This window comes from Leguminivora glycinivorella, chromosome 6, assembly GCF_023078275.1.
Source record: "Leguminivora glycinivorella isolate SPB_JAAS2020 chromosome 6, LegGlyc_1.1, whole genome shotgun sequence".
NCBI lineage: Eukaryota > Metazoa > Arthropoda > Insecta > Lepidoptera > Tortricidae > Leguminivora > Leguminivora glycinivorella.
In genome coordinates, this window is record NC_062976.1 from 15,344,592 (window position 1) to 15,588,384 (window position 243,793).

At 36.4% G+C, this 243,793-nt stretch overlaps 12 protein-coding genes across 20 annotated transcripts; 7 read left to right on the top strand and 5 right to left on the bottom strand.

Moving 5' to 3' along the window:
• Positions 1-26,820: 26,820 nt before the first annotated feature.
• On the bottom strand, positions 26,821-34,465 carry LOC125227449 (5'-AMP-activated protein kinase subunit gamma-3-like). 2 transcript variants are annotated; one of them, XM_048131767.1, is made up of 2 exons: positions 33,974-34,465; positions 26,821-29,176 (listed from the first exon to the last, which is right to left on the bottom strand). In XM_048131767.1, the coding sequence occupies exon 2, from the start codon at positions 29,107-29,109 to the stop codon at positions 27,127-27,129; it is 1,983 nt and encodes a 660-aa protein (XP_047987724.1). In that variant the 5' UTR covers positions 29,110-29,176; positions 33,974-34,465; the 3' UTR covers positions 26,821-27,126. The 2 variants fall into 2 exon arrangements, with proteins under 2 accessions (XP_047987724.1, XP_047987725.1); XM_048131768.1 differs by lacking the exon at positions 33,974-34,465 and adding an exon at positions 29,971-30,098.
• A 16,762-nt stretch (positions 34,466-51,227) lies between these two features.
• Positions 51,228-76,737, top strand: LOC125227352 (probable nuclear hormone receptor HR38). Of its 4 annotated transcripts, none has more exons than XM_048131644.1 (4): positions 51,228-51,633; positions 70,948-71,024; positions 71,380-72,802; positions 74,324-76,737. In XM_048131644.1, the coding sequence occupies exons 1-4, from the start codon at positions 51,570-51,572 to the stop codon at positions 74,587-74,589; spliced, it is 1,830 nt and encodes a 609-aa protein (XP_047987601.1). In that variant the 5' UTR covers positions 51,228-51,569; the 3' UTR covers positions 74,590-76,737. The 4 variants fall into 4 exon arrangements, with proteins under 4 accessions (XP_047987601.1, XP_047987600.1, XP_047987602.1 ...); XM_048131643.1 differs by having other exon boundaries at positions 51,228-51,450; XM_048131645.1 differs by lacking the exon at positions 51,228-51,633 and adding an exon at positions 70,663-70,720.
• A 4,626-nt stretch (positions 76,738-81,363) lies between these two features.
• Positions 81,364-88,750, top strand: LOC125227105 (vacuolar protein sorting-associated protein 52 homolog). Its single transcript, XM_048131314.1, has 7 exons — positions 81,364-81,794; positions 82,806-82,951; positions 83,209-83,776; positions 84,266-84,421; positions 85,059-85,177; positions 87,644-87,767; positions 87,925-88,750. Exons 1-7 carry the CDS (start codon positions 81,543-81,545, stop codon positions 88,552-88,554), a joined length of 1,995 nt encoding a protein of 664 aa, XP_047987271.1. The 5' UTR covers positions 81,364-81,542; the 3' UTR covers positions 88,555-88,750.
• Positions 88,751-89,446: 696 nt separating this feature from the next.
• LOC125227274 lies at positions 89,447-105,951 on the bottom strand. Of its 2 annotated transcripts, XM_048131534.1 has the most exons (13): positions 105,792-105,951; positions 104,679-104,731; positions 104,375-104,513; positions 96,596-96,697; positions 96,314-96,479; positions 95,345-95,481; positions 94,884-94,953; positions 92,184-94,778; positions 92,025-92,135; positions 91,280-91,813; positions 90,978-91,157; positions 90,375-90,626; positions 89,447-89,904 (listed from the first exon to the last, which is right to left on the bottom strand). In XM_048131534.1, the coding sequence occupies exons 1-13, from the start codon at positions 105,864-105,866 to the stop codon at positions 89,702-89,704; spliced, it is 4,617 nt and encodes a 1,538-aa protein (XP_047987491.1). In that variant the 5' UTR covers positions 105,867-105,951; the 3' UTR covers positions 89,447-89,701. The 2 variants fall into 2 exon arrangements, with proteins under 2 accessions (XP_047987491.1, XP_047987490.1); XM_048131533.1 differs by having other exon boundaries at positions 92,025-94,778.
• Positions 105,952-106,341: 390 nt separating this feature from the next.
• Positions 106,342-129,408, top strand: LOC125226873 (BTB/POZ domain-containing protein 6-B). 3 transcript variants are annotated; one of them, XR_007177130.1, is made up of 4 exons: positions 106,369-106,660; positions 126,689-126,790; positions 127,493-127,593; positions 128,425-129,408. XR_007177130.1 is itself a non-coding variant. In XM_048131031.1 (2 exons), the coding sequence occupies exon 2, from the start codon at positions 107,142-107,144 to the stop codon at positions 108,477-108,479; it is 1,338 nt and encodes a 445-aa protein (XP_047986988.1). In that variant the 5' UTR covers positions 106,342-106,432; the 3' UTR covers positions 108,480-108,584. The 3 variants fall into 3 exon arrangements, 2 of the variants coding, with proteins under 2 accessions (XP_047986988.1, XP_047986987.1); XM_048131031.1 differs by lacking the exons at positions 126,689-126,790; positions 127,493-127,593; positions 128,425-129,408 and adding an exon at positions 107,142-108,584 and having other exon boundaries at positions 106,342-106,432; XM_048131030.1 differs by lacking the exons at positions 126,689-126,790; positions 127,493-127,593; positions 128,425-129,408 and adding an exon at positions 107,142-108,584.
• On the bottom strand, positions 115,753-117,725 carry LOC125226871 (peroxisomal N(1)-acetyl-spermine/spermidine oxidase-like). The gene is made up of 2 exons (XM_048131027.1): positions 117,330-117,725; positions 115,753-117,250 (listed from the first exon to the last, which is right to left on the bottom strand). The coding sequence occupies exons 1-2, from the start codon at positions 117,632-117,634 to the stop codon at positions 115,948-115,950; spliced, it is 1,608 nt and encodes a 535-aa protein (XP_047986984.1). The 5' UTR covers positions 117,635-117,725; the 3' UTR covers positions 115,753-115,947.
• Positions 124,578-144,865, bottom strand: LOC125226872 (aromatic-L-amino-acid decarboxylase). Its single transcript, XM_048131028.1, has 6 exons — positions 144,697-144,865; positions 132,352-132,436; positions 130,508-130,742; positions 127,715-127,964; positions 125,940-126,088; positions 124,578-125,772 (listed from the first exon to the last, which is right to left on the bottom strand). The coding sequence occupies exons 2-6, from the start codon at positions 132,429-132,431 to the stop codon at positions 125,047-125,049; spliced, it is 1,440 nt and encodes a 479-aa protein (XP_047986985.1). The 5' UTR covers positions 132,432-132,436; positions 144,697-144,865; the 3' UTR covers positions 124,578-125,046.
• A 14,885-nt stretch (positions 144,866-159,750) lies between these two features.
• LOC125227314 (trifunctional enzyme subunit alpha, mitochondrial) lies at positions 159,751-173,060 on the top strand. Its single transcript, XM_048131598.1, has 14 exons — positions 159,751-159,943; positions 160,058-160,164; positions 160,343-160,529; positions 161,149-161,341; positions 161,574-161,695; positions 162,114-162,343; positions 162,888-163,067; positions 163,849-164,015; positions 164,873-165,102; positions 165,562-165,754; positions 166,150-166,285; positions 166,655-166,875; positions 169,216-169,332; positions 172,653-173,060. Exons 1-14 carry the CDS (start codon positions 159,874-159,876, stop codon positions 172,786-172,788), a joined length of 2,289 nt encoding a protein of 762 aa, XP_047987555.1. The 5' UTR covers positions 159,751-159,873; the 3' UTR covers positions 172,789-173,060.
• Positions 173,061-175,221: 2,161 nt separating this feature from the next.
• Positions 175,222-177,117, top strand: LOC125227108 (probable palmitoyltransferase ZDHHC24). The gene is made up of 2 exons (XM_048131321.1): positions 175,222-175,973; positions 176,099-177,117. The coding sequence occupies exon 2, from the start codon at positions 176,268-176,270 to the stop codon at positions 177,099-177,101; it is 834 nt and encodes a 277-aa protein (XP_047987278.1). The 5' UTR covers positions 175,222-175,973; positions 176,099-176,267; the 3' UTR covers positions 177,102-177,117.
• A 39-nt stretch (positions 177,118-177,156) lies between these two features.
• LOC125227109 (major facilitator superfamily domain-containing protein 1-like) lies at positions 177,157-190,696 on the bottom strand. Its single transcript, XM_048131322.1, has 11 exons — positions 190,528-190,696; positions 190,317-190,441; positions 189,984-190,134; positions 189,410-189,535; positions 187,317-187,522; positions 186,389-186,602; positions 185,729-185,942; positions 185,077-185,174; positions 184,545-184,717; positions 177,725-178,067; positions 177,157-177,287 (listed from the first exon to the last, which is right to left on the bottom strand). Exons 2-10 carry the CDS (start codon positions 190,435-190,437, stop codon positions 177,820-177,822), a joined length of 1,551 nt encoding a protein of 516 aa, XP_047987279.1. The 5' UTR covers positions 190,438-190,441; positions 190,528-190,696; the 3' UTR covers positions 177,157-177,287; positions 177,725-177,819.
• A 6,074-nt stretch (positions 190,697-196,770) lies between these two features.
• On the top strand, positions 196,771-238,166 carry LOC125226895 (uncharacterized protein DKFZp434B061-like). Of its 2 annotated transcripts, XM_048131062.1 has the most exons (5): positions 196,771-197,027; positions 218,497-218,708; positions 234,608-234,882; positions 237,152-237,325; positions 237,939-238,069. In XM_048131062.1, exons 1-4 carry the CDS (start codon positions 196,919-196,921, stop codon positions 237,276-237,278), a joined length of 723 nt encoding a protein of 240 aa, XP_047987019.1. In that variant the 5' UTR covers positions 196,771-196,918; the 3' UTR covers positions 237,279-237,325; positions 237,939-238,069. The 2 variants fall into 2 exon arrangements, with proteins under 2 accessions (XP_047987019.1, XP_047987020.1); XM_048131063.1 differs by lacking the exon at positions 237,152-237,325 and having other exon boundaries at positions 237,939-238,166.
• On the top strand, positions 238,164-240,850 carry LOC125227025 (junctophilin-3-like). The gene is made up of 3 exons (XM_048131217.1): positions 238,164-238,273; positions 238,625-240,032; positions 240,842-240,850. The coding sequence occupies exons 1-3, from the start codon at positions 238,164-238,166 to the stop codon at positions 240,848-240,850; spliced, it is 1,527 nt and encodes a 508-aa protein (XP_047987174.1).
• Positions 240,851-243,793: the final 2,943 nt, after the last annotated feature.

The window sequence follows — 243,793 nt, forward strand, 5'->3', positions numbered from 1 at the left end:
GTGGTTGTAGCTTTTCACGATAAACTTGGGAGAGTGATGGTTACTTTCGATACATCCGGCAGGTCGAGCGAGGTCACGACCGTGCTTTTTTGTCCAGCACCTATAGCTAGGTATGCGGCGCTCAGAGATGAAAAGAAGTAAGAACTTATGAGCTCATAGATAATGTCTGACTTTTTTCTTCAGTGTAGTGGCGAGTGCATGCGACGCGTGATTATGTTCGACGCGCTTAATTATGCTGTCACATCGTCACTTGATGGGCAATAGTGAAAGCGAACGATACCTATTATACCTGCCATAATGACAGGGAAGTTTGTTGGTAATATCGCAAGATTTATAATGTTGTCCATTTTTATGACAATGCCATCTCATTTTGGATTATGATTAACTGTCGGATGAGACGGAGAAACTATTGTTTTAATTATATTAATCAACTTTATACTATAACTAGTCTTTGCCCGCGGATTCACTCGCGTTAAATTCGAAAATTGCGTAATGCTCCATACAAATTTCCACCCCTCATTTGAGGGAAGTGGGGGGTTAGAAAGAGACAAAAAGTAGCCTATGTCACTCTTCAACTATCTCTACTTAAAAAAAACAACATCAATTTGTCGCTCCGTTTAGCCGTGAAAAACGGACAAACAAACAGACACACACACTTTCCCATTATATTAGTATGGATTAAATTAATTAAACTATGAAATTTTGTCATGTCATATTCAGTCACTATTAGGAACGCTTAAGTCTGAAACTAAATAAGTACCTACTCATACTTATTTACTTTCAGACAGCCGAAGGCAGATATATCTGCGCACAAACTACTAGCTACGACATTTTTGGTAGATGACATCAGATATATCGGAGCACCTGCAATCTTGGAAACGACTACCTATTTACGAGGAAATCATCAATTAAAATTGTTTCGTTTTTCGTATGAAATTAAAGGAGGTAACCTTTTCTCTCTGGGCGAATATAGTATAGGTACTGTAGGTATGATTAACAAAAAATAATTAATAATAAAAATAAGTGGAAGATCATTCCATGGGCAAAAAACCAATGCAATGGCGATTACTCAACCGACAAGAGAAATCTTGCAAGGCCCTTATTAATGATGATAACAGTGTTTCAGATAATCAACTAAGGGGCTTCCTTATAAACATATATCGTGGGTTTCAATTCAAATTTCAAGGTAAGTTATAAAACATATCTCTTTATATATATGGCTATCTAAAAACGTCGCGTCGGAGCATATATTTAAAACATGCAGTGCAATAAAGATCATTAATTATTAAGAGCAGTTCTGGGGCCTTATTCGACTCACAAAATCGTATCATTTTAAAATAAAATCAACAGTGGATATTCTTCCATGGAGATTTTGAATCGACCAACTGTACTGTACTACGACCAAAACGTATTAATTGAAAAAAAAAATCAACTTTACAAACCACTAAACGGTTTATAATAGTTTGTTTTGACTGTCACACTTTTCACCAAACTGTGGATTTTGTCTTTTGACAGGTGATATACGACAACTTGCGATTTCATCCACATCAGCGGATGATCAATTTTGGCAAGTCGAATAAAGCTCCCGGTTGATACCTACGAAGCAATTTAGCAGTGCGTACGGTTCCGGGACCGGAATGGGCCGGTCATCCTTGAGCGTTGAATCCGACGCGCCCAGACCGCAATCTTTATAACATATACATACACATATACTATGCTGAACTATATCAGCGAACGGTAGGTTAGTGCCGTATCGAATTCGCGGCGAAATCTGAAATTGCGCGGTGAATTTTTATATTACTTTCCGTGATCGTAACTGTAGATTGTGTTTTTATGTAAAGTTAGCTTGTAATTTAATAGGTTGATTGAGTATTCGTGAGATCAGTTATACCAGCAGCGGCTGGTCCATATAAGCCGATTCCCACCGGCTTGCCTAAAATTGATTACTATTAAAATACCTAATATTAAGGTAGGTTTCTTTTTGCTCAGTGTTGCCTAGCAGAAATTTCCACCAGCCGCCACTGGTACCTACATATTACTTATTTCAAAATATTATGTTGACTAAGTACATATATGTTATTTGAATATTTTTTTTTATATTTAAACAATGGCTCCACAAAAAATAGCAAAAAATCATGGCCCGATATGCTCATTATTAAATTAAACATAATTAAAGAATTTGCAAAGTGGGAAACCCTCGAAGTACCTATTGCTTGGAAGATTTAAATATCTTCCATAAGTATGTATGTATTGTGCTGCTGTACCGACAGTTATATAATATATCGTATTTATAGTATTGTACCTATATAAATATAGTGATTTTATTTTTAAAGCAGTCTCTCTTCCAAAATTCTCAGTAAAAATGTTTTTTTTAACCGACTTCAAAAAAGGAGGAGGTTCTCAATTCGACTGAATGTTTTTTTTATTTTTTTTTATTTTTTTGTATGTATGTTCCTCGATATCTCCGAGAATTGTGGACCGATTTTCAAAATTTTTTTTTTGATCGAACGGGTATAACCCCGAGATGGTCCCATTGGCACCAAGTCAGGGTCTGATGATGGGATCCTGGAGAAATCGAGGGAACTCTTCAAATGTTATAGGCACATGTAATGTTTTCAGTGTATTTTTCAAAGGTAAACCAGTATTTACGCCTGATAGTAATAATTTTATGTGGCTGAGCTGATGATGGAAGGTCAACTCCTCAATGGTTAGGAGTTAAAGGATAATTCTTTCACTAGTGTACATGTATTCGGACTGATACATATAATATCAATAGGAACCACTAAAAATCAACAAATAAATAAACTTTTTAACAAAAAATAAAACCGCCTTCAAAAATAAGCGCGTTACAAAACACGGAGAAACTAAAAAGCAAAAAATAATAAACCTTTGAATTCAGATTTCTTATCGTATTGCAATAATCTAAACATCCAAATTATAAACAAATCAATTATTTTTGGAGTCGGTGCCAGCCTGCGTATGGTTGGGTGGGGCAAACAGGCAATATCAAGGCGACGAACAGGTCTGGTACCGACTGCAAAAATAATTGATTTGTTTATAATTTGGATGTTTAGATTATTGCAATACGATAAGAAATCTGAATTCAAAGGTTTATTATTTTTTGCTTTTTAGTTTCTCCGTGTTTTGTAACGCGCTTATTTTTGAAGGCGGTTTTATTTTTTGTTAAAAAAGTTTATTTTTATTATACCTAAACCTAGCAACATATTAAGGATTATTTGTATTTTATGTTGCTTTGTGTATTTTTCTAATAATTTTCGTTTGTGTGTAATAATTTGTACATATGTGTAGTTGATTACTCACTTGTAATTTGAAGTAATTTAAATGAAATTTGTGATGATATACCTAGACAACATTATTTAAATGAACCGAGTTTCTTGTATTTTAGCGTTGGAATGGCAATGGCAGGTGTAACACGAGTACTACTTAGTCATAGTAGCGCCAAGAAAAGCAAACACAACGACCAAGCTGCAATTCAATCTCTCGGAATATAATATGAATACATGAATACCAACTAGGCACTTTTAAATGTAGGATATATTGTTGCCAATACGATGATTAGAAAAAATATCAATTGTAGTTGATTAGGTATCTAAAAATACAAGGCAGCGTATTCCTGATCCCATTATAAGACTAAAATGCTTTATAAACTTTTTTGGGTTTCGCCTAGTTTCAGAGTTATTACACAATGAAAAAAAAATAATTTTCTTATTGCTACTCGGTACAAAAGGCTTTTATAACGGCGTTGATGCCATTATGGAGAATAGTCTCACTATCATTATTGATAGATGTTAAATGAGATTTTTAGAAAAAGAGTTTAAACTCATTTTAAGTGCCAGTTTTGTGAATAACATTTACTTTTTAACTATGTAAAAATACATTCAAAAATTAGTAAAAAAAATATTTTCTGGCAAAATTTACTTATCTTATCTGTTTCTTATCTGCATTTTTTATTTACTTATCTGCATTTTTACTTTTGACCTCGGAAATGCGTGGTTAAAATTATTCCATTTCCTCGTAGACTAAGACAAAGCAAGAGCTGAGTAAACGTTATAATTTCATATACAAGAATAGAATACTCATGTAGAAGAGTAAACTATAGGATAATACGTTTTCAAATAAAAGGAAAAATATGCAGTATTGCCCGCAGACGTTTCTGCTTGATACAAAATGTGTTTAAAATAACACCTTCCCAGTTTGTACAATTAATATGGCTTCCAACTTAACTTGGTTTCACTACACTTTTTAATAACTCTGAAACTAGGCGAATTCCAGAAAATGTTATATTTTTAAATGTGACCAAGATAATACATTATTATAGAAAAATCGTCATTTCCTTGCGCAAAGTGTCTGATACACGTAATTGTATAAATTTGTGTAACCTTAGATTCTAAGCGTCTTAAGTTTATTTAATTTTACATACGATTAAGCTACTAAGTAATTGCTAGGTATTCATAAGTTATAATTGTGTATTGTGTAGCTATTAGTGCATACACGAGTCACCCTTGAGCGAGTCATAAATCTCTAAGGATCCGTTTGCAAAAGATAAGGCGCGTCAAACACGCTTACACGTGACAGGCGACAGATATAGCGACTAGAGGTGCCACTGATGTGGGCGTGGGTTTGGCCGAATATAGTGTATTCAGCCACTCTTTCACTAGAAGCGCCGAATATTCGGTAGGTAAGTGGATATTATGAATAATATAAGTACATTTTGGGTCACAGTTATTATAAATAAATAATCTTGCAGAAAAGCATAAAGTTAGGTGAAATTTATTTCTGTTGCTACGAATTTGTGCATATATATATAGTTAGGGACAATATAATCGAGCCCATGGTGAAAATTCTACTACTTGTAATCAACAAATAACTACTTTAAGAAGCGTCCCAAGAAAAGTTAAGAAATATGTACCTACTTACAGTAGTTAGACGAGTTAGTGGTATTTTAAATTATTTGTTTCATTTTGTAGGTAAGTCTAATAGAAATCCAGTTTTCTCCTGAATAGTGAAGGAATACTGGCCAAAAAAAATTTGGCTAAATGGCCGACTACACTAAAAAGCCAAATAGTTGCCAAATAAACGTGACATCTCTAATAGCGACGCATGCAAATGAACGGCCTAAAACTTATATAATAAAAGCATACATAAATCAAATGATCAATTTACACTTACTCGTCGCGTGGGCACACCGGCTACTCGATTTTCACATATATTATACAACGGGTATTGTTTGTGTTTCAAAATAAAATGAAAGGCTATTAAATGTAAAAACAATTTGTCACTGTAACACGGACCGTATTATTCAAGCAATCATGCCCATAATTTGTTGTTTACCTATATTCAGGTAGGCAGGGAGTGTAGGTACATACCTACATATGTAATTTTCCACGAGCAAAGTTCCTAAAAATTACATAACGGCAGGCAAATTGTAACTTACATTTGATATACATAGTTAAGTCACCTAAAGGATGTCGTTTGGTTGTGCGTTTCGCTTTTGCTAGCCCTTGGTTTTGTTAGAACGATCGAGACATAGTTGGATGAAATGTTTTAGATGTTAAAGATATACCCCCTTATTCATAAACGTTCACTAAAGTTATCAAGCCGATAAAGTTCGTTTGTCCCTTTCTATCACACCGATACGTCGGAAAGGGACAAGCAAACTTTATCGGCTTGATAACTCTAGTGAACGTTTATGAATAAGGGGAATAGTGTAATTGGATTGGCCATAATGGCCATCTGACTAAAAGAAAAATGGACAACCGGCCCCGAAATTACCTTTCCATAAAAATAGTTCTAATTTACTACATATCACTATCATTGAGAAGTGGCCAAGTAAATCGTGTGAGTGCATACCATGACCTATGTCTAGCTAATGTCTACTGAGATAAAGACCCTGACCATCAATACGTAATACCGCAGTGCAAAATGTAGTCAGTAACAGGAAAACTGTACGGTAAATATTACATAAGTAATAATCACACTTACCTACCCACTTGTACAATAGCTAACACTTGAAGTAAAGGTGAGTATCCATCAGAGCGATGCGTAAAAAAAGTTATTTTTGTTTTCGGTCAGCGAAAAGAAAACTATCGTATTAGGCTACTAGGTTAACTTTGTATCATATTGTAAAAGCTCCAAGAGTAATCAACAGTACTGAAGGGCATTTTCGCGACAAAAAGGTTCAAACAAGTTTTTTTCTAAGCTAAAGTTTAATGACTGTTTTTCCTGCTAAGAATAACTTATGCTCTTTCGATCTAGAAGAAAAATATGTCCCAAGATTTTTAGACATTTTAGCTACTCACCATACTCTGAAATCGCTATACTACGAAATGTTTAAAAAACTGGTAGCGGATTGAAAAAATTAGATTTGGGACGCTTTTTTTCTCCAAGTAGGATCGAAAAAAGCTCGTGATCCTTAGGAAAAACATTAAATTTACCTATTTTAGAATAATAATATTGATTTCTTCTCGCGAAAATGCCTTGTAAGCAAATCTAACATGAATCTCATGATAACGCCAGCGCCGGTATATTCTGGTGCATGCTCAGACTTAACCGTAGGCGCTATATTTATGCAAATTGTATGTGTATGCGCTTCGGCCATATCTCTGTATAGAGCATAATGACGACATCTTTTGACATGGTGATTGCTGTTGATACAGAAGGACGAAGTTTCTGCATATATAATAAAACTAACTCAAAAACTATAATAACCTAAGTAAATTTAATAAAAAATCGGCTTTAAATCTGCATATTGCATTTCAAATAAAATAAAATAAAATATGTATGAAGACTTAGGAATATAATATATAGGTAAGTATAATACCTAAGTTGTACCTAAAGCTTACCAATAGATACCCAAAAATATTTATTATATTTAATTTCTGAAACTACTTATAACAACGACGCCAGAACAAAAGACGATAAACGAAGTATGACATTTTAATTATCCATACTAATATTATAAATGGGAAAGTGTGTGTGTCTGTTTGTTTGTCCGTCTTTCACGGCAAAACGGAGCGACAAATTGACGTGATATTTTAAGTGGAGATAATTGAAGTGATCGAGAGTGACATAGGCTACTTTTTGTCTCTTTCTAAGGGCAAGAGCTAGTTTCAAATATTTCAATACGGTAACCATTTGCTAGTTTTCTTAGCTTTTCTTATGTTCTCAAGTCATATAGTATAATGACTGTTGTTGACTAGTGCCGTCATACTGGATACAAAGTAAGTACATAATCATAATCATTAGCAAATACTTGCCAGATAACGTAAGGTGTCTCGTTAAAAAGAATGCCTAATTAATTTTATACCTTTTAGATACAGTTTGCTCATTCCTATGTCATGATACCTAAAAATTGCAGTGTTACTGGATATAAAACTATCTCATACATAATACATTATTATTGATAACGTATTTCCGTTACATAGTCAGGTTAAATGGTCAATTATGCGTCAGCTGATAAACATGTGGTATTGTGACGTGCTGAATAGAAACTATTGGTCTGACTTTTGTACTATATATTTTATAGCTATGACAAACTTTTTAGTTGAGCTATGTTTCGTTATACGAGTTATATCGTAAATTATAATTTTCAACACTTTCATAGCCCACTGCTAAACACAGCCGGCCTAGCCGAAATGGCAATTGTTGACGCTAGCCAATCTACCTGGCTCTGTCGCACCAATACGGAAGAGCGATAGAGATAGCTAGCTACGATATTATCGTTCCCGAAGACATAAATTACAAGTAGTGAACTTTTTATGATAGCTGACTTATGACTCTTAGGAGGAAACAAAAACACTTTCATCTTGATCGTCACTATGACAAATTAAGAAATGGGGTATAGTTATTTGTTTTACAAGGGGGCAAAGTAGTTGTTTAACCACACGTGCCAATATTGATACCTGAGCAAGCGAAAAATTCCAATATTGAACCGCGAGCGTAGCGAGAGGTTCAAAAAGTGGAATCTTGAGCGTTGCGAGGGTATCAAGGCACGAAGGTTAAACAAACTTTGCCACCGAGTGAAACACGAAATTTTTCACCACACCAACACGAATAAAATACTGACTATAAAACATCAAAATAAATCAAATCCATCAATTTATTCAATATTTATGATTGAAAATCATCATTTATAGGTAAAATCTAGCAGCCAGATTAAGACATCGAGTTAAAATTTGTATGAAATTACTTTGCCCCCTTGTGGATAAAATGCAATTTTGCTATCTATATTCGAATAGCAAAGTAAGCCTTTAACAGTTGGTGTGGTGAAAAATTCTTTGACTGTATGTACGGTCGAGCTCACAAACATCTTTACAAGCCAACGTGCCAAAATAGTTATTTGTTATACAAGGGAGCAAAGTTGTATTTTAACCGAGTGTGGATTTGCAACACGAACTAGCTCTTGGATTCTAGGGTTCAACTACGAGCTAGCGAATGGATTCTATGGTTGAACCACGAGCGAAGCGAGTGGTTCGAAAATAGAATCCTGAGCGAAGCGAGTAGTTCAAAAATAGATCCTCACTAAAGCGAGGAAACACGCAATATAACCACAAAATTAAAATTTTGAAAAAACCCCCGACCGCGATATAGTGGACCGATTTTAATGAAACATGGCTAAGAACACTCCCGACTAACTCAGCTTTCAGACAAAAAAAACTAAATCAAAATCGGTTCATCCGTTCGAGAGCTACAATGCCACAGACAGACACACACACGTCACACACACACACGCACACACACAGACAGACACGTCAAAATTATAACACCCCTTCGTTTTTGCGTCGGGGGTTAAAAAACAACTGGAACATAATTGCACAGAAATAAGTCAATTTGCGTTTATTACAATTTCCACTATGCACCCACCGACACTACAAAAGTTTCAAATTAAGAATCAAGAAGAAAAATCTATTTGGGTGCGTTCCGTTTCACGCGTTTTGAGATTGCAATGTTACTTAAGGTGCGTTCTGAATAAGTACAGTGAAAAAGTCAAAAATACAATTTTTTGTACGATTTCAAGTGTTTTATGGTAAAATCATGTTATAAAATTGTTTGAATTTAGTGTTTTTCGCCGGATACAATTCGATATGAAATTATTTTTACGTTCACATCACATGATTTGTTAAGACAATTTAAGCACAGGGAGAAAATTGTCCCGTCTGGGACATGCCTTTACAAGAATTTATATTTAAAAAAGTAACTAATGACACGGATTTCAAATATTCTTTGCACTCTTGTGGATAAAATGCGATTTTGCTATCTGTTTTTAAAGAATAAAAAAGTCCTTTCCGAGCTAGTGAGGTGAAAATATATATACACATCTCCCTAAGATAATGATAATAAGGTCGCGTATACATATCTTATTATTCATTTGTTTTTTTTTTTTTATTCATAATATAATGAAAATTACAAAAACCTTAAGAACTAAGATGCTCCACAGAAACTTGTAAGAAGTTTATGCGAGGTGTAAATGCATCACTCCGATGTTGGTTTGTAAAGATGTTTAAACTCGACTGTACCTATACACCTCACATTCATTTACGTATTGAAAATTGTCTTAAGTAGGTAGGGACTTTTACGGGATATTTACTAATATCAAAGAGGATCGAGTATTATAGAGAGTTAGTGTCAAAGTAAAATGTGTAATCACAGTGCATAGACTGCCATCTCTTGACACAGGCTTAAAACTTTTGAACCTCAGTTTTGATAATTTGGCCCATATTCTTAGCTTGACATGTGTTAAAATGTCAAATATTAATATTAGCGCCATCTAGCTGAGCGTACTCCAAAAGCAATGCCTTCTAGGCCACCGTACCTTTTTCTGTATGGTACTGAGGTACGTTTTTTTCTTAGACTTTATTTGTCTAGTATAGACAGATAAAGTCTAAGAAAAAAACGTAGCTCGGTACCAACAGTACCATACAGAAAAAGGTACGGTGGCCTAATAGGTGCGTTACACCTTTGGGGGATGCTCAGCTAGATGGCGCTAATATTAATATTTGACATTTTAACACATATCTAGCTAAGAATATGGGCCAAATTGTCAAAACTGAGGTTCAAAAGTTTTAAGCCTGTGTCGAGAGATGGCAGTCTATGCAGTGTGATTACACATTTTACTTGGACAGTAACTCTCTATAATACTCGATCTTTGCTAATATGGATGCAACTAATCACGAATGTTTTCTCGGTGTGCGTATCGGTCACTGTCCGCTGCCAGCACCTATATGCAGTTTATTGCTGTGTCGGGTTATTCTCAGTGGTTACTTACCACCAACGTGTTACCAGTGGTACCTAATAACTACTGGGATAGACTTATATTGACCGGGATATAGACCGTCATTCAAAACTCTTATTAACTACTGGGATATTTTTTACATTATTTTATTTCTTTTTCATCTTTTAGCAGTGGTAACTACTAAGAAAAACCTAGTTCAATACCCGACTCGGGATGGATTGTATTTTTTTCTGGTACCTAGGTAAAACCTAGGAGAGTACTGGCCCCGCCAAGACGAGCCTCCAATATTTACCATCGGTAACAACTTCTTAAAGGGTCTACAGTATTAGATTGTACACTACTTCAGAATTTTCAGGAGTCCACGGGCTACTGCGACAGCTTACCACAAGACAGTACATATACTTTTTTGCCACCGTGTGGTATAATATAAAAGCATCTTGGTAGTAACAAGTGGGAATAGCCCGCTATGTCATGGGGTCACCGACTGCCTCCCAATCGGCATGACATAAGCCTTATACTTAGGATTACAAAATGCTTATACTTACGTAACACAATAGCAGAGTTAGCTTTTGCGGTAATTACAATAAATTCTGCAACAGCTTAATCTGCAAGCGTTTTATGGCTAACTGAAGTACATATTATTAAGTAGCATTAACCTGAAATAGTAAACTGGATATTGGACTTGAGCCGAGATGAAAGTGTACTAACCAAAACGACTTAATTCGAACTTTTTCAATATTAGAATTTATCACGCTGGTATTCATATAGGTTGTTAATTTAGTATCTGCGACGATACTACCGACGACCTACCAAAAAAAAACCTTTAGTAGTTTCATGTGCTCTGTCTACCCCTTTATGGGATATAGGCGTGATTTTAGTTTGTCTATGTCATCAATAAGACCGATTATTTTTTGGGATTTCGGAATCTAATTATATAAATTACTCAGTAAGTATGACCTATATTATTTATTTATTATATTCAACCCGAAAATTGTAGGTGAGGTAGAGTAAAAAAAAAACCGTCCTTAATGCATAAATATCTAAGAAGAACTAGATATTACTAGAAATATGTAATTATTATATGTTAATTGATATGATCATCTAACGAGAAAAGTGAAGAATGACTCCGTGGTGTAACTAAACCGCCGCTCACCTTACTTATTTACTTACTTGACTAACCAACAGTATAGCTAACCCCCCTTTAAATATACCCCGTAAATTTGGCCTTGTGATCGTCTAGTGTGAATAAGTAGAACCCTTCGATGTGAACCGCGATAACTTAGATCCTTTAATGAGTATCAGCTGTATTTTTGACTAATTTTTAAAATTTTATTTATTTATATTTTGGAGAAGAATAAAGGTTATTGTAGCATAATAATATAGTGTTATAGAAGAGTATTTTATCAGGTTTAGGCCTAGAAAGTTATGAGTGAGAAAATTAATGACGTGATGAAGGAATTTTAGAATAAAAGTTAGTGAGTGAAACATACATGAAATAAATATTAAAAAATATTTTAGAAAACATCGGCTACGCTCTATTTTCGATTCCGGTTTGGGGTGAGAACTTGCGATACCGTCTGGAATCCTTAGGCCCAATCAAACCACATTATCGGGCATCCTAAGCAAGTAAACCTGAAGGGCTATCTATCTACAAACTAACCCCCTTTTTATTTTGTTTCTTTTCACTAGCTAAACCCCCCTTTTCCCCAATACTGCTAATAGACCATAACTTCTCGATCTTTCTAATGTTTTATCGAAACACCGAGCAGTTGCTAACTTTTATAAGAAATAAGTAAGTCAAACTTTTCTAAGCTTTAGACTTTCCATCAGTGGACGGCGCTCGCATGCCACTGGGCCCTATAACAAACAAATCCTTTTATTCCAAAGACAGTTTGTTTCCCTAGCCAATTTGATAGAATTTACCTTGAAAAACTAGTTAGCAACACTAAGTGTCCCGCAGCCACACCGAAAGATCAGAAATTGCTACCACAATTATTAATTTCACTCAAATAAATTAAGTAATAAGAGTTTTTATAAATTACCAGTTTTACCACATATTTTAAGATAGTAAACACCACATTTAAAGTCCATTAAAACCATATAAATACACGCCTATCAATTATACTTCAAAACCAATCGTAAAACAGCCCTAATTTCATAGAAATAGTGTGTGACGCTACCCTAATCCTATTGTTTTCCCTACTCTAACATATCTGAAACACAGACCCTCACTTACCATAGATCTTGTGTTCAGAATATGTATAAGTGTATCCCTACTAGAACTGTACAGTTCAGCCAGCGAAGCTGAGATAGGCAACCTATAGGCTTGTGTCGGTCAGATCCCCCCCTCTGCTCTTGCCCGCGGGCTAGGGTAGCAGAGAGTAGATCGCCCTATCCGTGTATATATCCAGTATTCCAGGACACACCAGTACCAGCCACATGAGAGATCCAGCTGCGATCAACTTTACTTAGATGTGGATCGATCACAACCGAAATCCCCAGCGACCAACGCCAGCATGGACCAGAGCACCGAGTAAATAAATATAAATATATATAGGACCCCAGCCTCAAATACTGCCGACTTCAGTGAGCAAGGATTACTCCTAATGTCTTTCGTCAATCGTGAAAGTCCTCACTTCCATCTAACAGTTGGACTCTTTGAGACCGGTGAGAAAGTACGCCTTTTGTAAGTATAAATAAGGCGCCCAAGCCCTCCACTTGGAACAAAAGACCCCTAAACGCCTTATGTTTAACAGCCGCAAGGTATAAAGCGCTTAGCCGGACAACAGTCTGTCACAAACAATGATCTGGCTTATAACTTTCACAAAATAACCCCATAGAAAATTACTAAATTCAATTTTACTGACCAACTAAACAAACGAGTGAAGTTTCCTTTACGTGCTATAATCTAAGCTTAGTTTTGCAAGAATTACTCCCTACAAAACCAAACACAGACTTATCTCCAAGCACCAGCCATACATCGACCCAGTCTTTGTATTGCTTGACGGCACTCATGAAACAAAGCACAGAAAACTTCACTACACTTTAATTAAAACGTAAAACTACACTATAAATAGAACACTAAAATAACCTCACAACTGACGGTAAAGCAATTCCACCACAGGTCTAAGTCCAACTGTACGACGATATTATCCCCGCACAATCAAACAGAGACACAATTTCAAAGTTTACAATCACTTAGAATAATTTCCAAGTAAAAACAAACAAAGAAACAATAGCAGAACAACTTCACTCACCAGTATAACACACGAAAGCCAGAGACACTGTTAGTCTTGTAGATATTTTAAGAATGACGCGCGTCGGCTCGCTCCGACCCTTTTATAGATTCTAATTGAGACATAATTGGGACACAACTGGGACATAACTGGGACATAACTGGGACATACTTGGGACATAACTGGGACATACTTGGGACATAATTGGGACTTGGGACATAACTGGGACATACTTGGGACATAATTGGGACATAATTGGGACACAACTGGGACATACCTGGGACATAACAGGGACATACTTGGGACATAATTGGGACTTGGGACATAACTGGGACATACTTGGGACATAATTGGGACTTGGGACATAACTGGGACATACTTGGGACATAATTGGGACACAACTGGAACATAATTGGGACTTGGGACATAATTGGGACATACCTGGGACATAATTGGGACTTGGGACATAATTGGGACACAACTGGGACATACCTGGGACATAATTGGGACTTGGGACATAATTGGGACTCATATAAGAAAAAGATCATAAGTGCTTTGTTTACTAAGTCATATGCCCTACGCAATAAAGTTCACAATCATCGCACAGTTGTTTGCTTGTCAACAGGTGCAGATTGCACGTGTTTTAGAGAGAGACGGAGCTATTGATATTGATACCTACCTAGTTCAATAGTGGAGCGTTCCGTAAATCGATAAATATTATTTTGTGAAAGATTGTTTAAATCAATTTAGTAAGTAACTTCGCAATGAAAGATCACATTTGTTCCTAATTGTTACATTGAATGATATATTCAGGAAGTATAATAATCAATATCAGTGATTATTAATAATTGGAACCAAGACGCAATATCGGAACGCCATTCGTTTGACAGATCAGATTGTTAGTGTCAACACTCCATTCATGAGAATATAGTTTGTAAATAAACTTTTTCATTGGAAATTTAATCAGATTGTTAGTGTCAACACTCCATTCATGAGAATATAGTTTGTAAATAAACTTTTTCATTAAATTACTTATTGAAGTTGTGCATCGAATAATAGTGAATTTTATGAGTGATGACGTAACTAAACATGTGATTAACCATCAAAGATATTATTTGTTAAAATATTCAATGAAATCCCGAAGGAAATATGCACCAAAAAGTTGGTCAAGGAAAAGTTGATTCGCCGTAAGTTTTATATGTAATAACGAGTCCATTTCCTCGTCATAGACGCTTGTTCTGTTACAACTCGCCCCCGATTGGATTTCTTTTATAAAATACAAAGTGGTTTGTAAAAAAATCCAATCTCACTTAGCAAAAGAAGCAATAAAATTGAATAAAAGAATAAAAGAAAAATATCTCTAGATCAGTCGGAAATATCCCCCCATTTCTAATCGTGTGGTGTGTATTCCAATACTATGCAACTGCTAGCGACTCAGTTTTGAAATCAGCTCATCAGAATCTCGACAATGAACCATGATAACCCCTTTCCCAGAGTCCACGCACCGCCAGGGATATCAGGTTGTGAATCTGATAGGTCCTACTAACCCGTTCTTGCTAGCTCGTTCCCCGGTCGCGGCGAATATTCATTCCATCCACACTGTTGGACCGGAATAATTACCGTAGTAATTTCAACGAGTTCACAGTAACTTCCCACGCAATTACGAAGAAACCTTTAGAGCTCTCATTATAAGTCCAGAGCCTTCAATCTCCATTGTCGGAACTCAAACCAATTTCTCTACCTAATCACTCCAGCCACATGTTTTGGCGCATGTCTCATACTTGAATAAAATATACAGACTTAAAGTTTATTTGAGTGTGTTTTTTTTTATAAAACAAACCTTAAATGACATAAGCATGTACCTCAACTTGGTACCACATCCTTGATCAAATGAAGAAATGATTTGATGATACTAAACTTCACATATTTGAACACATAACAAGGAAACAAATATTGATAAGAGCCTCGTTCTCACTAGACGATTTTGGCCCTTAACTATGTCGATTGTCAAATACATCCCATTCAAGATGAGGTGTGTGGTTTTCGTATGGGTCTTATTACCTTGTGTAGTAGTAGTCACAAAAAACTACCCTTGAAATGGGTCGAATCCATTGGATTTTAACCTAACCAATAAGAATTTTATGACTAATGTGTTCCCAAAATTCCCCCCTTGTTTGTTCCCGTCAAATTCCGACTAAACTAGTTTTGACTACTTTCCAGCGCTGTCTGTTTGTATCAATCCACTCATTCCATAAAAGAAACATTCGAGACACACTTTCATATCTTACATCCGTCATATCCAGCCATTCAATCTATCTAACATTCATACAATACGTCTATAAGCATTCGTCACCTCTAACTTATACACATACACCCGTTCATTCCTCCTCAATTACGCTTTCACTCGATTGTTTACAGAAAGCCAACGCTTTTAAAAGTAATCAAAATAAAGATAGAAATAGAAACCAGATCATCATTTTAAAAGTTTACCTATCCCATTTTACCCTACTCTACCCTGGCTCGAAGACAAAGAAAATTTTATTTTATTTATAAGAGGTCCTACATTCATCATTTATAAAGTAATTATTATTTAAAGTATTTGATTTTATAAAGTATTTACTAACCGCAAACCATTGGACAACATGTGACACCTTGATCATAATCTCATCTGCTACAAAATTGTATGACGAACAAGCATACCAACTTAAGAACAATGACAGTTTGAGTATTGTCGCCAATAGAACACCTTTTGGCGGAGATATATGTTATCTGTGGTTAAATTATTTTCTCTAATCTATCTCATTTTTACCGCTAAACCGCTTTGTCCGCAAAAAAATGACAGATCTATTTATGTATGGACTATTTTAGCGCTATACTGCCTACAACATGAATCTGTAATAACTTAAAACAAATGTTTTCCATTTAAAATTTCAAATGTGGTCCGAAGAATAAACTTTCAGATCAATGTAAAATATGTTTGTGTCAATAAGGTTTACATAGTTCTTCTAATCTTTTAGCTTCAACTTTTCGATTGGAATTCTTACAATGTCCAATTTTCCTACGCTTCTGCCACAAAATGTACAAAGATTATTAATTATTGTGGAATCTGCAATGAACACACCTTCATTTAAAGAGTAAGCATCAAAAATATATCTTCGACTAATTTACTTGACCTAGGCTACCTAATTGTTCTTGGAACTTGTAAAGTTGTTGCCGTTCTAAACAATGAAATTACTCAATTATTTTTCTAAGGCGCTAGCTTATGGATTATGGAAAGCAATAGTTATAGGGACTTAATAAATAAATGTAGTGTCATCTAAAAATGGGTAGGATGCTTTGAGTCTTGTCCTAACTTTAATTTTGTATTTTTCAAAGATAAGGCTTGACGTTGAACACTTAGCTGTCGGTAAATTGCAAGCTGAACGGGAAATTTTTCCAGAGTGTCCTCTATGGACTGCTCCCTGTCTTAGCACTATCTCCAAGTAAGTACAAAAATCATTACCACTAAGAAGCTACTTTTAGACTTAACTAATCCTACTTAGTGAGTAAAACGACTCGGCAGGAAATTTTACGTTACTTAGAAAAATGGATATGGTCGTTCTTTTTTTTTTCTCTTTAACTGTGAATGCCCTAGATAGAAAATATGCAATCTTAATGACACTTATAATTAAGGTTTCTAAAATTAATCCCCTATTTTAACTAACCCCTTCATAACTTCAATTTCAGTTTTACTCGGGAGTCACCGCTCCAGCCCGGTTCTTCTTCCATATATCAACTGTCTTCATATAAATGAAAGGTACTATGTTATATTATAATAACACGTTCTAATTATTAAATTTTAAAAGTGAACAGCTCATGGCCTTAATATTATATCTAGAAAATTCAAGCGAAGTATGCAAGACGGCGAGGCATGAGCTACCGGGTAAAAATCAAACTTAACTGACTCATCCTCATTTTATTGGCTAAGCAAACTTCTTACTAACTTATTAATGTACTAACTCATGTAGATATGAACTGCAAGGCAGAGGTTCTCAAACTTTTCAATATTTTTTTTTTTTTTTTAATTTTGCTGTATACTTTGTATTTTCTGACACAATATTTCTCACGGGCGTGTCTTAGTTCCAAAATTAAGCGACGCGCCCCCGTGACTAGTTAAATGGAATAATATCGAACCCTATTTGGCAGAACTGTCTGATTATTTCCTTTCAGTGTACTAAAGGCTCACTGATCTACACTACCAGCTCATGTTCGCCATTTCCGGACAGAAAAAGGAAATCCGACAATCAGGCTGGTCCACTTCATGTTAGGTAAGTTTACATACCACATACTACATACTATTTCTGAACCTCAGTAAAATATGATTTTATAAAAATAATAGTGCTTATTATCTATGCCTACTTAACTGGAATATTACATATTTCAATCAATTTTCATGAAATTATTTAAGCAATTGTGACAATGATCAAGCAGTGGTGGAGTTAGGGTATGGCGAAGTACGACCTTCCAGATGCTGGTAATGCTAATATTTCGTAGGATATGTTTGACATGGTTGTAATGAAGTACAGTATGTTGGCATACTCCTGACTTGTGAAATATTGCGACAGTTTAGGGTTCCGTATAAAAGCTGTGTTCACAATCTACTGAACATAATGATTGTATGGTTTTACTATTTTAGACTAGCCTACAGCTTATCATGTGAGGTAATGAACTCATGTCATATGGAGCTATTGAAAATCTTATTTATACATACATACTTATTTGTATTACTACAGTAAAAATGTATACCTATAGAAAGTTGAAATTCGTACAGTGCATTTAATTTATTGAAATAATTGGCAGACATAGGCTACGGTGACCGCTTTACCGTCAAGCGGGACATATGCTTGTTAACCACTGATATAGTATGAAAATGTGTGACGACTTATAAGCTAATGAACTTAAATTAGTCCTAATATGATTAATACCTATATCTTAACAGACAGAAACCAGTTATTCTCACGGCTGCACTACAGTGACAATATTTGGTACAAACCGTACAAACAATATGCCAAATTATTGTATGATGTATGAAATCCTGTGAGCCAATTTGTAGATTATAGAGTTACAACTGAAATGCAAACAAACCATCCATCGAAGGATGTACTTGTCATAGTACCACATGCGTGTAGCTATTCAGCATTCATAGAAAAATGGCGGAATGCCACCTACAATTTTGTACTTCAGCGCGACAATAAATAATCGCGCCCCCATAACGATTAGACTAAAGCCTATCTTCTTGTATTACTAGGTCTTAAATCTAGGGCTTAGGTATCTTTGATTATTTTAGGAAAATAACCTTACATCTAGACTATGTTAGCGACCTACTTAATGTTCTAACTAGTAGTTACACTGCCTATGGATGAAGTACTGTATAACAGGCGCCTACTAAGAATATACATATTAGTGTTCATGGACTATATAAGACAGCATCGAAGCTCTCAGATCTCCGGTGTGAAGTGCAAACGTGATGTGAGCTTTCAAAATAGCCCTGAAGATGGCAGAGCCTGCTATGAAAATGTACTAGACATATAGAGAACTATTTGTTTTAACATGAAATTCTATTGCTATTGTACATAGTTCACACACTTATGTTTCCAGTTCCGGTCACTAGGTGGCAAACTCTTCTAAAGAGCTACAGTTCCGCGCTTCCTATTATTTTAGATACATGGGTATTTTTCTATATAAGTACCTAGTATTTCCAGTACTTGCCCCGCCTATACAACAGCCAGAAAAACATACATTAAGGCACAGAATAAATAATAGTACTGCGCAGAGCCGCAAAGGAACGTCAAGATGCGCCAATGCCAACAATTACTACGTAGCAATGCAACCCGAATCGCCTAATGGGGACGATGTTTAACCACTACGACTATGAACTAATTTCCTAGAAATATTTTTTTGTCTTAGTTTACTACGCTACTTTAATTTTATTATTTTATTTTTACAGATACCAGAGGAAGACGAAAATATAATTGATTCTGTACTGATGCATAACTTCGCTCGGAACGCGGCAAGAATTAACAATGGAAGAAAATACTACAGACTTGTTTATTAACGATAAAGTTATTTTAGTTTTTATGAAATAGCGATTGAATAAAAATATTAGGTATATGAGTTTTATTTAGAGATGAAATAAGTCAAGAAATACAGCACACCCACTCGTTTTCACAACAACAAATGTAGCCTGGTAAGGCTAATTCCTATTATTTATTTATAAACCTTGGTATCCAAGATGTGTTCTACAGAGCACATCTTAGATCCCTTGGGCACGGAACCAAATGTAACTAAACCGCCGCTCACCTTACTTATTTACTTACTTGACTAACCAACAGTATAGCTAACCCCCCTTTAAATATACCCCGTAAATTTGGCCTTGTGATCGTCTAGTGTGAATAAGTAGAACCCTTCGATGTGAACCGCGATAACTTAGATCCTTTAATGAGTATCAGCTGTATTTTTGACTAATTTTTAAAATTTTATTTATTTATATTTTGGAGAAGAATAAAGGTTATTGTAGCATAATAATATAGTGTTATAGAAGAGTATTTTATCAGGTTTAGGCCTAGAAAGTTATGAGTGAGAAAATTAATGACGTGATGAAGGAATTTTAGAATAAAAGTTAGTGAGTGAAACATACATGAAATAAATATTAAAAAATATTTTAGAAAACATCGGCTACGCTCTATTTTCGATTCCGGTTTGGGGTGAGAACTTGCGATACCGTCTGGAATCCTTAGGCCCAATCAAACCACATTATCGGGCATCCTAAGCAAGTAAACCTGAAGGGCTATCTATCTACAAACTAACCCCCTTTTTATTTTGTTTCTTTTCACTAGCTAAACCCCCCTTTTCCCCAATACTGCTAATAGACCATAACTTCTCGATCTTTCTAATGTTTTATCGAAACACCGAGCAGTTGCTAACTTTTATAAGAAATAAGTAAGTCAAACTTTTCTAAGCTTTAGACTTTCCATCAGTGGACGGCGCTCGCATGCCACTGGGCCCTATAACAAACAAATCCTTTTATTCCAAAGACAGTTTGTTTCCCTAGCCAATTTGATAGAATTTACCTTGAAAAACTAGTTAGCAACACTAAGTGTCCCGCAGCCACACCGAAAGATCAGAAATTGCTACCACAATTATTAATTTCACTCAAATAAATTAAGTAATAAGAGTTTTTATAAATTACCAGTTTTACCACATATTTTAAGATAGTAAACACCACATTTAAAGTCCATTAAAACCATATAAATACACGCCTATCAATTATACTTCAAAACCAATCGTAAAACAGCCCTAATTTCATAGAAATAGTGTGTGACGCTACCCTAATCCTATTGTTTTCCTACTCTAACATATCTGAAACACAGACCCTCACTTACCATAGATCTTGTGTTCAGAATATGTATAAGTGTATCCCTACTAGAACTGTACAGTTCAGCCAGCGAAGCTGAGATAGGCAACCTATAGGCTTGTGTCGGTCAGATCCCCCCCTCTGCTCTTGCCCGCGGGCTAGGGTAGCAGAGAGTAGATCGCCCTATCCGTGTATATATCCAGTATTCCAGGACACACCAGTACCAGCCACATGAGAGATCCAGCTGCGATCAACTTTACTTAGATGTGGATCGATCACAACCGAAATCCCCAGCGACCAACGCCAGCATGGACCAGAGCACCGAGTAAATAAATATAAATATATATAGGACCCCAGCCTCAAATACTGCCGACTTCAGTGAGCAAGGATTACTCCTAATGTCTTTCGTCAATCGTGAAAGTCCTCACTTCCATCTAACAGTTGGACTCTTTGAGACCGGTGAGAAAGTACGCCTTTTGTAAGTATAAATAAGGCGCCCAAGCCCTCCACTTGGAACAAAAGACCCCTAAACGCCTTATGTTTAACAGCCGCAAGGTATAAAGCGCTTAGCCGGACAACAGTCTGTCACAAACAATGATCTGGCTTATAACTTTCACAAAATAACCCCATAGAAAATTACTAAATTCAATTTTACTGACCAACTAAACAAACGAGTGAAGTTTCCTTTACGTGCTATAATCTAAGCTTAGTTTTGCAAGAATTACTCCCTACAAAACCAAACACAGACTTATCTCCAAGCACCAGCCATACATCGACCCAGTCTTTGTATTGCTTGACGGCACTCATGAAACAAAGCACAGAAAACTTCACTACACTTTAATTAAAACGTAAAACTACACTATAAATAGAACACTAAAATAACCTCACAACTGACGGTAAAGCAATTCCACCACAGGTCTAAGTCCAACTGTACGACGATATTATCCCCGCACAATCAAACAGAGACACAATTTCAAAGTTTACAATCACTTAGAATAATTTCCAAGTAAAAACAAACAAAGAAACAATAGCAGAACAACTTCACTCACCAGTATAACACACGAAAGCCAGAGACACTGTTAGTCTTGTAGATATTTTAAGAATGACGCGCGTCGGCTCGCTCCGACCCTTTTATAGATTCTAATTGAGACATAATTGGGACACAACTGGGACATAACTGGGACATAACTGGGACATACTTGGGACATAACTGGGACATACTTGGGACATAATTGGGACTTGGGACATAACTGGGACATACTTGGGACATAATTGGGACATAATTGGGACACAACTGGGACATACCTGGGACATAACAGGGACATACTTGGGACATAATTGGGACTTGGGACATAACTGGGACATACTTGGGACATAATTGGGACTTGGGACATAACTGGGACATACTTGGGACATAATTGGGACACAACTGGAACATAATTGGGACTTGGGACATAATTGGGACATACCTGGGACATAATTGGGACTTGGGACATAATTGGGACACAACTGGGACATACCTGGGACATAATTGGGACTTGGGACATAATTGGGACTCATATAAGAAAAAGATCATAAGTGCTTTGTTTACTAAGTCATATGCCCTACGCAATAAAGTTCACAATCATCGCACAGTTGTTTGCTTGTCAACAGGTGCAGATTGCACGTGTTTTAGAGAGAGACGGAGCTATTGATATTGATACCTACCTAGTTCAATAGTGGAGCGTTCCGTAAATCGATAAATATTATTTTGTGAAAGATTGTTTAAATCAATTTAGTAAGTAACTTCGCAATGAAAGATCACATTTGTTCCTAATTGTTACATTGAATGATATATTCAGGAAGTATAATAATCAATATCAGTGATTATTAATAATTGGAACCAAGACGCAATATCGGAACGCCATTCGTTTGACAGATCAGATTGTTAGTGTCAACACTCCATTCATGAGAATATAGTTTGTAAATAAACTTTTTCATTGGAAATTTAATCAGATTGTTAGTGTCAACACTCCATTCATGAGAATATAGTTTGTAAATAAACTTTTTCATTAAATTACTTATTGAAGTTGTGCATCGAATAATAGTGAATTTTATGAGTGATGACGTAACTAAACATGTGATTAACCATCAAAGATATTATTTGTTAAAATATTCAATGAAATCCCGAAGGAAATATGCACCAAAAAGTTGGTCAAGGAAAAGTTGATTCGCCGTAAGTTTTATATGTAATAACGAGTCCATTTCCTCGTCATAGACGCTTGTTCTGTTACAGTGGGTCATCTCATAAAGCTCGATGATACATGCACGTACTTTTACTTTTGTTGAGGAAATCATTTAGTTTGATATTTAAAAATAACGAGTACCATTTATAAAACTGGAGACGTCTACTCAAACCTAGCCTTAGGCGAGTTTGTTACAGCTAAGATAATCACGGAATTTAAAAAGTAATCAATCCATTTTCTCTTTGGCAACATTACAAATTGTGACTTCAATGACTCGTAAAATTTTGTGGCTCTCACTCAACAAAATATGGTGTAATGTAATGTTCTTAACTTTGCGTAAGCGGCAGACTACACGCCTTAGTCAATAATCTTGATCTTCTCGTAAGACCTGTATCTAATCACCTAATCCAAAAATGTGTTCATATTTTTATGGCCGTTGCTTAGAATATATACAAGAACGGCTCGATAAGACTGGTTGTCCAAATAAACATGTCACGTTTAGCTGTATATTGCAGAATATATACATATTCAGATATTTTAGGTATACATAATAATATATTAAGGGTCAAGCAAACCTTTTCATTAGAAAAGGTGGCAATCATAAAAATATAGGGGCAGTTTATCGTCCCATAAAAAGTTTTAATTTCGTGCTTGACCGTCTATACCGTATAGGTATATTTTTGTGTACTAACATTATTTTTTAAAAACAATAATGTTATGTGAATAGTAGAATTCCCCCTCTAATCGTATAAGTATTGGTTTGTAGTTCAGTAACAAAATATAAAATTGCAGTATCTATCGCAGATTTGTTGCAAGAACATCGAAGTCACGAAACTGGGCGGCTGTTCGGCCAAACATTGCGTTTAAAAATTATATAACACGAGGTCAAGTACCTTTATCTTAGAACGGGTCATTAGTTAGCTTTATTTTGGCAAAAACCATGATCCTATAAGATTTGACAGATTTTTTGGCATACCCGGAGAATGTTAATTTGAATTCTGACTTGTGTCGCTTAACTTCAAAACTGGGTAAATCCATTCTGCTATAAGGTTGATTATCTTTCAGATCATATTGTATTTTTTATATATTCAACCTTAAAGCAGAATGGATTTACCCAGGTTTGAAGTTAAGCGACACACTTGTTCCAGTAAATATAGTATGATAAAACTTGAAGCCTATTGCATAATGCAATATAAGCTATTGTGATTATACAAATACATATGAAATCGCGTGTCTAAAATTAACGTCTATGTGAGTATTTTTCTCTAAATCCATACTAATATTATAAATGGGAAAGTGTGTGTGTCTGTTTGTTTGTCCATCTTTCACGGCAAAACGGAGCGACGAATTGACGTTATTTTTTAAGTGGAGATAGTTGAAGGGATGGAAAGTGACATAGGCTACTTTTTGTCTCTTTCTAATGCGAGCGAAGTCGCGGGCAAAAGCTAGTAGGTGTTATAAATAATATATTATAAATACAACAATAATGTCACTCTAGGGTCCATATTTTTTTTCATTCTGTATACAAATACCTTAGGTAGGTACATACTCATAAACATAAATTACTTAACACTGTATATTTTATATACTGACTTCCACTTATTAGGCAGTTGGTAGTAGATGTAGAGTAGCTAAGTCATGGGCTTACAACTATGTTAGATGTTTATTAATATTAGTTAGGTAGGTACTTAAGGAAAATCAAGCAGTTCAATATATCTGAGAGCTGACCATAATGACTTCTAACTTCTAACCAACCGCAACAGTATACCAATACAACTACTATTTACAGTATTTACCTACCTACATACATAAAGTTATGGCAAAATGTGTCAAATTTTAAATGTTCTTGTAATAAAAGGTAACGAAACGTATCTGGTCATCTCAGGGTGTACCTGAAGGCGCATATTACTGCTCTAATTTGTAGTAATTTAAATTCATATTTTCTGTAATTATGTTAGTAATAAATCTTCACATGCAATATTTATATGAATTGAATACTCGTATTCAACCAGCAACAGCAGAACAGATATTTTTTTAATAACCACTAAATTATTGCGTTAGCCTTGAACATTTTGCAATATAAATAAGTGGCACCGCCTAATCCGGAATCGTAAACGCAGATGTCCACCACGCGACCTCTGTTTGATCGATTCGTCCATTCTCTTCGGCGACACAAATGATAATTAGGTGATACCATGATATTATTCATGCATACTAGTTTTATAGATCTTCTTTAACAAGTTCTAAAATTATTAGTGTTACAAAGAAGATATATTTAAATATATTATTTGCATAAAGAGTTCTTATACATTTTCCGCATTCAATTAATTAATATGAAAAAACATGCCACTACACGTGACAGAGCAACTTAACTGGCACCGCAATCCCTTAAATCCGCCTTGTACTAACTAAGTACAGAGATATTTACGTCGTGGATAAAAGCACCTTGCATCAATAAACAATTTAACCAAGGCCCTAGTTCCATAATGATACGGAGGAGTGTGTCGATAGCGTGTAGGCAGATTCGTCTCGCCCGCTGCGGACAAGCTTCCATATTCACCAGGTGACTTACCGGTCGACGACGCGTGGGCCGAGGACCGCGCCTCGTTTGATTCTTCATTATTAATTTGACGACTAGTTTAAAACGAAAGGAAAAACACCAACATTCCATCCACCTTGAAGGTCGTATCCAACTCTCGCAGTCATCTAATTAATTGGCGAAAACGCCGGTCTCTAGCAATAAAATTACTAAAGTATTTAAGAGATAAATTCCACATAAGAAGTGCAATATACAGATGAATTCAGTTCGGTTGAATAGGAGATAAAACAGAACAACCTTGAGGCAAAGTGGTTCGTTCCGGGTTCGTTCCTCCACCTCCGCGCGACCGGTCCCGCGATCACGTTAAACCTCCACTCATCTGTTGCATTGTATTAACATACGAGTATAAACCCGTATCTGGTATCCACAACGCCCTGGGTTTATTTCACTAAAAGCAATACAAAATTCCACCAGCTTCGATTTTGAGCTAAATAAAATAGTAGCCTAAGTATTATGGTACCTAGGTTTATGGTGATAGTCGTATCATGTCGAGATCAGCTGATTCAGACGTGGATAACGAAGATTCTACTCAGCTTTTTATAACGCCTGGTCGCTAGGCTATATTAGCTTACTGGTCCAAACTATATTTTTAGGTTTGAATCTATTTTTACTCCTCACTTAACAACAGCTTCTTCAGCTACATTGAATGTAAATTATAACAAACAAAAAGGTACTCCTGTACCTATATTCGCTCAAGACAACACCGTGTCCTTGCTTATTTAACAGGTTTTTGTTCCAAATGAAGACTGCGCCCGGCTATCTCGGGCCATTTTGTTTATAGTGGAATGGACGTGGACCTAACCTACCTAAAGGTAATTTATTCAGTTATGCACGGTTATGCGCCGAGTTCAATCCTTTAGCAGAAAATCTTGGCAGCCATGTTAATATCCTTGTCGCAATATTACTAGACAAGTTATGTTTACTGATTAATTTAGATGATTTAAATAAACTTCGAGCTGTTTACTGCTCAATAGTTTTATTAGTAAAATATAGGTAAGTACCTAGCCTTGATAGGCATAGTAAATAACTAAATAGGGAATTTTGTTTTTATGTGCAATTCATTGAGTTAATATCATTGGTACGATATACAATAGTGAAAATAATTAAAAATCAAATTTGCTAAAATATTTTATTGAGTTCAGCAATGTTAATCATAAATTAAATAATGAATAAGGCAATCACGTGGTATTTTGATGCAACTATTAACGATTACGAAGTTAAATTACATTATTATAATTTAATACAAGCATAAAGCGATCTATGAGATTAATACACTGATTCGGCGGTTTCACCTATCACATTTTTCTTTGGAATAATATTTGTTCTTATAGTTCCATTTCAAAAGAGCATATTTATCAACATTAAATAAGATTAGTATTTAGACGAGGCTGTGCATATTTATTTAATTTTTTTTCTTTGTACTACGTCTCTCCAACTTCTATGTCACTTTTGGTCGTTGTTTCTACGTCATTGACTTCCTTTTCTTCTGGGGCGTTAGCGATATCATCTACTTCGGGAGCACTTTCGTCACCCTCAGCCAATGATTGTTGGCCAAAGTTAGGTACCGGAATAGAAATCACTTCATTCTCGGTCTCTTTTGCTGATTCGTCAACTTTATTTTCCTCCAGGGGTCTAAATATCTCTTGTAATGACGAAACTTTCTTCTCAGTTGGAATAATTCTATTTAAATATACTAAAATATCTGACAACGAAACAATTCCTATTAGTCTATTATCCTTATTTACTAGCAATAATCGATGACTCTCTGTCCTAACTATGACTTCTAAGGCCTCGTATAACGAAATACTCGATCGACATTTCTGTAATTTCTCTTCCCAGTCTTTCTTTTTATTTCTTACTTCACCTATTGTCAATGACAAGTCAGAATAAAGTTTTTCGCTAACTAAATTCAATACTTCACATTTAGCATAGACGTCGATTAACTTGCCTTCGTCATCTAGAACCGGCAAGGCTGATATATCTTTGTCTAATAAGAGCTGAAATGCTGTTTTAATACTAGTATTATCTGTCACGGATACAATTTCATCAAATGTACCAATTTTCAATTCAGTCAATGTTTTATGGAAAAATGTTAATTCCGGAAATTCATTAAGATACACAAATAGGAATCTTAAAATCCTTTTGTGAGATAATATATACAACACATCTCCGTTAAATGGGTCAATTAACAAGAGTCTGTGCACGCGATTCTTATTCAGCATATTTATAGCCTCATGTAAAGATTGATCAGGGCCAACACTACACAAAGGTTTCCGTGTTGGTCGTAAAATCTTCTTCCAGTCATGGAGCGTATGCCTTTCAAGTTCATCAACGGGTAATTTTTCTTTTTCAAGATACAGCAAAATCCTTATGAAGTCAGTAACTGTTATCATGCCAACAAGTTGCTTTTTATTAGCATCCCACAGTGGAGCAGAGCGTATACCATGTGAGATAAGAGTAGGAAATGTTTTTCTTACCAAGAATTGTGTATCAAATATGATTACTTTTGCAGATTTTGGCAGAATTTCATAACATTTATGATATTTGAAAAAATTCAACAACAGCCTCGTCTTATCTCTACCACCCAAAGATATTTGAACTATAGATAAGTAAGGATCGTATTTAGGAAGACCTCGAACTTCCCTAAACAATTGTTTTGCTTGTAGAGGATCCAAAGAAGCATATGAATTTTTATGATAAGTGGGCGAAGTTGTTCCAATGGAGGAACGGCGTGGTTGCTTGACAGATTTCTTTTTAGCGGGATCAACGGCCACCTGGTTTGCCTCCGCGTGAGGTTTTCTCCATAAAATATCCATTACCCTTGTAATGGGACTAGATTTCCTTGAGGAAGCTCCTGTTACAGTATGATAATATTTCTTGTGGGAATCTTTTGATTCTTCAGCATTAGGCTCTTTCGAAGCTTCCGGCGCTTCTGTAGCTTTAGGGGCATTTCCTAATGCAGCTTTTACATTGTGCATCAACGACTGATGCTTTTTAGAATCACTCTTCCTTCGAAGTCGAAAAATATCGAAAATTGAACTCCGTGGACTTGATGATGTTCCATGAAATGTTTCGTAACCCTTAACATCAACTGCGGGTTCTCTTTCGGCGCTTGATGCTCTCGATGTATCTACAGATTTTTCCTTAAAAATTGATCTAACGTGGGGTCTTTGTGACTCTACCCCCCGCGTGCCAAAATGGACAGTATGCACATTTTGTGCTGCTGAAGTAGACGGTATATCTTTGTCGTCAGTCGTTGATAATTTAGTAACTACGAATTTCTTTTTCTCTCCCACGACGGTCTGGTTAGCTTCTACATGGTTCTTTTTTTTCTTATGTTTTGACTTTCCGAATTTTGGTGAAGCATCGGCCGTAGCCGATTCATTTTCTAATATTGGATCCATTTCTGCAATATTGTAATTATTTATTTATACCTTCATAATGGATCATAATCCAACGGGATAGCTGTACCTGAAATAAAAAAAAAAATAAACACTTAGTGAAAAAGGAAGTAACTTTCTCTTTTATTTCTCCTAAAATGTCTGATACCTTGTAAATTTGTAACTGAAATGTTCTCTTTAAACTATTGTAACATTTTCAATATTTCTCGAATTAGAATAACAAACAAACGTATGATAAAAGGTATTATAAATAACAGGAAACTAAGTATTATCTGATTTTTTACACATAAACTACGTAGAGGTTTATTATGTGACAGATCTGACACATACGAGACATACAAAACAAATAAAGTGAAATTATGTGTCAGTATAAGAATATTAAAACAATTTGCTTTTACCTTATCGAAAATGTTTAAAACATTTCGTGAATATTATTGTTTTTTTTTTCTATAGCACTCTCAATGATTATCTTATATTGAATCTGCTACACGACTTTGTGTCTACATTGTTACTCTATCTTATGCAATAAATTGAATATAACCTTGTGAACTGCAACACTAAAACATGATTATAGATTGTCGTCGCTAAGCAACGCAGTGACGCCGGCAGCAACTGAATGCGCCAAAATGGATAGAATGTATAGGTGGTAAAATTAGCTGCAGTTGCAAGTTACGTAATAGAGGAAAATGGAGAAAATAAGGTTCTATATTTCTAGTTTCGTTGTTGCCACACTACACATCTGCGGGCAAGGTGAAAGCGTCATAGACATGCTAACTACACATGTAATCAATACTTTTGAGGGTCGTGGTAAGTGATAATTTAATAATAAATCAAATTCCAACACGCTAATATAACTATGCGTACCTTACGGTGGTGTTTCATCTTTGATCTAAGTAGCAGCAGTTTTAGGCCTCAAAAACTTATTTATCAACCACTTCATTTTTATTGTAAAATAATACGCTGCAGGCAGACCATCGGCCCGTGCCGGCGCCTTACTCGCGCATCGCCATATTGCCTAAAGTCTGAGGGGGTGAATAGCGCCATCTGTTGACGGGTGAGAGTGACGCTTTATAGGGAACACCCATCCCAAACCCAAATGTAAGTTGCGCCACTTGGTGTTTAGCAACCCGATCGAAAGATGTCATGGCGCAGTATAGTGACTTTTTTTCTAATTATGAACTAATGTGTTGGGTAACGCATAATTATTTATAAAATAATATTTACCTGTAGGTGTTTCTTAATTAAATGCAAGACGAACAAATGAAAATCTAGATGCACCTACACTACACTTTTACTTACTAACTCCCGCTTACATCATCTTATTTTACTACTGTAGTTAAGTGATTGTAAACAAACTAAATCATCAATTTCTCACATAACTTAGTCATGCTATAAAAGGCGTAAAAGAAATTGAACAAAAGCAATGCTCATACCTAAATGAAAATATAAAATACGAATCGCTTGAATGATGTGGTAAATAGTTCTATACTAGCCTACTTCGTTTTTCTAAGCATATTAAAGAATGTAAGCGATCTTGACTTGTCATTTAACTCATTTGGTAGAAAAATACTTTGAAAAAATTCGTCGCTATAATTGCCTATGTATAATTATAAATCATAAATGATAATTTTAGTATATCACTACATATTACTAAAACAAAGTCGCTTCCTGCTCTCTGTCCCTATATATGCTTAGAACTTTTAAAACTACCTAGGTACTTGCCTTTCTTGGTATAAAAAAAACTAAAGCCTGTAAGTACCAAGATTTTTTCTATGTAAAAAATGATACCTACATATAATAGTTACACTAGCTTCAACCTCCTCTGTCATGTAAATTATGCCCCCAAGAAAGAACGAATTTATTGATTACCATGCCTTATTAAATTACCTAACTAAATACGAGGGGACATCGTATATGCAGACATTACATTATGATGATTTAGAGAAAGGCAATTATTCCAAATTTAAACGACCTTCATCTTTTGCAGGAATACATGATACCTATAATACCACATTTACCTGTTCATTCTTCAGCTCAAGTGTTTACTTCCCCTGATCATAAGGTACGGGTACGTCATAAGGATCGTTTACCTGTATATTGATATGCTATTTTGGGAGTACAAATTACGTTAGTAGTCTTTATTTAGAACTCTCCGGAGCCGGCTGGAGCATACGCATGCGCTAAGTTTGATGTCGTCATCAATGCGTGACGTCACCGTTGCTAGCACGAGGAAATCCGTGACGTCACCGTCAGGAGGGCGCGGGGAGTGACAAAGTGATCGATACCGAGTCTCGGCATACCTAATAATACTTCTCGAGTTCAGCGGAGCTCGAGTAATACCAGCATGTGCATAGGCAGCCTTTCAACAAGACACGGGTCGGCGGTTCGCATCTCTGCATGCGTACCGACATACGGGTCAATTAACTTAAATAGTTCACGTCACATGCCATTTCGTCTTTTCAAATGGTAGCTTCATTAAACCATTAAGTCGGCCTTGACCTTGAAAAATTGGGAAGTGATTTTGAAGGTGTTGTTCCACTTGTTCCTATTTCAGCATGCTGGCTGCTGTGAGATCTACCGCAGCAAAGCGGACCCGCGGGGGTTGAGGAATTTCGGGTTCATTTACATACAAGCCTGCTGTCATCGGAAAACACATCTTGGGAGATGCTAGAAGTTTTTTTTACAAAGTATCATTACGAGTAACTAAGTATGCTAATATACCTCAATCGAACGACACATAATTATGTAAGAAGCATAACCTGCATTTGCGAACGCTAATACAAAACGTCATGCAACTACACTTTTATCCCAATTTAGAGATCATTAAGACCTCATAGGTTACTTACTCTTAGTGTAAGTGCGTTTTCACATTATCCAATCCGATATCGGATGTCGGAAGGATTTCAAAGGGAAAAATCAAAGATGGCGTCCCTAATGTATAGGATATTGGTCCTACATCCGATATCGGATCGGATAATGAGAAAACGCACTAAGGGTGTTTGAGATAGCAATGCGTGTTAGAATTGTAAATATCGTGTTTTTATAATTATTAATTAAGACCCTTATTCATTGAGTTTGCATCAATTACATAATTTACATACCTAAACGTTGTAAACGTTTCAAAATCAAAGAACTCGCTTCCGTTTCCGGTATGAAACTATACTACATGCATGTTTATATATCACATTCTTATTCATGAAATTTCGCTGGGTGAGCAGCTACAAAGTGAGTATTTTTGCTGAGAAGCGATATTTAAGATTCTATGTACATACTTAGATCTTGATATCAATTTTATCTCGATATTATTTGAAGTGTCCTCAAGTTAAATCTCAACTAATCCTGTCCTCTTCCTTATTCGTTTTAACATTACCTACTTAAAAGTCAAGTACCTTCAAAATATACGCATATCTTATAACATTATGAGTACATTATCATGATAATATAATATAACATTATAATCAACTATGATAATACTTGATATAAGTCACTGATAACAATTTCATTCATACCTATTGTAGATTTATTTTTAATAATTTATCTTCCTTTATGCCTGGATACCAAACTATTATACCTATGTGTATTGGAAAATACCTATGATAAACCTATGTGATTACTGATTGCAGTACAAAAAAATATTAATCAAAAATCGACGTTGTCTCATTACTATTACGGACTTTACGGTTATTTGTGGTGCTACACTGTAAAGGAACCTTATGTCGGTTGGCGCTTACGCTATTATTAATGACGCTCCAATACTAATGCACTGCCCTCTGCGACGTAAGCGCCGACGGTCATAAGCTACGTTTTACTGTGGAACGACACATTTTCACTCACAATTTATGGTATTAAAAAGTGAGTTTTTATAGTTTTCGTTAAATATCATTCAAAGAAAACGAACAAATACTTATTGCTACTTTTATTAGTTTATTTGTACCAAACATATTATGGTAGTTAAGTACCTATAACAAGTTTTCGAAGTTATGAGTAGAGTACTAGAGTTTGTACATTTGTTGTCCTACATTTGTAAATGTATAACCTATGATTACATAAATGTAAATAAGTATCTACTTGGTGATAAATAAATACTAGTAAACAACAATAATAATATTAACTAGAAGCTTTATAAAAACAAATTATTTCCTCTAGGAAAATTTAGGTATAAATAAAAATAGGCACATGACGCTTCTTATAAGTTGTGAATTGTGATTAATGTTTAATAACTTAAAAAAAAACATGCCCTTGTTGTTGCAGCTGCATTCCCCTCCCCTCACTAGTTTGTTTACTGTGTAGGTATGATCCTTTCTAACATTCATCTGATACTTCTCTGATTATGTTAGCAATATTTGCACCTAGCTAGTTTAGAGGTAGAATCGGAATAACAATATTCACCTACGCAAATACAGAGGCTGAAGTTCAAATAAAAACATATTATTTATTTTAAGTAAATATTTTTCCGGCGCTGCATATAGGTACTTATCGAGATTATGTTTAGTCAATATGATATGACTAACTAACGAATTTAACCTCATGAGTAGGTAAGTATTTACTTAACATGTCTATTTATTTTATGCTAATCAGTACTATTTTAACAGGTACTAATTTAGACGTACAAAAGAAACGAGTAATGGAATATTTTTATTACTTTAACAATAATCCTAGGTAATCTATTTGAGTAACACAGACCTGTTAAGTACCTATCGTACTAAACAATTCTTGGTTATTTGCCAAACAATCAAGTCCTATGACTATCTCACCGAAAGGAATACGTATTGAAATAAACCCAGATATGTATTTTCGTCTTTGGACTCGACTCATTTTTAACATAACCTCAAAATCACACGAACGTAATAGTAATCGTTATACTTACAATAACAATCATTTCGTTGGATCTCTTTTTCACTATTTAAATCCACTTCACGCACACACTGACAATTAATAGGTACATAATGACCACGACACGAAGATGTATAGTTAAAATCTCTTGAAGCGTTGAACTGTGTCGCTTTCGATGGTAACTGATAACACGGAGCGGATCGGTCCGCGGCAGCGTTGTGTAACATGGGCGTTAGGGCAGTAATAGATGAAGCTACTGTTTTGCCAGCAAGCCCGTGCCTAATTAGTACAATTTACAAACGCACACAGAATGTTCTGACGAGCTGACGGCATTGAAACAAACGAGTTGCGTTCACGTTATCGAATTCTCTCCGTGCGTTGGTTGAGCCGCTGTTGCGCTGCGTTCGCGCCGCTACATACATACTCGTCCGGCACACACACACTCGCGCGCGCCCCTACACCCGTGCCCATAATATAACGATGATAGCTGTGATACCGGCTGACTGCGCTGTACTGCGCTGCGCACGACCATGTGTGGACTAACCAAAACGTCCCTGATCTTCTGTTTTACTAATCCCCAAACAATTTTAAGCTGCTGACGAAACTAATGACCTGCATCTAATCCAGTTAAGAGGCTGACGGCTCCCGATTACCGTGTATTAATGTTGCTTAAGATTTTTTTTATAGAAAATACATTTGTATAAAATACAAGCAAAAATCTGTTATAGGCATTTTACATTATATCAACGTTTTGGATTTAGGTACGATTTAATGAAATCGGCTCGATAGAAAACAATAGCAATGGTCTAAAATCAAATTGAAATGGCCCGAAAATTATAATTATTAAAAATAAATTATGAACGTTCGATATGAAGTAAATAATTTATCCTTAGTTTTTATCCCCATATTTTTTATTGGTATAATCACGGTATCTCTCTCTTCACAGCATTACTCGTAAAAGTAGCAAGTAACAATTTTTAGAAGATTTTTAGATTAACTATAGAATTATGTAATTGATTTTGCTCACAGGTACAGTATTTTATAAACAATCAGTAGCAGAATTCATGAAATTTTATGAACGTTTTCACCTTTCATTTAAATGTTTTTTTTTAAAATACTTAGGTAAGTAAGTATACTAGCATATTCTTAAACGAATTGACTAAGCCCCACTAGTAAGCTCAAGAAGGCTTGTGTTGCGGGTACTCAGACAATGATACATATAATATACAAATACTTAAATATACATATTGACGACCGGTCTGGCCTAGCAGGTAGTGACCCTGCCTGCTAAGCCGCGGTCTAGGGTTCGAATCCCGGTACGGGCATTTATTTGTGTGATGAGCACAGATATTTGTTCCTGAGTCATGGATGTTTTCTATGTATATAAGTATTTGTATATTATATATATCGTTGTCTGAGTACCCGCAACACAAGCCTTCTTGAGCTTACCGTGGGACTCAGTCAATCTGTGTAAGAATGTCCTATAATATTTATTTATTTAATTATTAAAAAAAAAAATATTTATTTATTTATTTACATATAGAAAATATTCGTGACTCAGAAACAAGTATCTGTATGATATTTATTGTATGGAATTTTTATTTAAGTGTTTTTAATAAATAAACTAAAATGAAAAAGTATCTGTGCTCATCACACAAATAAATGTCCTGAATGGGATTCGACACCATCGGCTTAGCAGGCAGGGCCACTGTCCACTCGGCCCAGATCGATCGTCTGTATGCTTAAACATTAATTAAATGTAATAAAAATAATCAAGAACAATATAATAAGTGACTCACAAAGCCCATTCAAAAAAGCGTTCCCCTGAAATGTATGGGCTTTTTAGGCTTAAAACTAGATGGCGCTGTTTCGCAGCCTGGAAGTGGCAAAAATCATATTTTCTCTAAATATTTTTGCGTGTTGTTATTTTTTATTTAGAAGAACAAATGACATTTTTCTTTATTTTAATATCATGATATCACTTCAATATACATTTTGAAAAAATTAATTTGTAGGTATCATCAGTGTAGTTATGATAATATGTAATACGTGGCGCTAAAAAATGGAGGTATGATTCTTGGTATGAAGAGTGTAAATCCTATATAAATAATCCTTGAAAATAATATATTACATCTCACAAGGAAACAGAATTCATCATACAGATATCATCATCAATCATCATATCATGGTCAGCCCTTTATCGTTCACTGCTGGGCAAAGGCTTCTCTTCCAGTAGGTACACCACTTGTCCCGGTCAAGCTAATCTTCGAATGTCGTCTACCCAACGTGCAAACGGATATCAGGCGATTCAGGCGCTTCTTTTACACCGTGGGCCTGAATAGCTCGAAAGATTTTATGTAGCATTAAGTTCGCCTTTTGTAACTGTATATTTTTACAGTGCAATAAAGTTTAAATAAATAAATAAATAAATAAAGATTTTAACCACGCATTTTGGATGTAAAAACAATCAAAAAATATTATGTGAATATTGTAACTTTTGAAGAAAAAAAAATTTTTTTGTGCTTTTGGGCTCTTGATAAGTCATAACAAAAAAAATAAGTTATGGGGGTTATTTATTCATATTTTTTTGAGTCTAGGTAACAGGTTTTTGCAAAGTTTTGTCGATTAGTATGACAAGATCTTGTCACTTTTTAAATCACTATGTAACACATACACATTATATAAACAACATTATATAAAGTATTATTAGAACATTATATAAAGTTCAGTCAAAAATGCGTTTTTGTCCGAATTATGACGAAAAACTGTTTTAGGGAAAGACGTATTTATTATCTCTGAATCTAAGCCCAATCCAGAAATTTCATAATGACAATATAGTCTCTAAATGTAGTCAGGAATAGACTGTTAAAATCTTTCGGGTTATTCAGGCCCACGGTGTATGTATACGAAAGTGGCTCATGCTCATTTAGTTATCATATTTAGTCCACCTGCCATCGTTCTGCCTAGTAACAAGTTCTACCCAACTCCATAATTCCATATAAGACACACCGCGAAAATAGAAAAATCGTAATTTGTTCATCTGCCTCTATAACCCAATGAATGTGATCAGTTGTTTTATTAATTAAATAAAATAAGTACACATGAGTACATAACGAGGAACATATTTGTTTATAATACCGCTACAAACAGAAGACAGTCAAACATCACCAACTCCCTTCCTTCCTTCATACATAAAATACAAACATACAGGGTGTAAACCTATACGGGCGAACCTCTTAACAGTGGTGAGTATAGGACGTATAAAATGTAATTAGATAACTTTTACTTAAAATTGAAATATTTTTTTTTATCCATACAAAATAATTCGGCCCGCAACGTAATGCAAACACACTCCCGTTAAACGCTCGTTGACAGTTGTCATTAATTGTCATCGCAACCACGTTTACAGTACATTGCTGCTGAGATTTTTTTCAAAAATTCATTATGGGGTGAAAATTAAGAGTAAATCAAAAACACCTCTTAATTAATGATAACAATATTGAATTATACGCCTGGTTTCATTTATCGCTCTTATTACGTTTACGCGCTGTATATTATTCCATATCATATGCTATACTTTTTTAATAAATACACTTGAATATAAAATAATTTCAACTTCGGTATCTGGGACAAGTTATAAAAATGCTACTTATTAGTATTACTAGGGATTTAGAGACTAACCCTTATCTTGGCAGATAATTCAGAATTTCGCACTTTAATTCAATAGGTACTTGATTATTTTTAACAATTAGTATTTATAAAATAACAAGAACACACACAATTTTATTGTAACTGTCTCACTAGGAAACATTTTCATTTATCGTATCGAATATTCGAATAGTTTTATCTGTGATTTTCGCCTAAATGTTAATTTTAATCATATATAAAGATAAACACCATTATTCATAAAGGTTCACTAAAGTTATCAAGCCGATAAAGTTCGTTTGTCCCTTTCTATCACACCAATACGTCGAAAAGGGACAAACGAACTTTATCGGCTTGATAACTTTAGTGAACGTTTATAATACGGGGGAAAGTATGTACGTTTTCGTAGTATTCCATTATGATAATAACAATGTATTTTATAGGGAACATTGTTATAATTATGTACTTAAGATTAAAATATGTATTGTGGTGAGACTGCTTATTCTGAATGAAGTCCAGGGAAACTGTATGGTAGAGGTACGAGAACGAATTAATATGTTCTTATACCTAAATATCAAAACCAATGCACAATTTATTTATTTTTTTTATTTTCTAAGCTTTATTTCTTTTTCTCGGCCTACATTTTAAAGTGACGGATGATATGATACTAGCTCTAATTCTTACATTTTCATTATCACTATCACTACATAGTATAAAACAAAGTCACTTTTTCTGTCCCTATGTCCCTATGTCCCTTTGTATGCTTAAATCTTTGAAACTACGCAACGGATTTTGATGCGGTTTTTTTTAATAGATAGAGTGATTCAAGAGGAAGGTTTATATGTATAATAACATCTATTAAATAGTGGAGAAGTACTGTTATTTTTGAGGTTTCTAATGTGATGTCGTAAATAATTACATGCGGGTAGATTATATTTATTTGTCTACCCCGAACATTTATATAAATTAATATCGGGTAGTTTTGTGTTGTTTACATCTCCGGTGACATTTTGCTGGGACGTCAGTCTTCCGCGACCACGGCCAGTGCAACCTGGCCGAAACGTTGGGAAAAAAGGTAAAAATAATGTTAATTAATCGCATTCGACCTGTATGTGACTTTAAATATGTGTACAAAGCGCGAGAACTTAGTGTTATCTTGATAAGGGATAGGGATAGCGATAGGGATAGCGATAGGGATAGCGATAGGGATAGCGATATCACTACATAGTATAAAACAAAGTCGCTTTCTCTGTCCCTATGTCCCTTTGTATGCTTAAATCTTTGAAACTACGCAACGGATTTTGATGCGGTTTTTTTTTAATAGATAGAGTGATTCAAGAGGAAGGTTTATATGTATAATAACATCCATTAAATAGTGGAGAAGTACTGTTATTTTTGAGGTTTCTAATGTGATGTCGTAAATAATTACATGCGGGTAGATTATATTTATTTGTCTACCCCGAACATTTATATATTAAATTAATATCGGGTAGTTTTGTGTTGTTTACATCTCCGGTGACATTTTGCTGGGACGTCAGTCTTCCGCGACCACGGCCAGTGCAACCTGGCCGAAACGTTGGGAAAAAGGTAAAAATAATGTTAATTAATCGCATTCGACCTGTATGTGACTTTAAATATGTGTACAAAGCGCGAGAACTTAGTGTTATCTTGATAAGGGATAGGGATAGCGATAGGGATAGCGATAGGGATAGCGATAGGGATAGCGATATCACTACATAGTATAAAACAAAGTCGCTTTCTCTGTCCCTATGTCCCTTTGTATGCTTAAATCTTTGAAACTACGCAACGGATTTTGATGCGGTTTTTTTTAATAGATAGAGTGATTCAAGAGGAAGGTTTATATGTATAATAACATCCATTAAATAGTGGAGAAGTACTGTTATTTTTGAGGTTTCTAATGTGATGTCGTAAATAATTACATGCGGGTAGATTATATTTATTTGTCTACCCCGAACATTTATATATTAAATTAATATCGGGTAGTTTTGTGTTGTTTACATCTCCGGTGACATTTTGCTGGGACGTCAGTCTTCCGCGACCACGGCCAGTGCAACCTGGCCGAAACGTTGGGAAAAAAGGTAAAAATAATGTTAAATAATCGCATTCGACCTGTATGTGACTTTAAATATGTGTACAAAGCGCGAGAACTTAGTGTTATCTTGATAAAGGATAGGGATAGCGATAGGGATAGCGATATCACTACATAGTATAAAACAAAGTCGCTTTCTCTGTCCCTATGTCCCTTTGTATGCTTAAATCTTTGAAACTACGCAACGGATTTTGATGCGGTTTTTTTTTATAGATAGAGTGATTCAAGAGGAAGGTTTATATGTATAATAACATCCATTAAATAGTGGAGAAGTACTGTTATTTTTGAGGTTTCTAATGTGATGTCGTAAATAATTACATGCGGGTAGATTATATTTATTTGTCTACCCCGAACATTTATATAAATTAATATCGGGTAGTTTTGTGTTGTTTACATCTCCGGTGACATTTTGCTGGGACGTCAGTCTTCCGCGACCACGGCCAGTGCAACCTGGCCGAAACGTTGGGAAAAAAGGTAAAAATAATGTTAATTAATCGCATTCGACCTGTATGTGACTTTAAATATGTGTACAAAGCGCGAGAACTTAGTGTTATCTTGATAAGGGATAGGGATAGCGATAGAGATAGCGATAGGGATAGCGATAGCCATAGCGTTAGCGATAGCGATAACGATAGGGATAGAGATAGGGATACGGATACGGAAACGGATACGGATACGGATAATATGGGTATCGTTAGAGGGATACGGATAATCGGTCGGCGGTCTCTTACAATCAAAGTGCTCTAAGACGATCGTTGTTTGCTTGCTTGAAGATTACGTTTGCGATAAGTATAAGCAAAATGTAAAAAATTGTAAGGGATAATAGAAAAAAGTACTTTTTACCCACCGATCATATAGTGTCGAAATACGGGCTATGTGGGATGTTTATAAAGGTTTCCCCAGCGTATATAGAATTACCTACGCTGTGGTCGATGTGTAATATTTCTACAATCATTGCAAGCAAAAGTATTATGTGCAATCGAAATAATCGCAGATAAATATACCAGAGAAACCTAAGGATCCAAATGAAAATCTTAATGAATACTTTTATTACGCGGGCGAAGCCGCGGGTAAAAGCTAGTTTTTAATATAGATCAGTTTTCAGTAGGTACCTACTTTTAAAAGATTCATACATTAATATTTGATAAATAACTGGATGCAGTGTATTTGATCAGGAAATCCCAAAAAACTTGCACGTGTAAAATTACTTTTGGGTGTTTTAGAAGATATTTTTGGAACAACTGCATATCGAGATATCATATATCTACAGTGATATTTCAAATATTATAGTGCATTACGATACAAGTGCGTAAAAAAGGAAGTTCGCAACGAGTGGCGATAAATTAAAACACGACCGAAGGGAGTCGACGACTCGTGTCGATTTAAAACACTCCCTTCGGTCGTGTTTTAATTTATCGCCACTCGTTTCGAACTTCCTTTTTTACGCACTTGTATCGTAATGTACTATTATTTGAACCATTAAGTATCTAAAAAAGATAATATTTTTTCCCCTCACTAGCTCGGAAACAAGTGTTTTGTCCTTTAATACCAGTGGGTAAAAACGCATTTTATCCACTAGTGGGTAAAGTAATTTGATCTTGAATAAAGTCAAATAATCTGCTCTAAAATTGATAAAAGTAGGTGAATCTAGTAATAAAGATGATTTACCACCTTACTGGAAGCAGTGATAAATGCATTTTTTGCGTTGTAGTTTCCTCGCTATAGTGAGGGGAAAAGTTTTGTGTTACACTCGTATATTTTACTTCAAAAAACTCGCAAGTTCAAGATTCTATTCGTACTCGCTTCGCTCGTGGTTCAACTATAGAATCCTTTCACTTGCTCGTTTTTCAATTCCACACTCGGCGTTAAAATACAACTTTGCCCCCTTGTATAACAAATAACTATTTGTACACCGTATCGTACGTATCGTTAGAAGCGCTACTATACCGCATCAGCCGTCACATCTGGTAAAGTTTTTACTCCTATTGCCTATTACTACAAGAAAACTTGACTTCTGTTTACGATAGAAATAATATGTACTTAATACAAACAAAAAAATGTTTCACTTATTGTTAGAGAACTCACAAATCAATACGAAACAATATTAGGTATATCATGAAAAATAATCATCATTGTAGGCAAGTGATTTTTAGTTTTTTTTTCTGTGTTTATGTTTACGTGAAGACATAATTGTTTTCCGTTTTTATTTAACCTTTTACATACGTAGCCGAAATATTATTATTTATTTGTTACATAATGTATTAAAAAGGTACCGTCCAGTATCAACCTCTAGTTGTCCACCTCCACAAATATCCAAGATTTGCGATAAATAATTATGATAACCTGCATTTTAGCGTTCTAGGTACCCCAATGCCAGTAAGCCAGTATTCAACTTTGACATGTCTTTTGTCGGTGAGCAAGCGCAGCGATGGCATCGATTATAAGTAAAATTAGAATAACTGGACGCTTGCCCGCTGCGGGAGCAGCAAATAGTACTGGGGCATGCGACCAATCGTAACAGCCGCAAATATACGCGCCTGCGCGCCGCAGACACTGTGCGGTGACAACTACCCCCGCTGCCCCTGCTTACATGAAATACATTTTTTTTTGCTATATTAGCCTATATCATTATTATTCATATTATAGTCGTATACTGCCGTCGTGAGGAAACCGGGCTAATTCCAATACGGCCTAGTTATCTTTCAGGTTGGAAGGTCAGATGGCAGTCGCTTTCGTAAAACTAGTGCCTACGCCAAATCTTGGAATTAGCTGTCAAAGCGGACCACAGGATGCCCTGAGCCGTGGCAAATGCCAGGATAACGCAAGGAGGATGATGAGTCGCATACTGCCATTGAGGGAGTAAGTACATATATGTGTTTTATTTAACTTCTATCTCATATTTATCATATTTACTCAACTACCTACCATTATTTTATAATGGAATCCAAATAACCAATATTTTGGTAATGACCTATGAAGTATCCTACAACTCACAAGCATTTCACTTGAAGAAGAAACCTTATTCACCATCAGGAGGAACACAACATATAAAATACTTCCACATGTAGGTATTTAAGTAAGATTCGAAATACATTGGCGTAAGCAGTTTACGGATAGTCAGGACCAACCATTGAATTATTTTCAGTATAATTAATTAATTAATTAAGGATATTTATCGCGTTTTAAAATTCCTGTGCACTAAAGAACATACCTACTAACTTTGAAATCACTACAATCAAAGCACGATGTGCCTATAATTATGAAATGTTATTTTATGAAAAGTAAAATATTGATTCTAAAACTCAATGGATAATTGTAGGTATTCTCTCTTGGCTTATACATAGAAGGCTGTGATGTGATGTGATAAAGGCTTCAAGTTCACTGCACAATCAATATCCATGTCAATGTACTCATATTTTTATTTATATTGTTCCCTATTTACATGTTTAGATATTTTAAATATTACCTACTCGTAAGTTCTTATTTAGATATAAAACCAGCCAAGATCATGTCGGACCATGTTCAGTGTAAGTTTCGTGGTTACCTGCCCATTACAAAAGGCAATCTTGAGAGAAAATTGTTGAGTAATTAATTTTTGATTTATGAAAGTTTTTTTATTCCCTGCAATGTTTAGCAAGGTGAGTAAAGTTTTCCTCCATTATATTTGTGTTTTTGTTATCACTTAAATATAATTTTTCTTGAGCCATCCGTTGATCTTGAATACTGTATTCGAAATACGAAACATTGAGACGTAGGTATACGTATTTGAAATTAATAATAATAAGCGAAATAATCCGTCTAATTTCTTTTATTTCATGAATAACTATCACGCTATTCATGCTCATTGAAGACATTATACCTAGGCGTCCTGAGTACCGATTATATTCTTAGCGATCTTAAAAGACCCAGGCACAACGCCGTTAAATTACGTATGCCACACGCTTGGTTAGCCTCAATGTTACATTATTAAGCACTTTCTGTCACTTTCTGATTGGCTAAGATATAAAGTGACAATACAAGACTTATGGTGCCCATAAATCCTATGAATGTTGTGCTACCGGGCATCGGTGATTCATTCCTTTCCTATTGACTGATTGACTGCGATTTTATGTTACTACTGTCGTAATATTACTTATTTTTCGATTCTCACTCTTTTATGACAGTTTTATGTTAAAAAAATGTTTTAGAATATATTAAATGTTCCGGAATTAAGTCTTCGAACCCCTAATCGGCACCTCTAAGGTGCTCACTTAACTCGGGGTTAGTGGGCTGTCATCTGTCAAATTCCATATAAAATGGTGGGTTAACCCTCGGGTTAACCCTGCAATTTCGTTCAAATGCTTTAACTGTTGCCTTCAAATAGTTAAAATATTAGTTATAAAACAACCCGCTTACAGGCTAAATGTTATTATAAATTTACCTATTTATCTATTGTTGTTTGTCAGTCAGTCAAACTCACCCTACTACCCATACTATATAAGGCGTAAAGGGTACGTATCACAATGTCTAAAGTTAAAAAACCTAACGTCAAATGACCTACGTTCAAAATACCTAAAATCAAAATACATAATGGTGTTTCGACCGAAATTCAAAATACCTAAAGTTTAAAAAGGTACATATTATAATGTCTAAAATAAAAAAACTAACGTTAAATGACCTACGTTCAAAATTCCTAAAATTAAAAAAACGAACGTTAAATGACCTACGTTCAAAATACCTAAAATCGAAATACCTAATGATTAAATCCGAAAATGAAAAATGTCTAATAAATGGGGCTTAAATAACCAGTTTATCCTTGAATCGTCGACAGACAATTAATCGAATATTATTTCAAAGACAACGTTTAAAATAATTTCATTTCATCGACAGTTCATATCGTAGAATGATCGATACAAGTCAAATTAAACCGTGGACTTTTACTTCGTAGATAACTTATTCCGAGTATACTTTATATCGTGGTATTTTGTTTTGTATTTTTTCATTTCATTTTGTTTTACATTAAATAGAATTTACTACGCGTAATATTATTTCAATTATGTAATTGTGTATACCTAAGTATTTCAATTGTTAATTTTCTAAAATTTTACAATTTGTAAATTTTTTGTTTTTATGTTTGGTCATAACTAACGTAACCTTCTTCTAACCTATTTTAAAGGTCATTTAACGTTAGGTTTTTTAATTTTAGACATTGTGATACGTACCCGGCGCAAAATATACAATCATATGTATAGTAGTTAAGTATACCTATATAATTATATTATACATAGGTAATTAAGATTAATAGCAAATAGCATAAAGAGAAGCTATGTGACTGAAACTAATACAACGCATCGTGGTTTCGCTTATCGTTATTTTATGATCAATCGCTAATGGCTATCTGTATTGATATAAATGTAAACTAGAAAACCTATTGCTTTTATATTTTATTATTTGTTATTCCTCTTTATTCATTTTAATTCTTAGGCTAGGTTTTATAATATGATTATAAAAGTAAAATACAAAACCACATACAAAACAATACAAAATATATAAACACATTATAAAAAACCTAACCTAGGGCACATCTCGGACACTGGCGATCAAATATATGAAAGAGGCGCGTTCTTAGCACACATTCTAAGCTCGTGTAGGTGAACGCGTACCATGCTTGTATGAGTGAGATATGACAGGTTGACTGTTCGCGTTTTTGACAGGCGGTAACTGTGAGGTAACTGAGAGGGGGTGGGCGGCGCTTTCAGAGGGGAGCGGAAGTGGCCATACTGTACGATCGTACTCTTTATTATACTGTGCCTAGGGTGCCGCCAGCAGCGGGGCAGGGCCCAAGCTGCCGGTGGTTAGGGCTGCAGAGAGAGGAACCGTCGGACTATCCGCGCCGTGTCCAAGATCACCGCCTTCTGCATCTGGCCCTTGATCCAGCCACCTAGCGAGAGTCTCTTAAGATGTTGGTCGAGACTCTTCGCTATGAAACCGTTCGCTGAAACGACTATAGGGACAATGATCGTTGAATCAACATCCCACATGGCGGTTATCTCGTGAGCCAAGTCTAGGTACTTACTGGACTTGTCCTTCTCGGCTTTCACGAGATTCTCATCATGGGGGATGGTGATGTCAACGAGCACGGCCCGACGTTGCGGTCGATCTATTATCACAATGTCAGGCTTATTGGCTACAATAGTCCTGTCAGTGATAATAGATCGATCCTAATAGAGCGTAGCACGACCATTTACAAGAACTGGCGCAGGTAAGTACTTGTAGTACGGTACTTCGCGGTCCACAAGGCCGTATTGAAGAGCAAGCTGCTGGTGAATGATCCGGGCAACGAGATTATGTCTGTGCAAGTACTCACCGTTAGCAAGATGAGAACAACCGGAAATGATATGCCTGAGTGATTCTCCGGGACGGCGGCATGCCCGACAAATGTCGACCGTACCGTCCTTCAGGATATATTTCCGGTAATTGTTCGTCATCATAACTTCGTCCGCAATTGCACAGGCAAAACCCTCGGTTTCTCCGAAGAGGTCCCCGAATCGTAACCAGTTCACAGCAGATCTACATCGGGTCCCGTGAGGGTAGGGCTGCCATCTCGAATTTCGCCAAATCCGACCAAGATTTAAAAAACCGGACATTTGGCGTAAATCGGACGAATCCGAAAAAATGATTTAAGTATTAACATGCCGGGTTTTCCCCGCACTCTCCAAACTAGGACAAATCCGGGGAAACCCGGACGGATGGCAGCCCTACGTGAGGGCCTTGTAGAACCGCCCGTGTAGCTGCTTGCTCTCCCATACCGCCTTTATTATTTGTTATTTTCTTTTTAAGATTTCTCTTTCTCAGCCTAAGCTTGTAATTAATATCACCTACGGGCCGAGGCCAAGTAGATGATACGGGGTAATCAGGTTTAATTAAATCTTTCTTCTTCTCCTTGCAGAAACTTACGTACGATTCTGCAAGTATTGAGTATAGATGCTTTCTGTAATTGTATGTAAGTATTTGGTTTCAGGTCAACCAGTTTCAGACTGTGATGGAGATATTTAGGGATAACACCAGTAGTTGAGAGGACTATAGGGACAATGTATACTTTTTCCTGATTCCAGATCCTGGTAACTTCATCTTTAAGATCTGTATATTTTTGGACTTTTTCAGTAATAGTTTTATGTAGGTTGTGAGTGTTGGGGACGGCAATATCTATAAGGTAAGTGATTTTATGTATTTTGTCAGTCAAGGTTATGTCCGGTCGGTTAAAGTGAGTCGTTCTGTCGGTAAGTATGGCTCGGTCGAAATACATTTTGTGGGTTTCATTTTCTAGGATAGAACTAGGACTATATTTATAGTAGGGCGTGTTACTTTGTGGTATGAGATTATGTTTATGCGCTAGTTTTTTTTTTAGTTTTATTATTATTATTTTATTTGAAAGAATTAAATATATAATACTTTTATTACTATTTAAATAAATTAATTAACGCTTCACTAAACGGGTGTACATGCAACTGGCTCTGTCACATCAATACGGAAAAGCGATAGATAAAGAGAAATAACTACGATACGATACCCACTTAGCATCAACGATTGTAAGTACTCTTAACTGGAGGCTGTGGCCTGACTTAGCATATTATTCAACAAATAATTAAATAATACAACCGTTGCAAGACTGACGTCGGTCGATGATGAGATGACACTGACAATTTTTACAATTTTCTAAACCGAACGTACGTACTTACCTACCAAGAAGTAACTAAACTTGTCCACAATAGCTATTTGAATTGGGTCTCACCACCTCCATCCTAGTCAAGTAGCTCCTGTAGGCAAATCTCTGTTTCAGAGAGCCAAGAGCCAAGAGGATATTTTTATTGTGATGACTGAGGACTGACTATGACTAAATATAAATATAATTTAAATCTTACTTACCACAAGCCACAGCAGCACTGACCATCACCAACACATTTCCATGTGCCAAATCGCAAATCACACTAGTTTTCGTAGCGGGTGTGAGCCGCCCTATGTGTGTCCGATTCGTCGGCCGTCAATGCGGAAGCCGGTCTGCCCGAATGGGGCCGGGATGCATCGCTGTCCGCGTCGCGTCGCCTGCATGCGTCATCGATGCATTCGCGGCGGCTTCGCGAAACTGTATCAAATGTATAATATCGACAGAAACGCAAGAAAGAAAAGGCAAGGAAAATAAAATACATAGGTTGTATATAAATAAGTACTTAAGATATCCTTGTTTTGAAGTCGGTTAAAAATAATACATGATACCTCGTGTGATCTTGGCTGGTTCATTCATAATCCCAAGCATTGCCATCCCGTAGGGGACGGAGCTAGGAGACTTTTTAGGTGAATTTTTGATTAGATTTATTAAGTAGCCTAAATTCAATTGTAACCATTTTAATATGCATACTCGTACTTCTGAAAAAAATGTTTTAAAATCTTCTTAGTTATTAGAAAGCTAAAATATCTACGATTAAATTATTTATGTACCTAAGAACAAATGTCCCATGAGAAAATAATAAAAGTCTGAATGAACTACGGTATAAGTAATTGTAATTAATTTATTTATACGAATTTGTAGGCTAACTATTGTCATAAAACTATAGTAAATGCCAAAATTATACCTTCCATTATTTAATTTAAGCTATACCCATAATTAGAGATAGTGTAGTCTTAGGAATATATTTTTTCCTAGAAAATATAAAATTTACTTTAACTATTATTAAAAATGTACGGAAAAAAGGACTAAGTGCTAACACTAAAAGCAAAAAAAAATAAAAAAAAGTTAACGTAAATTTCTTAGTTTCTAAGGGAAAAATGTAGTCCTAAGGCTGCACTATCTCCCATCCAAGTTCATAATGTTCCACCCGGTATAAATATACTAAAATACTTATTTTATTTAATAGCATCGTACTTAAACGCCGTGTGTTTGTAATTAATTTTCAAAAACAAAACTAAATTTAACCCACTTGCTCGTTCATGAGCAACAAAACCATAAACAGTTGGAAATAGAGGGGTATTAATAGGCCGCACTCGCAAGACGGGACGGGAGACCTACTGCAATCCTAGTGCACTTGCATAATAAATCGCCGATAGGCCCACGGCGGACTGTAACCCGACTGCAACTTGTGTGGAAACTGCACGATGAGGTTGCAGTTGACGCGCAGTTTCCAAACATGTTACATTTGTGATGCAGTCCGTCTGTATCGACCCTAGGACGGAAAATGGAAAAATAGTCGCTAATGGGTTAGAACTGTATGTTGGAAAGTTAATATGTGATTGCAAAAATAAGCGAAAAGTTATTCATACAGTGCTGGACAAAATGCTTCATACACCGACATATAAAATAAACTTTCTATCATAATTTCTTTACCCTTGAACTTAACATCAGAGTTGTATTGGAAAACTTTTAGCTAATTTCATGGCGTATAATAATATACAGACAATAACATATCAATGATCGGACAATTATTTTTTTACATGGGTATAATTAATATAAATATCAGTACTTCTGGCTCTGGACAAATTTGATCACAACAGTAATTAAAATACGAATTAAATGCAATGTAGTAGTGTGTATGGCTTTCATCTGCTTTAGATATTGAGGACGATCTTCAGTTACAAACTGAAGGTATTTATCTAACCCAAGCTTTTTCCTGTGTGTCTACTAAAGTAGGCAATGTGAGTATAATTCAGAATGACATTTGATATTTTATTTACTTTTCCAAAAACTTCCTTAAATTTTGGCTTGGATTGATTACATGAGACTATGTTAGCCGTTGAAGCTATTAAATCCTATTAATCACAACAAACGCATGAAATAGACATACTAGTATTTTCTTTCAGTCATCTTTATTAAACACATCATATATATTCAGACGGGCGATGGCTGAAAGACAATACCAGTATGTATATTATACGCCATGAAATTAGCTAAAAGTTTCCCAATACAACTGTGATGTTAAGTTTAAGGGTAAAGAAATTATGATAGAAAGTTTATTATATTATATATTGTCGATCTATGATGCATTTTGTCCAGCACTGTAAGTGTAAGCCTTAAGTTACTCATTAGGTAACTAATTAAATTACCCATACAGGTACATTGTATTGTATTTATTATTAGTAAGTACATTACGTAATCAATTAATAACATGTAACTTTTAAATAAATAAATTGCATTTCTTTCAGACAAAATAATGAAATTAATTAAACCTTAGTTTATTTTACTCGTAGATCTAAGATTGGCTAAGGCAGGTGCCAGGCTAAGGTGGGTTTTGTATTAACACTATTGAATGCCACGATGTGTACTAATGATTTTTCTGGAACTTATTTACGAGTCTCAGAATGTATAGGGTACATTGCACGATTTTTGTGGTCCCAAACAGACTCTATACTCGTTGTTAGCCAGTCGCTTTTTAGTAAAGGATAACATCGTGAGGGAGCCGGACTAATCCCGATATGATCCAGTTAACCTGAGTTTAGTTTATTTTATTATAAAAAAAGAAACTTACAGTAAAGTTTTAAACTTATCTGCCAAACTGCACAACAGTTTGTTGGCAGAAAACTTATTTTACCCCCTACCATTTATGTTGAAAAACTTCTTTTGTATTTCATACAATGATAAAATAATATGCAATTTAACCATGCAGGCATATGGCAGTCGCTCCCGTGAAAAGTGCCTACACCAATTCATGGGATTAGTTTCCAAACGGGCCCTGGGCTCCCAGGAGCCATAGAAGGAAGCCGGAATAATGCAAGGCAAGTTTTTATTTCATACGGGCCTTTTCTATGTCAGGACAAACTAAACTAATTGACTTAAAACAATCAACAAACCCCTATTCCTTTAAATTTACATATACATATTATGTTGCCATTAAATTAAAACACTATTACTACCTAGCTAATACCTAACTATTAGATGTCAGACTGAGATTTAAGAAAACTAGTAAATTAAGCATTGGCATTTTAATATTAATTTTAATATATTATTCGATTTTGCAGACCATAATCTGCGTGTCGTTTCATCTAATTGCAAATGTATGTATGCAAATCTAAGTATGAAAATACTTACTCGTACGAAAATTGAGGTTTGTCATTGTATTCAATAAAACAAACATAAAACGAGTAGGTTTATGTTGACATTGAAAGTTGCATGCAGAATAGTGTTCTTCAATGTTAATTGATAAAGGAAAATAACATATCAATTTCAGGGAACGCCTGTCTCTTACATTATTTTGATACGTACTTAACCTACACCAAACGGATGTTAATGTAGGTTGCAAAATAAATAGCAATAATCAAATCCCCGTGAAAACAACAGGGGGGCGTGCGACGTGCGTCGGTGCGGGCGGCGGGCCTCTGCTGAAAGCTCCACGCGCGGTGCCGTTAGCGCAGGCTCGGGCGGGCGGCGCGGCGGCGCGGCGGCGGCGGGCGGCCCGTGGGAGGTACCGTTAGTGACGTCGCGGCCGTGACGTCCCCGCCGTGACGTCAGGCGGCGCGATATAGCCGCCAGCCTCGGCGGCGGCGGCCTCAGTAACGCACCGCCCGTTCGCCAGCGCGTACCTCCGCGCGCCCTCTTGCGATTCGCATACTTCCGATCCGACAGACTGACCGAGTGAGTGAGTGCGCGTGCAGTGAGTGGGATGTGCCCGGCCGCATGAGGATCCTGCTGAGCGAGCTGGGACTGTCTGGCGCGTGCTTCGGCCTGACCCTGGAGCCGCGCGCCGCTCTGGACCCCGACCGCGACCGCCACGGCGACAAGCCAGCGCCAGGTCAGCGCCCACCACCACCGCGTCCCTCCACTTCTGTGTTTATTTTCGCTTTCGTTGTGTAGACCTCTGGGTGTTGTAGACTCTGTGTGGGACTGTCGTGATGATGGCTATCGGCTAGAATGCGAAGTGCGCTGCTGACGCCTTCCAGCAAACACTGCGCCCTTAGACAATTCCAAAACACACGTACGTACCCCTTTTTTGTTTTTTATGTTAATTTAATTTATAATTTAAGTATTTTTAAACTTTGTTACTTTATATCCATTATTAATTCATTTAAGATTAAGTTTTATTTATTTAATTTATTTATATGCTTATTTATTTCCTACAGTCCTCCATCAAAAAGTCCAATATTTTAGTTAAGTTAGTCCTTTAGGAAATTAATGAATCTTCCATCAACACAAGTTTACATACTCGTAAGTTTCATGAGAATTAATAACAATAATTTTGTTACTAAATGTTACTAACTTTGTTACTAAACGTATATTACTCGTAGGTGATCAGCTACAGGATCATAATAAAGTTCAATTTAGGCATGTACTTACTTACCTACAACAAACTCATAGGATATTTAACTTTCAGTAAGTTTCTTACTAGATTTCGATTAGAATTGTTAAACTTTCGTTTAGAAAAAGTGATTAGTAATTACGTATCAAAACCTACGATGGGGATACTTTATTGATAGTAGCTATTTGAATAGTGAAAAGCCGCAAACTAGTTTTTAAGACCGAATAATCTGGCTTAACTTTACGATCTTGACTTTATTCAGTTTTTGGTTGCCAAGGAAGACCTTTAAAAACAATATACTTACTTAGTTTAGTATAAATACTTATAAATAAATATAACATGATAGTTTTGCTTATATTTAAATACATTTAAAGTAAAATATCGTATTGTACGTAGGCCTATTTTTGATATTTTCAATTAATAAAAAACATAATATATTATGTAAAACAAAACCCGTACATAAAGAAATAAAAGAGAAATAAAGCAATTAAAAAATATATACATATGAAAAATTTTATGTTTATAATATTACTTTTAGAGAATGAAAGGATGTTCCTAATAGTTGTCTAACATTTGAAACAATTCCAACTTCTAGGTACTAACTCAAAAATATAATGATTCGATTAAAACTGTTTTATCATGTATACAGATATGTACAAGCGCATTCAAAAATACAAATATACCAATAAATTGGTATATAATTACATATTGTATGTAATCAATTTAAAACATATTTGCACAGACTTATAGCCAATGTTAAACACAATAAATTAAAAAAAAATACTTTCAATTTCTAACTAACACAAATAAAACTACATATTTAAATTGTTTATGTTTAGTTCTGGATGCAGATAGTTACATTGAATAATATAAATACGAATAAAATGTCCATATTCCAGTATTTAAACAATAACTTAATATATAAGTTTAGTACCCACGCGTGACCGAAAGCTCGCATTAAGTATAATCTGTGTTAATAGTGTGATCCACAGATGTCATATATACCATAGATCAAGCAAACGTATCTACTTAGCGTGTCAAATGAACTCAGTGAAATCCACTGAGTTGTCCGTCTTTACTCGCAGCTTGCAGCTTTCGGGCGTCAATTTTTGTAAGTTGAAGTCAACCAAAACATAAAAAATGCCTCGTTACGTGATATTCAATTGCAACAACACAAAAATTATGAACAATCAAGAGCCTGTGACATATTTAAAATTACAGGCAAGAATCAACTTCAGTACAAAATTTGACACGCTCGGCCCCTATACAAATATATGAATTTGTTTCTTCTATCTAAATTAAGTTCTGTGGTGTGATCGCTAAATTTACAATTAATTTGCATTTTCGCATGGATAACATTATAACCAGTTCAATGATTTAAAAAATATGATAATAGCTTTAAATAACCACAACGCTGTTTTTCTTTGGGTAATCTAGACTATCTCTAACTAGTAGTATTTTTACATATTCTTAATACGATTGTATCTCTAGACAATTGTAAGCGAACATGGCAATATTCGCGAGACAGTTATAAATAATTACTATTAATACGAGGTAATTATCTCTTTATTACTCATTTATAATTATAAATTTTACTACTATTTAGGTAGAGAATATGAAAATATAAAGTATTTTTTATTTTCATATGTGCAATAAAATTAAATAAAATTATGTACCTAGTTACCTAGCTGCGCTTCTCAGAATAACAGAACAATATAACTTGTCCAGTTATGATAAAATATAGGGAACTTGCAAAAAACAAATATGTATGTATGTTTACATTGTTTACATGCCTCGTTTAAATAGTACAATTTCTTACCTGAGGTGACAATAGAATTTGACTTTTTTACCATATACCTACTCGCATGGCATTTGGGATAATTATTTCAAAAACGATGTTACACTTTTTTAGTAATATTTGCCTATAACAACAATATTGTAAGCAAACGAGCCGTGATGAAATCTAAGAACATTTCGACAGCACCCAGCGGGACCGGTCGGAGATCCACCGCCTCTGGCATACATTATGGTATAGTGCCCGCTGACCGCGTGTCGCAACAATCATAACATCACACACTCAATATGCATTCAACTTAGTTACGAAGCTTATTGTTTAACACGTACTGTTCAGGTAATTACCTGGCTTCGGCGTGTGTGGTTACCATCTAGGTTTATAGCGTTTCTCTAGACAGGACCGCATTCTTATGGTCAGACGTCTTCAATTATGTAATTCATTGAAAATAAAAGTTGGCGAAACTATCACCGTAATCCCCAACTTCGTTCGAGAACAAATATGAATATATGTTGGCGTAGGTTAGTATTATTACGTCTCATAATAATTTTATCAACAAAAATATATTCCTTGATTAACAAAAACATTTAATTTTATTGTAAAAATAATGATACTTGTTCCTAACTTATTTCGCATATTGCAATGGTCATAACATGATCGAAGTTATAAAAGCAATTATGGTTTAACGCTAGTTAAGGTAAAGTTACTAAAAGCGTGTTTAGATGGGGTATTGTTCCGCACCCTGCAATGAACTGCAACATTGCTAACGGGGCTGATCAGGCTGACAGTTGACGCGCGGCGGAAGATCGCCGGCAGTATAATAATGCCTGTACATTATAGAGGGACCCGTCGGCCTCTCAGCCTTGCCCAATCGTTGTCGCAACCGGCTGCACCTGCCGAGATGCGAGTGTAAATTGCCGTCAATATTATGCGTGATCTCAATCTTCTGCTAAAACACACGAGTAGTCACTACTTTATTTTTTGTTCGTTGCGGCTTAGCCGAACCGGTATAGCAATATTCAATTGATCAATTATGCAGTTATGTTACTCGATTAAGTTATTTTGCAGCAGATCAATGTATTCGTTAATTGTACGTTTATAGCTAGAAGCCTTGAAATTTATTTGGTAAAGTCTAGTTTGGTGCTGGTCAAAAATGCATTGCAAATGAGGCATATAAAATTCTACATAATGCCGTCTAAATTATAGTTGTTGGACTTACAAATTATGTGTCGGTCATCACAGAAATCAAAGTTTTCGGCAAAAGCGGCAGACAAAATGATAAGGCACGCTATCACCAGCTGGGCTGACGTCACGCGCTGCCACCCCGGGCGCGTCACGCCCGCGCCGCAGCCTGTCCGCGTCACGCGGCGAGTTCCCATCTCGCAACCACCTCACGGGGACGCGTCATACGCTCAGGATGGCCACATCCCGGTCATCATACTTTTGACGTCACCGATTTCGCGACGTTCCAAGTTATAAATAATTTGTAACCTCAGAAATCAGCCGGGGTTGTAAAATTCGACGTGCATTTGCGTGCGTGCTACACATTGTGGCCGTAGTATTTTGCCTTACAATTTTTCAGGTTTGTAAATATTTATATAGGTACATACAATGTCGACTGAATTACGAGAGATAGAGAATATTTGCGAGAGATATAATGAAACTCTACCCACGTACAAAATAAAACTCTACCTATTTATATACCATAGTTATTAAGTTGTGCAACTATTGGTGACTGATAAAGCGCAGGCAGACCGGATAAAGTATTATTTTATTAGTAAATAACGTTTTTTACTAAAATAAAATAAAAAGCTTAAATTAAAAGACATTCTTACAACAATGGGAACATATTTAAAGTACCACACAGGGCGATCGCGATTAATTAACATTATTTTACCTTTTTTCCAACGTTTTGGCCAGGTTGCACTGGCCGTGGTCGCGGAAGACTGACGTCCCGTCCCGTGATCAAAGTGTCACCGGAGGAGATGTAAACAACACAAAACTACCCGATATTATATTATATATATATATATATATATATATATATATATATATATATATATTATCTAAAAACACTTATATACTATTTTTTACATTTGAACAGCGAGCGAAAACCGCTAACGGTTTATCTGCCGCCGTTGTCGCTCGTTTACATTGTAGGTATTTTTATTTACTAAAGGTATTAATCTAAATTTATATCTAAGTAGGTATTTAAACAGTTCTTATCTAATTAATAAGGAAAGAAGCATTTATTTTAGCCGGTTGTTTGTAAACAACCCGGGTGCGCACCTGTACTTGGCAACAATAGGTTTTTTATAATTGTTTTTGTCTTATGTATATTATTAATTATGTTACGATTTACATCATTAGGCCATGAGTTTAGAGTACCTATTAGGTAACATGAATTGCCATATTCTTTTCCCATAGGTATTCTGGTAAGTAGGTAATACATACATTGGTATATTGATATTCCTTAATGTTTGTGACCTAGTTAGTCAGGTTAGATATTTCATCACATACTAGCATCATCTTAAACTTATCGTATACGTTAATTATTTTACAGTACTCAAATAGCTTACGTTCGTCTTTTTTATACGAGTACATTTTTTTTATCGAGTTAGGTACAATTGTTTTTACTAGTCTTAACTGTATTTTATATATATTATCTAGGTAAGTTTTGTAGGTTCTACCGTAACTACTATAAATGTTCGGGGTAATGTGTGTGACTTTAAATATGTGTACAAAGCGCGAGAACTTAAAGTGTTATATGTATTATATTATAACAATGGGAACACCTAGCCTTAGAATTACTAGTAGTCTAGAAAATAAATAATAACCTTTCATTTTTTTTATTTCACGACCGGTCTGGCTCAGTCGGTAGTGACCCTGCCTGCTAAGCCGCGGTCCTGGGTTCGAATCCCGGTAAGGGCATTTATTTGTGTGATGAGCACAGGTATTTGTTCCTGAGTCATGGATGTTTTCTATGTATATAAGTATGTTTTTATCTATTTAAGTATGTATATCGTCGCTTAGCACCCATAGTACAAGCTTTGCTTAGTTTGGGGCTAAGTTGATCTGTGTAAGGTGTCCCCAATATTTATTTATTTATTTATTTATTCATTTTAATACTGTCTCTTTAATTAGGTGCATTCCACGAGAATGTCTCTTGCGAAATGCTTTTTACTTGTATGGCAGCTACTTCAATCATATCTGCGAACCTCGAGAAAATACCGCCAATTTATTAGCCAACTCTTGAAAGATTGTCAAGACACAAAATCGCTTTCTTAGCGTTTTCAGAAGTATTAGAAGAATTGTATTTCGTAAGGGACTGTCTCGTGAAATGCCCCATTATCGATAAAAGGACAGAATACCGTGAAAGTTTTTATGCATAATAATAATAAATCTCCAGATCTTGTATAATTATTATAAGTTATATTTATTATATTTAGCGCAATATGTTTTATAAGTTATATTTACTTATAAAACATATTGCGCTATTTTATTTCCATAGTTTTATTTCATGAGTAACTATCGCGGTAACCGAAGACAATATTATATTTACTTACTTTTTTTATATATTATTGTGCCTAGAATATCATCTAAATAAGGATTAAGCACTGTGGTAATAAATCGAGGGAACATCTCAAATCTTACACATCATAATAGGGTATAAGGCACCTACCTAAGGCTAATTAATTCATTGATTGTATAGCTAAATTAAAAAAAGATTGATAATAATCAATATGTTATGTAATTTTCCAATAAAATGCCGGTTGGTTGAGTAGGTAACTACACAGTTCTCGGGTAGCAAACATTAAATGAATAATAAACATGGTCACTACCGAATCCTTTACCTACAAACATTGAAGTAAATTTATATTATTAGGTACCTACTTGTTGTCAATTGAAATCGGCCTTTCTTTGTAAATAGGTAATAAACAAGGAAAGATAATATTACGTTGTTTTTAATAATCTTCCAATATCTTTCTTTATTTAGGCCTTCTTTTTCCGGCCGTCTGCCGTAATAGGAGCGGTTCGGTTACGTCACAGTCTAAAAATAGTAGGTGGCGTGAAACGGCGCGGGGTGGCAAGGAAGGCAAACACCCCGCAAAGAATGAAAACAAGAAAACAACCGATAACGCGCATTTTCTGTTTATAAGGAAAATTTTAGTGAAAAGCGCGTACTAGCTTTTTAAAATTTTCAGTCTTCTGATAATTTTGCTCTTACCCAAATACAAATATTTACGTAATTATTTTTTTAATTATTATTAGGGTTTCGGTCTGATAAAGAAAATACCGAACGAAAATATCTCTCATAAAAATTAACCACATGACGATCGTTTTAGCTTCGCGTAATACGTAAGTCAGAATGAGGTGGTTCCTGAATCGATTGTTCATGTTTGTTTTTACAAAATATACCTAACAAGTAAACCTACTAATGTTAAAGCTTAATCCAAGCCTTCTTAAGTTTCAATCCAAGTTTATTTGGTACTCAGTCGATCTAAGTATGTAAGATGTACTAAGGGTGCTTACATTCATTTGAACCTAGACAATCATATCCAGTTATCGCCAAACACTTCTCCAAACCAAAACATAGACAAGGATATAATTATGTCACAGGCCAAGAAGTATCCATTCAGTATTGTTCCGTGTGATCGAAGGGTGGAGGGGCCCGGGGCGCACCCGGCACGGCGGCCTCAACCTCTGCATAGCCTGTGACGTCACGCGCTGTTACGTCACACATCGATCCGCCCGCCGCGTTCCATTTCAAGGACGCCCTTGCTTTGCGACCCGCTGCCTACATAGCTAGATTCGTGAAACAGCCAAGACATCGCGTAAATAACTGTATTATTTATGCTTAGCTTAGTATTTAAAATCTTAACATATTTATAAATAAGAAAGTCGTGGTTCAGTCCACGAAAATCTGATGCCTATAAGTTTTTCTTCTTATTTAATTTACCTACATCCTGCCAGACATTTCTGTTTCATCGTAAGTAATATAGCAACTCAACAAAATTATGAGTCGGAGTCGAAAATCAGCAAATTCGTTGAAATTTTATTGTTTCTTAATGTGCTCTATTGTGCAAAACATATTTTTGTAATGATATCTGTCAACGTAATTTTGGATCCAAGAGGATGGTTGTCCATTGATCTTGTGGTTTTTCTCCTTTATCAGAATTAACAATTATGACTTAACAATTAAACAAGTAAAGTAAAAAGTAAAAATATTTATTTACCAAAATGAATAAATTATATAACAGTAACAGTTGGCAGTGACTCCCACACTAGGCTGAGCCTGTATCGTGGAAGTCGTTAACATTTGTATTATTTCCAAAGACATAGCGGCTTAAAAAATAGAAATTACAAAAAGCATGCTAACTTAGGACTAATTTACACTTAAAGCTACAAAAACAATAAAGACTGAGTAATGCTAAAAAGAATGGAATAACTAGGTGTTTAATAGATTGTACCTATTTAAAGAAAATAGATTGTAAAGCGTGTAAAGTGTAAGGAAAATAATGGGTGTGTCTTTGTGTAAGTGTGTATGTGTGTAGGGTTATGGGTGAGAGAACAATGTAGAGGACCTTGGAGATAACGAAACACCAAAAACATTACCCATTAGGGTAGCATATTCTGGGACTCATTATAGGTTAGGGGCAATAAAAATTGTCTAATTATAATTTTAGCTTCAGCAAGGTGACATGTTTTGATATCACAGCATTTAAGTACAGCATTATAGATGGAAGGAAATATAAAGGAACTAAAGCGTCTGGCAAACTTTGTGCGCACTCGAGGAACAGAGGCCCTAAAAACTCGCTGCGTTAACATATGCCGGTAAGATGAGGAGTTAATTACATGTTTATGCATGTAGACTGCAACCCTCATAAGAAATAACCTGCGGACGCTAAAAACGCTAGCCTAGAGAGGCTAGGGAGGTTAGAGAAATAGAATATCTGTGGAGAACAGTCTCGGCTTACGCAGGGAAACTTTTAGCGCTGCCCGTTGTGCTCTTTCCAATGAAATTAAGGTGGTCTTACAACAACCTCCCCAGGCCATGATGCAATAGTTTAGTATAGGCTGACACAGTGACAAGTAAACCAATTTCAATAACTGCTTGTCTGCAATGTCTCTCAAAAATTTCAAAGTATAAATCAGTTTACGTACTCTTGCCGCCGCCACTGCTATGTGTCTTTTGAAGTTTAAATTTTCGTCTAGGGTGACACCGAGATATTTAAGAAAATTAGCCTTTTTTATGCTGACGCAAGTGCAGCCCAAATCGATCCGATTTCGAGATTCGCTACATGACGGGTGAACGACACAGTTCGAAGCGTGAATTTTTAGACTAACCATAGACGCAGGCGGACGTGACCGGATACTTTTATGAAAACACAGAAACTGCGTCTTGGCTGCGTTCAACGTCAAAAGATTCCTTTTCAGCCAGGCGGCCACCCTTTTCATGCCAATTTCCGCTGAGGCTACTACGTCCCGCCACGATCCACCGTTAAATACCAAGGCTGTGTCGTCAGCATAACATAGGATTTCGCAGTTTCTGAGTTCAAGAGACAAGATATCGTTTATGTAAACGGTAAATAGTGTAGGACCCAGGATACTGCCCTGCGGTACACCAAAAGAGACAGTTTCTAGGTTACTAAGTAGATCATTCACCTTTACACGTTGGTTTCTGTTCTGGAGATAACTAGAGAACCATTCAAGTGCCACTCCACGAACGCCAATTTGCTCCAGTTTATTAAGAAGGATTGGAATAGACACGGTGTCAAATGCCTTTGCCAAATCCAGAAAGACACCAACACAGTGACGATTACAGTCAAGATTGGATACAATGGTATCCGTCAAAAACATGACCGCCTCCTCAGTAGACTTACCCTGACGGAAACCATATTGACGGTCTGATAAAAGTTTTTTGATTCCAGAAAACTAATCAACCGCTTATTTATCACACGTTCCAGCAGTTTAGGAAACACTCCTAATAAAGATATGGGACGAAAGTTATCCGGAATATCTGAGGAACCACCTTTATGAATAGGAATGACCGTAGCAGTCTTCCAAGCCTGTGGGAAAGAGCCAGACGAAATGCTCAAGTTAAAAATGGCGGAAAGCGGTTCAGCTATAAATTCACCGATCTCTTTTACAAGGCCATTGCCCATTACTTACTCCATCAAAACTGGGGGCTCTGTCAACATCAAGACATTTAATCAGGGAAAGAACTTCTTTAGCATCTGTAGGTTTAATAAAAAACGAATAGAGGGAGGGCTTGTTACCGACCTGACGGGCCAAGGACTGTTCGCTTTCATTGAGCCTCTGAAGAATTGAATCAGCTAATTGGGAACCTACCGACGTGAAATATTCATTGCAAGCATTAAGTGAGTCAGCAGGAGTGGAATTATGATTCAAAAGATTCTCGGATGCTGATGGTTTAGCATTTTTGTGGGTGATACGGTGTATTGCCTTCCATAGTTTTTTAGGTTTATTCCTATGTTTCGATAAGTCTTTTCTGTCATGCTCAAGTTTCAATTTCCTTAGCAATGAAATATTAAAGTTGCGGTATCGGGTATAAACTAGTTTTTTCATAGCATTTCCAGGGTCTTTACGGACAGCCAGATGTATTAGTTTGTCCCTATGTTTCGAACATCTAAGCAATCCAGGGGTCATCCAGGGTTGCAAAACGACTTTAGAGCGACTAACATTCGTAACCCTAGAACACTTTGACAAGGCTTTACCTAGTAAGGTGGAGAACAGTACAAACACAAGACTCGAGATTTGACTCTCTCACGATGGGAGACCAAGTTAATAAAGGGACCAATATTGTATTCTCTTGCTGTTTTCTTCTTCCCCAAACAGTTACTATAAGTACGCTCACAAATGAAAATGTGCCTTGGGCAAAATAATTAGAGATTTTCCACGTTTCCTTTATTTCTAAATCTGCTGGTATGTTCACAGAACTTATTATTTTATGGTTGTTGCTTTCTTAGTAATCCACTTATTAGTGTCGTCCTTACTCGTACATGTGATCCGAAAACGATAGCTCCGGTTTTTCGTTAGTCTTTAGATGCATGTCTATTTCAGAGGAAAAAATTGTATGCTGGTGTCATTGGCAGAGACGGTTCGTTTAGAAATTTAGAATTAGAATAAATTCGTGTGCTTCATGTGTATATTTTTTTATTGATGTCATCACTACATAGTATAAAACAAAGTCGCTTTCTCTGTCCCTATGTCCCTATGTATGCTTAAATCTTTAAAACTACGCAACGGATTTTGATGCGGTTTTTTTTAATAGATAGTGATTCTAGAGGAAGGTTTACATGTAGGTATAGTACCCGTGCGAAGCCGGGACGGGTCGCTAGTATAGATATAAATACACTAGCAGCGATATGGAGATCCTGAAACGACCGCTATAGCAGACCGCGGCGATCGTTACGCGTCTCTGACGTCACAGCACCACTCCCCTATTCAAGCTCTAGAGTTCAACACTCGAAGGCACGTTGGCGGGTCCTAACTTTAGTTGTTATTCTATTGAAAGTGACACTCTCGTAGACATAAATAGGGAACAGGTAGTTTCGGGCCTAGTACCTATTTGATAACATTATCGCATTATTCTTTAATTTTATTTATGCGCCTTCAAATTCACATAGAGATAAACGATATGTGTATGTAAACAAACAAATACGTATACAAATAAAAGTAAATTTGTTCATTTACATATTTTTGCATGAACCGAGTATTTCTTGCTATTGTGTACAAGATTAGCTTATAATTTATTAAATATGTATTTATTTAAACAAATATAGAACTTGATCGAGCTAGCACTGAAATATTTAACAATAACAACATTAAAAACTCACGAATTCATATCCATCATTAAAAAAAGTATGAATGATTCAAAATAATGATTTTCTGGAAAGAAGCTCAAATACTAATAATGTTCTAATATGGATCACCCTCTACTAATTAATCCAAACCGTGAATAAATAATTAAAATATGATTCATAAATCAACAGCACTATAACAATTGATGATTAGACTTAGTAAAAAAAGTGATGCTTAGCAAAAAATATTCTCCGTGGCTACCCAAGACTTTGACGGAATTACATAAATGGTTCTCAATCACTATGACATGTTAGCACCTATTATGCCCAGAAAGAGGCACTAGTGTTTGGGAAAGTCTGCCAATAATAGCCAAGACAACTTTCTAAAGGACGTAAAATTCTGACGGCAGACATACCGCAGCCTATCGACGCTGTTGTTCTATACTACAGTTTTCTTACCGCACGTGAAAACTAGGGAAAGTCTACGTAAATACGGCAGTGATGGGGGTGTGACGTTCGACGACGTGACGTCACGCCGCGCGCCCCCACGTGCCGCCCCACAGCTGATAATACCCTTTCAATTATTTTACAATAAATAAAATAGTCGTACATCTTATAGCCATTCATATAAACACCGACATGATAAGGGTAAATAGAGCCGCCTTCAATGACTCAACGGCGTACCGCTACTCGAGCCTATTATGTATTTAAGCTAATCCTTTTTATCGAAGGCCGCCGTATTGCTTAATCGGTTTTCGCTGACCTCTTATAACCTTATGAATATTGTGTATTCTGCATTTTTTTATTTTGGTGTTATAACAAGGGACCGTACTTAGGTATCTAAATATCTATATTAGAAGGAGTAAGCTGAGTCGGTTACACCTGTCTTTCAACATTAAAACATTCACAAAATTTTACTGTAAGAGAATTTTCATAAGTCGCAAGGTTCTGAAGATATATAAATAAGCCTGCTAGTTGTGCTTAGTTAGCTTAGTGCATCTTAAACAAACGATAGGATCCCATTTGACTGCTGACAGAACATAATTAAGAAATTAAATAATATGTAGAAAGAAACGGGCTTCTAATCTTGTAAATATTGTTTCACCGGACGTATACGAATTTTATTATAATAAGTATCTTTGTTAGCTTTCTATTCTCCGAGGTGGTCGTGATCGTGACCATCTAATACAGAAAACACATTCACGTAAGGCTATTGTTAATTTATTTATCCAACGCAAAAATATCATATTAGGTATAACTGAATATTTAAACATTACGATTATAACATTTATAACACAAACATTATAATAAAAATATATGCCGGCTTTAAATACAGTAATGTCACTTAAAGCGGTAATTAAAGATTCGCTTTTAAAAGAATGTACCTAATATTCGCGACTAGCTTGAAAGCTTTCCTGTTCTAAATACGAGCAATCGTTATTGCTCTGAAATGCGGATTTTACTATACCGAGATAGCCAATAGATGACGCATGTGATCGTCACAACTTGCAGACGTCATCGGCGTCATGCGGCACCGTTTCCGCAAACTACATGTACAAAAGCAAGTTAAGACACTATAAACACACTAGTATAGATTAACTATGACGTATGTGCAAGTATTATAATCAATACAGCTTAAACGTAATCACAACGCCATCTATGTTCCCCCGTGGACATGACGAGGTAAGCTACCCTCGTCACTGAATGAAGGCAAGCTGCCTTTCGATTCTAGCGTTGGCCTCTTTGCTATCAAATGCTTGCGATTCTTAAAAGATGTCGTAGCACTTGTAACAGTGATTTTATAATAAAAGCAAAAAAAAAAATAAGCAAGGAAGCGTAGAGTAAGCATTATGATTTAAGCTTTGCGAAAACATAATCATGATAGTAATGATAAAATTTGAACTTGGTATCAAGATTCAAACCATTTTCATAAGTTTTCCCACACAAATGGACATTTGCGTATAGGGTTGCCAACCGTACTATATAATATAGTACTGTACTATATTTTGGCCCAGCGTACTATATTCTATATGAAAAATATATAGTACGCAAAAGTACTATATTTTTGGGCTCCTTGCCAGAGGCAATTTACACTAGGGTCAAAAGTGTCAACACGCAAGGGGCGAAGTTATGAAAAAAAAAATTTCATTTGCCAACCAACATTTCGCTGAAGTTTCATTTTGACAACTAACATTTAGCAACTTTTTGTATGGTAACTTTTCAATTGGTAGAATTATTGTAAAGCAGATTATTAAAATCCATCTAAATTTTTGGCAGACTTATCATTTGTCAAATGTTTCACTTGGTCAAACAACTCTTGGACGAATTACGTTTGGCAACGAAACATTATACAGTTTCGTTGCAAAAGCAAAGTTACAAATATTTTTTAACATCGTCCATTCGGATAGGGTAGGTACTTTTCTTCCCTGTTATGAGGGAGCAAAGTAGCAGTTTTCTATTCAAGGACTATGTTGCCAGTATAATTATATATAACAGAGTCTAGTTTGATGCGACGACGAGCGAAGCGAGAAGGAGCGTGTTAGGTTGACCGTGAGCAAACCGGAAAAAAACTGTTTAATGTGTTAAAAAAGAATTAAAGAGTATTTAATATTCTTGTAAAAAAAAAGTATGTAGGTAACTATTAAAAAAAATATATACCTACATAAGTAAAAACTGCATCCCTGTCAATAAATTTAGAAGTTTACATATTGTTGGTGTTCAATAAAACATTTGGTACATACAATAATCAACTAGTTGTATATTACGCCAATAAAACATTCGACAACATGAAAGTTTTCTTTAAAAAAAGGCCGAGGCCGAAGGCCGATGTTAAGTTGGTAAATGTGAGGTTGGCAAGTAAAACAAAACAATATGATAAGTTGGGAAATGAATATTCGGCGGAATAAAATTCCGCGAAACGTGAGTTGGGAAGTGATATCATACAATTTTCGGCGATAAATAAGAGCTTATACAACACAAAACTTGTCAAAAATCGATTAAAACCGAGTGGAGCCCCTTAAAGTGAACAGACAAAACGATCTCTACTACTTGGTTATCGATTATCTATACCGTACTATATTTTATTTCCGTGTACTATATTTTTTAGATAGAATTTTCTAAAATACTATATTTCCCTAAAAAAATTTTGGCAACCCTATTTGCGTATGAAAACCACTGAGCAATCTACGCTAGAACTAGCTAACTAAGATGTAGTATCGATAACAAATACAATAAATTTATTTATTGAATTAAACTTAATTGCACTTCATATAATAAGCACAATTGGCGAACTTAATACCAGAAGGCATTCTCTGCCAGCCAACAATGGGCTAAACCGAAAGGTCAATTTGGTGCTGGGTCTTAATAAGAAACTTGAAAAATAAAGTATTTTTGGTACAGTCGGCTACAAAGAGATGTATCCACTTTTTCACCTTATTACAATGCAATAAGGTGGAAAAGTGGATACATCTCTTTGTAGTCGACTGTACTAGATTTAATCGCAAACTGTACTTTTCTTGTGCAAAATTTCAGTTCTATAGAAAACCGGGAATAGGATAATTAGTGTAATTATTAACTATATTTAGCTTCCGAAATTTGTTGCACACTAGCAAGTTGCCAACTAAGTTAACAAGGGCAAGTGAAATAAAAAGTTTTTCAAGAGATTTCCATTATTTTATAATTTTGTTTATTTAGTAGGTTTATTGCGCATATTTCAGTTATTAGTACACAATATATTTTTAAAGAGACACTGTATTTTCATGTAAAGGCATAATTATTAACCTTTAGGCTTATCGATATAAAATTCGTACAATAGGAGTGTTTCATAGGTTCTGTCGCTGCATCAAAATTATTGACCAGATTTGAGAACCCGCGTAACATTGTTTTAACTGAATTAGAAGCTTTTCTCGTTACTAGACACTAGACATACACCTAATCTGTTATTTTCGTCTCTTATATTAATCACCCATAAATATTCATATAATTAGATAAGCAAATACGGTATGAAATTCAAGGCATAAATGTGTTAGTTATGATAATTGTGGTCATAAATATTAAGTTTGTTCCTCCCTTATATCACCTGTAGGTAAATTATAGGTAATGAAATAACCTTATGCAATACAAACAAACCTATAAAATATTAAGTTAGTTTACTAGTGGCAAAAGATAGCTCACCATACCATAATATCAATCAATCTTCTATTTATTTTCTTTAGTATTATTGTTGTATGAATATTATTTTTTAAACCAAATCTTGACGTGTAAAATGGCTTTAGAAATAAATGAGTATGAGTATAAGTATACCAGTGGCGGCTAGTGAATTTTTTTGCTAGGCAACACTGAGCAAAAAGAAACCTACTTTTACATTAGGTTCTTTACTAGTAATCAATTTTAGGCAAGCCGGTGGGAATCGACTTGTATGGATCAGCCGCTGCTGATATACACCTAAGTAAACGTTTATTCATTTATCACCCAAACGTTCTCAGATTTGAATGATTATATAATTTTTTGCATTAAAATTATATTTGATTGTAAGTAAATAGAGTAGGTAGTTGGACTTTTCATAATTCATAATTCTTTATTTTCGATAGATATAGTGTTTACAGATCTTAGTCAAAAATATAGTTTTATATATCTAGACTTAAATAAGTCATGCAAATTTTACATTTTTTAGCTTACTTGCTAATACTAACTACTTAACTAAAGCTACTTAGGTACTTACATTATTAAAATATTCGGTGGTACTATAAAAACATTTCTGGACTTAGTAGCCAACTAAATAATTGTCCCCTAAATTTTTTGAGTGGCAGATCCCTTAATGGCTCTGGTAAATGATTGAATATCTTAATACACATCGCATAACAATTTTTACCCTTCATTGCAGTGTGCATTTTTGGAAGGACGAGTTGGTCTGGATAACGTGTGTTAATTTTTGTAACCTCTCTTTTCTTTTGGAATAATTCATTATGCTGTTTAACAAAAATACACACTTCATAAATGTACATTGAGTGTACTGTTAGTAATTTTAAGCTAACAAAGTATTCTTTGCAGGTTGTTGGTATGTTGATGTTGGCTATTGCTCATACACATTGCTTTTGCGCTAGGAAAGCACGATGAATATGCACAGAATTTCCCCATACCAATATCCCGTATCGCAAGTTCGACGCTACCAAACCGTGATATGCTTTTAAGGCGGTTTTTGTATCCGGTATTCTCGTTAGCCGCCATAGGACATATGCAAACCGATTAATTTTAGAACAAATCTTGTCAACGTGCTGTTTCCAACTACAATGATCATCCAACACGAAACCAAGAAAAGTAGTACTCTCACATTCTTTTAAATTATGACCATTATATGAGACATTAAGATTAATCTTTTTCTCCTTTGGTTGATAAATTGCATATATTTAGTTTTGTCTAGGTTCACTTGCAAATTATTGGCTTTAAGCCATAGTATTATATCACTGATGGTGTTACTATACTTATCTGCGATGAATAGCGTTGTTCTCTTTTGTTAACCCTAAACCACTCATTACCTGTGCGAAATAAATACCATAAACAACAAAAGATGTTTACGTTTCGTTATTTCTCAGTTTCGTCACGAAATCCAAAAGGTACACATTTTCTGCAATTGACCCCAAAGTAAAAACACCTCCAATTCAAACAACAATCAATTTACTACAGTATTTTTACAGCTTATGATTAAAATGATTTCAGCCTGTGTATGTCGTATTCTTCTTTCTCATTGAAAATAAAATTTAAAAAATCCCGTAAGATGCCGAAGTATAGGTGCAAATTTCATATTTTGTGCAAAATGTGTAAGTGTGTAACAATGTTTTGAAACAGAATAGGCCTCTAGGCTAATTGTTTTTCGGTAGCCGTATTAAGATCTAAATTTATATAAATGCACTTTTCAAAAACTGCGATTTTTAAAACTACTGCACCGTTACTGCTAGTAGCTACCTACATACATATATCTACTTAGTTACTGGACTAACCACAGGACACAAATAGACAAATTATATACGGAACGCTAAAATTACGATACAAGTTCGGAAAAGAGGAAGTTCGGAACGAATAGATACGAATTACAAATTGCCTCTTCGCACGTGTATCGTACGACTTTTTTCAGTACCTACAGTACCTGGCGTCCGATCGAGCTTCGCTCGAAGTTTTAAAACTCGAAAGCTCGCGTTTTCCGGAACCTAGGACTAAGCTATGTATATCGATTTTTCACCCCCGAAAACCCCCACAACAAATTTCAGCAAAATCGTTAGAGCTGTTTCTGAGATCGCTGGTATATGTAAATTCCTTTTTTCCGTACTTGTATCGAAGTCGTGTTTTAATTTATCGCCACTCGTTTCGCACTTCCTAAACGCCTCCACCACTCCGATTCTAGACTAAATTTAATATTATTAATTATGTCAAATGGCCTGTAAAACAAATTATGGAGCAAGTGATTTTGAGCGACAAAAAATCTTTTTCTCAAACATGCAATGAAATATTGTCTTTACGTTCCTTAAAATGGGCTGGGAAGTATCGCTTTTTGGGCGCAACAACTCGAGAGGAGTGTAAAGGGATTTCATATTATTTTTAGGCCTAGGCCTGCAAAGTAACTTTTTTTTATAAAATATTGTCCTTTAGAGCATTTTTTTTTTATTTCATTGTATGTTTGAGAAAAACACTATACATGCCTCGGCGTGAAAACGGATTCCCGGCCTCGTATCCCTATCCTATATACCCACTTGGCCGGAAATCCTCATTTTCCCGGCCTCTGATGTAATGTACTATTTTCAATTAACTACTTGAAAAAAAAATTCTTCCCTGCTAGGAGGAAGTAGAGTGACTCCTTTGCTGTCTTCAAATATAAGTGATACTTCTGTGCTAAGACACAATTTTAGGTACTTTTCGTATACATTTTTTTCATTTAAATACGATGATTCGTTTAAATAAAACGCTGGTTTTGACGATCGGTGTTGCCTAGTCGGTAGTGTCCCTGATTGCAAAACTGCAGTCCTGGATTCGATCCGCCGTAGGGACATATATTTGTGTGATGGACATAGATATTTGTACCCGAGTCATGGATATTTGTTATACATATTATAATATATGTACTTATATCGTTCACACAAGCCTTCTTGTGCTTACCGTGCGATTCGGTCAATCTGTGTAAGAATGTTAATTTATTTATTTGTTTACAATAAGTATAATAAATCATAGCGTAAAATTTTCCTCATAAATGATTAAATATTACGTTTCACATGGTAGCAAAATTATTAATACTTTGGGCATTTACACTTCCCTCAGCTTCCATGTATTATAGTATATGTACCTATATCTACCTAATAGGTACCTCGCTATGCTCATGGTTCTATTACAGAAATTTAATTTCGCTTCCGATACCAAATATGCCCTTAAACGGATGTCTGTAACGGATGAATGTATTTCTCTAAGTATTTTTACTTTAAAAAAAAAAGGAAAAAACTTATGTAAAATGATAAATTTATAGACTAGCGGCATACTCTATCTCAAATAGCTAAACAAATAATTCGAAAATGTACTCTCTTAAATGCTTTATTTTTATTTTCATACCACTTTTTGTAAAGTATTTGTACCTATTTGGAACATTATTATACCTGAATACCTAAGCAACGGTAAAATGATGAATTTCGGCAACAAAAGCTTGGGCGTTTTGTTTATAACTTAATAAGACTGGAATTAATGGTTCCTAACATAATAGAAACTGCAAATGCCACTGATTTCATAACCTCCCAAGGGATCCATCGCCTTTTCGCCCCAAAAATTATGAATTCTGCCTGTTTTTAAACTGAAGACCCTATAGACTTGCGTTAAAAGCTAGAGTCCTTTGCATGAGATAGTCGTTAGGGTCGTTTCTATTATAATCGCAGCTAGGTGTATACATAGGATTCAATTTTCGGGGCGTGGCGAATCAAGCACCGTGACACGATGTATTCAAAACGCAAATATTCGGCGGCTAGAACTGCACTATAAATTAGGAGACCTTTCTTTTTCGCCTTCATTTTTGATCGTAGAAGGGTAGCGAGCGATACCGGAGCCCGCGAGAGTAGATATCGATTAGGCAATTACGAGTGCTTGTGTTGAAGGAAGAATCAAAGTATGTTCGCCGAGGGTAAATATAAATGATGCATGGAGTGTATAGCGTGATAGTTCAAAGCTCGCCGCCCGCGCCCAGCCGACTCCCGCTCAAAGCTCGCGCGCTCTTTCTGTCTGACACACGTTCTTCAATATCTTGTATCGGTTACATAAATACTACTAACAAATAATATTCCAATAATAATTATTAGTAAAGCTCTAAAAGGTAATAATCGACTAAAGCGAAATGTTTGATTGTTACAGGGCCGAGCGCCATAGAGCCGCGCTCGCCAAACGCTTTCACGTCCAACTCTACCAGCATGCTACTGCTGCAGACACACGTAAGTATTTTTAATTATTAATTTAATAAGGTTACATACCATGAAGTTTATTGAATCCACCAATTTTGATTTTGAAAATACTTTAATTACTTATCACAGTAAATTTGTCATGTGAACGAAAGAGACATACTTGCCCGAAGGATTCATTATATCAATAACACGTATATAATTTCACTGTTATTCTCATAAATAAGTGACTCAATAGCCAATTTAATGTATCATTTCTAAATATAAAAAGGCAGTACCACTAGGCTTACATAATGATACAGAAACGACGCCCACCATTGGCTGAGCGGTGCCCTACCGCCTACTGCTTTAGCAACGCCTCCATTATCGATCACATTTTTTATTACAGAGCAACTACGGTTCGTCCTTCACTGATTTACTGTCACCTCAATATCAAGACGATTCTTCGGAGATCTTAGAAGAAAACTTAGATCCATTTCCGGACGTCGAGTTTCACGCTCCGATCCCACCTGAAATCAAATCGCATCGCACCACTCCAGTGAGCGAGACCCCCTCGCCGACGCTCGGCCCGGCCCTGCCTAGTTTTGAAGAGACTTATTCAGTTCGCTACCCGAAACCAGAGATGGCCGAATTCGGTTTAAAAATGGAGGAAGACTGCTACAACGTCAGTGCGTATTCCCATCAGGGACACGCTTCTACGCACGTCTTATACCAATACCAACCTTCAATTCCTTATGTTCCTTCGCCATATTACGCACCGCCACAACAGTGCAGTCCTACGTTCGACACTGGCGGCGTGGCCCATAATCAAGACTCATATTCACTGCCCCCATTTTCGAGCTCCGTCGATTTACATGTGACCACGGACCAGAATCGACAGAGAAGAGCCTCGCTGCCAGTACAGCGATCAGAATCTAATAGTTCCAATGACAGCCCGAAGCTTCACGGACCAAAAGTGCACTGTATGCAGGCGTCGGCGCCGAGCTCGGCGTCCAGCTCGCCCGGCGGCGTGCCGCCCGACGGCGGCCTGCGCGCCGCGCCGCCGTCGCCCAGCCAGCTCTGTGCCGTGTGCGGCGACACCGCCGCCTGCCAACATTACGGCGTTAGAACTTGCGAAGGTTGCAAAGGCTTCTTCAAACGGACTGTCCAAAAAGGATCCAAATACGTTTGTCTAGCGGAAAAATCTTGCCCCGTAGATAAAAGAAGACGGAATAGATGTCAATTTTGTCGATTCCAAAAATGTCTTAACGTCGGAATGGTCAAGGAAGTCGTACGAACAGATTCATTAAAAGGAAGACGAGGAAGGTTACCTTCGAAGCCAAAATGCCCACAAGAATCGCCCCCGAGTCCGCCCATTTCTCTGATTACCGCCCTCGTAAGAGCGCACGTAGACACTTCGCCAGACTTTTCTAATCTTGATTATTCTCAGTACAGAGAACCTAACATCATGGAACCGCTGATGTCCGACTCGGAAGTAATTCAGCAATTCTATTCAATCCTTACGACATCGATCGATATGATAAAGGTTTTCGCCGAAAAGGTTCCTGGGTATGCAGAACTGTGCGTGGAAGATCGTGATCAACTTTTCGCTTCAGCGCGGCTTGAACTGTTCGTATTGAGACTTGCATACCGCACGAGGCCCGAGGATACGAAGCTAACTTTTTGCAACGGTCTAGTCCTCGACAAGCGACAGTGCCAGCGATCGTTCGGAGACTGGCTGCACGCGGTGCTGGACTTCAGCAACACACTGCACTCAATGGACATCGACATTTCGACCTTCGCGTGCTTGTGCGCCCTCACTCTTATAACAGGTAATTATAATTTTATTTATTTTAAGTTAATTTTTTTTATTTACGCCATAAAAAGAGCATAAACTCCTACTTTTTTAACTAGTTAGCTCCATTTGTAATATGATATACAGTGCTATAAAATAAAACTCCAAATATTGGGTTGGTAAGAAAGTAATGAGCGAATCATAACCAATATTGTAATTTTTATTTAATTTATTATTTTAATCATTTATCAAAAATAATAACGGCCTTCGTTATCTACTACTTGTCTCCATCGTTCTGGTAAAGAATGAATAGCATCGGCGAAGAAGTTCTTAGGTTTAGATTCAAAAAACTCAGCTATGTACTGTCGTAGATGGGCTTGATTATCAAACTTTTTTTCATTCAAGGCATTGCTTAGCGATCTGAACAATGCGTAATCCGTAGGTGCCAAGTCTGGAGAGTACGGTGGATGAGGTATCACTTTCCAACCTAGCTCCAATAGCTTTAGCCGAGTCACTTTTGCAATGTGTGGGCGAGCATTGTCGTGTAAGAAAAAAACTTTAGCATGCTGTGGACGATTCTGACAGATTTTTTGGTTTAAATTTTCAATCTGATTACAGTATACTGATGCGGTAACAGTCATTCCACTTGGTAGGAGTTCCCAGTGAATAATACCATGAATATGCCACCAAACGGACAGCATAACTTTTTTCGGGTGAGGCTCTGTTTTTGGTGCCTCTATTCCTTTTTCGTTTGGAGCTAGCCACTGACGTTTGCGTGTGTGATTTATATATAAGACCCATTTTTCATCTCCAGTGATAAGATGGTCCAACCAGTTGAATGTGCGGCGAAAAGACAGAAGTTGTATGCAGATATCGGCACGGCGGTTTAGTTGATCTCTATCAAGTTCGTGCGGTATCCAAACACTGTATTTGTAGTTTTTTCCCAACTCGTGTAAATGTGTTTCTATGGTGACATGAGAGCAGCCTAACTCGGTAGCAAGAGTACGACTCGTTAGCCTCGGATCTCCTTCAATTAAGGTTTTTAATTTGGCTACATCAATCTTCACCGGTCGACCAGACTTAGGTTGATCTGATGATGAAAAGTCGCCACTACGAAACCGCTGGAACTATCGTTTCGCCGTGGCCTCAGACACAACTTCAGGAGCAACACGCTGACATATATTACGCACTGCTACGGCGGCTGAAGGGCCAGACTGAAATTCATATAGTAAGCAATGCCTTACATGCACTTTTAATTCGTCCATTTTCTTCCTTATATTAGCTCGGCGACAGCTAGTGAATGACTGACGAGAAACTGTGCGACTCGCCCTTTATATACTTTCGACCATAGAAGATTCTAGAACTATCTCAAAAATTTTATGTGGAATTCAATCGATCGCTCATTACTTTCTTACCAACCCAATACATAAGAATAATGAATTGCATGAAAGACTTCAATAGGAATGATAGGAAAACTTTAATAACGAAAATGGTATATGTATATATCTACATGATCTCATGATCATTACTAATGAAACTTTCTTCTGACTTGTTACAGAGAGGCACGGGTTAAAAGAGACGCGGCGGGTGGAAGAGCTGCAGATGCGGATCATCGGGTGCCTGCGCGCGCACATGCCGCACGGCGGCGGCGGCGGCGCGGGCGGCGGCGGCGCGCCGCACTTCTCGCGCGTGCTGGGCGCGCTGCCCGAGCTGCGCTCGCTGTCCGTGCAGGGCCTGCAGCGCATCTTCTACCTGAAGCTCGAGGACCTGGTGCCCGCGCCGCCCCTCATAGAGAACATGTTCCGCGCCAGCCTGCCTTTCTAAACGGGCCTCTCCCGCCGCCCGCACAAATTCCCCGAGGACCACTCCAGCCTTCAAATGCGTCATCTTCTACTACTAAATACCATCATCTCTATTATTTTTATAAGTGTTTAGATTAGAATATAATATATTTTTCTAGGTATAGTTGAACATTATAGAACTCGATCTCCCGGTATCGATTTCAATCCTTCAAAAACCTTTTATATGATAATTAATTTGATCAAACAAGACAATCGTACCGATTAAGTAGATAAGCTTAATTTATTGTAAATGTAGAAGATAGTCGTATTTTGGTGTGATTTTGTTTAAACTTTGTCGTTATGTGTATTTACCTATAAATAGTAGTCTGCATTTGAGTTACCGCTCGTGATCGATGGCATCTTGTCGTACAAAATATTCCTATGTTATTTACTTGCGTATTATATAGATACGAATAATCTAGTCAAAAGACTTAGAAATGTTACAATATTTGGCTCGTGATCTTCGAGCTTTTATAGTAAATTTAATAAAAGTTACTTTACGAATAATACTTAATGGCATTTGAAATGTGTATTGTTTGTGTCCTGTTGTTATACGTGTTGTTGGAGAGCTGCAGCCGACGGCGGCGCCGCGCCGCGCCGCCGCGCGGCGGCCGGCGACGTCGCCGTAGCAGATTGTTGGAAGTTACCTTTTAGGTTTAAATTATTTAATAATACTTAGACGCTAGGCAGCTAAGGTAATTTTGTTACAATAAATAAGGCCAGAGAGAAAGTTCAGCATCAAATATGACTCCTTACTCCAACGTGTCTTAAAAGTACCTTTTAGGTAAAGTACTTTTGTTTTCATGTGTACACTCGTACCTTGAGTAAGCTTTAAAATTATACATACATATTATATATGTATGTTATAAATATTATTATCTATACCCTAAAACATATCACTTATTCTCGAACTGTGCATTACTTTGGCGGTTTTGCAAATCCTTGCATAGATGCTGCTAATGACTTGTGATTCATGCTAGGTTATCTCAAAAATTGTTCCCATTACATTAAATTAAAGTTTTTATACGTAGTAGTTAATGATTTGAGAGATACGATGTACCCAGTCGTACTCCTAAGTAGATATAAATCAAAAATGACATTGGTACCAAATGTTACTTATTCAACCAAATGAGATTTGGAAGAACTAATGTAAAACATCACTGGACCAATACAAATCAATTCATGGAATGGCGTTGCATATTTTATACAAGAAGAGTAAGTATGGATTTAATTATTTTTTTACTGACCACAAGTACTTAATGAAATTACCGTACTTGTGTTGAGAATGAAAGTTGCCTTGATAGTTTTCGTAAACTTTAAATCTAGGACACCTATGATGACGTATGTGATGGTTCATCCGTAAACTTTCTACCTATAGGTAGTTAGATATTGTCTGTATTAATGTGCTTGGACATTAGTTAATAGGAAGTAAAAGTCTAAGATTCACGTAAATTGATAATTTTGTACAATGTTGGTATATATAAATGTAGAATATTCTAATGCTGGACTTTTTACTCCACAGGCAGGACTCTTTTATTCATATCTATTAGTTAACTGGATAGATATTTAAGTATCTACAAGTGGTCGCATATTTGTCCCATTGTCTACCGCTGCCGCCTTTATGTAACTAATGATAATTTCTTGGTTGTGCTTCACGAGTATCGTTATTAACTGTACCACTGTAAATCCTTCGTAAAATTGTATAAACTACCGCTTACCGAATAGTCCCCTACGCGCCTGTCGTTGCTACATGGATGATTCAAATTAATGTAAAATTGCACTTAATTGTCTAAATATTTTTCTAGAGCACATAGTCTAAACACAATAAAAATACTCCGTCATGTTAATGTATGTAATACCTAGTTTACTTATAGGTGATAAGCGTAAGCCTATGTGGCTACGCAGGCGTATTAAAAGACTATCTAGGTAGGCATGTTTTTTATTTAACTTCGACTAGTAAAATTTCGAATAACTCTGACAAGCGCCATGTCGTAATTGCATTTCTTTTTTATCTCGAAATAGTTAGATATGCTTTTGTTATTATGTATGTTTGTACGTTACACATTTTTATTTCCTTGTAAATATTTCGGAATATCTAATTATACTGATGCGGTTGCGTCTATTGAATCTGGTCTTATCATTTCCTTCATCCGTACGTCCCTATTTTCAACAATTACATACATAATAAAATATGTTAAGAAGATAATCGTAGTGGTGGGTGGTGTGGGCACAAAAATATATTTTAAAAATACATTCAATCGCTTCCCAGTCCCACTATATTTGATTATAAAACCATGACTGATCAAATTGTGTGAACATAGGAGTAGGTAAGTGCGTTTCCACATTATCCGATCCGATATCGGAAGTAGGACCGATAACCTACATATTAAAGGCGCTATCTTCGAAATTAGCCTTCGACATTTTTCGTATTCGATATCGGATCGGATAATGTGAAAACGCTCTAAGGACACTGATCAGAGCGTAGAGAAGACTCTCGATTTGAACTTAAAATAAGATGAAAAAAATAAGGTCCTACTCACCACACAGTTTTTGATATACTGGCAGCCATTGGGTTTTCATCTGAAAATTAATAAAATTAAATGTTAATTAGTTTAATAGTAAAAAATGAAGGCAATGCATTTGTTTAATAAAGAGGCAAAGTTTGTACCGCTCGTGATATTGAAAGCACATACCTACCCGAGCAAGTGAATATTTTCATATTCAAAATCTTGTAGAAATTCTGAACTGGAACAGTCAGAAATGAATAAATAATTAGTACTGCCCAACAAGTTTGTATTTCAGCCTAATATTAATCTCGCTATAAAGAGCTTATACCTATATGGCTATAATGTACGTACCTACATCGTGCGTAAGTAATTTATGTATAATGTGAGGTTATTTTTTATTTATTTAAGTGTTTTTTATTCAATAATATCTCCACTACCTACTAGTAAATTTACTATAATAGTTGAATACAAACGATTGAAATAGAATCTATATTTCAAACTTTTGTGTTAAGTGTTAAGAGTTAAGAGCACCGTTTTTAGGGTTCCGTAGTCAACTAGGAACCCTTATAGTTTCGCCATGTCTGTCTGTCCGTCCGTCCGTCCGTCCGTCCGTCCGTCCGTCCGTCCGTCCGCGGATAATCTCAGTAACCGTTAGCACTAGAAAGCTGAAATTTGGTACCAATATGTATATCAATCACGCCAACAAAGTGAAAAAATAAAAAATGGAAAAATATCTTTTATTAGGGTACCCCCCCTACATGTAAAGTGGGGGCTGATATTTTTTTTTCATTCCAACCCCAACGTGTGATATATTGTTGGATAGGTATTTAAAAATGAATTAGGGTTTGCTAAGATCGTTTTTTGATAATATTAATATTTTCGGAAATAATCGCTCCTAAAGGAAAAAAAAGTGCGTCCCCCCCCTCTAACTTTTGAACCATATGTTTAAAAAATATGAAAAAAATCACAAAAGTAGAACTTTATAAAGACTTTCTAGGAAAATTGTTTTGAACTTGATAGGTTCAGTAGTTTTTGAGAAAAATACGGAAAACTACGGAACCCTACACTGAGCGTGGCCCGACACGCTCTTGGCCGGTTTTATTCTTGCCCGACTGTCTGCTATGAACGCACTATCCTACCGGCTGCGCCATGTAAAGTTATGCGCCCACGGGATCTTTGTCGCCGCAACTATTTTGCCTCTGTCACTTTCCATACTTTCAACTATTTCCACTTAAAAAATCACGTTAATTTGTCGCTCCGTTTGGCCGTAAAAGACGAACAAACAAACAGACACACACACTATCCCATTTATAATATTAGTACCTATAGATACAGCGAATGAAGTAAATAATACCTATTCATTCCAATCCAGGACAACCCATGAAGTATAGAAATATTCTGTATATTTTCCATGATACACCCACACAATAAAATGTCAGTACCACTTATGCACACTTATGTAAGCGACCATTTTCAGAACATCTTAATTAGGTTAGAAGCATACCATACTTTTATTTAGCATTATTGCGGTAAAATGAGGATGAAATCATTTATTATAAATGTAACATAATATTTTCTATTTCTTTACATCGGTTACATTCGATGACATGACGTCTGGGCTGTAGGTACTATGTACTCAGCCACAAAGACAGAAGTTTCCAAATAGTGGGCACCTTTCACTGTTACTCAAGTGTATGCCTTCTTTGGAGGAAAAGAGAAAGATCCCCAAATTTTGCGAATTTCACTTTTAGGTAGTAGGCACATAATATATGTAGGCATAAACAGAAAAAATATGAGATTTCTACCATCTATGATGGGGGACAAGAATCTTATATACATACTGGATATTGCACGCCGAACATTACGTTGAAGCCAGAAAATTTGACCTTGAATTACGTCACGCCGGTCTTGCATCTCTTTCTTTAGGGTGTCCATGATTAAGCATACATTAGGGATATCCCGCGGAATTTGACGTATTACGTTTATACGACTGATTAATTTTGTAACTTATTAAATTCAAATCCGATCAATCGTTTTATCACGAAAGTGAACATCCATCCTCACAAACTCAAAAAGTAAGGTACATTAGGGCAATTCCGAAAGTCGTCTAATTAGGAAAGTCGCATAGAAATCACCATTATTTCCGTCATATCAAGATTCCCCTTTCGGAATTATCTGAACATTTCTGTCATTCGGAATTACTCTAATGCACCTTACTAATTTGTCAACCGCCAATAAGGTCCATTTCTATACCACTCTGCAGTTACTTTGCCTTACGCCACAAAATACGGTACAGTTTTTACCAGTGGTAAACTACTGGGATTTTTTTTTCAGAACCGTTCCAGAATAAGAGCGTGGTGAGTGTTGCAACACGAGGCTTAAAATATAACTTTTCTTTTACTAACTGACACCTGTATTTATTAAAAAATGTTTCAGTCACTTTAAACCATCACAACAATATTTTGGTAGAACTACTGGGAAAACTAATTAACTAGTCAACTACCAAACCAGGTGGTTTGGTAGTTAACAATGTGGGAAAAATCCCCGTAGTTAGGGCTGGTAAAACTTGGTGGTAACTAGTGGGAATAGTCCCAGAAATATAAGGGAAGTATTTCGTCACTACTTTTAAAAAATCTCGTATCTCATGCTTCTCCTCAAAGTTAAAACACAGTAAGTCTATATGCATTCCATACATACTACTACATTTTCTTTTAATTGACAGAAGAAGATACAAGTTTTTTTCAAAGTAGTGACGATTTGTCAATAGGAAAAAAATTAAATACTAGGACATTTTACAACAGTATCTATTCTTTATTTCTTTTAAGTCTTCAGGCTAGGTTATTTATAATACGAATATAAAAGTAAAATACAAAACCACTTACAAAACAATAAAAAAAAAAAACATATTATAAAAAACCTAACCTAGGGTGCCGCTAGCAGCGAGGCAGGGTCCAAGCTGCTGGTGGTTAAGGATGCAGAGAGAGGAACCGTCGGACTATCCGCGCCGTATCCAAGATCACCGCCTTCTGCATCTGACCCTTGATCCAACCACCTAGCGAGAGTCTCTCGAGATGTTGGTCGCCAATGCTGTCTCCTTGTTTCATCTTTTGGAACACTGAAATGTTTAATATTATTCATGTTAATTGTAAAGACACAAACAATAAATTTGGTATTATATACTGTGATATGAATTATGAACATAGAAACCGTACCAAGTTGATAGATTTAGCTCCATTCAATAAGAGTAAATACGAAAAAAGATTGGTCACCCTAGTCGTAAAACCACACATAGCTATTTTTTTCTTTAAAGGTCATATTTATCGTTCTAAACCTATTCGCGGGAATTTTGATATCATTTGAGACAATGAAAACAATATAATGATTAGAACTAACCAAGATTACAAGCAAAATAGAAGAAAATTGATTGTCAGTGAGGTTTATGAACATTTTGGTAAAATAAGTACTTACTTGTGAAATCTTATGTCGGATTTCGGTTTCCATTTACTTCCACAATGCTGCACTATGCAATACATTGCGCATAACTTAAGGAAACCGACGAAAAATGTTTATATCACAAAAGAAAACTCTGAATTGGTGAATTACTTTTGACAATTCTGACATATCGGGCATATTTCTTTATTATTAGTGTTCCCATAGTACGCAGGAGGTAAATACCGGAGAAATAAGGTTTTTGCTCGAGTGCTTTTTTGTATAATACAAAGAAAACTAAGTCAATTTGATTGAAGAATGTTTTATACGTTTTTTTTAGTAACTAATCTGGCAATACATCACAGTGTCGGAAAGAGATAGAACATAGGAGTAAAGGTGAATGAACCTGGCTTCAACTCATTGGTCGGCACGCACTATCCAGAGATATATATAAAATTCTTGATGGGGGATCTCCGTTGTTCAAGAGTAAAAGTTGCCAGTAAGTTGCGAGTTGGTTGTGACGTTTCATTTCAAGGCACGCAGGTTAAACAAATTTTGCCACCGAATGAAACCTAATTCTGTCTATGTTTCGCCACCAAACTGTTGGCGTCCCGGTCTTCAATATATCTTTCTCGTCTACAATATGCACATTTGCTGCTATTTGTATTGACGAAAGGGTGGTGCTAGACTATATATACATTATAACTATAATTAAAAAAAAAACAATAGTTAATAAAGTACACTTCGGACCGTACTTATCAAAATGTCAATTCAAGTGACACTAATGACAGTGACAGTAATGACGTTTTACAGCTAAGCAAGTAAGCATAACGTAGAAATTGTTGTACGATTATACGGTTTGTTTATTACTAAATAATGTTGTAAGAAAGTGCAATCACAATTAGTCACATCTAAATTAATACACCTACAACTTTGCATTACTATGTCCTTTGATTCAGCGTTTGTATTTAAAGAATAACACGCCCTACATAAGTGCACGATGTCCGAAACAAACCATATGAAGGATGTACTGGATAAGAACTTAGAAGATTTTGAGATCCAAGAAGTTCTGAACAATGGCACAGACCTTAGAGAGTACGCGTTGCAAGTTGACAAAGGAATAAAAGAGGCAGAGAAAAATTCAGTAGCCGATTACTTGAAAGAAAGTGGGAACATCAGTTCACTGCACAACCAGATCGAGGAGTGTGATGGTATACTGGCTCGCATGGAGAGTATGCTCATGGTGTTTCAAGTACGTAATTATTGGTTTAAACTTGAATAACACAAACACAGGATAAGTTATTACGTCTCTTTCCTCAATGAACCCATATAACTAGTAGAAATACTTGTAAGTTGGTTTAGTCAATAAAAAATTAAATATTGGGGGACACCTTACACATATCAACCTAGCCCCAAACTAAGCAAAGCTAGTACTATGGGTGCTAGGCGACAATATACTTACTTATATAGATAAATACATACTTATACATATACATAGAAAACATCCATGACTCAGGAACAAATATCTGTGTTCATCACACAAATAAATGCCCTTACCGGGATTTGTAGGCAGGGTCACTACGCGCTAGGCCAGACCGGTCGTCAAATTCAAGTTGAAGTGCACTAACTCATTACATATCCCATATTTATTTATTTAAAAACATTAACACAAAGTTTACAGTGTTACACCAAAGCACTTATGTGATATACCTATTGAAAAACAACAGCATTGTTACATAAAATACACAGACAATTATAACAATAACTTATACATTTATAACAGCGATATAATATGTTACACCTATTATACCAGACATACATTCATAAACTTGTTAAATGAAATATGCAATTAGTTAGCCTAAGACAATTTTTTGAGTACAGAAATCTAGCTAGGTACCAAACTATTATTTAAAAGTAAATAGCATGCTCCAAATATACTTAGCTAATTTCTATTTTTACCTATTTTTAACCCCCAACGTAAAAACGATGGGGTGTTATAAGTTTGACGTGTCTGTCTGTCTGTCTGTCTGTCTGTGGCATCGTAACTCTCGAACGGATGAACCGATTTAGATTTAGTTTTTTTTTGTCTGAAAGCTGAGTTAGGCGGGAGTGTTCTTAGCCATGTTTCATGAAAATCGGTCTACTATGTCGCAGTAGGGGGTTTTTTCAAAATTTTAATTTTGTGGTTAGGTTATTGGATACAGTAAAACCTTTGTTGCAAAGTTTAACTATTATTCTTAATTTAATTTATTATTTATTACAGAATGACTTGGGAAGTATTAGTAATGAAATTATCAGTTTACAAAAGCGCTCTGTCAGCATGTCTGTACAACTATCAAACAGACAGGTCTTAAAAGGGCCACTGTCATCATTCATCGAAGATATGGCCGTTTCTGAAACACTTATTTTGTAAGTATGAAACTTAGATGCAGTTGTATAAATACCATCAGATACAGTAGTAGTGGTGTTTACAAATATTTGAACATGTATATTTTCAAGGTGTGAGTGTTCAGATATTTACGAGCACATTTGCTGCTTCAATATATCCATGAAGACATTGAAGACCAACTTAATGATTAGTCAATAAAATGGATAATTATAAAGTCCCACTTAACACAAGTAGAATATTACCTTACCAATGTTATGTTGTTATTACCCTGTTTCAGTGGCATAAACAATGTACCAGTTCTGGATAAAGAATTCATGATCCAGTTAGCCATTTTAAGTCAAAAACTCAATTTCGTCAAAGAAGAGGATTTCAAGGAAACAAAAGCGTGCCATGACGTAAAAGATGTACTGGAAAAACTTAAAATTAAGGCTGTGGCTAAAATAAGAACCTACATACTAGAGCAAATTTATAAATTTCGAAAACCAATGGCTAATTATCAGATACCGCAGAATGCTATGTTAAAGTATAAGTTTTTCTTTGAGTTCATATTAGCCAATGAAAGGAATGTAGCTCAAGAAATATGCAATGAGTACATAGATACCTTGAGTAAAGTATACTACTCATATTTTAAATCATATGCATCTAGACTGGACAAGCTTAAGTATGAGGAAGCGCCAACTAAAGATGATCTGATGGGAATAGAAGACGGTGTGAAAGGAAGCTTCTTTCAGAAGTCAAACCTGAGAAACAAAAGCACTATATTCACTATTGGCAACCGTGGGGATGTACTGGCTCAGCAACTAGAAGCCCCAATTATAGTGCCACATGTGCAACAAAAGACAAAGGTATAAAAATACATCCTAAAGTTACACTAGTCAATATTACCAATATTAAGACTGAGAAAATTGTTTTAATACAAATCATTTTAATGGTTCGTAGTCACTCCTGAATGTTGCCACAAGGAAAAATTAAAATTAAAGTAACTTTTTAACCCCCGACGCAAAAACGACTGGGTGTTATAAGTTTGACGTGTCTGTCTGTCTGTGTGTGTGTCTGTCTGTGGCATCGTAGCTCCCGAACGGATGAACCGATTTAGATATAGTTTTTTTTTGTCTGAAAGCTGAGTTAGTCTGGAGTGTTCTTAGCCATGTTTCATGAAAATCGGTCTACTATGTCGCGGTCGGGGGTTTTTTCAAAATTTTAATTTTGTGGTTAGGTTATAACTAAAAATAATGCCACTCGATTTTATGGTTGAGGTTCGTACCAGTACTAAACCTGAGAATCCTGAGATAACTTCTTATCTTCTGATTTTTATTTTAACTTCTCTGTTTCAGTATTCATATGAAGCATTGTTCCGGAGTCTCCAATATGCCCTGGTGGACAACAGCTGCAGAGAGTACCTGTTCACGACCGAGTTCTTCCATGTCAAGGGAAGCCACGCCCAAGAACTTTTTGACAGGATACTAGGAAAAACTTTGTCTTTACTAGTGGTAAGAAAAGTTAAAGTTTATTTTACTAAAAAATATCAATTTTCCACTGTATGTATAATATATATGTATGTATATTGCACCAACAACTTCTCAAGGCTATTGTCGGTATTGACAAAGAGGATCGATTAGTATAGAGTTACTGTCAAAGTAAAATGTGTAATCACAGTGCATAGACTGCCATCTCTCAACACAAGCTTAAAACTTTTGAACCTCAGTTTTGACAATTTGGCCCATATTCTTAGCTTGATATGTGTTAAAATGTCAAATATTAATATTAGCGCCATCTAGCCGAGCGTTCCCCAAAGGTGTATCGCCATCTAGGTCACCGTACCTTTTTCTGTATGGTTTTGAGGTACGTTTTTTTCTTAGACTTTATCTGTCTATACGGAGTTAGTATGTCTTTGGTATTGATTACGGTAGGGACTCCGACATTGATTGTTATAATTTTTTATATATCATTGTCGTCTTGTTTGACAATATAATTTATAAAACTCTATGTTGTCTTATGTCATTATGTTATAAAAAAATTACAACAGCCAAAGATTTGCTCTCTGAATCCCTATTCTTTATTTATTTATTTGGCTTCTGTATATACCTATTACCACATATGAGTTGAAGTGTCCACCTTTTTTTACAGAAAAACGTCGAAAACTACGTCCTCGAATGTTACGACTGCCTGGCGCTGTTTTTGTGCATCCAGCTCATCAATAGATACCGATGGATGTGCCACAAGAGAGCAGTGGCCGCCCTGGACAGGTAATACAGGCAAACTCTTACCATAAAGGGGCGATCAGTTACCAGTTCACCGGACTCAGGGCCAGTTGCATCAACTACATTTGACAGACACATCATCGTCAGCCAGCAGACGTCTATGGAACTTCCCATACAATAAAATTTAGTGTGTGTGTGGATTGAGTGAGCACCTTCCGAAAATAAAAAAAAATATGCTGATCATTTAGTAAAAGTTCTAAAACAATTGTAAAACGAATCTCTGAATTTGTAAAAAGATAAATCAAAAGATACAGCCATTAACATGTGCTCACTCAGTTCTCACAAACTACCAACGAAAACAGTGAATATATTCATTTAACATATAATATTTATATACTAACATTTAGTAAAAAATAGGCCAACCTACCTCTATAAATATTAGATCACCTAGTGACGTATTAAATTTTTTACAAATAGTTTCTTATGCTCACTCAATCCACACACTTTTGAAAAGCCGAATTTTGATGAAAAACATAAGATTTAGACCGCTATTATATGTGTATAGTTTAGTAAAAGTGAAATGGGAATTTGTAAAATACAAAACGAACCACTAACGTGTCAGGTTTTTTTATAATAAATTTTTGTAAGTGCTCACTCAGTCCACACGTTTTGAGAAAGTTAAAAATGTAAATATCTTACGATTTGTAGCACCTAAGACACTCGAAAGTACTTCAACATTTAGTAAAAATTTTTACTAAATATCCACCATCTAATATTTTATATTCGTTGTCTGGTTTTAAAGATAATCATACATAACTTTTCTCATACAAATGTATCAAGTACGGTGACCACACTATGTCGGCTCCTGATTTTCCCCACCTTCCCATTGTCATATTGAGATTGGGGAGTTTCGTTCAATTTTGATAATAGTTTACCGGATTTGTAAGTGGGAGCGAGAAAAGAATAACTATTTCTCGCTCCCACTTACAAATCCGGTACGCTCATCTGTTAGCGCGATTAGATTACCAGGTTCTGGTTTCTTACTAGTGAAGTATTATATTCTTTGTTTCTTACCAATTATTATTCATGTCCTTTTTAATGCATGCATGTCGATATGGTTATTATCCTGACGTCGATAAAAATTACACAATACACATCATCACTAGGCCAAGAACATAACCTAAAAACAGTTTGCAGATGGAGAATTAATATGGTATTAGTTTAATATTATCAAAATTGAACGAACGAAACTCCCCAATCTCAATATGACAATGGGAAGGTGGGGAAAATCAGGAGCCGACATAGTGTGGTCACCCTACTTGATACATTTGTATGAGAAAAGTTATGTCTGAATATCTTTAAAACCAGACAACGAATATAAAATATTAGATGGTGGATATTTAGTAAAAATTTTTACTAAATGTTGAAGTACTTTCGAGTGTCTTAGGTGCTACAAATCGTAAGATATTTACATTTTTAACTTTCTCAAAACGTGTGGACTGAGTGAGCACTTACAAAAATTTATTATAAAAAAACCTGACACGTTAGTGGTTCGTTTTGTATTTTACAAATTCCCATTTCACTTTTACTAAACTATACACATATAATAGCGGTCTAAATCTTATGTTTTTCATCAAAATTCGGCTTTTCAAAAGTGTGTGGATTGAGTGAGCATAAGAAACTATTTGTAAAAAAATTAATACGTCACTAGGTGATCTAATATTTATAGAGGTAGGTTGGCCTATTTTTTACTAAATGTTAGTATATAAATATTATATGTTAAATGAATATATTCACTGTTTTCGTTGGTAGTTTGTGAGAACTGAGTGAGCACATGTTAATGGCTGTATCTTTTGATTTATCTTTTTACAAATTCAGAGATTCGTTTTACAATTGTTTTAGAACTTTTACTAAATGATCAGCATATTTTTTTTTATTTTCGGAAGGTGCTCACTCAATCCACACACACTAAAATTTAACGAACGCTTTAACAGTGACAAAAGGTTTGGTGCAACCGGTCCTAAATCGGCGTTTCATTTATTCGGCCGGCACTTTTACCTTTTACGGTTGACTGACAGGCCAGTATTGTCCGGTGAACTAATCTGACCCCCATTTATAATTTTCTACATACATACTAATCACGTCTTTCACGACAATAGCGGAGCGACGAATTGAAGTGATCTTTAAGTAGAGATAATTGAAGGCGATGGAGAGGGACATATTTTTTGTCTCTTTCCAATCCCCCAGTCCCCAAAATGGGGGTGGAACTTTGTATGGATCATTCCGCAATTTTAGAATTTAACGCGAGCGAAGCCGCGGGCAAACGCTAGTGTACCTATACTTTATTAGATGGTATTCTTTATACGTGCAATAGGCCTATCTCCTTACCCATCGCCGTCAGGACTAGTATAACTAATAACAATCATATAAGACTGCTTGTACCTATACAACGTACAGATTTACACAAGTCTACTGAAAATAAGTGCCTCTAAATATAATAATCTTTTTCAGTTATTGGGATTCTCTACACGGCATATTGTGGCCGAGATTGGACTTTGTGTTGAAACTGAACATCCAGAGCGTGAGAGAGTGTGATCCAGCAAAGCTGTCCAACAAAGAGTTGGGACCTCATTATGTAAGATTTTATATATTTAATGGTGTACATTATTGTACAATTAATATCCCATAGAAGAAAAATCAAATTTGCAATGTTCCGTTTTTTAACCACACGCCTTACCGCTACGTGTTCTTATATCGTACGTATAACCACCAAACGTTATCATCGGTTTCAGATCACACGAAGATATGCAGAGTTCTCAGCGGCAATGCTTAGTTTAAGCGAACAGTTCCCCTCCGAAGATCTCAGTAACCTACTTCTGAATCTACAAGATGAAGTCAACTGTTTCTTACTTAAAATGGCAGCTGAATTCTCTCAACGAATTCAGCAATTAATTTTCCTGATAAACAACTATGACATGATATTGAGTATCTTAATGGAAAGAACACGAGATAATACCAAAGAAGCGGAGAACTTCAGAGACCAATTGCAGGCCAGAAGCGCGGAGTACGTGGAAGAGATACTGAGCCCACATTTTGGAGGAATGATGCAGTTTGTGAAAGAAGGGGAGGTTCTCCTTGAAAACGATAAGAAGTCTGAACTACTTGCTATGGAGAAAAAGAGTCTATCGCTAGTAGCATCGTTCAGCGCCAGCTGGAAGCAAAGTCTAGAAGAAATACATAGAGAAGTGCTTGTATCATTCCCCAACTTAGTCACGGGATCGGGTTTGCTACAAATGGCTTTGACAAATTTTGTACAGTACTATAACAAATTTGTCAAACTGCTGACACCTAACGCTAGAACGCAACTGGTCAATATTCACGTGATTATGGTAGAAATCAAAAAGTATAAAACTAACTTTTAATTGTAACATTTAGTGCATAATTCCAGATTTTGTATTTAAGGATCTTATATTGCGATTACTATTATTCAAGTATAAAACTGGCACATATTTATTTCAATTATAATAACAACGCCTCTTGTGATGGTGAAATATAGTCATGTTTTTTTTGCAATCTGTATGTATATAAGCAAGTAAAATGTAAATCATTTCACAAAGATCAATGCATTTTATTATTTTTCTCTCTTATTCATAAAACGTTAACTCTCTTTCCAGCCCCTCTAGCACAACTTGCCTTGTCAAGTTGTGCTAAAGGGTCTGAGGCTAGTCCAAGAATATAGTAGTTTTTATGTTCCTGATTTCACTTTTTTGATATTACGAGGTGTGACGAGAATCATAGAGGCTTCGAGAAAGTAGTCCCTTTAGCTCCCAAAGTATTGATCAAAGAGTAAACAGAGAGTAGGTAAATATGAATATTGAATATCACAGTTTCAAAAAAGTTTTTCCCTGGTGAGTTATGAAATTTCTAGTCCCGTTAATTATGTTGTTTTCTATATGTGTTAAATTGCAAGTGTGATAAAAAAACGCTGTGTGTAACTCGGGGCGTAAGAATATCACAAACTCCGGCAAACCGTCGCTATACTATACTACTCTCGCTTGCAATATTTAACTTACGTCCTATATGTTGCAAATGTAATCATTTCGGTATGATATATTGTGAAAAAGAATAAAAGATGTTTATGTAATATTTTTAAATACATTTATTAAATTTTAGGTACTTCGAAAATGAAGTACGACATAGACGAAATTAACACTTTCGAAACCGGGCTCTACGCGGCGCTACTTTTCGCTATCGGCTACGCTTCTACGAGCGGTGTACCCGACAGTCGGGTTCTTGGTAGCGAAAGTGTTAAATCTTACTCGATCACAGATGTAGTGTAATTAAATTTACTATTTACATGACTCAAGCTCCTAAAGCTTTAGTTTCTTAAACAATATACTTTTAGGTACTTAATCAGGTTGCAGCACTTAGGTAGTTAGGTACTTTGAACAACCTTTCATAATTTATATTTTCTTAGCTTAACTTACACAAAAAGCGTCAATGTAATAAGAAATTAAAATATTGTCCATCACTTAAAATAACTTTAAAGTTCTTACACAAGTTCCAGATTCAGTTGTGTATAAAGATTTTCGATACCAATTGCTTCCAAGACTTCACTGGTCTCTCTCTAACAAAATTCCTTAGTAGTTCCTCAAATTCCGGTGATATCCTCTCTGGACTCCAGCAAAGCAATGCTCTGACCACCCGTCTTACGTTGTGTCGACTCATGAAGATCAAGCTCGTGAAGACCGCTTCCTCCATTTGTGGTGAAGCTGGGGATGAAAAGATAGATATTTTACATTGTTGAGCCATATTTACAACGTTCAGTGACTTGGATGTATGAGGAAGACAACAGCAGGGAGGGAATCTAATGTAAGTAACTGAGTTTATTTTTCTGTTTAGGGAAAGCAAGTACAAGAATCATTCCATTCTTAGAGGCTGACACCTTTGCCTTTCAGTAAAATATCTGTGTCAAAAACCATACACAATGAGCAATCAATCGTGGACATTTCATGTGTGATATTGATATGATATGTTTACGTGCATCAATATACGAACAAGGGCATAAAATATACGTCTCTTTATGTTTCAATAGAGATATTTCTTGCAAGTGGAAAATAGTTTACATTACTTTTTCGCAAAATGTCATGTAATCGTAAAGCTGCATTTGATTATTTGTTGGTGGTACCAAAACATATTTTGGCGGTTTTATCGTTAAAAGTTGACATACAATGGTACTTACGATTACGATCCAAAATATCAAACAGCTGGTTCATTACAATCTCACAATTAACTTTCATTTCCATAGGGAACGGCTTCAGCAATGGTCCCAGCAAAGCTATGCAGAACTGCTTGATCCTATCAGGTACAGTAGCTTGTTCAATAATCGGCAGCAGCATGTTTTTAATTATGTGCTTTTGACACCATTGGGCGCCATTCCTCTTTGCAATGATAACGAGAGACATCCTTATCATTTTCTTCTCGCCCGAAATGTCTGAAAAAGAAAATTCATTGCTTTTTGCATACAAACTTTTGTACGGTGCCCCTTTTAACTTTTTGATTAAATCCTAAAGATAATAATTATGTGTTTTAAAACCTAAATTTACGTTAACTGTCAGCGTACAGTCAACCAATTGGAACCCTAGGCCACTCTACAACCATGCCAAAATGACAAGCAATGAGAGATTTCTTACAATCTGATTTATAACGTGACTATGACATAGTTCTACGGTGGCCTAGGGTTCCAATTGGTTGACTGTACCTCGCGATAATAATTATTAGATTAATAAAAGGGATCGTACGTATTTGTTTATTGGCGAGTGCCTACACTATAATATAATATTACCTCTCAGTTCTAGAATACAGGTTCGGATCATCTCGAGAATGCCAGGTTCATTCCATTCTGAAACTTCGTAGGAATACTTCCTATGGAGTATATTTCTTATTTCTTGTACTCTGTTGAATTTATCATCGCATTTGTAGAAGTGCAGTAGATAGACCAGACATTGTACCAAGGGATTTTTAGCTGCAAAAATAGAAGGTATTATTAAACCGTAACTTAGTAATTTCTTAAACTAACAAAAAAAATATCCAAAATAAATTAATAAAGCATGATTATGTGACATAATTAAGTAAAAATATACATACCTAGTCCCAAATGCGCCAACGGCAATATGTGCATCCACACATCGATACATTGTTTTATAAGCGGCACAGCTTTGTACTGCAGACAATACATGGCGTCTATTATAAATAGCCTCAGGCGGTTTCTGTCCTTATTATATCTACATAAAACTGCATAGAAGTGTGACAAAGTTTCAATAACGTCAAAGTCTGGTGTCCGGTTCAACAAAAATAATGTGTATTCGATATAGCTTAGTATGCTTTCAACAACATTGAGATTGGTCCAATTTAGCTTAAGTTGTGCCACTACATATATAAGTATTTGCTCAACTTTGGTCATAGGTGGTGCGGGTGGGACATTAATTTTGTTATATGACTCAATTTTTCTTGCAGGCTCCTTCAAGAAGTTTATAAGAGCAAATATAACATGGTCCGATGGTTTGGTCTTCAACTCCTTCACCAATTGGTCCATTGCCGGCTTTGTATCTTGAGGAGGGAGCTTCTGTATGTGTGCAATGCTGTCTTCTAATTGTGCACAAATTGCACTGACAACATTATCTAAAAACAAAACAAGGAAAGTTAGCAAGGCACAAAGTAAATATACCAATATAATAAAGGATTAGCATATTCAGTAATCTTTAATTGGGTTGATACACCCCAATATGAGCCAAGATGAAAAAGCAACCAAATAAGACCGATCAACCCTAGCTACAACCAAATGGCGATCAATGGTCGTATTTCAGCAAAACCCATAGCATTATTAACATACCTGGAATTTTGGGAGCATGTTTCATGTTTCTCCTGCCATATTTATCTATGAATGTGCATAAAATGCCAGGTTTTTTATTATTTGACTGTTTTGCTGAAGCACCACTGGCATTTGGCATTGGCTTATCAGGTTTAGCCGGTTTATCTACTTCACTGGCATTTGGCATTGGTTTATCAGGTTTAGCCGGTTTATCTACTTCACTGGCATTTGGCATTGGTTTATCAGGTTTAGCCGGTTTATCTACTTCACTGGCATTTGGCATTGGTTTATCAGGTTTATCTACGTCACTGTTGTTAAATAGGTCTAGATCATCGTAACTAATAATCTCTTTAGAAACTTCTCTTTGTATTTTAGTTTGTATGTCCTGGTCAGGTAAACTTTCAGGATGCATAGCTTCTTTCTCGTTCTCGTATTGTATTGATGAACTACGTAATATTCTTTTGGGAATAATATCTGGTTTGTCACCTGCCGGGCGCTTTAGTCGTTTTCTGCTATCGGGTGTGATTGCCTCTGTATTTACGTTTTTATCCTCCGATATAATGAGATTGTCTTGTTGCACAAAGCTTTGCATTTGCGTATTATTATTAGTTTCACTTTTATTTAAAACTACATTTCTGTTGTATCTCTTAAGAGCTGGAGATTTCAAATGATTTGTGTCAAATTGGGTCGGTTCCAGAACGCAGACTTGTTCACTCTCACTTTTACTTTGATTGCGAGTTAGAAGTCGTGGTACGGATGTATTCTTTTCTGCAGCTACGCATTTTGATGTTTCAATAGGTTTTGATGGAGTTATAGAACTATGTCTATTTTCATTACGTTGTTTAGTATAATCTAGGTTCGTACGAGTTTGGACAGGACGATCTTTTTCAGGTAATTTATTTGGAGATACCGGTGACAACTTTTCTACCACCAGTATACTATCATGACCAGTACTTTGAGTATGCTTTTGATTGTATACGCCAGTTTCTATTACTGGGGATGATGTTTCATTCCGTATAGATTTCAGCGCATTCATTATCGGAGCGGAGCCAGAACTAGGCTTCTTCGTAAGTACTTTTTCTTTAGACTTCAATTCGGCCATAACCTTACAAGCTTTTTCATACGCGGCCTTATTACTTTCAGGGGAAACAGAATCGCCCAGGATCCTCTGTCTGTTCGCCGTCAAGCGCTTCGGCTGAATACGTAACTTTTGCCTAGTTCTTCTTTCCGGCGACCGCTCCTTGGCTATCTTCCTCCTGGGCGCCATGTTCTTTCGGAGTTTTTCCAATTTCGTTAACTTCTTCTTTGGCGTTTTCGTCACCGATTTTTCCCCGGAATCGACAGGTCGCTCCTCGGGAGCGGCCAGCTGCTGCTCCATGAGAATCGCATGCAGGCTAGTTCTATCGCTCTCGTTAGAATCCGGGGCCAGCTCGACGACGATTTCATGCTCGTACATCTCCCGGTCCGACGGCGTCTCACCCGATATCGACCCCTCGTTCGACAGCGGATCTTCAAATTGTAGGTTCTCCTTGGATCTGAAGCTAATATTTTGCTGGTTACTGATGTTTGAGGTGTCGTTGTCGTCCGCCGGCGTCGGGGATAAGGAAAGACAGCGCGGGGGCGAAGCCGAGTGACGCCGCGGCGACGACGGCGGCGACCGCAGCGAGCGCGCGGGCGACGGGGCACGAGACACCACCGTGGCGGCCGGGGCCACGAGGTGCTCAAATGAAGTATTCGGACTCGGGGGTGAAGAGTCGTCAAACAGTTCTTTCATTTTAGATATTCTCTCCTTGAACCCGGTTTTCGTTTTGATCACGTCGGATTTATCCACCGATTCGTCTTTGTCTCCGACGAGGGGCGCTTTAGGTTCTAGATTTTGGAAAATACTCGTTCCGTTCTCTTCCAGCGAACACTTCTCTCGTAACATTTTTTGCGCTTCGGTGTTTGCCGTGTTGGCGTTGAGGATCGACAGGAAGCATTTCATGAAGGTGTCGTTCATGGTGGTGACTTGCTGCGCCAGTTTGTCCACCGTGTCCTTGAGGGCGGCGTTGTCCTGCTGCAGCCGGACGGCGTCGGGACAGGCGCCGGCGGCGTGCGTGGCGAGTGTCTGCGTGGCGATGTTGGCGGCGGCCTCTGCGCGAGATTTCGCGGGTGTGGTGGGGAGGGGAGTTATCAAGTTCTGGTTGAACCGCATTTTATGGAATATCATCTGAATTTCTCCGTCGCTGCTCTCGTCGTCGAAATCGTTGATGTTGTTCGTAATTGAGTTTTCTTTCTCTCGAGTGTTGGGATCGCTGGTGGAATTACGGTCTGTTATTCTTCGACTTCGCCTCAGTGGACTTATGCCGCTCACGCAGTTTGTATTTTTTTCTCCGCTCGCTAACGTATCGACCTTCTCGGCTACGAATATGGGGCTGACTACTCTGTCTATCAAAACGGGTGGACTACTATTGGATTGTATTTTGCTGTGCAAACTTTCTTTATTTGATAGTTCAGAATGTTCAGTTTCTATTTCTTTAGAGAGCATATCTTTAAAAATTATCGGACTCGTAGCGATGCTGCTGACCTCTCGTGTTAAAATGGGGCTTGTGGCAATACTGATAACCATTTTATTTTTACTAGCTACGATTTCACCACTTGAAGGGCTGTGGTTTATGAAATACTCTGGGCTCAGAATTGAGCCGGCTAAGCTACAGGCTAAAGATGAGCCGCGGCCAGTGTCTGAACTGACAACTCCAGTACTACTTTCAGAATCATCTTCAATGTTTGTATTTTCTAAAAAAAAGGAAAAATAGAGAATTTAGTTGACCAAAAACATTCTATGTCCAATCTCACTCTATAAGCAATGTCATTTGAAAAACAATGTAAATAGAAATTTACCTTCTTTGAATTTGTTGCTTTGATTTTTGAGTACAGTTTCAACTTTTTTTCCGGCAAGTGATCCCAGATCCTGAAAATTATAAAAAAATTATATACCTTTATTAAAACATTACCTCTGAGTAAACAGTATCTAGAGTTTCTGTCTGAAAATTAATTTTGAATAATTGTTGGTTATTCAAACAATTTTTGCAGTAACTCCTAAGCTACAGATGTAGTGCAAAATTTTTACCATCACTACTCTGAAATATCATGACACGTTCGTGCAATTCCGTGAAAATACGAAGGAAACTGTGCACTAGTGCGTCTAGGCTCAAGTCACACTTTTTCAAATATACTTTAAAATTGAAGTTCTTTTTGTTTTGTTACCAAGTTACCCAATTCTATATATTTCCAAAATATTAATAAAATAGCTACTAGGATTCTGCTGAAAAGTGGTTGTAATGAAATAAATAACTACTTACACCATCAATCTCGGTAGCCAAAGGCGAAAGGCAATCTTCAAAAGTATCCTCATCAGAACTAATTTCCCCATCATTATCATTTCCGTCTGAACTTCCATATTTATTCAAAAATAATTTAATTTCCTTTGTTACTTTTTCTGTAAAAAAAAAAATATATTGCATCAACCACATTTGACAGACACATCAACGTCACGCAGCAGCCGTCTATGGAACTTCCCATACTATAAAATTTAACGAACGCTTTAATGGTGACAGACGGTTTGATGCAACCAGCCCTTACATGTTATTAAATGATGTACTATATCAGAGAATTCCATTGCGCATGTAGCAATTGGCAATATTCTAGGAATATACGACTTTGACGACGGGTCTAGCCTAGTAGGTAGTGAATCTGCCTGCTAATTGACATGGTTCGGGTTTCAAATCCTAGTGCATTTATTAAATTTGTGTGATAAAGATACATAAGTATGTATATAAAATAATTGCCTAGCACCCATAGTACAAGCATAGTTTAGTTTGGGGCCAGGTTGATACGTTGTAAGGCAGCGTCCCCACTTAGGCGTCGCGTGTCTCGTTTTTTGAATTACATTCAGGCGGCGTGGCGGAGACGACCGTTTCGCGCCGCGAGACACCTGACGCCTAAGTGGGGACGCTGCCTAAGGTGTCCCACAATATTTATTTATTCATTTTTATATGTATATGTAAATATATTTTAGGTATGTTTACAATTTGTTCGATTGTTAAAAGTGCCAGATTAGTGGATTTGTACGAGATACAAAAGTACGACTAATACAAATTCCAACACGTGGCCGTCAAGGTCACACAAACAATGGGGAAACGCTCTATAACCATTTGGCTGCCTAATCTGTCTGATTTGGGCCATCTTACCCGCTAACAAGTGTTGTGTGTACAGAATGGTAAAAAATACAAAGATTATTACATAATTAGTAATATTATTTAATAACTTACTCTTTCCGAGGACGACGTGTTTGACACGGCAGATGTTTTGTTTCATATAATCTAATTCTTTTTCAAGAACTGCACATTTTTTCTCTGATTCTTTTACAGTTAACTTCTCTAGTTCGTTTTCACCCTTTAAGGCTTCAATTTTAGATTCATTTTCCTTAACAAGTAGCTGAAAAATAAAAATAAACATTAATAAAAAAGTCCTAGGCACTTAAATTTGAGTACACAAGGGATTATAATTATAAGCTATATCAAGAAAAAAAATGCTGTATATTCTAAACTTACTTCCAATTGTCTTGAATGTGATTGTATTCCCTCATATTGGTTAAGCACATTGTTGTATTTTTCTTCTAATAATTTAGTACCTTCATTCGCTTTTTTTATTTCCTGTAATAAAAATGTAATTTTAAATTAAGTAAGCCACCAATCATTTCTTAATTTTTTAATGTTGAATTGTTTTTGCTCATCCTAAGGAACTCGGAAGAGCATAAGGACTATGCCTAAAGCTCCACATTATTAAAATTTAATTCTTATTTCATACCGAGTTGAGAACAGTTCCTAAATGAATATTGCTTCTTGCAATTTTGTGTACATGGATGTGAAGCCAGCTTTATATTCTAAACTAGCTTTTGCCCACGGCTTCGCTCTCGTTAAAAAGAGACAAAAAGTAGCCTATGTCACTTTCCACCCTTTCAACTATCTCCACTTAAAAAATCACGTCAATTTGTCGCTCCGTTTTGCCGTGAAAGACGGACAAACAAACAGACACACACTCTTTCCCATTTATAATAGTATGGATTAGCAGTTGCAACAGACTAATGGACAAAATATGATCCCAAGATTCAGAGTTTTATCAGAGACCAGGACTATAGAGAGGGGCATTGTGGGGCAATGCCCAACATTAAAACCCTACCGCCTACCTTAAGAATCCCCATCTCCTTTATTAATGTAGCTACTATCGATAGCATTGCCATTGCATTGCTGTACTAAAAATAGTGTACTAAATTGCAATTCAGTACACTATTAAAATAGTGTTCAAAATTATTGTACGAGGGTGGATCAAAAAGTACCCGTGTTTGAAATGAAGACGCATATTTTTTTAAACTTTTTTATTTTATTTTTCAACGTAATCCCCTTCGAGATTGTTACACTTTTCCCAGCGTTTCGGCCACTTCTTTAACCCCTCCAAAAAGTAGGATTTGTCAAACTCTTCAAAATACGCCTCTGTTTCAGCGATAACTTCCTCATTTGACCTGAATTTCTTTCCCCCAAGCCATGTTTTCATATTGGGGAACAGAAAAAAGTCACAGGGAGCCAGATCCGGTGAATAAGGTGGGTGTGGCAGCAATTCGTATCGTAATTGGGTCAGTTTGGCAGCGACAATTCTGGACGAATGTGCTGGTGCGTTGTCATGGTGGAACAACACTTTCTTCTTTGCCAAATGGGGCCGAGTTTCCTTTATTTTTTTATCGAACCGGTCCAATAACTCACTGTAGTACTGTCCAGTGATAGTTTTCCCTTTTTGTAAGAGATCCATGAGGATTATTCCCTTAGAATCCCAAAAAATTGTAGCCATAACTTTGCCGGCTGATGGGACCGTTTTCGCTTTCTTTGGGGCTGACTCGTTTGAAAATATCCATTGTTTAGACTGCCGCTTGGTCTCTGGTGTATAATAATGGATCCAGGTTTCATCAACGGTGACGATACGACGAAAAAACTCCTGTGGATTTCGCTCAAACAAGCCTAAACACTCCTTCGATATGGACAGCCGTAACCGCTTATTTTCATCCGTGAGCAATCGCGGCACCCATCGGGCGGACACTTTTTTCATATGTAATTTGTCGTGGATTATATTAATTGCTGTTCCGTACGACACCCCTACAGTCTCTGCTATTTCGCGCACTTTGGTACGGCGATCAGTGAGCATCATGTTCTTTACCTTTTCTACAACTTCTTCGGTAACCACGTCTGCCGGGCGTCCTGGGCGGTCCTCGTCGAAGACAGATGTACGACCTCGCTTGAATTCGTTGAACCAATATCTCACAGTTGTCATAGACGGCGAAAGACCTCCGTAGACAGCATCTAACTTAACTTTTATTTGATCGCATGTTTTTCCATCTAAAAACATGAAGCGAATTACGGAACGATACTGCTCTTTCTCCATTTTGAACGAACAACAAGACAAGTCTTACAAAATTTGCCGCCAAAAACAAATTCACCAACGACAATTGTCAGTTTTCTTTTTTTTTATTTGATAAAGGCAATACTACACGATGGTATCACCAACATTCCTAAGCAACGCCATCTGCCATCAAAAGCGAGTACTTTTTGATCAACCCTCGTACAGTATTACACTCTACCTATAATTGCAGCTGACACCTTACCTTAGGCTGCTTTCAAAAAAATAACGTCAAAAGAATGTAAAATTGATAGTTTTAGTCGGTGAAATACTACACTTTCCGTTATCCAATAGATTTATTTAATTCAAGTTCCAGTTAGAGCATCTTATTATCTTGATTTTTATAAGACTGGATTTTTGAAAACTAACTCACTAAATTAATTATGAATTTTTCTTCAATGCACGTTTAGAAAAACGCACGTATAGAGCTGAATCAGTCGATGTTATTTGTAAAATTTGGACAATTTTGAATATTAAAACGGGTAAATTTATAATTCGTATATCCTGTACCACAATCATTTAAGACTAGATTTTTATTTTAAGTTTTTGAAAAAGAGCAAACTAGCCTAAGGCGAATTCAATTTTTTTCAGAAATGACCTAAAATTAAGTTGAAGTGTGGGGTGCTTCGGGTGTAATGATAACTCAAAAGTCAAGTCAATACTCTATATTTATTCAATAAAAATCGTGCTTATATACTATCCTGGTCACGGTCAATAGTCATTCCCATCTGTTTTAACATTATATTTTATTGTATATTTTATGACCAATAATCATTACTTTAATTATACCATAAACTTTATGATTATTTATAATTACATCGTAAAACTCTATGATCCATAACACACAGCTGCATGAGCATAGGGTTGTCACTCTGTATGAGAGTTATATATCATTAGGGTTGTCACACTACACTACAGCTTTCCCCTTTTTTTTGAGTCAAAAATAGTTGGATTATACATGACAACTGTTTTTGGCTTTTGACTTTTTTTTTTTTTTTTTACTTATTTCTACTGGGATACATTTTTAATTGATTATAGATTCTTAATTAAGATCTGAATATAATAAAAAATCTTATTGCTAGTTGGTTATGCAAAAAAAAAAAAAAAAACATTATAAGTTTAAGATAGCTATATGTGTATAGTGTATAGGTGTGTATATGTGTGCCAATGAGTGTTTTTTTTTAGCAATTCCTTACTTGGATGGTGTCATCTGATCATAATATGTTTTAATTTTACTAATGACATTATTCATAAACACTTTACAATCTTCCATTAGATCTGTTGTCTTTGCCTGTCATATTGACTTCTGTATTTATTTGAAAGGGATAAAAACAATTTTAACCTTATTTTTGTGTGCAGACGAAATGCATCACAAACGGTAAGGGTACACAACGCATTTTCATTTATGGCTATTACTCAGCTCAATAGTTCAATACATATTTATTTGCTCAGGATACAAGAAAAAAAAATTATCGCTCACCCTGGCAATTACAACATATTATATAATATTTCATATATTGTGGCATCACTTTTAAAGCATCACACAATTTCACTAATAATTTCGTGTTTGTTTCGCGTTATGCTTTAGGTATTTTTTTGAAGTATTTTCTATTCATTTTTTTTGTCTAACTGCGTTGTGTTTGTGATTTTAGTTTTACTACTACACGCTATAAAAGAAAGGATGTAGTTGCGTAAAATTACGCTTTTGGTTTTGGGTATTTATATTATTATTTATTTTTTTTTAATTTTTGATACCGATTAATTTGAAATTTATTGTTGGCTGCTTTTTACTTGTATTAAGTTGGTTGTTTTTTTTGTTAACGTGTTTGTACGTGAGTTGTACTCGAGTTATGTATATTTTTGTCATTTTATTTTAGTAAGGTCCGATTATTTGTGGTATTTTTATAGATGATTTAAACTATTTTGTATAGCGTAATCACGCTATAGTATTTTTTTTTAACAAGAAAATGCCAAGAGATGTTAATTTATTTGGTAGTTCAGTTTTTTTTTTTTTTTGCTCGAGATAAAATATAATAAATTAGTTAGTTTATTTGAACTTTCTAATTTTGAGGTTATAATATATATTATATGATATTTGTATTCTAGTTACTTTTGTGAGTTGTGTATGCAGTAATTCTGACTTGTGATTTGAGTTAAAAAAAAAATTGTTGTACGTATAGCGATTGATGTAGTGAGTATTGTGGTTATTTTTATTTTTCATATTCTTATCCCCTCTTTTTTTTTTTAAGGTGTTTTTTTTTTAGATTTGTATTCCTAGTTTAATAAATTTTTATACCTATGTCGTTTTGTGATATCAATTTTGTTTGGGGTAAAAGTATTTGTTTTTAGTACCTACACCTCTTTTCCGCAGATAAAACCTGCTTACTAAACTTGTTAGAGTTTTTTTTTTTTTTTTTACTACTGGCGATTACAATTATACTTTTAGTATTGTTCATGCATTCAGGCATTGCTTTTAAGCATCACACTATTTTGTGTGTCCAAGAGTCTCCACGATTGATTCTCGATCGAATCATGGTCAGCCGTCAAGGATTTCATACCTGCTTGTATTACATAGAAATCAATTCCCATGAGCCATAGTACCTTAATGTCTGCATTGGGAAATAATGTAAGCTTCTTCGTGATACATGAAGTTCACTTTTCTTTTAAAGAGTACACTGCGCATTTTAGCGCATCCGGTCGGCCGACCCTACATTACAATACATAAATATTAAGGATACAAAAAATATATTTATTATAGCGCGCTGATACATACTCAATAAATGTAGTATGTTTTTCCAGACATATGCTTTCACACATTAGAACGCAATAGCTTTGCGTGTGCCCAAGGACCTTCACAATTGAGAGCTCGCTCGAATTGGTTTTGGTTTCAAGGGGGCTGTGTCTGGTTTGTATCCTGGTGTACTCTGCTTACATTATAATTTACTAGCTATACCCAGTATTGTTAATAATGTCGGTTTGAAAACATAAAAGCATTTAAGAGTCACAATAACTTTTAGGTGATCAGGCTAATCGTTGGTTGCGACACTTAACTGATTTTGCTTTCCCGACAAGACGTTTTTCTTATGTTTTTTTTTTCCTGTTACTTGTAAACATACTTATGTAATTATTTAATTTTTTATTTTTTTATATAAGTTTATACAATTTATATTATCCTCTTTTTACTGTCATTAAATAATATTAATTTTACATATCAGCAGTTTAAAATTCTTTTTTTTTTTTATATATATACTTGTCCTTAGTACCTTACAGCCTGAGATCTGTCCGGTCTCGCTACTACTGAGAGAGAAAATAAATTATATCTATACATCACTTTTTTATTTTACGAATATTAAGTGGTTACTGGATTTAGGCTATGTCAGTTTTTTTTTGAACTGCCTGCCTGATTATTAAATAATAATAAATACGTTTGATAAGGTGTTTTTTTTTTTTTTTCTATTAATATTTACGACCGGAAACGTACAATAAATTGGAAAGAATAAGATTAATTATATTTGATAAAAATCAGTCAATTTCAATAGCACGACTTTTATTTTGTATTCGATTACTTTAATTTTTATTATAGTACATATAGTACAACAACAAAACAGAATTATAGAAAAAAAAAGAAGTTTTTTTTTTTTCATACCAATGGCATGGGACCATTTCTCGATTTTCGAATTTCTTTTGGGTCCCATATATAAGCTTTTGATCTTGTACAGTAATGGGATATTTGAATGCAACAAGTTTTATGTTGAATAGATACTTTATATCTATATATATATATATATATTTTTTATCATGGAACATGAGTTCTGATTAATTTATTATAAGATGTCCTGACAGAGTTGTTTCACCTTTTATAGGTAGTTATTAATTATGTAAAACTTGATAGTTTCGTATGAATTTTCCGCGATCTACTATTTAACTTTTAGAAATTTTTATTATGATTTGTTTATTGAGTCTGTTTGTCTTTTCTTTTGTTATTTTGAAGTATTGTAATTTATGAACTAATCGATTTCTGGAGTCTGATAGACTCAAATAGTGTTAAAAAAAATCTGGTGCTTTTTATAACTCTCTATAAACATTTTTTTTTTAAATACCTACAAGAACTTTAATATACTTATTTTTATATATATACATACATACATACATACATACATACAATCACGCCTGTATCCCATAAAGGGGTAGGCAGAACACATGAAACTACTAAAGCTTCAGTGCCACTCTTGGCAAATAAGGGGTTGAAAGAAAACGAAACTGTGACATTGCAGTGACAGGTTGCCAGCCTCTCGCCTACGCCACAATTTAACCCATATCCCATAGTCGCCTTCTACGACACCCACGGAAAGAAAGGGGGTGGTGAAATTCTTAACCCGTCACCACACAGGTATATATATAAAAAAATTAAAACTTATTATAGAAACATAATAGCGATTAGTGTGAATATGTAATGGATTTTATATTTTACCCTGTTCCGCTGTTTGTGCGCTGGGCTGGGGCGGGTGTGGCACGCGGTGCCACCAAGTGCGTCGTGGTGCTGCGGTGCGAACCTGTGGCGTTGCGGAGGGACCGCGGTGCTGCGAAGGGGCCGTGGCGCTGCGGTGCGGAGTAGCTGGTGGACGATGTTGCGCTGGGCTGGCTCCGACGGCGCTCGGCTTACGCATGGCCACTTCAATATATTGCCGCTCGATCTTCTTATTGTCCATCTTTGTGGTGGTAGTGGTTGTGATGGTTATTTTTAGATTTTTGAACGCGTCTTCGCATTGTTCAGTCCAATTGAATGGCGTCGATGACGGTTGCGGCTGGTAATTACATGCGCGGTTGTGGCGAGGACGTGCTTGGCTGTGGCGATGGTTTCTGTGGTGGTGGTGGTCCATATTTGGCTATAGCGATGGTGGTCGTGGTGTCGGCGGCGTTGGTGTTCGCGGTGGGTCACACATAGGCTGCTTCGAGCTGCCCAACTGGTAAGGTGACGACTGAGTTGATATGAGAGACAAAAGCGGCGCGGATTAGTTACGGCGGCGGGGGGTCGCACTCGGGCTGGCTCGAGTAGCACGACTGGCTAGGGTCGCCATGAAGTGTGGGGTGCTTCGGGTGTAATGATAACTCAAAAGTCAAGTCAATACTCTATATTTATTCAATAAAAATCGTGCTTATATACTATCCTGGTCACGGTCAATAGTCATTCCCATCTGTTTTAACATTATATTTTATTGTATATTTTATGACCAATAATCATTACTTTAATTATACCATAAACTTTATGATTATTTATAATTACATCGTAAAACTCTATGATCCATAACACACAGCTGCATGAGCATAGGGTTGTCACTCTGTATGAGAGTTATATATCATTAGGGTTGTCACACTACACTACAAAGTGACAATTTCTTTGAAAATCTACATCACATCGAAGTAAGTTTTGTACTAAATTAATCTGCAACGTTTACTTAAATTGCTGTTATGCCTTAGTGATTATAAATTGCTATTATTGATTTTTGCCAATTTTTTGAAACGAGCCTTCACCGGTACAATTATTACCACTTTTGGACATTTTCTCATATTTTGTTAGACCAAGTAGAAAAAGTCCTATAATGTGATACATATTTATAAACTACTCGCAAAGCCCTTTAATTTGATACCACACGGTATGATCGAGCGCTCGGTTGCGATTTCACTATTTTTAACACGAAAGCCCTCTTAAATTGAATTCTGGCTATGGCTCTGTTAGAGACCTATTTCTCATTCATTCTCATGAAAAGTTTCATGGCCAGATTATATCTATAATTTATTTCCTAGATACAGTTTTATGGAAATTTAGTAAATAATTTTACAAAATGTGAAAATCGCCATAAAGGAGTTAAGCACTATTTTATTACCTCTTCTAATCCAGCAGTCTGCTCTCTAAACGTCAGGTTTTCCATACATGCATGCTGGTAGTCTTCCTTTGTCGCAAGTGCAAGGTCCTCTAGCTGCTTGCATTCTGCTACTTTTGCATAATACTTTTTCAGGACATCACTGAAAAGGACAAGTAGTTTAAGGTTAAATACTTCCAAAACTTTGTTTACTTTTTTTAAATTTGAATAGATGCTGAGCTGAATATTATAACTGAAAAAGAATATTTAAGATAAGAATTGAAATATTAAAAGTGGTTCACCAATAATGATTAAAAATAATGCTAACCTTGTCCTTGTAATTTTCGTTTTCAGAACACGTATGGTATGTAGCGCCTTTTCCTGAAATTATAATTTAAAATATTTCATACCAACAGAAACACTCTTAGCTAACCATTGGTAGACTTCATGCCTTTGTAATAAGGATTACAAAATGTACAGCTAACAGTGTTGTCGTTGGTACTGTAATTATTGCAATATAGGTGTTACCAAATTAGTCATGGATATGTTAAGGGGCATTAATTAACATCAAAACAATTAACTTTCACTAGAAATTAAATCAAAATTTTCATATGATTGTTTTGTTGTCATTTCCTTAACAAAAAAAAAAGGTATTTTAATTTATTTTTTAAATAATTATCCATGGTTTTTGCCTGTCAGGATGTTTAACACGTTAACAGTGTCTAAGAGAGATCTAGTTTTCTCCAAAAAATTATAACAAAACCAAATAAATGATGTTTCATACATAAAAAGTAGCCGTAAAAATATCCATGACTAATTTGGAAACACCTTATATATGTAAGGCTGGCAGTGGCCGTTGGACAAAAATCAACTAAACTTATTTAACTGAGTACTTTATTTAATTAAGTACTTATGTACAAAAGTCAACAAAATGAGGGCAGCACCTGTAATGCACCTAGCGAATAACTAAACTTATGGGAGTTGTTTGTCAGTTAAATAGTAATTTACATGTACAAGGTATCAATTTATTTAGGTCGGGCACACTTGATTTAGCTTTCATCAGTTCCAAGGATAATAAAAAACAAATACCTATGATGTGATGTTTTCGTAAAATTTCCGATAAGTATGTTAAAGAGCGATCCTATAAGTACAGATTTATATCGTGGATTGTTATGCAAGTTAATATAAATAAACGAAATGAATATTTAACATTTGTAATGTTAGTTGTAGAGGACACGACTGAACAGATTATTACAATGTTTGCCGCCAACTAGAAATCGAGCATCAAACTAGGTAAGCCAAACGTAAAGGTCATAGTTGAATACACTGTAATTATTCTGCCAATTCCTAAACATATCAAGAATAAGCTGCAGGCATTCATATAATGCTATAATATTAAATCGATTGCGTTGGACAATATTTTGATTATAACCTAACTTACCAGTTCATATTTACTTGAATTATGGAGAAGTTCAATGTCAAAATCTAGCACACACTCATCCATTGAAGAAGCCATGATATAAATAATTGTCTCTTATCACAATTCGACTATTTACAAGCCATCATTTTCAATTTTTCACATTGTTAGCACACGACAACCGGCAAACATCGCGGACAGCGGACATTGATCATAGACAAGATGGTATTATTTTTTTATAATTAAATGTTATTGATTGAACCATAAACAACAAGGCTGGCAGACTGTCGTACCGGACAGCATCGCGAGACCAATCTTTTCAGTAAGCTTGTCACTTTCGCACGAATAAAACTCCTTCGTAAACTTACAGCACAGACCAAAGACCAAAGATACTACGTATCAAAGAATATAAGACTCCCAAAATGCTGTTGGACTAAGACACCCGTCTGTTAACACTATAAAAATATGGGAAATCGTATGCGATTTGTTGCAATGTTTATAATATTTTCTTTTTTCTTGTATGGCCTCACTCCAATGCTGTCAATGTCAATGTCATCGCTTCGTATTTGATTTGATTTGAAGCCGCCTGCTACTGCTTGAGGGAGGAGGACGACGAAGGAAGGCGCGGTAGTTGATACAAACAAAACAAGCGAGTGGAACTCATTGTGAGATACGTTTTTTTTTATTAACTCTACAGTCTTGTCGTGATATTGATTTTACCGATAGTTGATATTCCAAGGTTTCTTTGATTTGTTCTGTGAACATTGTCTTCATTAACAGTAACGAGTGAATTCAGGTTACTCAGTGGTATATCATCTTAGAAATATTAAAATCTGTCATTGTGTATCAAGTTCAAGGTTACCTAGTCCGAGTTCATCTACAGCGCATAAAGGGTCCGTATAACCTGTTTCGTTATTCTTATTGATCACACGTGGATAATTTTATTTTTGTTTGTTTGCACTACTTTATGTTTGCTAGTCATTTTATTAAAATTTGTAACCACCATCTTCTAAACTTAAACATATCTTTAGAAAAATCCTACTAATTTAAGAAAGTAATTAAAAGTTCCTACTGAACACTTTTAAGGAAGTCTTTTCCTATTTCTGAGTGTAGACCTCTGTATGTAGAAGAATGCTCTCATCTCATCTCTCTAGACAACTGGGTGCATCTGGTCTTCCAACCTCACTGATTTCATTAAGTACCATTTTTTCATAACTTCATTTTTAGCAATGCTTTTCTGACTTCACATTTAGTTATTTGTGCTTAATGTTTTCTGCTAAACTATATCATAACAACTTTGAATTGCTGCATTATGCTGTTATGGATAATACTCTAGACAGTTACTTGCTCACATTAAGATTTGACTTGTTTCAGATGGTGTATCAAAATAATGCATTTAGACATAGTAGCTTGTATGACCGAGTGGAGAAGCTACTCCTTTCATATGAATGGAGTGACTGCAAATTCACCGTGGCCGGAAGGCACTTCAAAGCACATAAATTGATTTTAGGCATCAGCAGTCCTGTCTTTGAAGCAATGTTCTATGGCCCCCTATCCACTAATGAAGAAATTGCTATTACCGATATTGAACCAGACATATTCCAACTTCTGCTGAATTATGTTTATACGGACAAAGTTGAAATGCCTTCTATTGAACAAGCTTTTGAACTGCTGTATGCCTCTAGGAAATATTTATTAGAACACTTGTCAGATCTGTGCATCGCCTACATACTAGCTAACATCAGTACTGATAATGTTATCAGAGTCTTGAATTATCCTGATTATATGCAAGATCAACAGTTGGTGTCATTTGCTCTAAAGCTATTTTGTGAGCATGCACATTACCTGTTTCAAGAACATAAAAATATGATCTCACATTCATGTATGAAAAGTATTTTAGAGAGTGATCGAATGAATATATCAGAAAAGGCACTGATTATACATGTTTTTCAATGGACTCTACATTACTGCAAACAAAACAATTTGCCTGAGGATCTGGAAACTAGACATAAGATTTTGATTGAAAATGACTTCCTAAAGTTACTCAGATTTTCAGCTCTTACAATTAGTGAATTTGAGGAAATACTTGAAAGTAAAGACAATATTCTACTACCAGAAGAATCCAAAGATATAGGTTCCATTATAAAGAAGAAAAAAAGTGAAGATGAACATTTGCTGAATATTAACAGCCTTCATTTAATACCCAGGAGCCCAATAAAGTTGCAATGGGACCTCTGCCATCGCCGGCCACTGCGGTCAGCTGCTCCCATTATCATAGACGCTAACAACAGTGTTATTAATAGCAGGGTTAAAGTTAACAAGTCTGTCTTCATCAACTCACTGTGTATACCTACAAGAATGGCCCCAGTACTGAACTTCCGCAATAACATCGGCAATTCATATTCTGAACAGTTCTTTGTGACTGTGGAATGTGAATCAGATAAAAGCATCACTAAACTAACAAATTTTATGAACACAGTTGACTATGACTCTTCTGTTGAAATCGAGTTGTCTGAGCCATACTTTATTAAAAAAGACAAGTGGTATAAGATAATTTTCCAGTGGCCGCAAACATTCGACGCAATAACATATGTTGTTGAATACCGTGATCGAGTTTTTAGTGACCATAAAGTGAGTTTCGAGTTCGAAGACATGTCGTCCGGCGCCCGAGTCAGTGGGAGTTTTCTTGGAGGGTTAAAGTATTGTTTGTAATTGTATTTATTAACAGAAGCTCCAATTATTATTGTAAATCTCAGTATTAATTTTTGAATAATAAATTGAAATTTGTTGTGTAAATAAATTATTGATAGCTAAGTATCTACAGTAATCTCAATTTACAACTTGGATCTGAATCATACTCCTACATTAATTTATTTACATACGAATCATATTAAGGCACTGGTCGTACTTAGAGCGAGTAAGCGATGAGCTATCGACGAGAAACGAACCAAAGATGGTTGCTCCTATGTAATAAAAACCGGCCAAGAGCGTGTCGGACCACGTTCAGTGTAGGGTTCCGTAGTTTTCCGTATTTTTCTCAAAAACTATTGAACCTATCAAGTTCAAAACAATTTTCCTAGAAAGTCTTTGTAAAGTTCTACTTTATGATTTTTTTCATATTTTTTAAACATATGGTTCAAAAGTTAGAGGGGGGGTGCGCACTTTTTTCCTTTAGGAGCGATTATTTCCGAAAATATTAATATTATCAAAAAACGATCTTAGTAAACCCTTATTCATTTTTAAATACCTTTCCAACAATATATCACACGTTGGGGTTGGAATGAAAAAAAAATATCAGCCCCCACTTATACATGTAGGGGGGGGGTACCCTAATAAAACATTTTTTTCAATTTTTTTATTTTTGCACTTTGTTGGCATGATTGACATCCATATTGGTGCCAAATTTCAGCTTTCTAGTACTAACGGTTACTGAGATTATCCGCGGACGGACAGACAGACATGGCGAAACTATAGTTGACTACGGAACCCTAAAAAAGAGACGCGATGATATTTATAGTTTGTCGATGAATTATGAATCGCATGCTCTCTTTTTAGGGTTCCTTAGTCAACTAGGAACCCTTATAGTTTCGCCATGTCTGTCTGTCCGTCTGTCCGTCCGTCCGTCCGTCCGTCCGCGGATAATCTCAGTAACCGTAAGCACTAGAAAGCTGAAATTTGGTACCAATATGTATAACAATCACGCCAACAAAGTGCAAAAAAAAATGGAAAAAAATGTTTTATTAGGGTACCCCCCCTACATGTAAAGTGGGGGCGGATATTTTTTTTTTCCAACCCCAACGTGTGATATATTGTTGGATAGGTATTTAAAAATGAAGAAGGGTTTACTAAGATCGTTTTTTGATAATATTAATATTTTCGGAAATAATCGCTTCTAAAGGAAAAAAAGTGCGGTCCCCCCCCCCCTCTAACTTTTGAACCCTATGTTCAAAAAATATGAAAAAAATCACAATAGTAGATCTTTATAAAAACTTTCTAGGAAAATTGTTTTGAACTTGATAGGTTTAGTAGTTTTTGAGAAAAATACGGAAAACTACGGAACCCTACACTGAGCGTGGCCCGACACGCTCTTGGCCGTTTTTTTTTTATTTACACGGACTATCTTTCGTTCGTTTTTATCACCGTTAGCTCAGCGCTTGCTTTTCGTGGGACCAGTGCCTAATCGTAGGTAATAATCGAATGTGTTATCTGGCTGCCTGTATGCATGTTCGTGATAAACGTAAATTAATAGGACAATTCACTTATACATGTGTGCTACCTATTATTCTTGGGAATGGTTTTATAACGTAGAATGTGTCTTGTAGGTAGACTACGGGTACAGTGAACAGATTAATATCTCCTCGTCTTTTATTTAAAAATCGATCAATGTTTTATGTTCAGTTCATTAACTCGGTATGTGTAATTATATATTTGACGGCCTCCTAGATTAGTTAGCAGTAGAACTGCGATTACAACTAAGTAGGACGTTATTGTTCGAAAATTTATTTATTTATAACTTATGTATACCTTACCTTAATAGTACATTACGTTACGTTACAAGTACGTAAAAAAGGAAGTTCGAAACGAGTGGCGATAAATTAAAACACGACCGAAGTGAGTGTTTTAAATCGACACGAGTTACGAATTTCCTTAACGCACGTGTATCGTACGACGTACGTTTTTCAGTACAGATCCGAAGTTTCGACCTGGCATATAATGAACCACGTCTCGCACTAGTGCGTAAAAAAAACACCATCTGTACTGAAATAGTACATTTCGATACAAGTGCGAAAAAGAGGAAGTTCGAAACGAGTGGCGATAAATTAAAACACGATCGAAGGGAGTGTTTTAAATCGACACGAGTTACGAATTCCCTTTTCGCACGTGTATCGAACGACGTTTTTCAGTACAGATGGACCTCCGAAGTTTCGACCTGCCATATAATGAACCACTTCTCGCACTAGTGCGTAAAAAAAACACCATCTGTACTGAAAAATATATTATATGATGTGCACAGTGTTAGAGTCGAAAACGACCATTTAACACCTCTAGAGTGGCTGGCGTCCATAGGCAACAGAGAGTTCTTACAATTAGGCTGACCGTGTGCTTATTTTCCACAGTATTAAAAAACTGTTAAATATCTACTGTTACCACAACACAAGTCTTATGTTATGACTTATGAGTTTACCATTGAACTAGGCTCGACTATGTAAAAACAGTCCCATAATATGTATTTTATTAATTACAAGCTTTTGCCAGCGCTGCGGCTTCACTCGCGTTCAGTTCGTCAATTGCTTAATGATCCATACAAATTTCCACTCCCCATTTTAGGGGAAAAACGGGGACAGAAACAGATAAAAAGTATCCTATGTCACTCTCCATCCCTTCTACTATCTCCACTTAAAAAAATAGAAATGTGACAGACAGACGGACAGAGCGTCGCCATAAGGGTTCCTTTTGTACCTTTTTGGTACGGAACCCTAAAAACCCGTCCACTTAAAAAAACCCGTGAATTCGTCGCTCCGTTTTGTCGTGAAAGACGGACAAACAAACAGAGACACACTTTCCCATTTATAATATTAATATGGATTGTGGGCATTGTGGCTAAAGCAGTACATACTTGGCTAACATCTACCCCATCCAATAAAGTCTGCAACTATTATACCAACACATTCTGTACCTGCAAGTATAACATGCACAAATTGCACCTTAGGTATAATTAAGTTGTATTAGATTTACATTAATATCAACACCCTCGTGGACACTAAACGCCTATAGACATAGGTAATCCATTGTTATTTCTATTGCGTCTTGCGTAGTGTCGGAGTGTTACGATAAAATAACTCATTAATTGCACCTCTGAGTAATTGGCACAAATAACTTTATTTTTAAGGATCTAAAGCTGAGTTTAGACATGCAAGTTATTGCTGCAAGTTTTGAGACAGAAGTATATGCTAGAAAGAGATGCAGATATTTGCCACTCACTCTTACCTATAGTTGCGTCTCAAAACTTGCAGCAATAACTTGCTGGTCTAAACTCAGCTTAAGAGTGGGTACAAACTACCGATTATGGTGTAATTGCAATTTGTCTAGTGTAGATATAATAAGTGACTAACGGCCATATTTTTGTTACAAATTAATATGTATAATTTTACCCTTATCTACAAGTTATCGTAAATGTAATTGGTATTGGCTTAATGTTCATGTTGTACAGTCAATCAATGGTTATGGATGTGACTAACGCGTCAAAAGTATCTATTAGGAATCCGAAACCGGTATTTACTCAAGTCAATACATAAAAACTAGTATAAAAAATAAAAATATTATAGGACATTCTTACACAGATTGACTGAGGCCCACGGTAAGCTCAAGAAGGCTTGTGCTGTGGGTACTCAGACAACGATATATATAATATATAAATACTTATATACATGTAAAACATCCATGACTCAGAAACAAATATCTGTGCTCATCACACTAATAAATGCCCTTACCGGGATTCGAACCCGGGACCGACTGCGCCAGACTGGTCGTATGTTTCTGTTCTTTGGTTCATTATTTTATTTTGAATAGGATAGTCTCGTAACTAAGTTGTTTCCTAGATATATGGTTGTCGTACATAAAGAGCATAAACAGTTCTAAATACATACTAAGCTACTTTGAGGTTTTTAAAAATACCGGTAAAGTAGGTACCTATTTACGTCATTTCCGTCTCCATTTATTATGTTTACCTATACGTACTTAAATATTGTAGATACAGTGCTGAAAATTAGGTGCAACAGACGGACTGACTGCCAGATGTTACACGAATCATCCTGAATACTGACTATTATAATTATTCATAATTCCTATATTTTGAAGTCTACAGATACTTTTGGCACGTTGTACTATCCGTTGCTATCGAAGCGGATTATTCTATGGTTATATGACTTGTAAATTAGGTACTTACTACTTACTCTAAATTGAAGTGAAACTATTTTAACGGCTACCACAGAATATATAATAGTACAAGTACAGAAGGCCCACTGCTTTGATGTTCACGAAATGCCGCCTTTTTAAATACCTACAAAATTCTTACAAAGAAACGAGTCGCACGTGCGCGGCGTCCGGTGATAGGGTTACCAATGGATCCAAACGAATTAATACTCACATAAAATGTTATACTATTATATTCAAGTCTTGGGTATTTTCTAGTTATATAATTATACTGTATTTATATATTTTTGTTCAAGTTCCAACATCACAAGCCTTATTGAACTTTTCCGTGGGAAGTAGATCTGTGTAAGAATGTCTTATGGTTTGGTATGGTCTATCTTATTTAATATATGTCTATTTAAGTAAGTATTATTAGCCATTCCACACGCGGACATCGCTTAAAAAACCTGACGACGTAAAGTAACAATAGAAAGTGCGAACGTGCATTCCGTGAGAACGCGCGCCATCCCTGAGTAGGCCGCGAACTCGCGGCCGCCAGGATGTACTTGTAGCGCGGCGATAGAATCACGGAGTGAGCCGCCCCTGCGGCTACCTAATCTGTTTGTAGTATGTTCTATCTGTATGTAGTTGTTGACGGCCTATCGTAATATCTGCCAGTTCTTAATCGCCTAGTCATAACGCCGAATCATTGTCACGTGTCCCAGATCAATGGCCCCATCCGATAGAGCCCCACTACGTTGGCGTCGTATTTCTGGTATGGGCAGTTTGCTCCGCCGGCATCATTTTACTGTTTTTTTTTTTTTTTAATTATAAATGCGCTTACTCGGACTTAGAGTAGCTCAGGCGATTGACCTACGATGCGCGATGGAGCGAGCTTGCCCGGAACGCCTGACACCTTTGCGTCTAGAGCCTCCTAAACGAACTTATCTATTGGTTTAATGTTACTATTGCTACCATCAATAGATAGATTACGCAAGAACTTTACGATCGGCCTCCAACAACAAGTAGGTATAGACATTAAGGAAAAGAGATGTGACAAGAATATTTGTGCTAAAATTACAACACTAATTTCCACCTTCACGAACCAGTACACGCCAGTGTAATCTTTAAAATCTATAATTATATGACCCTGAAACATGTTATACAACAAACGCTCTGAATCAGGAAAATATTTTGTAGCGAATATTATTCTGACGTCATTTTTGTGTATGTTTACATGATACGTGTTGTGTAGGTTTAGAATTAGAGGCTACGCGTACCCAATCCGCGCAGTTAAATGAGTTGCCTACTTATCGCACCTTTAGAACGAAACTGACCCAACTCAATAGCGATTTGATTCAGCGTTAGCCAGCGTTCCCACTTAAGCGTCGCGTGTCTCGGGGCGCGCAACGGACGTCCGCGCCACGCCATCTGAGTGTAATTCAAAAAACGTCTCCTCAGTACATTTTGTATAGGAAGGACGTAAGACGCGCCCCAGGTGGCGTGGCGGCGGCGTGGCGGGCCGGTCCCTTAGGTCGGTTTCGTTCTAATAGTTATTTGTTATACAAGGGGGCAAAGATGTATTTTAACGCCGAGTGTGGAATTGAAAAACGAGCAAGTGAAAGGATTCTTTAGTTGAACCACGAGCGAAGCGAGTGGTTCGAGAATAGAATCTAACACACGAGAAGTAAAATACATTTGCACCCGAGTGTAACACAAAACTTTACAACGCAAAAAATGCGTTTATCACTGCTTCCAGTAGTTCCACAGGTGGTAAATCATCTTTATTACTAGATTCACCTACTTTTATCAATTTTAAAGCAGTTAATTTGACTTTATTCAAGGTCAAATTACTTTACCCACTAGTGGATAAAATGCGTTTTTACTCGCTGGTATTAAAGGACAAAACACGTGTTTCCGAGCTAGTGAGGGGAAAAGGTATTTTGCCTTTAACGGCTCAATTAACAAACTTATCTCCTTGGTAGGTTTGTTTATTGATCGCTAAACTAAAATAGCTAATACCAATACCAATCCGGATTTAATAATGATTACTATTTTAACCGACGATTTGTTAGAAAAATAGTCTCCATAGAAAAATATAAAATGATTCCTGTAATTTTACTTTAAGTGTGCGATTTTTTCAAATCCATTTAGGTAGGTATAAGTATTTATGAAGGACAAATTAAAGGTACCTACATTTAATCTATATTTTGGTAATGTACAGTAAGCATCACTAGTAGCGGATGAAGATAAATCTGTACAGTTCGTGGCCAGAAATGTCAAAGTATAATACATTTTTTTATCTGTCACTTGTCACATCTTTTTTTTAGCGTCTACAGAATGGTATTTACTTCTGAAGTGTTATTATTTGATCCGTTACTTTGATCCGACTGTACCTAATTCTGCCTGTTGCCACCATATTAGTGCAATTTTATAGATGACATAATAAAAATATTAAAAATGAATGTAAAAAACAGCGTTTTGTTTTTAACCCCCAGACCCCTTATTTTAAAGTTACTGCGTATATTATTGTATTTGTGACTCAAAATTTACATTCCTAAATATGACCCATTTACGGCTTGATATCTGATACAGGGGACATTTGAAATAGATATTATATTAGTCACAGACCACCTCAACTACTAGACGGAGCATTCGCGCCAATGCAAAGACACCAGACATGATTTCGCGTATTTAATTTAATTTTGTAGGGGAACGCGACCGCTTGATCCAGTTGTGTCAACGTTTACAATCTGCACTAGTGTAACTTTGGAATATTTATAAAAAAATAATCAGGGTTGAACCTGGGCTGTTATACTAATTATATAACGGTTTAAGATGCTAATAATTTGATGCGCACCTCAAATCGTGGTATTTTACCAGTAAAACTTGTCTGGTGACATGCGCTCTTGAATGCTTCATAATTCATTCATCTAAATAACTACCGCAGCTAATATACCTACTTACCTAATTGAAGCTCAGTAAGAAGGTTATCAAAAGTGGTATACGATACTTCTACAAGTTGCGAACGTTGAACCTGTAACTATTTGTAATTGAAAGAAGGAAATTTATTTGTGTTTTATATTATTATTAACACAAATGTTTTTGCTTACAAGACAAAATAGTATCAAAATGCACTAAGTGATGTGGCGTTAGTATAGCACAATCTTAACCGACGTATACATAAGTATTACTTTTTTATGCCGGTTCAACTACACACATTTGACACCACGCCACTTACAGACGGACACCAAGTCACCCGTACATATCATCGAGGCGGTCCTTCGAACTTTTTAGTAAGAAGTACGACACGTTCTGCTTCACGAATGCCACTTAATCTTGCTCCGTGTACAGAAGCGAAAAATCCTGGGACTGTCGCTTCACCGGCAAATAGCAGCTTCGGCGCTACGGGATCACACGGACCAGGCACAGGCGTGCCCAGCTCGCATTGGTGGCTCACAGTAGAGCAACAGCTCATGTACGAGTAAGCCCCGCAGAAGTGAGGATCAGAAGCCCATTTTGATCTTAGCATCATTTGGGGGTAAGGTAAACATGGATTGCCGGTAAAGCGGCGCAGTAATAAAGTTATTCCTTCTGCTACATCGTTGTCTACCATAGATTCCATCGCGGCGGCCTCTTGCCCCGAGACCCAAGCGCACAAAACGTGCTTACTTCCCGGTAATTCGTCTACAGCACACACACCGCGAGTCCAATCACACCGGCATTGCAACTCCTCAGCAGACCAAGCTAATTTTAAATTACCCTCGTGGCATACCCAGAATGGCTCAGCATATTCGAGAAACACTTTGTCTGAAAGCCCATAACCTAAATTGCAAATTGCATCCAATTTACAACTAGGAAGAGGCGGTGCAAACAATTTATCAGCCTGGCATTTAAGACAACCCAGAGATACTGTAACGATTACGTAATCTGCTGATATTTCTTCGCCATCACAGCACTTGACCAATGTTCTGCCAGGACCAGTAGCGCCTTCGCCCCATCTGATTACATTTACAGCTTTATTATAGCGTATGCTATTGTCTGGTAAGCCTCGAAGTAGTGGCGCCATCACACCTACGTATCCCAATGGCACACGGACACTCCCTCCAGGTAGTTCAATGTAACTGCCGTATTGATCAGCACTGACAAGGGACAAATCGTCACCACACCTATTACGCAAGATATTACTCAAACCAAACATCACTCGGGAAGCATCATATCTCTGGTCTTCTGGAAAGTTATGCAGTTCTTGTTGAATACGCAAACCGACAAAATTAAGTAAAGTTCCATGACAACAATCGCCACCTAATCTAAAAAGATTTGCTGCTTGCTGTTCTATTTGCCTAAAAGTATGGTAAGCAGTTATTGTCACGGGCAAATCTACTGCACGTCCCTCGCTTGTGCAGAACAGGCCACGTGACGGGTCTAAGCGAGGTAACGGCATTTGTAAAAGCCTGTCTTGTGATGCAAGAGTGTATACTGAATTAGGAAGACATGCGCCATAGATCCACTCCGCGCCCATTTCTATAACAGAGTCTCCAAGCCAGCAGGAATGAATTCTTCCTCCGGGTCTGTAACAATAACATTAATTATATCACAGCAATAGAAATAAGAGCTCATAAGTGATAGTCGACTAACTTAAATATATACCTTTCTTTAGCCTCAAGGACTACAAAATTGCGAATTCCGCATTGGTTGAGCCGGTATGCCGCGGAGAGGCCCGCCATGCCGGCGCCCACGATGACCACACGCGGCTCCTGGCAGCAGGGTCCGATGCTGCATGCGTCCATCATACATTTTTCCTGTCCTACTACTGCGACTGCATCGCTCGCCAGCCTTCGCTGCATAAATGTTGACAACTCTTTCGCGTCATCTTTGTCATCCCCTGTGATAAACTTTTTCAATGTACCGCGGGCTCTTGTAAACAACGGTTTCAAACGAGATGACTTCATCATCAAGTTGTACTTTACACGAAAATTTTGGAATTATATTTACATTATCGATAAACTATTTCACGCCTTCTAATTTTGTTCAAACTTCATTACAATTTTGACTTCTGCTCAAGACAGTTCCATTTCCATAGGCAAATGTCTAGCTAGCGAGAAAACTTGTAGAAAAATATTATGGTACGTGCACTAAGAACTTAAAGGTCAGCAATTAAATCTGGCCAGTCAAACTTGACAGCTACCTACCTACTTTATAAAACCTTCATACAAGCATATACTTCTGACAACTCATCATTATCTTGTTCTTACCACGGTCCTTGCACACCATGTGAAACATAAAAATCTAGTTTAATCAGAGTAATACTTTTTCACGAAGTTGCAATCATTTCCAACACACCTCTTTATCGGTCGAGTAGTAGAGTAACAAACCAATTACCTATCGAAAACGGTGTTGTTCCTAGTATTCATTACCTTTGTGTTTGCTTCGTGACGTGAAGTTAAGAGTTACCAAAACATTGTCTCAGTTGCCTTTGATTGCAGGCACAGTTGCAGTCAGAGTAAGTATCTACTCTATTACTTAAAAACTGATAGTAAACAGACGATGATGGTAGCATCCATTAAAAAACGATTCTGATTAGGTTTAGGTAGTACTATACCAGTCATAAATTAGGTACAAGGTACAATCATTATAGTATTTTTTCTACTCCCGAACTGTTATTCGTCATTTACAGGGTCGTGCACACATCTTTAAAACCCTACATAAAGGTAGCCCCAAAGCCAGCGTCCGCCGGCTTTCCGCGCAGTATCGAAAAAACTGAAAACGCATTGTTTGGCTCTGTAACCATGGCAACGCCTTATAACGACACTGCGGGCGTACGCGGGAAGGCTTTGGGCAGCCGAGCTGACAGTGCAAACGTTTGAGTCAAAATAGAGGAAACAGTGTGAATTTCACGAAAGTTATTCAAGAAAACTATTAAAAACTAGTGCATTAGTCGTAGAAAAAGTATTGTATGCAACGGTGTTTAACTGAGTCAAAAAATACTCGTGGCCCAACGCCACTCGTCTTTTTTGACCTCCTTTAAACGCCTGTTGCATAAAATACTTAAAGGTACCTCAGACACCTATTCTACAAACATGTATGTATATGTTGAAACTCGTATTGGCTACATCCTAAATTAATAAATATTGGACATTCTCGATAATTTACTAATCGTTATTCCTGTCTAGTACAGTGAATGCTCTTAAAACTCATTCCAGTCCAATAGTCCAGTTTAATCCACTCAAACTTTATTTCAAATAAAGTATGCCGGTCTTGCCCGCACTGACCTTACAGACATGATTTTTTGAAACATAGGCCGATTCCGTTTTAGCAATTAGATAACATTATTATGTATTTTTAACCGCTGCCGCCTCAAATCTCTCAAGGAAGGTGGTTTTCACAGAACTAAATTTTTCAATTCGCCTGTATGTTTTTTTTAATTTTTTTTAAATGTTTTCCACGATCTCCGTCGTTACTGGACCGATTTTAACAAAAAAATTTTTTGATTGAATGTATATGCATACAGATTGGTCCCATTTTTCTCAGAACCCAGTTCTGATGATGGGATCCTGGAGAAATCGAGGGAACTCCTCAAATCTGAAAGGCACACATATGGTGATTTTTGTGTTTTTTAAGGAACAGCATGCATTTAATTACGTACGGAACAGTGATATTTGGTGCAGTGGAACTGCTGATGATGGTCAGAACGGAACTCCTCAAATCTGAACGGCACACTTATAGTGACTTTGGTATTTTTATAAGAACAGCATGCACTTACGTCCAGAACAGTGACATTAGGTGCAGCGGAACTGCTGATGATGGTCAGAACCGAACTCCTCAAATCTGAACGGCACAGTTATAGTGACTTTGGTACTTTTATAAGAACAGCATGCACTTACGTCCAGAACAGTGAATTTTGGTGCAGTGGAACTGCTGATGAAGAGCTTAGAACGAAACTCTTCAAATCTGAACGGCACGCTTATAATGACTTTGGTATATTTATAAGAACAGCATGCACTTACGTCCAGAACAGTGATATTTGGTGCAGTGGAACTGCTGATGATGGTCAGAACCGAACTCCTCAAATCTGAACGGCACACTTATAGTGACTTTGGTATTTTTATAAGAACAGCATGCACTTACGTCCATAACAGTGACATGTGGTGCAGTGGACTGCTGATGAAGATCAGATCGGAACTCCTTAAATCTGAACGGCACACTTATAGTGACTTTGGTATTTTTATAAGAATAGCATGCATTTATAAAGTTCAGAACAGTGACATTTATTTAGTTATGTTTGTTAAGAATATTGAGTTTTCAAGTCAAATTTTGTCAAGCTTCGGTTTCTTATAATCGGATTCATGAGGAATTGTTGAGGAAACTCCTCAAACCTTAACGGTATACGTATATTCATTTGTGTTGCCATCAAATAATTAAAGTATTAAAAGCAGTTTAAAAAAATACCTACACATTTCTACATAATCCAACATTCGCAAGTAGCTTTCACCAGAACCCCAAAGGCGGCGGTTTTTTTTATTAAAAATTATATTGTGATAAGATCATGTGCACCGTCAAACTTTGAGGACTGTATTAAATACCACAATTCTACCCTAAGATCGAAAGTAGTTCTACCTCCCACTCTGGCGTAGTATTATAACTAACTTTTGATATACATACGTCCATTAGGTACATCGTTTCCTCTATATTTACTGTAGCCTTTCAGGAGTCTTCGATATTTCCTTCGCATTACCGTAGCACCTTCTTGTTATCAGTTTTCTTCAGCGTAGAAAATATGAGTATAGACTAAAACAATCGACATATGTGGTAACTAGCTGAAAAGGAAGCGAAATATCCGTTCTATGTCAAGGAACCTACCTCAACAAATAACCTATGAATATCAACTGCATTATTCCCCTGAACAATTAAAATTCTAGCAGTGTTTTTTAAACCTTTCAATCGTTTAGAATTTTTCAAGCTATCTACCTTTCAGTAAAAAAATAAAAGAAATGCTAATATACAGGAACTTTCGAGAAAAAAAATCAAAATCGAAAATGACTAATTTGGTTCTAATACCGATATGAATGATGTTAGGACTGTGCTGATTATTCCATACGATAGTATATTGCTAGTTCTATAAGTTCTCTTAAAAGTGTTTTTTGATAATTGATACCGATCTCAGGATATTTTGAGTTTTAGTCAATTTTTGGGTACATTTGCCCTAAATTTCAAAAAATAATTTCTCGTAAACTAGTCATATTTGACATTCGGAAGTTTTAGTCGTAGCATTGTTTTGGTCTAGGCTACCGGTTTTTACTATAAACAGACCATGGTCAAAAATGAGGTCTGATCCCACACTGTGCTATGGTCTAGCAAAGAGTTTGCGCCTACTGTCTGGGTGTCGGCTAAAACCTTAAAACTATAATTGCTATAATCTTATTTATTTTCATATTTAATTATCACATAGGTATCTTATCTAGTGCACGTGAAACTCAACAGAACTTTAGAAATGTGTCATTGCGGAAAAAGTGTTAAAATATTTTTGAACTTTTTTTATTACATTCGCACAGTTACCTACTTCAGCAAATAAATCACAACCAGCCTTTGTTGTTTGTAACCCATTAGGTACCATTTTGTTACCATTTTACTCTTAACTGTAGGTACTAAGTAAGGACCCTGCACCAACTTGATATTTCGGTTTAACCCATGGTTGACTGGTAGAGAATGCCACCTGGCATTGCATCCGCCATTTGTAGGTACTTTTTTATGTATTGTGCAGTTTGAATAAATTATTATTAAATATAAATATACAGGCGCTAAGGATCGAACTCCTTGAAAAATTCACGTATTTTATTACAATATTGACCTGCTATTCGTAGTGTAAATTTTAGTTATTATTTTCCGAGGAGGTTTCGCAACATCTATAGGTTCGAGTAAGTAGACATAAGTAAGGTCAGTGCGGACAAGACCGGCGTACTTTATTTGAAATAAAGTTTGAGTGGATAAAACTAGACTATTAAAGTAGTCTGGAGTGATCCGCATGGTCCTATGGGCTAGCAAATTTTATATTCTACACAGCTTTTATAATACTTTGGTGAATTAAACTAAACTTAAGTACATATATTATGATAAAAATCCATTAAAAATCACTTTTTTTAAGGCTCGGCGGGTTGACCATCCCCACGCGCTGAGTACGGAAAGACCGTCTAGTGCTCGTTGTCGCGTTATTTCATATGGAAATAAGTATCAAAATCATGTTCATTGTTATATTATGTAATAACAGGGAATAATGTGATAGATATAAAAACAAATAACGTTGATATTTTCAACATATCAGCATTTTTCTATTTATTAGGCAAGACCGTCGTATGTCCCGTAAATGAGGTTGATAACCTTCTTTTTTCAGAGCAAAGCCGAAACTTATAATTAAAATTAACCTACAACACCCGTTTAAACTCGACTTATATGCCGGTCTTTCCGACTAGGCACAATTTCGAAGTTACATATTTCAGAACATAAAACAATAAATTGAACGCGTTTTAAGAGCATTAATTGTATTAGACAGGAAGAACATTTATTAAATTACTACGTTACATACATAATGCACAAATATTCCAACTGCTTCTATTTTATTTAAAATTTTTGCGTAACCTTGTTGAACTCGATGGTAGAGTTCGAAACACGAATCAAGTTTCTTGTTAACTAGTGTTCGTCCTAGGGATATCTATTGAAGACCAATGGATTAAGGATGAAGAACTGGTATAGCTTCGGAGGTGTAAGAAGTGATAGATATATAAATACAAAAGTTATATTCAGTAGACGGTCTTTCTGGGTAGACGGTCTTCCCGACACTGACCTTACCTTACCTAAATTGCAGACACATGTCACATTTGTCGAGCGGTAGAACGAAGCGGGGAAAATTGATTATATTATAGGTATGAAATTATGGATTCTGGTAGGTAAAGATGAGAAATACATGTGATATAATTTTCGTATATTTGATAATTTTATTAATATTTTATTAAATAAATAAGTAGTTTACTTAACAACTATTTGACAGCTAACATGATCCTTTTTTTTTCTATCTTCGATGGAAAAAAATCTTCGATAACTTTCACAAATGTACCGATTCACTTGGCTATTTATGTATGTACTACATAATTGTAGGAGAAGACATACTACCATTTTAATGCAATAATGACCAGTTATAGTGCTTACTTAAGTACGTTAAAATATTTTACATATATAAACTGGAAAGAAAAATACAATAGGTAGTCATATTGAATTCATCTCTAACAAAATCGCGTTAAAAAAATCACAGCATTATGGGTTCTACAATAAATATACATAGGTATATTATATTCGTCTAAGGCAAGTTTCAAAAAATAATCATTTCTGAATATTTTTTAATCGTTATTTTCATTATTGTCTTAATATTTTTTATCTTCGTATAAATAATCTGAACAGTTAAAATTCTATTAGGTTTAACATATACAGAGTGGGGCCTGTAACAAAGGCGAAAAATTGAACTCTAGGCTATTCTCCTTATACTGATCAACATTTGTTCGGCGACTTTTAAAAATAACTTGTATTTTGATTTTTATCACCCTTGAAAGTTTTTTCTAAGAGGTAATGTATTGCGAATTCTGTTAAGTCTAAAGTGTGACAAACAACGTCAATGACAACAATAATGGCGTACATTGAAGCTAATATTTATTTTGTATGAAAAATTAAGAATTTAAAGACTTCATAATTTTTAAAAGTCACTGAACAAATGTTGATCAGTATAAGGAGAATAGCCTACAGTTCAATTCTTCGCCTTTGTTACAGGCCCCACTCTGTATACGGGATAGCCACAACACATGGTACCTAATAATACGCTACTTACACTCATTCAATCGGATCATTCACACTACAGACACTTATACAGTTGTTATATTATAATATTTTAATATAATAATAGTATCTCTGATACTAAAATAACATTATATGTAGATGTGATACGTAGTTACTCATAGTAAACGATTACACAAAGTTATGATGCAGCAAAGCTGTTGTAATGTACCTACCTACATGAACTGGCAAGAGTCAGAAAGGGCTTCACTATTTAAAATAATAATATAATCAGTAAGGTTTGATAAAATCGTACCTACGCAAAAATAAGTAGACCCATGTAGCGACTTTAGTAAAAGTCCGAGGTATAACTAAAATTAATTGTTCTTATTTTATTATTATTTGCGTTACTTTGTGAATTTACCTTAAAGTTAATAAATATACTCATCCCTTGTTAATGGTCCCACTGGATATAAAATAATATGGTTCATTTTAAGGACATGTATTCCATGCAACCTAATATACACGGTGTTTCCGTTATCACTCAAAACCTCACCCCAACTGATTTTTTTTTTTAAACTTATTTAGAGTATTCATTTTTTAATCTGATGTTTATTTATTTTTTAAATTGAATATTTAAATTTCTGTGCAGCTCTACTCGACTTTTAACTCTACACTCAAAAAAATTGCTAGCTACCATCAAAAACCTTAAATTTACTTATTTGTGTACGTTACTGCAACGACATAAGGTTTACCATATGTCACTCTAAAACACTTTAAACTTTAAAGCTTTGTCACAGCAAACTTCAAATTGGACAGGTAATCTCAGTAAGCAAATTTAAACCCAACATTTAAAATAACAAGGTTGTAATTAGGTACGAGTTCAATTTGTTATGACTTATGACTTATTAGAGGTAAACATTAAAATTAAACTGACAAACAACGTCAAACTCGTAGCGGAAAAAAATAGTCTTCTAAGTAACCAGCCAGTATGAATACCCCTAAATACTGAAAAAGGTATAGAACCTCTAGCAATGCGATATGCACAATGTTGTATTACGAATTTGTAGAATGGGCAAAAATAACTAATAATACAAATTAAAAAAAAATTACCCCCATCAAGATGTAGGTTAATCGATTCTGAACGAACGGTTTTCAGGTTTTTAGTGTTAAGTGAAACACGGTGTATAAAATAACATTAGCACCTTGTAACATAATTTGAACTATTGCTACGATTAAATAAATAACATAATTATGAATAACGTACATAAATATCTACAGTACTGCCTTAAAATATTCACAATTCCGACGCAGGTTTGGTTTTGCTGATTTATGTAAGTGTAGGGATTTGAAGTGAACCACTCTAATCTTATGATTGAATAAAAATTGAGATAAACCAATAATTAGTTATGGTAAAATTATGTTTCGTTAGAGTTCCTGCATATTTTACAAGAACTGGCTTTTGATATAACATTAAACTTGGCATTGGGGCTAGCTAGAGTCGGAGGCAGAACTGCTCATAGTCTAGCTACACGTTTGTGTTGTTGATTGTCTACTTATTAAGTTTCTTCAGGACTTCATCGGCTGAAGCCTTCACTTCCTCCCACGACTCCTGAATGTCCTTCTCTTCGGTGAAGCGCGAGCAAACAGCAAGCCTCAGGAAGTACACGTCATCGATTTTCGACGGCACGAGGTGGATTCTGCCACGTCCGTTAATCGTTCTCAGTAGCTCCTCGTTAACCTCATTGCTTTCCTTTAGTTTGAAACAGACCAGGCCCATCGTCACCTCTTCGAATATTTCAAATCTATCGTCTTCCAAGCACAGCTTTTCGAAAAGATGAGCTAATGCAATATGCTTCCTAATGTGCTTTTGAAGGTTCTCAACTCCGTACAGTCTCAAAACGAACCAGAGCTTGAGGGCTCTGAATCGACGACCTAAGGGGATTTGCCAGTGACGGTAGTCGGGGGCGGAGCCCTGCTGGTCATGTTTCAGGTAAAGAGGGTCCACGTTGAACGCATCGACAATCCAACGCGGCTGCTTGAGCCACATGGCTGAGCAGTCGAAGTTAACCAGCATCCACTTGTGAGGGTTGAAGTTGAAGGAGTCCGCCTTTTCGATGCCCTTCATTAGGTAACGGTATTCGGGGCAGATGAACGCAGAGCCGGCGTAAGCGGCGTCGACGTGGAGCCACAGGTTGTCGTCCTCCGCACAAACGTCGCCGATCTCGTCCAACGCATCGAAGGTGCAAGATGACGTCGTGCCGAGGGTTGCCACAACCTGAAAAATAATATAGCACATAATCAAGAGCAAGTCGATAAACGCAGAAGATGGGTAGATGGATCTAGGTTAATAGCGAACATTTGAAAATGGATTGTGAAGTGAAGGAGCACAATAGTAACTGAAAAGGTTGCTGTTTTTCCTTGGACATGATTTGGACTACTTACGTAGAAGGGAATGAGTCCTTTGGCCTTATCCTCCTCGATTGCCTCGCGGAGTGTGTCAGCGCGGAGCCGCCGCTTGCCGTCCGGCTGCAGGGAGCGCAACTTCACTCCACCAAGGAGCCCGGCGCGCTCCACTGATGAGTGAGCTTGCTCTGAAAACATTGGTTAAAGTGTTAATAGAGATTTTGATAATAGAATCACCCGTAAATAGTTATTTGTTATATCGTCACTACTTTTAAAAAAACTTGTATCTTCGTCTCTCAATGAAAAGAAAATTGTAGTAAGTATGTATGGAATGCACATAGACTTACTGCGTTTTAACTTTGAGGAAAAGCATGAGATACGAGATTTTTCAAAGTAGTGACGATATGTAAAAGGGGCAAAGTTGTTATTTAAACGGACGTGCCAATATTGATACCCGAGTAAGCGAAAGATTTCAATATTCAAAAAGTGAAATCTTGAGCGTTGCGAGGGTTTCAAGGCACGTAGGTTAAACAAACTTTACCACCGAGTGAAACACAAACTTTTTCACAGCACCAACACGAACAATCTATTCAATATTTAAGATTCAAAATAATAATTTGTAGGTAAATTCTACCAGCCAGCTCAAGCATCAAGTTAAAATGTGTATGAAATTAATTTGCACTATTGTGGATAAAATGCAATTTTGCTATCCGTTTTCGAATAGCAAAATTGATCTTTAACAGTTGGTGTGGAGAAAAATAATAATTTCAACTCGTTTTTTTTTTCAGTGTGTTTACGACCACAAGTACCACAACTAACTAACAAAATGGTTCACTGGAAAACGAAAAAGAAAAGATCAATAGGACTTTAATGAACGTTAATATTGAAAGGTAAGCGTGCTTCTATCTTATACCTTTAAACGAGCAATTCTTGTATATTTATTTATTTATATATACCGACGATCTCGGAAACCGCTCTAACGATTTCGCTGAAATTTTTTAACGTACCGTAACCCTTACCGTAACCGAAAACCTCCTTTCGGGGGTGAAAAATCGATCTAGCTTAGCCTTAGATCCCGAAAAACGCGAATTTTTGAGTTTTCATGCGTTTTTCTTTCGCGTTAGTAAACGAAAAATATGGTAGTTAATTTCGCCGACCGTGCATCGGCTGGGCGTAACTCTGTCGTAAGAGGTCGCTCTAATGTTCGCAAACACATCGCAGGTGTCAGGGTTTCGAATCCCGGCCAGAAATAAAGTTTTTGTTTCTTTTTTTGTATTTATAAGAGTTTTTTTTTATCTAAAGACGTGATATAATAAAATAGAACCGAGCGAAGCTCGGTCGCCCAGATATTTTATACTTATTTGATTACTATTGACTCTTAGTGAGTCTAGTGCAAAAGCATAGTTCGGTTTCTATTACAATTTACATTATTTACTAATTGTAAAATGAACTTGCACTTTAATTTCAAACTAAAAATTAATGATTCACTCTGCTCTGTTGTACTTGCTCTTTCCTAGCATAACTAGAACGGATACTAATGGAAAATTGTATTGATAACCAACCAACAATAAAGCGGTTTGTGGTTTTTTCAGGAACAATGGTTTCCATTATGAGGGTTTACATGAGCCGATCATTTAAAATCTTACTCTAAACAACCAGTAACTTGTTTATGAAGAATCTCGGAGAAGTTCTGGTAAGATACTATTTTTTGTGCCTTATAATCTTAATACGTTAATAACGGGTTTATTGAGCGCCAGTTTTACGAAACATACCGATTATAATTTCCCTAGAAAGTCTGGGTATAAGGTACTTACTATTGCAATATCCCACAAGTTTGGGAAGAATATCCGAGTCGGACCACTCTGGATGATGCTCGCGAAGTCTGGTCATGACTCGGGATTTGGCCCCGAGGAGGGCAACCAGGGTAGCCTCGCTAGCAGTTCCCTGGATCACGCCGCCGCCCTCGCCGCCTGACCGCGCCAGGAACTCCTCCGGGAGACCCAGCATCTGGCCCAGCCAGTCTAACATGACCACTTCCAGCTCGGTGCATGCGGGACTTGCGATCTGGAAGGTGAGTAATAACATCATAAGTAGTACCTAATGTGTTGGCGAATTTGTTAGTAGACCGGACAGTAGGTATTTCATCATGATGGATTTGAAATAAATGAAGGTAAGCTTTTTTAATGGACAACGCTAATGGCATTTATAGTATAGGCAGGTTCATATCAGGAAGCCATTATTATACGTATTAAAAACCGCTTGTTGACTCTGGCCGTCATAGCACACACCACACACCCTATATATTAGATAATTGAAGTCAATAGGCAACGTATTCGGCAATTGCCTTCATGATCGTGTCAGTTTTAATATGAGATATTTTTAGTGGCTCGCAACTTTTGGGAATGACTACAGGAATTCAATAGTTTTGCCCATATATAATTAAAGTATTAGAATGGCCTGAGAGAGGAATTAAAATGAACTGTAAAACAAAATAAAGTTCAAAAAGTGTTGTTTTATTCAACAGAAAGACGAAAATCGAGGGAGAGATGGACTCTGCGTTAGATTGGATGTACCACTGGGCGGCGTCTTGGTCAGAACCAGAACTGTCAGAATAGACGTTCTTACCTTAAGGGTAAGTAACTACCTACCTAATTTGAGTGAAGAAAGATACCATAAGTAACGTATTACTATTTGATATCCCGTGGCTATTTGCCGTAGAATAATACGCTAACCAAAGTAATCGATTTTGTATGTCAAACCGCATAGTTATTGAGGCTTGTGTTAAAGCAACTGTCACGTTATGTTTATCGGTTATCGACTCTTCGCATACTTAGGGAACATGTCAGCTATCGAATAAATTGGCTATTGTGAGCATCAACACCAAACATACAATACAGCGTCGCACTAGTATCAGTCCTACCATTATGGTTTGTTTGAACCGATGGAATTGGTCGAATCTTCGCCTAAGGCATTTTTTCGACAATGGGCAAAAATAATAAATTCTGATGAAACGTACAATTTTTGAAAGTTTTTAGAGACCCTTAGAAATGTATCCTGAACTTCGAAAAATATTAGAATGGTTTTGTAGTGTTTTTTCTAATTTTTCATTAAACCCCCGCTTAATGAAAAGTACAATTTTTGAAAGTTTTTAGAGACCCTTAGAAATGTATCCTAAACTTCGAAAAATATTACAAGGGTTTTGTAGAGTTTTTTCTAATTTTTCAATAAGGGGACCATCTCTTTAGCTTCGAGGTACCTACAAATTATAATAACATTGAAATAAATATCCTTGTCAGTTGTCAACACCCGGGCACGCAAAAAATTGGAACGTGCAGATCGAACAGTCTAGGTCAAGTGAAATCAAAGCGTGGTGATATTTTTTGAGGGTACCGTACCTCAAATAGAAAAGTTACCCCTTAGGATCACTTTGTTGTCCACTGGTCAGTCCGTCTGTCAAGCAAGACAGTTTAACTCGGGCACGTGTGGAGGTAGTTTCAAACGATTGAGTAGTTAAAAATTAAAAAAAAAATTTTAAAATTTAAACTGTTTATTTCAGTCATTTTTTATAGAATTTGTACAAACAAAACTCTTAATCTATTATTATTTAGATTCTAATTGAGTTAGGTCTAATTGAGATCATGCATTACATTACAGTTTCAAGTTAATTCTCGATCCTTCGAAAATGTGAAAAAAAAAATCTAATTAGAAAAAAATGAGATATTTACGGAGGTATATATTGCTACTCTCGATAAAAAAACGTACAGGACTAAAAACTTTTAATTACTTATTAAAAAAAAAACAGTACGGAACCCTCGGTAGGCGAGTCCTACTCGTAATTAACCATTTTTTTGCAAATGCCTGAGGCTGCCTAATATAAATGTGCACAGGTGACCTGGCCTATATGTCTTAAGATATAACACTCGTATTACATAAATTGTTATGAAAGAATGGTACTTACTGGTTTTCCTTGTTCGAGTTTCGTGTCGTGAACTTGACACTGGCATTGAATCGATTAATAAAGCCAAGTAGGTAAATAAAACGCCGTATTGATTTAAAAACTAGCTAAGAGCATTTTGAACGTAGGGTCCCGTAGTTACCCCTCACAATAGTCAGAATAAGTTGACTACGGAACCCTAAATAGGCAACTGCGTGTAGCGTTTTGATTATTGTTGTTCTAGTTGTTCTTGCCCGTTGTAGGTCGTATTTTTTGCATATTTTACAATCTTTCCCGCAAATCCGAGAAACTTCTTAAATGCCATCACGCGATTGTGGATTGTAGCTACGTTCAATGTCAGGAGACCAATACATTTGTGTACCCTTACAAATTCCGACGTTATTAATTCCAATTCTAAGTTTGTACAACGTCTTAACCGTATCATACCTGATACACAAATTAAATAACGGTTTTACCTTTTATTTCATCTCATCCTAACTTTTGAAATAACTGAGTGATGGGAAGAATTTGGCTGTGAAATATCTTTGTCATGACATCCCACTTTAGACCATTGTTAGCCACTCAATTGCTCCAAAATTTTCAATGGACTCTAATATTATCAAGTAAAATAAAGGTGACAACTGGTAACTAGAGCTACCAAAAGCAATCTTACCCAAGTAAATCCAATGCAGGCGATGGCGCCACTCAGCATGTCAGCCACAATCGCAGGGTATGAGTTGGCAGTGGGGAAGTAGGCGTGGAAGCGCGGAGAGTGCCAGTGGGTGACGCCGGTCATGACCACGCGTTCGATGTCGGCCATGACGGCGGTCCACGGCTCGGCCTGCTCGGGAGCTTGCTCGGGCACCAGCGGCCGCAGGTAGCCGGGCTTCACTGACGGCACCACTTGCCTAGAACATCGTAATTTTATGCTGAAGAGTCACGAACCAGGTGACGTCTAAAGACTCAAAAGTAAGTCTACTATCAATTTGAATAACGATTACAACAATTAAGTAACCCATTGTTTCTTTATGATTTATTGGGCAATAATGGTGCTGGTGAGTTGGTGACATCTTTGTGGCAAAAAAAGCTTGTACCGGGAAAAACTGACAAAACGTGTATTGGTTATCGCGGTTAGGGTAAATATGCGGCTACATTGCAACGAGTACAAACATTGCATTTTGTAGATAAAGTAAACAAAGGAAAAAAGAAACTGCATGAGTGTCGTTCCTTCAACTATACACGGTGTAACATGGGGAAACCGAATAATTTTAGCAGCGTATTCCTCATCATATTAGGAGAGTAAAATGTCATATAAACTTTTCTGGATTTCGCCTATTTTCAGAGTTATAAGCATTTAAAAAAATAATAATTACTTATTATTTCTCAGAACAAATCGCTATTTTGATGGCGATGATGCAGTCATCGAACTTAATCTAACTATCCTCGTTGATAGATGTCAAAAAATACCAGTAACTATTGCAAAAAAATATTTTTTAGAAAAAAAAATGTATGTTTTTATTTAAGTGCCAGTTACGAATAACATTTATTTTTTATGTGAAAAGTAACTACATCCAAAAAACGAAAAAAAAAATTTTGGCGAAATTTGTTTGACGTCACATAACATTCCCTTAAAGGGATAAGTTCGCCTTTGTACTGAAACTTTTTATTTTAAATATTATGTGCTGTATTCATTTCCTGTACAATAAAGTGTTTACTTACTTACATTTTATCTTTATTTTGCCCTCAGAAATGCGTAGTTAAAACCTTTCGGTTCCCTCATGTTACACCGTGTATTTTGGATTCAAACAAATGAAACCGCCAAAAAACATTTATTTTAAGTATCTGGTGATGGGCTGGCTGATACAGGCAAATATTGGAAAGGGGTCCATAAAAAGCTGTCTCTAAATATGCTATGCATTTTTTCTCTAACTCAGCTATTCTCAAAGTATGCTCCGCGGACCCCTAGGGCTCCGCAAAGCCTCTCTGGGAGCTCCGTGTGAATTTTGGGTACCTGATATGCAACTTCAACTCTCTTCCATAAAATCAAATATTCACCAATTGTTAAAAAATAAAAAACAGTTTCATGTAATACCTCACATTAGAATCTAGTGATTAGATTTGATTGCTTATTAAAATAAAGATTCCAATAAAAAATAAATTATCGGTTTCGTCAGATGTTTTACTTTCTAAAAGGGTTCCATGTTAAAATAAGTTTGAGAACCGCTGCTCTAACTCATCAGGTTTTTTTGTACCGCCCTTATTGCTTAACAACTGATGTCTGAAGTGCAAGAGCAATAACTCACTTTCGAACAGTTTTGGAGAATATCCCACCGATATATTCAGAAAGAAAGAAAGAAAAGACGTTTATTAGCACAACATATAACTAGCTTAATCTAATTGTACATAATAGTGGATTGCGCTAAAAGGTCATTACTCAGCTGGGTGTCTCGGCGTGAGCCACATGGCCCGCTCCGCGACGCTGATTCCAAGAAAATAAGCCAGTTCAATGTGACTTACCTGTCCCTTATGTTCTCCAAGTACTCGGCGATGTAGTCAGTCATCGCTTTCGCGAAATCTTTGAAATCTCCCGCCTCCATGGTTTCTGTAAAGCACAATTATTTACGTTGAGTGGATGGAGAGTTAAATGCTAATATTAAGTAGTTACACCAGGTACCTACAGAAGTTACATTGCCTGTTCAAGGGCGGATCGAGCTTTATACTCAAATCAGAGGGGGAGGGGCATGTGGTCAAATTCTAAAACCAGCCCAGCAGTAACCAGGTGGGTCACATAGTCAAATTCTTAGCCCTAGATCTACCCTTGGCCAGTTTTAAAGTTAAATAATTTACAAATTTAAAACAGCTAAAGGTAACTATTATCAAGAGTGCCTACGTATAAATAATAATTAGCTATTTGCTTAATGCTAAATAATTAGCTAGCTACATAACGCAAATTTTAAAATACATAAAATAAGCGAATGTAACAAAATCTGCAAAGTAAGTTATGTAACACTATTGAATTTCTGAAGCTTAATATTTTCGTAATTCCTAAAAACAAAACACATGACATCGTGCGAATCGTAATTCAGCAGTTCCCGGCAACTTTGTACATAGCCACGTCAGCAAATTTTCATTGATCCTTTTTTGTTACCAACATTTAATAATAATAAGTCGACTTTCGTAAGATATATACAGGTTAATTGTTATAATTAAGAAAATATAGATTCTAGAGAACCTTAATGACGTTGACGAAATAAAACTTAATAAAATCTCAATTCATCAACAAAATTTTGGTAACAAAATAGGAATTAATTGTTTGTTAACAATTTAAGTTTTTCCTTAATTTTTGTACAAACTTTTCGAGAACTGCTGAATTACATATAAGATAAGATGATCTTAACACATATCTACCAATTACTAAACTTTTGGTTAAAATAAATAATTATTTATTTTGGAATGGAAGTTATTTCCTACTTACACTATAGTACTACTACAATAGCAACTAGCAACATAATTTTATCACGCAATTGAAAAGATTATAACAAAATTCTACTTTTAATGCTGTACTTTGAAAACGAAAATTATGTTGAATTTTTCATAAAAAGCAGGACGAACCGAACTTGAGCGATGTGTCCTGGTGGGTCATGTTTACACCTAGAAATTGAACACGTTTTAATAATTCACTTTTTACGTCTTTCGCTGGTAGAGAACGGTCTTTAAGTATACTTCATCAGTCCTTTTAAGGCTGCTTTCAAAAAAAACGTCAAAAGAATGTAAAATTGATAGTTTTAGTCGGTGAAATACTACACTTTCCGTTATCCAATAGATTTATTTAATTCAAGTTCCATGGGCTTATAGCACTCTAATATTTGTTTTATAAAATGTTACGCTCTTATATTAGCCTTAGACAAGCTAGTACGCACTCTAGAACTCTCTGTCTCATTACTTAGTCTCATATGTGTATATAAGCGCATTTTATAATACTATTATAAGCCTCTTACTCCTACAATAACATTTACGTAGATTAATTGCTCTTGAGAGTAAATGTTCTTATAGTCCCCTTCTCTAAGTTTATTTGATTTTATAATGGTCCTAATAAATGCTCTTGTAAGAATGTCAGGCTAATATCTGCATAACATAAAAACACTATAAGTACATGCTTTTTTCATCTTATTCAAAACTATTATAAGATCAATAGCAGTAGTTTAGTAAGATATTAGAGCGATATTGGATCATTTGATGTTATAATAGCCTTAATAAATGCTTTTGTAAGAATTTCAGACTAATATCAGCATAACATAAAAATACAATAGTGCATCTTTATGTGACCTTATTTAAAGCTATTATGAGATCAATAGCAGTAATTTAGTTCGATATTAGCGTAATATAGAATAAACATACTTAAATAAACAATAGATGGGATCAATATAAGGTGATTAGACCTTATATAGATTTTGGGAACACAATTCTAAGTATACAACCATTTCACATCACCAACATTGCCATTTGAATAAAAAGTAAAAACAATAAGTATATTTGTTTTTATAGGGTCAAGTGATATGAAATCAGGTCAAGATAAAGAAAATGAGGTTTTATATAGGTAAAGCAAGGAACCCTAAATTAATTAAACATGGCCGTGTCATTGGTATTCAAGAATGCTAATATTAAGTAAATGATCTTATAATAGTCTAATAGCGCACTGAGAAAATGCAACTATAACAATGGCGTCTTTTTACTGCAAATATAGAAATAAAATAATTAACGAGGATACAAAATACTATTATTTGAGTGGGCGCATGAAATTTGAAGTGTAAATAAGGGTCCATTTTACAGTAAATAATATTTTCAAATACTTATTGCGCAATATGAAGAAGCACCAAGGATAATAAACACGCTATTATAAGTTTATAAGTATTACTAAATGGTAATTCGTATCTTCCGTGTTTATTTTGTCAAATATTATTTTTATATTATCACGCTACAGACCAAGCGGATAGCCTTAGAATGTTTCAAATACCGTGTTGTCGTACAAAAATCAAAATAAGCTTGTTTAGGCTCATAAGAGTCTAACGTTGGACCAAAATAAGCCTATGCAGGCTTATAAAATACTTACCTGAAAGCGATATTAGCCTAAGGAGGCTTAAATTAGTTTTGGCATGATTACTGTAAAAGCAAACAGTATGCAAGAAAAGTGATATTAGAACGATATTAAAATAAATACGCTTATAATTGTGCCCAAATCCAGGATTATACGATGATATAGAATCAATATAAAACCAAAAAAATGTAGTCTTGAGATCGTTGTAAGCGCGACTTTTGCAAGTTGGGCAGTTAGAGCATCTTATTATCTTGATTTTTATAAGACTGGATTTTTGAAAACTAACTCACGAAATTAATTATGAATTTTTCTCTAATGCACGTTTAGAAAAACGCACGTATAGAGCTGAATCAGTCGATCTTATTTGTAAAATTTGGACAATTTTGAATATTAAAACGGGTAAATTTATAATTCGTATATCCTGTACCACAATCATTTCAGACTAGATTTTTATTTTAAGTTTTTGAAAAAGAGTAAACTAGCCTAAGGCGAATTCAATTTTTTTCAGAAATTACCTAAAATTAAGTGACTTAAGTGACTTTCGTTGAAAATCTACATCACATCGAAGTAAGTTTTGCACTAAATTAATCTGCAACGTTTACTTAAATTGCTGTTATACCTTAGTGATTATAAGTTGCTATTATTGATTTTTGCCAATTTTTTGAAAACGAGCCTTCACCGGTACAATTATTACCACTTTTGGACATTTTCTCATATTTTGTTAGACCAAGTAGAAAAACTCCTATAATGTGATATATATTTATAAACTACTCGCAAAGCTCTTTAATTTGATACCACACACAGTATGATCGAGCGCTCGGTTGCGATTTCACTATTTTTAACACGAAAGCCCTCTTAAAGCAAGTATAATAGATGTGTGTCTAAACTTTATCGCATTAGGCACTAATATACTGATTAACTACGTTGCTTTAGTTTATTGGCGTATCAAAAATTATCGTTATAATTAATGAGGTTAAACAAAAATACTTCATACTCTTCTTATAAAGTCTTCTAGTAAGATGCCAGACATACTAATTGTTGCCGCTCCGTGGCAAACGGTATGCAAGTTGTCACGTCAATACAGAAGAACGATAGAAAGATATATTTAATAACTACGAAGCTAATATGCTATACTGAGCGTTGAGTCAACAGTTGCACTCTTGGCTAGGCATTCAATGCTGATTTTATAGTACCTACTTAGTTTTTTTTATTAAAAAAAAACTAGATTCTCATGCTAATTTGTACCGCACAGCGAGTATCTAGCAGCGTTAAGTGCACAATTACCTAGGTCGCAAAGTTCAGTTAAATTGGTGGTCCTTGTTCCTTGTTCAATGTCGAGAGAACGGAGCTTGCGCAACGCCGGGCGGCGGCGGCGGGCAAGTGGTGCGAGGTTATAGGCAGACCTCGTCGGCTGCGGATAGCACGGTTTCCAACAATTCCACGGTACTAGGGACTTTACAATGTAACACTACTAGACATGACACTACTAATTGCATAAATCACAGTGTTACAGTTTACCCGATGAAAACACGTACTGCACTTAGAAAAACATTCATTCGGATCACGTCGAAGTCTGGTCTTTCTTTAGCTTAGATGTCATTGACATTCGAGTATTTTTAAACCTATCCGTAACACTTTCGAACAGTGTTATTTAGTAAAATTATTTGATTTTTCGATATTTAACGTTATTCTTCTATCATTTTATCAACTAATTATTAATATACATACATATTATCATATACATTCATTTATGCCTTATCGTGAACAGTGCCTGCTGACAGTATAGGGTACTTGACCCTTTTTTAAAGTTTTATTCTTAAAGTCTTATATTATTACTTACTGTCCAATTAACCGAAAAAAAAATCAGTATATTTAATTATGACTTATAAACCTAAAACCGCAAAAAATACCTGTAACGACAATAATATTTACATTAGTATAATAGGCATAGTGAGTAGAAATCCAGAATAAAAAAACATTTAAAAAACTGATAAACCAAAGAACATGTTGCCTACGTATACCGTATACCATATTATTACATACAACATAACATAACATACAATCACGCCTGTATCTCATAAAGGGGTAGGCAGAACACATGAAACTACTAAAGCTTCAGTGCCACTCTTGGCAAATAAGGGGTTGAAAGAAAACGAAACTGTGACATTGCAGTGACAGGTTGCCAGCCTTTCGCCTACGCCATAATTTAACCCATATCCCATAGTCGCCTTCTACGACACCCACGGGAAGAAAGGGGGTGGTGAAATTCTTAACCCGTCACCAGACAGTCTATAGAATAAATATAGAATAAATATGTTATTACAGACTATAGAATAAAGATCCTGCTCGTAAATTTTCACGACATTTACCTGATTGAGTTATTGCCTATTGAGCTAAAGTCGCAGAACACGTATAATGCCAATCAATACAAAACAAAAATAACATTGATCTAAAAACAGGTTAAGCTAGTTTATCATCCATTCCATTTTTACATATTTTGCCTACGTGAAGAGACTGCGTTTCTTTTATTATTAGGATAGGAAATTTTTGAGGGCGAGTTTGGAAAATCGGAGTCAACGGAGGGAAGTTTGATTGAGGAAACCCAAAACAGTAACAGCAGTTGTTTGGGTATTTTAATTTTTTGGCTTATAGGTATTTAATACGACGAAATTTTTTAAATTATTCTTTTATAAATTAATGTTTTGATACGTACGAAACGAATATAGGTTATTATCTGGTAGAGAACTTGAGTCAGTTTTATCTGAGTTGAATTTACGAAATAAATGCAAAACACACTGAAATAATTGGTGACAAGAAGGCGGCGTTAACTAAGTTTCCTCCGTGCGCCAGCCGCTCGTATCCGGTCCTTTGTGCAACATTATATCCGCTTTGATACCATTTTGGCTTAAGTGGTCCGACCTTCACTGATTTATTAACAGACTACGAAGTACGTACATTTTCTAGCTCGGTCGGTGCAGCATTGTCGCATGTATAAGTATGTCCAAATCTAGCTGGACTAATTAAGTTACAGGATTAATAGGGCTAATTTGATCATTTTAACTCATAACCATAAAAATATTTGTGTAAACTCCTTTATTTCTGTAAAACACAATATTCATGAATGCATATTGATTTCTAAAACATCAGTTTTAATCGTATCGTTATAAAATTTAAAATGCCAAACCAAAGAATATAACACTCACTTGCCAAAGACGCCTTTGGTAAATTGGGTTACATACATCACAAGTGAGCAAATGACAAATTCACGAATGTTTATTGAATCCTAAAAGAACGAAATAACAACATTCCTCATCTGTAACTTAAAAAAAATCTCAATAAGCAACATTATGGTAATATTTTGCCGTCTGGTTGCAGAACTATCACCAGGGTTCGGAAATTCGGGAGCTAAGCTAAGCAAGTATGGAGTCAGCTTCTTAAAAATAATATTATTTATGATTTAAATCCCGGGATCCCGGGATTGTATGCAACATCAGAACATTGTTAATGTGTATCAATTGTCGTTGGGTTATGCCTTTTTTAGCGAATTTCGTCAACATATGTACAAGCCGTTTTAACGATATGTCGGCAGCATGTACAAAAAGGACACGTGTTAGTCCATTTAAGGCCTTAATTTAGGTATTGTGTTTAGATGATAATTATTCAAATTACGGGAAGTCTCGGGAAATTTATTAGTAAAACCAAATTGAGTCCGCCTTCATACTAGTCAACATCACGCAAAACAAAAGACTGAGGTCGAAGTTTAGGTATAGAAGCTCCCGAATTTCCGATCACTAACTATCACACATACTAAACCATAGAGAAACTTATGCATACTATGTATGCTTTAGCAGTTTTTTTAGAAGTTTTGCCTGTGACATGGATGCATCAACACAGTTTGTTTACAAATATTGTTCGACGTGTTGGGATGTCACACTTACGTGCTAATTAACAAGTTATGCGCCAAAGAGGCAAGACTCCGAACATAGGTCGCGGTAGACCCTCCACAATGTGCTACCAGCGCCCTCTACTCACAGTTTTACATAATACATACATACATACATAGCTGGGCATTAACTTGTTAATCCGTTAATCGTTAATTAACGAAGTTAACATTTCGATTAACGGTTTAACTTTTAAGTTAACTTTAAAAAATGTTAACGGATTCGTTAACTTCCGTTAAATTTCATCGAGTCCGTTAATCGTTAATCCAGCACCCCAAGCGGCTCGCTGCGCCGCGAAAACCACGTTCTTACTGCTACTGTAAAAGCCCGTAGTACGGCAAAGCCTAGGATTTATCGGTAAAAGCAGATCCGTCGGTTATAAACAGTCTAAGACCAATTGGTAACTTTGGATCACTTATTCGAGATCTTCTAAATTTTATCAGGCGTGCTAGATCGATCACTAACCTGGGAATAGAGTGCAATCATCAGGCATGACAGACAAATCGCGCAACCGACGCATCGAGTTAGAGTCCGGCGCGGGCCTTAGATTACTCTACCAAACCAAGTTATCGTGACCCACAGCATCGAGTTGTCATCTCAAATCTCAATTTGAAGAACCGACGCATCACGATCGCGACCGCATGAATGACCCAATAATTACCAATCCGATATAAAACCTAGGATTTAGCCAACCAACGGCGGGAAAAGCCCGAAGAGACCGTAATTATTACATTTCGGTTTTTTACCGATTGGCGTCACAGGTTTTAATGGTTTTTGGTGGATACTTAGTAAATACAAATATGTACATTACCTACAATGAAGTCCTATTTTTATGACGTGTTAACGGATTATCGATTAACTTTAACTTCCGTTAAATCTACCGAAAAGTATCGCTTTAACGATTAACGAAGTTAACTTTTTAAGTAACGGATTAACGATTATCGAAGTTAACTATTTGATTAACGGTGCCCAGCTATGCATACATACAATCACATACATACAATCACGCCTGTATCCCATAAAGGGGTAGGCAGAACACATGAAACTACTAAAGCTTCAGTGCCACTCTTGGCAAATAAGGGGTTGAAAGAAAACGAAACTGTGACATTGCAGTGACAGGTTGCCAGCCTCTCGCCTACGCCACAATTTAACCCACATCCCATAGTCGCCTTCTACGACACCCACGGGAAGAAAGGGGGTGGTGAAATTCTTAACCCGTCACCACACAGGCAACATAATATCCCCTATTAAATAACTTAAAATTGTATTGAGTTTATTGTGTCAATAGCATTCATTCATTATTAACCAGACCTCATTAACCGTAACAGTAAAGTATTCTTAGAAACGATTACAATGTTATCCTTACCGTAGGATAAGCGAGATCCAAGGCAGTCGGATAGATTGTAAGATTTAGGAACACGCAAACTGTCGTGTATTTAGTATTTTATCATGTAATTTACCTATAGTATTTTAAAAAAAATAGTCGTTAAAACATTTGATTTTTTTTTTATATAAGTACATAATTATTATACGAGTTAAGAATTCGTTAACCTCATTTGTTTTATGAAATAATATTCTTGAGTGATTTCTTAGTAGCTATATAGTTACAATATTAATACGCTAACTGTATTAATATAACTAATATATATGTATATATATATATATATATATATTATATATATATAACTAAAACTGCTACCTAAATACATTAGAGCAGTACACGGCTGTAATGTTTCATATTTTTTACAAAGAACTACATGAGAAATCTTAACTCAGTGGAAAAATGGGACGAAAATGACGAAATTTCCTCGTAAGTTAAGAAAAATGCAGATTTTGCTTTGCTTGTTTTCGTTGTATTCTTAAGTAGTCGTCCACCATTTTTGCATGCTACCCTCTCCCATTTAGATTTAAGCAAAATTATTTATATATTGTTTTCTCAGTAAGTGATTTATGTAAATCTTTTGAGAAATAAATATCTTAAACCATAAAATTATAAAAATTTCCAAAACAAAAACAAAATAAACATCGACTCAAAATCGAATAAGTAAATGTGGTAACCAGTGGAAACACCGTTTCCCCAATCGGGGGGATCCCTGCGTAAATACTGCATAACCAATTAACCAGTCCAAGCGACCTGCCGTAAGGCACACTTGGGAGACCTCCGTGCGTCATCGGTGTTCGGATTTATCCACTAATGGTTTCTGTTTAAGTTGCGCGTAAGTGAAATGCTGGTTGGGAAACCCCTCTTGATGTCAACCCGCATTAATGTATTTTGTTATCGTTATCTTATCTAGTACGATTTTCGTTTTCCTTATTTTTTTACGCTCACGTGATAAAAGTGTAACTTCCTTAAACAAACGGACAATATGATCTACTGTAAAGTTACGTAGCTAACAGGTTTACTTTACAACATAACACAGTATTGACCTATGCAACGATAGAAAGGAATTATTTTGTGAAACTAACAATTCTGTGGGCCTAGTGACAAAGGGTATAACTCAAATTGACTCGGTGAAAAAGGGCACAAGTCCCATCTCGGACTTGTGACCTTTTTCACCGAGTCAATAATACGAGTAATAATAATTAAATAGTTCTTAAATTCAAATCAAGAATGGATAAAAAGACACTGTCTATTTGTTCAATGTATGATAAAGGCTACAACAGGATTGATTACGACAGTACCAGGGAGATTTGGTAAAATTTTCATTAAAAACATTTTTTGGCGAATCGGCTACTAAACATAATCTAATTAGTGACTAATTAGACGAGGCAAATTTATTGACAAGGGCATATTATAGCCGTGACAAAGACAACTTTAATGACATTTGAAAGTTGACTTAAAACGACCTTTGGTTATTCTAATATTAGTTAAATATTTTTCACCACACCAACTGGTAGTCTTAAAAACGGATGAGAAATTTGCGTTTTACCCACAAGAGTGCAAAGTAATTTCATGCAAATTTTAACTTGTCGTCCTAAGCTGGCTGGCAGAATTGGCCTTTACATGATGACTTTGAATCATAAAATATTGAATATATTTTATGGTATTTAATTTAGTTTGATGTTTTGCTGTTAGTATTTTCCTCGGTCAAAAATGTTGGTTTCACTCGGTGGCAAAATTTGTTAAACCTTCGTGCCTTGAAACCCTTTATATTATCTAGTAAATCACTTAAATAGGGATCTTCCTGTGTATTTAGAACTATGAAATTTGGGAAATCGTCTTTTTGCAGTTAAATTTATATATGTTATTTATTATTATATAAGTATATTTTTCTACTCTAGCACTTACCTAAATCTGTCAATTAGATTTGTTTGCCGTATTTGCCGAGTGGCCTAAGGGTCACTTGCACCACCCACTTAACTCAAGGTTAGTGGGCTATCAATTGTCAACCCCGGGTTAACCCTCCATTTTTGGTGGTGCACGAGACTTTCTCGTGCACCACAAAAATACTGTTACCATTATATAAGATACTAAATGTTACCATTATATACACCGCCTTCATAATGTTACCATTAAATAAGATACTAAATATTAATGTTTTCCTTGCGATAAACAACAGTAGACTATGCTAACTGTTTACAACATAATTGAAATTGAAGTGGGTAACACGACAAGTGAGTGTATCTTTAAAGAGCGATCTTTATCTAAATGGACAATAATATATACAAAAAGATTATCAATAATTAATTGCTGTAATTAAAATGTAATCTACTTATTCTAATCAGATTTTGAAAAGTAATATATCTATCATTAATTTTCTTACTTTGATTAATTCCAGTTTGTTGTTAAAATAATGAATTTGTTACCGTTGTGAACACTGAAGGCAAAATCTGGACACCACTTGGCCGGTTTATAATTTTAAAAAATCGGCCAAGTGCGAGTCGGACTCGCCCACCGAGGGTTCCGTATCCGTACAAAATTTCAATAGTTAAAAGTAATTTTATATTTTTCAGTATAACTTTAAAGACTTGACTAGAAGCATAGATACCGGTGCCATCTCTCGGTGAATTCACTCACTAATTTGCGCAACCTGTATAGTATGTTGGTATTTCAGGGATAATTTATAATGTTAACCAATTTCGACAGTTTTTACTTTATTTAAAAGATAATATTTTACAAGGGTGATTCAATTGAAAGTTAAATTCTGAAAAGTTTTTTTTTATAAAAAAAAGTTTCCAAGATACAGACACGATTTTTTTTTGACCAATAGTAACTTGAGATAAGAGGGAAGGGGCATTTTTTTTGCATTTTCAGTTTGATACCCCAGTTTGAACTTTTTCTAACATTTTGCCAAATTCTATAATTAATATTTAAAAAATAAAAATAAAATACTTTAAATTTATAGAGTTTAACAATGTTCATAACTATTCCAAATTTCAAGTCGATGTAGCATAAAGTAGTTCTCGAGATATTTAGAAATGTGACAGACAGACAGAAAGACGGACAGAGCGGCGCCATAAGGGTTCCTTTTGTACCTTTTTGGTACGTAACCCTAAAAAGCTGTAGGTACTAATCTCGAAAAATGCTTTCAGCTTTTGGTATAAAAGTAAATAGGGATAACGAGATACTTTAATTGTGCACAACCAACTTCTCCCATTGCAAGTCGTAGCGAAACGTGCTTTTTCCTGTTTAAGGCAATCTATTCGCAATTTTCCTGAGCAAAAAGTTTTACTTACCGTAATTTTATAGTGTCAGTAAGTGTGTTCGTTACAGCACTTAGTAGGTATACATTTTTTATAATACTTTTAATACTTATGAATCTTAAGATATGAAATACTTAATAGCATAGAAAACCAACACTCGTTTGGAAACCAACTTTATAGTTTAAGTTAAAAACATTATCTGCAAAGAGTTTTTGCTAATACTAACACTATCTAGTACATTTTATTTAATAATCTTTTCTCGATTTTTTTTTACTTATGATAGTAATTTTATGTACGCTATTATGTAATTACTAACTCAAGTAAGAATATGAAATAATTCAACTTATTTTTAAGTAGTTATATTTACTTTTAATTTAGTTTTGTTTAGTTATTTCTAAGTATTTTTTTTTTAAGTTTCATATTGTTTTTTTTCGACCCAGGATAACGGCCTACGCATTTTTAGAAGGGCCGACCCCAAGTAAATGGGAAGGAGCCAGGCAGAAGAAGAAGAAGTTTCATATTGTTATTTTTTTCACAATATACTGTATTACTTGATACGTGGTAGGTATTGTTTTGATATACCTACTTATATGTTATGCCATGAATAAAAATATTTCTATTCTATTCTATATGTAGTAGGTATGCATGTTATTATTTTACATTTTGAATTTCAGAGCACATTATTAGAGATATCTTAATTGAGATTTATCAATTTTATCATTAACATATTTACTACGACGTAACGTTACTTACAAATGGAGAAATATCACAAGCCAAATCATATAAATAATGTGCTAGGTTTTTTTTTTTTTTTTAATTAATTGATTAAGAATTTTTCAAATTTTAGTCAGTCAGGAACCGATACAAAAAAACAGCGCCAGAGATAGAAAACAAAGAATCACACATTTTACATAAGTATGTAAGTACTTCGATTATTTTATACGTAAAAATTTTGTACCTGCCTGTGTCTAGTTCTTTGAAGTTTCTTTGATTTCGAAATAATATATTATGTTGAATCACATTAGAATAATACACTAAATTAGTATCGCATTTTAGGAACAAGTTTAAGTTAATATTAATGATATAATCAGTTGCATTAATTATTTTTATAAGAATATAAATTCAACTTTGATTTAAACTACTGGTATAATTTATGGCAGTCACTGTCATTATTGCACTTACCTAGTATTAATTCCTCACAAAAACAAGGTTTCAAACAAAAACACAGCCTTCACCTCGGTGATTAATTTGCAACAAAAATTAAAGTAGGCAATTATTTGATTGCTTTCGTGCGATCGTTTGTTCGCGCAACGGACCGTGGGTTAGGAGCGCTGCCGCGTTCACACTACGGTGGCCGCGAGCCTCGCAGGCCTTATATACATTCGTAGGAGCCAGTATAGCACCAGCACCTATATAGTTCGACTCCATCAGGAGATTAGCCCCGCGCATGAGCTGAGAACCCGAATACTAATATTATAGCCGACCACACTAAATCTGATAAGAGGGTTGCGGCCCAAATGCGTCCCTATTTCAATATCACGCGCCACAAGTAGGTATTTGTTAAACATTTAAACCTCTGTCGTCGAATGATAGTCCCTATAATATTGGTTGTCTAGTGTATTTTGGTAGGGCTTAGTTTAAAAAAAATCAGATAAAGTAATATATTTCATATACATTCAATCAAAAAAAATATTTCAAAATCGGTCCAGTAACGACGGAGATATCGTGGAACAAACATAAAAAAAAACATACAGACGAATTCGAGAACCACCTTGCTTGAGATTTGGGGCGGCGGTTAACAAGATCAAAGCCACGAAAGATTGTTAATTTAGAATCGGCCATAAATACTGAGACTGATAATAGTTATTTGATCTACAAGGGGGTAAAGTTGTTGTGTAACCCGCCTGCTGCTAAATGTCTTAAAAGGCCTCTGTGTTTCATATTTTGGGACCATAAGGTCCGTCCGGGACCTTATGGTCCCAAAATATGAAAAAGACAGACAAATAATAATAAAATGTTTTAACAGCACACTATACGAAAAAACATAATTGAAAAGAGATACAGGTAACAACAGGCGGTCTTATCACAAAAACAGCGGTCTCTTCCAGACAACCTTCAGATAGTCGAGGGGCGATCGGATATGAAACAGTATCTACAAGATAATTCTAACTTTATACAGTATCGTATCATCTATCTTTATTTTATTTAGCTCACAGAAGCTGGCTATGGGTAGTTTTACAGTTATGGCTAACTCTCTCGGACATCCATTAAACATGAAATCATCATTATACTTACGATAGTTTTCAGGATCATTACTCTGGCTGGAAACACATTAGGTGGTGGGTAGGGGTAGGGGTAGGGGTTTCCTATATCCTTATATGTATAAATTATAATATTTTTCACCACACCAACTGGTAAAGTATCTTGATTCTTCGAAAACGGATGAGAAAGTTGCATTTTATCCACTAGAGTGCAAATTAATCTCATACTTTTAACTTGGTGTCTTAAGCTGGCTGGTAGAAACTAACCTTTAAATATATTTTTCTCAAACATGCAATGAAATATTGTCTTTACGTTCCTTAAAATGGGCTGGGAAGTATCGCTTTTTGGGCGCAACAACTCGAGAGGACTGTAAAGGGATTTCATATTATTTTTTAGGCCTAGGCCTGCAAAGTAACTTTTTTTTATAAAATATTGTCCTTTAGAGCATTTTTTTTTATTTCATTGTATGTTTGAGAAAAGCACTATACATGCCTCGGCGTGAAAACGGATTCCGAAATCCTCATTTTCCCGGCCTCTGATGTACCTAATGTACTATTTTAAATCCCTCAAAAACAAAATGTATGTATTTAATGTATGTATTTAGTATTTTCCTGTTTGTTTTTTATTTTATTTATTATAGGTACGAGTATGTATGTGCCACCGAGTAAAGTCAGTCTAAAAGAAAAGCGAAAAGGGATAAATGTATGTAATTGATGCACATCCATAATTTTCTCCGTTTCGTAAGTAGTTATCGCTTCGGTGGTAAATGGTACCTATTCCAGCTGTAATGATTTCAATGTCAGTTGTAAATATATCCCTACCTACCTATTATAAACCTAACCTGAACTTGCTTCGTCTGTGCATTGTACCGACTTAACCCTTTACCAGACCCCTAAGAACCAGCGTGTCTTCATCTTCATACGTATTGTATATATTCATATATTGTTACAATACAACCCTATTTAACGCCTTGTAAAAATATATTTACGAAAGTCGGAGATGTTCCTTTAAACAAGAAAAAAAATGTGGGTTACGGTTATCCTATCGCCTGTCTAAGTAAATAATTTACCGTCATATTCGATTATGTCTTATTATATTCTTGATCAGGCGAAGGGATATATCCCTCCCACATCTTATATCCGGTATCATAGTTAAGAAATTATTCAGGGAAAGTCTTTAAAATGAGATTTTATAGATCGCTCTAGGTTGAATACGAAAACAGCTTTATTACTTACGTGAGTTTTTATGATATGACAAGACAATTTACCGGGCCATGGGAAGAAATAGCACCTGCACAGTTAAACTCTAATAAGGCCATGGGATAATGTCAACCCACATCCTAATTTTGCTCATATACACAATAGTGCATGAATATTTAGCAATGTTTACGATTACATTACCTTTCAACACTCAACATCTACAAAATATTTGCCATTTAGGAGCGTGTTGTGAGTTGTGAATGAAGATCATAAAATACTATTTTCAAACTTGACCACGGTAACCGATAGAAGATGTGGGAGCAATATATCCCTTCCCACGGTAAAGGGTTCATGTAAAATAAATCACCCTAATTTTATGAAGCCAATCGAAAAAAATACCAAAAAATAATAGTTCTTGTTGAGTAACGTAGTATTATTGTATAACCTAACCACAAAATTAAAATTTTGAAAAACCCCCGACCGCGACATAGTAGACCAATTTTCATAAAACATGGCTAAGAACACTCCCGACTTACCCAGCTTTCAGACAAAAAAAACTAAATCCAAATCGGTTCATCCGTTCGGGAGCTACGATGCCACAGACAGACACACACACAGACAGACAGACAAACAGACAGACAGACAGACACGTCAAACTTATAACACCCCGTCGTTTTTGCGTCGGGGGTTAAAAATGTATATAATTTTTTTTTTAGTTGGCAGAGCGCTGGAGTATCGATCCAGATGCCTTTCGTTCAAGTCTCACCCAAGGCAGACATTTTCCACTTTTTAATTTCTGGCATCGATTGCAGACGTTTCTGCTAATCAAAATATTAAAAATTAATAATTTCAATAAAATGAAAAACATACCTACATATTATACCTAACTTATTTACATGAAACTGCCAAAGCAATTTTATTATAGTAGATTGTACATGTACAAGTGCATAAAGTGACCCATTATTACGCCAGGCAATTTTAGTAGACGAGGGTAAAAATTGACATTTATGCCCTTGTTTTACACTCTGCTTTTCACTTCGATTGCGAGGAATAGTACATTACGTCAGACGCCGGGAAAGAAGAGACGCGGGGGCGGGGACATATAGTAACTTACTGCCCCCGAAATCCAAAGTAAGATACATGACGGCGTATGAACATTTCTTAAAATGGAAGGTTTTCAAGGTCAGTTTTTTACCCTATTTCATTGCAAGTTTGAGAAAAGCACTATACATTCCTCGCCGTGAAAAGGGCTTAATATGCTTCGTATCACTATCCGATATACCTACTCACCCTGTAAGCCATTCTTTCCCGGCGTCTAAAGTAATAGTGCGGGGCGGAAAAAGTGAATTACTATAAATGTATAGTCCCTGGGCAGAAAGCATGAAACTTGGCATGTATATAGCTTAAGGTAACGGACCCAATCATGGACAGTTTAAGAAAAAAATTCGCCTGTTTTTGATATTTCACTGATAAATGTAAAAACTCTACCCCTAAGCGTATTAAATCTTGAATGTCCTATCCTTCCTTTACATTTCAAGCGTATTGCAGAATAGATACTCCTATTGGTTTCTTCATAGTTAACAAATTAAAACTAGGTGTTTTTTCTCCAATTATGGACGGCAGTTCTTCAGTAATGGATCCCCCATTATGGACAGTGAAATAAGTTTAAAATTTTACTTTTAAAGCCAGTTGATACTCAATGAGTCAAAATTATATACCATAAATAAAATTAGTTTCGGTTATTTTAACATAGGATTGTTTCTTGTAAATTTTGGTTTTGTAAATTGTTCCTTGTGCAACATAGGAGGTACGCAGTTTTCCGGTTCCAGTAATGGACACTCGCAAAATAACGCTACTTCTTTATATCTTTGGAGCAACAAACTAGTATGTTTTATACCTTATCTCATGCTTAATGCAGTAAGTAAAACAGTCATTCAAGTTTACACCGAGTATTATTTTTTTATTATTTTATACATGAACTCAACTCTCTTAACAACATTACTAAGAATTCGTCTTAATATTTTTTTCAGTAAACTGATGACTTTTATCTTGCCGCCAAATCCTTCAGAAATAACCGAATTAAATGAAACTTTAAAATTAAACAGCTCTACAACTCTAGTTCATGGTACATTGCCGTAACGTCAGTTTTTAGAAACTAATTTTAGATTTACGGATTTTATTTTTAAGGATTTGTGTTTTTTTGTCCATAATGGCATCACCGTCCATTATAGGGTATTTTACATTATAGGTTTATAAGAAATAAGTTTTTTTGCAAAAATTTCATTTTTGGCACAAGCTTTTATCGCCGACTGTAAGGTACCTTTCTTTCAACAGTCATCTACTGCTCTCCGAGACGTTTCTAAAAAACCCTTACTCGATGGGGATACGACGTTTCATAACAGAGTTCCTATGACCACCTTTTTGCTCCATCATCAGATCAGCTACATGATACCATAATATTGCATTGTCACGTGATTTACATATGTGTGCAAAATTTCAACTCAATCGGACACCGGGAAGTGGGTCAAATTGAGCTTACACGTTTTGAACAATAAGTATGTGTTTTATTTTTCACGGCAATTTACACCATGAAATCATCGTAAAACGAAAGAACACACCCAATTCCCGCCAACTTACTTTTTTTTTTATCATGTGATCAGGGTTTCAGATGCTTGGTTTCCTGCCAAGTCAAACATTTCGGAGCATTTTTGAATTTACTAAATTTAATGAAAGAAAATACGGAATCCTAATAAATTGTAGCAAAAATAAATTATTTGACAAGTTTTGTCATCTACACAATTTTATTGCTCAGTAAAATTGTGCAATATGTTTTAACTGTTTGGCTGACCGATTACCTTAGTTTTAGAAGAAAGTTTTACTTTCATGCTCTAGAGCCTAAAATGCGAGTTTATGTCGTCTACGCACGACATAAAGGTGCACTTTTTGAGCATACGAAGTGAAATAGTGATTTTTATGTTTTTATAAGAACAACATGCATTTACGATCGGAACAGTGACATTTTGGTACAGTGGAACTGCTGATAATGATCAGAACGGAACTCCTCAAATCTGAACGGAAAATTTATAGTGACTTTGGTATTTTAATATGAACAGCATGCATTTATGTTTAGAACAGTGACATTTGGTGCAGTGGAACTGCTGATTATGATCAGAACGGAACTTCAAATCTGAACAGCACACTTATAATGACTTTGGTTTTTTATAAGAACAGCGCGCATTTGGTCCAGTGGAACTGCTGATGATGATCAGACTGTAACTCTTCAAATCTGAACAGCACAATTATAGATACTTTGGTATTTTAATAAGAACAGCATGCATTTACGTTCAGAACAGTGGCATTTATTGGTGCAATGGAACTGCTGATGATGATCAGAACGGATTTCCTCAAATCTGAACGGCACACTTATAATAACTTTGGTATTTTTATCAGAACAGCATGCATTTTTGCTCAGAACAGTGACATTTGGTGCAGTGGAACTGCTGATGATGGTCAGATCGGAACTCCTCAAATCTGAACGGCACACGGTGATTTTGGTATTTTTATAAGAACTGCATGCATTTACGTTCAGAACAGTGGCATTTGGTTTGGTGCAGTGAAACTGCTAATGATGATCAGAACGGAACTCCTCAAATATGAACTTCACACATAATGACTTTGGTATTTGTATCAGAAAACCAAGTACCTACTTACATGAACAATAGTGACAATGGAAGAGGTGGAACTTCTAATGGTGATCGGAACGGAACTCCTCAGCTCATGCTCCATAGCTCATGTTAGAAGATTCTGTTTGTTAATATGTTTGTTAAGCATATTGAGTTTTCAAGTCAAGTTTAGTCAAGCTCGATTTCTTATAATCGTATATCGGATTCATGAATCTTGAGGAATTGAGGGAACTCCTCAATCCTTATTTACGAAATATATCATTTGTATTTCCATCAAATAATCAAATATTTACATTAAAAGCAGTTTTAAAAAATACACATTACATAATCCAACATTCGCAAGTACCTTTCACAAGAACCCCAAAAGCGGCGGTTTTTTTTTCTTAAAAATTATTTGTTTTAAATTTGCCATCTGTCTAGCTTACAAAGCCCGTATTGAAATAAGTTTTATCATTTTATCTGTACGTGCACTTATAATAAGGAAACCTGTGCTAAAAAATATTTAAGTAATTAGACGGGTATGTTTTGCGTATAATCAATGCTATCTATGGAGTGATAATATCGCTAGTTTTCGGACGTCGTCGACGGACGGCAATTGATTTTCTTGAAATTAGACTCAAACTTTCACGTTGTTCCTTTCTCTAAAAATTGTATGTTACCTACTTCAGAAGAGTTATTATTTTTTGACTATTCTTTTGATTAACATCAAATTAAAAGTAGCGATGTTTTTTTTTTCACTTTTAAGTCGGTTTGATTCACAGACGAAGCAAAGCCCCTCATAATTGTATAGCCGAAAGATTAGACTATCATGCGTCTAGGTAGCATAATTTTAAACGGATGTTAAAGTTTCAAGACTGAAAGAGTTACAGACTTATTGAGCTAATATTAAAACGTTAAAATCAACGCGATCACAAATCTACCATTCAAGTTCTTGACCGAGTGCCGTATCTTTTGATCTTTTTTATTTTCTAGCTCTAAGACCCCTCTTAAGAGTCAGTACAGTCCATTACCTATTCCTATAAAATAGAACGTGTCTTTAAAGAGGTTGAAATAAGGGGGCTCCAGCCACCCTGCCCTGTCCTATTACTCTCGGCTCGGCCTCGGCCTGAGGGGAATTGAATCAATTCCCTTTAAGTCCCGACAACTCGAGAAAATCCGTCTGGAAAAGTGCTCAATAAAAGGCATTAATGTTACCATAGCATTCATTTATCCGATTGATTACATACTTAAGTATATTATAGAGATTAGATACATATCTGTAGTCTCTTCGCTACATTATCGATGCATTCATCACACTAATATCATTTCAATAGTAGATGTGGTCACAAGGGCGCAAAATTTGCATTTTACGGCGCGGGGGCGAAAGTTGAATCATGAGCGAAGCGAGATATTCAAGTGTTAAGCCCTTTACCGGATATGTAGGTGATAGTTTTAAGTACAGATGTAGTGTGAAAAGAATTTCCGACGTATTTTTACGGAAACGTACGAACGAACGTGTGCTATTTCAGTCAGTCTCAGTACAAGATGTACTGACACTGTCGGAACTAGCATGACAAATACGAATGTTTCCGTAAAAATACGAAGGAATTATTCTGTACTTATACATATTTGTTCGAGTTTATTTTATTAGTCATCATTATCACGCCACGCAAACGAAGTCACGGTCAGAGTAATAGGTATAAAAATAATACATAGGTACTTATTTTACTAACGACTTTTTAACCTAATATTAGAAGGTAACATTTGAAATCGAGTTGAACCTTAAATGATTCATGGTTCTGGAATATATTTTAATCTGTTGTAAATGCCAGTTTTACTTAATGAAGAAAAATCCTAAAGTCCTCACACACGACCCTAAGTTAGATGTGTAATTACCGCTTCGTGACGTGTCACAAGACCACTCTCCGCTTTTGACTTCATAAGAGAGGCCGTCGAGAAATCACGGCGTTTATTCGCGACACTTTGCGAGAGCATCGCCTTAGGCTAACCAGTATCAATCTGACCTCCGATTGTCTGACTTCAAACTCAGGCAGAAATGGCCAAGCAAATTTTTTGACCTCTATACCGACTACCTGTAGGTATTAGAAAGCTCAATTACTTAGTCAAGCTATTTTAAAACAAATTAAAATTTAAAACAAATAAGGTCCGAAGGGTTACCATCGTATTAAAAATGCCGATGGTAACGCTAATAGTACTTAGTAGGCGGATGCTGTCAATGTGTGCCAATTGTGCCAAAGGTCCCATACCAAGGATTAACAGGCATCTCTAACTTTTTTACACAGCCAACAAACTGTTTTACAGTTTGGCGAAGTTTAATGATATGCATGTGTAAGTACATTGTCTTTTTTGTTAAATAAATAAAAAAATCTGGGCGAGCTCATTCCATCGTAGGCCACGTCTTTCCCCATGGCTAGTCTGTGGCCAAGAGTAAGCCCATTTATAATTATAATATATAAAACAAAATAAGCCATAGCCGCTATAAAGAGTTCCACAATAGTACGCCAATAGAAGTCAAGGTTCAAGTTATACTAAAGGCGAACTGCATTGTCGGCGGAAAATGTTTTGTGAGTTGGCCAGTCTGGAGAGTGGGTAAGGGGGCTTAAATGGACTGACGGTTGCCATGGTAACGGGGGAGGGCCCACCACTTCGGGGCTTGCAACAAGTGGGAAATCATGATAAATGTCAATTGCAGTGATTTAATACACCCTCTGAAGAATCTGATTTTTGCTTTTGTTGTTATAGCATAGCAGTCCAAAAGTACCTATACAGTCATGTATGTTTGAGGTTGTATTTATTGATATTTAATAGTATAGCAGTAGGTAGATTGTGTTGTTACGAGGGAGCAAATTTACATGTTTACAGCGAGGGCATAAATTGAATCCCGAACGAAGCGAATGAAGGGATTCAAAAATGGAATCTTGCGCGTAGTGAGAGATTCAAGTGTTAACGCCCAAGGTGGAAATAATTTTGATACCATGACTGTGATACATACTGCTTTTCACATCAGCTATAACGAAATACCAAAATCTCAGCTTCAGGTTATGGGCCCAGTATGTGGTATATTGAATATATTACAATTTGATTCGACAGCGAAAGAATTGTATTTTATTAAGAATTTCCTGTGTGAAATAGGTATTTGGTAAACATTATAATCCAGTTATCTTGAATGATAATATTGATAATCAAAGCGCTCAAAAAGCGCTTGACAAAAGGAATACTCACACAGACGGACTAAGCCTATTGATATCTATCATGGTATCGACTAGGGATGTCACGGACTTTCGCCTCCGCATCCGTTAAACAGCAGGCCCGGATCTAGGGGGGAGCGAGCTGGGGCCCTTGTCCCGGGCGCCAAGTTCGAACTTCGTGAAGTCCAAACGGCGCCACATTTAACATTTTTCAGTTTTTGCGAAAAAAGTCTAGATCCGGTATGCGCAAATATTTGAGCCGTTTGATGTCGAGAAGCTTGAGCCGAGAGGTCGGGGCGCGCATGATATTTTTTTTAAAGGTATGATTTATATAAGTATATAATTATTTAGTATAGTTACAGTGTATTACCTCTTAAAGACGGAAAGTGAAGGATTACGAACGAGAGGTTGTAATCTTTCTGCCGCCCGTGATAAACACAATGTTTTTCATCACACTCGCGAAGTAATAACCAAATTATAAACTAAATGTATTGAAATACCTACGCTGAAATTCCGAATATTCATCCGCCATCTTATAATTTTTGACAGGTCGTGGAAGGCCTCAGAAGGCCCCACCCAGGTATTCACTTTACCGCCCCAGGGCGGTAAAATATGCTCATTCCGTGTCAGTATGCAGGCATGTAATAACACCGTTTACGAGCGAGTGTGATGAAATCGTTATTTGTTATACAAGGGGGCAAAGTTGTATTTTAACGCCGAGTGTGGAATTGAAAACGAGCAAGTGAAAGTGAAAGGATTCTATAGTTGAACCACGAGCGAAGCGAGTGGTTCGAGAATAGAATCCTGAACTTAGCGAGTTTTACAATACACGAGAAGTGAAATACATTTGCACCCTTGTGCAACACAAAACTTTTCCCCTCACTCTAGCGAGGAAACTACAACGCAAAAATGCGTTTATCACTGCTTCCAGTAGTTCCACAGGTGGTAAATCATCTTCATACTAGATTCACCTACTTTTATCAATTTTAAAGCAGTTAATTTGACTATATTCAAGGTCAAATTACTTTACCCACTAGTGGATAAAATGCGTTTTTACCCCCTGGCATTAAAGGATAAAACACGTGTTTCCGAGCTAGTGAGGGGAAATAGTTATTTGTTATATAAGGGGGCAAAGTTGTATTTTAACGCCGAGTGTGGAATTGAAAAACGAGCAAGTGAAAGGATTCTATAGTTGAACCACGAGCGAAGCGAGTGGTTCGAGAATAGAATCCTGAACTTAGCGAGTTTCAGCGTAGGTATTTCAATACATTTAGTTTATAATTTGGTTATTACTTCGCGAGTGTGATGAAAAACATTGTGTTTATCACGGGCGGCAGAAAGATTACAACCTCTCGTTCGTAATCCTTCACTTTCCGTCTTTAAGAGGTAATACACTGTAACTATACTAAATAATTATATACTTATATAAATCATACCTTTAAAAAAAATATCATGCGCGCCCCAATCTCTCGGCTCAAGCCTCTCGACATCAAACGGCTCAAATATTTGCGCATATCGGATCTAGACTTTTTTCGCAAAAACTGAAAAATGTTAAATGTGGCGCCGTTTGGACTTCACGAAGTTCGAACTTGGCGCCCGGGACAAGGGCCCCAGCTCGCTCCCCCCTAGATCCGGGCCTGCTGTTTAACGGATGCGGAGGCGAAAGTCCGTGACATCCCTAGTCGATACCATGATAGATATCAATAGGCTTAGTCCGTCTGTGTGAGTATTCCTTTTGTCAAGCGCTTTTTGAGCGCTTTGATTATCAATATTATCATTCAAGATAACTGCATTATAATGTTTACCAAATACCTATTTCACACAGGAAATTCTTAATAACATACAATTCTTTCGCTGTCGAATCAAATTGTAATATATTCAATATACCACATACTGGGCCCATAACCTGAAGCTGAGATTTTGGTATTTCGTTATAGCTGATGTGAAAAGCAGTATGTATCACAGTCATGGTATCAAAATTATTTCCACCTTGGGCGTTAACACTTGAATCTCTCACTACGCGCAAGATTCCATTTTTGAATCCCTTCCTTCGCTTCGTTCGGTATTCAATTTATGCCCTCGCTGTAAACATGTAAATTTGCTCCCTCGTAACAACACAATCTACCTACTGCTATGCTATTAAATATCAATAAATACAACCTCAAACATACATGACTGTATAGGTACTTTTGGACTGCTATGCTATAACAACAAAACCGGCCAAGTGCGAGTCGGACTCGCCCACCGAGGGTTCCGTACAAACTTTCTTTCAAACTACCTAGTAAAAATAATCTCATATTTTCATATAACTCTAATGACTTGACTAGAAGACAAAAGTATAGGCACTAATGAGTATTATAGTGTATAGCGCCATCTCCCGGTCAATTTGCTAACTAATTTGCACGACCTGGTTTTTCAGGGATAATTCTTTATAATATTAACCGATTTAAACAGTTTTTACTTTATTGGACAGAAGATGGTTTACGTAACATCTCGTATTAATTTTAAGTACGATATACATCCGCAAGGGTGGGTAAATTGAAAGTAAAAATCTGAAAAGTTTTTTGTGAATTAAAAAAAAAGTATTCAAAATACAAACACGATTATATTTTTCCTGTAATATATAGCATAAAACCAATGTTTACTAAAATTTTCATAATTTTTCGTTGGTAAACTTCGGAGATAAGGGGGGGGAACGGTATTTTTTTTTACATTTTCCTTCAAAATTCTTTTTTTTTCCACAACAAAAAAATTATAAAAAATAGTTTATTTACGTTCAATTTGAGCTCTTTTCAACGATACCCCACTTGACCTAGTAACTTGAAATTTACAGTTTGCCCCCTTTCATTTTGGCCATTTTCTACAATTAAAATTAATATATTTAAAAAAATTATACTTTCTATTTGTAGAGGTTTACAATGTTCACAACTATTCCAAATTTCAAGTTGATAGCATTAGTAGTTCTCGAGATATTTAGGAATGTGACAGACGGACAGACAGACGGACAGAGTCGCACCATAAGGGTTCCTGTTGTACCTTTTTGGTACGGAACCCTAAAAAGCAAAAATCAGATTCTTCAGAGGGTGTATTAAATCACTGCAATTGACATTTATCATGATTTCCCACTTGTTGCAAGCCCCGAAGTGGTGGGCCCTCCCCCGTTACCATGGCAACCGTCAGTCCATTTAAGCCCCCTTACCCACTCTCCAGACTGGCCAACTCACAAAACATTTTCCGCCGACAATGCAGTTCGCCTTTAGTATAACTTGAACCTTGACTTCTATTGGCGTACTATTGTGGAACTCTTTATAGCGGCTATGGCTTATTTTGTTTTATATATTATAATTATAAATGGGCTTACTCTTGGCCACAGACTAGCCATGGGGAAAGACGTGGCCTACGATGGAATGAGCTCGCCCAGATTTTTTTTATTTATTTAACAAAAAAGACAATGTACTTACACATGCATATCATTAAACTTCGCCAAACTGTAAAACAGTTTGTTGGCTGTGTAAAAAAGTTAGAGATGCCTGTTAATCCTTGGTATGGGACCTTTGGCACAATTGGCACACATTGACAGCATCCGCCTACTAAGTACTATTAGCGTTACCATCGGCATTTTTAATACGATGGTAACCCTTCGGACCTTATTTGTTTTAAATTTTAATTTGTTTTAAAATAGCTTGACTAATTGAGCTTTCTAATACCTACAGGTAGTCGGTATAGAGGTCAAAAAATTTGCTTGGCCATTTCTGCCTGAGTTTGAAGTCAGACAATCGGATACATTTGCACCCTTGTGCAACACAAAACTTTTCCCCTCACTCTAGCGAGGAAACTACAACGCAAAAATGCGTTTATCACTGCTTCCAGTAGTTCCACAGGTGGTAAATCATCTTCATACTAGATTCACCTACTTTTATCAATTTTAAAGCAGTTAATTTGACTATATTCAAGGTCAAATTACTTTACCCACTAGTGGATAAAATGCGTTTTTACCCCCTGGCATTAAAGGATAAAACACGTGTTTCCGAGCTAGTGAGGGGAAATAGTTATTTGTTATATAAGGGGGCAAAGTTGTATTTTAACGCCGAGTGTGGAATTGAAAAACGAGCAAGTGAAAGGATTCTATAGTTGAACCACGAGCGAAGCGAGTGGTTCGAGAATAGAATCCTGAACTTAGCGAGTTTTACAATACACGAGAAGTGAAATACATTTGCACCCTTGTGTAACACAAAACTTTTCCCCTCACTCTAGCGAGGAAACTACAACGCAAAAATGCGTTTATCACTGCTTCCAGTAGTTCCACAGGTGGTAAATCATCTTCATACTAGATTCACCTACTTTTATCAATTTTAAAGCAGTTAATTTGACTATATTCAAGGTCAAATTACTTTACCCACTAGTGGATAAAATGCGTTTTTACCGCATCCGGTTCCGACTCCGGTAAACCCTCATCTGTAACAAAACAACCCTAGTATGGACCTTGATATAAAATAAGGTACAGTGGGGCAAATCTCGACTGGGGGACTATTATAACTAATCTATTTTTTTCATTATTACACTATGATGTTGAGTTCTACATGTATCCATGCACTGAACACGCGTACCATATATAACCGGTGGACACTCTATTTAATAATGCAAACATTGTAAAACTTGGAAAAAATGGACCAGTTACATTTGCCCCCCCAGTCGAGATCTGTCCCGCTGTACCTTATAAGATAAGTAAATTGATTGTCTGAATTTGACCATGGGTTCACTAATACCTTTGTTTGTATTTATATATCAATTATATGACGAGAATTGTGGATTTACTTATCATAATATAAATATATTAAGTATACTTTACTTACTCGTACCGGAAAACATGTCACCTTCAGTCGTGGTTGTGTAGAGCTTTCATTTAAATGCCATTATTCTTATCACAATAGCATACTGAACAAAACGGATTATGTATCCATACTAATATTATAATTTATAAATGGGAAAATGTGTATCTGTTTGTTTGTCCGTCTTTCACGGCAAAACAGAGCAACGAATAGACGTGATTTTTTAAGTGGTGATAGTTGTAAGGATGGAGAGTGACGTAGGCCACTTTTTGTCTCTTTCTAACTTACCACTTCCGTAAACTGGGGGGTGGAAGTTTGTATGGAGCATTCCGCAATTTTCGAATTAAACGCTAGCAAAGCCGCGAGCAAAAGCTAGTACATAATAATATTTCTTATTTTAAGCAAACTGCTAGATCAGACTCAAGGACTACCAGCAACACTACCCCAACTCTTCACATCATTCCGCCACAATCTCAATTTGAGACGATCGAATTACCTACCTACTTAAATATATATATCAAACCCTTTAGCACAACTTGCCTTGTCGCGCGCGAGTCCATACTTGAAGTTGCGCTTGATGTATGAACTCGCGCGCGACAAGGCAAGTTGTACTAAAGGGGCTGTTAAAAGTGCAATGGTTACCAAAACTCATTCTATAGAAAGGAACAGCGTATTATTCTCCCTCCAGTTCTTATTATTAGTACTTATCTTTTCTGTTTTTCTATTTATCATTCATGTTAGAAAAAGTACAAACTGTAATTCGCGCCACAAATCTGTGTCGCCATCATGTCGTCATATTGTTTATTCAGGTCAGCAATATGTCATATAAAAATTATACTGTGATATTCCTTGTGGCTATTTCTAGCAATTTCTAGTGGATTTTAATTACTTTTTGTAGATGCAAAAGAAACTACATAACTCTGAAACTTGGAAAATATATGTATACGTCAAATGAAAAGATAAAATAAAACTGAAATAAGTAACTCAAATGGTTTTAGTTCTGACATTTTAGATCATTCATCGTTCTTCCATTCACTCGACTCGGTCAATGTCAGTCAGTCACCTCCGCTGCCCCCCCGCGTTGTCACCCCTCCGACATCCAATTCCACGACGAAAGTTTAGGTTCAAAGTCTGGCCTAAAATTATTTAATAGTCATTTAGTTTTGTTAATTTATTGTTTAAGTTAGGTAGTTGCAACATGGCCAATCACAAATTACTTAGTGTCGTAAGGATCCTGAAAAATAGAAAAGATGTTAAGTTTCTGGCAGGTAAGATTAGACTTCAGACTTTAAAACTTTGCAAGAGCAAGTATAATTTGAAGACTTGGTACATGGTATTTATGTAAAATTGTGATGTTAACTGGTAATAATTGTTTAATATAGGCTTCCAAAGTCGAAATTATGCAGCGGCCGCAGCTAATCAAGTACATACCAAGTGCAAAATAGTCAACGGCGTGTATGTGGTGACATTGGACTCCCCTAATGTTAAGGTCGGTAGAACAGAAACTTATAAAAAAACAATATGTATTCTCTATCACTTAGTTTGCAATATTGGTTTTTATAATTATTATAACTATTCGTTTCAATGATTGTCATATGATTAAGGTAACTTCAGAAATATTTCTTTTGTTTTTATGTTGAAATACTCAAGTTTATGCATGTTTGTAGGTAAACTCCCTTAACACGGAGGTGATGAATGAGGTCACAAACGTTTTAAATGAAGTTGAATCAAATCCTTCCATTGAAGCTGCTGTGCTGATATCTGGCAAACCAGGATGTTTCATTGCTGGTGCAGACATTTCTATGATTGAAGCTTGCAAAACAAAAGAAGAAGTAGTTAATTTATCAAAGAGAGGTAACTATATTTTGCTCATACTGGTTACTACTGGTTAAAACCATGTTAAAACAGTAGTTCTATGGTCATATCATCTTATGAAGAATTCATGGTTCATATTTTCATTTATGTAACCATGATGATCCAACAAATGCAGGAAGTCAATGATCCAAATGCATTGAATTCCATGTTAGTATGGCTTGTAGCCAAAACTTATGCAATGTTAACGGGACTGAATTATGACTTATATTTCAAGATTAAAACCACATTCAATTTGTTTTTGTTATAATTATGTTGGTAGTACAGTACCCGATAAAGAATGCACATTGGTTTATCGTTTTCATAGAGTGTTGTCTCTTTCTTGCTGATGTGACGTTAATTGTCTCTTTCCAAACACTGATATGAATTCTTTAGCGCCAATTACTGTATTTGCAAATGAAACATGAAGATTTCTAACATTAATTAAATAATCAACTTTACTAAGAAAGTTTTCTTATCTCCTAATAACAAATGTAATATCCTTATAAAAACTATTTTCTTTTTCAATTTCTCTCATAATAGAGTAAGTGAAAAGTGTATTAAGCTAGTATGAGTTGAACAACTATTATTAATGTTATTTAAAATGTATAAACATTTTCAGGCCATGAAATCTTTAGGAGAATGGAAGCATCCCGCAAGCCCTTCATTGCTGCTATTCAAGGCAGCTGTCTGGGAGGCGGGCTAGAGACCGCGCTAGCATGCAAGTACCGCATTGCTGTTAAGGATCAGAAGACTGGATTTGGGCTTCCGGAAGTAATGCTTGGGCTTCTGCCTGGCGGTGGTGGCACTCAGAGGTAATTTGAAATGGCTATTTGAAGCCCAATACAGATGAACTTTTATGTAAACTGCAGATAGACTGCTCAACACATTTCATACAAATTGTAGTTGGATCTTAACTCTTCACATAGCACTTCACTGGAATCTTTACTTTGTAACAACCATATAAAATTTCAGCAGCAGGACATCACTAGATCAAGGGTTAAGCCAAATTTCAAGACTAGTCATGAAATTCATTTTATTTCTCAGGTTGCCAGCTCTCACTTCTATTCCCACGACTTTGGACCTAGCACTTACAGGAAAGACAGTAAAGGCAGACAAAGCGAAAAAACTTGGAATTGTTGATTTATTAGTATCTCCCCTTGGACCTGGTGAGTTTTTCTTGAATAAGCTTTTGTTTAACTTGTAGTATGTGTTTTTAATATACCTAGTTTCCGATGAAGCTGAATATTTGCATACATAATGCAACGTCATGGTGTATTTAGGTGTACATCCCCTAGCTTATGTGATGATGGAGACAAAAGGTTGTAGAATTTTTGATAAAAGTATTAAATTTAAAGAAAAGTACAATCTCTTCTTGTATCAAACATGATCTACAATACTACTATGCAATAAACCTACTTAGGAAAAAAAAAACATGTCTGGATTTTGTTGAATCTAGAATCTATTTTTCGATTTCTGTTTAGGTATTTTTCTCTTTCGTTAAGTATGTACTCTACCCAAATGTTTCATAAACAATATTTATAATAATATGTACTTGTACCATTCTCAAAATCTTGTTCATTTTAGGTCTGGGCCTGCCTGCGGACAACACAATGAAATATTTAGAAAATGTAGCTGTTCAAATTGCAAAAGACATTGCAGCAGGCAAAATCAAGGTTGACAGAACCAAGACTGGCCTTATCAATAAAATTACTGCTACTGTCATGGAATGGGACATGGTCAAAAACATGATCTTCAATAAAGCTAAAGAGCAAGTTATGAAGGCGTCTAGAGGACTTTACCCTGCCCCACTTAAGGTGAATTAATTTGAAAAATATTGATGAGAGAAACTGCATCACGTAAATTAAAAAAAATCTATTGAAGACCTGATAGGGACTAATAATAAAGTAGCTTTTCGGGTGAATCCACGTAAAAGTAACGTGAGTCACGAGTCATTGCGTGTTTATTTGAACTACAGCTGCAAATTAAATAAGAGATGGATTATCACTTGAACTTGCATCGAGAATAAATGGAACATGCTATAAAATCGTGACTCATGTTACTCTTACCGCAGATTGACCCTTCCAATTCTTTGATTGGGTTTGATCTAAGCGTTTTTAGATTCCTATTTATATTTACGTCCGTGGCAGATCGTAAAGCTCCTATGTAACGTTATAACAACAACTAATAGTTTTGTTTAGTAAACTATCTCAAGTAAGAGCTCCTCATAGCAGACTGCAGAACTCTGTCAAGATGACTCAGGAAAAGCACATATGCCGAGGAACATAATGATTTGCCTGATCTTAATCTTACAATCGGACTCCAACATTTAAAAAGTGTAATAATGTTAACTTTTCATAGATCTTAGAAGTAGTCCGAACGGGAGTGGACAAAGGCCGCGCGGCGGGATACGAGGCCGAAGCGCAAGGGTTTGGCGAGCTGGCCATGACGCCACAGAGCAAGGGCCTCATCGGCCTCTTCAGGGGACAGACTGAGTGCAAGAAGAACAGATTTGGCAAGTCCCAAGTTGATGTCAAGACTGTAAGTATCCCATCTAAAAAGGCTGTTTGTAATCATACATGTATCCAAGACTGGCACCCCGACACAAGTAGAATGAGGTTCGACACATTCGACATTGTTTATCGTAAAATTGATTGGACATGAACATGAAACGTTATTCATATTCATTTTATTGGTAATAAATAAATTACATGTCAAATTAAAAATATAATCTCAAATAAGTAGGTATATAAATTAATAGTTTAAGACTAGGAACTATCTGTAAAAAGAAAAAACTCTTTATAATCGTAGAATGACTGCTCTATAAGCCAATTTTTAAGTTTGGTTTTAGATATTGCTATATTAGGTGTAGCGATTATTGCATTCGGGAGGTTATTATAGATCTTGCGACCCATGACGTGTGTGAGTTTCCCTGACTTAGCGAGTTAGCTAGTTATTTTTATTGCCAAGTGGTGTGCAGTGACTTCATTTGAGTCTACAAAGATCATTCTCCTTGCCTTAGTGCAATCTCCAGACAATATTTAAAATGACGTGAATTTAAAGTAAAGTTTTATTTTGTTAACGAGAAAGTTAAGTTTGCAATATTCTTACGCCCCGAGTTACACTCAATGTTTTTAATCAGTTTCATAACACTTTTGGAACAAAAAAAAAACAATGTAAAAAGTTAATTATGGTATTTGAAGTTTTATAACTCCCGCTCCGCCTGCGTGCAATTCCACACTTACCGTACGAGTGTGGAATTGAGTTGGAATTGATGTAAAATGTACTTTTCCGGTAACACACGAACTATTATTTGTTGTAGATTGGTGTGCTGGGCGCGGGTTTGATGGGCGCTGGTATCGTCCACGTGTCCATCGACAAAGGCTACAAGGTTGTGATGAAGGACGCCACCAACGCTGGACTGTACCGCGGTGTTGGCCAGATTCAGACTGGTCTGGCCAACGCTGTCAAGAGGAAGAGGATGACCGCGTAAGTTGCTTTAATGCACTTATTAATTCGGGTCTTTGTAAAACAACTGAATCAATCAAAATCTAGAAGATTACATGGATTTCCGCGAAGCAACGCCTGATTCCATAGATTAACTGAATCATTCTCTTGGGCTTTGTACTTTGAGCTCTTTATCATTGATATGACATAATATCGATTATGATAAATGACAATAGGCGAGACGACAAAAAAAAACTATTTAGTCCGTCAGTTATATTCTCAAAAAAATTTGGTCACATATTTTTTCTTTGTTTCTCGTAAACGAAAAATGACGACCGTACAGTGCGTTGAAGTTTCGCGTGACGTCACGCCTAGGTACAATTTTTACTTAAAAGTGACGTCACAAGCCCCCACTCCGGAACTTTGGTGTGTGTCTTTGTATTTTTTCATTAATTAGAAAAAGCGAAAAATATGTGTTCAGTATTTTTGGACGATCTAACTAACGGACTAAATAGAATACCATATTTTTTATGTAGTCGTCTTCCCTATTACATGCCAACCAATATTAATAATTTGTGGTGTTTCACGGGTAAAAAGATTCCTTAAGACAGTTTGCGCTAACGTTGTCTACAAAATTTTATAACAACGTTAATTAGACATGCCTATTAGTATTAACTAATAGGGTCAAACGCCACGAAAATACCAACCGCCAAAAGGTACCTTTACCCGTGAAACGTCACATGCCTATAGCATGATTACTGAAGTTTTTACTTTAAGTACCTTGCTAGTGCTATAATTTTTTTTTTCGTTTGATATCCTTTCTAGTGACATCATTGAATACAAAATATCGATAGAAGTCATATTTTCCAGTTTAATTACCAATGAACTTTCACTTCCAGCATCCAGAAAGACAGAATCCTAGGCAACCTCACCCCGACACTCGACTACGCTAAGTTCAAAAACGTGGACTGCGTCATCGAAGCAGTGTTCGAAGACATCAACATCAAGCACAAGGTCATCAAGGACCTAGAAGCGGTGGTGCCGCAACACTGCATCATTGCCACCAACACCAGCGCCATTCCTATTACAAAGATCGCAGCTGGAAGCAGCAGGCCTGAGAAAGTTATTGGTATGTTCATATTGCTCACCTCTCCTGGTTCAATATCCGGGTCCACACACTCCACACTGACCGAACGGCCTCGCGAGGCAATTGCCTCGCGCGCAAAACGTCCGTGCTCATGCGCGCACGTTTGCCTAGCTCGAGCAAATTTGTTCGGAAAGTCGGCGGCATTTCCTCACGAGGGTGCTCGGTCAGTGTGGACCTGGCTAGTCATCGACATCAAGCTTTCATCAATGCAAATCAGTTTTAGTTTTAAGATGATTATTTAGTCTCTTTTAGAAACTGTTTACTTCAGGTTTGCTAGCACAAAATGTTTGATTAGTTTTGTAAAACCTGGAATAATGTAGTCAAAAATCGCGACTGATTAGTTTGATCATTACAGTCTATATTGTCTGGGACGTATACGGGGCAAGGTATTTGAGTAAACCCTCATACGATTTGAAATATAATAATTTATTTGACATGCAGGCATGCACTACTTCTCCCCCGTGGACAAGATGCAGCTGCTGGAGATCATCACGCACCCCGGCACCAGCGCCGACACGTCGGCCGCCGCCGTGGCCGTGGGGCTCAAGCAGGGCAAGGTCGTCATCACCGTCGGCGACGGGCCCGGCTTCTACACCACGCGCATCCTCTCCACCATGCTCAGCGAGGCCATTCGGTGAGCAAAAAATATACCATAGCATATCAAGTTCCCTACATAGGCCTAAATCACTCGGCAAGAGCAGCAGAAAGGCCTATGGTTACGTCGGCATCACCACAGTCGCGCTGACTTCTACACTACCAGAATCCTCTACTATGCTGAGTGAGGATATTCGGTGTGGTAAATCACCGTCAGTCGGGTGGCTTCTACACATGTGCTCAGTGAAGCTCAGTACAAACCATACCACCACAGCGCCACTCTACCGATTCGTCAAACCCTTTCCTACCCTGTCTGTATGAAATCTTAAATTTTGGATTGCGTATATTTGAGCCCGTTTGGTAAATACATTTCATTCTGAGGACATTTTTTTCGAAAAACTTATTAATATTAATACTATTTTTATTCAATTTTAGGCTACTCCAAGAAGGAGTGGACCCCAAGGCCCTGGACAACATGACGAAACAGTTCGGCTTCCCCGTGGGCGCCGCCACACTGGCCGACGAAGTCGGTATCGACGTCGGCTCTCACATCGCGGCAGATCTGGCCAAGGTATGTCCGGTATTCCTAAGGGACCTTTTATACACAGTGCGAGAACTCACACAGAATTAGGGTCCACTTAGACTCTAATTCAGCCATTGACAACCTCTTTTTCCGATGGATTTAAGAATTTTCTTAACGATCTCATTCTGATGGCAAGGTATTTGGTTTTGTCAGGCCACTTGAAAATAGCTTAGATCATCGCAAGTATCACTGCTTTAATTAATTACCAAGGGCCTTGGTTTTAAACGACAAGTACTAAAAAAGAATTCCATCTGTGAAAGTGCAACATAAAAATATGCTTTAGAAGTTTAGATTCCTTTAACTTTGCAATATCTGCAGAAACAAGTCAAACATACTATAATATGTGTACAATTTTAGGCTTTCGGCGACCGCATCAGCGGTGGCAACATCAACATCATGCAAGACCTGGTGAAGGCCGGGTTCATGGGCCGCAAGTCCAGCAAGGGTTTCTACGTGTACGAGAAGGGCTCCAAGAACAAGGAGATCAACCAGGACGCCATCGCGCTGGTGAAGAATTACTCGTTGGCGCCTCTGGGTGCCAACACTGTTGAGGACCAACAGTTGAGAATGGTCTCGAGGTAAGCTTACATTTTTTTTGGAATATTCAAGTTAGCTTGAAGCAACCCTATTTTTGTTCGTCTTCTAAAGCAAGTCACTTAGCACCGAGCTACTGGCGACATGATGGTTTCAAAATATCGTTTTGGAATTTATTTAGTATTAACAATAGGTTAGGTAATCGATTTATTAGATCAAAATTAAATTACGCAATTTTAGAAGCCACATGCAATAGATCAAGAGCCCAGGCCCGCCAGTACTTCCTCAAATTCTCAAGGATGAAACTCTGGGACAATGTAGAGTTCACATCGGCGTTTAATGTGTGCATATTTTCTAGTTCGGCCCATCGGCCAATTTTTTGCTATCAAGTGATGAAGTTGAAAAAAAAAAGTGCTTACTTTCTTTAAATTCTCAAGGCTGATTTTTATATATGTGTTAGAGCACGTTGTTAGAAATTGGTTATCATCAATGCCAGACCGTTTCCGCCGGCCATAACTTTTACCAGACGCGACAAAGTTGGCAAAAAACGACTCTAACTTACCTCATTTTCTCAAGCCTGATTTTGATATATGATACGCAGGGACCTATAACTAGACCGTTTGTAAGCAGCCAGACCAATCGGATGGACCCAACCATCCGCCAGACCGACTTAAAGTTTCGATATGAGCATTAGTAGAATTGAAATATTCCGGGTCTATAAAAGCTAAAAACTTGAATTTTCTACATTAAGCTACGTGTATATTGTATACTTGACGTAATAAGCGACTTTCAAAAATTTTACTTCTAAGGAAATAAAAAAATGAAAGTTTATATGTGGTGCAAGATTAATTTTAAGCTAAGAATTTTATTTACACTGCGTAAGTACATGTGTATTTTATTATAAATATAACTTTTACCAGACGCGACAAAGTTGGCAAAAAACGACTCTAACTTACCTCATTTTCTCAAGCCTGATTTTGGTATATGATACGCAGGGACCTGTAACCAGACCGTTTGTAAGCAGCCAGACCAATCGGATGGACCCAACCATCCGCCAGACCGACTTAAAGTTTCGATATGAGCATTAGTAGAATTGAAATATTCTGGGTCTATAAAAGCTAAAAACTTGAATTTTCTACATTAAGCTACGTGTATGTATATTGTATACTTGACGTAATAAGCGACTTCAAAAATTTTACTTCTAAGGAAATAAAAAAATGAAAGTTTATATGTGGTGCAAGATTAATTTTAAGCTATGAATTTTATTTACACTGCGTAAGTACATGTGTATTTTATTATAAATATAACTTTTACCAGACGCGACAAAGTTGGCAAAAAACGACTCTAACTTAACTCATTTTCTCAAGCCTGATTTTGATATATGATACGCAGGGACCTGTAACTAGACCGTTTGTAAGCAGCCAGACCAATCGGATGGACCCAACCATGCGCCAGACCGACTTAAAGTAAAAACGCTAAAAACGCGTAGCTTAAAACGCTAAAAGCTAAAAACGCGTAGCTTAATGTAGAAAATTCAAGTTTTTAGCTAAAAGCTAAAAACTTGAATTTTCTACATTAAGCTACGTGTATATTGTATACTTGACGTAATAAGTTTTTAGCTTTTATAGACCCGGAATATTTCAATTCTACTAATGCTCATATCGAAACTTTAAGTCGGTCTGGCGGATGGTTGGGTCCATCCGATTGGTCTGGCTGCTTACAAATGGTCTAGTTACAGGTCCCTGCGTATCATATATCAAAATCAGGCTTGAGAAAATGAGGTAAGTTAGAGTCGTTTTTTGCCAACTTTGTCGCGTCTGGTAAAAGTTATGGCCGGCGGAAACGGTCTGGCATTGATGATAACCAATTTCTAACAACGTGCTCTAACACATATATAAAAATCAGCCTTGAGAATTTAAGGAAAGTAAGCACTTTTTTTTTTCATCTTCATCACTTGATAGCAAAAAATTGGCCAATGGGCCGAACTAGAAAATATGCACACATTAACCGCCGATATGAACTCTACATTGTCCCAAAATTTCATCCTTGAGAATTTGAGGAAGGTCTGGCGGGCCTGGGCTCTGTACATACTAGCAATACATTTTGTTCGTCATTTTAAAAAGGGAATCAGGTTTCGAATTGATAAGTTATTAGATAATGGCTGCGGCTCTAAGATTGCTGTTTATAATTTCGGACTGGAACAAGACCAAAGCGGTTGCTCACGGCGGGGAATGATCTTATGCACCTCTTGTGTGCCCTAGGATATATTTTTTAATTCATAGGAGACTTTATCTATGGCAGCACTCCTGTATTATCCAGGCACCACAGACCCATCTTATTTTGTTAGAGTCATGAGTGATCTCAAATTGTATAAATGTCAACAGATTTGTGAATGAGGCGGTCCTGTCCCTGGAGGAAAAGATCCTGCACAGCCCTCTGGAAGGAGACGTCGGCGCCGTGTTCGGACTCGGGTTCCCGCCATTCACTGGAGGACCTTTCAGGTACCAACAACCAAAAATACCTTACTTCGGCACCTTTAAGTAGTTTGCATCAAACTGTTGGGTCACCATTAAAAAAAAATTGTAAATCACATTGATTGTATGGCTAACTTAATTTATAGTTCTGTTTAGGTAAACTAAAGAGGATCAAGTATTACTGTCAATGTAAAATTGTATTCTGATTGTATTGTTGTTTGTATTGTCAAAGTAAAATATGTAATCACAGTGCATAGACTGCCATCTCTCGACACAAGCTTAAAACTTTTAAACCTCAGGTTTGACAATTTGGCCCAAATTCTTAGCTTGATATGTGTTAAAATGTCAAATATTAATATTAGCGCCATCTAGCCGTGCGTCCTCAAAGGTGTATCGCCATTAGGGTTGCCAACCGTACTATATAATATAGTCAGAGATGGGCATCAATCGATTGATTTTTTAGTTAACTAATCAATCGACTAAAAATATCAATCGTCATTATTCAATCGCGATTGATTTAGTTGCGATTAAATTAGTTGTGGGAATGTTCGACTAACAACTAAATTAGTTTTAGTTTCAATCGACTAAATTCCACGAATAAATCATTAAAACTACACAGTCGGCCGTTTTTGCATTTATATCTTATTTGTAACTACAAGTAGGTATGTATATAACATTGGAGGTACTCGTATGTTGTAACTATGTTGGTTTGGGTGGAATTTTGTGGATTATTTTGAAGTAGATATATTGGACCGATTGAGCTAAAATTACGTATACACGTTTAATTTGTAATGCTTGAATGACAATGCAATATTATAACGATATATCGGTAACGAAAAATAGCGAAAAACTGCAGTGTTCACAAGTAGCAAACAAAACAATTAAGTATGTTATTGCAATACTTTAAATTATACGATACTGAGTAAATCTTAGACATAGAAATTACCAGTATTTTGCTGTCTCTGTCGATAGTAAAACTCTTTTTAGTGGCACGTGGTGACAAAACATTGGGCTAAATGACTAATCCTACTTACCTGGAAATAATTTCATTTTGGTGCAAGGGCCGACGCATCTTCTAAAAATAAGACGTTCTATTGAATCAAACATCTGCATATTGTTTATCTATTATCTACGCGCACTATTTTGTTGTCATTAAAATATTTAAACCTCTTTGTAATGTAAAGAACTCTCAGCGTTAATTATTGTTCATCTTCCTTGCGGCATTCTACATTCAAATTTATATAATGGCAACAACGAATTTCACGATATTTGGTATATACTATACACCATGTTTTTATTGAATTCCGTTAATTTTAAGGGAAGGTTCCGTAGGTCAAATACAATGAATTGCTCTAAAAAACTAGCGACTTAACTCTTACGGTTGTAGAATTATTCAAAAAATAAATCAAACATTATTTTTTTTTGGAAATGTATTTAAACCAGTCAACCGGGTACTTTTATTGTGTTTTTTAATGTTATTTTACTAATGCACAAACAAAGTACCCATTTTTTATTTACCCTTAGATAAGAGAAATATAATCCAATTTCAAAGTGACTATAGTAGCAAAATAATAGTTAGAACACCGATCTAACTCCTTAGAAATGGTTAAAATATCTTAAGTAGGTAATACATGATGATATGTTTAAACATTCGTTAAGATGTCCTAATCAGTCTGTCAACATTAGTTGCGAGAAATAAGTCTAACTAATTAGTCGATTACAAAATTTAGTTGTCCGAAATCAATCGGCAACTAATTTAGTTGCAACTAAATTAGTCGCGCTCTATACAACTAAGATTGATCATTCGTGGTTTTCAATCGTCAGTCGCAATTAAATCTTGTAATTTTAATCGTTAATCGTTAGTCGATTACATTTTGCCCATCTCTGAATATAGTACTGTACTATATTTTGGCCTAGCGTACTATATTCTATATGAAGCATATATAGTACGCAAAAGTACTATATTTTTGGGGTCCATGCCAGTGGCGAATTTACACTAGGGTCAAACCTTCAGGAGCGGCGTTATGATAATGAAAAAAATTTCGCGCTCGCTCCGCTCGCGCTTTTATTCATATTTAACCTTCACTGTACATTTCATTACTTCGTTCTGTCCTGCAAATATTGCAGTTACGTATAAAGCCACCGTTGTTTGCAAACATTTGTATTTTTTCCATGATATATTAAATAACGACATTTCTTAAAGGGATTCTCTACTCCGATGAGCTTCGATTTAAATCCATTGCTATTATGAATATTACGATAGTTTCTGAAGCATATCATATTAACAGAATCGTCTTTAAACAAACTAGCATCCCATAATTAGGTACCTACTTCACAGCTCATTGATTCTGTGATATTTAGCATCAAAGTTGAACTATTTTAGGACCGAAACTGGTTCTTTGGTCAAAATTTTTGCCTTAATTAGTTTAAAATTAAAATCGCTTTTGCATTTTTATAAAAGTCTAGATTTCATTGAAGTAAAAATGTTTTTAAAACAATGTCAAATTTCATAAAAAATATAAGTACTTATAATATGGGTATTTTTTTAATATGGGTCTTGTAAAAAAAGTAAGTAGGTACATATTGAAATTAAAAGAATATTAATAGGTACGTAAGTAAAAATTGCACACCTGTCAATAGTGTCAATACATTTAGAAAGTGATAGAAGACTCAATATTGCATATTTTTCGAAATACGCCATATATATTGTTGGTGTTCAATAAAACATTTGGTACATTACATACAATAAATAAACTAGTTATATATTACGCTAAGTAAAACATTCAACAACATGAAAGTTTGCTTTTTTAAAAAAGGTCAAATGTTAAGTTGGTAAATGTGAGCTTGGCAAATAAAACAATTAAGTTGGGAAATGAACATTCGGCGGAATAAAATTGCGCGAAACGTGAGTTGGGAAGTGATATTCGGCCATACAACTTTCGACGATACTTAAATAAGAGAACCCATGCAACACAAAACTTGTCAAAAACCGATGAAAACCGGATGGAGCCCCTTAGAGTGGACAGAAAGAACGATCTCTACGACTTGGTTATCGATTATAATGTGTACCGTACTATATTTTATTTCGGTGTACTATATTTTTTAGATGGAATTTTCTAAAATACTATATTTCACTAAAAAAAAGTTGGCAACCCTAATCGCCATCTACGCCACCGTACCTTTTCCCCTATGGTTCTGAGGTACGTTTTCGTCTTAGACTGTAGCTGTTTATACGGAGTTACATATGTCTTTGAGGTAAACATATTGGTCAGTCTATCAAAACTCTTAACTCCGCCGTAAATATTGTTTGATTTTTTTTCCATACCATAAATTGAATATTCCCTCAGGTGGGTCGATCAATTCGGAGCTGACAAACTGGTAAAGAAGATGGAGGAGTTCCAAGGACACTACGGAGCACCCTTCAAGCCCGCCCAGACCCTCGTAGACATGGCCAAAGACCCCAGCAAGAAATTCCATAAGTAAACTGCCAATTTCAATTTTACATTTAAATGAGTAGATTATGCAGAGATTTTGTGTTCATGACAGACACCAGTGACGAATGGCCGAGGATATTGCTAGTTAAGATAGGTTTGTATAAGTGAAACACATTTTAAATATTGTATTTTGATTGGATTGTCCCTATTTATTGTTCTACATTCGAACTTTGTTTTAAAGATCATGTCTCCAGTATTTCATTAAAAATCCGTGAATCTATATTGCATGACTGTTGTAACCTAATAAATTATTTTATTTTATACACGCATTGTTACTATTTGTTTCCTGCGTTCACGTAGCAAACAAGAGTCCCACACCAGTAAAGTCGACTGCAATAATATGTTACTCTTTAAGGGCCGCAAAAATATGTGACACGCTCTTGTGGCTCTACAAATAAGACTGTATCAGTATCAGATATTATTGGGACCTTTGTCGAGGAACATGTTATTGGTGAGTGTATCAACGGTTATTTTATAAATAAACTTGCACATCGCTCGGGTAGCATAGCACAAAAATGGGTATGGTAATGAGGAGGCACACTCAAAGGTTATGACAGATGGCGCCACCCTATTAGTCCATTGCACAGATAAAGAATGTCATACGTGAGAGCGAGAAGATGATATGTTTTTTTTAGAGATGTACCGACTATTGATTGATTTGGCCGACTAGGCCGACTACCGACTAGTCGGCGCTTGGGTGGCTGATTAGTCGGCCGACTAGTCGGCTAGTCGGCCAAAACATAATTGTCGACTAAAGACTGTATCGTTAAATATGGAGACAACTTTGAGTAGCCGTATTTATTTGCTATTATATTTTTTTCTTATAACAAGACATGGGCTTAATAAGGCACATAATAAGGTACGCATTTTGTCCTAGAAACTCGACGTAAAGCATGTGGTTTAGACAGCATTGACTTAATCCTCCCGAGTACCAATTACGATTTCGGACAAATGCTACTAGAAAATTCACAAAGTGCGTACAAGACGACACAATTGCGAAAAAAAATTGTACAGTGCGAACCTCAACGACACATGATCCACAAAGCAGAATATCTAAACATAGTCTAGCCACTGTTATTTAAAAAAAATAAAGTTCATGATCTGTGTATGGCGGCCATTTAGAGAATGTGGCATGGTGCTTACGCTAACTCCGACTTTGATGTCGAATTTAACTATCATACACTGTTTATATCGATCTGGTTTAGGCACTGTTCAAACACCATGAATGTCTATTAGACATTGGCCTATGCCTAATTTTTTTATCTATTTCTCTCATCCTGCTTGTATCAAAAATTTACGGCAAACCGGAACGTTGCTCAAAAATGCGTTTTTTTAAATTATATAAATTCACCGCATTTATTCTGCAAGTACCCAATTGAACAACCATGAAGAGGACTCTTAAAAAATATATTTTGGCAGCATATTAACCTTTGTTTGTCGAAATCGTACAAAAAGTCTTTGAGATATTCTCAAATTAAGCCAGATTAGGGGTTGTCCGAAATGTATTTGCTAGACCTTAATGAAAGTAACATAAAGTCCCTAAAATAAAAAAAATATCAGACCTTCTTATATCAAATAGTGCTTACCAATTACCTTCAGATCATACTCTCGAGCCATAATAATACAAAATTATGCACATTTCAACATTTAGACGAGGTTTGTTGTGTCCCTATAATTAACGATACAGTCCTTAAAGTCACATTTTGAATGTTATTGTTGGTCCTTCGTTCGCGCTTTTCATGATTTTTTACAAGTTCAAAGGTTCATGGCAATATTTATATACATTTTTGACAACCGGCTTGGCTTAGTGGGTAGTGATCTTGCTTATGAAATCGATAATCCTAGGTAGATTTTTTTTTCTGTGATGATAACAAATATTTGTTTTAACAAAGAAAGGAATTACGAATAGGTACATAATACAACCATAATTTTAAGCTGTAGCTTTCAGTTTTTCTATCACTAATGAAGTGCCGACTAGTCGGCAAATGCCGACTAATCGGCCTTTTTTGCCGACTAGTCGCCGACTAAACGCCGACTACAAATGTGGCCGGATAGTCGGCTTTCCCGACTAGTCGGTACATCCCTAGTTTTTTTCTCGCACATACTTAAACAAAGGATACTATAGACTAGACAGCCAAATAATAATACCACTACCGAACGAGATGGTCACATACAAATTATAATAAGAGTGACAGAGAGCAAAATGTTATTTTTTGTCTTTGTCATAGTTTCACTTTTCCGCCGCTGCCACAAACGAGTTTGTGGCAAACAATAAGGACGTGACTTGTCAAGCTTATTATCCGCCCAAATTACGTAGGTTGTGTATGGTAAACTGTCAGCCATTTTTAAAGTGATTCTTAAATTCGCTCCATTATTCTATATCTGTCCCTTACGGGTGTACCCTTGCGTCAAGTCTATAGTATCCTTCGTCTGAGCCACGTCTGAGCTCACATATGAATATGAATGACAGTGACATGCACAGGCGCCGCCTGGCGGGATAAAATGTCAGTGTGCCTCCTCATTGGTACGTTCTAAAAGCCCTGTAGCCACGTAGTCCGACTGCTATCGCATTGCGTTTATTTGTGTTATTATTTATACCTGTATTATACCTCAAATGGCTAGGACAGCGTAAGTATTCGTTTAAACTCTTGACCAGCCATGAATATAGAATAATTAGAAAATTTACGCTATGTATGTACGTTGAGCTGCAAATGTACATGTACCTACACAAAACGTTAATAAATGTATATTTATGCAAAAGCTAAAAATAATATTTGAAGCCATACGAAAATCCATTCAGTCGTTTTTGTGATTATTGCAAACACTTTTTGTGAACAGAACTGAAATAGTGTGCGAGCACCGTAAATGCCGTCAACACTGAGCAATTTTTGACAACGCCAACACCGGCCCGGTATTGTCACTGTCACTTGAAATGTCAAAAGGTATTGGAAATGGAAATTCGTCAACACTGAACTGAAGCACTCAGAAGCACTGATTTCAGGATTACTGGTGGAATTTTAGATTATTTTCTTCTAAAATACAGCGCACTAACGTTAATTTAGAATAATGAGTACAAAAATAAAGAATTAAGCCCTTTTGAACTTCACTAACTTACATCTGGTGGACTGATTTTGAAATCAAATAACTTAGCGCTAACTCCTTGTTTAAATCCAGGTAAGGTTCTTCCTGTATTAAACTTCAACAATACTACATATATGCACAAAACCAACAAATATGTACTATCTACTCATTTATTTAACTTAAAAACTACAATTTACTAATAAACTTCTCACTTTCAGGACGAAGTCAGTCTGAGCCTAAACTACTGCTATTACAAGCGTGGAGTGGGGCTAAAACTTAGCTAAGTATTATAAGTATCTGTTTGTAAGCAGTACTTTTCGTTGGTAATCCCTGCATTATTATTTTTTGCATGGACTCTTGTGTTACAGCACTATATACATAGGCAAAATGTTAATACAATTGGCATCCATTACAAATAAGCCCTTAAAACGAGTTTTAGAGCACATTGTTTACCTTTTATTAATATTTGTTCTGATCCCTGTATTTGTCTATTTTGAATTGTGCATTGTATTACCAGCAGTTGAAAAAGATAATTCAAAGCATGTAATTAATTTGTGTATAGCATTTTTCCTGTTACTTAATATTGTAGGTAATATGCTATATGGAATGTTAACTGATAGTAGTATTCAAGGAAAAATGTTAGATAGTCAACAAACTTCAGACTGGACTTTGTGTGCTGTGTGTGAGTGCCTGCGGCCTCCTCGCGCATGGCACTGTAACATTTGCAACATCTGCATATTGAAAAGAGACCATCATTGCACTTTTCTTACTTCTTGTGTTGGATATTACAACTACAGATATTTTATACTTTTAACTCTTCATATATTTATTGCTATGGTGTATGCATTTTACTATAATCTTAAGTTTTTGGCTACTTTTATATCATGGAACCATGGACTGGCAATCATTCGATTTATTTTTCCACTAGCAAATTTTGTAGTAGACGCTAGTTATGAAAGTTTATATATTTTTATAGTAGTGATCAATTTCATAGTAGCCTTGTTTACAGGGTTTTTATCTTACTATCATTTTAGTAATGTCTTTAAAGGTCAAACTACACCAGAGAGAAAACATAATGAGAGTAAATATAATAAAGGATGGAGAAGGAATTTAATTGAAGTATTTGGTGTGAGATGGCACTTGACATGGATTTTGCCATTTATTCAGAGTCCTTTGCCTGGTAATGGCATACAATGGCATGATGAAGATAAGTACAAATAAATGTTGTGTTCATGGTCACGACTGTTGTATTATAACCCTTAGTTCATATTTTAACAGTGCCTATAAATAATTGTGATAAATGTTGACACAAATTGTAATAGTTAAAAAAGAAATCAATTTTAGCTTCATATTTGAGTTTTTTATTGTAATAATACCTATACTGTAGTCTTACTAAAATATACAATAATAATTAGCAGAGGGCGGAATTGCTCATGGCAAAAATCAAACGTCAATAGAGTAAAGTTGGGATGTTAAATTTTATCGACATATTCAGCTATCGATAAATTCAGTCACCTTTTATATTTCTGACTTTAACATTAACCTCTTTGATTAGCTAGTCGACCATTTGATTTTGACCTCTTTGATTAGATTAAAAGTAAATTGAATGACATTTAATTACCATTTCTGTCACTAGTCCTTTTGCAACTAATTTACGTTTGAAAAAAATGGTTAATCCAAGACGAAAAACAGCCACCAAATGGATAAAGAAGTATCCTTGTCTTACTTACGTCGAAAACAACTCAACAATATACTGATAATTTCAGTTTAATCGATAGTCGATAAAATTTTACGTTCCAACTCTATTGACGTTTGATTTTTGCCATGAGTAATTCCGCCCTCTGATAATTAGTTATGATTGACACCTGTGTTTGTGAGATTACATCATTTTTTCTACAGTAAAAATAAATCTATTTACAAAACTAAAATGTTTGTCATGTTATTGTCTATCGGGAATGTTAGAGGTGGGTAATATTTGTGCAAGGTATCTGCTCCGAATCCTGTCTGATTGAACTTGGGCTATGTCTTGAGGAGCAGGTGCCTCGTCATTCAATTCTGGGGGCCTCGAGTCTGTCTCTTCTTGGTCTGTGTATTCTTCACTGTCCAGTAAATTTGCTGTTTCGTCAATTGGTCTTGTCCTAAAACAAATAAGGGAAATTATTAGGTTGTTAATTTTCAATGATTCCCCTAAGGTTTGCTGGCCAGTCTGATTCACCAAAACTTTCATTTCATGCATGTCACGTAGCGACATCTAGTGGCGCTAAAAAAAAAAAAAAAAAAAAAGCAAACTATTACTGCAACTCCCGCGCAGCCCCTCTCCGCGCCATCCTGTGGCGTCCATTCGCATCTCTATACGGCACGATTAACACCTTACTCGTTGCATTTAATATTTAAATTTATATCGAGTCATTTTACGTAATAAACGTATATTTAAAATTATAAAATAAACGTCTTCATTGAATGGACCCTGGAGACCACCGAATCCTGCACATAAATTGATCCTGCGAGCCCGGATACTGCGAGAGAAGTCTGCTCGTCGGGAAGACGAAATACCCTGGCGAGACGACACCAGCACCTCATCAGCGTCTGCAGCAGTGAACGGTCAGGTCTACCAATCCCGTCTATTCCTTTCCTAATCGAACTGTGTTAAAACCGAGTTTTTTGTGCATTCCAGTGCCGCTCGTTACGCAAGTCACGCAGCTGCGATTTGTGATCTACCGCGCCCGTTTGGAATTTGTTCACGTGAGTACTTCCAGTTTCTCTTAATCTTTCGAAATGGGTGAGGGGGATGAAGCTAGTGCTAAATTGACTATTCCTTCTGGGTCAGGGTCTCCTAGAAAAAGTCAGGCCACAATTTCAGACCTCCGCAGACAAAGGGGTAATTTGAAAGGTCGACTTACGCAATTTAAAAAGTTCGTTGATTCTATTTTATCGTTGACTCCTTCTAAAGTACAAATCGCAGAATTAAAATTACGTATGCAAGCAGCTACAGAGACTTTTAAACATTTTAATGACGTTGAAAGCCAAATTGAACTTTGCTCCCCAGAATCAGAAGTGCCTGCCAATTCTGAATACGTAGAAACTCTCGAGGAGTTATATTTTAGCACTATGGCTAGCGCTAATTGTTTAATCGATAGTGTGGAGCCAAGTAACGTTGCTATTTCAAGTTGTGACCATGCCGTGAACAAGCAATTTTCAAAATTTAAACTACCCGAAATCAAATTGCCCTCATTCGACGGTTCGTATGATCGTTGGCTCGAATTTAAACATTCCTATGAAACAATGATACATAAACACTCTGATCTCGACGCGATTCAAAAGTTTCATTACCTTCGATCGTCGTTAAGTGGTAGTGCGTTACAAGTAATTAGTGCGTTAGAATTCACGGCGGCCAACTACATTCAAGCATGGGAATTGCTTGAGATTCGCTTTCATAACCCTAGGCTTTTAGTACATAATCATATTAAATCGTTGTTTAACATTTCAGCCTTAAAACAAGAATCTTCGACTCAGATACGTAAACTTATAGACACCGTGTTACGTAATTTACGCGCTTTAAAAACGTTAGATGAACCTACCGATTCGTGGGATACGTTAATTATTCATTTAATAGTGTCAAAACTCGATACGACCACGGAGCGTAAGTGGGAATCTCACATAGGGTCTATCTCGGATAAGTCGATCAATAATGAGTCTAAGAAACTTAAGCTGGAAGATCTCTTATCGTTCCTCAGAAACCGGGCGGATACGTTAGAAATGATAAACTCGAATCATTCCAAGGCACCGACCGCGGTTAGTACTAAGCCTAATTACACGTCCAATAAACCTACACAAATAGTTAGTTGTGTCTCTGCTACTGTTAATACTAATAAATCAAAGCCGTTCAATAATAAACGTTTCCGAAACTGCGCGATGTGTAACGAAAATCATGCACTTTATACGTGTGCTAAGTTTTTAAATTTATCTGTCCAAGATAGGTTAAATTTAATTCAAAATAAAACCTTATGTAAAAATTGTTTACGCGATGGACATTCCTTAAATGAATGTATATTCGGTCCGTGCAAACAATGTCAACAAAAACATAATAGTTTATTGCATATCGATAGCACTGGCAATGACGATGTGTGCGTGAGGCCGTCGAGTGCGCCTGCACACAGCGCGCCGTTATCAGTGCCGAGTACATCTTCTCATAGCTATTGTGTATCAGCTGACCGCGCGCCTACAGCTGAGTGCGTAGACAGCGCGGAAAGTAGTCGGTTCGTTCCCCAGCGCCTACTTACTACTGCGTTAATAGAAGTAGCCGATGCGAACAATCAGTTCCATACGTGTCGTGCGTTTTTAGACAATGGGAGCGAACATTGTTTTATAACTGAAGCGTTACGTAATAAATTAAACGTTAAACCTATACAGTCCACTGTTCAACTCACCGGTGTTGGTGAAATAGTTACACAGACAAATCAGTTATGTGACGTAACTATTAGGTCTAAAAATTCGGATTATTCCATGTCTTTATCGTGTTTTGTCTTGAAGCGCGTAACAGCCAGTTTGCCCTCGACTTATATCGATTTAGATATTATACGTGTTCCTGACAATGTTCAGTTAGCCGATCCCGATTTTAACGTGCCTTCAGAGATCGATATACTTATCGGTTCTGAAATATTTTGGGATCTTTTAGACGGTGAAAGGATTCGATTACCGACAGGGCCGTACTTAATAAATTCGAAATTCGGTTGGTTGGTATCTGGTCCGATTAATACACGGAACTTGCGCATTAATAATCAAGTCCATTGTTATTTTATTCAATCGATTGACTCTCAACTTAAACGGTTTTGGGAGATTGAGGATATTCCTCAGGTAGATAATGTTCTTACATCTGACGAGCAGAAATGTGAGGAACTTTTTATCAATACGACTAAACGTGAAGAGGACGGTCGGTTCTCCGTCCGAATGCCGCTAAGAGAATCAGCTGATACGTTGGGCGATTCTTATACGTTAGCGAAAAATCGGTTTTTATCCTTAGAACGTAAATTAGAGCGTTTGCCGGAATATAAACGTTTATACTGTGACTTCATGCGAGAATACGAAAGTATGGGTCACATGACTCGTGTCGCCGATTATGGTACTCCAAATTACTTCCATCCCCACCATGGTGTCTTTAGGGAGGGGAGTGCCACTACAAAATTGCGCGTCGTGTATAGTGGGGCGGCCCCCACTACCACAAATAAATCGTTAAATAGCATACAGCTGCCGGGTCCAGCACTTCAAAACGATATATTTGCTATTTTGTTGCGTTTCCGTCAATACAAGTACGTTGCTTGTGCTGACGTGGAGAAAATGTTTCGGCAGGTTTTGATCCAACCAGATCAGAGATCCTTGCAAATGATCCTCTGGCGTGAAAAACCTACCGATCCATTACACGTTTATGAACTCAATACGGTTACATATGGGCAAACTAGTGCGCCATATTTAAGTCAACGCTGTATACGACAGTTAGCGTTGGAATGTGGTGATGACGTCATCGCGCGCGTCATTAACCAAGATATATTCGTAGACGATTTAATTACGGGAGATGATGATTTCCAGAATTTACTTGACATATGTCAGAAAACGTATAACGTTCTGCAATCAGGATGCTTTCCTTTACGTAAATGGACCTTTAATTGTGACGTTTCGCAGGAAAAGTCCCGGGAGCATTTTGTAGGTGAGCACACCCAGAACAAAACCCTAGGGGTAGGTTGGGATAATACACGCGATGAATTGTATTATACCACAAAAATCGATCCCTTACCTAACACGTCATTTTTAAATAAACGAATAATGTTATCGATTATTTCACAGATTTACGACCCGTTAGGCCTTCTATCGCCAGCGGTGATCATTTCCAAAATTTTACTACAAAAATTGTGGTTAAGTCGTATTGATTGGGACACTCCGGTCCCTGATGACATTACATCGATGTGGAATAATTTCATAAATACATTAAGCCGTTTAAACGATTTACGAATTCCGCGTCATGTAAGGGGCGTGCACACTGCACACACGGAATTGCATATTTTCTCAGATGCATCGTTGCATGCATACGGCGCGTGCGCTTATATTCGGACGTATGATGAAGGGTCAGATGTCACTGTCAGATTATTGTGTGCGAAAAGCAAAGTCTCACCCCTGAAATCGTTGACGATTCCAAAACTTGAACTGTCAGGCGCGCTCGTTGCTGCTAAGCTTTATAAGAAAATAACAGATTCCTTAAGGTTAGTGTTCACTAAAGTTTACTTCTGGAGTGACTCAACTATAGTGATTTCGTGGTTAGGTATGTCTCCGCATCTACTGAAGCCTTTCGTTCAAAACCGTGTTACACAAATAAACGATTTAACCGGTAATGCGACATGGTTCCATGTGAGAAGCGAAGAAAATCCTAGTGATTTATTGTCTAGAGGCGTTTCTTTAGATAACTTAATTGATTGCAATTTATGGTGGAACGGTCCCACATTTTTGCATGACTCAAATTCGAATTTTATTAATGACAATATAAGTCAAAATACGACTATCGCAGATTTGCCCGAGTTACGATCGACCGCGGTGAGTTTAGTTTGCACTCAGCAAAATGAATTATTTAATTTCGACAAATGTTCATCTTACTTAAAATTAATTCGGATCGGTGCATATGTACTCCGCTTTATATTAAACTCACGCACTAACTCTGAGCGTAAACAACTCCGCCAAACCGGTTCGCTATCAGTGGACGAGTTGGAGGCATCACGGCGTATGCTAGTTAGATTCGCACAGATGCAATCATTTCCGGACGTGTATGATTGTTTACTTAAAAATAAACCGCTTAAGACGAGTAGTAAACAATATAATCGTATCTCCGGTCTTAACGTGTTTTTAGACGATCGTTATAAGTTACAAGTGATTAGAGTCGGTGGTAGATTGTGTAATTCAACAAGTTTCGATTACAACAAAAAACATCCCGTGTTATTGTGCAGTAAACATAGGTTGACGGTGTTGTTATTCAAATATGAACACAAGCGGCTGCTGCATGGCGGACCGCAGCTACTCTTATCTACTTTGCGTGAATGTTGGTGGCCGTTAGGTGCGCGAAATTTGGCAAGGAAAATCGTTCGAGAATGCGTTACCTGTATTCGAATGAAAGGTAAAGTACTTAGTCCTATCATGGGTAATCTTATTCTAGATCGTTTAGAGCCTGGTTTTCCATTTATTCGCACAGCTGTTGATTATGGCGGGCCAATTTTCATACTTAATCGAAAGGGGAGAGGAGCTCAGCTGATTAAATCGTATATTTGTTTGTTCATATGTATGGTCACACGAGCCGTTCATTTGGAACTTGTTACGAGTCTTTCCACTGAAGATTATTTATTAGCGCTTAAACGTTTTATTAGTAGACGAGGAAAGCCTCATATAATTTATTCCGATAATGGAAAATGTTTTGTCGGGGCTGAAAAAGAATTTTCCACATTTTTAAAAATAATACGAAGGATATAGTCGATTTTGCTGCTAATGATGGCATTAAATTCAGTTTCATCCCCCCTATTCCCCCCATTTCGGTGGATTATGGGAAGCGGGAATCAAAGGGTGTAAATTCCATTTAAAACGGGTAGTAGGTAATGCTAGGCTAACTTACCAGGAATTCAACTCGTTTTTAATACAGACCGAAGCCATTATGAATTCCCGGCCCATTTCACCCTTGTCCACAGATCCTACTGACCTAAACCCACTCACGCTTGCTCATTTCCTAATTGGTCGGCCGCTGACCTGCCCTGCCAGCGAGGACCTGACGGACGAGGAGCCATCCCGCCTATCTCGGTACGCCAGGATCGAAGCCCTCCGTCAACACTTCTGGCGTCGGTGGGCCAAGGAGTACGTTGCGGAGCTCCAGCGACGAACCAAGTGGAAGACGAAGAAGGACGACATAGCCTTAAACAGTCTCGTCCTAATCAAAGACGATAACCTGCCTCCTCTCAAATGGCGGTTAGGCCGAGTCACGCGTCTATATCCCGGAAGCGACGGCGTGAACCGTGTCGCCGACATACTCACGGCGACAGGGACGATACGACGCAGCTTTTCAAAGATCTGCCCGCTGCTATCCGAGCCGGCAGACCACAACGAATGAAGACCATTTTGGGAGCTGGTGCTCCCAAGGCCGGGGGCATGTTCACGCATCACGTAGCGACATCTAGCGGCGCTATGACTGCAACTCCCGCGCAGCCCCTCTCCGCGCTCATCCTGTGGCGTCCATTCGCATCTCTATACGGCACGATTAACACCTTACTCGTTGCATTTAATATTTAAATTTATATCGAGTCATTTTACGTAATAAACGTATATTTAAAATTATAAAATAAACGTCTTCATTGAATGGACCCTGGAGACCACCGAATCCTGCACAGTAATACATGTACCATTACATTTCAAGACTATGTAATTTATTTTTTTAAAAGGAAAGGTTAAGGTCAGTGCATTGATGCACACACAATGCGCATGTTGAACATATCTGTTGCAACAAGAGAGTGCTGCATACGCATCTGGCCTGGGGCCTGTTTCTCGAAAGGCACAAGCCTTGTATTACAAGTGCGCCAACTGTCAACTCGTATGGGTTGTCATGGAAACACACTTGTAATACAAGGCATGTACCTTTAGAGAAACGAGCCTCTGGTGTAACATGGCCCCTAGTAGCACTCTCACATAAAACATTAACTATCTTACCAAAGAGACAAGCCAAGAAGAACATCTCCAGCATCAAGTATCCATATTTGTCAACAATAACTCCAGCCAATAGAATTACAGTAGCCAATCCCAAGTTCTGGACAGCTTGACAACTGCAAAAAAGATAAAGTATTATCTTATGGCCAGAGGGTGTGGCCTAGGAAGAAACTTGTAGGGCAATGAATGCACATGTATGTTGCTGGCACTGATTGAGTCAATATGTCATGTCATGAACTCATTGGTATATTTATTCCGGTAGATTGCCTTGCTGTTAAAATATTGTCAATTCAATATGTTCAGCTAACAGGAAAAGGCAAGGTCTATTCCGGGTCAACGGCACGAGAAATACCTAGATGGCGATCACATTTTTTGAAATTTTCCTTTTCGTCCATACAAAGTAACTCAATTTTTGCCATTGCAATTTACCTAATATTACAAATTTATTCATACTCCATAAAACCATAATACTTACATTCCATATGCTGTTCCCAACTGGTTCTCAGGTACAATAAGTGCAACCAAAGGCCACAGTCCAGCTGCCAATAGTGAATAGGAAACTCCTAACAATACCTGGAAATTAATCATTCAAATTAGTTCTGCAGTATTCTCTTTACTTCACGTCCGTTGATCAATCAAAACTCTAACAGTTAAAAGAAAATTATTCTTATTTTGGTACTGTCACAGTTCATTATTGCTCTTTATTTTGTGATGTAACCAGGCCTCGTAGCCGAATGGCATTTCTGTGACGCGAAACGCTGCAGTAATGTAGTCTGGCTCTGTAGCGCCCATACGCAAGAGAGATAGATAGCTACGAAAGAGATATTATCGTGAGCGTCTGTGCATTCAGCTACGCACATTGAAGGCCTACCTAATACCGCGAATAGCAAAGTTCACAAATTGTGGGTACTCTCTGTCACTCTTATTTTTCTTTCTCCAGTAGGCCTAGCACATGATGGCCGCGAGATAGATAACACGTCTTCTTCTAACTGTATTAATGACATAAGGACGGCAGCCTATCTCGCGGCGACATACTCTCGCGGCAATCATGTGCTAACCCTGCTGGTCAGGGTTTTTACAATATTGCGGTAGCCTCTGTGATCATAAATAAAATAATGAATACGTACCACTCCGATGTATGGGTTGAAGAACGTGAACGCCAGCAAGCAGTGCGCTCCGATCGTAGAGACGTTACTGATGATGACCCACATCACGTTGCGGCCGGTTTTGTCGATGAGCACGCCGAAGAACGGACTCAGAGCTGCTGAGAGTAAGTACACCATGGAATTGACTGTGTTTGCGTCTTGAGGAATAAAGTCAAACTTTCTCTCGAAAAATAGCCTGAAAAAAATAAAAGAATCATTAATTTGGTTTCTTCTTCACGAAATAATGGCGTTCCAAAGAGAATAGAAGTTTTTCCGCGAAAATTCTTTAGGTAACTTTCCTCTCATCTCTCAGTTTTATTTTTATACCACAACACACATACGGCGGTAAACAAGCATACGGCCCGCCTGATGGTAAGTAGTAGCCACGGTGCGACAATGCGATATATGCAGATAACGTTCGGCTTACAGAAGTCGCGATTTCTTTATCTTTCCCAGAGTTTTTGTCATGAATATTTGAGGCAATAAAGTTAAATAGATGTCTTTGGATGCCCTATGAGATAATATAATAAAATAAAAACAGCCAGGTTTAGAACCCGCGACCTCGGGATTGAAAGTCGAGCGTCATATCCACTCGGCGATCACCGTTTTTCATAATATTAAATGTTAAAATTGAATACTTACTTTCCTAGAGCTATAAACGGGAAGATGGCCAAATAATACGCCACGCATATCACAGAAACGAGCCAGAATACTGATTTGAAGTGGATTATGTCGCTTAGGTGGAATGGCTCGCTGTTCTCCGACTCTTCCAGCCTGCCTAAGATTTTCTCGGCTCTGTGGTCCATCCATCCGAGAATCAGGCCACAAATGAGAGAGATGAAACAGGTGAGGGCCGCTGGAATAAAAAAATAAAATTATGTTTTACAAGTATATTCATCTAATCAACATTTGTACATATGTATAGTCGTGGGTGGAACTTATCATCGTACGCACTAATAATTCGTAGGTAATCCTTATTTCAAGGTCTACCATAATACATATTTTTTAACTTAACATAGCTTTTATTCTACTTTTCAAAATAATAGTGGTTTGGATTTTTTTATCCCTTACACTAATTCTCAAAGACAACTATTGCGCCTCTCGTGCACCCGCGTACATTGGCGTCGTTACACCATCTTGTAGTGCCAAGTACTGACTATAGTCTGGCACACACAACTTGCCAATCATAAAGAGCCAGGAATATTATAATAATCCCTTTTTTTGCATCGTAAACCTAGCCCCACCCCAGGTCCAAGCGTAACATATTGTTGGTGGCGCTTACGTCTCGTGGCGTCGTATTTGTATACGAACACCGCTCATAAAAGTAAGCGCCATCGACAATAAGATCCCTTAACCCAGATAACGTCACATATGTTTGAAACGAGACAGTTGAACGCCCAACTGCCGTTTGTATTGTTGAATTTTAAAATTATCAAACAATATTCAATATTTTATTCTACTTTGCTTTTTAGGGTTCCGTAGGGTAAACCAGAATCCATATAGGATCACTCGTGTCATCCATCCGTCTGTTACAGCCTTTTGACCATTGTGAAAACAAATTCAGACTTACCAATAAACAATGCCACTCCAAGTCGTTCATACCCCACAAAGTACATGGACACCCACTTGTAGATAGGCCCCATGATCCAGAAGTTGACAGTGCTGCCGAACCGGGAGAAGGAGAGTTGCAGCCCGAACACCATGTTCAGCTCCTTGCCTTTAAACCAGAGGACCACATAGTTGTTCACCACCACTTGCAGGGACTCTCCACCAATTCTGAAAAAAAAAATACATACATAAATATACTTAAAGCGAAAAAAATAACAATACTGTAGCTAGATCACAGAAAAAGAATTATAAAATTGGCAATCCAATGTTCTTGAAAGCCTTTTTAGTATTTCCCGATTTGATTGTTTTCAAAAACTAGTGCACACACCAATTATTGGGATTGGGTACTCCATTTGGTTCTGTTGTTTTAAAGTGCCATACAATATCATGATGCACTGAATTTGTATAGTACATATTTGTAATCTTTTATTGCAATTGTAGATAAAATTAACCACAAAAGAAAATCTAAGTCTTATAATGCTTCAAATGTAATAAGTTCCCTTCTGGCAGAAATTCGAACAGAAATTGTGATATAAGGTGCATTAGGGTAATTCCGAAAGTAGTCTAATCACGAAAGGCGCATAAAAATCACCATTATTTCCATCATATCAAGATTCTCCTAGAATTACCAGAGTATTTCTGTCATTCGGAATTACCCTAATGCACCTTCAAGGAACTTATTGCCACAAACATAATCAATTGGCATTAGCTAGCTAATGCAGTAGAGTCAATAAATAAACAGTAGTATGTTTCCAGATTAAAATCCTAATAGTTTGTTATCAACAACACAACAGCACTTACACTGATAAGAAACATTAATTTATGCAATGTTTATACATCATGTAAGATAAACATATAATATAATAACATAAAAGGTTTACATGTCATAATTCGAGAATTTTGCAGCTTTTAGAATCAAATAAAATGTACATGCACATTATAGCCTTGAAGATATGCTTATGTATGTAGTTGTTAGTTATAGGTAATATTATAGGTATCAAATAAATAGATAAGACATGAAACTTCATACATATATATATATACAGGGTGTCCCAAGACTATGGGACATGAACGGAAAGTACCTTAAATATCGTAGATAGGGTATTTTGCTACAAGAAGACTTTATTTTATTTTTAAAACTAAGTAAAACTCCATTCATAGATTTTTAAATAATTACATGGTTAAACCGGGAATCAAACCCGCTACACGAGAAAAAAAAAACATCCTGTAATTTTGTCATACCGATCGATAGGCTTCATCATAAAGATTATCTTTCTCTAAATAACATAGTGTCGGAGATAAAAGGAAGACCATGAATTTTAACATTTTACATGGCAGACTCCTTAGCCTTAAAATTTGTCCATACATTAAAAAAAAAAAAAAAATTTTTTTTTGAATGCAGTTTTACCAAGTTTTAAAAATAAAATAAAGTCTTCTTTCAGCAATATATCCTATCTGTGATATTTTAGGTACTTTCCCTTCATGTCCCATGGTCTTGGGACACCCTGTATAACTCCATACAGACAGATAGTCTAAGAAAAAAACGTACCTCAGTACCATACAGAAAAAGGTATGGTGGCCTAGATGGCATTACACCTTTGGAGTACGCTCACTCGCTCAGCTAGATGGCGCTTATATTAATATTTTACATTTGGACACATATCAAGCTAAGAATATGGGCCAAATTGTCAAAACTGAGGTTCAAAAGATTTAAGTCTGTGTCAAGAGATGGCAGTCTATGCAACTCTCTTACTCTATCTTCTTTGATATAAACAAAGTAAAAATAAAGATAAACTCATTGTACAGTCAACCAATTTGAATCCTAGGCCACTCTAGAACCCTCTCTCATTTAAGTCGTGTTCTATTTGCCATAAGAAGTCACATTGACGTTTAAAGTGCAAAGGTTCTACAGTGGCCTATGATTCAAATTGGTTGACTGTACCTATACCATATTTTACTTTATACCTGAAGCTATACAGGGAAAAAAATTGATTCAAAGTTTAGATAAGATTTTTGATTATGCTTTGAACATTATAACTAGTTACCATTACTTACCCAAAAACAAATCTTCCAAGTATCATCAACCAGAATGCATTTAGGTAAGCACCGGCTGCAAAAATTACAGCTCCAATCAAGACAATGGTCATGTAAATAATTGTCCCCAACCTCACACCAAAATATCTGTAAACAAATAAATATTATAGGACATTATCACACAGATTGACTGTAAGATTAAGAAGGCTAAACAATACAAACATGCATTTGTCTTACATAATATAATTTTAATGCTTTTTCTTGATATTGCATAACAAAATTAAGTGTATTCATAGTTTAATAAAAACACATAAATGATTTTGTAGTGTGTTTGGATTGCATGCAGTAAAATTGCAAATTAGGTCACAGATGTCTACAGGTCAACATAATGCAGAGATGGATATATTTATCACAGTAGCTACATGACTCATGGATACTAAGTACACATCAGTGGCGGTTGGTCCATACAAGCCGATTCTCACCGGCTTGCCTAAAATTGATTAGATACTAGTAAAGTATCTAATGTTAAGGTAGGTTTCTTGTTGCTCAGTGTTGTCTAGCAGAAAATTTCACCAGCCGCCACTGGTACACATACCTATCTACAAGATATCCCCCTATGAAACATAATATCACATTTGGCCAGGAATAAATGGAGTACACAAGGGCAAACTGCGATGTGTTCAAGTGCAAGTCTTGTTTGAAATTGTCTGCCAGGGCCCCAGGGGTGTCATAGCAGAAGTAGGAACCTGTGAATAAGCCAATAAAATGATTATATCTAAGTTGTAAAAGGTCAAAAGGTTAAAGTCAAGGACTGAATTGAAAAATATTATATTTTACATTCTATTAGTTTTTAGAAACGAAATGTAATCATTTTGTGTTGATCAATTCAAAAATTGATGCTTATTACAAAAACTAAAGAAAAACTTACCAAAACAAAGGAAGCACATTAACATCAGTGCAAAGAAACGATGCACTTTGTTGGCAGGATGACACCATGATGAAGTGGACAGAGATGTCCTGTTACTACCACTGGCTCCTGGATTCTCCATAGTGCTATTGAAAAATATAATATTCAACTGTAACCCTAAATATACAAATAATTGATCGTAAAATTACATTATAAATATTATAATGCTTACCAGATAAGCGGCCCAGTTTTTGCACTATGTTATAATATCAACGAGACAAAGCTCTGAGTCACTAATAAATAACTAAATGTAATAGTACACCACGCATTGATAAAATATTACAGTCACATTATCGACGACACTACGTAAATATTCCATATATAGGGGCGCGTCTGCTTTACTCGCGACCATTGAGGTATATGTACTACGTACTAGAGGCGACGTTGCCAAGCGAAAACACTGCACATGCTGACAAATGCGCGGGGTGGGGGGAGCGGCCATTTACGCATAGAGTAGGTCTACCATCAGATGTGACACATTATTATATTCTGCCTAATGGGAATTTTACATTTAGTTAAAATACGGCTATTCTAGTCAAAATGATTTATTTATTTACAACTTAAACAATACAAAATAATATAATTGTGCTGTACTTATTTTCTTCTTTAAAATACAATGAATGAACAATATGTGTGTGGTCAGTTGGTAACCAAGTTTCCTCAGCACAATTTTTGGATAAAGCGTATCCATTGTTCCCTTTTTTCATGACCAGGCCAAAGAAAACTGCAAAAAGTGAGCGTGCTACAAATACAATTTCACTCAAAAAATATTAAAAATTTATAAACAAATAAACTTTTTTAATATTATAGTAACCATATAGTAACATAATTCATGAAGTAGTAAGTAGTTACATAATAATTTTCCAAATAGAAATATATATATTTCGCAAATATATTAGAAGTGAAACACATTAGTAGGAACAATGAAAATGGCACATCTGCGCGGTTAACTTTTTCTAGTCTATGATTGCGTCACCAAAATGGCGGCAGTCCGCACCCGCTCGCGTGTTTGTAGAATATTCAATCTTAAAATATTATAGACGAGTTTTTTGTTTAATTTACCGATGAAATGTCACACCTTGACTTTTATTTGATTTTTTCGAGTGGTTAGAACAATTTTTAAGCACACAAGAACGCATTATTCACGTGGATTGTAAATGAATCACGGTACGTCACTGCACTGCAAGGGCCTGGAGACGACTGACAACGTTGCGGTCCATGGACCGCAGTGGGGTGTGTTAAAAATTCTCTTAGCAACGTCGCCTCTAGTACGTAGTACATATACCTCAATGCTCGCGACACAAAAGCTCTGATTACGAGGGATGATAATTACATTATATCGAATTTAAAAGGGGCGAATGGTTGAATACATCAATCAATAAATAAATAAATCACTATCATATGCTAGTAGTTGGCATAAATACAAATGTAAATAGCAATCAAGCACAAACTGCACAATTCACAAAGCAATGTAAATAAATTGTCAGAAGTGACAGCACTTGACAAGACAAGACAAGCGACATAGCATCGTTCGGATACTACCCCATATAAAACAATTTTGTATGACTGTAAATGATTAGCATTAGGTATACACTTCACATGAATTCAACCTTAATATTGTCACCTAATAAGATAAATTTCCCTTTCTATTTTAATAAATAAGGATTTATTCAGAATTAAGCTAGGAACACACTACGCGGACGTCCGTCGTGAATCGACCGCGGACGGGAATCTGGACAATGGAAATACACATAACCGTGCAAACTATCGGTCGACGGACGTGGACGTGGCCTTGAGCGCACGGACGTCTGATCGAAATCTGGCCCCGTAGCCGAATGGCATTTCTCCGACGCCAAACGAAAGCGATACGCCGCTGGCTCTGTCGCGCCAATACGCAAGCGCGATAGAGATAGATATCTACTAGAGCCGAATGGCATTTCTCCGACGCCAAACGAAAGCGATACGCCGCTGGCTCTGTCGCGCCAATATATATCTACTAGCGCTTCGTTTCGTGAGCGTTTCGTGAGCGATTGTGCCATTCGGCTAGCCACCCTGGCTCGCTGGATGTTTTGTTCCGTGCACACTGATAGGTCGCGGTCGCGGTCGTTTTACGACGGACGTCCGCGTAGTGTGTTCCTAGCTTTATTAGTCTTTTTTTCAAACGTTCCAGGGAACGAACACGTTCGAATATCAGCTCCTAAAGCTAACAGACGGGCGTCACGGGCGATCTTAGATCACTGTACCGCGAAAAATTAAAATCGAAACCTCTTTATAAGGCCCTCTGTATCAATAAAATATAATTTACATGAGAGACAGAGATATTTGGTCCCTCCAAGCAGTAAGGAAGTTAATTAAGTCGTTATGTTGCTGTAGAGGCGACATCTTCGTGAAACGAAAAAGCCTCAAATAAAGAATGGAAAAAAAAGCAGTAAGGAAATGTACTGTATCTACCGGACAGAAAAGGTCACTGTCTGAAATTTAACGGTGATGTTGAACCATCATGTTGGACAATAACATTGTGTCCAAGTTGGTCCAAGTTGTGTCCATCATTGCCAAACATACCTCCTTTTTAAACTAACTATGCCAATAACTTCTTTCTAAATACCCAATTCAACCTCATTACTCCCTACTGTCAGTAAGTACTCTTTTTGGATTATTATATAGGAGTCGCCAATTCTGCAGAAGTTAAATACGTGGAAGTCTTGTGTAAAAGAAAAACGGGCATCAGCGAAGACAGCGAACGCACAAACGGTAAGTAGGCTAAAATATATAGGTAGGTATCTAAGTATTTAGATATTTCCAGATTCGTGGCCATTTAGAGGGTAAGGCCAAACTAGATTCAAAAACTCTAGGTCAACAGATCGAGACAGCTTCACACCGCTTTCAGCTCTATCGCAGGTTCTGCCACACATGGAATACTGTTCTCATCTATGGGCAGTGGCACACCTCAGTACCATGTAGCTTCCCCTTCTGGACCTCGTTTAAGGGGCTGACAACACCCAATTGCGTAAAATTGATGTTACTTGCGCAGTTTTTTAAGACAAACTATTAGTCTTAGTAAGGCAAGTATTATATGTTATTATTAACTAGCTTTTACCCGCGGCTTCGCCCGCGTAATAAAAGTATTCATTAAGATTTTCATTTGGATCCGTAGGGACCGTAGGTTTCTCTGTAGGTATATTTATCTGCGATTATTTCGATTGCACATAATACTTTTGCTTGCAATGATTGTAGAAATATTACACATCGACCACAGCGTAGGTAATTCTATATACGCTGGGGAAACCTTTATAAACATCCCACATAGCCCGTATTTCGACACTATGATCGGTGGGTAAAAAGTACTTTTTTCTATTATCCCTTACAATTTTTTACATTTTGCTTATACTTATCGCAAACGTAATCTTCAAGCAAGCAAACAACGATCGTCTTAGAGCACATTGATTGTAAGAGACCATCATCATTCTCTTGCCCTTATCCCAGTCACTTGGGGTCGGCGCAGCATGTCTTTCTCTTCCATACATCTCTGTCACTCGTCATCTCATCATTAACTTGTTTTAGTTCCATATCATGTCTCACACAGTCCATCCACCTCTTGATTGTAAGAGACCGCCGACCGATTATCCGTATCCCGCTAACGATACCCATATTATCCGTATCCGTATCCGTATCCGTATCGCTATCGCTAACGCTATCGCTATCGCTATCGCTATCGCTATCGCTATCGCTATCGCTATCGCAATCGCTATCGCTATCGCTATCGCTATCCCTATCGCTATCCCTATCGCTATCCCTATCGCTATCCCTATCGCTTTCCCTATCGCTATCCCTATCGCTATCCCTATCCCTATCCCTTATCAAGATGTTTAATGATAAACACTTTAAGTTCTCGCGCTTTGTACACATATTTAAAGTCACATACAGGTCGAACGCGATTAATTAACATTATTTTTACCTTTTTTCCCAACGTTTCGGCCAGGTTGCACTGGCCGTGGTCGCGGAAGACTGACGTCCCAGCAAAATGTCACCGGAGATGTAAACAACACAAAACTACCCGATATTAATTTATATAAATGTTCGGGGTAGACAAATAAATATAATCTACCCGCTTTTAGTTAATGTTTATTTCCCACCATGTTTATTTTAAAGGTAAAAATAATGTTAATTAATCGCGTTCGACCTGTATGTGACTTTAAATATATGTTTAATGATTTCTTATCAAGTGCTAAAATATAAAGTTTCATGGTTTTATCTTTTAAAATTAAGAAATCCCATACAAACTTTCAACCTCTTCATCCCTTTTTTTCGAAATAAAAAGTAGCCTATGTTCTGTCTCAGGGTCTAAAGATTGTCTGTTCCAAATTTCATCAAAATCGGTTGCGTGGTTTAAGCGGGAAAGCGTAACAGACAGACAGACAGACAGACAGACAGACAGACAGACAGACAGACAGACAGACAGACAGAGTTACTTTCGCATTTATAATATTAGTATGGAAGTATGGATTATATTTCAAAGAACATACCCATACTCGATACACGATTTAATGAAATCGGCTCGATACGATAGAAAAAAATTGCAAAGATTGGTCTCGAGTTCGTCATTAAACGGTTGTCTGTCATTCAATTATTACTTTGTTGTCTTTAGTTAATATTATAATTACAAATATAATACATATCTTAAACACTAACGAAACATTTTGCACAAATAATGCATCTTTCTATTTTATTTTAATATTTTTCCGCACTTTTCGTACCTATCCGCCTACTTTTAGTGACATCGCGCTCTCACTTACTCCCATACGATTAGACAGTGTACGCTAGCGTCAAGGCCATTGGGTGCTGTCAGCGTCTTAACGAAGAGCGACTCGAATTATCAACTGCCAGTATATTTTTGATTGGTTTGACCACTTGACGCTGTAGAGATGTGACTTCGCTCTGTTTTTTTACCAACTGGCAACCTGTCTGCGCATTTGCCTCCTATTGCAAAAACCTCTATAGGCTACAGTGCCAGTTTACCACCAGGCGGGTTGTATTTGTATGCTTGTTTGTCGTCGACTTAGTACAAAGACTCATAAATTTGATTGGACATGCTTTTACGGTTATTGTAAATTTTAAGTAATAAAAAAATTGTTAAATAAGCCAGCCTATGTATGTATAGGGTAAGGTAAAAAATGTGTTTCACAGTTTCAGGCGGTGGCAAATATTGTTTAATCTTTGTGCCTCTAGTCCCTTGTGATACTCTTGAAATCCTGCGACGCTCAGATTCCACTTTTCGAACCACTCGCTTCGCTCGCGGCTCAATAAGTACTAGAATAATTAGCTTGCTCGAAAATCAATAATGGCACGTGTCTAAACAATACCCCCCCCCCCCCGAATAATTAACTACTTTTCATCTTATACAAATGAAAAAAAAAAAAAAAAAATAAAAATGTATCTGCTTAAATTATAGCAGGCAGGCATATTTTTTCCGAGTAACGTTATTAAAGGTAGATAGATATCTCGTGAATAAATGGCGTGACTCTAGAACAGGAAGTGTTGGTCCCAGGGGAGCCAGCCCTTGCCCTTACCGGCGGAGTTGTAGGGAAGTTTACTTACCAACTAATAAAAAACCCCAACACGAAAACTTGCTATCTTGGCCATTTATATTTTAATGAGGGCAGGGGAACGAGTTTCGACTTTACAGAAAGGCTTTTAGTTTGAGTTTATTTAAGTTGAATTCATTCATTTTCGTTGGTATCAGATGTAGGAAGGATGTCAAAGGCAAATATCAAAGATGGCGCCTTAAATATATGTAGGATATCGGTCTTACATCCGATATCGGATCGGATAATGTGAAAACGCGCTTCCGTTGTTTAGTTGTCAAGTAGGTATGATCTGTGGTTGTGATAAGGAATAAAATGAGAGATACGTAATTGACACTTTTCAGACAGGTTCCCTTGAAAATCTGTATATACACATTACATTTTTATGTCCTGTAACCTTGGGAATGAAGGTCTCCATTTTTTAATTTTGATATTTAGTAGTTAGTACAATGAGTTTTTACTTCGGAATCGAAAGCTTTCATGTCTTTAAGTAATATATACTAACGAGGTCATAATGTAAGGAGTAAAAAGTACCTAAGGAGCCGGTAAGGGTTTAGGGGAGGTGAGAAAAGCGTGAAAGCTAAGCAGGGTGGCGTATTGTGGTGAGCCAGCGGAGCATAGGATGCTTGACATGAAGTACAATGAGCAGCGCAGTGCGCAAGGCGGGCGGCGCGGGCCGGGAGGGCGGAGGGCGGGCGCGCGCTGTCGGAGGCGCAGTCCGCTACGCGCAGGACGGGAGCGGTGTTCACTCGGCGGCGCGCCGCGGCGCGACATGCCCAGCTGATGTTTATTTATACCACGAGCTCGGTGGAGGGCGCGCGCGGGAGGCCCTCCCCTCCGCGGCACCACGGTTTCGCGTGATGCAGACGAGCGAGCTAGCCGACGCCGCGCCCGCCGCTAGCGGAAACCCCCCGCAGCGTGGCCTCAACGGCGGCCGCTTCGATTTTGACGACGGCGGAACTTATTGTGGAGATTGGGAGGATGGCAAGGCTCACGGCCACGGAGTGTGCACCGGGCCCAAGGGCCAGGGCGCCTACGCCGGCTCCTGGCACTTTGGATTCGAAGTTTCCGGCGTCTACACCTGGCCCAGGTGAGAGAGTGACTTCGCCCGGGCCTCGCACATGCCCGAGCGCGAATCGGCGTCCGAAGCCGCTCCAAAAATAGGCTGCTATTAATAATTGAGTTCGGTGTTTCGCTAGAAAACGCGTGTAGCGGCGGTGAAAGTGCCTCATGGCCTAGTAGCAGCCAAAATATTCATATCGATCTACATATAGGTACTGACTGATAGCGACACGTGATAACAGAGGGTAGCTATCTATCGCCTCGTACTTGTTCTACATCACCAATTAACTGGCTGTCACTGCCCAGACATGCCCATTACAGGTTCAATGGAAGTCATGGCACAAATCATTATTTTATCACATCTAATTGAGAACAATTTAGCACATGCGTTTCTGCTGATGTCTTGGAATCATTCTCTAAACTCATGTCATTTAAATACTCAGGGCAAGACAATAGTTATTTACCTATTCAGAATAAGGGAATATAACCACCGCTTGCTAAAGAATTCTAGTATTGGTGTTATTGCAAGGCTCAAGGTACCTTAATATCAACCTTCCTACTGTTTAAAAGATGTAGCTACTTTTACAGGTACACCTACATACTTTTAAACGAATCAAATAATGGAGATGGCAAACAACAACCTGTACATAATATGAGTTTATTGTGTCCTTCATCGGTATAAGATATTAATTTTATTTAGAGTAGGATGTTCAGACCCAATGTACCAATACAGTATAGAGTGCGTATGGCTCTGTCAGAATGCGTCTCAGTGCCAGGCCTTCCGGCTATTTCATCCAGCTAGCGGCTGCTCCAATGCAACCCACTTTCGTCGGGTCATTGATCCATTGAAACATGGGATTTCCCGACATCACTCTGAAAATCTAATTTAATACAATTACATACGACTCATGTTTTATCCACAATTGTGATAACATCTTGTCAATAACAATATGATTACCTACCGAAATTATACGCAATAAATATCTACTCACAATAAATAATGCATGGTTTACAAAAAAATAATTATTAGTTACAATCCTGCCTTAACACATTTTTTTTCCAACTCTTGGTACGTTAGGTACTGCCTGTTGGTTTAATCTTAACTTCTTGACCAAACTTCTGGGTTTAATTTATGTAATCTAACGATTAACATCATATTAATATTGATTTTAATATAATATCAATAAAATGACAGTATTTTCAATGTCAACTAGTACATGCCATATCAGATACTAATCGGTAATCCGAGACTTCGAGAGCCTGCAGTCTCGCACTAGAAGTAGAAGGGTATTGTTTACTTATCGCAGATTGATTTACAATTACCAGTTAACTATGAGCTGTATCCATTTACATACATGTATATTGCTCACGGTATAATTTCGAGATGGAGGAGACTGATACGTGGCGACTGGGGTTGATTCCACTGTCGTTTTTCACAAGAGAAAACTGCTGTAGTTGTTTGTAAGTAATTATTTACAACACACATTATTTGTATCGCGTAGTAACCATGAAATACTTATTTTTAGTATTATTAGTAGAATTAAATTAATATTTAAGGGGTACAGCGGGGCAAATCTCGACTGGGGTCAAATGTAACAGGTCCATTTTTTCCATGTTTTAGAATCGTCCCACGATAAGTTTGCAACGATTTTCACAGCCTCGCCAGTGCAGATGTTATTTTAAACGTCAAACTTTGATGAAATTATGACGTTTACCATTTTCTATGCAGACCATCGTGGGACGATTCTACAATGCTTGCATTATTAAATAGAGTGTCCACCATGAAGCTGGATCCGCGCTTGGTGTCCACCGGTTATACAGGGTGCCCAGTAATTAATTAATGGACAACCTTTTAACCACCAAGAGGGCACCTTATATACTGGTCCAGAAAATCGACTTTAAGGTTTAGTAAAAATCGCCTGGTTTTCGAGAATTTCACACTTTTTAAAATTTTAATGGATATTAATGGACAACCTTTTAACCACCAAGAGGGCACCTTATACTGGTCCAGAAAATCGACTTTAAGGTTTAGTAAAATTCGCCTGGTTTTCGAGATTTTCACACTTTTTAAAATTTTAATACTACCTAAAATTTTACCTGGCACCCGGTATATGGTAGGCGTGTTCAATGGATACATGTAGAACTCAACATCATACTGTAATAATGGAAAAAATGGATCAGTTACAATTGGCCCCCAGTCGAGATTTGCCCCGCTGTACCTTATAGAATTTAAAGAAATTAAAAGTGGAATAAAATCAATGCAGTGGTCAGTGGTAGATTCAAGTCCCACCCAAGACAGTGATTTTTTTCCAGTATCATAGTAAGTGGAACGATAGAGGCAGCCCCAGAACAAAGTACCTAATATTGCATCAGACACGTGTCTGAAAGAAATGTTGATGATTCAATTTTGTCTTCAATAGAAATTTGCCGGTTAAGACAAAACTGACTACTGTATGGGTTGAAGTTGAGCAGTTCCATTCATCCAATTGAGCAATTCCAACCTAATAACCAAGTAATAACTACGGTTTTCTGGAACCTGATATAAAACGAGAACAATATGAAATGTTTTGGCTTTAAGAACCCTTAAATGCATGAATTTTTCTTTTAACGAGATATTAATATATGTGATAGACAATGGTTTTTTGACTCTGGGAAAAATAATAAAAAAAATATTTAAGATCGATTTTTACACTAAATCAGTGTTAGAAGTTAAATAGGCCAAATCGTATAAAATTTATATAAATATATCGTAATTGGTAAGTTTTATTTAAAAAAAATGACTGCTATCAAAAAATTACACTATTTGTGAAACCTTTATGATAAAATGTTTAAACATAAACTAATTACCCGAAAAAATCAACCTAAACCACATGTATACTAAAAATCGCCCTCGCCCTGTTTTTTCACACTTTTCCGCCATTTCATCTTAATCCTCAAATAATAAATAGTAAATCATTATATTATTTAACTTATTTAATTGTATATTAAATAATGAATAATAATTAAGCAATAAATCTGATTTTGGATAGCTACATATCGAGCCACGGGCCATCAAATATATGATGCATATATACATCACCATGCATTTAAGGGTTAAAGCCTCTCAAGTCCATCTCAAGGCAAAGGATGATTTAATTGAACTTGCTAAGCCAATTCTCCTTAAGTACTTACGTACCTATACTACATATCTAGAAACGTGTAGGAACTTAATCCCATTTGTACATATGCCTTTGCTGCATGTATTTGCCCACTAGGGCCCCACGATACAGGCTCAGCCTAGTTTGGGATCCACAAGATATCTCAATTATGTACAATTATTTTGTATTTTTCAAATAAACAATTTTGTAATTTTATAAAAAGATACTTAATTACACTTAAATACCTTCACACTTAGCTTTAGTTAGTTTTATTATGCTGTCTGTGAATGAATTAGTCTTTAAATGTAGTCAGGAGTACACTGTTAAAATCTTTTGGGTTATTCAGGCCCACAGTGTATGTACTTAGACCATATGATAAGGTAAATGAATTAATTAACAATTAATTAATTGTTAATTAATTTATTTATTCAACTAATTAGTTGAATTACACTACATTTGGGCAGTTCTCAGGAGGCGCGTTTTTACGTGTCCAATGCAAAAAACGTCAAAACGGACTGTTCTAAAAATCTGAATTAATTCAGGCATAATCTTTAGCCTCTGTTCTATTTGGTACACTATAATGGTTATTTGTTATACAAGGGGGCAAAGTTGTATTTTAACGCCGAGTGTGGAATTGAAAAACGAGCAAGTGAATGGATTCTATAGTTGAACCACGAGCGAAGCGAGTGGTTCGAGAATAGAATCCTGAACTTGCGAGTTTTTTAACACACGAGAAGTAATAGTTATTTGTTATACAAGGGGGCAAAGTTGTATTTTAACGCCGAGTGTGGAATTGAAAAACGAGCAAGTAAAAGGGTTCTATAGTTGAACCACGAGCGAAGCGAGTGGTTCGAGAATAGAATCCTGAACTTGCGAGTTTTTTAACACACGAGAAGTAAAATACATTTGCACCCGAGTGTAACACAAAACTTTTCCCCTCACTATAGCGAGGAAACTACAACGCAAAAAATGCATTTATCACTGCTTCCAGTAGTTCCACAGGTGGTAAATCATCTTTATTACTAGATTAACCTACTTTTATCAATTTTACATCAGTTAATTTGACTTTATTCAAGGTCAAATTACTTTACCCACTAGTGGATAAAATGCGTTTTTACCCGCTGGTATTAAAGGACAAAACACGTGTTTCCGAGCTAGTGAGGGGAAAAATACATTTGCACCCGAGTGTAACACAAAACTTTTCCCCTCACTATAGCGAGGAAACTACAACGCAAAAAATGCGTTTATCACTGCTTCCAGTAGTTCCACAGGTGGTAAATCATCTTTATTACTAGATTCACCTACTTTTATCAAATTTAAAGCAGTTAATTTGACTTTATTCAAGGTCAAATTACTTTACTCACTAGTGGATAAAATGCGTTTTTACCCGCTGGTATTAAAGGACAAAACACGTGTTTCCGAGCTAGTGAGGGGAAAAATGATTTATTTATTATATGTATAATATAAGTAATAAAATATTTAATGCGGAAAATGACCTTCGGTGGGCATGTCCCGCACCCAGAATATGCAAAACAAAAAATCATAACTCAAGATGGAGTTGTTAATCGCAGTTGTTATAGATATTCACGTATAAGGTATTAGTTACCCTATCATATTTTCTGTATAAAAATAATATGTCAGCTAAACTCATCGAGCAAAGACAAATTTACCATGTGTCCCGGGCTAGTGACTGATTTCGGTGTAATTTTTTAAACATGACAGAACTCTTACAAATTAGTAGATTAGGGACATAGTGGCACAAATATAGTTAGTTTTAGCTATGTTTTAACCATTCAGTGTAGAGGAGATCAAGTACCGTTTTATAAAGGGGACTTTTTGAAGGTTTCTCAATCGTTCGCAGGGTTTGGTCCCATGTTTTTTTACCATTCGGTGGATCAATTTACTCCCATAGTTTAAGTGCATTTGTCGTTATGTACGGTACTAATAAATCCTTTAAAGTATGTTATTACGTCATTATGACACCTCCTCTGTATCATGCAAGCTATTGCAGTTATCTCCAAAAAAGCTATAAAATTTGATATCAGTGGAGTTGATTTCCGTGGTTTCGGTGGATTTTTTTACCACCGATATCAAAAAAAGTGACCACCGACTTCGATTGCCACGTTGTAAACTGATTAAATGTCCATTATTTTCTAACATTTCATACTTAAATAGTACGATATACTTTGTAAAAACTAATAACTAGGTTTCTAAGCAAATTAAGCCATACTATGGGTGCAAAATTCTCTACTCAATAACGACTAGCATATTACCATGTAAAATTTAGTAAAATTGCGTGATTATGAGCCTTTTTACATGACCCTTCATCGAATTAAAATGAAAAATATCAATAAATTGAATAATACGTTATATATTAAGTTGATATGTGGAATAATGTGTAAAAAATTGAATTCGGTGGGGCAAATTGATTACAGTGCCCATACATAATTTCGGTGATTTTAAAATGTCAAATTTCTTACAAACTATAAGGTTCTAATGGAGGCCTCCACCACCAATATTTTTTATATTTAGGCTAGATTTTAGTAAATTGACTGACATATCAATAAAGTAGTAAATAAAAATCAGCACCGAAATCAGGCACCGAACGTCATCCCTGAGAATCGCCCATTTATGTAATTTGGGAATAATAATAATTTAGGGAAATTCAGTTGGTAAGCCAATTAAACAAAATATTAGATATTTTAGAGAAATGGCTGTGTCTTGAATATGGTTTAAAATAAAATCTCCGATTTTTTTTCTAAATTCTAGCTTTTGCAGTTTCGGCTCTACATTGATAAGTCAGTCATGCGGTTATTCAGTTTACACCCCTTGCTCAGAGCATTAAGCCCGCTCCAGACTATGCGCGCGAATGACGGCGCGCCGCCGCGAACGCGAGTGTGGATTCGATACGCAGAAAGTTCCACACTCGCGTTCACGGCGTCGTGCCGTCATTCGTTGCGCGCATAGTCTGGAGCGGGCTATAGAAATGCCAAGTTTCATCTTTACTCAGATACATCGCAATAAGACTGATTGTTTATTCAGGTCAGGTTTCAGGGCAGTTTTCAGGTCAGGGCACGTGTAGTTCACCTCATCGAATTCAAGTTCCAAGAAAGCAACAAGTTGTCTGAGAAACTCGTGTTTTCCTTTAATTCTTAATGCCGCCTAATGATTGCCTTGGTAAACGTGGCTGAAGGATACGTTCAGAAAAACAAGACATCCAGTGAGCTATTGTATATTACAGAAATGTGTAAGGTCAATACGGTTGTGTGTCGTATGGAGAAGTGTGTTTGATCTTTACATTTCGCCTGTAAAACAATGGTCAGTGTTTATTTAGAGTGCATATGGAGGATTGTTTGAAAATATTCGGGAGTGGTAATTCTAGGCCGGCAATCGCTTTGCGAGCAGCGAAGGGACGCTCGAAAAACAGAAATGCTAATTACTCGTTACTGGGCGAGTTCACTCCATCGCAGGCCACGTCTTTGCCTTGGGCTAGTCTGTGGCCAAGAGTAAGCCTATTTATAATAATAAAAAATAAAAAACTACCAATAATTATGAAAATACGAATGTTGAGATAACATCCTGTATCATAAATAAAAGAATGCCAAAAACTTATTAACATACATGTAAGTATCGCATATACATACTTCAAATAAAATGAAAAAAATAATAATTACTATAATTAGAATAAGTACCTACCTAAAAATAGAAGGTGGTGCAAAACTGAGTCAATGATAAAATTGATAAATAAACACATTAAGTATGATAAATAACATGTTATTTTAATTTAAAAAAAAACATTTAAAAATTTTAAATATGTTTAAGACATACTAATGAGTTGCAAATTTTACAAGCCTTTATTCAACTTGTCTTGTTAGTAATGTTAATAAGTTTGGGCCAAAACGTAGAAGCTAAATTTGACCCCCAGTTTCCGATTGAGCTGAAATTTTGCACACATATAAGTATGTAAATCACGTGAAAATGCAATTATTATGGTATAATGAAGCTGATCTGATGATAGATCAGAAAGGCGGTCATATTAGGAACTCTGTTATGAAACGTCGTATCCCCATCGAGTAAGGGGTTTTAAGAAACGTCTCGGAGAGCAGTAGAAGACTGTTGAAAGAAATGTACAGTTGGCGATAAAAGCTTCTGCCAAAAATCAAATTTTTGCGGAAACCCAGAATAGATAAGTGGGTCGATAGGTAGGTAAATTGCAGCGCTACGCCGTAGCTAATCGTAGCATATATTCTCCTGTGTCACAAAAACCTAATATCATTATCAAAATAAGATTGACCTCGAGATCTATACGGGTGCATTTTTGATATTCCTCAAAATTTAACCAGACCAAGGTCTAAGTGCTAAGAACCCATACTGTTGTATGTATGTAGTAATTGGGCCATTTTTAGGGTTCCGTAGTCAACTAGGAACAACCTCAACATGTGATATATTGTTGGATAGGTATTTAAAAATGAATAAAGGTTTACTAAGATCGTTTTTTGATAATATTAATATTTTCGGAAATAATCGCTCCTAAAGGAAAAAAAAAAATCACCATATGTGCGTCCCCCCTCTCTAACTTTTTAAAAAATATGAAAAAAATCCATATGTTTAAAAAATATGAAAAAAATCACAAAAGTAGAACTTTATAAAGACTTTCTAGGAAAATTATTTTGAACTTGATGGGTTTAGTAGTTTTTGAGAAAAATACGAAAAACTACGGAACCCTACACTGAGCGTGGCCCGACACGCTCTTGGCCGGTTTTTTCAAAGTTGTCCACCCCACATTTTTTGTAACATGAGTATTTTTTACGCGATTCAGACTCAGAATCGCGAAGTCATTCGATCCTCATAGGGAAAAAAATGTCCCAAAATTTCCATACATTTTTCAAACCTTCCATTCCGTTACCGCCATACAAAATGTATGACAAAATGGTAACGGATTTGGAAAAAACCTTGGGACACTTTTTTCTCCTATCAGGATTGAAAGAGCTCGCGATTCTAAGTGGGAAAACACATAAAAATTTCCAAATCCAAAAAAAAGTGGGGTGGACAACTTTAAAAAAAATGGCCCAGTTATAAGTTTGGTCCTAACTGTCAGAGCGTATTTTTTTTTATATTGAGCAGCAATGTATTGCGTGTACTTAGGTATTTTAAATCTCGAAGACACGGAACTTACTTAGTTGACAGTTTTTTACGTCAAGCCAGCTAACAAAAATAGCATCCATTGCGTGCTGAATTATTTCGTATGAAATGTCCAAATATCTTCCGTAGGGCTTATACTAATAATCCTTTAAATATGAGTTAATATCAAAAATACATCTTGTCCCTGAAATCCAATATAATTATTTCAATGGTTTTAATGAGTATTTATTAAATGTGCCTTTTTCATGTCCATAGTGAATTGACATTTGAGGACATCGAGGAACCGCCGTTATCTTGGAAAATGTGTACTACCGTGAAGATTTAAGTTTTTTTTTACATTATTATAAAGATTATTATAAAGAAGATAAGATAAAGATAAATCTATTTTACAGAAAAATGTCTAAAATTAAAACAATCACAATACTCATAATGCTTAAAACCTATAAATATAGGCACAAACTTTATTATTTAATTGCTTTTGTTTTAAAATTCTGATTATAAACAAACAGTTAGTATTAGCGTTATCGGTCCATTCCGGTGCATCTATAAGAGATCCCTGCGGCACGAATCTAATTGTCAATGTCTAAAGTGGCGTTTGTGGTTGGAAGTGTTTGCATTGTGCAGTTCATTTTTGTATAAACTGCTAAAATTGTGCTTTCTAGTTTCTAGTTTCGGCGCCGGTCGTGGTGGCCGATTCGTATTTAACGATTTGTTACAATATAACTGTGGTTTTGATAAGACTTGCACAATAGCTAACGCTGACTATTAATTGTTCTAAGATCTTTGTCTTGTCATTAGTCGTTAACTATCTCAGTCCCGGCTACGTGCACATGATGCACTGTGAGTGATGTCACTGATGTCAATACAATAACGTGAATACAATGCAATAAAAAGGGACAGAATCTGTCCCATGAGAATTGTGTCGATTGCCAAAGTCGAGCGATCATTGTGAACTCGAAATTTATAACAAGCATGCGAGGTCAGAGATCGCTCAACGCTAGTCGAACAGCGAACTTTAAAAATCAGTTATTTATAAAATGTTACTAGTTTTTAGCCGCGACTTACTCAACGTTATGTCGCGTCCTACGTGAGCGATCTTAGAACTAATGTGAAGCGGCTCAAATAATCTAACCTCAGGAAGGAACTGTGAGTCACGGAAAATGTTAGTTTTGGTTCTAGAGTAAGTTTTAATTTAACCGTTTTCGGGCGCTTTTTTCCTTAAACGCTATAGAGAAACGTATTAAAACTCACAGTAGCAACACATTCGTACAGTAGCCACTTTCAATTTAGGAATTTTATGAAAACGAGAGGGGCTCGTAATAATTGTACAAACAGATGTACTAATTACAACTAGGGAACAAATCAAATTATTTTATTGAATATTTTTGATTTGTTCTTTTTAGGGTTCCGTAGTCAACTAGGAACCCTTATAGTTTCGCCATGTCTGTCTGTCCGTCCGTCCGTCCGTCCGTCCGTCCGTCCGTCCGTCCGTCCGTCCGTCCGTCCGCGGATAATCTCAGTAACCGTTAGCACTAGAAAGCTGAAATTTGGTACCAATATGTATATTAATCACGCCAACAAAGTGCAAAAATAAAAAATGGAAAAAAATGTTTTATTAGGGTACCCCCCTACATGTAAAGTGGGGGCTGATATTTTTTTTCATTCCAACCCCAACGTGTGATATATTGTTGGATAGGTATTTAAAAATGAATAAGGGTTTACTAAGATCGTTTTTTGATAATATTAATATTTTCGGAAATAATCGCTCCTAAAGGAAAAAAAAGTTCGTCCCCCCCCTCTAACTTTTGAACCATATGTTTGAAAAATATGAAAAAAATCACAAAAGTAGAACTTTATAAGGACTTTCTAGGAAAATTGTTTTGAACTTGATAGGTTCAGTAGTTTTTGAGAAAAATACGGAAAACTACGGAACCCTACACTGAGCGTGGCCCGACACGCTCTTGGCCGGTTTTTTCAAGTAGTCACACTACTATATATAAATTATAAATTCAAATAGATCCCATACAACCATTTCGGTCGCAAAATCTTCAAATCAGTAACTAACTGTCAAATGTGACATAACGCGTGGTAATGTCGTGCAAACAATGCGACCGTATTGATACAATAACAAAATGTAGTCGGCGTGTGCACTTGTTACGGTAACAAAATGTGTACGAATCTGTGGCTGTCAATGTCACACAAACGGCAAGGCCCAATGTCGACCGAGCCGGGAATCGAACCCGGGTCTTCAGCTTACGCGGCTAACGTCTTTACCACTAGACCACCCGCGGGCGGTGTATGATATCTATTTGAATTTATAAATGTACTAATTATTACTATTAGTGACTACTCGGGTGAAAAATACTGCATACAATATAATCGAATTTTTATATAGTTTCCTACTACTACAAAACCTAACCAACCGTGGCAATATTTGGATAAGTAAATGGTAATGAAATTATATTTACTATTTTTCTTTTTTGCTAAGTGATATCAGTTTTGAATATCACGCTTCAATTTGCAGCATAGTCAATTAAATTACACGGTTTTTACCTAGCTTGATGGACACTAAAGTACAATGCAAAGGACGGTCGGCAATATTATAATATGAGTTAAAAAAAGTATTTTAAAGAATATTTGTGTCAGTAATTTGTTTTTAAAATAAAAGCAAGTGAATATTGGCCATGAATTTTACATTAAATTATTTCGACGGCATAGATTTTCACACAACACATCTCACTCGCACCATGTCTGCACGAGCGAGATGCAAATATCAATTTGTAATTTTCCTTGCGTTCACCCGATACGCGAACTTATCAAATATCAGATTATAATTATATTCCCCAGTCTAACTCCCAACGGCAGCTGTTACGATTTCTAGTCGAAGCCATTACCACACCTCGGACACTGGCGATCAAATATATGAAAGAGGCGCATTCCTAGCACACAGTCTAAGCTCATGTAGGTAGGTGAACGCGTACTATGCTTGTATGAGTGAAATATGACAGATCGACTGTTTTTGACAGGCGGTAACCGTGAGGTAACCGAGAGGGGGTGGGCGGCACTTTCAGCGGAGAGCGAGAGTGGCCATACTGTACGATAGTACTCTCTGTGCCATTATTAACGCGCCGCGTTACAAGGAAGCTAACTATTTGGCAATGGTTAACTCTGCACTGGTTTTTTTTATTCCCATTAAATTTATGGTTAGCTTCTTTACGTTAAATTAGTTTTCTCTAAGAAACTAGTGTCTAAACTCTTACTTATAGTTGTAAAAATATAGAGTTAATTATAAAAAAAAATATTTAATGACTGAACAAAGTGTATCACGAAACAAGGTGAGCGTCAGAATGGCGGGTGTACATCAAGCAATCCTGGTGTGGTATACGTCAGGAGTTAGTGCTAGCAATGTGCCAAATGTGCGCCAAAATTCGAGCAATGTGCTCTTTGAACTCCAGAGATATTTAAGAAATTAAGACACCCGCCATTCTGACGTCAGGTTGGCGGGTGTACTTCCAGTTCTAGCTAATGGCTGCTTACTCGAGGGTGAAAGTACTGCCTAAGGTTAGTGCTCGCAATGTGCTTCCACATGTATGAAACACACACTAATTCAGAGAGCCGTTGAAGAGTAATATGGGATTGAATAAATATATCTATAACGCCTGCTGAAATAAAATAGCAATGTTCATTGCCTGCAATGCAGCATTAACATGCAGGCGCTTTTCACAAAAAAGTGATACTCATAGATATATTTATTCAATCCCATATTACTCTTCAACGGTTCTCTGAATTAGTTTGTGTTTCATACATGTGGAAGCACATTGCGAGCACTAACCTCAGGCAGTACTTTCACTCTTGAGTAGGCAGCCATTAGCTAGAACTGGAAGTACACCCGCCAACCTGACGTCAGAATGGCGGGTGTCATTAATTTCTTAAATATCTCTGGAGTTCAAAGAGCACATTGCTCGAATTTTGGCGCACATTTGGCACATTGCTAGCACTAACTCCTGACGTATACCACACCAGGATTGCTTGATGTACACCCGCCATTCTGACGCTCACGAAACAAGGCCTTGTTATTTAATTTGATAGGTACCATCAGATACTTGACACTCACTTTTATGTTATTGTTTAACCCTTTATAGGGCACTGGTCTCAAAAAAGACCACCCTGTATGACTATCTTTTTGTATTTTTTTCTTGTTCAGAATTTTTAGGACTACAGGATGGCGATGAGGTTTGAACTCACGATTTTTTTGAGTCTTGCCCGTTAAAGGGGGTTCTCTCACACTTAATCATGCGTTTATTATGTATGAAAACGAAAAAAAAATTGATAAAAGCGATTTACCACAAAACTTCTATTAAATGAGGCTAACAACTCTCGAATTTACTGGAAATCAATAAAAACGCAGTGTATCTATCTATATCTATAAATATTGCATTTATAACTATTGCATTGGTAGTCTAAATAGTAATATTATTAATTTATTAATGCAATGTACTTATTTACTAGTCTAGTAGATAGTCGCTGATTGCATTCTAATGTGTTTGCATTCTAAACGAGCGTGTACGGCTGAGTTGAAACGTCTTTAAAGCCAAGGTAAAAAAATAATATTTAGACTTTATTTTCAGGATTGTCAATGTCTTGGGAGCGTGTATTATTATCGAACGTTGGCTTGTAAATATGTTTATGAAGCCATCATTTGCTAGCCTAAGGGCCAGTTGCATCAACTACATTTGACAGACACATCACCATCAGTGCGTTTTCACATTATCCGATCCGATATCGGATGTCGGACCGATATCCCATACATTACAGGCGCCATCTTGGATTTTTTCCATTGAAATCTTTCCGACATCCGATATCGGATCGGATAATGTGAAAACGGACTCACGCAGCAGGCGTCTATGGCACTTCCCGTACAATAAAATTTAACGAACGCTTTAACGGTGACAGATGGTTTGTTGCAACCGGCCCTAAGTGCGTTTTCACATTATCCGATCCGATATCGGATGTCGGACCCATATTCCATACATCACAGGCGCCATCTTGGATTGTTTCTATTGAAATCCTTCCGACATCCGATATCGGATCGGATAATGCTAAAACGGACTAAGGGCTAGAGAGACATGCTGTACCGACCCCACTCTAACCCGTCATCTAATTATTAACTGTGAAATTAACTCATTAACTAATTTTTTTATTATGTAACGCAATTTGGGGGGAAGGCGGGGTCTCGTAAAACGTTACGATGCGTTACAGGGGCGGGAGGGGGGGGGGCTTTCTTACAACACGTTACGTAACATTGTTTTTTTTAATTAGGAAATTAAAACTCCCAAATTGGCAACCCTTTCCATTTACGTTTCGAGGAATCCGGTTCCGTACCAAAAAGGTACAAACAGGAACCCTTATGGTGCGACTCTGTCCGTCTGCCTGTCCGTCTGTCACATTCCTAAATATCTCGAGAACTACTAATGCTATCAACTTGAAATTTGGAATAGTTATGAACATTATAAACCTCTACAAATAGAAAGTATAATTTTTTTTAATTTATGAATTTTAATTGTAGAAAATGGCCTTAATGAATGGGGGGCAAACTGTAAATTTCAAGTTACTAGGTCAAGTGGGATATCGTTAGAAAGAGCGCAAATTGAACGTAAATAAACTATTTTTTATAATTTTTTTCTTGTGGAAAAAAAAAGAATTTTGAAGGAAAATGTAAAAAAAAAATACCGTTCCCCCCCCCCTTATCTCCGAAGTTTACCAACTAAAAATTATGAAAATTTTAGAAAACATTGGTTTTATGCTAAATATTACAGGAAAAATATAATCGTGTTTACACCTTGGAAACTTTTTTTTTAATTCATAAAAAACTTTTCATATTTTTACTTTCAATTTACCCACCCTTGCGAATGTAAATAAATAAATATTATAGGACATTCTTACACAGATTGACTGAGGCCCACGGTAAGCTCAAGAAGGCTTGTGTTGAGGGTAGTCAGACAACGATATATATAATATATAAATACTTATATACATAGAAAACATCCATGACTCAGGAACAAATATCTGTGCTCATCACACTAATAAATGCCCTTACCGGGATTCGAACCCGGGACCGCGGCGCAGCAGGCAGGGTCACTACCGACTGCGCCAGACCGGTCGTCAAAATGTATATCGTACTTCAAATTAATACGAGATGTTACGTAAACCGTCTTCTTTCCAATAAAGTATAAACTGTTTAAATCGGTTAACATTATAAAGAATTATCCCTGAAAAACCAACATAGTAGGTCGCGCAAATTAGTTAGCGAATTCACCGAGAGATGGCGCTATACACAATAATGCTCATTAGTACCTATACTTTTGTCTTCTAGTCAAGTCATTAGAGTGAAAAAAATATGAAAACATGAGATTATTTTAACTAGGTAGTTTGAAAGAAAGTTTGTACGGGACCCTCGGTGGGCGAGTCCGACTCGCACTTGGCCGGTTTTTTTAAAATTTGCTCTCGCAAGTTGGAAAACCTTTTCGTTTCTGTATTATTAATGCAAATGCAATTAAAATTATACCAAGGATAAAAAAAATAATATAACTTTTTGCGACTTTTGGGTAAAAATGGTCACTAGAATGTTACGTAACGTTTAGAGGGAGGGTACAGTAAAACGTCACGGTGCGTTACAAGGAGGGGAAGGGGGGTCAAAAATCTTCAAAAATTGCGTTACGTAATACTTGAACGCCCCCTGATCATGTTTAGGGTTAATACTGTATTCATTAAATTCATTTTAAATTTCATTATAATGAATTTAATTCCACTTAAATGCAGGCGTCTACAATCTCTAGTTAATTTTAACTTTTTATTTTCCCCCGAGCCAATAGCCGACAGCCAACGTTAGTGATTCAATTTATGTGAATGTAGAGATTAAGCAGCCTACCTGTTGACTCATTTTCATTGTCTGCTTATTTTATTATCGTAATAAAAAGATTCTGAGGTATATTTGACTTTTTACTGTAACAGGGCTTCAGACAGCTACTTTAATATAGTACCTAAATATATTACGATACAAGTGCGGAAAAGAGAAAATTCGAGAGTTGCCGATAAATTAAAACACGACCGAAGGAAGTGTTTTAAATCGAGAATCCTTAAGACGGGGTTTCTCAAAGTGGAGCCGTCTTATGGGTCAGTATAATGTAATGTCTATCAGAGGTCCAGTCCAAATGTAGGTCAGTAACTGTTATATACTGTCACGGACTTTAATTGTTAATCCACTTCTAGCTCATTTTATACCGGACATTTCAGAGTTAAACATAGTTAAGCTATACGTCCCAGTATAAAATGAGCTAGAAGTGGATCAACAATTAAAGTCCGTGACTGTACATAAATACTAACTAAGAAACCTCTCAATACTGTTACTCTTAGTGCGTTTTCACATTATCCGATCCGATATCGGATGTCGGACCGATATCCCATACATTACAGGCGCCATCTTGGATTTTTTCCATTGAAATCCATCCGACATCCGATATCGGATCGGATAATGTGAAAACGGACTTAAGTAATTATCAAAACTTGACTATACCTAAGTTTCTTTTTTTTTGGAGGTCCAAGGACTTTTTAAATTGTGAAAGTATTCCAACGATACATTAAGTCTCAGAATTCCCACTCTAAGTACTAAATGAGGGGAAACAACGCAGTTGCGTTCGCCGTGATGTGACCTCTAAACAAGATTCTAAACGATCGATAGAGATCTGACTACCTACCTACTACGTATACTATCAGACTGTAATATTAAAGGACGCGCATGCAAAGTGAACAATTATGTTACTGCGATGTTACAGTTCAGTCGAGTTAGTTTACATCTACACATTTACGTTAATACCTCAACACGACTCTAATAATTATTATGATGAGATTTACATGATGACGTAAAAACATGTTCAAACATTTTTATTCGTGTAAGTGCGTTTTCACATTATCCGATCCGATATCGGATGTAGGACCGATATCCCATACATTAAAGCAGCCATATTTGATTTTTGCCTTTGAAATCCTTCCGACATCCGATATCGGATCGGATAATATGAAAACGCACTAAGGGTCGGTGGCACCAAATCGTCTCATACCGAGTTTAGTGTTCGTATTTTTTTGTATGGGAATTTTCATAGACTATGTGACGTTAATCTGTTAACTGTTGTTAAGCTTTCTCTTAACTGTGGTTGATGCAAGTGGCCCTAAATATGTCATCCACACACAATAACCTAACCACAATATTAAAGTTATGAAAAAAAAAACCCCCGACATAGTAGACTGATTTTTATTTTGTTTTATGAAACATACCCAATAACACTCGCGAGTCCCAACTAAGTGTGTTTCACATTATCCGATCCGATATCAGATATAAGACCGATATCCCATACATTTAAGCAGCCATATTTGATTTTTGCCTTTGAATAAATCCTTGCGACATCCGATATCGGATCGGATGATGTGAAAACGCACTAACTCAGCTTTCAAACAAAAATACTAAATCTAAATCGGTTCCTCCATTCCGGAGCTACGATGCCACAGACAGACACACACACAGACAGACAAACAGACAGACACGTCAAACTTATAACACCCGTCGTTTTTGCGTCAGGGGTAAAAAAGAAACAAATAAACGAGCTCGACTGTACAATAATTAGTTTAGCGACTCGTCCCCGTCAGTGGACTCAAGGCTACCTTTTACAACTGAAGTCTGTTGATATAACTTGTAATATTCAGTTACGCCGCAGAATGTGTAACGGCGCGATATAAATAGAGGTTAAGCTCGCTTGTTCCGACGTTCCGGCGAACAGACCACTCCATTATCTTGCCGCAACTAATAAAAGCAGAAAGAAATTTTATGTTGGTATACATACAATGTAATACATGTGTATGTTTTACTGAATATCTGATATCACGAAGTTATACAGCGTGTTTATTTAATCACTTGCAATAATACAAGGATAAATGCAACTTGTTTTTATTAATATCCATTAACTTTAGGAAAGCTCTTTAGGTCAATTACAATGAATTTCTCTAAGAGTAATAGTGTCTTAACGCTTACTGTTATCGAGTTATTTAAAAAAATGGTAGAACAAGTCATTCACTATTGTATGAACATTAAAAAACTATAATTTTTAAAATTTACCAAAAAGCGATATACCAGATGAATGCTGTTAACGAGACTAACGAATAAAAACACGGTGTATACAATAATATATATGCCATACTGAGATACTAACAACGGGACCAACCTCGAAAATACATTGCCTCGTTTAATACATTTTGCCTGTGATGACCTTGACATTGTGACTGAGAGTAAATCTTTCGTGCTTTTGGGGTCAATAACGCAGTAAGAGCATTTTCACATTATCCAATCCGATATCGGTAACGCTCTAAAAGTTGCCTAATATGACCAATATATATTAATCTCGTAATTTGACATTTATTTTTTTATTAAAAAAAAAACAGCTAAATAAACACCTTGTATTTGTATTATCTAATCTAATTACACTAATGTCTAACAAAATTTATTCAAATAAAAAATATATAGTACTAGCTTTTGCCCGCGGCTTCGCTCGCGTTAGAAAGAGACAAAAAGTAGCCTATGTCACTCTCCATCCCTTCAATTATCTCCACTTAAAAAATCACGTCAATTTGTCGCTCCGTTTTGCCGTGAAAGGCGGACAAAGAAACAGACACACACACTTTCCCATTTATAATATTAGTATGGATAGGGTATACAGTGTGTTACCACCACCCGGACCTTTATTAATACCAATAATAATACAGTCATTTAGCAATCGACGTTTGCACATATCAGCAAATCATAGTTATTTAAAGTAACTGAAATATATATTCTCCAACATCCCAACATCCAATATAACGAGTGCACTTCTTATTATATTATTATAAAATTAAAAAAGTTTATGTTGAAACAATTTGAAACTGATAGTAACTCTAGTTAAATACGTAATTAAAATAAAATACTTTAGTAAGTAGTATTAAGTAACTAACTATGTTTGTAACTTGTACTAACACTTTAGCACCTAAGTGAAACAACAGTAATGTGATGAAAGGGAGCCTATTCCTGCCAACAAACTGTTCTACAGTTTGGCGGAAAGTGTAATGTAAAAATACTGTCTCATTTTTATTGAATAAATAATTTAAATTAAAAAATAAAAATAATTGTCATTACTCACATCGCTCACACAGTGTGTGTGCTGTACATTGCTGGCAATAAAAAAATTGTTAGAAAGTTTATAAAGTCAAAATTTTTAATTATTAATTAAATTAAGGGCATGGTTAAGTTAAATAACTCGACTCGACGACCGGTCTGGCTCAGTCGGTAAGCCGCGGTCCTGGGTTCGAATCCCAGTAAGGGCATTTATTTGTGTGATGAGCACAGATATTTGTTCCTGAGTCATGGATGTTTTCTAAGTATGTATTTATCTATTTACGTATGTATATCGTCGCTTAATTAGCACTCATACTACAAGCTTTGCTTAGTTTGGGGCTAAGTTGATCTGTGTAAGGTGTCCCCAATATTTATTTATTTATTATTATATTTATTTATTTATTTAACTATGTAAGATTACGTTCCTTTAAAAAAACCCACTTGTTGGTAACACACTGTATAAAGTCAGTTCATCCTTACTTGTCCAATAATGTAAACAAACGAAACGTCAAATATGATTGGAAGTGTCAATAAAATGATGTATTAACGATAATTTCACTGCTGACGTCATCAGAGGATTTTCAATTTTACGTCACACAATATCTATGTTAAAACCAAAATTAAATTATTTTTCGTCCCATTTGCAACAATCCTGTAAAAAAAGCTAGTTCAGTATTCACTTCATAATACCTAGGATTAACATTTACAACAACAAATATCAAAATATACTGATAGTTAAATATTTATTGTAAAGAAAGGGTAGCAAATAAAACTGGCTGTTCAAAATATTGTTCCTTATTTATTGTATATTATAATTTTGTATATATTGACTTGTTGAGTACATACTAGTTATGTATTCTGTAGAATTAGTTGGAGATTGCTAGCTTAACAGTCTCCTGACGTGAAATTTGTATTTCATACGCATTTTTATTTCTAGTACTTTGACACTTGGAGAGCCTTTACACCTCCAAATTTTTATTTTTTATTATATCCCATTAATTATAATTGACTGTGGGGACCTTTTACATCTCCCAAGATCTTGTTTCAGTTAAGTCAATTTAAGCTATGTAACATACAAGCACGGAATGTTGTGTCTTACATCTAGGTATACGGTATTGACTTATTATTTGAATATTTAATACAGCCCGGACAGCTTGAACATGTCATGCTCGCTTAAAAGTCTTTGCTTACGGTGGCGTCGTTGATCGGGTCGCCACCTTCCCGAATATAGGTTGAGGAGGCGATGGCTGAGATACGCGCCATACTCGTGAACGGGTGCTGTTTGTGAAGACCGGTCTGTTTCTGCTAATAGGGGCTATAACTATTAGATTGTAACATTAATTTTGATTACATTGAGGCACTCTGTTCGGTCCTTGTTTGTTTATTTTCTTTCTGACTCTTGGAGACCATATACATCTCCAAGGAAAAAAGTAGATTAAGTATATCTATTTTTTTCTTTAGTTGTGACATCAAGAGTCTTTTACAACTCTAAAGTTATTTTAGTTATCTTTTATTTGTATCAGTTCGTTTTTTTTTGTTTTCATCATGTATATTTTTTCTTTTTTTTTTATGTACTTTAACACTTAGAGACTATACATCTCTAAAATCTCTTATTAATCATAGTAGCTTTGTACTTTGTATAATTTATTGAAATGAATTTCCATAGAGTAGGTACCTAGTCTGTTAATTTAATATTTCTTTTTTTTTTATGAATACTTTTGCTGATTAAATTGTATCTCGTTTTTTAATGCATGTTAATTATAAGATGTAATGTTTTGAAAAGAAGTGGCCCGCCGAGTTTCTTGCCGGTCCCATAGTGGATACCCCCCTCCAACTGAGGGGGGACTGAAATCTTCTCGAGGCTGAGGCGTAGGGTTAGAGCCGGCGTAGCTTTATTTGACGTTCATAAGCGCATTGTAATATGCCTACTTGGAAAATAAATATTTCATTTCATTTCATATTTCATTTCATTTCATTTATTTCCATTTCATTTCATTTCACAACGTAATGTAGTCGGTTAAAAAAATCTGATAAATTATTGTAGTCACTATCAACGCATTTTTTCCAAGCTATACAAACTCAAATGTTAATATCGATCGTTTGTCATCCCAACATTACGATTCGTAGACAACCTAGACTTCGTAATGTCAGGGGTTTTTGATGTCATCCGTTCGTCATTGCAATTATTGATGAAAATATTTTTAGAAATGATATTTTTCAATGGTTTTTTGATTGATTTCAATACTTTGTGCGTTTCTTTAAGTATATAATATATAACATTTTAAGTGATGATTAATGTGTAATTACAGAGAAAAATGAGAAAATGTTTTCCAGCAGTGTTTGTTTACATGATTGGACAAGTAAAGGTGAATTGACCTTAGAGAAGCTTTACTGCACTGTTAAAATATCCATATAAAATTCGTAGCCGTTTTCTTAGCATATGTATTTAGAATGTTAGAATAAAACAAAGAAATTATATAGCATTTGCGTCATCATTCGTGTAAATTTCTATGAGCCGTCTACATTGCACATGATTATGCAAGCTAAAAAATTATTACCTACCAATTAGGAAAATGCATGTTTTACCAAGTTCTCCTAAATGTGAAATGTGAAGGCTTTTTAAATACATTGTTTGTTTCAGTAAGAATTTTATTTGGTATTATATAAATCATTTGAACAAGTTTACACATTAAAAACTAAGACTAAACATAAAACTTTAGAAAAAAATACGAATTTGAGAAAACTAACTATGCCATTCTGTTTCCTGTAATGGACCTAGCTATATGCCGAAGGTAACGGAATTCAATAAAAATACGGTGTAAAATGTAAGTAGTGAAAAAGTTTTTTCTCAAACATGAAACAGCTGCGCTTTTGGGCGTAACAACTCGAGAGGACTGTAAATTAGGTATCTCTTTTTTTTTTTAATTTCGCTCTATCCTGATTGAATGCTCAGGCCGGTACTGCCTGTTCGTAAGTTTTACATTTCACACCAACACCTACTGACTTTTGTTTTTCTTTCCCAGCGGGAGTTCGTTCGAGGGGCAATGGCAGAACGGCAAGCGGCACGGGCTGGGCGTGGAGACGCGGGGGCGGTGGCTGTACCGCGGCGAGTGGACGCAGGGCTACAAGGGCCGGTACGGCGTACGCCAGAGCACCACCAGCAACGCCAAGTACGAGGGCACCTGGGCCAACGGGCTGCAGGACGGATACGGCTCTGAGACTTACGCTGATGGCGGTGAGTATCATTTATTACTAAAGGATTTGATTTCGTATAATTATAAACTGAATAAAGACGTAATATATATATAAGAAAAAGGTGGCGGAGTACCCCAGGGGTCCAAATCACTAGCCCGGATGGCCAAAACATTCGATCCGTTTTTCACCTCTGGAGGTGTCTAATTTTTCTAAAGCCTAGGAAAAAACGTACCTCAGAAAAATGTAGGTATGCTAATTTCGAAGGGATACACTAATTCATATATATAATCATTTTAACACATATCATTAATATGACTGCAAAATGTACATTGATAATAAGCCTATAATGATACTCCATTATCTTTGATATTATACCTACACAATAAATGTTATATACCTTTAGAAATCATAGGATAAATAATTGAGCGATGGGTGTAAATTGTGTCACAAAATGCAATGACCCCTTGCTCTGGGTAGCTTAAATTTTTGAGAATGTAGACACGCGAGCGTGGCCAACGATAAAGCTTGATTCGGTATAACGTCAATCTTTCTTAGTATTTACTCAATCTTTGGACAATACAAATTGTCAGGTAAACTTAAGGCTGCTTTCGAGAAAAATGTCAAAATAATGTAAAATTGATAGTTGATTGATTGCGGTGAAATACTACACTTTCCGTTATCCAATAGATAATTATATTTAATTCAAGTTTCAATTAGAGCATCTTCATCATCTTGATGCTTATCAGACTGGATTTTATAAAATTAACTCAGTAAATTAATTATGATATTTTCTCTGATGCACGTTTAGGAAAACCCGCGTATAGCGCTGGATTAGTCGATCTTATTTGTAAAATTTGGACAATTTGGAATACTGAAACTAGTAAATTTATAATACGTATATCCTGTACTATAAACTTCTCAGACTACATTTTTATTATAAGGTTTTAAAAAAGAGTAAACAAGGCTAAGACGAATTCAATTTTTTTCAGAAATTACCTAAAATTAAGTGACAATTTCTTTGAAAATCTACATCACATCGGAGTTATTTTCGTACAAAATTAATCTACAACGTTTACTAAAATTGCTCTTATGCCTTAGTGATTATAAGTTTCTATTATATATTTTTGGCAATTTTTTGAAAACGAGCGTTCCCCGTCACAATTATTGCCACTTCTGGACATTTTCTCATATTTTGTTAGACTAAGTAGAAAAAGTCCTATAATATGCTATATATTTGTAAACTACTCGGAAAGCTCTTTAATTTGATACCACACACGGTATGATTAAGCGCTCGGTTGCGATTTCACTATTTTTCACATGAAACCCCTCTTAAAAAGTCCTCCTAATATTAATTTATTATATTTGAGTTAATATGCTGACTTATATTGTTTATATGTTATCGTACATAAATAACCAAAAAGTATTGCGTAAGAAAAAGTTAATTTTTGCTACGTTTGTCCCTGGGAAATTTCTAATCTAAAAAATACTTTACCTAAGTATTTCAAAAGATCTTAACTTACTTATTTTGAAAGACTACAAAGTCACAACAGTACCGACAAAATATTCTTAGAATAGCGAAGCACTTCATATTTATAAGAATTATAAGAATCTACCAATTTCAAATTTCTTCTGTTTCATTATTTACGTACCTGAATAAAATATTAAAAAGATTGGTGTTTCAGTTTAGCTTATTAGGATATGTACGAATACGTTATATGTGTTGAATTGGATGTGATATTTAGTATTGCGTTCTAGTTAGGCTAGAATTTTTAGACCTAGGGCCTCCTAGACACTTGGAATTCCAGGGGTCCCCTAAATTTTTCCGAGCCCTCTTCGTCTCCTAAGCCCGAGCCCAGGCAACCTACAAAAAGAATCGGCCCTATTAACTTGCTGGTCAAAAATCGATCTATCTCTTTCTATCATGAAATGATCTTGTATACGCAGCAAGTCAGATCGGTAGATAATTTTAATAGTCATAATATAGATAGCCTACGCTATAAATGAATAAAGTAGTTTCTGCTTGGTAATAGTAGTTTATGTATCTTCTGACATGGCGCAGTCGGTAGGATGGCAGAATGGCTACCGGCGCCATATTCATCTCGTAAGTTCAATATACTCGAATGTGCATTGCTAACCCGGACCACGGTCTACAGATAAATCCTTGATGATAACTATAAATAAGTCCGATAGCCAAAGCCCGGAATGACGGAATAAACATGTGTTGACCGTCATACTCCTGGAAGAATTTGGTATCTACTGCCAAACGAACAGATTTATTTTATTTTTACAAACGGCGGTATGAAAATTAGGCTTCATTACGAAATAATTGCCATTACAAACTTCGTTGTAAACTGAAGTCCTTGCGAAAGTCTTACAAACTGGAGACTTTTTATGGTTTGTTGTTGTAGTAACCGAGCAGGGAATTGAGCAAAGAATTGGCTGGCGAATGGAATGTACCGTCGTAATCAATTACCTATCTGAAAAATCCCGAGAAGTATATTTATGTTTATCCTAGCTTTTTCTCGCGGCTTCGCTCGCGTTAGAAAGAGACAAAAAGTAGCCTATGTCACTCTCCATCCCTTCAACTAAGGTAACGGACCCAATCATGGTCAGTTTAAGAAAAAAATTCGCCTGTTTTTGATATTTCACTGATAAATGTAAAAATACTACCGCTAAGCGTATTAAATCTTGAATGTCCTATCCTTATTTTACATTTCAAGCGTATTGCAGAATAGATACTCCTATTGGTTTTTTCATAGTTAACAAATTAAAACTAGGTGTTTTTTCTCCAATTATGGACGGCAGTTCTCCAGTAATGGATCCCCCATTATGGACAGTGAAATAAATTTAAAATTTTACTTTTAAAGCCAACTGATACTCAATTAGTCAATTTTATATACCATAAATAAAATTAGTTTGGGTTATTTTAACATAGGATTGTTTCTTGTAAATTTTGGTTTTATAAATTGTTCCTTGTCCAACACAGGAGGTACGCAGTTTTCCGGTTCCAGTAATGGACACTCGCAAAATAACGCTATTTCTTTATATCTTTGGAGCAACAAACTAGTATGTTTTATACCTTATCTCATGCTTAATGCAGTAAGTAAAACTCATTCAAGCTACAGCGAGTATTTTTTTTTATTATTTTATACATGAACTCAACTCTCTTAGCAACATTACTAAGAATTCGTCTTGATATTTTTTTCAGTAAACTGATGACTTTTATCTTGCCGCCAAATCCTTCAGAAATAACTGAATTAAATGAAACTTTAAAATTAAACAGCTCTACAACTCTAGTTTATGGTACATTGCCGTCAGTTTTTAGAAACTAATTTTAGATACTTATTTTTAAGGATTTGTGTTTTTTTGTCCATAATGGCATCACCGTCCATTATAGGGTATTTTACATCTCCACTTAAAAAAATCACGTCAATTCGTCACTCCGTTTTGTCGTGAAAGACGGACAAACAAACAAACACACACACTTTCCCATTTATAATATTAGTATCGATTTCTGAGAAAATTGTCTGTGACATACCTACGGTCAGACGGATTAACATGACAAAACTCTAGATAACTGTTTTTGTCGTTATGTCTAAGAAGCTCTAAATTTAAAGCACACGCGTGCTGTATACTTTATCTATCGCCTTGGGTTATGTCTTAGATATGGCTAGATTATTATAAAGCCATCGAAACCAAACAAATTTTGCAAACTACCACACTGACACGAGTTTGTATTTTACTAATTGTAAAACCGTGTAAAACAATAAACTAAATCAAATCAGTCAATTTATGATTGAACCTTATCATTTATAGGTCAATTCTACCAGCCAGCTTTGGACATCAAGTTAAAATTATAGCATGAAATTACCTACTTTCCACTCTTGTGGATACAATGCAACATTCTTATCAGTTTGTGAAAAATCAAATCAGTTGGTGTGGTGAAAAAAACTACTTATGTACACTTTCTGGCATTAAATAACTGCGAGTAATGTCAAATTTTATTAAGAGGATACGGTAGCGAAAATGCTAAAATGGAAAGGAGCCCCCCTTTCAACTTTGGAATTTTAGTTAAATATACAAGTGTTATTAACTAGATTTATCGCAAAAAAAATGTTCATTAAGAACAACTCAGTCAAAAGATATTTAAAAAAAAAAAATTAAAATCGAGGTTCCGCTCTCGACTCTTTCCTCCTTCAAAACTTAATCAAACGGAACGAAATTTGTGAATCTGAATAACAATTAAATAATCTATGTCGGACTGTTTAGCTTTTTTGGTTAATTGTTACCAATCTTGAGTATCACACCTTTTTTTGCGCCACAATGAAAAAGGTCGTTTTTGGAAATTTTTGATTGGCTCTAGACTTTTTAAAAAGCAGAATATCAAAAAAATCAAAACGGTCCGACACAGATAAAAATAATTACAATCTGTGTTGAAAAAATCATTGCTCTATCTTCAAAAACCAGGGAGGAAATAGTCGAGAGCGTTTGTATGGAGAATTGACCCCTACCGTATCGTCTTAAGGTACAGCCGGACAATTTCGAGTTCCGTACCAGAAAGGTACAAACAGGAATCCTTATGGTGCGACTCTGTCCGTCTGTCTACTGGTTAAATATGACACGCGTGTTCAGTGGATATATGTAGAACTCAACTTAATGGTTTCGTAATAATGGAAGAAACGGATCAGTTACAATTGCCCCCAAGTCGAGATTTGCCCCGCTGTACCTTATCCATAATAGTAATATTTACAGACGTGCATTATTCCTAAGGTATTTAATCCATTCTTGGCAGCTCAAAGAAATAAAAGAAAATCATATCGCATATCATCATCGCAGGTGTTTGGATATTAAGCCAATCTATAAATAATCTAAAATAAATATTTTTTAAGAAAAAAAACCACCGCTTTTGGGGTTCTGGTGAAAGGTACTTCCGAATGTTGGATTAAGTAGAAATGTGTAGGTATGTTTTAAAACTGCTTTTAATGTAAATCTTTGATTATTTGATGGAAACAGAAATGAATATACGTATACCGTTAAGGTTTGAAGAGTTTCCTCAGTTCCTCGTGAATCCGATATCCGATTATAAGAAATCGAGCTTGACAAAATTTGAAAACTCAATATGTAAGCATAACAAAAAGAACAAATCTCCTAACAAATAAATCTGACTGTTCTGAACTTAAATGCATGCTGTTCCTATAAAAATACGAAAGTCACTATGAGTGTGCCGTTCATATTTGAGGAGTTCCGTTCTGAATCATCATCAGAAGTTCCACTGCACCAAATGTCACTGTTCTGAACGTAAACGCAAGCTGTTCTTATAAAAATACCAAAGTCATTATAAGCGTGCCGTTCAGATTTGAGGAGACCCGTTCTGACCATCATCAGCAGTTCCACTGCACCAAATGTCACTGTTCTGTACGTAAATGCATGCCGTTCTTATAAAAACACAAAAATCACCATATGTATGCCTTTCAGATTTGAGGAGTTCCCTCGATTTCTCCAGGATACCATCATCAAAACCGGGTTCTGATAAAATGGGACCAATCTGTATGCATATATACAGATTGGTCCCATTTTTATTTACTACATTCGATCAAAAAAAAATCAAAATCGATCCATTAACGACGGAGATAAAAAAAAATACAGACGAATTGAGAACCACCTTCCTTGAGATTTGGGAGCGGCGGTTAAAAATAACTAAGAACTAGATTTGTTTAGTAAAATATGTATATAAGTAAGTAGAATAAAATAATCTCGATTGCACTAAGATTCACATAAATTCATAAAATCTTTTTTAGTCAGCATCTCTACCTTTATTTCAGTTGCTAAGGCTAATAGTTATTACTACGTGAAAATGAGTCATGCGTGCAGAAAGGGGACTGAAACTAGGTCAGAGTCAGATTGTTTTACCCATAAGGCTTTTTATACTGTACGTAAGCGTACCTGCTATCAAAGTCTGATGACATTTGCTGAGTTTTATGGTTTTTGCATGAAAATAATATTTTCCAAAATTTACTTTGTATTGGCATTCCACGAGAAAGTCGCTTACGACATGCTTTTGCCTTGTATGGCAGCTATATCAATCAAATCCGTAAACCTCGAGAAAATCTGTCAATTGGTTAACCAAGTCATGAAGGTTGTCAGACACAAGTTCGCTTTCTTAGCGTCTTTAGAAGTGTTAGAAGAATTGAATGTCGTAAGCGACATTCTCGTGGAATGCCCCTCTGTTGCTCTCAAAGTTGGCTTTCATCTGATCAAGAATCTTTTTCGAGCAGCCGGCGTAGCCGAATGGCAAACGATGACGCCAGACGTCGGCAGAAATGCAGTCTAGCTCTGTCGCGCCAATACGCAAGAGCGATAGAGATATATAGCTACGAAACTGATATTATCGTGAGCGTTTGCGCATTCGGCTACACACACTGGGTACAGTCATCGGCATAAAGAAGTGATGATTTCTGTACCTTGTCGCTTTTAATCGTTTGACAATGACAATGACATTGACAAGATACAGAAATCACTTCTTTATGCCGACGACTGTACGTAGCCAACGTGATACTCAGCTCGCTTGGAAAAGCTTCCGAGTTCGTAGCGAAAAAGTCACAACTGACTCGGTCACACTAATTTGGGAGATGGATAGAGGGTCTACGATACGATTCGGAGCATGTGTTGGCATTAGAACATTGAATAAGTTTCTGGTTAGAAATTATATCATGAAATAACTATTTGAAGATATTTGTACTATTTGGTACTGTAGGGTAGGGACTAATATCCCTTTACCGGCTGATTCTAACGATAACAAAATAAGAAGCTTGAAGCTTTATATTTTATTTTATTTATCTACTATTAATTTGCCGGTAGATGTAAGTGAGGGTGGTATCGATAATATATCAAATGTCAACTTCAAATTGTTGGTTTTGTTTGATCTTAGAGGAAAATGTATTAACAAAGTCTTAACTTCAAAAGTCGGAACATAGGTCAAGGTTGACAAGTTATCGAATTTAATTGAGGTGCCTAGTCAAATTTTGTCAAACTGATGAAACATGGAAGTAATAAAGCGAACCAAAGGGAATATAATCACTACGTTTCAGCGAACCGCTGTTGACATGTATCGTCTGAATCGCTTTGATATTGTCAGGCTTATTAATGAGGACTTGAGGAGTCATACATCATACCTACTATCTGTATGCGGTTGTTCAAAGTTGAGGTTATTTAAAGTTATTATTAGGAACTTTACATAGAGCTTTTAAGATTGATATGTGCAGCAACTGTAACTAGCTATGGCTACATAGCTTTGTACAGGGGTTACTTCGACGACGGGATAATTTTGAAAATTGCACATAGCTAAATAGAAGTTCTTTCTACTGTAATCTCGTTAGTATATAATTAGTAAGTACTCAAACATTTCCAGAAATAGTACAAAAATACACGGTATGGAGCGATAACGATTGGCATATTGTCTACGCAGCCAGAACGAATCGTCCTAGTTAATTCCTACAATAAAGTTGCATGCTACATCTATCGATGAACTAATTTGGTCAGAAGTCAGCCTCTCATCACACGTGCGCCCGCGACACACCGACTCGGCCAACTCGAAACCTCGAATTGAGAAATATCGCCATTCTATTATTTTCTTGGCATATCGTGGCATTCGTGCCAACTCAATGTGTCTGGAAACTAATTAGGATTAATTCAGCCTTGAAACAACTAAAAGATATTTCACGTCACGCAATTCTCACCAAGATGACTCACGATCAGGTTAAGGTATAGGAAAGTCATTCATAAATTCGCAAGCAACCTACGTATTTATGACATCTTTGTCGCGTTAGTCACCAAAATACTTGATACGTAGCTCATCCGGCCAGAATGTTGCCCTAGCACGAAATGCTCCATTCATGTCCCGCCGCACGTAGAAGGGGCCATTCACAAGGTTACTGTTACGTACTCGTATATACCTACTCTCCTCCATCCATTATGCCAATAACCTCTATAAAAGAGCGCAGATGTGAGCAGGCTTTCAATGCGATGAAGCAAGTCCACATAAAAGCTTTGAGTGATCAGTTTAATTGTGAAATGAGAGCTTCATGCAAACATTACATAAAAAATGTAAATAAACAGACATTTTTGAATTCCTTCATTTACTGACGACTCCCTAAAATATAATTCACAGCCTAATAGTAAAGTAATAAAATAACGTTAGTATTATTAACTGTACATAATGATAATAATTTTTAATTTCGTATGTAACAGTTAAATCTCTTAAACTATCAAACTCTACTTGTACTCTATTGCATCGTTGCTATGGTTTCGCGGTTTTTGGCAATCGAAAATTAGACGATGACCGCGGCAGCCGAGCTGACGTCATCTCCTTAGTCCCCATTATAGAATTTCCTAACAGATGTGCGAGTTTTTCATCGGTTTTCTTGCCTATTTTGTGCCAAATTAAATGCAATGAGTAGGTTCATGCTGATTAGTAATTACTTGGTGTAGTTACGACATTATGTCTATGAAAGTAGCGGTGTCCACTCCAATGTTTATCAACTGTAGGTTTGCGTAGGCCTACTAAACTGGCTTTCTCAATGTTGAATCCGGAAATATAGGTACTTTATTACCGGATTCGACACAAAGCGAGGTGGCTAATTGGTAACTGTAGAGCCATAGGTACGGTTGTATGACAAACACTGATATTATATTCATTTAAATATAAATACTCTTGTGCCGACAGACGAGTTAAAACTAACCTTACCCATTTCTGTGTAAGCGAACTCCGAGATAGTAAAATAGAGCACGACTATAACAGCTAAAAGCTTTTTGGTTTAATAAGTGGTAGGTAGGAAAGAAGTCGGAGCGGCGTCGGCCGGCGCGGCGGTGCAGCCGCCCCGGTTCGCGGCCCTCGTGTTATATATAGCCAGGCACGCTTGCCGCCGCCCGTCTTACAATGTCGACCACTCGTTTAGACCAGCGCGTACAATAAAAATCACGATAAAGACCTTCATAAATCACAATCATAATTGGTATTACCCAATCACAAAGCAAGCCAAATGGCAGGATGTGAGGCACATAAACAAAATGTTACTATTTAGAGAAGCGCAATTCCGCATTCCTCTGTACGTTACTTTGAAAAACTTGTATTTACTTTGCTTTTTAACCCCTATGCAAAAACAACGGGGTGTTATAAGTTTGACGTGTCTGTCTGTTTGTCTGTCTGTCTGTGGCATCGTAGCTCCCGAACGGATGAACTGATTTAGATTTCGTTTTTTTTTGTTTGAAAGCTGAATTAGTCGGGATTGTTCTTAGCCATGTTTCATGAAAATCGGTCCACTATGTCGGGGGTTTTTTAAAAATTTTAATTTTGTGGTTAGGTTAGGTTAGTTATAGACTTTCATAAACAGCACGGGAAGCAAGGTCGCACGATAGACGATAAAATATCAGGCCATCCCTACCGCACTTACAAATAGTGCGATAGGGACAGCTTGCTATTTTATCGTCTATCGCGCGATCATGCTTCCCGTGCTGCACTGTATAAAGTGGCATTGACCGCTTTCTCAATAGTCTCCATAGCTCTAATATGACATGAAATGGGATTAAAAAGGTCGACTTGCCCTAAATCCAATTAATTAACAAGCCCAATTATGGTCCATCTAAAGTTGTTTGCTATTGGTCAAGGGCGGCTATTATCACTAAAAGCTACTATCAGTAATATCCTCGACGAGTCTGTCCCGCGAGGCTAGTGGTTTGTTAACAGGCGACATTATCTACGAGTGAATTAAAAGCTAATTGATAATAATGATAAAATGACACCTGCCAAATGTAAATAATGTCATTAATCTAATGTACGTAGAGTGCTTTCACGTAAGAGTTTTCTCTTAATATACGTACAATACAATACAAATTCTCTTTATTTCTCACCTCAATACAGGAAATAGCATAGTAAGTATAAACAACAACTAAACGAACACGAAATAAAACACCAGATAATTATAAGAAAAACATAGACAGAAGTTATTTTTAACTCCAATTTCTATTTAATAAGTCAGGTTGAAATCTATAAAGTACTTAACTGAATTGACCGTGACGTCACTTAATTTGATTTCATATTAATTCCATATTAGTCGTTCAAATTCGTTTTGACAGTTCTTAAAAAGAAGCTGATTTGACTAGGAGGCAAGTAGCCTACTACCTAATGGAATCAGAAAAAAAAAGTCTCATCTAGCGTCCACCTATACACAATTTCATTGCGGAATCGGCTCGGCGAGCCAATTCTCTACAATATACATAATTATAATATAATCATTTATATCCCACTCGCAAATTAAACTATCAATATACCTACCTATTAATCAGATTGTTCGTAAAAAAACAATTGTTTGGTCGAGTTAATCGATTCTTTATAAAAAAAAATCACAAGGCATGTTGACATTTGCGTCGCTTAACTTCAAAATTGGGTAAATCCATTCTGCTATAATTAATTACGGTTGATTATCTTTCAGATTCATTTCATTTTTTTTATATATGTATTCAACCTAAGCAGAATAGATTTACCCAAGTTTGAAGTTAAGCGACACATTTAGAAAATAATTATTGTCTTCGGTTTGCGCGATAGTTACATTAGTTACTCATGAAATAAAACTTATAATGAATTTACAATATATCCCGACGTTTCGAACCCTTTACAGCATTTGTAGTTAACGAGGGTGACCGTTGGAACTGGAAAAAAATCTGTTTTAATTACATCAATGGACACCTCCCATTAAAAACTATTTTTCTCAAACATGCAATGAAATATTGTTTTCCCCTCACTAGCTCGGAAACACGTGTTTTGTCCTTTAATACCAGCGGGTAAAAACGCATTTTATCCACTAGTGGGTAAAGTAATTTGACCTTGAATAAAGTCAAATTGACTGCTTTAAAATTGATAATAGTAGGTGAATCTAGTAATAAACGTTCGTTAAAATGGGCTGGGAAGTATCGCTTTTTGGGCGCAACAACTCGAGAGGACTGTAAAGGGATTTCATATTATTTTTTATTGCAAAGTAACTTTTTTTTTATAAAATATTGTCCTTTAGAGCATTTTTTTTAATTTCATTGTATGTTTGAGAAAAGCACTATACATGCCTCGGCGTGAAAACGGATTCCCGGCCTCGTATCCCTATCCGTATATACCCACTTAGCCGGAAATCCTCATTTTCCCGGCCTCTGATGTAATGTACTATTTAATATAATTTCGCTACCAAACTACGAGTAACCGAGTACAAAATACACCCTGTATTCCAAATTTCCAAATCTGGCCAACAAATAAACGTGTTAGTAGGTGAACAAAGAACACAATTATATTATATGACAAAGATCATTGCTAAAGATTTCATTTATCTACGGGGTCGTTAGTCGTCTGAAATAGTTTTTCACTTCATTAATTATTTGATTTTAAATCTAATTATTAAATATTTGATTTCTAACTAGCTCTAGATATACTCGTAGACGATAGAGTCGATAATCCATTGGACGTACAAGATTCTAAATAATTACATTTACTAACGTGGTTGTTACCCTATAATTACTTACTAAAAGTAGATTTTAGTTTTCTTTCAACCTCTTTTTGCCAAGAGTGGCACTGAAACTTGAGTAGTTCATGTGCTCTGCCTACCCCTTTATGGGATACAGGCGTGATTGTATGTATGTAAGTAGATATGCTGTTAAGTGAATGGGACAAGAATAAAACCGAATCCCTATTTTAAATTGTGAGTGGTTTTTGATTCAATTTTTAGAACGTGATCGTCTTACGACGACTTTTTCGAGCAGTCATTAACCTTTTGGCTGCCAAACTAACTATTGCCAAACAGGCGTATTCTGTTTTTAATAATAGTTTAAGACGTTGGCTGTCTAATATACTTTACCTAACTATTTTGTAACGTTTTCTACACCGTGTATTTCTGAGTGCAGCTTTCTTTGCAGGGACTTTTAATTGTGGGTACCGATAGGGTCTTTTTAAATATTTTTTATAGTCATAATTTGTCCTGCTATGGAAGGAAATTACCATATGGAATATTCCCTACTTAGGGAAATTTCTCGAGAACAGCACATCACTAATTTGATCTTCGGTGTTAAATTGAAGAAGTTTAGTAGGGGTATTTTTGTATTTTAAAGGTTATTTTATAAGTAAGGGCATCACGTCCCGTCCGTATCATTGGAGGTGATCCCTACTTACTGAATTCTACATCAGTATAGGTAATTCCACGGAGGTTGAAGTGAATGATAACACACACAGCTAAATGAAGATTAGTACTGATTGCAAAAAAAATGAATGATAGAAATGAATGAGTGAATGTAAAAAAACGATTAATATATTTTTGAAAAACATTATTATTTGTTGATATACTTATCAATAATGGTATTAAAAGCAGTAAAAAATAATGAACAAATCCTTTTATAAACCACCGTCACTTGGCATATCTTCATCTGATTCGTTAGGATTGATTATAGAGGTATATGCATCTTTTTATGACATCGCAATCAAATATAATCAATGTTGGTTTTTGGTGGTAGTATTTCTCGTTTCAGTCCCGGTGTGGTGGATTGTGCAGTTGATGATGGTGACGAGCTTTTAGTGCCAGTGTCTTTAATACTCCAGTTACGATTCGTTGAACTGTTGATTTTGATACACCAGTTACTTCAGACGTCACATTGTATATTTCCTTCATAGGTAAAGGTTGGCCGTAATTTCTTAAATTATATCTAAAATGACGGAATACGTTGAATACAATGTCTCGACTTTGGCTATTTAAAGTTTTACCACGACCTAATGTTTCAGAAAAAACAATGTTTACGTTGTTATTGGAATAAATATTTGTACATATCTCTTGGAAAACGCAGTTGTCAATAGGTATGACTACGATCTAACGAGTGCCAGTTACTTCAATCATATTTGAAGATGTTTGATAACGAAATATCTAATAAGCAGACATAGAAGTCGCGGTGGCACGAATAAAATTTTGCTAAGTACAAACGATATTATTTTATTAAATTAAATTATCCGGTGAACTTTATAGCTCATATTAAATTTCACTTCCAAATAAGTATTCAGTTATATATATACAGGTATTTTATATCGGAAGGATGTCCCTATGTTAATTGACGTTATTGCTACCGCGACTTCTATGTCTGCTAATAAGTAATGAAAAAATTGTTGAATTACAATGTATGTACATCCCCTTTTCTCTATTCTTATTGTTTAATCTATGGATAAGTCTATGGTGTATCTACTCTGTGGCCGTTGCGATGGTGCACAAGATAAAGCTAAACAATGTTTGTGTTATTAATTTAAAGTGTATGCAGAGACTAAATAAAACTACAGTTATTAAATATGGTGTTTAATTCGAACTAAAACTTAACAAAAATAGGTAAACACCATTTTAACAGCTACGATGAGAAAATAAGGCAATTTATTACATATTATCTTTGATTTCTACGATTAATATTACAATCATAATCTGACAATTAATTAATCCCATACGAGATATTTTATTTTCTGTTTTGTTTGAAAATTGTTCTATAGACGTCATTCTTAACAAAATAGTTAATAGAAACTTTTTGGTCTTTCTTGCAATTCACCGTTTAATCTGCAGTCGGTACACGGTAAGAACACTAATTTCAAAATCTCGTTGTCATTACATGACAGTGTTATAGTGTGCGTGGCCTCAACTGAGTTGAAACTACCTATAATAGCCATTGCATGTCAGGAATTATTATACATATATCTCGGTGCTTTGGTTTGCACATACCTACTCGAACTTGTGCTAGTTGCTAGAAAAAAAATATTGTTGACAGATATTTCCTTGTGGTATCACCAATTGTCTATGGTTTAAAAAAAAAGGCTAAAAGTCTGCTGTCAATTTATGTCACTTATTCAAATTGTTCGCGGGTTATTAAGGGTAAATCTTAAATATTATAACAATGACGATACCAAGCGAGGTCCGCAATTTGCTGTTTAAGCTAATAAATAATTACAACCAAGAGCGAAGTCGACGTGAAGCGGCATATAATGAAAAACTGCAATGTTTACAAGTCGTAAACAATATAGTACGTTGGTGCTCTATTAATATTTTGATACTTTAAGTACTAGTTCTAACATTTGCCTATAACTTTGATTAAGTATGTGAATATAATAAAACTTAAATCTCATAAACAGGAAAAGAGTGTAAAGACAAGGAGAAACTCGAAGCTCTGGAAAGCATTAATAAAATAAAAATATTGGAACGTAACGACTTACTTACGAAAAACCAATATTTAGAAGAAATCAGTGAAGTGACTGGTCAGTAGTAATTTGATATAAAAATATAAAAAATAAAATAAATAATATAATTTAGCCTATATACGTTCCACTGCTGGGCACAGGCCTCCTCTCATGTCTGAGAGGGCTCGGGCTATATAGTCTCCACGCTAGCCCAATGCGGGTTGGAGACTTCACATAAATCTTTGAATTTCTTCGCTGATGTATGCAGGTTTCCTCACGATGTTTTCCTTCACCGTAAAGCTAGTGGTACATATTAAATGATATTTCGTACGTAAGTTCCGAAAAACTCATTGGTACGAGCCAGGATTTGAACAGGCACTTTTAATTTTTTCATCCATTCCCCATTACTACTTGTAATACACGTTAATTATTAATATTTAAATGCTAATAACCATCGTAAAACTTTTAGGTTAATACGTCAAATGCTAACAGATTTTGTCAAATTTCTGTACATATATTAGCAATTTCTATTGATTTTCAATATAAGTGTGCACAGAAAACAAAAATGTTTTCTAGTATCAAAACTATATCTCCTACTATACCAAGTGTGACCAGCCCTAGATTTTTTGAATTTCCCGCCAAAAGTTGGGGCAATATTTCATTAGCAATGCTCTAGTTGTGGGAGAATGTCTGTTGTAACTCAGCTTGCCATGGTTTTTAAAATCATTTTTCTACTTGTCGACTGTAATCTGTCAATTAGGACACCACAGACTAAACTATAAGTGCTAACTTTTCAGTGTTGGATACTCTATGGCAGTTCCGACTCAATTATAATAAGCTCATTATAGTTGACTTTAGTGAACTGTAATAATTTCAAAAATAGAACTTCATACAATTTCTATACTAATTTGCAATACCTGGCAAATTTTCCTGCATCTGAAACACATTTTTTTTTATCTGTCGCGCGGCCAATCAGAGACGGTTATTACAAACAATTGGTTGCTAGGTAATTCGATGTTGATACAACGGTGAACGACTCTATTAACATTAATTTTAACTTGCATGAATGATGATATTTCCGTCCATTGATGATGAAGATGATGACTCGTAGAAAAAGTATTGTATACAATATTGATATAATTAAAGCTTTTCAGTCTCGTACCGTACTATTAGGCCACTCAGCAAGCTTCGTGGCCTAAACATGGTACTTGACTGAAAAGCTTTGTATTATATCACGATTGTATAAAATACTATTATGAGTCGACAATGTTCGTTCATAGTGTACGGGCGGGCGGACGTTATACGACTTGTTCAGTTATTTAATATAACTTACATACGAGTAGGTAGGAATCTGCCTCAAGTTTATGCGATACATTTACATGAAAATGAGGCCTTATGAATAATGTGATAGTCCAAAGGACATAGACGGCTACGCAGTCACACTCAGGAGAATATGAATACGGGTGCTGCGCGTATTCCCATTAATTCCGAAATATTTTAGCAACTTCAATAAATCAGTAATCAATAGAAGCTTCAGCGAAGCAGTAATCAATATCTTATTTAAGAATTGAACGCCCTGGGTCTTAGCCTAAAAATTTAAAGTACTAATTAAGTTAAGAAAACAAAACAGTTTTTCGCCCTGGGACATGACCCGGTTGGCCCAGGGTTAATACATTCTGCAGACAAGTGATATTTTGCACTGCCTGTTCCAGGAACATACCAAGGACAATGGATGCGCGGCATGCGGCACGGGTACGGCGTGCGGACCTCCGCGCCCTTCGGGCTGGCGTCGCACTACCGCGGCGGCGCGCGGGACCACCGGGGGTCCATGTCCTCGCTGGCCGAGGCGGGCACGCCCGACCCCACCGAGCGCCGCACGCATCGCATGGACGAGGCGCGCGGCGGCTTCGTCCTCAAGAGCAACTCCGACGAACCCTCCGGCCGCCGCGGGTCCCTCATCGAAAAATCGAAGAAAGGACTACTCTCTGTAAGTCCCATTTCACCCTACGCATGACTTGGCTTATTACATGCGTGACTCACTAAATGTTGACATTTACGACTAACTAGCAGTGAATTCACACCAACGCCTACTCAGAATTATATATCAATCTTTGGTAGTATTTTAGGATGCTAGTACCTAGTACACGTGGACTAATTTGGTAAATTATAAATAAGTGTAGGTATTATTTTCCAAAGGGGTTTTTACTTTAAGTACTTTAATGGTGTTTCAAGACACTTGTGTTTTGTAGCTATCTCTACATTGGTGTGATTTTATTTTAAATGCGTGATCAATAACATACTAATATAATATAATTTGAGTGTGTGGTGTATGCATGTATTAACAATGACTTTATTTTTGTAACCGCAGATTTACTAAAATTACTTTTATTTTATTTGCAAGCCGGTAGCACAAACCGTTATCTTAGAAGAAATAGATATAGTGAAAGTAAGTACAACTCATTACTCAGAGCAAGTCGAAGTAAGATCGATATTACAGTATGATCATGAAATTCAAATAATAAATTCAGGTACTTACTTACTTATATGCCACTTACCATATACCTACCTAGGTAACAGATTACGATCTTATTCCGATGTACTCTGCTCTCATTGAAAATATATCACTAATAAAAATGTCGAATTCAAGCATGCAGTTTCGCAAGAAGACAATATCTGGATATCCTTTTAATAGGTATTACCTACCATAATTTAGTCCTAAATGCGTGCAATTCCAGTTTGTAATAAGTAAATAAATTTTGGTAGCCTCACTCGTAGGATAAAATTGTTTTTATTTTTAGGAAACTGTCACTTCCAATCAAATCAAGGTCTTTCGGCCAATGAAATATCAAGTTTCTAGCATGATTTAATTAAGTTATTCTATTTAGTCTTCCTTCAGATGTCATCTACATGCAAACATGTGCATACGTAATGTACAAATGAATTGTCAATTTTAATTACCTACACGGATTAAGGGCCAGATAACGGTGTTACAATGATTGCTATCATGCTGGGAAGTATATTCTTGTATAAATCTTATTTGATTGTCCTATTCAATAAATTATTCAATTTTCATTCAAAACCAGGAATCAATTTGAACGTAACTTTTTAAATTGCGAAACGGATAACCTGAATTTGGCATTCAGCAAGTTATAATGCACCTACGCTTTTTAAGTAGGTGTATTTAATTTTAATTATTTACTAGCTTTTGTCCGCGGGTTCGCTCGCCTTAGAAAGAGACAAAAAGTAGCCTATGTCACTCTCCATCCTTTCAACTGTCTCCACTTAAATAACCACGCCAATTCGTCGCTCCGTTTTGTCTCCAAAGACGGACAAACAAACAGACACACACAGTTTCCCATTTATAATATTAGTATGGATGGAAAATTATCTAGTTCAATTGTCTGTATCTCCTGATCTTTTTACTTATTATTTATGAAATATCCCTAGGTAAAAGCAATGTTTAGTACCTATGTACTACCTACCAATAAAATCAATTCGATTTTATTAAAAACTTTCTTGATAAAAATCTGCTACTATAGCTTTAGACTGCGTATACAATAGCGTTGACCTCATTCGGCGAGTTGACTGAAATTCTCTTACTACTAAAAATACAGAATTCCATTGAAACCATGTTTACTCTTATGCATTCCGTGCTGATTCAGTCCATCCGCCGTGTCTCATTCATCCCGTTTAAGATGTATCATTTACGCATCGTTTCATTTTATATACTTAGTCATGTGACTACGTTGCAACCTCGTTTTAAAGTGAATATAGAGTAAGATTTTGACGTATTCGATGATTCAACAAATTGATAATCTTTACTAAAAGGTGCACAGGGCCAATTTCGACTGGGGATCAATTCAACTAATCGAAATATTTTCCATGGTTTACTACTCTATTAATTCGAGTGCCATATGTGTCCACTGAATTTACACATACGACACTCTAATCTTCCGGTCGAAATTGCCGGTGCACCTTAGTGTTTTTCAAACTTGATGGGTACGGTGACAGGCGATACATAACCACATGCCATAAAACAAATTCCCCTTTATATCTTAACTACTGAAAGCATTTTCATAAAATGTTTACCTTCATATAGTAATTCTTGAGAAAGGTGTATAAGTACATAATTATTATATGTGTTTAGTAAAAAATCCGGTTATATGGTTAGGTAAAATACCTTATCTTTGGTCCTTGCATGGCATGGTAACTCCCGTACCAACATTATGACCGAAATGTGTACGTGTCTATTACAGAAGTTGCGTAAGCAGCGAAGCGCGGGCGAGTTGGACAAGCGAGGCACCAGCTCGGTGCGGTCGGGCGGCTCCGGGGGCTCGGCCTCATCGTGGGTCTCCTCTGTCGACAGCACCCACTCCGCCATGACCCACGGCTCGCTGCACACTGACTCGAATGCTAGTTTCCTCGTTGAGGTACTTTATTTGCTTATTTACCACGCTTAGCTTACATAATACACGCTATACTACCATTCACGCATGGTGGGAGCACGTGATACGCGGGCTTAAATACGCAGGTGTTCATTTGATTTCAGATTCAGAATACGTACCTAGACAAGATGCCAACCATTGTTATCTCCCGCTGTCGCACTAATACGGAATAGTAGTAGAGAAAGATGACTGCGATATACAATGGAACGCGAAATATTGGCCGCTTGTCTACGCACATGTATGTCTCTCGCTTTCAATACGTGTGGAGAAATATATATTTAATCAAGATAATAAAATTATATTAATAAGCTTCCACGAAAGTCACAGCAATGGAACTTTAAAAAGGTGACTTGATACAGAGATATATATTTAAATGCATCCATTGACCTCCTTTTGATGCATCTCCCCCTTGCATCACCATGAAACTAATTATCTACTTTGTGCAACGACATGCGCTACGAGTTATTTACTCAACAGATTTTTGAATTCAAATCCCGCACCGACTTGCTTACGATACCATTATCCGGACATGTTTCCATTGCTTATCAGCTAAGATAGAATCAAAATGTAAAGTGAGTTTTTTTATGTATCGTTTCAGGACGAACATTTGGAAGCTGGTGTCACAGAAACGTACATGGGCGAATGGAAGAACGACAAACGCAATGCATTCGGAGTGAGCGAGCGTAGTGACGGGCTCCGTTACGAGGGCGAGTGGTTAGCCAACAAGAAGAACGGCTACGGCGTCACGACGTTCCGCGACGGCACCCAGGAACAGGGCAAATACAAGAACAACGTGCTAATAACCAGTCAGAAGCGCCGTCACATGTTCCTCATGCGCTCGGCGAAGTTCCGGGAGCGAGTGGAGTCGGCCGTCACCGCGGCGCAGCGCGCTTCCAAAATTGCATTGCAGAAAGCTGACATTGCGATATCCAGGTGTGTAATCCCTTTAATATAATTTTTGCGTCATATTGATTTATCCCGATTCACCCACGCGTGGCCGACAATATATTACTTATGATACACTTAAAATAGAAGAACTTATTCAATTTGTTCGCCGTATTAACACGCAGAACTTATATCCCAAATATGTAGATTTTATTATGGTGCTGTGTTTTTATTGGGCATACTTAACTATAATTAGCCCTCGGCTTTTTAATTGGATGCTAGAACACAAGGCAAAAAAGTAAAAAAAAATAGTCAACATTTTTTTTTATTGACTAAGCTTAATTTGGCATACCGGTTAAGTTTTGGTTATTTTATTACAACCTTTTACTTGTATTACAGAACCGCCACAGCTCGAGGCAAAGCTGAACAAGCCGATGAATCGGCAGACCAAGCAAAAGAAGACTGTGATTTAGCACAAATGACTGCAAAGCAGTTCGCCCCAGATTTTAAGCATCCTGGATTGGACAGAATAGGATTAAGAGATAAATATAGACAAAAACATTATGACTCACAGGTCACGACACCTGTTTCACAAGAATCTGAAAAGATCTTGGAAGGAAAGAGCATTCCAAATCATATCCCTCCGATGCATTCACAGATTCCTCAAACAAATAATGCTCCTTATGGAGTGCCCCCGAGACGGCCATCTACACAGTTCCCGAATAAACCAGTTCAGTCATTAGATCCAAGACTCACAAATAATTCCAATTATAATACGGACAATAGGACAAATTATTATTCTGATCAGGATCATTGGCCGAACACGCAATCACAAGGACCACAGTATGGACAAAGTGACCAAATTAGTGGCTACGGCCCGAGTGCACAGTCAGGACCGCCTTACCGAGTACTAAACCGACAAGACGCCGTTCAACAACCACCGGGTATAGATCAAAGTAGTCAACAATTTAGTAATCAACCGCGTAGATTTTCTTCGGCGATGAGACCGGCTCTAAACCTCAATCAGAGGGCCGGCCCACAGGATTGGAACTCCACTCAGGGACAAGGAATTAGACGGCAAAGCGTCCTAGGTCAGCCCACTCAAAGTGGCCAAGAAGCCACGTACGGCGACGGAGGTGGCGGCAGTTACGGACGTACCGAGCTCAGAACCGGCACCGTACATTCAGAAGGACTACACGATCGTCTAGGGGGAGACCATATGCAGTACCATCAATCCACGGAACCTCAAGGGTACCAGCAGCCTCTCGACCATAGACAACAAAGAGAGGGCTCAATGTACCGGCAAGCGGGCACCGATCAACAGATGTACAGGCAAGCGACGGCCCCTATGGAAGACGCGACCAACGGACCTCGAGACCTGCGGCAGGCGGGTCGAACGTCTATCGACTACTTCGACCATTATAAAAGACCACCGAGTAGAGATTCGAGCGTAGATCGTTACGGGCGTCGATCGCGGCAGCCTTCAGTGGAAGCGAGCGCGCCCCCGCGCGACTCGCGAGGCGGCTCGGCGGCGCCGCAGCCGCCCGCGCCGGCGTCGCGGCCCGCGTCCCGGGCGGCCACGCCGGCGGCCGGCAACGGCCACTTGGCTTCGGGCCGCGGCTCCATATCGAGGGAGACTCCATTCGAAGAGTCGCTTATGAGGAAACGAACGTTGGGGCAAGATATATCACCGTCGCCGTACCAGCCGAAGAGGACGGAGAGTCTGTGCATGCCGCCCGCGCCTGCGCCGCCCCCGCCCGTGATGCGAGGAGGCGGCGGCGGCGGCGGCGGTGGAGGCGGACGAAAGGTAAGTTCATATATAATTCAATTGTATATCTGAAAATGAACCATTGTAAAAATCAAGTATCACTCACAATGTAATTCTTCGTGACACTCAGGATACTGAAATATAAAAGAAACGTGTCTAACTTGTTCAGTTTCGTTTGTAAATAAACCAAAGAGGATTGAGTATTATAGAGAGTTAGACCTGATTTTAGTTACATTGCGGGCTACAATTACATGTACAATCTTGCACAGTCATCAAATACCGGAATATACTAAAACTCCTATGCGAGTTCTCGTACCGTCTAAATGGGGCCTTACTGTCAAAGTAAAATCACAGTGCATAGACTGCCATCTCTCGACACAGGCTTAAAACTTTTGAACCTCAGTTTTGACAATTATTTTATTAGCGCCATCTAGCCGAGCGTTCCCCAAAGGTGTAACGCCATCTTGGCCACCGTACCTTTTTCATTATGGTTTTGAGTTAGGTACGTTTTTTATTAGATTTTATCCGTCTATACGCAGTTACATATATCTTTGATAAAACCTAACATCCCAAAATTCCACAAAAGGTCAAAGGTCTTCATATCACAGTCTACATTCGGTTTGTTTGTGAACGATTATCAATTACCGATGCGTCGCCGCCGCACTCATTTAACTTCGCGAAGCAAAGTGCTCGCAAACCAATACGATTCCAATAATTTACTAACCTACTACCAACGAACTCATATAAGCATGGAAGCCGCCATCAAGAACATTACCGTTCTAATTCTCGGGACCGTTAGCACACATACACAATTACGCCAACATTTACACAAGACAATACGTTTACAGGCCCTGTAATCAAAACTAGTAAACAAATCAATAGTCATCTCTTTTACACCAATGTAGACAGATAAGTGTAGCTGAAATGCATAAAATGTCAATAAATCAGTGATTTTATTCGGCTAATAACCTTCTTGCTGTACGTACTGGCAGCTGAACTTTCCCGGTTCATATGTGATTAAAATATGACATGCATATGGATAGGTTTATGCAATACATTAAAGAACCAGCCAAATAATCTCCGTATTAATAATTATGTGCAAATGAAGATAACTAGTAAGTATGTTGTTATGAAATGGCCTTGTGATCGTCTAGCGTAAATAAGTAGAACCCTTCGATTGACCTGATCAAACCACTTTATCAGGATCCTAAGCAAGTAAGCCTGAAGGGCTATCTATCTACGAACTAACCCCCTTTTTTATTTGTTTCTTTTCCCTAGCTAAACCCCCCTTTCCCCAATACTGCTAATAGACCATAACTTCTCGATCTTTCTAATGTTTTATCGAAACACCGAGCAGTCGCTAACTTTTATAAGAACTAAGCAAGTCTACTAACTTTTCAAAGCTTTTGACTTTCCATCAGTGGACGGCGCTCGCATGCCACTGGGCCCTATAACAAACCTATGCTTTTTATTCCAAAGTATAGTTTGTTTCCCTAACCAACTTGATAGAATTTACCTTGAAAAACTAGTTAGCAACACCAAGCGTCTCGCAGTCACACCGAAAGATCAGAAATTGCTACCACAATTATTAATTTCACTCAAAAAAATTAAGTAATAAGAGATTTTATAAATTACCAGTTTTACCACATATTTTAAGATAGTAAACACCACATTTAAAGTCCATTTAAACCATATAAATAGTAGTAGTTAAATTATTTCTCCACAATACACGTTGACCAATTATATTCCAAGACCAATCATAAAAGAACTCTACTTTCATAGAAATAGTGTGTGACTCTACCCTAATCCTATTGTTTTTCCTACTCTAACATATCTGAAACACAGACCCTCACTTACCATAGATCTTGTGTTCAGAATATGTACAAGTGTATCCCTACTAGAACTGTACAGTTCAGCCAGCGAAGCTGAGATAGGCAACCTATAGGCTTGTGTTCTGATCCCCCCCTCTGCTCTTGCCCGCGGGCTAGGGTAGCAGAGAGTAGATCACCCTATCCGTGTATATATCCAGTATTCTAGGACACACCAGTACCAGCCACATGAGAGACCCAGCTGCGATCAACTTTACTTACACCGTGTCCAATAAGTCCGAATACTCACATTTTACCTCAGTTCTAAAGATATAGGGATCACAGGCCATCAAATTCTTATTTAAACTAAAGAGTATATTCCTCTTAATAAAATACAAGCACAAAGTACATGAAATTTCCGAAGTGTCTAAGAAAAACAAAGAGGTAAAGTGCCAACAAAATACTTGCTCGGCACGCAGGTGACGAGTTATTTTTTATAAGGAGAATCTGTATGTGATAAAACAGACGCCACGTGTCCAAAATAAACTATTATGGGTACCGAGGATAGATAACGTTCCGGGCAACTAGAAAAATGTGCCTAGGTTCCAGAGCTCACCATCGGCCCAGGTGTGGGATGCAGTATGTAAGCGAGGTAAACTACCTTCAGTACTTACAGATAAAAGCGTTAAAATCAACGTTTTTTTCTTTAAAACCAAGGTTTTGGAGAAAAAAATGCCTTAAAGTTAAAAAGGATGCTTGGGAATGAGTATCATGTGTCCCAACAAGACGCACCTCCAGCACATTCGGCAAATGGTATTCTAGCGTAGTTTCAGACTAATTTGGCAGTTTTTTATCCGAAACATGAGTGGCCACCCAGGCCTCCAGGTTTAGGCGTATTAGACTATTTTGTATGGTCATACATGCTTTGAAGACTAAATTTTTATAAAATCATAAACCTAGATCATTTCAAAAAGGTTATCGAGAGTATTTGGGATGAAATGTGAAGAAAACGGTGCGTGCCGCGTGTGATCCGTTTGAGAAGCGTTTGAGGCTGGTAAACAAGTTAATGCTGGAGTTATTCCAAAACATTTGTTGTGAATGTAGTAAATAAGAGTGCCATTCATAAAATATAATAATAATGTAGTAACTATTTGTTCATTTTGTTTTATTGGCTTTTTGTGCTGTATTCAAACTTATTGGACACGGTGTAGATGTGGATCGATCACAACCGAAATCCCCAGCGACCAACGCCAGCATGGACTAGAGCACCGAGTAAATAAATATAAATATATATAGGACCCCAGCCTCAAATACTGCCGACTTCAGTGAGCAAGGATTACTCCTAATGTCTTTCGTCAATCGTGAAAGTCCTCACTTCCATCTAACAGTTGGACTCTTTGAGACCGGTGAGAAAGTACGCCTTTTGTAAGTAAATAAAGACGCCCAAGCCTCCACTTGGAACAAAAAGACCCCTAAACGCCTTATGTTTAACAGCCGCAAGGTATAAAGCGCTTAGCCGGACAACAGTCTGTCACAAACAATGATCTGGCTTATAACTTTCACAAAATAACCCCATAGAAAATTACTAAATTCAATTTTACTGACCAACTAAACAAACGAGTGAAGTTTCCTTTACGTGCCATAATCTAAGCTTAGTTTTGCAAGAATTACTCCCTACAAAACCAAACACAGACTTATCTCCAAGCACCAGCCATACATCGACCCAGTCTTTGTATTGCTTGACGGCACTCATGAAACAAAGCACAGAAAACTTCACTATACACATTAATTTAAATGTAACACTACACTATAAATAGAACACTAAAATAACCCCACAACTGACGGTAAAGCAATTCCACCATAGGTCTAAGTTCAACTGTACGACGATATTGTCCCCGCACAATCAAACAGAGACACAATTTCAAAGTTTACAATCACTTGGAATAATTTCCAAGTAAAAACAAACAGAGAAACAATAGCAGAACAACTTCA

Excerpts from the sequence above, each read along its gene's own strand:
- LOC125227449 (XM_048131767.1), bottom strand. The coding sequence starts at position 29,109 with ATGGATCCAATATTAGAAAATGAATCGGCTACGGCCGATGCTTCACCA.
- LOC125227352 (XM_048131643.1), top strand. The coding sequence starts at position 51,336 with ATGAGGATCCTGCTGAGCGAGCTGGGACTGTCTGGCGCGTGCTTCGGC. Across the intron at positions 71,025-71,379 it reads TGCTACTGCTGCAGACACAC|AGCAACTACGGTTCGTCCTT; the intron begins GTAAGTATTTTT and ends TTTTTATTACAG. Across the intron at positions 72,803-74,323 it reads CGCCCTCACTCTTATAACAG|AGAGGCACGGGTTAAAAGAG; the intron begins GTAATTATAATT and ends GACTTGTTACAG.
- LOC125227105 (XM_048131314.1), top strand. The coding sequence starts at position 81,543 with ATGTCCGAAACAAACCATATGAAGGATGTACTGGATAAGAACTTAGAA. Across the intron at positions 83,777-84,265 it reads ATGTGCAACAAAAGACAAAG|TATTCATATGAAGCATTGTT; the intron begins GTATAAAAATAC and ends TCTCTGTTTCAG. Across the intron at positions 84,422-85,058 it reads AAACTTTGTCTTTACTAGTG|AAAAACGTCGAAAACTACGT; the intron begins GTAAGAAAAGTT and ends CTTTTTTTACAG.
- LOC125227274 (XM_048131533.1), bottom strand. The coding sequence starts at position 105,866 with ATGGCTTCTTCAATGGATGAGTGTGTGCTAGATTTTGACATTGAACTT. Across the intron at positions 95,482-96,313 it reads ACACGTCGTCCTCGGAAAGA|AAAAAGTAACAAAGGAAATT; the intron begins GTAAGTTATTAA and ends TTTTTTTTACAG. Across the intron at positions 89,905-90,374 it reads TGATATTTTGGATCGTAATC|CTTCACCACAAATGGAGGAA; the intron begins GTAAGTACCATT and ends TTTCATCCCCAG.
- LOC125226873 (XM_048131031.1), top strand. The coding sequence starts at position 107,142 with ATGGTGTATCAAAATAATGCATTTAGACATAGTAGCTTGTATGACCGA.
- LOC125226871 (XM_048131027.1), bottom strand. The coding sequence starts at position 117,634 with ATGATGAAGTCATCTCGTTTGAAACCGTTGTTTACAAGAGCCCGCGGT. Across the intron at positions 117,251-117,329 it reads GTCCTTGAGGCTAAAGAAAG|ACCCGGAGGAAGAATTCATT; the intron begins GTATATATTTAA and ends TTATTGTTACAG.
- LOC125226872 (XM_048131028.1), bottom strand. The coding sequence starts at position 132,431 with ATGGAGGCGGGAGATTTCAAAGATTTCGCGAAAGCGATGACTGACTAC. Across the intron at positions 130,743-132,351 it reads TTGGAGAACATAAGGGACAG|GCAAGTGGTGCCGTCAGTGA; the intron begins GTAAGTCACATT and ends ACGATGTTCTAG. Across the intron at positions 127,965-130,507 it reads CCTGCATTGGATTTACTTGG|ATCGCAAGTCCCGCATGCAC; the intron begins GTAAGATTGCTT and ends CTCACCTTCCAG.
- LOC125227314 (XM_048131598.1), top strand. The coding sequence starts at position 159,874 with ATGGCCAATCACAAATTACTTAGTGTCGTAAGGATCCTGAAAAATAGA. Across the intron at positions 159,944-160,057 it reads AGATGTTAAGTTTCTGGCAG|GCTTCCAAAGTCGAAATTAT; the intron begins GTAAGATTAGAC and ends TGTTTAATATAG. Across the intron at positions 160,165-160,342 it reads TGGACTCCCCTAATGTTAAG|GTAAACTCCCTTAACACGGA; the intron begins GTCGGTAGAACA and ends GCATGTTTGTAG.
- LOC125227108 (XM_048131321.1), top strand. The coding sequence starts at position 176,268 with ATGTTAATACAATTGGCATCCATTACAAATAAGCCCTTAAAACGAGTT.
- LOC125227109 (XM_048131322.1), bottom strand. The coding sequence starts at position 190,437 with ATGGAGAATCCAGGAGCCAGTGGTAGTAACAGGACATCTCTGTCCACT. Across the intron at positions 186,603-187,316 it reads TGGAGTGGCATTGTTTATTG|CGGCCCTCACCTGTTTCATC; the intron begins GTAAGTCTGAAT and ends TTTTTATTCCAG. Across the intron at positions 184,718-185,076 it reads TTGGGAACAGCATATGGAAT|TTGTCAAGCTGTCCAGAACT; the intron begins GTAAGTATTATG and ends TCTTTTTTGCAG.
- LOC125226895 (XM_048131062.1), top strand. The coding sequence starts at position 196,919 with ATGGCAAGGCTCACGGCCACGGAGTGTGCACCGGGCCCAAGGGCCAGG. Across the intron at positions 218,709-234,607 it reads TGAGACTTACGCTGATGGCG|GAACATACCAAGGACAATGG; the intron begins GTGAGTATCATT and ends TGCCTGTTCCAG. Across the intron at positions 234,883-237,151 it reads CGAAGAAAGGACTACTCTCT|AAGTTGCGTAAGCAGCGAAG; the intron begins GTAAGTCCCATT and ends TGTCTATTACAG.
- LOC125227025 (XM_048131217.1), top strand. The coding sequence starts at position 238,164 with ATGTTCCTCATGCGCTCGGCGAAGTTCCGGGAGCGAGTGGAGTCGGCC. Across the intron at positions 238,274-238,624 it reads GCTGACATTGCGATATCCAG|AACCGCCACAGCTCGAGGCA; the intron begins GTGTGTAATCCC and ends CTTGTATTACAG.